Source organism: Emys orbicularis, chromosome 7 (genome assembly GCF_028017835.1).
Source record: "Emys orbicularis isolate rEmyOrb1 chromosome 7, rEmyOrb1.hap1, whole genome shotgun sequence".
NCBI lineage: Eukaryota > Metazoa > Chordata > Testudines > Emydidae > Emys > Emys orbicularis.
The window spans coordinates 75,234,209-75,522,566 of record NC_088689.1 but is presented as its reverse complement, the minus strand read 5'-3'; the positions used below and the strand labels follow the sequence as shown (position 1 = coordinate 75,522,566).

The 288,358-nt window shown below is 48.8% G+C and overlaps 1 protein-coding gene across 1 annotated transcript; it reads right to left on the bottom strand.

Annotated features, from left to right (window-relative positions):
* Positions 1-110,219: 110,219 nt before the first annotated feature.
* CAMK2G (calcium/calmodulin dependent protein kinase II gamma) lies at positions 110,220-275,734 on the bottom strand. The gene is made up of 22 exons (XM_065407709.1): positions 275,613-275,734; positions 273,639-273,733; positions 205,180-205,239; positions 185,935-185,989; positions 184,835-184,900; positions 181,731-181,803; positions 176,859-176,961; positions 174,657-174,740; positions 173,650-173,744; positions 170,734-170,856; positions 169,014-169,097; positions 168,381-168,423; positions 155,358-155,398; positions 130,258-130,326; positions 128,731-128,775; positions 128,021-128,069; positions 125,500-125,613; positions 123,411-123,536; positions 120,697-120,772; positions 120,014-120,108; positions 118,634-118,879; positions 110,220-112,919 (listed from the first exon to the last, which is right to left on the bottom strand). Exons 1-21 carry the CDS (start codon positions 275,675-275,677, stop codon positions 118,647-118,649), a joined length of 1,794 nt encoding a protein of 597 aa, XP_065263781.1. The 5' UTR covers positions 275,678-275,734; the 3' UTR covers positions 110,220-112,919; positions 118,634-118,646.
* Between the last annotated feature and the right edge of the window lie 12,624 nt (positions 275,735-288,358).

Here is a 288,358-nt window from a genome sequence, read left to right as displayed (position 1 = left end):
CTGCTGCGCTGCTGCCTGAACTTTTAACAGCCCGGTCGGTGGTGCCAACCGGAGCCACCAGGGTCCCTTTTTGACCATGTGTTCCGGTCAAAAACCGGACTCCTGGCAACCCTAGCTGAAGCCCAAGCTACAGGACCCTCCTTCCTCGCTGGCTTCCGGAGCCCGAACATAAGCCTGAGTTAACTGCCACAGGCCAGCCGCGGGTGTCTAATTTCACCATAGACATTCCCTTTAGTTCATCCACACACACATATGGAAGTAATCCTGCCCCATACGCACACACTGCCACCTCTCTCTTCCACCTGAAATCAGGCCTGAGGAGGCTGCACCCAAGGTGCAGTAGTTCTTGGGAGGAAAGGAAGCTGCTCCTCAGGCCTGAAGAGAAGTCATTTGCTGAGTGGTTTGGGCATTTTTGGGAGGGGGGAGGGAAAGGGAACCAGCCCAGAGGCCAATTGTTGCTGCTTCTCCAGTTACTGGGGCAGGAGACTGTAGGCACAAAAGGGGTTAGCTGATCAGGCTAACTCCAGCAGCAATTAAACCCAATGCAGTCTCCAGAGGCAATCTCTGAAAGGGTACCACTGTGCAACAGCACCACCCAGGCCACGGACGGCAGGCAGGGCAATTCTACAGACCTGACAACAGAGGTGGAGCCAGGACCCAGCAGCCCCACTACTCCAGTTGTTTCTCTGAACAGCAGAACTACTAAGCAGTGTCATATGGGTCATTGCTTACCAGTGTGACTTTTGCCCTCAAAAATCTCTTATTCCATCTTCAACAGGTGGGTTTCATAGAATCATAGGACTGGAAGGGACCTTGAGAGGTCATCTAGTCCAGTCCCCTGCACTCATGGCAGGACTTTGTATTATCTAGTTTACTCTCTTCATCATGGGAGCACTGGCAGCAGGAAGGAAAAAGGATGAAGAAATCTGTGGAGTTGATAGGGCAACAGACTGGGAGTCATGAGATCTGCCCACTGACTCGCTGTGCAACATGGGCAAGATAGCAAACCTCTGTGCTTGAGTTTCAGTGTCTGAAAAATGGAAAGAACGCTGTTTACTCTTGGCAAGGACTCTGTAGCTCTAGGGTTGAAAGGGCACTGTAACACATAGCGTTATCTAAGGGATTGGTGGGGAAGTGACTTAACACTAGTTATGATCCCAGAACTTATGATCCTTAGAACTTCTCCAACACCACACTCAGTCGTTAGGTTAAAGGCTCTCCAGGTTTCTTCTCAGAGAAAGCTGAAAATTCATCAACTCTCTGAAGAAAAACATTATTTTCTATTCTGAAATTCATAACTTCATCCAGGCCAAAGAGGATATTAAAAAAAAAAAAAATACCAGGACAGAGAATCATATTTATACAAAATCATGCCTACTGATGAGCTCTGTCCATGTAACAGATTTTACCTGGTTGAAATGCCAAAGTCAGGAAGAATACAGAGGGAAAAGATACACTCCCCAACTACACACTTTAGGGCAAAAATTCAGAGCACAAGCCAGTGAAAATAAATACACCGCTACCTCGATATAACGCCACCCGATATAACACGAATTCGGATATAACGCGGTAAAGCAGTGCTCCGGGGGGGCAGGGCTGCACACTCCCGTGGATCAAAGCAAGTTCAATATAACATGGTTTTGGCTCCCGAGGAGAGCGTTATATCGAGGTAGAGGTGTATGTAAACCCTCTAATTGCATGTGAGGCTTTCAAAGCATATGTTAGAATTATGTATGTCCAGGGATAAGAAAAATGGTCAAACAAATATGCTTAGAAAACAAACCAGAAGACCTTCAACATAGTCTATATCCTGAAGAATTCTGAGGACAAGATGCTGGAAATCTCAAAGCAACTTGATTTAATCCTGGCAACAAGGGCACAAATATCTCTAAGCTATGCACAACCAAATTTGTTTGAATGTGGAAATAATCTAGCTGAATATTAGACAGGCTGAGTTGACCCGATTACACAATCACGTGTGGCCTCCATAAAAGAACACACACACCACTGAGTTCTTTCAAAGACGAGCCAGATGCTATGAAAAATCAGTAGCTTACTGGACTTATTTGATATAACACAAATTTCACCAGAGCAGAAAGAACAATTTGTAGTATCTTTGAAGAAATCAACACTGGTGTATCAGATCTTCCACAACCCAGAAATCCTCTGTCACCTCCCAGGCCGGTGGGGCTGGGGCTGTTGGCTCCCAGGGCAGCAAGGATAAATCTAGGTTGGTCTATGTACGTTTCAGATACTGAAAAGGTTCTCCAGGCCAAATGAGGCTCTCTGACACCTAAGCCAACCCACCATCTCCACATGATGTTCTCATTTATGCCTGAGCAGTACCTTTATCCTTTAACAGTGCTGCACAGGTGTCAATGTGGGTGGGCTCTGGCTATCCAAACTTGTATTATCAGCAATACCACAAAGAAGGAAAGACCCATCTTGACTTTCAGATGTCTGGTAGAGTTTGCAGGACTGACAGCAAGAAAACATCTTTTGACTTGTAAACAGAGGAAAATTAATATGGAAGCCATAAATATGGAGGTCTCACTTTCAGTGTATAACTGAAATTTAAGCAATTTTGAACACAAGCTCAGTGCTGAGAGCATGGAACTATTTCAGGATTTCATATCAGCATAAATAAATCAGAGGCAATAGTACTCAGTGTGACACACACACCCCCAGCCACCCACCCCCAGCCTCCAAAACTGCTTTAACTGATTTTCCAGCCAAATGGTCACCTCAGGGTTTTAAATATCTGGAAATGAACCTATCCCTGAAGATGAATAAAGTGATTTTGTTTAAATTTTATACCACTCTGCAGATAATAAGATAGGATTTCAAACAGATTTCACAATTTACCTCTATTCCTTTTTGGAAGAGCTAACAATAAAAATGAGTATTCTCCAATACATTCTAAACTACTTACAAGTTTTACCTGTAATGATCTAAGCTAGCATAAAAAAGAACTAGACAAAAATATGGAAAAAATATGGAAAAACTTCCACTGACAAGAAACAAACAGATCATTTACAAAAATGCAGTGGTAAATTAAACTGGACAGAATAAGCTCTTTGGGGCAGGGACAGTGTCCACCTCCACGTTTGTAAAGTGTTTAGCACAAAAAGGCCCCAACTGGAACCTCCAAGAGGCTCCATAAAGGGCCAGATGGATCTACCCTGAGGCCAATGTCCATTATCTTTCCAGTCTTTTCTTTCTGGGCCCTCTAGGAGCTGAGATTACGATGGTCCCGTCTAGCTTTAGAATCTGTGAAAAAGCTAGCCATACTGCTGTCTGGCCAGCTCCACTGGAGGTTTCTTTTCAAAATGCCTCTTTGCTTTCAGGACACTGCACACTCTGAACCTTTAGTACCACCTCCTGAAGAAGCATTCATGTGACTCTCTGGTCTTGAGCTGACAGAACTAACTTCAACAGTTCCTTACCAGGTGCCTTCATGGGAGGATGACCTCCTTTCAGGCTGGGACTCCTCACCCAGCTTTAGCTCCAACACAGACTTTGAACCCGCACTACTCAGTGAGAAATGCCTGCTCAGGAGAAGGATTCCCAATGCCTAATGTGTTGCCAATGCCTCTTACAGCAGGAGGTTCTGGAGAGGAGTTTTACAGAAGGCCTTGTACAAATGCCCTTTCCCAAGGCATAAATAACATTCACTGTTCAGTCCTTCTGAAGCAGGGAGCACAAAAGTGCAAGAAGAAGATTTTTTAGTCCCATTATTTCAGCAGGATCTGTTATGTTGGGTAATCCCCCTGGCAACCATAATAAACTTAAACAACAAGCCAAAACAACAACAAACAGAGAAAGTTTCCTAAAATATTCATTTCAGTCAAAGCCACACATTAAAACTACTCTTGAGGTTTCTACACAACACAGAAAAAGGGAGAGGTAAGGTCTGCAATGCACTGCCTGGCAGAAAGAAAGGAACTGAGTGACGGTTAGAAGATGTGGGGTATTTATACCTGTGGGCTATGGAATCACACACCAAATGCCCTGAAAGTTGGCTGGGCCTATAAGTCCTACAATGTGGGGACAACGATGTGAAGGGGAAATACAAATTGCATATTATTTCTCACACGAAAAGGACTCAAAAAAAAAAAAAAAAAAAAAAAAAAAAAAAGGAAGGGCAGGCTGATGTGCTAATGCAAATGGGACCTAACAGGCCTCTACCATCAACCCAGGCTGATAGTCTCCAGAAGTTTTAACTCAACCTTTGTTTTTACCGGGCTGCCTCCCTTCATCAGGCATCATGAAGAAGGGAGTAGGTAAAGTGAACTGGGCTATTGATGGGATGACAACTTTGCCAAGCTTTGATCGGAAGGTATAGGAGATCTGAATTTACCTGCATCCAGAGACTTTGTGAACGGGAGTAGGGTGACCAGATGTCCCGATTTTATAGGGACAGTCCCGATATTTGGGGCTTTGTCTTATATAGGTGCCAACTGCCCCCCACCGCATCCCGATTTTTCACCCTTGCTCTCTGGTCACCCTAAACGGGAGAATGGTATCTGTAAACCATTGCTGGCCTGCTTTGCTTCCTGTGGAGCTAAGATATACCTCCTACCTTGGAAATGGCAGTAGTACCTGCCTTGCTCTTCCTGGCGGAGAACTACAGGGGCACTGTGGGATTCCGACCATGGCTGAGGCCTCTAGGTGCTACCATAATAAAAAGAAACAACTACAAACGGGGTCCTGGGCTCTACCACCCACTTCAGCATGAAGGGCTAGTCCTGGTAGGAAAATATTTAAGAATATAACCAGCCAACACAGGAAAGACTATTGTCACTGGCTGGAATGAGGGAATGACAATGAGTGAGAGCTAAAGTTGCCTGTAAAGAAACGGTGACATCATGCCCCTCTACTAGCAGGAATAGACAGGGCTAGAAGAAAGTGATCCCATTTGTCTGGGCTGGCACAAGAAAATTGGAGATGAGTTTATAATTCACTCAACACTAGAACTTCACCCCAAAGCCATAAGCTCCAAGGCCTGGTGCAGAACAGACACTTTATGCTAGCCTTCTTCCTCCCTCAGTATGCTTTCAAACAAATCTCGGGGTGGAGTGGGGGGTTGTGAATCTAATCAAAAGCTTGCACTTTTCCACTGCACTGTGTGTACAAGAGGGATGTATATGGAGATGGGTTAGGGTTAGGGAAAGGAAAGAGAGGAAACTGGAGTTCTCCATTAAATGTTCCCAGTGTCTGATTTCTAATGCTAAAAGCTGCTTGCCATCGGGGGAGGTGGGTGGAAGAGGAAAACGATGAAATAAAGATATATTTCATGTTATTTCCCTCCAACAGGCTCAACATCTGCTTCTACCATGGACGTGTTTGTCAGGGATTCAGTCATTTTTGTATCACAGCTTTCTGTGTATTACATTTTCAGCCTCCTGTTGGGCAGAACCACAAAAGAGCACATCGTTGGGCTACAGTTTGTCAGGTTTGCTGTTGAACCTGCTCACAACTGGAGAAGTGGGCAATTTGTTGCCAACTAGGGTCCCACATCTATTTCCTGTCTCTCCACAGTGCCGACCTTGCCAAAGTTTCAAATCATCTATTAATAACTACAGGTTGAATGTTGTATAGAATGGCACCTTTGCCTCCTTCATCCGCCTACACAGGTGTCCCACATGGATGTCCAGACCATCACCTCTGTGTCCCCTTTCCTCTCTCCCACCACTTCCCTCAGCACCTCTGCTTTTGCTCTTCAACCCCCTCACACACAGGTTACTTGAAAAAAACCTCACTGCTTCACATAAAAGCAGCTGTTTCTCTGTCAAAATACATAATGCTTGAAAATATGATGCCATCTCCCCTATTTTGCTGGTTTAAGCCATTGCTGCCACTGTGGTAATTATCACAGCATCAAATATGTGGCTAGGAGTGCTTTACAAAAATACAAGAGTGCCAGAGGTAGAAACCAAAAAACAAACAAAAAAAAGAAACAAGACAAAACTAGCTGGTTAGCATGGAAATATCAGAATCAGCAGGCTTTCAGTTTACACAAGCTCCAAGGGCAATGCTGCCATAGGCTAGGGCGAAAGATGAAACTGCCAGCACACCATCAAGACCAAAGCCAGAGGCAGCCAGCAGCTGCAACTCTCTGCCAGGCCTAAGTGCTGAAATCATTTGCTCTTTTTCCAGTGGGATTTCAAATGCAGAACTGAAAAGCCAACAGAGAAAAGCAATTCAGTATATCCCAGACCCCCAAATGTAAAACCAGCCCAAGAGAGACAAGACAGAGAAATAACAGCTTTTGTTTCTTTAAGATTTAAAAATACTTAAAATAAGAGAGTCCCTTCCAGGCTATTCTGCTTATGTTTGAGTGTCAAAACATAGTAGCATATTCAATCACCTTCCCCTTCCTATCTACCCCTCCTCCTCTTCCACATCACAAGCAAAGCCAGAGTCAATTATTCTCAGCTTCTCAAGCAAACAAAGATTAAAAATCCTAGGGAAACATCGTAGATCTCGGCTGGACAGCTAACGAGTCATAGCTTTAGCAACGCAATAAGTAGAGCGGTCATTACCACTGCAAGACAGAGAACTCATCCAAGCCCTTTATAAATTGAGTAAGGAGCTGTCCCCTCCTCCCTCCCCTCAAAGCTCTCCCCATACGTCATTTTGACATGCTGACTCAATTACAGCACACAGGAACCCCTAAGGGACAAACACAGCTTTCTGTTCACCTCCTTGAAGGCAGATACTCTCCCCCACTCCCACCCCCCACTTTGTGCTTTCCCAGAAACTCGTTTCACTCCACATTCTACCTCTCTCTCTCTGCCCCTCACAACAACTGGTACACCCCTTCTGCATGTCCTGGGCTTTCTTCACCTGTGGTGGCCTGAAGAATTAGCAAGCACTGCATCTCAAACACCTTAGGTAAGACGCAGACTGTAGAAAAAGGTGTCCTGTGATGCCAGCGAAGTGAGGAGAAGAGGAAACACTCTCCATCAGGCCAGGAAGACACCCTTCACCACAAGCAAAAATAGGGGGGGGGGGCAGTTTAAACAGAAGTTGAAGCCTTAAGTAAGATTTGTACTAGGAGTGAGTGGGGAGACATATAGAGTGTATTTATTCCAAAAGATTCCTCCTTGAAAATTACAGAGCCTAAAACTAAGGTTACATGTTTCCCACTATGGACGACAATGACAAATGATAAAAAACAGGTGCCATTAGATGGAGGGGAGCCACAATGGAAACTGGGGAGATGCCTTGCCTCCAGGTGCTGGACTGGCAGGCATTACTCCACTCTTTCGGGACTTAGCCTGAGGTACTCTGCGTCTCCCCTCCTCCTCCTCCTCCTCATGTTATCCATGCACAGCCAATTACTGGCTTTTTGCATTGAGACCCACCGCCCGTGACTCAGAAAAAAAACACTACAAGAATCCTGTTTTAAAACCGATTTTATGCATGGATGATATTTAAGGCTATGGTTTTGTCACAGAGGTTGCAGAAGTCACGGAAGACCTCCGTGACTTCAGCCCTGGCGCCTAGGAGCTGCAGTCCCACCGCCTCCCACAGCGGCAGGGAGCTGTAAGGTACCCCTGCCGCCTGAGGCAGTGGGCCCCCAAGCTCTCAGCCGCCATGGGCAGGTACCCCGCAGCTCCTTGCCAGCCGCCGTGGCAGAGGGACCCTCACAGCTCACCGGCCGCCGCCGTGGGGCAGGGGGACCCCCCTGCAGCTCCCCGTTGCCACGGCGGTGGCGACAGGGGGACCTCCTGCAGCTCCCCTCTGCTGCTGGTGACAGGGGGACCCTGGAGCTCTGAGTCCCCATGGGTGTTGGGGACCCCAGAGCTCCTAGCCACCCCCAAGCTGCCCAGTCCCTTCCCATTTTATCATGGATATTTTTAGTAAAAGTCAGGGACAGGTCACGGGCTTCCGTGAATTTTTCTTTATTGCCATGGCCTGTCAGTGACTTAAACTAAAAACATCCATGACAAAATCTTAGCCCTAATGATATTCTGTTGACAGTCCAAAATCTGCCAGGATCAGGTCCTTCATTGCATGACAGGGCTGGCCATTTTGGCAGGAGCTCTCTAAGGAGATATTACCACCAGACACTAGAAGCAGATGTGCTTTTGATTTCTGATTTCCAAAATCAGAGATTACATGCTTTGGCATAGATTTACTCTGTGGGCCTGCAGGAGACAGCCTGAATGAATATGGAAGGGATGTGTGAGGAGTGAATGATTGAAAGATTTGGAACTCTGAATTATCACCATGGAGAGGAGGAACAGAAGCAGTCACTAATTACAGAGGCCCAGAAGAAAGTAAGGTGGGGGGGTGGGGTCTATGTATTCCAACGTGACAGTGCCCATTCCCAGATGTACAGAAATGTGGAATGTACAAGAAAGCCCAAAGTGGGCAATTATGGAATAATCTGCTTCTAAGAGCAGTTTCTTTCTCAATGCCTCTGAGTTTGGCTCACGGTCTGCTGCATGAGGGTTTACATCCTCTCCAAACTTTGTAGTATTAGGTTTATTTTTTTATCCTCTCTAATGTAATTGTGGATGTTTCCAGTATCCATATAAAATATCCAGTCCTTTTCTGGATCCTACCAAGATCTCGGCCTTAGTGGTATCTTGTGGCAATAAGTAGGCTAACTGTGCGTAGTGTAAAAGAGGGTTTCCTGTTAGTTTTAAATTTGCTGCCCTTCAGTCTAAGTGTCTGTCCCTTTGTTCTTATAACAAGAGACAATGTAAACAGGAGTTTCTGACTTACCTCCTGCGACGCATAACCAGAAAGAGTGAAGCATCATGCAGGATAAATGATCTAAATTCAACCCTTAAAGATATATTGGTAAAGGTTAACAATGTAGTCAAACAGTCCCTGTCTATGCTGTATTCTGTTAATTCAGAGATCAAAAGAACATCTTAACATTTAAATGAACTGTAAACATAGTGATATCACTGTATTCATCTCTTTTTGAAATGTATAGCAAATCATCTGTGAATGGTGGAAAAAACAGGCAATTGCCTTATGTTAATCTGTGTGAATAATTACCAGCGATGCTTAGGAAATGAGCGTCTATTGTTCACTGAGGGACTCCAAGCTGTCAAAGGCCTGAAACTGTATAAAGAATGGCTTGGGTCCTGATCCTGTCATCTCAGATCTGCTTGAGGTTTCATGCAGGGGAAGCCTAAGCCACAAGGACTGAGATCCCAGTTCTGACTGGATCGCCCTGAAATATAAACATTGGACTATAACCTATGGACTTTTTCTGAAAGAACTCTTTGCATCTACAAAGCTCTCCATCTCTGCTATGAATCTGAATCTCAATGAATTGAACTCACGTCAGTATTTATACTGATCTTTTAACCAATGCTCTCTATCTTTTCCTTCTTAATAAATGTTAGTTTAATTAATAAGAACTGACTGTAGCGTGTATTTGGGTAAGATCTGGAATATTCATTAACCTGGGAGGTAATGCATCCGATCCTTTGAGATTCGTAGAACTTTTTATATGATGAATAAGATTTTCATTAATCCTCATCATATTTGACTTGGGTGTCTAGGTGGAGGCCTGAGGCTGGGTTACTTTAAGGCAGGGGTGGGCAAACTTTTTGGCCGAGGGCCACATCTGGGAATAGAAATTGTATGGCGGGCCATGAATGCTCACAAAATTGGGGCTGGGGTGCAGGAGGGGGTGAGGGCTCTGGTTGGGGGGTGAGGGCTCTGGGGTGGGGCCAGAAATGAGGAGTTCAGGGTGTGGAAGGGGGCTCCGGGCTGGGAGGAGGGAGAGTGAGGGGTCTGGCTGGAGGGTGTGGGCTCTGGGGTGGGGCTGGGGAGTTTGGGGTGTAGGAGGGTGCTCTGGGCTGGGACCGAGGGGTTCAGAGGGCGGGAGGGAGATCAAGGCTGGGGTAGGGGTGTGGGAAGGGGTGCAGGCTCCGGCTGGGGGCGTGGGCTCTGGGGTGTGGCTGGGGATGAGGGGTTTGGAGGGGAGGAGGGGGATCAGGGCTGGGGCAGGGGCCGGGGAGGAGGCTCAGAGGCTTACTTCAAGTGGCCCCCAGAAGCAGTGGTATGTCCTTTCTCCAGCTCCTATGCAGGAGGCATGGCCAGGTGGCTCTGCACACTGCCCCGTCCGCAGGCACTGCCCCTGCAGCTTCCATTGGAGCACCGGAGTGGGGCCATGCTGTGGCTTCCAGGAGCAGAGTGGAGTGGCCCCCAACCCTGCTCCCTGGCTGGAGCGCCGGAGCAGGGCAAGCCCCAGACTGCGGTCCCCAGCGGGAGCTCGCGGGCTGGCTTAAAACAGCTCCTGGGCCAGATCCGGCCCACGGGCCGTAGTTTGCCCACCCCTGCTTTAAGGGAACTGTGTTGTTGACTTCTGAGTAACCAGTGAAGTATAACAGAAGCTGATTTGTGCTGGCTTGGTAAATTTAAGTACTGGAATATCCACCAGTTTTGGAATATCTACCTGCCCCATTCTTTGCAGTTCACCCTAATTGAGTGACCTCAGCTGGCTCCCCTGGGATTCCGGTTATACTTCATTATATCGTTCCTTATTTAATCTCTATCATACATTCTTTCAGCCACCTCTTCTCTCAACAGTTTCCAACTTTTTCAGTCTCTCTTCAGATGAAAATCTCTCCAGAACTCCATTAATTTTTGTCACCTACATATGAACCCCTCTATTTCTGCTGGGTTTTTTTAAACCAGGGGACCAAAATGGAATTCAATACTGCCGGTGAGGGTATAGCCCTGAGTTATATTATGGCATGAACAGTATTCTCCAATACTGCCTTTCAAGAGAGTAAAGAGCAACAAAACCACACTATGGAACTTGTACAAAAAATTCCCACCACTTTGGCATTAGTCACAATGGGAGCCCTACGTCAGACTGCTTTTTGACTCAAGCAGCCATTTATAGCACTGTCAATTAACCCTGCTCTGAGGAAGTCTAATAAACATGATTGTGTAAACAGCTGGAAGAACCAGAGAGCCCTCTACACTAAAGCTCCCACTGGATTAGCTGTGTCAGTGGTAGCTTCAGTGGGGATTTTTTGGCAAAGTGCCCTACTGCAGATGGAACCAAAGAGACATCCATAAAACAAATCACTTAGGTTTTCATCTCACTTTCTGTGATACTGGGTGTGCTGCACTATGACACTTTCTTGGGGTATCCAGGATTGCGAGTCACCAGGTAACCCCCCGATTCAGTGAGTGAGAGAGAGACTCGCTTGTGCTTAACTGTGTGTCAGCTTCCTGATACCACCAGCCTATTTGTCACCGAAACTATCTCCTCAGGACCCTGCCAGCCCTTACTTTGCCTTGCAGTTTAACAATAGATGCACTCCGACCCCCCTAAAGTGTTCACAATACAATATCCAGCCCTTCACTGCTGGACACTCACCAAAATTACCTGGAAAGCTGTCCTTAAAGGAACAATACACACACCAGCTTGTTTGATTCAACTGAGGATCAGCTTCAATAGAACATCACAGCACTGAGGTATATTTATATTGAAAACAATCATAATGCTAAGATTTAAGAGCTAGCAAGGAAGGATAACAATGGAAACAAACAAAAAGTGTACCACGCTTCCTATAGTATAAACTTAACTTTAACAGGCTAATCCCTTGGCTAAAGCAGTTTATCTCACCTAAAGCAATCTCCCAGCATCTCCAATCAATAGGGCTAGAACCCCTCTTTCATGAATGCAGAAAGCACTGTCCTTTTTGCTTTCCTCAGTGAAGGACAAAGAGGTGTCCTCTTGCCTCCTTATGTCCCCAAAGTTCACTGTTTTGTCCCCAGAGTCAGGATGACCCCATGGTTGATTCCCTGGTGTGCTGGCTCCATGTTGCTTTCACAGCCTCATGTTGATGTTATATGCACATAAGCTTCCATTGCGTTGGCTTAGAATGCCTATTTTACAGGTGAACAGAGGCAGATAGGAGAATATACATCCTTTGGTCAAAACCTGCTTGACAACTCTGCTTTGATTCAGACTTTAAAAACACAACTCCTCAAATATCATCCGCATGTACAATCTCACAATTATTATGAGGATCATTATGACATAAGCTTTTATTAGAGACCTCACTTGACCCTCTTTGGATAAATACTATGAAAGCAATGTGTTAGGTGTAGCGAGTTTGTCAGGCCTGTCAGGAGTTACTGTTACAGTGAACCCTTTGCCAGTTGGCACTGAGGCTTTCTTAGGGTCTGTCATGGGGTTCACTCATCACAGTGGCACCTCCTGCTGGCCATCCTGGGGATTAGCTCTGCCAGCCAGTGCGCCCTCTTCTGGTGGTGACTCTCCCATCATCTCCTCCACCTGCAGACCCACCCCAGTCCAAGTACTACAATGTCCTCTTCATGAATCAGCGTCTGGCCGAGTCACCGTCCATATTTTCCCCCTTTTGGGGGTGGGTATCACTTTCTACCAGTCAAGCCACTCCCTCAGTGGTGACTGGGGGGGAACCTTGGCCCTCCCACTGCTCTGGGTCCCGACCCAGGGACCCTGTAGATAGCAGCCTCATGTTGTGACTCTTAACTTCTCCCAATGCTGCTCCATTTCCCTGGGCCACTTCCCCATGGCTCCAGCACCTTCTTCACCCTCACCTCAGATCCTTCAGCTGTCCTGTCCCAGCAGCCAGCCAAGAGCTCCCCGGCGCTCTGCCTGTCCCTGCCAGCAGCTGCTCTGTCCAAGGTGCTACAGTTCCTTCAGCCTGTTAAGAACATAGTCCTCACTCCTTCAGCTCCCAGCAGCCACCAATGTGTTCTGCCCTGCAGCTCTTCTTATATGGGCCTGTGGGGCCCAGACTGGCTGCTCCCTGCAGCTCTTCTCTGATTGGCTGTGCCCCCACGCAGCCTCTCTAGGCTGCTTGGAGGACTCACCTCCACTGCTCCACTCTGGGGCAGGGCATGGTAGTACCAGGAGGCCTCCGCTAACCCCTCCAACTCCTGTGTGGGGTGGACACCTCATCACAGGGTCCCACACATCATCTACAAAACTAGAGGTGAAGCTTGATTTATCAGGATCTGAATTGTATTTCTGAGAGTAAATGGGGAGAGGACATGAGAGAAGCATGTGTGTAGCTACTGGAAGTGGCACTTTCTGTCCCTGAGATTGGCAAACTTTGGCTTCATTACTCTAACCCAATTCTCAATAGGGAACGAAACAGAAACCTCAGGATGGAATACTGTAACTGGTCCACTTTGCAGTGAGAGGGCTGGGATGAATGTGGGCTTGGGGCAATAGAATTTTATAAGCTCCCTATTAGACTCCAGAGAGGATATAAGGGCAGAAGGGATGAGGACCCTGAATCAATGAAAATCTGCAAGCAGAAGGCTCATGGAAGCACCGGGATCTATAAACATTTGTAAGCACTGCTTTCCTGGAGTAGTCAGAAGGATATCTGCAATTATTCACCTACCACAGCATCTGCAAATCCCATCCACTATGCCAGAGGACAATATGTATTTGGCAAGACCTTCTTGGCAGCATCACTTGGACATCAGACATGGAACACTGAAGAAACGGAGCATATCTGGACATTGATGAAATGGAAGAAGGATATTATAGTTGCTAGCACCTTCTCAAACAGCTACCAGCAATTCTGCAAACCGGTACTAAATTCAGAGATTAGGAGATTTCATGATTTGCGTTTCAGATCAAAGAGACAGCAAAGTTAATGCTTCTTTGGGCCTCACCAATAAAAGGGCACTGTGACACAGTGTTCCCTCTAATTTTTCCCATGCATGTGCAGAATGACACATCACCTCCATATTGGTGCATATAACAAAATTCATGTGGTGGGGGTGGGGATGAGGGGTTCGAAGTGTAGGAGGGGGCTCAGGGGTGGGGCAGAAGGTTGGAGTGCAGGCTCTGGCGTGGGGCTGGGGATGAGAGGTTTGGGATGCAGGCTGCCCTGGGGCTACAGTGGGGAGAGAGGACTCCCCCCCCCCCCCAGCTCTCTCTCCTTGCAGCAGTACCCGGGCTGGGAGGGGGGGGAGGGGAAGAGGTGCCTCTCCCTATCGCGGGAGCTCCGGGGCTGGGGCCACGAGATAGGTGCTTCTCTCCCGACTGCAGCAGCTCCGGGCTGGGTTGGGGCTGGGGGAGGGACGCCTCACCCCCCGGTCACAGCAGGTCTGTCTGCAATCCAGGCTGCCGGTGATGGTCCACGGCTTTAGGCTCCCCAAGGGAACCCAAAGCAGCAGACCGTCCGTCACCGGCGGGCACTCAGGGCTGCGGCGGGGAGAGATGCCAGCCCTCCCCCAGCCCTGCCTGCATGGCGCTTAATAGGCTGCTGCGCAGCTGCGCAGCTTAGAGGGAACTTAGACTAGGATATCTAGAAAGAAGCAAAAGGTTGTCTTTAGTCCATCCCTTGATTCCAGTAGGAATGCCCACTGGAAGGGTTAATTTAAGGCCTGGAATTAATGCTTTTTTTTTTTTTTTTTTCTGAACAGTCCTACTCAGGATACTTGGGGTGGAGGGGAATTCAAGCAAATGGACATAATTTGTTGTCAAGATATGAAAAGTACATGACATATGCTTATTCTGGCTTCTTGGGCCTCTGAATAATCTCATGAGTTTAACTATGAGTTTGGTGGAGATGGGAGAAGGAGGAAAGATCTTATAACCAAGCACAGGGTAGAAAACAGCAGCTAATTATTACTTCCCTTGCCTTATAAATTATTATATGATATTCCAAATTGACAGAGACTCCTTGATGTACTTGCCCAAATTCATAGGTACAACTCCCAGAAAGATGCCCTTAAAAGGTAACCAAGCTACCACATGCGTTATAATCCAGATATAATTGTAGGTTAGTTAAGTACTCAGTCATTACCTGCAGGGGACTGAATTTTCTCCAAACACACACACATTTTTAAAACAAGGCATCAATGAGACAAACAGAGTTAAGATGTTTCCAGTGTTGTTGTAGCCATGTTGGTACCAGGATATTAGAGAGACAAGGTGTGTGAGATAATATCTTTTATTGGACCAACTTCTGCTGGCAAAAGAGACAAGCTTTCGAGCTACACCGAGCTCTTCTCGGGTGAACATTTATTTCCTTGGGCAGCTGACAATGTTCTTCAGCTGCACAACAATACTACTGTAAATGAAACCTACCACATCCCACTGATTCCGTACTGCTTAAGGGCCAACAATTGCATTGGTTGTCGCCAAACCCAGCTTGCTGTCAGGGAATTTCATACACTTATAGCCACAATGTTCAAAACCACCATGGGGACCTGGTTCCCCATTCTGCAACACTGCATCCAAGCCGCTTCAAATATCAAACTTGCTTGAACTCAAAAAGGTGGATGGAAGCCTGCTTTGGAGAAAATGAACAATTATACAAGAAAATAACAAAGGCAGTTACCAGCTAAGTAGATATTTGGAACCATAATGGGTCATTGCATAGGTGCCACTTGTGCTCCTTATACTTAGCTTACATAAACTGATTACTAGCTGCCTTGCTGACAAATTAGCACCTGTCAATGTACCCCATGATTCCTGTATGTCCTCAGAAAATCTGTAACATTGTCTATTTGGCACTAAACTTATGAAATACAGGCTCACTGATATTTCTTTGGTTTCTGAATAAACAAGGTTTGATGGAACTTGACAATAATGAAGGAGTATCACAAACCTCCCCTCCTGCTCTAAGTGTAGGGCACTTTTCTTTGACCTTGCCTTCTCTAACAAAAACATAGCTGTGTGTGTATGTAGTGTGTATTTTACACACACACACACACACACACACACACACACACACACACACACACACACACACACACACACACGTAAAATTCCAAAACAAAAACTCTCCACTACACACTGTTCTCCCCCCAGATAGATGATGAGGGAACAAACATGTGACAAACATTAGTCACATTGCTTAATGCACTATTGGAAAGAGCTCAGGTACTATGGTGATGGGTACAGTGAGAATCTGTATAAAACAGAATAGAATGTAATAGAACATATGATTGCCTGATCCTTTGTGCTCCTGAGTAAGGGACTGCATGCATCAACTTGGTTAGCAAGGACAGTACCTCTTGGCACTTTTACACACCCCAAAACATATTCAGGCTTCTTCTTTGTGGGATTTCTCCCCTCCTTCCTCCAGTTAAAGGGAAACTCCTCCTCTCCTAGACAATTCAGGGGAAACTGAATAGCAAATTCCATTAACTTGAACTCTGAGACAGTAACTCAGCTACTATGAGTCACTGACAGCTGGGAACAATCCCACCATCTTTGGAGAGATGCCATACTCAATGCAGTAGCCACCCCCTTCCACACCAGTCCACAAAAGCTAGCAAATCTGAAAGGAATCACAAGGATGCTACTGCTCGCTAGAGAGGGAGGGGCGACCCTACTGAAAGAATCCAAGCAAAAGAAGGGCCTATTTCAGGCAAGCTTCTGAGCAGAAAAGCACTTTATGTTCAATGTCATTGTTTCTGAAATAGTCTGACCTGTGCACTGTGACCTAGGTTTCTGGTTTGAAAAGGGGGCTTAGCAAGCTTTCCTGTAGAGAACTGTTATATAATTACCAAGCCTCACCCAACCACCTCTCTGGTATGTGGAAGTAGTGTACTCTTGTGCATCCATCAGTGTATGTACTCTGGTGCCTTACTGGCAGAATTCACACTCTCAGCAACAGAGACCAATAGGTTCCCTCAACCCACCAACACATACTGGTCAAGAATGAAAGTACTAACAGAGCAACAGCTGTCGGACATTAACTTCTTTCCATCTCTAAAATTATCTCCCTGAATCACAAATGAAACATGGTTTGCAATAAGAAACTTTCCTGCTCCAGGCCCTAATGAAACCCTTCGCTGGCTTCCTCTCCTGCATCCATTTCAAACTCTTCATCCTCCACTTCAGGGCCCTCTCCAATTCACTCTCCCTGAATCTCAGCTCTCATTTACCTTTCACCCACCCTGCCACACTCTCCCTTTTCTCCTTAAAGCGAGGCTCTGAAAAGTGGCTAACTAAAAATAGCACCTACATGACCAGTAGACCTGCTCCATGTGTGTATTCCAAGCCCTATCTGCTTGCTTTAGTGGCACTTTACTCCCGTTAGCTATGCAAACCCAACACAGCTAAGAGAGGTTTCAGAGTAGCAGCAATGTTAGTCTGTATCCGCAAAAAGAACAGGAGTACTTATGGCACCTTAGAGCCTAACGAATTTATTTGAGCATAAGCTTTTGTGGGCTACAGCCTACTTCATCGGATGCTAAGAGAGGGGCACTGAATTCCTTTCTTCTCACACACCAGACATGCTTGCTGAGGTCTAGTCAGTTACACAGATCTCACTGAAGGCACAGTATTTTTTTAAATAATGGTGAGGAAGCATGATGAGGAAAGAAACCAGCTTGACTCTCTGATCTCAGGTTAACTCTGCAAGTTTAGAAAGGATATATTTTCACTTGTCATCCAAGCACATCTGAGATGGAGTTATTAAGAAAGAATAAACATGGAATCACAAGTTCCCCTTTTTTTGCAGTCACTTTCAAGAGTACAACCACAAAAAGGTAAAGGTCCTCAATATCTTCCTCCCATTAGCACCTTTGTTCGCTCTTAGGTCCTGATCTACACAAGGGAATTTAGAAGAGAAGTTCACACAGACTCTACCACCAATTCAACTGCACTGGTTGAAGCCTCATAACATTTAGCTGACAGTGATGAAAATGCCAGAAGCTGCCACAGCCGTGCATGCATTAAAACTCCCAGCAGTTCTACCGCTGGTACAGCTAAACCAATAGTAGCTCTGATGGGACGTTTTCCCCCATTTTTTCCCCCTTATGAACTAGATCCAGGCCTTTATTCAAGCCAACCCCTTACACACAGAACCACTGCCCCTACCTGTGCACCAATCACTCTTTGGTCCTCCAAATCCATTTTTGCAAACCCTTCTTTCATTGTCCCCCTCACAGCTGTTCCCACATCCTCTAGCATGGAAACATTCCAACCACAAATGCCAAAAGTGCTTTAATTTGTTCCCTATTGTTGTAAGAAATCTCTCTTTTGGGACTGTGACATATAGTTGTATCTACTTTACAAGTTACATGTACTACAACATTTGGTTTAATGTTACTTTATGTGGGAACTGCAAGTTTTCTATTTAGGAAGACTTCCTGGATTTGTGGGGGAAGAGGGGATTAAAGAATATTAAAAGATCTGGCTCTACTGGGAATGTTTGTGCATGCACAAAGATAGGAAGTGATTCTTTTTACAGCTAGCTCACACCATGCAAGACTTCAAAAGACATACTTTGAAGTTTAAAAAAAGACCTTTAAAAAGTGACCAAAGATGCAAAAGGAGATTTAAAAATGCTATACAGCTGGATACTGAACTCCATTAAATATTATTGTAAACTGGAACATACGATGGTAACTGTGCATTAGAGCAGTGGTTCTCAAACTAGGGCCGCTGCTTGTTCAGGGAAAGCCCCTGGCAGGCCGGGCCGGTTTGTTTACCTGCCGCGTCCGCAGGTTCGGCCGATCGCGGCTCCCACTGGCCACGGTTCGCCGCTCCAGGTCAATGGGGGCTGCAGGAAGGACGTCCAGCACGTCCCTCGGCCCGCGCCGCTTCCTGCAGCCCCCATTGGCCTAGAGCGGCGGACTACGGCCAGTGGGAGCCGCGATTGGCCGAACCTGCGGACGCGGCCGGTAAACAAACCGGCCCGGCCCGCTAGGGGCTTTCCCTGAACAAGCGGCGGCCCTAGTTTGAGAACCACTGCATTAGAGAGAGGAATGATGCAACAGGTAAAATGTTAAGGCTTTCTGACATCTATATACAAACCTTTAGAAGTAACAGGAACAGGCTACACACAACATCAGATCAAGAGCTAAAAGAGTGGTCAGAGCACTGATTTTGAGAGCCAGACGGACCCACAGACAGACTGAGCTACAATAAGAACAGCTTCTAAATATGCATGGAAAACCTCTACCAACCTGTAACTATTTAACAAAGTTTAACAACCCTACTATGAGATATTCATAAATTGCAACAGGGTCAGAATACATTTAAATACAGGTTTCTCATGTTTTAAAAAATGCATTTTACTAATAGTTTTACAGAAAACTACAATACTCAGAGTACTACAGTTTTTTTATTTAAAACTTTGGTTAAGAGGGAAAAAAAACCAAAGGCAATAATAAAACGTAGTGACAGGTTTAAAGTTCAGTATACTACAACTCGTCAAGAACTAGAGGCGAAAGTTTTAGACTCCCTGGACTACACAGCACTTGCTTCCAATCATAGAAGGTTCTGAGATATTGGACTTTACAATCACAATATTATTATGTAATGAAAAGTTATTTTAGGTAATTGTTTATACATTTCTAAAACAGTTATAATTTCTCTCCCCCTCCAAAACCTAAAGTGTTGCACTCACGGCACTAAGACAGACTGGCTTTTCAGGTGGAGGGATAGTACCAATATATATATATATACATATACTTTTTTTTAACTCAAAAACATTCAAAAAGCAGATTTTCTGTCAAGTATCAGGCACATATAGAACATGTGATGGTATAAAGATTTCATCATCACTATTTTGGGATGATCTGCAATCATTACTCATGGCTTGGCCACTTGTGAGTAATGCAGCCAGCCCAAACACATGCCAATACATTCTTTACACCACATCACATCACATATTCACTTTCATCCGGTTTTCTCTAAAGCACTGATAGTATTCCTCATATATGCATTTCGTCTGTGTGCAGCCAAGGCACAATCCTGTTTCACAATTACAGAATACCGTCGTGCTTTCAAACTTCTCTTTAGGATTAGTCCCTGCACTGGTTTAACCTACTTATTTTCAAAAAGATCTGTTGGAAAAAACACTCTTCCACAGCAGCTCTACCCATCTCTCTGGTACCTCCCAATATTTCCTTGCCTGGAAAGGAGGCTTTACAGAAATCACTGCTCAGGAACTACCAGCGGCACCGTCTGGTAACACAGCAATGGGAGTGACCCTCAGCCCCCATCTCATGCCTGTCCCCCCCGCTCCCTTCACAAAAGCATATTACTTCTTTTCCCCTCAAGTAAAGCCATAAATATGTCTGCTTTGCTCAGACAGCACCCAACTTCACACAGGTAAGCAGGTTTATGTAGAAACACACCACTTTTTGAAGCGCTCACCTCAGCCACACCCTGCAGTGATGGTCTTTGGTCAACAACTGTACAAATACCAGCAAGTTAGTATTGTAATTAATACTCATTTTCAGGCCAAAGCAATTTTTGTTGCCCTAAATCCAGCCTTCCTGCCCTGCATGTGAGAGGAGAAGCATGCTTACTTTTCAGTTTCCCCCTTCTGCAGTGCTGCAAAATGCCAAGCCATCCAAGCTGAACCAAAATTTAACAGCACTTTGATGGTCGACACTTAAGATTTTATGAGCTGGTAGATTAGATTCTCTCCACTGAGAGCTTAGTTACAGTTAAAGGTGACAGGTATGGCAAGCCTAAATTTATCAGTCCCTTGGAATGTAAATCTACATCAAAGAGGATGGAGGTTAAGCTCTTACCTTTTCAGCAGCACCTTTGTTCAGCAGCCAGCACACAGAGCAAAAACCAACAATGCTTGGCTTGCAATCACTCCCTGCAGCTGGAAAGAAAGGAAAATGGGTCTGGATTAGAGATTTGCAGGAGAGGAAGATCAGAGCCTAAATAGGATGCTTCATTTCATAGGAGTTTCAAGATAATCGCAGACAATGTTCAGAGAACACTCACTTTTGAGGGGGGGGAATTCCCAAACAGGACTGAAATAGCCAACAAGGCGCTGCTCATCTGATTGTTCCTGGATGGGAGCCACTAAGTGCAGGTAAAGGCAATAACAACATGTAACCCAGGGCATGCACCATTTCAAAATAAAACCAGGGAAGCGAATGAAAAAACAGAGGGGTGTCTGGCTTGCCATGGTCTTTCCGGATCTGAAAGTCAAAGTCCAGAGGCCTCTTCATATGAAGGTCACAGTCCTGAGAACTCTCAAGTACATTTCACAGAGACACCTTTCTTCCTAATGTAGAGTAAACTGAGGCCCATTGGTTCATATGTCACAGCATTCTCTCTATCACGGAGCTCAGACTGTGGCTGTAGGTCCTTATGTAGACAGTCTCTATGTATAGAAATGCAATGTACTACTATAAACCAACGCTTTATTAATGTGTTTGAAATGTGAGGTACAGATATTCTAGTCTTACATAGGAAAACACCAGAACTGGGACTTTTCCCAAATTCTTTGCATAATCTCCTCAAATTAATACCAGGGCTGCCTGAAAGTCAATGCCAGTCAGCCAGCCAATGATAACTTTTCCTTTCATAAGCCTGTAGCCAGCGATTCATGTAACTGTTCCACACAGAGCTCAGGCTGGACTCTCCATCACAACACTCATTTATTACAAGAGACAGTCAGTCATCTGTCAGTTTGCCCAGGAAAGCTGCAGCTCACTCTGCCTGGCAACATGAACACGTTTCACCACTTCCCTTATCACACAAACCAAACACAGGAGTTCAGGGCCACCCTACCTTCTCTCAGCAGCGCAGATACACTGACCTTTTGGCTGCAATTTTACCACATGCTTTGGGTCATTAAAGAAAAAAAACCCATCTCCCACACCTCCTATTGTTTTAAAAAGTTTTGCTATTATTCAGCTTGTCTAGTCCAGGGGTTCTCACAACAAAATTTTTTGGTGCCCTCGGAGTGCGGTCACCAACTCTTGCTGGTGGCCATGCTGACAATTTTTCCTAAAATACTTCATTAAATTTAAAAAAAACAAATAAATATGCACATATACGTGTCCACATCATCGTAATTTATTTATGTAGGGTTTTTTTCAGACTCAGTAGTAAACATAATTTACAGCTGTCTCTATTCTTTACTGGACCTAAACAGAATAGAAACACAAATAAGGCACTTTGCATGTTCTTGTCTTTTGTTGTTGTTGTTTCTTTTGCTTTTTTGGCTGCGCCTCCCCCCCCCCCCCCCCCACCCCCAAGACTTGCTAGTTGGTAAGTGTTCTGCTGTGAAAAGTGATATTTGTATGTTTGTTGATATCACTTTTCACAGCAGACTTACTCAGCCCCAGCAAGCCCTGGGACAAATTAAGCCCTGGATGGGGAGGTGGGCAGGGAGGCAGCGGGGCCCAGGACGATGGCAGGGGTGGTGAGCCTGGGGCCGGAGCCTGGAACCAGAGCCTGCCACCGCATGGCCAGAGCCAAAAGCCCCATGGCCAAAGCCTGCCTCCCCTAACCCCAGGAAAGAGGGGAATTAACCAGTTGTCTGCACCTCCAGCGTTTGTGTCTCTGGAAGGAGGGAGGGCCCAACCGCTGCTGGCAGCCCTGCGAGAGGGACCACTGCTTTGCATCCCCCGCCATCACAGCCCAGATGGCCGTGGCCGCAAGAAAAGGGGTGGCTGCATTTGAGAAACACTGGTCTAGTAACTTGCAGGTTTCCACAGTCGGACCATGTCAATGCTACCACTTATGTTGGCAAAATTTATGTCACTCAGAGGTGTGGAAAAAAACATACACCTCAAGTGACATATGTTTCGCCGGCATAGGTGGTAGTGTGCACCGTGCTATGTCAGTGGCCGAGCTTCTCCCACTGACATAGCTACCACCGCTCGTTGGGGTGGGTTAAATAGGTCAATGGGAGAGCTCTCTTCCGTCGGCACAGAGCATCTACACGAGAGATCTTACAGCAGCGCAGCTGCATCGGTACAGCTGTCCCGCTGTAAGCACTCTAACGTAGACATAGCCTCAGACAAGTCTAACACACATGGCAGCCAACAGCATGGGACCTCCCTTCACAGCATTTCCACAATACACAGCTCCAAAAAGAGAAACAGTGAATCATAGAATCATAGAATATCAGGGTTGGAAGGGACCTCAGGAGGTCATCTAGTCCAACCCCATACTCAAAGCAGGACCAATTCCCAAATAAATCATCCCAGCCAGGGCTTTGTCAAGCCAGGCCTTAAAAACCTCCAAAGAAGGAGACTCCACCACCTCCCTAGGTAACGCATTCCAGTGCTTCACCACCCTCCTAGTGAAAAAGTTTTTCCTAATATCCAACCTAGACCTCCCCCACTGCAACTTGAGACCATTGCTCCTTGTTCTGTCATCTGCCACCACTGAGAACAGCTGAGCTCCATCCTCTTTGGAACCCCCCCTCAAGAGGTTATTGGATTAAATGGCTTCCTGGCACCAGGCCACTTTCACAAACTTGGGCAAGAGCTTGTGGGTAGCACCAGTGGATTATATTAGGAGATTAAAAAGACAATGCTCAGGGAAGTCAGCCCAGAAGTCTATTCACTTTCCCTCTCCCGCCCCGTATATCTATTTACGGAGTAAATGTGATTTAACAAGCTTTTTATTTTCCAATCAAATCTTTCAAAAGAAAGAGAGTATCTCACAGAGTGGTGTCCAAAAGTAACTGGTCAGCTGATCAGTCAAATATTGTCAAAAAATATCATAAATGGTGAAATATTTTAAAGCGCAGATTGACTAGAACAATAACAGTAACAAAAAAGAATAAGACCTTCTGGTTTCTAATAGACTTAGCTTTAGACAGCTACTTATGCTTAATTACAAAACCAAGGTGTTTAGCTGAGTTACTTTAACTCAGAAAAATGTGTAACACAATAAAATTAAGGTCTCAGAAATGAAAGAATGGCCGCTGCCTACCTCAGGGCAATCTTCCTGGAATACCAGACAATATTTTACTTTAGTCAAATAATAGGCGGTCAGTTGACCAGTCAATTGACATTATTTGCCCAGTCAATTAACTGGTTTGCCAAACCTAATCTCAGGTTAGGATCTATGTTCCCTCTAAGCTGCACGGTTGGGCAGCCGCCCAGGAGAGATGCAAGTGTCATGCAGTTGATTAGCATCCGGCAGTGTGTGTTCAGGTGCCCGTGCCCCTGCCCCCTGCTGCTTTGCAATCACCTTGCTCCTGCTGCTGCTCCCAGGGCCCTCCTGCTGGCTGTGCAGAGCGGGGGTGGGGAGGGTGCTGATGTCAGGGTGCCTCCTCCCCCTGCCCTTGTACCCCATATCCACAGAGCAGGGGAGAGGGGATAGCCTGGCTCAGCACTGGGAGCTGCTGCAGTCTGAATGACTCAAGCCTCCAGGCAGTGAGTGCCTTTCTTAAAGAGAGAGTGCACAATCTCTGAGACTTCCCCAGCAGCCAGCTCACCCAGTCTGTCTGTCTGTTTCTCTCTCACACACACACACATCCTCCACTCCCCGCTGCCCATGTACCTCATCTCTGCAGAGCGGGGGAGGGGAGACAGAGCTCGGGACAGAGCAGGAGAGCGTTCAGTGAATGCCTTAAAGAGACAGCACACGGTATCTCAGAAACTTCCCCAGCAGCTAGCACACACACACAGTCTGTGTCGCACACACACACACTCTGTGTTGCACACACACTGTCTCTTTCACACTCACCTCCCAACACATACTTGTATTATTGTTGTTGTTACTTCTTGGTACTTCCTGCAATGCACATATATTCCTCTGTAGTTTTATTCTTTCAAAGTGTGTTATTTTAGTGTTTTGACTGGTCCATTCATTTCATAATTTTTATTTCTCTTACACTTAAATTTAATTCTTTGAGTAGTGAGTTCTAAAATGCCTAACCTGTCCTGGCTGGAGTAATTATCCCTGTGGTAACTTTTTAAAAATATATATCATATCTAGGTGGCATCCGCACATATCTCGGTACACATAAAATTTATTCCACACATGGATGAAAAAAATTAGAGGGAACATTGGTTAGGATCTGAATATTTTCCCCTTCCCTTCTATTTCCATTATTTCCCTGGACCAGGGCTTTGGAGCAGAGCCCGGAGCTGGAGCGCGGACCAGTAGGTTTTATGCCCGGAGTTGGAGCGGAGCAATTCAAAAATTTGATTGCTCCAAATCCCTGCCCTGGACCCAAACATCATGATGGATAAGCAATAATGTAGATTCACTAGGGAAGGGGTGAGAGGCAGAAAGAAATAGTTAAAAAGGAAGGAGACCAGCATGCCTTGATGTATCTCAGAAGCATAGAAATTAAGAGATGAAAAAGACCTATTAAATAATCTGTTTATCCCCATGCAACAGCTGGGTCTTTGGCTTTAGGATACATCTTGAGTGCTTTGTCCAGTCTAGTTTTAAATTTCTTCATCCAACTCTTCCTTTGGGGAGACTATCCCAAAAAATTAATAATTTTCAGGATCTCATTCCACTGTTCCTGGTTATGCCTCTTAGTACAAAGCTAAATTAATTCATTTCCCTCTTTCAAGAGTACTCCCTTCAAATATTTGTAGATTATCACTTTTCTCCACTACATGCTTTTAGTTATCACTTAGCCAATCTACCCATATTTACAATGGGTTCTTTGCTTGCATCATTCCTTTCCGTCTTTAATCATTTGTCACTCTTCTCTCAACTCCTTCCCATTTGTTTACATGTGTCTAGTAATGAGGTAGTTGGTCCTCCACCCTACTGCAAGCTAAGGCTATGTCCACACTGGGACTTTTGTTCCTAAAACTTTTGTTGCTCAGGGGTGTGAAAAAACACCCCGCTGAACAACAAAAGTTTTAGCGACAAAAAGCACCAGTGTGGACAGTGCTTCGCCGGTGGGAGCCACACTCCCAGCAATGAAGCTACTGCCCCTCATTGAGGGTGGTTTTATTTTGTCACCAGGAGAGCTCTCACCCGGCAATAAAGAGCAGCCACACAGCGTACCTTACAACGGCACAGCTGCATTGGCATAGCCACGCCATTGTAAGATGCACTGTGTAGACCAGTTGTCCCCAGTGCGGTGCCCGCGGGCGCCATGGTGCCCACCAGGGCATTTATGTGAGCCCGCCTAGTGCCCAGCAGGGGAGAGAAGCCGCGGCCCCGCGCCTTCCAGGGACAGAGAACTCCGGGGCTGCAGGCTGCGGGCGCCGGTGTTCTCGGTCCCAGGCAGGCACGGCGCCGCGGCTTAAACCGGAGAGAAGCCGCGGCCCCGCACCTGCCGGGGACAGAGAACTCCGGGGCTGCTTGGGGCGGCAAAAAGCCGGGAGCCGGCACTGGCCAGAGCCCTGCCGCTGGAGAGCCAGAGCATCATCCCCTGGAGCCGAGCCCGGGCTGCAGCGGCGAGAGGGGCTCCCGAAGTGTGTAAGGAGCCGGGGAGGGAGGGAAGCGGAGCCTGGGATGCAGGGAGGGAGAAGGGGTCCTGCTGCAGCTACCGCCACTGCTGCTGCTCTGAGTCTCCCCAGGGCGGTGCGGCATTTCCCTGCCTGAGTGGGCTGTGCAGGGCGCCGCCGGGCTGGGCAGGAGGCGCAGATCCCGGCTCGCGCGCTGATGGGGAGAGTGGCTGGGCAGCCCGAGCTGCCAGGGAGCTGCCCCCTCCTGCCCCCGGACCCAGCCCGCCGCGCACCTCCCCCGCCTCAGCCCCGCGCTGCTTGCCCCGGGCCCCCACAGCTTATTGAAATCATTTACTTAATTATTTCAGCAGTAGTCAAAAAGCAAACAAGACATCAGGAAGGGGAAAGAATAATACTGAAATTACATCAATTAATACTATGCCCTCATCTCAAATTGTGTCCGTTTTGGTCACCCTGTTGAAACAGTATGTAGCAAAAAAAGAAAGAAAAGTGATAAAGAGCAACGAAAATTATTAGAAGAATGGAAACACTTGCATGTGAAGAGAAATTACAGAGATTAGGACTCATTTAGAGAAGAGGAGATTAAAGCTAGATAAAATAATGAACGGTATAGCGAAAGTAAACTGAATGTTCTTATTTATTCTCTCTAACAACAGGACACCCAATGAAATTAAAAGTCAACACATTTAAAGCAGAAGAAAGGAATCAGGGAAAATTATGCATAGCTTATGGAATTCACTGCCATAAAATATTAAGGCAATATTTTAGAACTCAAAACAAGGATTAGATTTTTATCTGAATAATAAGACTATCCTCCACAGTTACAGTAATTAGGATGAACACTTATTAGAATAACAGACTTTATGCTCCAGAATATAAACAAGAAAGTTGGTTGTCTTGGATTAGGAAGATGCTTCCCCCATTGACTTTCAGTGGAATGTGTGCCCTTAAGTCATTTAGGAGCTTTTGAAAGTCCCATCCATATTTACATAATTGTCCATTATGGAGATTGTACCTTTTCCTCCAAAACATCTGATCACTGGCCACTGTCAGAGACAGGATGCTGAGCTGGGCCTGTGGTCCAGTTCTTATTTTCCTATTCCATTTTTTGTGGGGGTTTAAAAACAAAATTCTTTTACCATAACTGCAATTTAGGACTCAAACACAATAGAAAAAGATGCTGAATTTCACAAGAACAAGCAAAGAATGGTGAGGTCAAAGAACTAAAGTGGTGGTTCAAAAGATGGAAATTATTCACAGATGCATTTGCATGTCTATATATGGGTTCTTCAAGCCACTGAGCAATAAATACATCAGGACCAAAAAAGCCAACGGGGATGAACAGGAAGGCGTAGAATGTGACTGATTTTACAGCACATAAGAAAGAGTCGTTACGCCACTTTTGTGACAGCGGCACTGTCAGTGGTGCCAAGAGGCTCCAGTCAAGATCAGAATCTCAATATGCTAGGCATTCTATACAGACATAGTAAGAGACAGTCCCTGTCCCAAATAGCTTGCAATCTAATTACAGAAAACAGACAAGTGTGAAAAAGGAAGTATTATCCCCATTTTACAAAAAAGGAATGAGGCCTCCAGAGAATAAATAACTTGCCCAAGTTCACACAGGAAGTCTGTGGCATTGTCAAAATTTCATCTAATTTTTTGGATTCCCATTCCACTGATTTAACCATAAGATCATCCTTCCACGCAGCTTCTTTAAACCTAGATGACACAGTAGTAAAAATCCCGGTGCCCCTCTTAACAGGATCGGCACCTGCCTCTCGCGAGCACCTACCTTCTCTGGCCGATGATGCCTGCAATCTCTCAGTTCTTCTCAGCAGAGTAGCACTCACCTCTCACAAGCTCCCACTTCCAGCCAATGGATTTCTCGGTGGATCTTCAGCAACTCAGTCCTCTGGCCAAGCTGCCTACATTGTTCCCTTTACGGGGTACACTGTCCAACCTGGTCTATCTCAAAGCCCTCAATAATGTTCTGTAGCCCTCCCCTGGCTCTGGTCCTCAGACTGACCAACAGGGCTCTGCTCCCTGCAGCCACTCTAGCCTTCTCCTGGGATGGATGTGGCAGGCCCCTGAGGCCTCCAAGCACGGGGCCTTTGGGCCTCATCTAACCCATCATACCCCCATGTACACTAAAGCTGATTCCATAAGTAGCATTGGTGATGAGAATCAGGAAACAATTCTCCTAGCTTACACAATGACTAAATACCCTTTTACTGATGCATTACTGAACTCTTTCCTTACTATGCTGGATTCAAGTAGCTCATGTCACTATTTCAAAACTTCTCTATTATTCTCCTATTCTCTAGCAGCTCATCCCCAGTTGTTACTTATGAGAAGTGGACACTAGACAATTTCCCCTCTGCTTGGAATCTTTCTGGATCAGAAAGTTGTCTTCTACATAAATTAGGATAAAAACACCCACTCTAATACACAAGTATTAAGTGGCCAGTGAATGATACAATGAAGTCTCAGGGTTTAGCATCACTACAGAGTTAGCTTGGTCTTTTACTCAGATATTGCCACTAACCTGGCTCCCGTCCACACACAAAAGCCTGACCCAAATGTGGTCATGTTTTACCCTAGGGTTAGTAATCCCTTCCCACAACTCTATCATGTGCCCAAGACAGGTAAATTCTCTCACAATTCACTGGGAAAGAATCAGAGTGGTTCAGCTTACTAAAGTGCGAAGAACCATGGGATATGTCCCCGGAAGTCCTAGCACCACACATGAGTGAGTGTAGCATCAGCGTGACACACTCAAGTATGGCTTTGCAGTGTGGCTGCTCACACCCGAGCCAGGTCAATCCAGATGCTCAACCCCAAGTACACTCTGCAGTGAAGACATATACTCAAAGAGCTTGTTTACACACACAGGTTTAACTAAAATATGTGATTTTAAAATTTTAGTTAAACTGCGCAAACCAGGAGCGGACAATCTTATTTTGGTTTAAGAGTGGCTTATTTCAATTTAGCTTAAAACCTGTTCCTAACTAACTTAATCTAAACTGAAATAAGCATGGTTCGAATGAGAGCATGCATGTGGACTTTTACACTAGATCGGTTTAAAAATCACACCTTTAGTTGAAACGGTGCAACTTTGCGTCTCCCTATGGGACAGACAATTGTCAAAGGAGACACTGATGGAAAATGATATAGACACTTGTCTTCCCAGTGTTCTAAAGGAGGATGGTGAAAGGGAATGGGGCCAGTGCCAGAAACCAAACATATTTCCCAGGAGAAGAGGAAGAAATGTTGAAGGAAATAAGGATTGTGAAAACAGGTGATCCAGAAAGCGCCTGCTCCCCCGAGCCCAGAATTCCCCAAGTGGCACCTTTTCCCCTCGTCCGTGATTTCGGCGGCGCGGCGCTCCATCTTTCGACGGCATTTCGGCGCATGCGCAGGGCCACCAGAATAATTATTTTTCGGCGGCCCTGCGCATGCGCCGCTCCGTCTTTCGGCAGCATTTCGGCGCATGCGCAGGTCCACCGAAATGCCGCTGAAAGACGGAGTGGCACATGCACAGGGCCGCAGAAATAAGAATAATTTCGGCGGCCTTGCACATGTGCCGCTCTGTCTTTCGGCGGCATTTCAGCGCATGCGCAGGGCCGCCGAAATGCCGCTGAAGGACATGCGCCTTTTTTCTCCGCCGCTCCTCGGCAGCAACCCTGGCTACGCCACTGATCCAGAGCCAACCAAATCCATCACAAAACTTTATTGAGATGCTAAAGAACAAGGGACCTTTTGCAGAAATGTTTAACACCAACTAGGGAGTTGTATATTTACTGAAGAAATTAACGTGGCACATTAAAGCTGAAAATATTACTTCAAACAGGAAAAAAGGATAAGAGGAGAGACAGGAAACACTGGACCAGGGACAAAAGAGAATATATTTGGAAGGTTCTGAATACTTTGAGAAGAGTCAGTATGGATTCACATCAAGGAATGGGAAAGAAGTACCAGGGAAAAAGCTGATAGGGAGCATCACGGACACAATATCATGACACAGAGACCCCTTGGCAAAGGGTCCCGTTCTTTGCAAACATCTCTCACCTCAGACCTGACAAACTCACTACACCAAATATGTCTTACACGACTTTTATCCATAAAGAGTAACATGTAAGGTATCCACACAAAGCTTGTAACCTGTCAACATTCATAGTTGTCGTGAGATGTATATAGGGGTAACATTTAAGGAATAATGTATTTATATTGAAAGTATGCTTTAAGGACTTCGGGTAGAAATTAGTTACCAGGAGACAATGTGTTTCAGCGATTGCCCACTTGGGCAGGGTACAGTTGTTACCCTGCCCTGATTAGCTGGTGATGCAATGCAAGGCTCAGTTGTTTAGCTTGCGCAGTACTAACCCTTTGAATGGGAAACCATCTGAGGCAATGACAAACAATCAACACTACTTAAAAGTAAAAAAAGAAATTTCACGACAAAACAGAGGTTTGCCCTGCCTGTGAATAGAAACGTGACATTCTGTAACCCAAAAGCAACACCAAGGCACTCCCATATTTACCATGGTGATATATGTTTTGTGCAAAATATGCCCTGTAAGGTATCATTCTGAAAGTCTTGATCTGTTAAACATTAATGTCTAGTTGGACTGTATGTGCGGTCATTGCATCTGAATTATGATGTCATTATGAATATTGACTATGTACCAGTATTTAAATGTATTTGCTCCTGGAGTGACACCCACAAGGTAGTTTACATCCAGTCTAGCCAACACATTGTGGATGAACCATTCAAGGAATGGCCCATTAAGAAACTCAACAGGCCACAGAAGAAGCTTATCCTCATCTGATGGGCTTTCCTGTGGGCGCTTCAGCCCGTATATGAATAATGGCTGCTATGACGCATCGAAGCATGCAAGGGCATGTGACTAGATCATGTAATACTGGACTCCATCTTGTGCCTGTACTTTTCCACAAACTGTGCTAGGGACTTTGCTTGGAACAATGAAGTTCCCTCCACACGGAAGAAGTTATAAAAGGGGGAAGTGACATCATCACATGGCCTCACTCCCCCGCCCCAATTTAAAACCTGGAAACACCTTAAGAACAAAGGCTGAACGGGGGATGTGGTCCCAGGCTGAAGGGATTTCTAGTCTGTGTATGGAAGATTGGAAGATCAGGGTGAGACACTGCTGGATTCAAATCCTGTCTAGTGTATAGAACTTAGATTGTGATTTTGTTTATTTCTTAGGTAACTAACTTTGATCTGTACACGTATAGATTTAAAGTGATTAAGTAATCTTTCTGTAGTTAATAAATCTGTTTTATATTTTTTACCTAAAACAGTGTAGTGTCGTAAAAAAGGGAAATCTGCTCAGGAACAGGGGCTGGTGCATTGTCCTCTCCATATTGAGGGAGAGGCAGATTGGGAAATAAACTTACACTGGGTGGCATGTGATATTCAACCTGAGAGGTTTTTGACCAAGGAAAGGGAGGAGGTCGCTCTTTCAATAAGTGGGGGAAGGGTGTAGCCCAAGGTCCAGTGTGCTTCAACAGCAGCCCTGGGAACTACAAGTTGTTGATTACAAACCGCGGCATGTTGGGAGAACTTCCTGGTTCCTCTCAGGATGTACCCTCTGCCCCCCCAGCAGGAGGTCTCAGCACTGACTGAGCTGGGAGCACATAGCAGGCAAGCAGAGAGGAGGCTGCTGGACTGTAATTCTGTTCTGTGTTCTTTACAGAATAAAGTCCTGTTCCTGGTGGTTTCTCTGAGTGGGTCTGGTCTGGAAGAATTGGAAGTCCTGGCACAGTCAAAGAACTATGATGTGACTGGAATAACAGAGACTTGGTGAGGTAGCTCCCATGACCGGAGCACTGTCATGGATGGGTATAAACTGTTCAGGAAGGACAGGCAGGGGAGGAAAGGTGGAGGAGTTGCACTGTATGTAAGAGAGCAGTATGATTGCTCAGAGCTCCAGTATGAAACTGGAGAAAAGCCTGTTGAGAATCTTTGGGTTAAGTTTAGAAGCAAGAGCAACAAGGGTGATGTCATGGTGGGCGTGTGATATAGACCACCGGACCAGGAGGATGAGGTAGACGAGGCTTTCTTCGGACAATTAACTGAAGTTTCCAGAACACATGCCCTGGTTCTAATGGAGGACTTCAATCACCCTGACATCTGCTGGGAGAGCAATACAGCAGTGCACAAACAATCCAGGAAGTTTTTGGAGAGAGATGGGGACAACTTCCTGGTGCAACTACTGGAGGAACCAACCAGGGGCCGTTCTCCTCTTGACCTACTGCTTACAAAGGGGGAAGAATTGGTAGGAGAAGTAGAAGTGGGTGGCTAATATGAGAGTGAAAGGAGTCCAAGAGAGCTGGCTGTATTTTAAAGAAGCCTTATTGAGTGTGCAGGAACAAACCATCCCAATGTGCAGAAAGAATAGCAAATATGGCAGGCGACCAGCTTGGCTTAACAGAGAAAACTTCGGTGAGGTTAACCACAAAAAGGAAGCCTACAAGAAATGGAAACTTGGACAGATGACTAAGGAGGAGTATAAAAATATTGCTTGAGCATGCAGGAGTGTAGTCAGGAAGGTCAAAGCACAATTGGAGTTGCAGCTAGCAAGGGATGTGAACGGTAACAAGAAGGCTTTCTACAGGTATGTTAGCAACAAGAAGGTGGTCAGGGAAAGTGTGGGACCCTTACTGAATGGGGGAGGCAACCTAGTGACAGAGGATGTGGAAAAGGCTGAAGTACTCAATGCTTTTTTTGCCTCGGTCTTCACAGACAAGGTCAGCTCCCAGACTGCTGCACTGGGCAACACAGTATGGGAAGGAGGTGAGCAGCCCTCAGAGATGAAAGAACAGGTTAAGGACTATTTAGAAAAGCTGGACATGCACAAGGCCATGGGGCCGGATGCAATGCATCAGAGGGTGCTGAGGGAGTTGGCTGATGTGATTGCAGAGCCATTGGCCATTATCTTTGAAAACTCTTGGTGATTGGGGGAGGTCCCAGACGATTGGGAAAAGGCAAATATAGTACCCATCTTTTAAAAAAGGAAGAAGGAGAATCTGGGGAATTACAGACCGGTCAGCCACACCTCAGTCCCTGGACAAATCATGGAGCAGGTCCTCAAGGAATCCATTTTGAAGCACTTGGAGGAGAGGAAGGTGATCAGGAACAGTCAATATGGATTCACCAAGGGCAAGTCATGCCTGACCAACCTGATTGCCTTTTATGATGAGATAACTGGCTCTGTGGATATGGGGAAAGCGGTGGACGTGATATATATTGACTTTAGCAAAGCTTTTGATACGGTCTCCCACAGTATTCTTGCCAGCAAGTTAAAAAAGTATGGATTGGATGATTGGACTATAAGGTGGATAGAAAGCTGGCTAGATCGTCGGGCTCAACGGGTAGTGATCAACGGCTCAATGTCTAGTTGGCAGCCGGTATCAAGCACAGTACCCCAGGGGTCGATCCTGGGACCGGTTTTGTTCAACATCTTCATTCATGATCTGGATGATGGGATGGATTGCACCGTCAGCAAGTTTGCAGATGATACTAAACTGGGGGGAGAGGTAGATAAGCTGGAGGGCAGGGATAGGGTCCAGAGTGGCCTAGACAAATTGGAGGATTGGGCCAAAAGAAATCTGATGAGGTTCAACAAGGACAAGTGCAGAGTCCTGCACTTCGGACAGAAGAATCCCATGCATCCCCATGCATTGTTATTGCTGCCTGCTCTGTGCTCCATAATATCTGTGAAACAAAGGGAGAAAAGTTTCTGGCAGGGTCGGGGGTTGAGACAGATTGCCTGGAAGCCAGTTTTGAGCAGGCAGACACGAGGGCAATAAAAAGACCACATTGAGGGGCTCTCTGTCTCTGTGAGGCTTTGAAAACCAGTTTCAGCAATGAGCTAGAGTAATGTGACATTTATCTGTGTTGTTCCTTACCAAACTGTCCCCTCCATTGCATTTTCTCCCCTGTAAACTCCACCCCCATCAACCACCATGTGTTGAATGAATAAAGAGCTTTTTCTCCTCAATACATTAAGTTTTATTATGCACACACACACACACACACACACACACACACACACACAGACAGCAAAGAAAAACCTGGGGCAAGAGGGCTGATAACACTGTGGGGGGAGAAACAAGGACAGCTTGCTTTACAATCGCACTGCAATAACAATCAAAGGTGTGGGACTGGGCACCTTCCGGTCCTTGTACCCTCCCCTGATGCTGAGTGCAAGGGATACCGAACTTTCCCCCGCCTCATAGGACATTTGGGGGAGGAGGATGTAGAACTGGGCGATGATGGCAGCAGGTTCAGCATATGCTGCAGAGGGACTCTAGCATCCAGCTGCCTTTCTTGAACCTCAACCAGATGCCTCAAGATGTCTGATTGCTTCTTCATAATCCACAGCATCTCTTCCTGCGTGGCATGCTCGTGCTCCCTGCATGCTCTCCTGTCCATGTCCAGGTTTTCAGACAGTGTAATCCTCCATGCTCTGAGCTCCAATTTGTCACTGTCGGAGGCGCACATTAACTCATTGAACACATCCTCCCAAGTCTTCTTTTTCCACCTTCTAATCTGGGAAAGTCTCTGTCCTGGTCTAGAGGATGCGCCGACAGACAAAGATTCAGCTGCAATGAATGCAAAGCACAAGGGTAGCACTGACAGTTCATATATTGTTTCTGGTGCAAGGTAGATTTTTTTTTTTTAATAAAAAAATCCCACCCCTCAATACACTTCACTGCAAGCCACAACGTAATCACAAGCACTGGCTATTGCAAGAATCGGTTTGCTGCTTCAGCCATGGTGAGTAAGGCCACAAGGCCTGGGCAAGAGGTCTTGTGCTGCTGCTTTTGTGAAGACATCCTTGGGATCACAGGTTGGAACTTGAGAAAAGTCCCCTTTCCCCTAGCAACCTGGATGGTGCTTGAGGACAGGCATCAGTGTAAAGCCCCCCAAGTAGTTTGTTTTCCACAAAAGCGGCACTGGGTTGGGGTGGGAGGGAGACAAACAGGAAGCCGCCCTCCCCTTTTTTTTCCAATGCTGCTTGCAATACATGGTTATCCCTTCCAACCACAACCACGGCACATTTGGGAAAGCATGGTTGTGTGACTCAGATGTCACCAAACGGGGCAGATTACTTATTGAATTGTTTGTGGTTTAAGGGCTAGCATTGAAAACTTCTCCCATTTCCCTTAGGTGATCCTATGTGATATCACTCTCCTCAGGGTAACAGAGGCTGCAAGGGAGCAGGTGCTGCAAGCCTCTGGGAACAGACCCGGTCTTTATGCTGCAATGCTGTGTGCTGCAATGCTGCCAGCAGAGTTAATACTGGAGTGGCGTAGGAAGGTGTCCTACCGTGGTGGATGAAATAAGGCAGCCCTTCCCAGAAACCTTCTGCGAAGGATTACAGAGTACCTCCATGAGAGCTTCCTAGAGATCTCCATGGAAGATTCCCAGGCCATCCCCGTGCACATAAACAGTCTTTTTCGGAGAGCACCTTCTGTGTAGCTGGAGTGGCCACTGATACCCACTACACTTACTTTTTTGTTCAGATTAAACATAAATATAATAGCACGTAACCCCTACAGTTTGATTGGAAATGTGTACTCACCAGAGATGCCTTCCCCGGCACCATGCTCCACCACCAACTGGTCCTGTGAAGGGATGGGCTCCAGGGTTAAAAACAGTTCTTGGCTGTCGGGGAGAATGGATCCTCTGCTTGCCTGCCTCACATTCTCCTCCTCCTCCACATCAACAATGGCCTCCTCGTTGTTGCTCGAGGTCGCTCAGGGCTCCTGGCAGGTATCCACGGAGCGTTTTGGGGTAGTGGTGGGGTCACCACCGAGAATCGCATGCAGCTCCTCATAAAAGCGCCATATCTGTGGGGCAGAACCAGAACGACTGTTCACCTCCCTTTTCTTCTGGTATGCTTGCCGAAGCTCCTTTATTTTCACATGGCACTGCTGTGTGTCCCTGGTGTAGCCCTTCTCCCACATACCCCGTGCAATCTTGGCATAAATGTCAGCATTTCTTCTGCTGGATCGGAGCTCTGCCTGCACAGACTCTTCTCCCCACACAGCAATAAGATCCAAGACCTCCTGTGTACTCCATGCTGGAGTGCCTTTGCAGCCTTGAGTCTCCATGATCAGCTGTGCTGGCGAGCTCTCCACGCTGATCAAACAGGAAATGAAAATTCAAAAGTTCCCGTGGCTTTAACAGGGGAGCGGCTGATTCCTGTGTACCTGGCTGATGTGCAGTGGAGTTGAAAATGCTCTCCAGAGCAGACACAGCAGAGCACTGTGGGACAGCTCCTGCAGGCCAATTCATTAAAATTACGCAACACAGTGTCTACACTATCCCCATATCGACCCGTGGATGTCGAATCAAGCGCTACACCTCTCACGGAGGTGGAGTACAGAAATCAGCGTTACAGGCCACTTAGGTTGGCGGAAGGGACTCAGCAGTGTAGACACATACATTATTAAATCGATCTAATGCGGCTTATGTCGGCCTAACTTTGTAGTGTAGATCAGGCCTAAGTGTTAACCAATGTTCCCTTTAATGTTTCCCATGCATGTTCAGAATGGATTTTGTTATGTGCACCAATATGACGGTGATGTGTGACACATCACCTCTATATTGGTGCACATAACAAAATTCATGTGGTGGGGGTGGGGCCGAAGGGCTCAGCATATGGCAGAGGGCTCCGGCTGGGGGCGCAGGCTCTGGGGTGGAGCCAGGGATGAGGGGCTCAGGGCTGGGGCAGAAATTTAGGGTGCGGGGGGTGAGAGCTCCGGCTGAGGGGAGGTCTCTGGGGTGGGACCGGGGATGAGGGGTTCAGGGTGCGGGAGGGGGCTCAGGTCTGGGACAAGGGGTTGGAGTGTGGGGGGGGGGGTGAGGGCTCTGGCTGGGGCTGCAGGCTCTGGGGTGGAGCCAGGGATGAGGGGCTCAGGGCTGGGGCAGAGATTTAGGGTGCGGGGGGTGAGAGCTCCGGCTGAGGGGAGGTCTCTGGGGTGGGACCGGGGATGAGGGGTTCAGGGTGCGGGAGGGGGCTCAGGTCTGGCACAAGGGGTTGGAGTGCGGGGGGGGGGTGAGGGCTCTGGCTGGGGCTGCAGGCTCTGGGGTGGGGCCAGGGATGAGGGGTTTGGGCTGCCCTGGGGCTACGGCTCTCTCCCCCCGCAGCAGCACCTGGGCTGGCGGGGGGAGAGTGGTGCCTCTCCCTGCTGTGGCAGCTCCAGGGCTGGGTTGGGGCCGGAGGATGGGTGCTTCTCCCCCAGCCGTGGCAGGTCCGAGCCAGGGCTGGGTTGGGGCATGGGGAGAGACACACCTCTCCCTCGGCTGCAGCAGGTCTGGGACTGGGGGAGAGGCATCTCTCCCCCACATAGCCCTAAGTGCCTGTGCAGCGATTAATAGGCTGCTGTGCAGCTGCGCAGCTTAGAGGGAACTTAGGTGCTAACTACTAGTATTATTATTGTTACTATGGGGGCTAGAACTGAAGTGGAGGGACCCAATTTCATTTCCAACAGGGTGGCTGCAGCCAGAGCTGTCTTAAGCATCAGGCCCATCTTTCTTAAAACACAGGTATAGAAAATACCAGCTGCTCCTTCCCTCTCCTCAGAACACCCCTTCCAGCCATATCTGCATCTGCAACAATGCGTGGCTGATGTCTTCTGAATCCCAGCAGCAGCAGAGGTTTCTGCATGGGATGGAAGGATTTCAGCTACAAATTTATTTTCTAAGCTGCCTAAACAAAAAGTCTCCGTTTTTATCTGTATCCAAATCTAAGAAAGGAGGTATGAGAATAAAGATACAGAACAATAAGCTATTGTGCACAACAGCCATATGTTATAAAAGGACTGTCATAAAAATATTGCCAGTGTGAATGGAGAAAATATTTTGAGTAGTCAGTCTCTTTTAGTAGCATTAATTTCACCCCAGTACATTATAAAATAATCCATCAGCCTTAAGTAACAGCTATTATCCCAGCCTCTAAATGCATTCTACTTGGACATTTCCATGAAATGGCTTTTCTTCTCTCTTGGTTTTCACAGTGTCCCCGCAACACCCGGTAGGCAGACTTAATCTAACATGCCTCATGTCACATCACTGGGACTGTGAGATAACACCAGCCAAGGAGCTAGGGAGAAAACATATGTAATTGATAAACATTGGCTGAATCAAAAATAATGTGGGACAGAAGCACATGCTAGAATGTACAAGTCTCTTCCCTGCCCCACCACAGCTCCAACCAGTATACCTCCAGGCTGGCCAACAGTATCCCCTGCTATTCCAGTGTCACAAAGCTCTCCTAAATAGACTCACTCTAATCTGGTCTGCTGTTTCAGCCTTGGGATCCCAACACAGCCCTCACCAATGAACTTCAAACCAAAACAGTATCACACCCTGCTAAAGTCCACTAAATTCCACCTTTGACTGCAACAAGGAAAGGCTCAGGCAGTGGGGACAGGCTGACAACCCCCAAGTGAGGGCAAAGAATTAGGCAAAGAAAAAAATTTAAAAGGAACAATGATAGATAGGCTTAGATCCAAAATCTGATAAATTTTACTTCTCTTTAAATGGAAGATAAATTGAATGAAAATTCAATGTGTGCCAGTTTTGCCATAACCACACATTAAGACTCAATCAATCAAGTTTATTGCAGCATTTAAAAATACCTACAAGACAATCCATGGCTTTCCTCAATACTGCACCATGAGATAGCTAATAGAGTCTAGGTGCTTCAGGGAACCTGGAAGGATGCTGAAAGTGAAGAATGTCCAAGTAATCTTCTTGGAGATCCTTCACATCTCATAAGTAAAGGAAGACAGAAGGATCCTGGAAGTGAACGGCTGGCTAGGTACGTGTTGTAAGGGGAGGGTTTTGTGGAACACTGGCCCACCCTGTGTGAGGTCAGGGGCTGCACAGTTTGGTAGGCCTCCATCTCAGCAGAAATGGAACCCATCTGCTAGGGCAGGGGTCGGCAACGTTCGGCATGCGGCTCGCCAGGGTAAGCACCCTGGCAGGCCGGGCCAGTTTTATTTACCTGCTGACGCGGCAGGTTCGGCCGATTGCGGCCCCCACTGGCCGCGGTTCGCCATCCCAGGCCAATGGGGGCGGCGAGAAGCGGCGCGGGCGAGCGACCCCTGTGCTAGGGGATAGGCTGGCTAGACTGGTCAGGAGTGCATTAAACGAACAACAAAATGCGAGGGTGAAAACAGGAAACAAATGAGCACTTATTTAGCACAAAATCAAGATGCTGAGAGAAAAATTAATCAAGACACCAACAGATGTGAAGAGAAGAAATTTTTTAATTGCCTATACACCAATGCTAGATCCCAGGATAATAAACAAGAGGAACTGGAATTGCTTATTTATGAGCATAAATTCACCCTATCTTATATTACCAAAACCTGAACAGAGGATTTGCATGATATGAATGTTAAAATCAATGGTTACAACCATTTAAGGAAGGATCAAGTGGGCAAAAGGGGAGAGATAGCAGCAGTCTATTTCAAAAACAATATTACTTATTTCCAAGTCACTGGCAATTTGGAAGAAAGTGATCTTGAATGCTTATGGATAAGTGTCCTAACAGGTACAGCACAAAATGGGGTATTAGCTGGTGTGTGCTACAGACCACCAAATCACATTAGAGAACAGGTTTACCCTTAAGCATCCAATGTATGGGGGGAGAAAGCTGCGCTAGCATGTGGGACTTCTGGAGGTCTCATGTTGCCAGTACTAAAACATCCTCAGAATTACTAAAAATTGTATAGCTACAATTTTTAAGTCAAAAGATGTTGAGTCCGATACAGAGGATTTCTATAGTAGACCTCATCCTGAAAGACAGAAATTCCTTTTTTTTTTTTATTTTTTTTTTTTACAAACACAATAGGATTTGCCACACTGGATCAGGCCAGTAACCCACCTCATTCAGTATCCTGTCACTTTCCCAGCCCAGTACCATTTGCTTCAGGAGGAGGTTCACAACACTCTACAATAGGCATTTATGGGATCATTGCCCGCAGAAAAGATTTTTCTCCTAATCCCCAACAGTTAGAAGCTGGCTCGCACCCTTGATGGGGCTAGGCCCTTTCCAAAATTCTTGGGATCTTTGTTGTTGTGGTTTTGTTTGTCTAAGTATTTATAGAACACTGGAGAGTCTTGCATTCTACATAGAGGTATAATCACTTTTTTAAGCCTGCAAATATCTTGGCCTCAATGTTACATTGTGTCAATGAGTTCTACAGACTGTGTGCTGTGTGAAACATATTTCCTTTTATGAGTTTTGAATTTAATACCTTCCAATTTCATTTACGGTCCCCCCTCTGCCAATAACATATCTATTCTTAACTTACATCACCACCTGATGTTAGAAGTCTTCAATATCTCCTTTGCAGAGAAGCTATTTAAGAAGTATCTGTCTGTGACAGTCTGTATCCCTATGTCCACCACTTTTACAAGACTACGATAAATTTTGTGCAAACTATGCCGTGTAACGTATCATTTGAAAACTCACGATTTGCTGATCATTATTGTCCTGGATAAAATGTGTGTGGCAATACTGTAAAAGTTATAAGATTCTACTGTATGATGTTACTAAGACATATTCCAAATCTGGGGAAGCAGCCCAAACCAGTTCATCAGAGACAAAAGGCAAACTGATGCTCAGCCAAGTGTCAACGAAATCAAATGGTTAAGTGGCCATTGGCAGGAAAAAGGGTGTAAGAAATGTACATATTGGCAAAGAAACAACTGGAGGTTCCCGTCCCCACAGACTTTCTGAGTCCTGAACCGAAGTTGGAGATGATTCTCAAAGAGGAGGAAAAGTATAAGAATGGGGAAGACACACCCCAAGTTATTCTTCCCTTTCTCTCTACCCATGGCTGCCACAACCCCTGAGAAACATAGTAACAGCTTTGGACTGAGGGAGGCATCCTGTCTGAAAGAAATTCAGCCAGTAAGACATGCTAAGACATGTGGTGAGAGAGACTTTTGCTTTGAATTCACTTAGCTTGTTAAGTTAGGTGTTAGTTGCTTTTTATCTTATTTCTTTGTAACCAAATTCTGACTTTTATGCCTATTACTTGTAATTACTTAAAATCTATCTTTCTGTAGTTAATAAATTTGTTTTATTATTCTATCTAAACCAGTGTACTTGAATTGAAGTGCTTGGGAAACTCCATTTGAGATAGCAGGATTTGTGGATATCATTTTCTATTAATAAAATGATGGATTTTATGAGAGCTTATGTTCTTCAGGAGAGGACTGGGCCGTACAAGATGCACATTTATGGGGGAAAGTCTGGGACTGGGAATTTGCTGGTGTTGCTCTGCAGTGTAATTCAAGAGTGGCTGGCCATAGCACTCATACAGTACAGCTGGGAGTAATTTATATGTTGGGGGTAATTTACATGCTAGGGGCGGTGTGTGAGCAGATGAGGAATGGTTGCTCTCATAGCAAAGCAGTGTAAAAGGCACTCCAGGCTGGAGAATTGAGGGTACACAGCTGTTCAACCATCCAGATTGTACCCTGGGTAATGTCGCACCATCATTTTAGCAGGTCCAACTAAAATTTTAAGTTACTATATGACCATACGTTGGAATTTGGGACAAAGACCTAAGTGTAGGATATTGTTTCTCTCTATCCTCCATTTTTTTCCCCACTGAGCATCCAGATTAACTCTGAAGAGCAGTTTGTGACCCAATCAGCACAAACATGTTTATATTTGGCAATGAACAGTTCTAGTAAATAAACAACCACCACCACCTGCCAGTTACAGAACCAAGGAGGGAATTCCGAGCTCAAAAGACACCTCCCACCAGCGCACATTATGCAGACAAGATTAAAGACAGAACATTTTACAGAGAAGCCTCAGGCAAATGTCATTTTTCCATTTGATCCTAAAAAATAATTCCTGGCATGGAGGAGCTATCCAGGGCTTCAAAACAGCAGAAGTCAGTGCTGGGCAACAAAGTGTAAAGTTCAACTACAAATCAACATCTCCTTTACTTCCTTGTAAAGACATTCAAAGAGCACTTGTGCACTTTGATTTCTCATTCTACTCCCCACATTTTCCCCTCTCAGAAACTTGAACTTAACATCTTTCCCTAACTGTTCTGTTCTTTTTCATTAGGAAGCCATGTCTCTCCCACCTTCCTCCGCTCAGCATTCCTAATGGACCTGGTGGAACAAGCTGTGCTTACTTACTGTTTTAATACACCAGCATCATCACCAGCATTATCCAGGGATAACTGAGTGGAGAGTACAGACAGTCTTCGGACTTATGACACAATTGGTTCCTGAAAATCGCATCTTAAGTCAAAACTTCATAACTCAATTTTCCCATAGGAACAATGTCGGATCAAGCGTCAAAAGTCAAAACAACGTCAGAAAGTCAAAACAGGATGTCAATTTATAAACACGGTAAGTGCCGTTCATCGTAACTCGAATGTCATAAAGTCGAGGACTTGCCTATATGCTTATAAAATCTGCAGATGAAACCAAGCATGTTGGGGGACAGGATTAGAATTCAAAACAACCTTGACAAATTGGAGAACTGCTCTGAATTCAACAAGGTGAAATTCAGGAAAGACAAATGCAAAATAATCCACTCACTCTCACTCACACCTCTGTGCCTTCTGCCACATAACCCCTGAGGTCTGCAGCCCATCTCTTAACCAGCCCACCACACCTCCACACTTTCCTCCTTGAAATTTCTCTTTAAATTGGCCTTCATTCCAAAGGCCTGCACAAACCCTACTCCCTCCCCTCAGCTAACAAACTTCTTTCCTCAGAAGAAGCTAAAATGAAGTAGTAAGGTTAAAAGAAAAAAATCCAGAGAAATACCATGAAATTGGAAAGCTCCACAGCAGACTTTGCCAGTCAGTCACACTGTTCTTTGTTGCAACCCATCCTTCTCCCTGCCTTTCCCTTTGGGGGCAAGGACCATGTTGTTTCACCTGTCTGAGAAGCTTCTTGGAGCTAAGCAAATATTTTGTATTAATCTGTGCAACTCTGGGAACAAGTTTTGAGCAAGTAACCTCCTGTTACATTGCACACAAGGCAACCCCAGATAATAAATCTGGTCTGTAGATTTAAAAATGTTATTAAAGCGAATGTTAAAAAAATTATATAGTACACAGTTTAAGAAAAGAGTGTCTGTACATCTGGGAATAGTGCTTAGATTATCCACAATACAAAGTTTGTTTTAAAAAGTCGTAAGATACATATAGTGCATAATCAGCAATAACCCAAATTAAAGGTGAATAAATTTAACAATATGGTTTAGATATTAGAATCCGAAAACTCGGGTATATCACTCATGAAAGTTATACAGAGAGTTGGTTGTAGAAAGCAAATATAGGAATGAGTGTAGATTGTCCCTCAGTAATTGAGCATTTAGGGTAGATTGTCCATTTGGAAAATACTTTCCCCACTGCGCTTCTCATTGGCACTCCAGCTCATCCCTCCTGGTATTGCCGATGTCCAGTGATGTGTTCTATGTAGATGTCCCTCAACCATCTGATGACGTCCAACACCATGAGTTGCCGCATCAGCCGAGCGTAGCACTGACCAATTCCGCATTCTCTCAACACTGGTTCATTACTGGGGTCCCATGCGCCCAGGGCTCCGATGATCAGCACATCTGTCTGAATCTGGTAAACCCTAGCTTTCAAGGTGTTGGCCAGAGGGTCTCCACCTTTTGAGCTTGGGCATCACAGAAGGCAGGGGTCCTGTTCTCGAAGGGCACTGTGACCTCCACCATGATGATCTTCTTCCGGTCCTCGCTGGTGATAACGATGTCCGGTCGCAGTTGGCTGTCGGTTCCAGGGATGGTGGAGTTCATGGCAACCTCCCCTACGGTTGGTGGAATGGCGCCGACCAGGTGATCTTGGATGGCGTTGTGTCGCAGCTGCCAGGCTCTGGAATGGGGCTTGCAGCTACACAGGACGTGGGGTAGTGTCCTGTTGGCATAGCCGTACTTCCTACATAGCTTGTCTCGATTCCTGTGGCAGATGGCTCCATTCAGTGAAACGCGGTTGAACCTCCAGTCGGCAAATGGGGTAAAGCTGCCCCTGGGGAGGAAGTGATTGCTGGTGTCCCACTTGCACATCACCTCGAACGCCTTGCCCTGGTCCAGCTTCCGCTTCAGGTTTTCCACATACTGGCAGCAGATGGCATCCTTCAGGGTCCTCTGCAGCATGGTTCTAGCTTTCAGAGTGAGGATTGTGTGGTCCATGTTCTTCACCTGTGGCACCAGGACTCCCAGCTCCTGGCGTTCCTTGCACCACATCCAGCGGCAGCTGATACACTTCTCCAGTTGTCACGTAGTGTTGCGAGCACGAGTCCAGAGCAAAGCAAGGTCTCCCCTCTCTTCCAAATTCGCCTTCCAGCGACCTGCTCAGGTAGGTGGTAACATCTTGGTTGGAGGGGGTCCTGGCGATTCACTTCTTGATGACATCCCGCATAGCACTTTCTGCAATGTTCCTCACCCTGGTGTCCAGGCACGTCAGAAGGCGGAAGGTGTGAGTGATCACTGCAACGTCGTACAGATCACCCATGTGAGGGACGCTGGTGTCACCCTGCCTGTGCGAGATGTACACCAGTTCATTGCTGGCTCTCTGGGGAAGAAACATCCACTTCTTTACTAGCTGCCTGATGGTGTTGTCTGCCTTGTTCAGAGGTACCTTCGCCATGACAGATCCCCTCAGGACAAATGAGATACGGGGGATCAGGAAGGTGTTCAAGGCATTGATCTTCTGCCATGGTGCCAGTAGGGAGGAGTGGACCCTGGCCACATCTCATAGGATCTCCGTGATAGTATCCCTCAGGTGTATGCTGGACGTGGAAACCCATGGGTGTGCTGAGATGTTGGTATCCCACCCTCGAGGAATATCATAGGTTCACCCTGGATCTGTAAAGACGTCACCTGGACTGAGTCCCTTCTACTGCCATCGATATGCAGGGACGCACACTTCCTAACATTGAAGCGGAGTCCCATCCAGTTGGCAGCCTGATCTCCAGCATTTGTTGGAGATACTTGGGGTTGTCTGCAATCAGGACCAGATCGTCTGCATAGGCCAGGATATTCACGCTGTTGCCATACAGGTCGAAACCGCATGGCTTGCTGGAGATGGCTGGTATGAGCGGCTCCATGGCTAAGTTGAAAATTATGGGGCTGAGGGGACAACCTTGCGTCACACCACTACGGATAGGAATTTCAGGGATCTCTCCTTCCATGGAGTGGATGGTGGTGGTGCAGCCTTCATAAAGTTCCCGGATCAGTTGGAGAAAGTTTTCAAGCATCCTGAACTCTCGCAGCATGACAAAAATGTGCTGGTGGAGCATCGATCCAAAAGCATTAGCCAGGTCGAGCCACACTACGGCACATTGCCTCCGTGCCCTCCTGGCTGTGTGGATGGCAGTCTGAAGGACAAAGTTGTGTTCATAGCCGCCTTCGCATGACATACAGCCTTTCTAGATGGAGCTGATGGCTCCTCCGTTCTACACACTGCCTTTTCTGTAAAGCGTCTTTGCAAAACAGTGGTGAATTGTTTAAAAACAAAATATGGGGCTGAGTGATAAAGTGAATTAGCATGTCTTTTCCATCTGAAGTCCTGGATTCAAATTTAGGCTAAGGTAATATATGAAAGTTAGTTTGGTCTCATTCCAGTTCTTAGTGGGCATCTGTCCACATTACACAAAGATAATACAAGTGTCAGTTGCTATTTAGGACTGGGGTAGGAACCAGGTGCACCAGGTCACAAACAAATGCAGGACAATACAGGCAGAGGGTTCTGCAGGTCAAAATTACAGGGAACCCTGTAAATCTATTCAGAGTCCAGACATTTAAATCCCTTTAAAGATGAGCTACAAAAGGAGTCCTTCAGCAAAAGCAGAGATGGTAGGACTTGATATTTATGATGCTTCTAAAGTCAAAATCAAGCAGAAAAAAGCCTTCTCTTTACGAAATGAGGCAAACAAGGATACAATTCCAGCTTCTCTTGCAGCAACAACACCCCACTGAGACAAATGGGGCCATCCATACCTTTTAGAGCTATTGTTTCAGGTTGTTTACAGGCTTAAAACAACACTGCACCTAGACGGTTTCTTCACAACCATTCACATTTAACAGCTAACATCTTGTCCTGTCTACACTAAAGTTTTAAAACATGTTAGTTACATTTTACCCAACACGTTTTAAAAATTCAGATTTTCTCCTCGTTTAAGCAAACTCATGGTGACTAAAGTGATGTCTCATACTTTTTCTTTTTTAAAATCAGGGGGACTCTCTTCAGGGGGTTTTGCAGTTTCTGCAACAGTTTCCTCCCTCCCTCTTTTCCATTTAACTAGTTTTATGGACTGAGACAGGTATGAAAAAAATGCAGTGCCACAGGCAGCTACTGAAAGGGAAAGGGGAAGGGGAGGAAAGGAAAGGAAAGGCTGGTTTGAGAGAGAAAAAATAAAATTGCTGATTTGCACTAGGTAGGTAGCAAAAGGAGAGAAAAAATTATTGTCTTGGGTTAGCCAAGCCATAAATTAAGCTGTCTTGCTACAAATGTCACAGAACATTTTTACTCTTCTAATTTTCTTTAGTTTTAAACCATCTCAATACATGTTTGTGCTCACTGTATTCTAGCAAAGCTCAGCTGTCTGGATCCTTTGGGCCGATACCCTGAGGCCTGGTCTACACTACGAGTTTAGGTTGACTTTAGCCGCGTTAAATCGAATTAAGCCTGGACACGTTCACACGACGAAGCCCTTTCTTTCGACTTAAAGGGCCCTTTAAACCGGTTTCTTTACTCCACCTCCGAGGGGATTAGCGATAAAATCGGCCTTAGGGGGTCGGAATTGGGGTAGTGTGGACGGAATTCAACGTTATTGGCCTCCGGGAGCTATCCCACAGTGCTTCATTGTGACCGCTCTGGACAGCACTCTCAACTCAGATGCACTGGCCAGGTAGACAGGAAAAGCCCCGCGAACGTTTGAATTTCATTTCCTGTTTGCTCAGCGTGGAGAGCACAGGTGACCACGCAGAAGTCATCAGCACAGGTAACCGTGATGGAGTCCCAGGATCGCAAAAGAGCTCCAGCATGGACAGAATGGGAGGTACGGGATCTGCTCGCCATATGGGGAGATGAATCAGTGCTGGCTGAACTCCGAAGCAGTAAACGAAATGGCAAAATATTAGAAAAGGTCTCCAAGGCCATGAAGGACAGAGGCCATAACAGGGACGCACAGCAATGCCGCGTGAAAATGAAGGAGCTAAGGCAAGCCTACCACAAAGCCAGAGAAGCAAACGGAAGGTCCGGGGCAGAGCCGCAAACATGCCGCTTCTACGTGGAGCTGCATGCCATTCTAGGGGGTGCAGCCACCACTACCCCAACCGTGTGCTATGACTCCCTCACTGGAGAAACACACAGGGAAGAGGGTTCGGAAGAGGAGGATGGAGAAAATGTAGATAGCTCACAGCCGCAAGGAAGCGGAGAAACCGGTTTCCCCAACAGCCAGGATATGTTTGTCACCCTGAACCTGGAACCAGTAACCCCCGAACTCACCGAAGACCCTGAGGGCACACAGGGGACCTCTGGTGAGTGTACCTTTGTAAATATTACACATGGTTTAAAAGCAAGCGTGTTTAATGATTAATGATTAATTTGCCCTGGCAATTGCGGCCAGTACAGCTACTGGAAAAGTCTGTTAACGTGTATGGGGATGGAGCGGAAATCCTCCAGGGACATCTCCAGAAAACTCTCCTGGATGTACTCCCAAAGCCTTTGCAAAAGGTTTCTGGGGAGGGCTGCCTTATCCCGTCCGCCATGGTAGGACACTTTACCACGCCAGGCCAGTAGCACGTAGTCTGGAATCATTGCATAACAAAGCATGGCAGCGTATGGTCCCGGTGTTTGCTGGCATGCAGACAACATCCATTCCTTATCGCTCTTTGTTATCCTCAGGAGAGTGATATCATTCACGGTCACCTGGCTGAAATGGGGCAATTTTATTAAGGGGACATTCAGAGGTGCCCCTTCCTGCTCTGCTGAACAGAAATATTCCCCGCTGTTAGCCACGCGGTGGGGGGGAAGGGGTGAAGTGATCATCCCAGAGAATTGGGTGTGTGGGGGAGGGGAGTTAGTTGGGTTTGTGCTGCATGTTAACCCTGAAACCGCAGCCCCTCCTTTTACATTGCAAACCCATTTTAAATGGCCAGCCCAACGGGTGCTTGGTATGGGAAATGAGAGCACTACTGTTTGAAACCATTCCCACATGTTAAGAAGGTTAAAAAAGCCAAAAGACTGTGACTTACCATGGCTGCCTGCAAGCTGAAATCTGTGGCCTGGCACTGCGTGAGTGATCTCTCACACCAAACCGGCAGGCTCTCAATATAAGAGGAAAAATGCCACCTTGTAACGAAAGCACATGTGCTGTGTAATGTGAACAGCAAAATTTATCGTGAAAGAGTGTACCCATTGTTCTCTAAAATGTGTCTTTTTTAACCACCTCTCCCTTCTCCTCCACCAGCTGCAAATGTTTCTCCTTCACAGAGGCTAGTGAAGATTAGAAAGAGAAAACGTAGGACGCGTGATGACATGTTTACAGAGCTACAGATGTCCTCCCACGCTGACAGAGCACAGCAGAATGTGTGGAGGCAGTCAATGACTGATTACAGAAAAGCACAATATGAACGGGAGGAGAGGTGGCGTGCTGAATCGCGGGATGAACAGAGCAAGTTGCGGGCTGAAGATGATAGGTGGTGTCAGCTTGCACACAGAAGGCAAGAGTCGATGCTCCGGCTGCTGGAGCATCAAACTGATATGCTCCAGCGTATGGTTGAGCTGCAGGAAAGGCAGCAGGAGCAGAGACCGCCGCTACAGCCCCTGTGTAACCAACAGCCCTCCTCCCCAAGTTCCATAGCCTCCTCACCCAGACGCCCAAGAACACGGTGGGGGGGCCTCCGGCCACCCAGTCACTCCACCCCAGATGATTGCCCTAGCATCAGAAGGCTGGCCTTCAATAAGAGTTAAAGTTTTAAACTGCAGTGTGTCCTTTTCCTTCCCTCCTCCCCCACCCATCCCAGGCTACCTTTGCAATTATCCCCCTAGTTGTGTGATGAATTAATAAAGAATGCATGAATGTGAAGTAACAATGACTTTATTGCCTCTGCAAGCGGTGCTCGAAGGGGGAAGAGGAGGGTGTGGTGGTTGGCTTACAGGGAAGTAGAGTGAACCGGGGGGGGGGGGGCGCGGAGGGTTCATCAAGGAGGAACAAACAGAAGTTTCACACCGTAGCCTGGCCAGTCACTAAACTCGTTTTCAAAGCTTCTCTGATGCGCACCGCGCCATGCTGTGCTCCTCTAACCGCCCTGGTGTCTGGCTATGCGTAATTAGCGGCCAGGCGATTTGCCTCAACCTCCCACCCCGCCATAAATGTCTCCCCCTTACTCTCACAGATATTGTGGAGCGCACAGCAAGCAGCAATAACAATGGGGATATTCTTTTCGCTAAGGTCTGAGCGAGTCAGTAAGCTGCGCCAGCGCGCTTTTAAACGTCCAATTGCACATTCCACCACCATTCGGCACTTGCTCAGCCTGTAGTTGAACAGGTCCTGACTCCTGTCCAGGCTGCCTGTGCACGGCTTCATGAGCCATGGCATTAAGGGGTAGGCTGGGTCCCCAAGGATCACGATAGGCATTTCAACATCCCCAACAGTTATTTTCTGGTCCGGGAAGAAAGTCCCTTCCTCCAGCTTTCGAAACAGAGCAGAGTGCCTGAAGACGCGAGCATCATGTACCCTTCCCGGCCAGCCCACGTTGATGTTGGTGAAACGTCCCTTGTGATCCACCAGGGCTTGCAGCAGCATTGGAAAGTACCCCTTGCGGTTTATGTACTCGGTGGCTTGGTGCTCCGGTGACAAGATAGGGATATGGGTTCCGTCTATGGCCCCACCACAGTTTGGGAATCCCATTGCAGCAAAGCCATCCACTATGGCCTGCATGTTTCCCAGAGTCACTACCCTTGATATCACCAGGTCTTTCATTGCCCTGGCAACTTGGATCACAGCAGCCCCCACAGTACATTTGCCCACTCCAAATTGATTCCCGACTGACCGGTAGCTGTCTGGCGTTGCAAGCTTCCACAGGGCTATCGCCACTCGCTTCTCAACTGTGAGGGCTGCTCTCATCCTGGTATTCTGGCGCTTCAGGGCAGGGGAAAGCAAGTCACAAAGTTCCACGAAAGTGCCCTTACGCATGCGAAAGTTTCGCAGCCACTGGGAATCGTCCCATACCTGCAGCACGATGCGGTCCCACCAGTCTGTGCTTGTTTCCCGGGCCCAGAATCGGCGTTCCACGGCATGAACCTGTCCCAGTAACATCATGATTTCCACATTGCTGGGGCCTGTGCCTTGTGAGAGGTCTATGTCCATGTCAATTTCCTCATCGCTCTCATCGCCGCGCTGCAATCGCCTCCTCGGCTGGTCCTGGTTTTGCTTTGGCATGTTCTGGCTCTGCATATACTCCAGGACAATGCGCGTGGTGTTCATAGTGCTCATAATTGCCGCGGTGATCTGAGCGGGCTCCATGATCCCAGTGCTAGCTATGGCGTCTGGTCTGAAAAAAGGCGAGAAACTAGTATCTGACGGACCAGGGGAAGGAGGGAGGGAGGGGCGAGTGACGACATGGCGTACAGGTACAGGGAATTAAAATCAACAAAGGTGGCTGTGCATCAGGGAGAAACACAAACAACTGTCACACAGAATGGCCCCCCCCAAAGATTGAACTCAAAAGCCTGGGTTTAGCAGGCCGTTGATTTGACGGAGGGAGGGGGAAGCAAATGAATACAGAACAAATCTATTTTTTACATCTTAAGACGACGGTGCAGCATGACTGATAGACCTCGGCATCTTCTGGGTGCTTGGCAGCAAATACTGGGCGCTTGGCAGTTATGATGACGATGGCCTTCAGGCCTATTGCACGATCTGCTGCTCAGGGAAGACTCTGCTAATGTGCGATGATCCAACAGGGCGCTTGGCAGAAAATGGCATACTACGACTGATAGCCATCATCGTCATTGTGAAGGCAGCAGAATATGACTGGGGGGGATGGGGGACTGGGGGACATACGGAGTTCCAGCCACTGCTGTACGATGACGACGGTTACCAGTCGTAATACACCATCTACTGCCAAAAGGTAAGGGGCTGGTGCAATGCAGCCCTACGGCTGCCAGCCCCACAGCTGCCAGCACCCAGATCGCCGATGAAGGCTACCAGTCATGCTGCACCGTCTACTGCCAAAAGGCAGTTAGCTGCTGCTGCTGTGTAGCAATGCAGTCCCACGTCTGCCGGCACCCAGATGACATATGGTGACGGTGAGCTGAGCTGAGCGAGCTCCATGCTTGCCGTGGTATGTTGTCTGCACAGGTAACCTAGGTAAAAAGGCGCGAATCTATTGTCTGCCGTTGCTCTGACGGAGGGGGAGGGGCCTGACGACATGTACCCAGAACCCCCCGCGACACTGTTTTGCATCATTCGGGCATTGGGATCTCAACCCAGAATTCCAATGGGCGGCGGAGACTGCGGGAACTGTGGGATAGCTACCCATAGTGCAATGTGCCGGAAGTCGACGCTAGCCTCGGTACTGTGGATGCGGTCCGCCGACTTAATGCACTTAGAGTATTTTATGTGGGGACACACACAATCGGCTGTATACAATCGATTTCTATAAAACCGGCTTCTATTAATTCGACCTAATTTCGTAGTGTAGACATACCCTGAGTGTACCCCACTGCTGTTACCACAATTGTGAGGAACAGAAGGCTAGTTGCAGCAACTAATTCAGGGTAGAAATCACTTACTCCCAAAAGAAAAGGAAAAGAGGCAGCACAAAAAAGCCATAGCAAACTGACAAGGGGATTGTACTTTCTTGTTACAAGATTTAGTGCTCGAGGGCCAGAGTTTAAATTGCTCAAACCCAGGGCCATCCTTACCCATACACAAAGTACGCAGCTGCATAGGGCACCAGGGAATTTGGGGCACCACATTTCCTGTTGCCCCGTGCAGCTGCATGCTGCTCCAGCCCCTGCTCCGCCTCTTCCCCATGGCCCCCACTCCCCTGCAGGGGACGGGCCTGCACTCACCGCACTCCCTGGGAGCCTGAGGAGCAGAGTGGAGCGGGCTGGGGCCGGCGGGCGGTTTCCCCCCTTCCCCTCAGCCCTCTCCCCACGAAGGCCTGGGGCCAGCCCCCCCCTCCCCGGAGGCCTGGGGCCCCCCACGGAGGGGGGGGGGCTGTGTAGGGCACCAAAATGGCTAGGGACGGCCCTGCTCACGTCATGCTGCAAAGCCAATGAGGAAAATCAACACATCAAAAATGCCTGCTTAATTCACAGCGTAGGGCTTCCAGTACTCTAACCCACAAATATTAGCAGATATGAAAAGTGTTTAACCTATGTGTGCTCTCTTCGTTACAGAGCTTGAATGGGTATGTATAGAGATGGAAGGATTAAAAAGCAGGTTTAGGAAGATCACCTCATTTTGTTTTTCTGTTTTGATCATCCATGTAACACAGATATTTGTGCAGATACTTCCAATATCAGATACCCCAGCTGTATGTGCAAAGTTGTCTGTACTTTTGTCAGTACTTTTCCTGGGAGCTACGGAATGCAAAATGAAGCAAAATGAAATGATGCTAATTTAAGGAGACATCATCTCCCCAGTAAAGTCATTAGGCAGTATCCTCTAGTGGAATAAGAGCCAGTCTTGGAATCAAGATGCTCCAGAGCTCACGTTTGTTGTGTCATTATAGGTCTGTTACCAACCCTCTCCATGTCTCACTTTTCCCAAATATAAAATGGGGATAACCTCTCCCTCCCCACTTTGAGGGGCTCTGTGTTAAGAGGGTAAAGAGCGTAACTTCAGTAGAAAATGCAGTACCAGTTTCCCCATCGACAATGCAGCTGTATAAGCACCAACATAGACAGGACACAGTGCTCATACCACCTTGTCATGATCATCTGCTCACAGGACAGTGCTGAAAATGCTTGATCCCTGCCTACACTAGTGCTTGCACCCATTGTTGAAAGATCAGCACCAAGTTTTCCAGATAAGGCTATTGTGTGCCAAATACCTTGAACAGGGGAAGTGGTATAATAAGCACTTATCTTTCTTTTCCTTTTGAAAGGTTATATGATGCCAACAGGGGGTGGGGGGAGGAGGCGCCTTACAAGTAAGAAAATGGAACAATTCCACCTCAGATTCTTTTTTGGGGAGGGGAATCAATTGATAAAACCAGAAGCCAGTCAGCACACGCTATTTCTGACTGTTGTGAGAGCAGCATGACATGGCATGGCATTTATGGCAAGATAAGAACAGGCCACAATGTTGGGAGACTAGAGCATGCTGACTGGCTGCCAATCAACAGAATCCATCAGAGATGGAAAGCTTCACAGAACCTCAGAAGTATGGACATCATACAACTTTGTTCAATGAACGTTCCTGAGATAAAACTACTTTTTAGAAAAAAGCAAGTCCCATTGTGCACAACAAAGTCCACATGAAATGAGCTCTTCTTACCACAAATAAATTGCATTGCATTTGAAAATGTAGGTTTTTATTAGAAATGGCTTTTGGATTCTTATTGGCAGCTGACATCTTACTGCGAAGCATCACAGACAGCAGAACGGCTGATATTTGTAACCTGCTTTAGATCCCACAGCATCAGAAGGAAAACCTGACTGTTTGATATTTAAACAAAACAGTCAAGAAGCATTCTTATTCTGATTGTCATCCCAAACACCACAGCAGGATGGCAACTGGTTTGCACACAATCTCTGATATTGGACCCCAGCACTTTTAAGGTCACTTTTCAGAAGATGGCAGCTGCTAGCACAAAGCTCAGAAATGTCAATATTCATAAAAGTTACCTTCCAATTTAAAAATGTTACAGCCATGGGAAATTTCAGACTGCTGTGCTGTAGAATATGGGCAAAGCTCTCCTTTAAGACAAGGTTTTGCAATAAATCAGCAACTTGATACCAATTATTAACTGTACTGTGGTGAGGTCCAAAGGCCCGGGTGAGGTTCTGGGGCACATTGTGCTACGCACTCTCTCAGAGTGCCCCCCCTTAGCAGGAGCTAGAAGATTTCAGACACTGGTTGATTCCTCTCTATAGCAAAATTATTAACAACTTGTTAGGAACCCTCCCCCTAACCTCCACCCCACAAACCAAGCCTAACACATCTGTGAGAGGCCAGGAGGATCTGGCTTTTCCTTGAATTAGTAAAGGATGATGCACTTCCCTGGAGTTAGACACTGCAGAGGTAACCTTATGACAGCCTGGTTTACAGAGGAGGTTGGGGCCTCTGATGATTGCACTTATTGCTGTAATCTTGAACCAAATGCCAGAGGGTAATTGCTATTTCAAACCCTCCAAAGTCTGTGAAAACAGATAACCCATTGTTTAAAGATTTTAACTAAAAAAACAAAGCTGTGAAGCCTCAGGCAGAGAGAATAATGAAACACTGGCTAAGAGAGGAGAGTCCTTTGCATCATTTAGCTGCCTGCAGATTGCTGTGCTCTGCACACACTGCTTCTGTACAAGGAGAAGCAGTAGGCTTTCTGTGCCAGGAAGATGCATAGGCTAGCTCAGCGGACAAGAGAAAGGAGATTCCTTTGCTCCACCTCAAGGCAATCTGCTCCCAGATGTGCTACAAGCCAAGCTTTTCAAAAGTGACTTAGTCAGCATCTTGAAAGCTGCATGATATTTTGCTACCAGTATAACAGCAAGGCAAATATAGCTAGGAGCTGCCCCAATGCAGCAAGTTAAAGAAGGCAGAGCCGTCCCTTCTTCCTGCCCAGGAGAAAGATGCCATGCCTGAGCAACCCCAACAGCCCAACAGCCACTATAAAAATGGCAGAGCTGCTGCTTTCCAAAACCAACTGAAATTAACATAAAAACATCTCTACGAATTTTTAACCTGCCCAGGCAAAGTGACATTTCCTCAGTTGTCTATGAATGGCCCTGGAGATTGGTAATAGGATAAGAAGAGCCTTTCCAATTGAGGTTCCCAATTCCAAATCTGAATCAAATCAGTAGTGACCAAAAGTTATCTGATGGCTGTATGATGGCCCTGTGACGCAAATCAGTGGATGCCAGTCCTATTCATATAGGACCAGAGTCAACATCTACAGTAGTTTGATTCTTAGGCCTTGGCTACACTTGTGAGTTACAGCACTGTAAAGCCGCCCCCAGCGCTGTAACTCACTCCCCATCCACACTGGCAAGGCATTTGCAGCGCTGTATCTCCATGGTTGCAGCGCTGCATGTACTCCACGTCCCCAAGAGGAATAGCGTGTATTGCGCTGCCGCTGCAGCGCTGCGGCGCCAGTGTGGCCACCCAATGCGCTGTGACTGGCCTCCAGAAGTATTCGGCAGTATCCCTCATCAACCTTGAGACCTCAGCCATCCCTCTTATCGCCTGCTCAGAGACTGCAAAGACTCAGGAAGAGACCGCGAAAAAGCAAAGAAGACATGCTGTAAGAAGTTTTGCGGCAATCTATTAAAGAGAATGAGAAAGCACAGAACTGGAGGGAGAGAGAAAGCAGGATCCGCCAGGAAAACGCAGCGCACCGGCGGCAAAGCACGGAGCACTGGCAGCAAAGCACGGATCGGCTCATAAGCCTCCTGGAGCGCCAAGCAGACGCTATCTAGAAGCTCGTAGCCATGCAGAAGGAGCAGTACCGCAAATGCAAACGCCACCCCCCCCCCTTACAGCCCTTGTCCCAAAACTCTTTCCATTGTGCCCCACTGTCACCTCCAACCCACTTTCCCCAACTTCCGTGTTCTTCACGCCACCAGCTGCCTTCAACACCATTATCTTCACCACCCAGCCCTGAAAACCACGACCCTTACCCTCTGCACTCAACCCCCATCACCATGCAGTATAGCTATCCTGAAGTGCAGCACTCACTGCACAGCACACCAGACAGGACATACGCGAATCTGTGATTGTACTGTTCCCCACTCCACCCCCTTGTTTCTTTTCAATAAATAATTTTTTTTTCTTTTCAATACATGGATTTTTTGGCTTTGAAAACATTCTTTATTATTGCATAAAGTAAAAGACTCCTTAGCCCAGGAAATAAACAGGCACTGCAAGTCTGCTTGTCTGCTTAGCAAATACCGATTCCTAAAGATTGGAACTACTGCACTTCACTCCCGTGCAGGGCACCAGATATCACTGCTGGTTTTCAGCCTCAAATTGCTCCCTCAAGGCATCCCTAATCCTTGCAGCCCCGCGCTGGGCCCCTGTAATAGCCCTGCTCTCTGGCTGTGCAAATTCAGCCTCCAGGTGTTGAACCTCGGAGGTCCATGCCTGAGTGAAGCTTCCACCCTTCTCTTCACAAATATTATGGAGGGCACAGCACGCGGACATAACCGCGGGGATGCTGTGTTCGGCCAAGTCCAGCTTCCCATACAGAGATCGCCAGCGGGCCTTTAAACGGCCAAAGGCACACTACACAGTCATTCAGCACCGGCTCAGCCTGTAGTTGAACCGTTCCTTGCTGCTGTCAAGGCTCCCTGTGTAGGGTTTCATGAGCCACGGCATTAACGGGTAAGCGGGATCTCCAAGGATCACAATGGGCATTTCAACTTCCCCTACCGTGATCTTCCGCTCTGGGAAAAAAGTCCCGGCCTGCATCTTCCTGAACAGCCAAGTGTTCCAAAAGTTGCGTGCGTCATGCACCTTTCCAGGCCAGCCTGTGTTAATGTCAATGAAACGCCCACGGTGATCCACAAGCGCCTAGAGAACCATAGAGAAATACCCCTTCCGATTAACGTACTCGGATCCTAGGTGGGGTGGTGCCAGAATAGGAATGTGCGTCCCATCTATCGCCCCTCCACAGTTAGGGAACCCCATTTGTGCAAAGCCATCTACTATGTCCTGCACATTACCCAGAGTCACGGTTCTTCTGAGTAGGATGCGATTAATGGCCCTGCAAACTTGCATCAACACGATTCCAACGGTCAACTTTCCCACTCCAAACTGGTTTGCGACCGACCGGTAGCTGTCTGGAGTTGCCAGCTTCCAGATTGCAATAGCCACCCGCTTCTCCACTGGCAGGGCAGCTCTCAATCTCGTGTCCTTGCGCCGCAGGGTGGGTGAGCTCCTCACACAGTCCCATGAAAGTGGCTTTTCTGATCCGAAAGTTCTGCAGCCACTACTCGTCATCCCAGACTTCCATGACGATGTGATCCCACCACTCGGTGCTTGTTTCCCGAGCCCAAAAGCGGCGTTCCACGGTGCTGAGCATGTCCGTGAATGCCACAAGCAATTTCGTGTCGTACGCGTTATGCGGCTCGAAAGCATCATCGGACTCCTCACTCTCACTGTCACTTTGGATCTTAAGGAATAGTTCGACAGCCAAACGTGACGTGCTGGCGAGATCAGTCAGCATACGCCTCAGCAGTTCGGGCTCCATTTCCCGCAGACAGATCGCGCTGCATAGAAACCGTTGAAAGATGGCGCCAAAGGTGGACGGAAACAAAGGGATTTCTGGGATGCGAAGCGATGCATCATGGGGCGTTGGGACAGGACCGAGAATGCCCCGCACCCACGCCCCCTTCCCACAACCCACGGCGCCAGAATGGGAAGAGGTGCTCTGTGGGATAGCTGCCCATAATGCACCGCTCCCAATGGCGCAGCAAATGCTGTAAATGTGGCCACGACAGTGCGCTGGGCAGCTGCCAGTGTGGACAGACTGCAGCGCTTTCCCTACTCAGCTGTATGAAGTCAGGTTTAACTCACAGCGCTGTACATCTGCAAGTGTAGCCAAGGCCTTATATGGTGTCTATCATTGTAGCACCCAAATTTCTATCAAGAATTTTGGGAGAAACTACATTCACCCTTCCCAGCAGATACGAGAAAGTTGGGTTTTCAATTGTATTTGAGAATAATTTATTGTAAGAAACTTAAATTAGGCTTGAGTGTTGCATTTGGTTTTGAATGCAGCAAGATGTGGGTGCAGCAAGATGTGGGTGCATAACTGGCTGGATAACCGTACTCAGAGAGTTGTTATTAATGGTTCCCAATCCTGCTGGAAAGGCATAACGAGTGGGGTACCGCAGGGGTCTGTTTTGGGACCGGCTCTGTTCAATATCTTCATCAACGACTTAGATATTGGCATAGAAAGTACGCTTATTAAGTTTGCGGATGATACCAAACTGGGAGGGATTGCAACTGCTTTGGAGGACAGGGTCATAATTCAAAATGATCTGGACAAATTGGAGAAATGGTCTGAGTTAAACAGGATGAAATTTAACAAAGACAAATGCAAAGTGCTCCACTTAGGAAGTAAAAATCAGTTTCACATATACAGAATGGGAAGAGAGTGTCTAGGAAGGAGTACGGCAGAAAGGGATCTAGGGGTTATAGTGGACCACAAGCTAAATATGAGTCAACAGTGTGATGCTGTTGCAAAAAAAGCAAACATGATTCTGGGATGTATTAACAGGTGTGTTGTGAGCAAGACACGAGAAGTCATTCTTCCGCTCTACTCTGCTGTGGTTAGGCCTCAGCTGGAGTATTGTGTCCAGTTCTGGGCACCGCATTTCAAAAAAGATGTGGAGAAATTGGAAAGGGTCCAGAGAAGAGCAACAAGAATGATTAAAGGTCTTGAGAACATGACCTATGAAGGAAGGCTGAAAGAATTGGGTTTGTTTAGTTTGGAAAGGAGAAGACTGAGAGGGGACATGATAGCAGTTTTCAGGTATTTAAAAGGGTGTCATAAGGAGGAGGGAGAAAACTTGTTCACCTTAGCCTCTAAGGATAGAACAAGAAGCAATGGGTTTAAACTGCAGCAAGGGAGGTCTGGGTTGGACATTAGGAAAAAGTTCCTAACTGTCAGGGTGGTTAAACACTGGAATAAATTGCCTAGGGAGGTTGTGGAATCTCCATCTCTGGAGATATTTAAGAGTAGGTTAGATAAATGTCTATCAGGGATGGTCTAGACAGTATTTGGTCCTGCCATGCGGGCAGGGGACTGGACTCAATGACCTCTCGAGGTCCCTTCCAGTCCTAGAATCTATGAATCTATGAATCTATAAGATCAGTGGGCATTCTTATTTCATTTGGCTGAGAGTTCCAGGATCTTGGTCGAGCACTTGTGAAAGTTCTGCCATCTGTGCCCACAAGTCTCCCTCCACCCTCTCATCCTCATCCCAGATATATGAAGAGTTTCAAAGTTAAAGGAGAATGCACCTGTCAAGAGAGGTCATGACTGCATAGGGAGAAGACAATCCCAAGAAGGGCTCCAAATGTCACAAGAAAAACACTGTATTGGACTCTGGATTCAATGGGCAAGCCTGTGCAGAGAGCAGAGCACTAGAGTAACATACTCTCAGTGACTTGGTTTGCTCAATACATCAAAATTGGTGTCTTTTGGTCCCTTGCTAACCAGTCTAAATACAGAGACTATGAATTGATAGGGTGATGAAGAGCGAACTACCTTTGATTCCCTGGCGGTGGTCTTCCACCGCTTGAGGCAAAAGATGGTGCTGCCTCCAAGTCTATTAATCTGGACCAATTTTTAAAAACATTAAATACAGCTTATTAGACCTAGTGGTTCATAAGCACATTCCATCCTTCAAGCAAATTTCAGCTTCGAACTTGAACACTGTATCAACCTCCACTACTCTGTCTAGTCTTATACTTTGGGGCAGGGACTATCTTTTTGTTCTGTGTTTGTACAGCACCTAGCACCAGTGCTAGGCTTACAATTGCACCAGTGGCGCCATGGAGCCGGGCCTATGCTCAGAAGGGGCCCCAGCCTGCTCCGCTTGGCTCCCCCCAGCCCACCACTTCCTCCTCTCGGCCTGCAGGGTTGTGCAAGGCACTCTGCATTTGTGGGGGGGAGGGGGGAGGCTTGGGGGGGCTCTGGCCATAGGGAGTGGGGGGGGGGGGTTGCAGAGGTGCTAAATTTCTGATTTCCCCATGGGTGCTTGACCCCAGCTCTGTCCCAAGCCCCACCCCCAGTCCACCCTTTCCCCCGAGGCCCTGCCCCCCACCTCTTCCTGCCTCCGCTCCGCCCCTGCCCTGCCTCTTCCTGCCCCATTCCGCACCCTCCCCAGAGTGCCCCTGCCTCTTCCTGCCCCTGCTCCTCCCCTTCCCCTCAGCACCTCCTGCCCACTGCTGAACAGCTGATCAGCGGTGGGCGGGAGGCGCTGGGGATGAGGGGGAGGATCTGATCGGCAGGGCTGCCTGTGAGTGCTGAGCACGCACTATTTTTTTTTCCTGTGGGTGCTCCAGCCCCAGAGCACCCATGGAGTCGGCACCTATGGGGTGTTGGGCAAGGGGGGGGCCGTGTGGCATCGCATGGGCCCACCCCCGAGGGGAAGGGACACACTGGCAGCACTGGGCTGGGCGGGCCACTGTGCGTCTGGCAACTGCCGGTTTGTAAATAGTGCCCTCGCACTGAGCTGGGTGGAGCAGGGCCACTCCTGCCATGCCCTGCCCTGCCCCATTGCCCCTGGCTGGCCCCTCGCTCTGGGGACTGACCTCCCTGCACCATGCTCCATTGCCCCTATGGGGGCCCACAAATATGTTTGGCACCAGGCCCACAAAATATTAATCCAGCCCTGCCTAGCACATCTGAGTCCTGGTCCATGAGTGTGCTCTATGGTAATAGTCATAATAATAAATATGTTCTTGCCTATCTTCTCCCTCTTACAAAATGAGCTGCAGTAAAATAAAAATGTATACAAAAAGGGGCCTGAGCACTCTAAATAGCTTCAACCTTCCAGGTCCTTCATATAAGACTCCTTAGTCCCACTCCCAAACATCCATCTAGTGTAACAAGAAGGATCAGGAAGTCAGCAATGGGATGGTATGATGATAAAAGGAGATGTGTTAAAGAGAAAAAAAATCTCCCAAGGTAGGTGGGGGAACAAATACTTGAGTGGAAAAACAAAAACAGGAAGCTTTTTGAAGAAAGCTGTAGGTTTATAAATAGCTGTCTGAAAACATGGATCTGATACTCTGGAGTGAAGAGAGGGAGGGGTGAAGAGCACAGGGATTAGGGTGACCAGACACCAAGTGTGAAAAATCGGGATGGGGGTGAGGGGTAATAGGAGCTTATATAAGAAAAAGACCCAAAAATCGGGACTGTCCCTATAAAATCGGGACATCTGGTCACCCTAACAGGGATGTACCAATACTTTTGGCACAGCTCATCAGACTGACTGAGAGCTACTGGAGAAAGGCTTCAAGGCAGGTATGGTGGAGCCCATGACTATAGGGCGCACCCAGATCTTGACACCTTGACCAATCCAACAAAGGTGGAAAGCTCTCTCCTCTCTTGGGTCTTCTGTGATCGAGCGTGTCTCCTCCACTCAAGACCATTCACACTCTAGTGACCTGCTCCCTCACTCATGGGGGGATGGAGGGGGAGGGGAGAGTTTAAACAGAATGAGGAACAGAGAGGAGGCAGAGGTGGTAGCATAACAGCTATTAGGAGCACAGCTCACAGCCTTGTTTCTCTTACCAATTTTTAGCCTGATAGGCCTTTATTTGTGGTTTCTAAGAGCGAGCTGAAGAACAGGCCATAAAATGGGAACTGGTTTCCAGCCTTAACTTTGTACTGGTTGCTGCTTCTCCATTATTAATTGATAATCTGGAAAACAGGTTGAGCCTGTAGCAGCAAAATTTTGAGATGATAAAATTATTTAGGTGAGTCAAGACTAATAAAGTCTGAGAGAAACTTCAAAGGTATATAAGAAACGGGCAGCACAATGACAGATGAAATTCAGAGTTGAGAAACACAAAGTAATGCACTTTGAAAAGATATATTCGAAATATTCATAACCAATACTGGCTTCTAAATTAACTGCAACTACACGAGAGACCTGCATTAGTGTGGAGAGCTCAGTAGATACCTCTGCTCAGTGTGCAGCAGTGGTTAAAAAAACCCACCATACAAACCAACGTTGGAATGTATAAACACAACGATTGAAAATGTCATGCCATTACATAACTCAACAGATTATATTGTGTACTACAACATACTACATTAGTGCAAACGAGGGACCTTCAAGTTCATGCCCGCAGCGTCCACACAGGGCAGTTACAGCACAACACTTTGGCACACACTGCTGTTCATGCCCCCAAAGGTCGAACTGCAGGGCAGTGTAGACATGCCCTTTGTAATAGAAGCAGTATGTTACCCATCAGCCAAAGGGGCCATTCACTCCATCTCCATTCAGCAATACAGAGATGTGATAAAGACATCTTGACAGAAGAACAGGGTAATTATACAACAGCTGTAATAGATGCAAGAGAATTAAAGTAACGAGTCCAAGAAAGGTCACACTTAATAGTAACTGTAATTAGAACAATAATTAAACACAAGCTTGATTTAAAATCTTAAACCCAGCATACAGAAACCAATAAAACTGCTTCAAGAAATCAAATATGATTGTGGGAGGAGGGAATTTGCTTTTAAAAGTAATGGTTGGGGGTGGGAGAGGGGGAGGCAAAATCAATATTTTGCATGAACCATGACAAGTGTTACTGTGGGAAGCTCTGTGCTTATATGGCGTGAGGCCAAGGCTTCATCATTCCAAGTACTGTGGGATGATACTAAGAACAAACTACTTATACTAACGCATCCTAATGGCACATGCTTTCATCATCTCCTGGAGTCAGGGTGGTATTTATTCTGGAAATATTGGTTTAAGATCGGATCTCTCATGAAGGCAGGGGGGAAATTACACAGGAAGAAGTGGGGAAGAGCACAGGCTGAGAGAGACTGCAGACAGTTCTCCTGGGGGGAATTCTGGACCACTGCGCAGATGCAGAATTCATGTCCCGTCCCCCTCGATTTTTTTTCCTCCGCAGAAAATTCTGTCGGAGAGGCACTGCAGTTACACATTTCGCCCACCATGGACTGCTGTGGCACCAAAACAGAAGGCTCACCAGCCATAGCAGCCAGCAGCCAATAGGAAGGAGGAGAGGCTGCATTCCTCACAGCACTCTGCCCGCAGGGCCAGGTAAGGAGGCATGGGATATGGGCGGGCAGACAGAGCAGGGCACATGGGGCTGCTGGGAGGGTCACATAGACTGGGGTTCAGAAGGACTAGTGCGGGGAGGGGGAGGGAGGCAGACTGAGCTGGGGCTGAATGGGAGTGGGGGTGCAGGGTCACATGGGGATGGAGGGCATCTGAGTCTGGGTACAGGGACACAGGATGAGATGCAGGGAGTGGCTGAGTGGGGGTGCAGGGACATACGGGGACGGGGCAGATGTGCCTGACTGAATGGGAAAGGCTAGGAGTCAGCCAGCATCTGCATGGGGGAGGCTCCCCAACTCCCTAACAATCCCTCACCTCCAAGGTGGATTTGATTTAAATCACTAGTCAGGAAGATTCGATTTAATCATGGATTTCTATATAAAAGTGCATTCTGGAATATGCTGTTCAAACAGTTTCACTTTTGTTTCTACTGCCTCTCCCTCCCTTCTCACATTTATCTCCAGACTTCTTCTCCTTGTCCAGATCTTTTCCGCCCCCACCAATTCATTGAACTTTTTGAAACTTTGCACTTTTAGAGAGAGATAAGGGATTGACTTGGTGTACACAAATTTGCAAAGGGACAATAGGGTTGAGGTCTGTTATTTCTCACCTCTATTATTTATTTATTTAAAAACATTTTTGCTATTAACAAGCATGTTATCTCTGGAGAACTGCAAAACTAAGCATCTCTGATGGTATCTTCTAGACTGAGCACTGAGTCCCATTGGGTAGATAGAAAGATTAACCTAAATAATCTATACAGAAGCCCCTGGAACCCCATAAGATTGGGTCCCTAATCCATGAACTATTGGAACTCATTTACAAAACTTTTTTTAAACATTACATGAATATATTGTCTCATACTATAGAATTAGAATTTATAATCCCTATTCCATGATGAAATATTTTTGAGCTATAATGTATCTTAATTAAAACTATCTTTAGATAGGTTTTATTCCTCAAAAAGCATTTTATCAAAAAAATCCAATTTAAATAAAAAAAGTCTGATTTTTTTTTTTTTGAAAAATAATTGATTTGTATCCACCCTGCTCCCCTCCAAAACAAACTGTTCTATACTTCTCCCATTCACACCCAACAAACCTCCAGGTTCACTACCAAGCTACTTCCCTCTCCCTCAGCTCCTCCATTACCCCTGACTCTCCCAACCCTCTCCACTACTTCTGAGGGGTGTGGGAAATACAGTTCTGTATTGTAGTTTAAATGAATTAGTACTGAAAGTTCCGTATTAATAAGGAGTCTATTTGTCAAAAATCATTTCCTGAATCATTTTTTGTTTTCGGTATTGTTACAGACATACTTGCTGAGAGGTATTTTGAAATAAATTACCAAAATAATTGAAACTGGTGTGATTACATTATGTTACTTTGACAAAATATTCAGAATTTTAAAATATTGTGCGTAGACTTTTTAATTTTTTGGTGCAGAATTCCACCAGGAGTAGGATGATAGGAGTCAGAAGACAGCAGCAGGGCCTGTTTCCGAAGAAGGCAAGTATGGCTCAGCCTAAAGAAAAGGGCACACAGCTTGAGTTAAAAGTACCACTCACTGAATCCAAGAAATCCAGTTCAAAACTAAGAAAAATAAGATGAGAAGGACTCAAAGAACTGTGATGGCAGTTAATTTCTCATCTTCATATGAGAGGTCTCTCTGCAAGGAGAAACGCTATCTCTTCCCCTAGACCCCACCTGTCCTACTTTTTGAAGAAATTACAGGACACTATAGGTTCCATTGCTAACAACACATGGATGAAACTCAGCTCTGAATATCTGTCGTAGACTCAGACAATGCTACAAGAAAGATGGCACAATACTTGAAAGGCATTAGCACCTAGATGAATACTAGGTAAATAGAAAACAAATGTTACCTTGACTGGGGCGATGATAGTGGGAAGGGGGCAAAACTTTGAGGAGCTAGCCAAGACAATGAGCTCTCCTCCACCGAAAGCATCCACCCTTCATTAAGATAGTAAGTAAGGAGTCTCAAGTCTTATTGGATTCAGCACTAATCCTGGAGAATCAGGTATCAAGAGCGGTGAAAAAGACCTTCTTGCATCTCCAATTCACCAGAAAACTCTGCTCATCCCTCTCAAGTGATGATCTATACACAATGAGTCGTCATATTCATCACCTCCAAGCTTGGACTATTGTAACTCACTGGGGCTAAAAGCTGAGGGTAACACGAACTCCAGCTTGTGTAGAACAGAACAGTCTGCCCCCTTGGCAGGAAAAATTGCCAAGGACACATCACACGGGCAATCTGTTTGCTTCCAGTGCCAACTGAAAGCCCTTATCTTAAACTTTAAGGCCCTAAATCAGAAGGGGTCCAGCTAATTCACAGACAGGGTATGTCATGACATACCCTGACAGCTGCTTTCCTCTGGGACAATGTCAGAGCAGTGAGAGGGGAGTCTGAGCAGAAGGGTAGAATGGGGGAGGGAGGGTTGGAGCAATGAGGTGGAATGTGGGGGGAAAGGCAGGGAAGAGTGGAGTTGAAAAGGAGCAGGGTGCGGGGGGCTTTAGCTCTGTCCTCATCCCCCTCATATCCATGTCCCTCCATGTCTGTCTCCCCCATCAAAATTCATCCCCACTGACTCCTTGCTAGTTGCTGTGCTATTCCTGCATCCTTTCCCCAACTCCCTCAACCTGCAGGCCCCATTCTGACACCCATCCCTCTGTGGAGAACTGGGCTATGCTGGATAGGCAGAAAGAGAGGATGTGATGTTATGGAAGGGCAGCCAGTGTATTCTGTGGCTAAGATGATTGCTGTCAAGGAGCCAGAGGCAGTGGAGGTGGACAGCTGGACTGTGGTACATGGGGATACTGAGAAATTATTTTTAAGAAACAAAGAAATTAAATGCCCAAAAACTTTGTTACAGGTGACTTGTACCTTACTCTACACTTCCTGGTTTTCAGAGGTTTGAATGTTGATGAACTCTACTTCTAGAAGTGCATGAGGCACCATCCGGCAACTCTGTATTAATGAGAGTTAGAGCATTTAATAATGTACTGTAGGAAACAATCCTGCACTGGGCACCACCAGATGAACAAGTGATAGTCATCACTATCTTCTATGATTTTCCAGGGGAATATGAAAGTTTGCATCTAATTAAGGTTAGTTTTAATGTTTAACTCCAGCATTTATATTTAATGAGAATTAAATTCACCCCACAGGGAAGCAGTTTGCAAGCATTTAGGCTAAGTTAAGACAATTAACATTTCACCCTGAGAGCAGCTAGAAACACTGTCAATACTAAATGTGCTACAATCCCAGCAGGAGCAACATATTTAGTTATATACAGCTACACACTCTGCAGAGACAGATATTCCTAAGGATCTTCCCAGGGTCATTAGTATTGTTGCAGGTTCTGAGTGAAGCTGCTCTGTCTTGTTTATTTTGGGCTATTCATTCCATTCAGCCTACACAAAAGCAGGTTGAGTCCATACAGAAATAGACTGCAACCGCATCTCTTCTTGTTTGGAGAGCTTTTGTGACAGCTTTAAAAACAAATAAGAAAACAAGCCCTATTTCACTGAAAATAAATAAATAAAATACAGATCTTGTGGTGTTTACCCCGGGTAAACCACAAATATTTACAGCCAGGAACAAATCTTCCGGAAAGGTCCAGACTAGCCTTTACAAACATGTGGATTACCTCAAGTTAACTGGCAATCAATTAACTCAAGGTCAAAACTTTAGTGAAGACAAACCCTTGAGTGGTGTGGGAGGAGCTTCCTGATGTAAGGAATCCATACACCTTTCACATCTACAGATGTCAGTTGCATTCCTCAGTAGCTCACATATGGAATGAGCTTGGTCACCACCATTTCCTTTCTGGATATTGGTCCATACTGAAACTATGGCACAGTTCCCAGGCAGAAACTGCCCAGAAGCCAAGTTCTGAAAATACTGCTGTGAAGACAGGATAGCTAGGGGTCAGGAATGAGGTGCACTGGCAGACCTGTGGGGGATGTTCTTACAGGTCAAGGCTGAAGTGGAGTGGTACAAATTTGGCAAAGCCTGCAACTGCACCCACCTGCATTATTATGTCTGACTCTAACCAAAGCAACTGCTTCCCCTATTTTCAGAAACAATACATTAACCTTAAGTTTTAAAAAGACTTCTGGGCTAGATGGCCTTTTAAAAAATATGAACTAACATTACGCTCTATGCTCTGTTCAGAGTCTAACTTCACACAAAAGAGCAACCTAGAGATATTTACATTCAAGCATAGAGCTTAGAAAAACAGGGGGGAAATGGAACTCAAATACCCTGGACTTCAACAAAGCCAACAGGCAAGCTAGGAGGAAAAGAATCAACAACAGGACCATTAACCCAATCATCTCCAGATGCACAAGAATCCTGGAGAGAATAGATGCGTCAAGCCTGAGCAGCACCACAAATTGCTTGTGCTGCTGCAGAGTCATTGCCTCACGCACGCACAAACTCTGCTGCAGCCGCCTGTCAGGCTGGAAATCTGACATACCAGAAAGGTTGCTGACAGCCAGAGGCTGTTCTTCTATCTGTAACATACCCTGCAATAAATTACTTACAACTTGGGGAGGGGGATTCGGAGGAGAGCAAAATAAAGTACACCCTTATGGGTGTTAAATGAGGCCAATTAAAAGAGATTTGCTACAAGTGCTGAGTGATTATGACCTGTGCTATTATCATGGATGGAGATGCATTCTTTAAAAAAAGGAAAATGTGTGAGAGATCACGTGTAAACAACTCTGCCAATTACAATGAAATAGATTATCTTATCTGTGCAGCTCTTCTGCACCTTCCAGCTATACCACAGAGAGATGGAGACAGGCATCAAAACCTGTCAAACACTGCTCTGGAGATGTGCACGGGTTCAGGATGCACACACGCCTTGTTGACACTTCGATAGTTCTTTGCCATTTTCAGCTAGTGCAGACTAGGCCCAGGCATCTTTACCACTGTCTCATCTAACCCAGAGGTGTAAACACTAATGTAGATAAGACACAGGGTCTGATGGTTAGATGACATTGGTAAAATATGCCTTCAGGAGAGTTTATACTGTTGATAGCATCAATGCACCTGCTAGATATTACTGAAAAACATGCAAGTATTCTAGCACATATGTTCACACCTGCACTATCTCCCCAGTCTTCTGTTCTATAGGCTTCTAAATACTATCAATACATTAAAGCAGTGACTCTCAATCTTTTCTATACTGGGAACCCCTTTTTGCAGCCAGAAATGCCTTAGGACTCTTCCCCTCCCCCCCACAACAGCAGTTTTAGGGCTTGTCTACACATGAAAATTAATCCAGAATAAGGTAGGCCGTGAATTTAAAGCAGATTAGTTATTCATGATTAACTCCTTGTGTGGACACTCTTGTTCCAGAAAAAGAGTACCTTATCTGAATTAGTTTAAACCAAATGGATTACAAGTGCCTTATTCCAGAATAAAAGCATCCATAATGGAGTTAATCAGAACTAGTTATTCCGGAATAGTTCCCTTAGCAATATGGGAAGTGCCAGGTGGACATGACCCCCTGACACCTGCCTTGAAGCACATTAACTTTTCACTTACATGACAGGAAAAGAAAATTTAACACAACCTGCAGAGATTTGCTTTTCTCTACTTTTCGGCACTTACACTGAAGTTTATATTCACTTCTCTTTCAAATTTCTAATACTGCTATTTTGAAATCCCACACACAGAAACAAAGCTGTTTTAAAAGACGTATTTGCAGCCTGCAAAAACAAAACAAACCACTGAAATGGAGATTTATCAGTACTGACTGATAGATGGAGGGCAGCCATGATTGGAAATTAAACAAGGATGGAAGGAGCAGAGTAGTGAATGTGAAGGGCTATGTGAAAAGAAGAAAGTGAAGGGGGAGACCAAAGCGTGGATTAAAAAGATTGGGGAATTTGTGAAGGGGTGAAAAGTGAAAAAAGGAAGGTAGCAAACGTACAAGAGAATCAATGAAGAGATAATCCTTAACGTACATAGCACTTTTAGTCACAAAGGATCCCAAGGTGCTTTACCAACTCAACCAGATGTACAAATATTGGAATGACTTCTCGCACCACTGACTACTTCATTTTGTGTTGCATCATGATCGTGAAACAACTGAGTTAGATTACACAGTGCTGAACATGACTGAGGCCAACACAGACCAGACCAAAGTATGTTTGTTGCCATAACATGGGGTTTAATCACCATAGTTTGACACGATGCTGAACGTGACTTGTCCTTAGTTTATGCTGACCGCTCTACTCATGGTCAGCATTATGCCATCTAACTCAATTATTCAGAATCACGTTCAAACACAATAAAAGTGTGTAATGTAGATAAGGCCATGGAGATGCAGCCACTTTTGGGGTGGAACATGATGTAAGCAGCACTCAACAGCTTAGAGAAATAAGTGAATAAGAATCTGGTCTCCAAGTGAAACGCCAGTAAAAAACAGGGCTCTGATGGAGAATGGGATAGGACAGAAAGAGTTCAGAAGAAGTGGGTAGGACAGATATTCTTGTGTTTAAAGCACTAGACTGGAAGTCAGATGTGCTGCTGCTCCAGACTGCCTGACCTTGGGGAAGTCACTTAACCCCTCTGTGCCTGAATCTTCCCATCAGTACAATGAAAACAAAACAAACCTTAATCAAGGAAGGCATTGAGAGCTTTAAAATCCTTAGTTAGAGGGTACACAGGGTTATTCTATTCGGTGGCTGAAGGGAGTCCAGGGGAACTTACAGGCTCCAGAATGCTCTTTGCTTCTGGATTTCCTCTCCGTGGTCTGTTTCTCCAAAGCAGGTGCATTCTAATCTCTTCTGCTGCTTCATAAGAACCAAAGGCGGCACAGTACCTCCAAGTTGCCCCAGCTTCACCAGGGAAGGAAGCCACAACTCAATAACCAACCTGGAGAGGTAGATGGGGTTTGGGCACACAGGAATGCACCCCACTATATTTCCCCCATTATCAGCCACTTGGACAATCCTGTCACCCTGTACAGGTAGCTCAAAGTGCACAGATATACAGTGCTAGGCATCTTAGGGTATGTCTATAGTACAGTCACTGCAGCTGTGCGGCTATAGTGCCATAGTTTAGCCGCAGGCTACGTCGATGGAAGGGCTGTTGTTGATAGGTAATCCTCCCATCTGAAAGTCCAGGTTGATGGAAGACCTAGCTGTATTATCCACAGCAGAGGCTAGGGCTATGTCTACACTGCCAGTGTCACTCAGGGGTGTGAATGAGCCACGCCCCTGGGTGATGTAAATTACACTGACCTAAGCGCTGGTGCGGACAGCGCCATGTTGGCAGAAGAGCTTCTCCTGACATAGTTGCCAGGGCTCAGGGGTGGGTTTATTAAGACAATGGGAGAGCTCTCTCCTGTGGGCTTACAGGGGCTACACTAGACAGCTTAGAGCAGCACAGTTGCATAGGTGCAGCTGCACCGCTGTAAGCTCTCTAATGTAGCCTAGCCTGAGTCGACCCAAGGAGGGGCTCAGGGTGCAAATTTTTTCACAGCCCTGAGCAAGGTAGCTAGACCAGCGCGTCTGAGATGTGGGCCCAGCTGGGTAATGCCTCTGCAGGCAGGGCTGGGGTAGCGGGGGCCGGGGGACGTCTGCCGGCAAAGGGCACTAGCAGGGGTGAAATGGGGATTGCCCAAGGGCAGCCCCAGGTGCCCACCCATAGCACGCTGGGCGCGCTTGGCCCGGGTTTCTGTCCCACCCACCGGGGCGGGGGATGCCGAGATTCCCGGGCACCAGGCGGCAGCCCCAGGCACGGCTGGGCCGAGCCGCCACACCAGGCGCCCAGCGCGGACGGCCCCGCGAGCCGCTGCGAGGGGACCCGTTGGCCGCGGGCCCGGCCGGACACCCCGAGCCCAGCGCGGGTGGGTGAGCCCCGGTCTGCTCACTACCTGCCCCGCCTCACCTCCAGCTGGCGCCGGGGCCCCTCCGGCGGGTGCCCGCGCTGGCTCCTTCCTCCCCCCCTCACGCCGGTCCCGGGCCGCGGGCTCCCGGCCGCTGGGTCCCGCTCCGGCCGCTGGGGGAGCCGCTGCTACCGCGCCGCTCCGTCGCCATCTTCCGCGGGAGGGAGGGAGCGGAGGGGAGGCGGCCGCCGCGGTCCCGCCCCCGCCAGCTGGGCCGCCGCCTCCGAGCCTGCCAGGCCCTGCGGCTGGGGGGGGACAGGCCAGACCAGCCCAGTACCTTCCTATCGCGACAGCCCCTGGGCGGATCGACACCCCGAGATGCCCAGGGAGGGGGGAACCAGGCCAGAGTGATGCCCAGACAAGGGGGGACAGGCTGGATCATCCCCCCCTTCCAGGCAAGGGGCTGCCTCAGGTTACATTAGGGTAACTGCTCCAGGGGGAGTTGGGGCGCTGTACAAACACAGAAGAGACAAGCCCTGCCCCCCAGGGCTCTGGGCTTGTCTGCCACCTACAAGTTACTCCAAAATAGCTGTAGTCGTTTAATAATTCCCCACCCTGAAATTATTCCGGAATAGATGCTGTTTGCAATTTAATTCTCTTCCAAAATGGCTTACCTTAAATCAGAAAAAGGCCCCCTTTTTCTATAATAAGAGTGCCCACAGGCGAGCTGTTCTGGTCAATTTCCCACTGAAGACAAGCCCTTAGGCCTGGTCACAGACAGGTTTTCTTTTTGTTGGGGATGTGATTTTATTGTAAAGAAAGAGTTATACCAGTACAACTTATTGTATGGTCACGGCCATATCACTATAAAAGTGAGTATAGGAGCAGAGTTTTTCCCTTTCCCAGATAGGAATAAGCGTATAAGCACCTTTGTATAATTCCATCCAAGCAGGGTGTGGGTGTGGCCTGTCTAACTATACCCAGATGTTTAAAACAGTACAATGGTAGCAGTTAGACAAGGCTTTATAATCTAGACAGAGGATAGGGATACAACATACAAGCCCATGATTATGATTAATTGGCACACTGTGATTAGTTAGATGTAATGTAGTTTATTCATCCTAGTAGCTTTGCATTGGTGTTTCTAACTTAACATAGCTATTTAATGTCCACTAAATTTTGGATTCTGCTGCATGGGCTCTGGCTAGATGTTAACCCCCTTTCTATCTGCTCCAACTTTTCCCCTCTTTTCACACATTCAGTTCCTAGTTTTCATTAATTCCAATGGAAATAAATGTCATGTTAATCAATTTTAATCACACACACCCCTTTCTTGCAAAAGATAAATAGGTGTAGCACTTTTCCTTTAAAATAAATGGCAAGCTGTTATTGGGGCTACATGAGGCTTGTGATGGCTTCATTAAGTCCCCAGCTCAGGACTCATTTGTATTAGGGAAATGGGCACCATTGATGAAGTTACATTTCTGCAAACCTCTAGAAGACACAGTGCACTGGAGTTACAGCCCGATTCTGAATAGAAACTGCTTGCTGTGGTTTTCTAAGTTACCCTTTGGCATCTGAGACTGACCACAAAAGTAAGTTTTCTAAATCACATGTAATGGCAGCTGAGGTCAGAATTACACATGGGGAGAGTGACAACACCACAGCTGTGAATTAGTGTTTACCGTACAATCATCACTCTCCCATCAACATAGTTCTGGCTTCAAGTCACAGGAACTGAGGATTTGTCTACAGGGGAAGTTATACCACTGTAAGGTAAGGTGTGAATTCTGCTTCTTTTAGCTTCTTTTGACTTCACATCTTTTAGCTTAGGTATGAGGAGCGTTGGTGCAGGGCGAATGAGGAAACCAAAAAAAACCCACAAGGGAGAGGAAGAGCGAGAGAAGCAACCAGCTTAATCATGAAAGTTATTTATTGCCATGTAATAACCATAGGGGAGCCAAACAAACAAAACAGTTATAATATTAAATCTAACTTAAATTTGATTATAAAAGTCAGGTTTACAAAACTATAACTGATCACACAAGTCAGAAGGCTATACCGAAAGAGAGAGAGAGATGGGTTCTCACTACTCCGTGAGGCTTGAATCGATCAGGGGTCCCAGGTGGTAGTAGTAGCTGAGGGTCCAGCCTGCTGGAGACAGGCAGAGCCCCCAGCATGATCAGTCACGAGAAGACGAAGTCCCAATGGAACTGATGCAGATTTTGGATCCAGGCATCAGAACACTTACTTGTGCATAGGTAGGGGTTTTTGTAGAGAAACAACAATGGGAGAACAATAGATTTGTTTATGTGTAAACAAGGGAGTATACCAAAGTTGTTTTGTTCAGGCTAGACCATGGGAGCTGATCATTCCTGGCTTTGGGCTGTGTTCCTTGGAGGGAGCTCACAATGCAATTAGGGAGCTTCACTATTTTGGATACCAATAAAGGATTTATTACTAGAATTGGTCTGATAACTACTGAGCTTAGTGTGTGCAGGTGTGGGTTCATTAACATCCGGAGCAGAGATCCCCTATGATGCAGTGCTTCCCTGCTTTTCTGGTCCCAGAGTTCTGTGCAGTTTTTGCCTTGGAATCTCTGTTCTCTGTTCTGTATGCTAATGAAGATGTCTCCTTGTCCCATCTTTGATGCAAATGAGGCTAAGGGAGTTTCCTTAATCCTGTCATCCTTATCCCAGGGGTTTAGGTGTGTCTCCCACTGCCTTTGCATTGCTTTTTGTAAGTCTTTTTTCTGATGCAGATTTGGTTCAAGCAGAGGCTGGGCAGGGAGGGCCTTTCATGAGTCAGACAGGCTGGGTACTGTGCCCTGGTTCCCCAAGAACACAGAGCTGCTAGGTAACACAGGTGAGGTATCATTGGAAAGGTTATGTTTTACTGAATGTGATTATCTGATTTGTATGCATGTATCATTTCTGTATCTGAAGTTAGGAAAATTTACTATGTAACAATTACAACTGTGTTTTCACCTGGGGAACGCTCACCAGACAGTATGCAATCAGCCAGGAATGACCCATTAGGGAGAACAATAGGACTTTGAAGATACTATTTCCTGAGAAGTATCCTGGGATGCTGCTTTGACACTGCCGGGTCATGTAATCATGTCACCTGGTACTGGATATCATCTTGGACTGCTGGTATTTTTCCACTAAGAGGGAGTAGGAGGTCAAACTGGGAAACAAAGGATTCCCGCCATGTGCAAAACCTATTTAAGGCTGGGGAGTGAGTCAATCTAGGTTCTTTTCCACTGCCTCCCCACCCAAGAAGGAAGACTGCTGAAAACTCCTGAAGAAACAAAGGATAGGGGCTGAGCCCAGACGAGAAAGGTCTAGCCTGTGAAAGGAATACCTGGAGATTTAAGCTGCAAGCAGTGAAGTTTAACTTCAAGAAACTCTGCAACCTGCACAAAACAATGTTTAGGGTGAGAATGTGCTACTATTAACCAGTTAGTTTAGTGTATTAAGCTTAGGTTGCATGTCTTGTTTTATTTACTCAGTAATCTGCTTTGATCTGTTTACTGTCCCTTATCTTCATTTAAAACTTACGTGTTGTAGTTAATAAACTTGTTTTTGTTTATTCTGTAGCCAGTTTGTATAATTCATAACTGGGGGGCAAAAAGCTGTGCATATCTTCCTCCACATTGAGGGAGGGGGCGGATTTCAAGAGTTTACGCTGTATAGATTTCTGTGCTGCGCAAGACAATATAATTTTGGGTTTACACTGCAGAGGGTATGTGCACCTGAGTGCTGGATAATTCCCTAGCTGAAAGCCTTCTCATGCAGCACTGATTTCAGTATCGGCGTCATTCTGCAGCTGGGTGTGTCCCTACCTGTGTGCAGCAGGACAGGGTGAGGGAGCCCAGGCTGGTGGAATGGGCGGGCTCAGTGGAACCTCAGTACATCAGGTGGCACCCTGAAGAGTAGGGGTAACCCATCACAGTGGCACAGCAAGCAGGGTAATGTGCACAACTTATTGAGACACTGGTGGTGATTTTAAGTGAGTTTAAAGTGTGTCAGCTAGAGAACAAAGTAGTTACTGGTTTGTTGTCTGTTTGCTTATTTTGGGCAAGGGAAGTAGGGACAGGAAAAGAAGGAAAATGAGTGAAAGTGAAGCTACCAAAAAATTGGATCGTCACAGATTGCAAGTAGAAGAAACCAAAAAGATGTACAAGAGACAGGTGGAATTAAGATAATTGCAGATAAAAGAATAGGAAGCGGAAGAAGCCAGACAAAAAGCAGCCCACAAGAGGGCCATGGAAGCCCAGAAACAAGCCATGGAACTGAGAGGCAAAGAAATGGAGGAGAGGGGAGAAAGCATGAATGGAAGGATAGTTCAGTGGTTTGAGCATTGGCCTGCTAAACCCAGGGTTGTGAGTTCAATCCTTGAGGGGGCCATTTAGGGATCTGGGGCAAAAATCTGTCTGGGGATTGGTCCTGCTTTGAGCAGGAGGTTGGACTAGATGACCTCCTGAGGTCCCTTCCAACCCTGATATTCTATGAACTGGCCTTAATGGAGTGGAGGAGACAGGACCTTGGTGCCATCATTGCAATGAAGTCCCTGGCAGCCTCAAAGGTGTCCGGGGTGGAAGGTAGTTCTACCTCCTCCATCACTGGACCCTGGGAGTCCAAGTGCACCCGACTCAACACTCCCCCTTGCAGGGCCAAAGTCAACGGTGCAGGCTCCAAAAGTTTTGGGGCTGGGGGGGCTCCTCCCTGTGGCATGTCCCATTGGCTGGCTCCGATAGGGTGGGTCCTGAAGTAGGGGAACCACTCCTCCCTTGTTTCCGGTGCTGCTTCTGCGCCGGTGAATGGAATTGGTGTCAGGCCGGTCCCACCCTCTTCAATGCCAGGGAGCTACCAGAGTCCTTCCACGGTGCTGCCTCCACCACTGCTACCGGAGCACTGCACACCAATGAACTTGGCGCTGGGTCCTGCCGCGCCAATGCGGGTTGCAGTCTAAGTGCCGCCTCCATAAGGAGCTGCTTCGAAGTCCTGCTCCTTCTTGGTTCGAATCCTGCACTTTTCTGACTAATGGGCTTCCCCCAGACACTTGTTTAAAGTGTCATGAGGGTCGCCCGTTGACGTGGGTTGTTGCAGGACTTACAGGGCTTGAACCCCTGGGATTTAGGCATGTAAGTCCCCCAAGGAGAACGCAGTCAGGGTGGAGGGTAAACCCCCCAGTCCAACAGCTGAGTAACTAACTAACTAGAACTACAATAACTAAGAATTAATCAACTATAAAATACAAACAGTCCAAATCAGAAGCTAGGGAAATTGAGGAGAGCTTGCAAAGCAAGATGCCACAGTTCCAACGACCGTCACTGGCAGTAAGAAGGAACTGAGGCGGCGCGGGGTCGGCAGGGTCATATATTGAGCACCATAGAGGGGCGCCACTCCAGGGGGCTCCACAGCCGACCCAACGGGTGCTGCTAGGGGAAAAACTTTCCGACGACTGTGCATGTGGCGCGCACACACCTAATTGGAATTGATTATGAGCAATCACTCGAAGAAGAAGAGGGTCTTTCTAAGAACTGGTGTGTCAGTGAAAATGCTAATGACCCACCTGACAAAGGGGAGGAGGCAGCCATTTCCCAGGCAGGCAAACTCCTCCCAACAGCTAAGCATAGGTCACTGAGTAATGGGAGTGAGAAACACAGAGACACCCCAGGAGGGAGGGTGGATTCTTCCATGGGCTTAGCCCTGGAAATGAAATGCAACTCCACAGGGCGAGGGCCAGTAATATGCAAGGTCTCCTTCAGGGCCGGCTCCAAGTTTTTTGCCACCCCAAGCAAAAAAAATTTCCCGTTCCTCCCTGCCCCAACTCTGCCCCTTCCCGGCCCCATTCCAACCCCTTCCCCAAATCCCTGGCCCCGCCTCCTCCCCCGGGCGTGCCACATTTCCCCTCCTACTCCTCCCTCCCAGGCAAGCCTGGGAGGGAGGGGGGAGAAGTGGAGCGGCGGTGCGCTCAGGGGAGGAGGTGGAGGTGAGCTGGAGGGGGGGAGCGGTTCCTCTACCCCCCAGGGTTACTTCCTGCGGCCCTCCCCATGCCCCCCACCGCTGCAGCTCACCTCCGCTCAGGGCCAGCTCCCCTGAGCGCGCCGCCGCCGCTCCGCTTCTCCCCCCTCCCTCCCAGGCTTGCCACAAAACAGCTGATTCGCACGGCAAGCCTGGGAGGGAGGGGGGAGAAGTGGAGCGGCGGTGCGCTCAGGGGAGGAGGTGGAGGTGAGCTGGAGGGGGGGAGCGGTTCCTCTACCCCCAGGGTTACTTCCTGCAGCCCTCCCCATGCCCCCCACTGCTGCAGCTCACCTCCGCTCAGGGCCAGCTCCCCTGAGCGCGCCGCCGCCGCTCCGCTTCTCCCCCCTCCCTCCCAGGCTTGCCACAAAACAGCTGATTCGCACGGCAAGCCTGGGAGGGAGGGGGGAGAAGTGGAGCGGCGGTGCGCTCAGGGGAGGAGGTGGAGGTGAGCTGGAGGGGGGGAGCGGTTCCTCTACCCCCCAGGGTTACTTCCTGCGGCCCTCCCCATGCCCCCCACCGCCGCAGCTCACCTCCGCTCAGGTCCAGCTCCCCTGAGCGCGCCGCCGCCGCTCCACTTCTCCCCCCTCCCTCCCAGGCTTGCCACAAAACAGCTGATTCGCACGGCAAGCCTAGGAGGGAGGGTGGAGAAGCGGAGCGGCGGCGGCGCGCTCAGGGGAGCAGGCGGAGCGGAGGTGAGCTGCGGTGGTGGGGGGCGGTTCCTCTGCCCCCCCCCGGGTTACTTCCTGCGGCCCTCGCCGCGCTCCCGCCCCCCCCCCCCCCCACTGCTGCAGCTCACCTCCGCTCAGGGCCGGCTCCCGGCTTTTTGCGCCCCAAGCAAAAAAAAAAAAAGGGGGAACCGGAGTGCCGCCCCTTGGAAAGTGCCGCCCCAAGCACATGCTTGGAGCACTGGTGCCTAGAGCCGGCCCTGGTCTCCTTACACCCTTTCCTCCCCAGTGCCCCAAAGATATACATGAACTACTAAGAACCTTTACTAAAGGGAAGAGAAAACCTGTATCTGAACACATACCAGGGTACAGGAAGGGGTTGGAAAATGCAATAAATGCTGAACAAACTGGACTGTCTAAACAGAAGGCATGGTATGATAATCCTACTTGGAAGCGCTTACCTGTCATGAATTTGATGGTCAATTTTATGTCTCTTCATACACAATCTATGGGTTGAGACAAAGAATTTGGTACTGATGGTAAATCCTTTAAAAATGTGTAATATGCATGATTTTTGGAACAAACTTTTGTACAGGCCAGGAGTGAGAAGAAGGAAGTCCTATAAAGAATACTGCTTCTCAGCTAGTACCTGTAAACAGGCTCAGAGCTTGGCACAGCAGAGAAAGCATAACCAATCTAGACTGCTGTGTGGCGGGCGAAACTGAGGCACACCACCTCACGGCATGCGTGGCCAAGACCCCTAAACTCTAGAACAGTGGTGGGCAAACTGTGGTGGGCCACATCCAGCCCGTAAAACCTTTTAATCCGGCCTTTGAGCTCCTGCCAGGGAGCGGGATAGGCTTGCCCCACTCTGTGCATGTCGTGGCTCCGTGCAACTCCTGGAAGCAGCGGCATGTCCCCTCTCTGGCTCCTACACATAGGGGCAGCCAGGGGGCTCTGCACGCTACCCCCGCCCCAAACGCTGGCTCTGCAGCTCCCATTGGCTGGGAACCGCAGCCAATGGGAGCTGCAGGGGTGGCACCTGCGGACGGGGCAGCGTGCCGAGCCGTCTGGCTGGCGCCACGCATCCATGTAGGAGCCAGAGGAGGGACATGCTGCGGCTTCCGGGAGCTGCTTGACGTAAGCGCCGCCTGGAGCGTGCACCCCTGACCTCCTCCTGCACCCCAACTCCCTGCCCCAGCCGTGATCCCCCTCCCATCCTCCGAACACCTCAGTCCTAGCCCAGAGCACCCTCCTGCACCCCAACCCCCTCATCTCCAGCCCCACCCCAGAGCCCGTACCACCAGCCGAAGCCCTCGCCACCACCCCGCACCCCACCCCACTGCCCCAGCCCGGAGCCCCCTCCTGCACTCTGAACCCCCCAGCCCAGAGCCCCCGCCCGTACCCTGAACCCCTCATTTCTGGCCCCACCCTGGAACCTGCATTAGTCAGGGACTAACCTTCTGGCAGTAATCTAAGGGGGTGAGGTGTGGCCCCTATGCCCCATTTTCTTCATAGAGCTATGCTTATGATATGACTATGGCATAACTAAAATATGTTTTATGCAAGATGGATCATGTGAGGTATCATTGGAAAGGTTATGATTTACTGAATATGATTATCCAATTTGTATGCATGTATCATTTCTGTATCTGAAGTTAGGAATATTGACTATGTAACAATTACAACTGTTTCAGAGTAGCAGCCGTGTTAGTCTGTATCCGCAAAAATAACAGGAGTACTTGTGGCACCTTAGAGACTAAAAATTACAACTGTATTTTCACCTGGGGAACGCCCACCTGATAGTATGCAATCAGCCAGGAATGGCCCATTAGGGAGAACAATAGGATTTTGAAGATACTACTTCCTAAGAAGTTTCCTGGGATACTGCTTTGACACTGCCGGGTCATGTTAGTGTGTCACATGTCATCTGGTACTGGACACCATCTTGGACTGCTGGTATTTTTCCACTAGGAGGGGGTGGGGGGGTCAAACTGGGAAACAGAGGATTCCCACCAAATGCAAATCCTATTTAAGGCTGGGGAGTGAGTCAATCTAGGTTCTTCTCCACTGCCCCCTGCCCAAGAAGGAAGACTGCTGAATACACGAAGAAACAAAGGAACTAAGCGGGGGGCGGGGGCTGAGCCCAGGCAAGAAAGGTGTAGCCTGTAAAAGGAATACCTGGAGATTTAAGCTGCAAGCAGTGAAGTTTAACTTCAAGAAACTCTGCAACCTGCACAAAACAACGTTTAGGGTGAGAATGTGCTACTGTTAACCAGTTAATTTAATGTATTAAGCTTAGGTTGTGTGTTTTGTTTTATTTGCTCAGTAATCTGCTTTGATCATAGAATCATAGAATATTAGGGTTGGAAGAGACCTCAGAAGGTCATCTAGTTCAATCCCCTGCTCAAAGCAGGACCAACCCCAACTAAATCATCCCAGCCAGGGCTTTGTCAAGCCAGGCCTTAAAAACCTCTAAGGATGGAGATTCCACCATCTCCCTAGGCAGGGGCGGCTCCAGGCACCAACACACCAAGCGCGTGCCTGGGGTGGCAAGCCACGGGGGGCAGCCTGCCGGTCACTGTGAGGGTGGCAGGCAGGTGGCTTTCGGCGGCGTGCCTGTGGGAGGGCCGCAGGACCGGCGGACCTCCCGCAGGCATGCCACCGAATCCGCGTGACCAGCGGACCGTCCGCAGGCGCGCTGCCAAAAGCCGCCTGCCTGCCGTGCTTGGGGCGGCAAAATACATAGAGCCCGCCCCCATCCCTAGGTAACCCATTCCAGTGCTTCACCACCCTCCTAGTGAAATAATGTTTCCTAATATCGAACCTAGATCTCTCCCACTGCAACTTGAGACCACTGCTTCTTGTTCTGTTATCTACCACCACTGAGAACAGCCTAGCTCCATCTTCTTTGGAACCCTCCTTCAGGTAGTTGAACGCTCCTATCAAATCCCCCCTCATTCTTCTCTTCTGAAGACCAAGTAACCCAGTTCCCTCAGCCTCTCCTCGTAAGTCATGTGCCTCCAGCCCCCAATCATTTTCTTTCCCCTCCGCTGGACAATCTCCAATTTGTCCATATCCCTTCTGCAGTGGGGGGACCAAAACTGGACACATTACTCCAGGTGTGGCCTCACCAGTGCCGAATAGAGGGGAATAATCACTTCCCTCAATCTGCTGACAATGCTCTTACTACTACAGCCAAACGTGCCGTTGGCCTTCTTGGCAACAAGGGTACACTGCTGACTCATATCCAGCTTCTCATCCACTGTAATCCCCAGGTCCTTTTCTGCAGAACTGCTGCTCAGCCAGTCAGTCCCCAGCCTGTGGTGGTACATGGGAGTCTTCCGTCCTAAGTGCAGGACTCTGCACTTGTCCTTGTTGAACCTCATCAGATTTCTTTTGGCCCAATCCTCCAATTTGTCTAGGTCTCTCTGGACCCTATCCCTGCCCTCCAGCATATCTACCTCTCCCCCCAGCTTAGTGTCATCTGTGAATTTGCTGAGGATTCAATTCATCCCATCATCCAGATCATTAATAAAGCTGTTGAACAAAACTGGCCCCAGGACCAACCCCTGGGGGACTCCGCTTGACACCGGCTGCCAACTAGAGATCGAGCCATTGATCACTACCTGTTGATCCAGACAGTCTAGCCAGCTTTCTATCAACCTTATAGTCCATTCATCCAATCCATAGTTCTTTAACTTGCTGGCAAGAATACTCTAGGGGACTGTATCAAAAGCTTTGCTAAAGTCAAGATATATCACATCCACCGCTTTCCCCATATACACAGAGCTAGTTATCTCATCATAGAAGGCAAGCACATTGGTCAGGCATGACTTGCCCTTGGTGAATCCATGTTGACTGTTCCTGATCACCTTCTGTAACGATGCTGGTTCTGGCGGAACCCAACTGAGAGTGCCAATTCAGGACAAATTGCTCAAAACAGGGCAGTTACAGCCCAAGGCTGGGGTTTTTCCACCTCTAAGGCAAACCAAACCAGCCAGACAAAGAAGACTTTGGTCTTACCCCACTGGCTAACCACAAGTCACACAAGCAATTCCCTTAGACACTCCAGTTTCCCAGTATCACCACCAGTGCCACTCGTTATGGGGACAAATGGTTATGAAAACCAAACCCCAATAAAAGAAAAAAGGGTCTCTCGATCCCAAAGGACCAAGCCCCAGACCCAGGTCAATATACAAATTAGATTTTACCCACAAATCAGGCTGTTGCCAATCCTTTAGAATCTAAAATCTAAAGGTTTATTCATAAAAGGAAAAAATCTAGATGAGAGCTAGAATTGGTTAAATGGAATCATTACATATAGTAATGGCAAAGTTCTTGGTTCAGGATTGTAGCAGTGATAGAAACTGCAGGTTTAAATCAAGTCTCTGGAGTACAGCCCCAGCTGGGATGGGTCATTCAGTCCTTTGTGTAGAGCTTCCTTGTAGCAAAGTCCCTCCAGAGATAAGAAGCAGGATTGAAGACAAGATGGAGATGAGGCATCAGCCTTTTATAGTCTTTTCCAGGTGTAAGAACACCTCTTTGTTCTTACTGTGGAAAATTACAGCAAAATGGAGTCTGGAGTCACATAGGCAAGTTCCTGCATACTTTGCTGAGTTACAAGGCGTATCTGCCTTCTCTCAATGGGTCAATTGTATTGCTGATGGTCCTTAATGGGCCATCAAGCAGGCTGGGCAGAGCTAACACCAACTTGTCTGGGATGTCTCCCAGAAGCATAGCATAAGTTTGAAATACAGACAGTATAGAGCCAATATTCATAACTTCAACTACAAAATTGATACACACATATAGACAGCATAATCATAACCAGCAAACCATAACCTTGTCTTAGACACCTCATTTGACCCCCTTTATACAAGATTTGGTGCCACTACAGGACCATGGTTGCAACAATGATCTATATGGTCCCAGATTATATCAATAACGCCACACCTTCCTCTCCTCCAAGTGCTTCAAAATGGATTCCTTGAGGACCTACTCCATGATTTTGCCGGGGACTGAAGTGAGGCTGACCAGTCTGTAGTTCCCCGGGTTCTTTTTCTTCCCTTTTTTAAATATGGGCACTATATTTGCCTTTTTCCAATCATCTGGGACCTCCCGTGATCACCACGAATTTTCAAAGATAATGGCCAATGGCTCTGCAATCACATCAGCCAACTCCCTCAGCACCCTTGGATGCATTAGATCTGGACCCATGGACTTGTGCATGTCGAGCTTTTCTAAATAGTCCTTAACCTGTTCTTTCACCACTGAGGGCTGCGCAATTCCCCCCCATACTCTGGTGCCCAGTGCAGCAGTCTGGGAGCTGACCTTGTCTGTGAAGACCGAGGCAAAAAAAGCGTTTTCCGTCAAAGTACGTCAGCATTTTCCATATCATCTGTCACTAGGTTGCCTCCCCCATTCAGTAAGGGTCCCACACTTTCCCTGACCTTCTTCTTGTTGCTAACATACCTGTAGAAACCCTTCTTGTTACCCTTCACATCCCTTGCTAGCTGCAACTCCAATTGTGCCTGGCCTTCCTGATTACACCCCTGCATGCTCGAGCAATATTTTTATACTTCTTCCTAGTCATCTGTCCAAATTTCAACTGCTTGAACGCTTTCTTTTTGAGTTTAAGCTCACCAAAGAGTTCACTGTTAAGCCAAGCTGGTCGCCTGCCATATTTGGTATTCTTTCTGCACATCAAGATGGTTTGTTCCTGCGCCCTCAATAAGGCTTCTTTAAAATACAGCCAGCTGTCCTGGAGTCCTTTCCCCCTCATATTAGCCTCCCAAGGGATCCTACCCATCAGTTCCCTAAGGGAGTCTAAGTCTGCTTTTCTGAAGTCCAGGGTCTGTATTTTGTACTCTCCTTTCTTCCTTTTGTCAGGATCTTGAACTCAACCATCTCATGGTCACTACTATTTGTTTGATATTCCTTATAATCATTTAAATTTTATCTTTTGTAGTTAATAAACTTTTTTGTTTATTCTATAACCAGTTTGTGTAATTCCTAACCGGGGGACAAAAAGCTGTGCATATCTTCCTCCACATTGAGGGAGGGGGCGGATTTCATGAGTTTACGCTGTATAGATTTCTGTGCTGCGCAAGACAATATAATTTTGGGTTTACACTGCAGAGGGTGTGTGCACCTGAGTGCTGGGTAATTCCCTAGCTGAAAGCCTTCCCGTGCAGCACTGATTTCAGTATCGGTGTCATTCTGCAGCTGGGTGTGTCCCTACCTGTGTGCGTGCAGCAGGACAGGGTGAGGGAGCCCAGGCTGGTGATGGGCGGGCTCAGTGGAACCCCAGTACCTCAAGTGGCACTCTGGAGAGGGGGGTATCCTATCACACTGGGGTTGGAAAACAAGCACTGAGTGGTGGGATTGCATCATGATGCATGTATGGGATGATGAGCAGTGGCTGCAGAACTTTTAGATGCTCAAATCCACTATCCTGTGTACAGCGCTCGCCCCTACAATGTGGCGCCAGGACATCAAACTGAGAGCTGCCCTTACTGTGGAAAAGTGAGTGGTAATCGGTGTGTGGAAGCTGGTAACTCCACACTGCTACTGGTCAGTCATGAATCAGTTTGGAGTTGGAAAGGCCTTCATGGAGGTTTTGATGATGCAAGTGTGCAGGGCCATTAATCACCTCCTGTGACTCTTGGTAATGTGCAGGAAATAATTGACAGCTGTCAGGCAATGGGATTCCCTAACTGGAGCAGGCTGATAGATGGAATGTATATCCCAATTTTGGCCCCAGACCATCTTTCAATGGAGTATATCAATTGAAAGGGTACTTCTCCAGGGTTTTGTAGGCGCTGGTGGCTCATCATGGGCATTTCACTGACATCAATGCAAGGTGGTCTGGGAAGGTGCATGACGCACGCATCTCTTGGAACACTGGACTGTATAGAAAGCCACATGCTGGGACTTTCCAGCCCAGAAAATTCCATTGTGGAATGTGGGAATGCCCATAGTGATCCTTGGATACCCTGCCTACCCCTTGCTCCCGTGGCTCAAGAAGCCTTACACTGGGAATCTAGACAGCAGCAAGGATCGCATCAAAAACAGGCACTGAATGACCATAGAATGTGCCTTTGGCTGATTAAAAGGTCGCTGGTGCTCTCTTTTTGGCCAATTGGACCTCAGTGAGGAAAATATTCTGATGGTCATTGCAGCCTACTGTACTCTGCATAATTGCAAAGCAAAGGGGGAAAAGGTTTGAGCAGCCAGATACAAGGGCAATTAGAGGGGCACAGTGGGAGGCTATTCGAATTAGGGAAACTTTGCAGGAGCATTTTGACAATGATTCTCAGTAATGTGTCTTTATGTGATGCATTTGGCCAGGCCAGGCCAGGCCATGCCTATTTGCCATCTTGAATTACTCCTGTAGTGCTTGCTACCTGAGCATTAATTGCACTAAGCACATATTCCTACCTAAAGCCACTGTGTTTGAATGTTAGCACTGACCAACGTGTGTATGACACAAATAAAGACTCATTTTATTTCAAAGACCCAAGTTTAATAACAGGACAAAACACAATTTTTTGTCAAACGGGATATGGCAATGAGGAACAGTCTCATGCTTAAGGCTCTTACAGCTGCATGTAACTCTAACTTTCGTTGTGAAACCAGTCCCTAAGCGTGGAGTGCACAGCGTACCAGGAACAGGTGAGGAATGTGGTGGGGGAGTTTGGGGAGGGTATGGAATGGAATTCTGTATTGGATGCAGGGGGAGTTGTGCACAGAGAAGCTCAGACTGCAGCATAATGAGGAACTTCAGCATACGTGTCTGGCCCTCTGTGATGCAGTGAACTCACCCCGCACTGGACGGGGAAGGGTTAACTCCTCACTGTGGGCAGAGAAAGCCACACCCCCACATCCCTATAGGCATGCTCCAGGTATAGCACCAGTATAAGAGGGAGGAGCCAAGTTCAGTCTGGGCTGACTGCTGGAGAGGAAAGATGCTCCTTGGTGGCTCTGGCTCAGGAACCACTGGAGGCCTGGACTGCTGAAGCCAGAGGCGCTGAGACCCAAGCAGACGCCCAGGTACCTGTGGATGCCCCAGGGAGATCTGAGCTACAGCAAGTTGTATCAGCTGAGGAACCTGGAAACCTGAAGACGTGCAGACTGCCACCAGGAGTAACATAGTAGGAAGTAGCCCGGGGGTGACTAGCCATCGTCCTGATGATGGTCACCGTGTTGCAGATGGATCCCCACTGACCCAGTGGTGGACACACTAATCACTGACAGGTCCCTGGGCTGAGACATGGTGGAGCAGAGAGGGCCTGGGTCCCCCGACCTGGCCACCACCTGTCCTGTCCTTTCCCCTTCCCCCCTCCCCCATGGGTGGCAGCCTACATGCCCCAACTGGCTGCTAGGCCATACATGCTTGCCCCGGAGGGCAACTCTATTGACTCTGGCTGCTAGGCCTTGCTGCCCTGCAGAGAAGGGTTACCCCCCAATGTAGGTCACGTGACCCTACCGCCCTGTGTTTCAGATGCCCTGTATAGATGCCGGCCATTGGGCTTAGAGCCATGCGGATCAGGGCAACTCTATGGACTTCAGCCCTTAGGTCTCATGGCCTAGAAACAGAGGGCAGCTCGAAGGATGGGGTGAACTCACCATGCACTGGACGGGGTCTCCCCACCCTGTCACACCCTCCAAGAGCTCTGTCATCTGCTCCTGCCCCCTTTCCAGGCTATCCAGCCTGAGTCCTTCATTAAGTGTCTCCCTTCACGCTCTTGTTTTGCTATGTGCTGCATCTGGTGGACTGCAGCACTTCTCTAAACACCTCCTCCTTACTCCTTCTGTTTTGCTTCCTTATCTAATGGAGGCGCTCTGCTGGTGTGTTGGTCCTCAAGGGCACATCTGCAGAAGCCAAGGAAACAAAGAACAGAGACAATATTGTGAATGTGCTCACAGCTGTGAATCACAAAAGTTACACACACCTCTTTCTCACTGTCCCTTTGCTAGAACACAGCTGGCTGCAAGTACCAAATATGACAGCTTTGCCGGGGTGGCGTGGCAAGGGGGAATGGGTAAGAAGGGACAAAGGGCAGTTTGCAAAGGGGGTTACAACAAGTGGCTAGGGAGACTATTCTGAATATTGGTACCCTTTTCCACAGGCTGGGCTAATCGAATCCAATATCTCACTCTTAAGGGTAACCCAGGATGCAAGGGTGCATATCCTCTATGTGTGGGGCTTCAGACCGACTCCATATGTTGCTTGCCTGTGTGCCACTCTCAGGGGTGAAAGTAACTTACAGGACTTACCGGTACTGCCGGAGTCCTGAGGGGGGCGTGGCCTCATCCAGAAAAGGCATAGCCTCAATCGGAAAAGGTGGGGCCTCTCAGGATTTAAAGGCCCTTGGGCACTGGCTGTGGCTGGGAGCCCCAGGGCCTTTAAATCAACCCAGGGCTCCCAGCTGCAGAGGTGGCTGGGAGCCCCCCGGGGCTCATGGGCAAATTAAAGGGCCGGGGGCTCTGGCCGCTGCGGAGCTCCAGGTACTTTAAATCCCCACCGCAGCTCCAGCTGGGATTTAAAGGGCTCGGGGCTCCCGAGCCTTGCCGGGCTGGGGCCGGGTTTTAAAGGGCCTGGAGCTCCCGCAGCTGTGGGGAGCCCCGAGCCCTTTAAATCCCAGCCCCACCCCAGCCGCCGAAGCTGCGGGCAGGATTTAAAGGGCTCTGGGTTCTCCACAGCAGCGGGGAGCTCCAAGCCCTTTAAATCCCAGCCCCAGCCCGGCCACCGAAGCTGCGGGTGGGATTTAAAGGGCTCAGAGCTCGCCGCTGCGGGGAGCCCAGAGCCCTTTTAATCCCAGCCGCGGAAGCCGATGCGGTCTGGCACGGCGTACTGGCTCTTGCCGGTACGCCGTACTGGACCGGACCGGCTTACTTTCACCTCTGGCCACTCTGCTCCCTGCAGAAATAACTGTCGGGTGGCATGACAAAGTTTCCTACAGCAGGGAGAGAAACAAGGCAGCTCTGCCAAGGAACCTTCGGCAGAGAATTGCAGATACCTACAGGAAAGTTTCCTAGAGATTTCTATGGAGGATTCCCAGGACATCCTGATGTACATTAACAAACTATTCCACCAGGTCCCCACTGCGTAGATGCACAGATTCTATTAATTTGTCCCTTATCCCTTCTCTACCATATAAAAAAAGTACATGAGAGCTCAATCTCCTCTCACCGTGCAGCATCAAAGCAAAATGAGCACTCACCAGAGCTAGCCAATCCTGCATCCTGCACACCAGAGCTGGAGTGCTGGGACTGGCTAGACCCCTCCAGAGTTGAAAAGAGGTCCTGACTCGCCAAGCCACTGAACAACCGTCATGTGCTCCACATCATCCTCCAGCTCCACTTTCTCATCCATCATTTTGTCATCGGGGTTGAGTCCGCTGGCTGCTGCCTCCAGTCCCCCCCGAAGCAGTGATCTGTATGCTCTGTATAACCTGTATGTTGAAAAGGTCTGTTACACCTTCCCCCCTCCTTTTGTCTCCTCTCCCTCTTTGAATACCTGTGAAGTGGTTTTCCCCCTCCCCCTTCCTCCTGGAATGCTTGTGGGATGAATGGGCTGCTTGAACAGCTGGAAGATCAGAAGAGCTCCCAGGTAGACAAGATGTCTGGAACTCTAATTTGGCTGTGATCACACACCCAATGTATGGACACTGCCCGAGGTGGAGTGTGACCAGACGCGGCCAAGTCATCTCTAGTCACAGGCCATGAGGAGCAGGTCCTTAAAAGGGGAAGGGGCCATGTGCTCGGGAGTGCACTCACAAGATTGTACCTCCCGTGAAGGCTCTTCGCCTGGACCGCCTGGCCAGTGGTTTGTCGCATTGCATTCCATCGTGCCTCGGGAAGACTTACCTTAATCGCACCATCCATCGCTGCACTGTGGGACACTTACCTTGAAGGATCCTGACATCTCCAGTGCCGTGCCTGTGCTGGGAGCATGAGTATGCGAGTGTGAGTGTGACTCCCCTCCCCCTTTTGAGCTTAGCTATCAGTATAATAAACGTGCTGCTTTCTGCCAAACTCTGGTGGGTCATTAGTCCTCCCTAAGCTTACTAGCTGGCCCAATTTTGGGTAACATGCTCCACATCATCCTCCAGCTCCACTTTCTCATCCACCATTTCATCATTGGGATTGAGTCCACTGGCTGCTGCCTCCAGTCCCCCCTGGAGTATCCACGGGGCTCTTGGTGGTGCACTGTCTACACTGACGCTGCATCACTAACTATGTTGCAAAAAGCTCTATGCCACTCATTGAGGTGGTTTTATTATATCAGCATAGCATGGGAGTTACATCAGCAGGAGGAGCATGGTAGTGTGTAGACTTCCACTGTTTTGTCGATGAAAGCTGACTTTTGTTGACAAAATTGTGTAGTGTAGACAAGGCTTAAGGAGTCCCCAATTCCAGTGAGTATTGTACTGCCTGAGAGAGACAGGACTTGTCATAGAGTTAGGCCATAACTTAGGTCGACTTAAAACTGTAGTGTAGACATGGCCTTAAACTGCTGTAGTGATACAGGTACAGATATATTGGTTTAAATTCACATTAGATTGTACCAAAAACTGAGGTGTAGACAAGGCAAGAGGGTCAGTATCACAATCTCCCTTTTAACAACAAAGAGACTGAAGCACAGAGGCAGTAGCGTAGCTGGGGGGGGAAGCAGGGGGAGCGGCCGCTCCTCCACTGAGCACAAGTGGCACCTTTTAAATTTTTTGGCGCCTTTTTAATTTTTACTCTGAACGGGGGGGGAGGGGGACATAAAAAAAGGTGCCACCCGCTGCTCCCGCTTGTACTCACCGGGCAGCGCTCCAGGTCTTTGGCGGCACTTCAGTGGCGGGTCCTTCATTCACTCCAGGTTTTCAGCGGCGGGTCCTTCAGTGCCGCCAAAGACCCGGAGTGAGTGAAGGACCCGCTGCCAAAGACCCGGAGCGCCGCCCAGTGAGTACAAGCGCCGCAGCGGGTGGCACCTTTTTTTTATGTCCACCCCCCCTGTTCGCTCCACCTGGCTATGCCACTGCACAGAGGTTAAGGGCTTGGCTACACTTGCGAGTTAGAACATATTAAAGCAGCCCCGGGCGCCCTAACTCATGACGCGTCCACACTGGCAAGGCACATAGAGCGGCCGGACTCCATGGCTGGAGCACTCCTGGCAATCCACCTCCACGAGAAGCATAACGCTTGCTGCACCTCGGCTGGAGCGCCGCGGCACCAGTGTGGACACCCTGGTCTATTAATGTGCTCTGATCAGCCTCCAGAAGTGTCCCACAATGCCTGTTCTAGCCACTCTGGTTATCACTTTGAACTCTTCTGCCCTGGCCTCAGGTGACCAACCCTCAGACCTGCCCTTTAAACTCTCTGGGAATTTTGAAAATCCCCTTCCTGTTTGCTTAGCAAGGCGTGGAGTGATCTCAGCTAATCTTTCCAGGTGACCATGCCTCCAGGCACCAGGCGATCCCCAGTATGGAGAAATGGCGAGGTGCTGGACCTCATCAGTGTTTGGGGGGAGAAAGCTGTCCAGTCCCAGCTGCGCTCCAGCCATAGGAATTACGATACCTTCGGGCAGATATCAAGGGACATGATGGAAAGGGGCCATGACTGGGAAGCACTGCAGTTCAGGGTTAAAGTGAAGGAACTGCGGAATGCCTACCGCAAAGCCCGTGAAGCAAACAGCCGCTCCGGTGCTGCCCCTACGACCTGCTGTTTCTACAAAGACCTGGACGCAATACTTGGGGGCAACCCCACCTCCACTCCGAAGACCACCCTGGACACTTCAGAGCCCATTTCAACAAGGCAGGAGGAGGAGGAGGAAAGCGGGAGTGCTGAGGAGGAGGGAGACAGCCCAGCATCCCTAGATGCATGCAGCCAGGAGCTGTTTTCAAGCCAGGAGGAAGGTAGCCAGTCGCAGCAGACAGTGCTTAGGTAAGAACAAACACCAGAGGAGGTGCCCGGTAAGTGGCTTTTATTTTGGGAAGGAAGTTGTTCGGTGTGGGCTCTTGGGGCGAGGAGGGTTAGGGCTGCATGCATGCCTAGATGCGGAATAGGGCGTTGATGTGCTCTCTCACATCGCGGTAATCGGCCTCAGTGATGTCTTCAAAGGTCTCATGCAGAAGCTGGGCAATCTGCTTGCGCAGGTTCCTTGGCAGAGTTACTGTGCTCTTTGTCCCAGTAAAGCTAACATGTCCACGCCACTGTGCCGTGACAGGCGGGGGGACCATTGCTGCACACATGCAAGCTCCATATGGGCCTGGATGGAAGCAGCATTTTAGTAGAAGACCCTCCCTTGCTTCCCAGGTCACCCTCAGCAGCGAGATATCTTCCAGGATGAACTCATCCTGTGGAAAATATGGGAACAATGTTCAGTATAGGGGCCCCCTGCAGCTGTTGGCTCTCCCCAAGGCACAGAACCCCAGAGGACAGTATGACTGTGAAACAATCAGTCCCCCTTGCCCCGGTGCTTACTCACCATTTTGGGGCTCCTGTGGGTTGTGCGCGCTCGCTTTGGAACAGGCAATTTCTGCTACTGTGTACACTGTGCTTGTCTTTAATCTGTCTAGTGTGAACAATGCTGCCTCTGTTAAGTGTTGCATTTTGGCTTTACAGATGCAACCTTGAGATCCCAGCCGTCCTTGTTATCAACGGCTGAAAGACTCCAAAGAATCAGGAAGCGGCTGCAAAGAAGCAAAGAGGACATGCTGCATGAAGTAATGCAACAGTCCCTTAATGAAAATCAAAAAGTGCAGGAGTGGCGGGAGAGTGAAAGGAGGGTCCGCCAGCAGAATGCGGATCGCTGGCACCAAAGTACGGAGTGGCTGCTAAGCATCATGGAGCGCCAAGCGGACTCGATACAGATGCTCGTAGCAATGCAGGCGGAGCACTTCCACGCCTGCCTCCCCCCACAGCCCTTGTCCCAAAACTCTTTCCCTTGTGCCCCCATGTCACCCCCAACCCACTTTCCACAACATCCGGGTTCTTATCACCACCAGCTGCCTCCAACACTTACAGCTTCACCACGCAGCCCTGCAAACTACGACCCTTACCCACTGCATTCAACCCCCATCACCATGCAGTTTAGCCAGTCTGAAGTGCAGCACTCAGTGCATGGCACTCCAGACAGGAAGGCTGAGTATGATAATAGGACATACGCAAATCTGTGATTGTCCGTTCCCCTCCCCACCTCACCCCCTTCCCTCGTCCCAAACAGCACAGATGTCATGCCCTTTCTGTTTCCCAAGCAGTTGTGTTTCTTTTCAATAAATGAATTTTTTGGCTTTGAAAACATTCTTTATTATTGCATTAAGTAAAAGATACTGTAGCCCAGGAAAGCAACAGGCACTGCAAGTCAGTGCATCATACATAGCAAACACAGATTCCTACTAACATTGGAACCACTGCACTTCACTCCCATGCAGGGCAGCAAACATTACTGGTGGCTTTCAGCCTCAAATTGCTCCCTCAAGGCATCCCTAATCCTTGCAGCCCCACGCTGGGCCCCTCTGATAGCCCTGCTCTCTGGCTGTGCAAATTCAGCCTCCAGGTGTTGAACCTCCAAGGATCACAATGGGCATTTCAACTTCCCCTATGGTGATCTTCTGGTCTGGGAAGAAAGTCCTGGCTTGCAGCTTCCTGTGTTCCGAAAGATGTGTGCGTCATGCACCTTTCCGGACCAGCCTGCATTAATGTCAATGAAATGCCCATGGTGATCCACAAGCGCCTGGAGAACCATAGAGAAATACCCCTTCCAATTTATGTACTCGGAGGCTAGGTGGGCTGGTACCAGAATTGGAATATGCGTCCCATCTATCGCCCCTCTGCAGTTAGGGAAACCCATTTGTGCAAAGCCAGCCACAATGTCATGCACGTTACCCAGAGTCACAGTTCTTCTCAGCAGGGTGCGATTAATGGCCCTGCAAACTTGCATCATCACGATTCCAATGGTCGACTTTCCCACTCCGAACTGGTTAGAGACCGATTGGTAGCTGTCTGGAGTTGCCAACTTCCAGATTGCCTGCTTCTCTACCAGCAGGGCAGCTCTCAATCTCATGTCCTTGCGTCGCAGGGTCGGGGGCGAGCTCAGCATACAGTCCCATGAAAGTGGCTTTCCTTATCCGAGAGTTCTGCAGCCACTGCTCGTCATCCCAGACTTGCATGACGATGTGATCCAACCACTCAGTGCTTGTTTCCCAAGCCCAAAAGCGGTGTTCCACTGTGGTGAGCATGTCTGTGAATGCCACAAGCAATCTCATGTTGTATGTGTTATATGAGTCGATATTATCATCAGACTCCTCACTGTCAGTCTGTAGCTTAAGGAGTAACTCGACTGAAATTCATGACGTGCTGGTGAGACCCATCAGCATATTCCTCAGCAGTTCGGGATCCATTCCCGCAGATTGAAAGGGAAGACAGAGCGTGCAGTACAAAAAATGTTGAAAGATGGCGCCAAATGTGGACGGAAGCACAGGGATTGCTGGGGCATTGGGACAGGACCCAGAATACCCCACAACCCCCTTCCCCTTCCCACGAGCCACAGCACCAGAATGGGAAGAGGTGCTCTGTGGGATAGCTGCCCATAATGCACCACTCCCAATGCCGCTGCAAATGTGGCCACGCCAGTGCACTTGCAGCTGAGTGTGAACACACTGCAGTGCTTTCTCTGCTGCGGTCTCCAAGGGCTGGTTTAACTCACAGCGCTCTACATCTGCAAGTGTAGCCATGCCCTGAGTGATGTGTGTAAGATCACACTCTAAGTCAGTGGCATAACTGAAGAGAGAAGCTATGAGCCTGATTCCCTCTGGACAAGAAGGTTTCTATAGTTATGTCATCAGAACCTTCTCCTGACTAGTCCCACTGCCAGTCTACACTGACAGAATGGCCACAGCTGAAGTCATCTTCCTCCCTCCTGCTCTCACCCCATCACATTCCCCCTCGGAATGTTATCTTCCTGGGGCTTATCACATCATACGTGTTCTCCTCATCAGCACTTACAAGGTTTTGTCCTGACCTCAGCTATCATTTTCCTCCACTGCTTCTCTTGCTCCCCAAGATCTTCCAAGTGCTCTTGCTTTAGTGCTCCCTTCATCTCTTCCTACTCTTAGCTATGTGCCTTCTATCACACAGCTGTGTGCGCCTGCAGTACTCTCCCTGTGTTCATTGGGCAAGTGTCCTCCCTCCTTAACCAAATCCCTCTTTACAACCCACCTTTTCAAAGAAATCTCTCTCCTCTTCTCATCATGAATTATCCCACACACACTCCCTGTCCTGGACAGTTGAGTTGAGTTTTGTGTTTATCTTTATTTATTTAGATTGTGAGCTCTGTGGGTCAGGGAGCCTGTCACTTTCTTAAAGGGATGAGTAAATTTATGGTGCCATATAAATGTTTAAATAATAAAATGATACATCTTTGAACACTCTCTCTCAAGAGCTAAGAAAACCCTTTTCTAACTGGTGTAGAAGATTTTTGCTGATATCCATTACATATAAATACATGGCAAATTAGAGAAAATTTGTAGTACACTAGTCAAACGACACATTGATCTGTTTAAGATCATTAGGTTTTAGAATTAACACTCCATTGGGATAAATGGGAGGGGGGCAGTTCACAACTCCTCTCAGAACTATTATTTCAGTCTACCTATCTCCAGATTCAGGCCTTGTTTACACATGAAAGAGTTTTTGTGTAACCTAACGTGAATTTATACTGAAGTCCAGTAGAATCCTCTGTGTTAATGCTCTTATTCTGACGGAAAAGTGGCTTTTTCTGTTTCGCTTAGGTCACTCAGGATGGGTTTTAAGCTAAGCCAGAAAAAGTCACTCTAATTGGAATAAGAGTGCACAGATGAGGTGTAATACAGGTTTAACTATAGTAATATAATCAGTAAAACTTTCCCATGTAGACAAGACCTCACACAACACTGTCTTAATTTCACACTGGCAAGATTTCCTTTGCTACCAGGAAGGCTAAAAGTGATTCTTCCAGAATTACAGAAACTAATGGGCCCAACTGAAGACATGGCATATCATAGTACTGGCTGAACCTGAGCGCTGTACATGTATAATGTGGGATAATTTGGAGAAAAGGTTTCCTGGAGATGAATTTAGGACTGCCATTTCACTCATGAGTGATGATGCAGGTCCTCCCAAATGAGCATCAATAAAACTTCTCTACCCATGCACACCATTGCATTTAGTTTATGCCACATAACAGAGAACTTTCAGAGTTAAAACTTTATTATTTCAGTTCTTTGCATCTCTCCACCAATAAGCCAGGTTGTCTTAATTACCATGAACATACAGGCTTTCAAGTGTGTGTTAATATATGTTTTCTAAAAACTGTTTGTGTGTATAAGGAAATTCCTTACCTATTCTCCCTGATGATATACATCATTGCAGGTTCCAGCTCTTGGGTCTGTGCTTCCAGTTTGTGATCATGCAGGAACGCCTATCATTGAAAAGCTACTGAGGCTACAATCAGCAGGTGTCTCACAGCCTTCAGTCAAGTGATTTGGGCTGTCCCCCCACAAATTCTATGGTATGTTCCTTCCAAAAACAAGTATGACAAAAGGAGTACGGCGAGAACTAGCGGTCACCAAATAAAATCAATAGGCAGCAGGCTTAAAACAAACAAAAGGAGGTATTTTTTCACACAATGCACAGTCAATCTGTGGAACTCCTTGCCAGAGGATGTTGTGAAGGCCAAGACTATAACAGGGATCAGAAAAGAACTAGATAAATTAATGGAGGCTAGGTCCATCAATGGCTACTGACAGGGATGGTGTCCCTAGCCTGTTTGCCAGAAGCTGGGAATGGGCGACAGGGGATGGATCACTTGATGATTACCTGTTCTGTTCATTCCCTCTGGGGCACCTGGCATTGGCCAGATTCGGAAGAGAGGATACTGAGCTAGATGGACCTTTGGTCTGACCCAGGATGGCCATTCTTATGAGTACACACCACAGGTACAAAACCTTCCAAATTCTCAGGGGAGAAGGGTTGATATGAAAGAACTGGAATCTACTGGGGTAAGGAACGATTCCTCACTCCCCTCTAGTAATTTTCAACAGTAAATCTCAAAGTGCTTTACAAAGTAGGTCAGTATCATCCTCACTGTAGAGATGGGGAAACTGAGGCACAGAGCAGGGACATGACCTGCCCAAGTCACCCAGCAGGCCAGTGGCATAAACCAGAATAGAACCCAGGTTTCTGAATTCCAGCCCAGCACTCTATCCACTAGGCCATGCTGTGTTCTATCTTTAGAGAATTATAGTTAAGTAACAACTATGGACATATCTTATTAGGAAAAAAAAATACTTATCAGCGTAGACTCCAACTCTTGGAGCTAAAATACTTGAGAGATGTCTATATGAGAGTAACCCAGCAACCAGCATTACACAGATGAAAAAGAGCAAAAATGTATCTTGGACAGTAAAGAGGGTTCCCCCTACTGGTCTACTAATGAAAAGCGCTATATAAGAGCTAGATATATTACCTCTTTTTGCATACCCCTAACTGAGCACATATTTTTGAATATCTTCACAAAAAAGTGAGTTCACAGGCATACAGAATTACCTAGGTGCATATATTGTGCCTGTCATTGTGGTGTTTGGGCATCAACAGAATTATGTATACAAATTCAGTCAGAAGAATCGGTGTTCTCCACTTTCCTTTTAATTAGTCAGGATGTACAAAGAAAGGAATTTATTTATCATTATTAACTCCAGTGTGTGCTGCCAAGTCATTCTGATGTTATTGTGGGAAAGCAAGTGCAGAGATACATCTTCACTAGTGGTGAGATCTGGGCTCACTAATTTCCAGAGGGATCATACTCCATAGCTGGGGTCCTTCTGCAGAAATAGCTTGGTCTTTTCTCAGTGTATGTCCCAAAGCATCACTGTGGTCTTTGTTAGCTGTAGTATTCCTGGAGATGCAGCAGCTTGACAGCTGGGTTGTGGAAAGGGCTGATCTCCAAAGTGCTCAGTGCCCTAGTCCACTGAAGACTTTACAGATTAGGTTCAGGATTCTGAAGTTCTTCACAGGTAGTGAGTATAAATGTGTGGAGCACCAGAGTGGTGTGTGTGCTCTTAGCACAGCAGTCTGTTCTCATCAGAAAGCAGGCCTCAACCTCAACTAGTTGGGTTTCCTTTCTGGCTTTTGCTTCCTTCCTGAGGCACAGGCCATTACATTAGGTAAACCTAAAGGTGAAGAATATGTAGAACATCATGACAGTATTCAACAGGAAAAGGCACAGCTCTTAAATGAATGAAAAAGGCATTTACTTCTATTGCTATTTAGCTGCTTAGAAGCACTGAGGAGTGCAGTAGAACCTCAAGACTATACATCACCTCAATGGCAGAAGCGTAAATACCTTCAATGTTCATGGATTCAGTCAACTCTAGCAAGCTGCACATGAACTTGACAATAAAGGACTGTACATAAACTCTATTTTTCACCTGTTCATGGCAGGCCAAAAGAGTGGCTGAATGAATATTAAAAGATTATGTATGTGTTAACTCAGACAAAAGAGGTAGCCAAATTAGTTGTATTTGGGGGCCCTTAAAGGATCCAGTTGGGCCTTTTCACACCAGACTTCAAACCATTTCTATATAAAACTGTAAACTCCTCTGGTTGTCTGCTTCCAAGAAGCCAAGAGGACTTGAAATGCTGGTTCAAGAACACTATACCTCTGGAGTTGCACCTTATCAGGGGCCATCTGGAATATACAGTGTGCACACAAATGCTAAGGGATAATCTAAGGCCAGGCTCTCTGACTGATGGAGCTGGTGACCACTACCCCTAAGTAGATGGAGAACTGTTTCTGGCTGAGCCAGTATAGTGAAGAGCCATCCTGTCTCCTCAGCTTGGTCAAAAATGGAGGTTGCTTACTGTACCTGGAGGTTCTTCAAGATGTGCAGTCCCTATCTGCATTCCACACGGGATGGGGGTACGAATGCTTGCTATATGCCTGAGTCTGGAAATTCTTCAAAGTAGTGTCCGGTAACCTGCACATGCGCAGTAGCTTTCCTCGTGCTCCTGACCAAGGCTATAAGAGGCAGTGCAGGTCATCGGCTCTCCAGTTCCTCCTATTCCCACAAACCAACAGGATCCAAAGCAGAGGAGGAGGAGGGTGCGTAGGTGAATACAGATAGGGACCACACATCTCAAAGAACTTCTAGTTACAGTAAGTAACCTCCAGTTCCTTCTTTGAGTGCAGGTCCCCATGTTATTCCACACATGGGTGACTGGCAAGCAGTGTTCAGAGTGGAGGAAAGCGTGAGGAAGCTGGTAGCAGAGATGCACCTAGGTGTACCTGCAGTGAACTACGGGCCAGACCAGAAATCTTTAAGGAGATGAGATAGTCTAGGGTAACCAGAATGCCCACAGAATCAAGCGAATGTTGGTGGTGACGCGGAAAAGCATTGCCATTTAGCCAGGTAGCAGACTCTAGTAGAATCTTTTCAACTTTGGTTAGCGATTTCCTGAATGGGGCGGAGCATGAGTGTTCTATTTCCAACACCCATCCAAACACCAGGCTATGAGGTGGAGTGAGCCTGGGTTGGGGTGCTTGATTTTCCCCATCCTGGGTTAGGAGATCCTGAAATGGGCAGATCCTGATAGATGGGCATGTGGACGTAGGAGTTCCATGACTCAGAATTGTCTGGAGCAGTAGGGTGCAAGGAGGATGATAGTGGCTCTGTTGTGCCAGATCTTCTGTACAACTTGTGGTAGCAGGGAGACGGGAAGAAAGGTGCATCTGAAGTCGTCAGTCCAGGAGAGTGTCGCTCTTGGAATCAGCCTAGGGCTCCCCTGGAGCTTCCTGTTTTACTCCTGGAGGAATTCTGCGCCACTGCAAGTGCACAGAATTCATGTCCCCTGCAGATTTCTTTGCTTCCCTGCAGAAAAATGACTTTCTGACGGAGAACCAAAGGGAAGCTGCAAGAGCAGTCATGCACCACTCCCTAGCTGCGCAGGTACATTGTTTCAGGCACCCGGAGCAGCTGGCGGATAGATAAATCCCCGCAGGGCTGGGGACACCCCAACCAGTGGCTCCTACTACCCTGTGCCAGGATCAGCTGCTAGTTCCATTTGAGCTGGAGGCAGGAGAGGACGGGACTTCCTCTTCCCCTGTGTCAGACCCATCCCCAGAACTTCCCCCAGCTGCAGGGGGAGGGATCTCTGTACAGGGAGCTGCTCCCCCATCCACCCAACCTCCATGCATCCAGACTTCCCATTCCCAGACACCCCTGCCAAGCCTCACCCAGTACATCCAGAACTTCACTAGCCCTCCATACCCGAACCCCAACCCCTACCTTCAGACCCACACCCCTGCCCCCAGACCACCCCCCACTGAGCTGTCTGCACTCAAACCCCTACCCTGATGCCCCACTCCCTGTACTACCTTGATCCCCCACATCCAGACCCCCACACCACTGACCCCCAACTAGCTGCACCCAGACCCTCACCCCACCAAGCCCCACTCCCCCAGCACCCCCCCCACTGAGCCCCAACCACCTTCACCTGGCAGCCCCTGCAGAGTCCCATTGCCCCTGCACCTGGAAACCCCCCTCCCATGAGCCTCTGTGCATCCAGATCCTCCCATACCTAGACCCCTACTGAGCTGCCTGCATCCAGATTGCCCCACACAGAATCCTCTCACCCCACACCTAGATCCCCCCCACACCTGAATCTTGCCTAGTTGAGCCTGCCTGCCCCACACCTGGTGCACCTGGCGCAGAGGGGCAAGGTCCCAGGGTGCTTCTGGGGCAGGACCAGGCCTAGTGCTGTGTCAGGGTTGGGTGCAGTCTCACTGCTGAGTCTGTGTTCCCAGGGTGGGGAAGCTGTAGGGTGATCTCCCACCTTTGTGAAGCCAGTGGCCTGTGCTCCCCACTGCCATGCTGGAGCCTCAGCATTTATTTATTGACAAATAAAACGTGCAGAATTTTAAAATAGTGTGTGCAGAATTTTCAATTTTTTGGTGCAGAATTTTTAATCTTTTGGCACAGAATGCCCTTAGGAGTATTGTTTCTCTGGGATGCAAAGAGGCCCCATAGTGGAGTACCCCATTGTGGATTTCATCATGGATTTCCCATTCGTGGTCTGCAGAAAAACTTCTGCTTAACCAGGCTGCCAGGGAGTTGTGAACACTCAGGAGGTAGGTGGCCTGTATCATAATGTGGTTTCTGATACACCAATCCAAAGGCTGACTGCTACCAGGCAGAGGGGATGAGATCTCGCTGTTTACGTAGACCATGGTGATGATATTATCTGATGTTATCTGTATATGGAGTGAGCAATGGAGGAAGGCCTTGCACGCAAGGCAGAGTGCGCTCTGTTCCAGTAAGCCTGCCCTCTGTTGGAGTCCAGGTACCCTGAACAGTGTGGTGATCCAGGTGAGCACCCCACTCTGCAAGGGAGATGTCTGTCAGGTTGGTGGGTGTGACAGGATCCCTGGGGTGCAGCCTGGGACTGTGGGAGCACTGTGTCCCCTTAACTCTGCAGCCTGGGCTGCCTCTCACAATGCTTTACTAGTGACAAGTAGCAATCCCCTCCAGGCACTGTTGTTCTCTCAGCACAACCGCATGTGGAGCCCCACACCCAGCTAGATTGCATGAATGCTCCCAGAGCCGCTCATGAATTACACAGAGAAAGGCACCAGCCAAATCCCTCCAGCTCCCAGCCTGGTACCTGAGGAATATACCATCTTGCACTGCTCAGATCCTTTCTTGAGCAATGCAAGTTTATTAATTGGTTCACTACTTCATCAATGGAAAGTGGATATACACCAGCCTTTGTAAACCTGAACAGATTTACCAAGCACTTCAGGCAGACTCACTGGTAAAGATAAACAGTAAAACAAGTTTATTGACTACAAAAGATAGATTATAAGTGATAGGCAAAAAGTCAGAGCGGTTTCCAAAATGAAATAAAATATAAGCACACAGTCTAAACTCTCAACTCTATTAGACTGGGCAACATCTAGATTAAGCAGTTTTTCCCACCACACTGGATAGTGCAGTTCATAGTACACAGCTTTCACCCTTGAAACTTGGGTCAGTCTCCTCTGTTGGAGTCTTCAGTCTTCTGAGTGTCCTTGTTTACAGCATAGGTGGGGGAAGCAGAAAAGGCCAAGCATGAACACAGTCACACCCCTTATAACTTATGGTCATGTTCTGTTCTGGAGGGTCATGAGTCGGGGTCTTCATCCCACCCCTTTTGAGGGGTAAGGAGTGAGGTTGTGCTCCAGTCAGGGGCAGGCATTTCTCTGGTCTTTAGTGTTTTACCTCCCCCCTTGCCCCTCCCAACTGGTTGCCTGACCTTGCTTTGAGATAAGGAGTTGAGGCAGTTGTGAAGTGTGTACTTATATATTACAGGGTATGGCGGGAGTGTAACACTTTTAGCTCCATCCCTTATCTGTCCCATTGTATTAAAAGCCCCATCTGGTTGTGGGAAATGCAACACACAGCATCTTTGTCCTTTGTTCTTCACACATATTAGTAAGGATGTAAGAGTATTAAAAGTCAAACCCAAAATTCTATCTCAGGCTAACAAACAGGTTTATATGCTAACAGTCTAAAGACCTGTCTCCAGTGTTTCCTCCTGGGGGCTGGAGAGTAAGTCCCCAGGGATTGCAGAGTGGATCTTGAGTCTTTTAGAGAATGCAGGGATTCATCCATCTTTTCATTTAAAAGGTTGGTGTAGCAATGTGCGACTCACCCCTGCGGCGCCTCCTGCTGGTCCGGTATGGGAATTAGCTCTCCAGCCTTGGAGCGCCCTCTGTAGGCCAATGTCCCGCTGTCGCTGGCCCTGTGTCCCTCCCGGACCCCGGTGCCCCTCTCCCTTGGGTGCTGCTCCCTGGCAGTACCCCCACTCTCCGGGCTCCCCTCCCAGGGGAATCCCCACACTCTATCCCACCTTGCCTCAGTGTTCACTGCCAGTCCTCATCTAGCCCCCGCACTCTGGGGCAGACTGCACTCCATATCACTCATCATCGGCAAGGGGGGTTTGAACCTGCTGCCTCCACCTACCCCCGGGCTGCACCTCTGCAACCCCAAAACCTTTTCAGGCCTTGGGCTAGGCCTGCAGCCAGGGCCGGCTCCAGGCACCAGCCCACCAAGCTTGTGCTTGGGGCGGCACCTGGAGGGGGGCGGCGTGGCGCTCTGGCCGCCGGAGAGAGCAGGGCCACGGCCGGGCTCGCCGCCCTCCCCCCGGCGCTCTGGCCGCCCTCCCCCCCGGCACCCTCCCCCTGGCCGCCAGGGGGAGAGCGGCGAGCCCCGGCGGCCGGGGGGAGAGCGGAGCCCCCGCCGGGGCTCGCCGCCCTCCTCCCAGGGCTCCAGCCGCCGGGGGGAGAGCGGAGTCCCCGCCGGGGCTCGCTGCCCTCCTCCCAGGGCTCCGGCCGCCCTCCCCCCGGCCGCCGGGGGGAGAGCGGAGCCCCCGCCGGGGCTCGCCGCCCTCCCCCCGGGGCTCCGGCCCCCTCCCCCCCCCATGGGGGGGGGGGGGCGGGCGGCCGGAGGCTTTTTTGCCTGGGGCAGCAAAAAAGCCAGAGCCGGCCCTGCCTGCAGCCTGGGGGTTTTCCAGGCGGGAGCTCCCCGGCTCCCTTGCCCTATTCCCCAGCACTGCTCTACTCCGGTACCCTACTCAAGTCCCAGGCAGCCAGGCCCTTCTCTCTCTGCACCTAGAGAGAGACTGTCTGTGCTCCCAGCCCACAGCCTCTTTATACGGCCAGCTGCGGCCTGATTGGGGCGTGGCCCAGCTGTGGCTACTTCCCCAATCAGCCCAGGTTTTCCCCTACCACAGCCCTCTCCCAGGGCTGTTTTAAGCCCTTCAGGGCAGGAGCGGGTGGCCACCCGGCTACACCCACCCCTGGGGATGGGGGGGGGACGACTCCTGGCTTAGGCTCCCCCATACTGCTCCTCCAGGACTGCCCCTCTAGGGCCGCCCATCTTCTCTCAGCAGCTTCCCAGCCTCAGGCCATCTCCCGAGCGTGCACCTCCACCTTCCAGCAAGCCAACTCTGCAGCCTCCAGGCGCGCCCGCAGGTCGGGGTCCCCCAGGCCCTCTTCTTTCTGGGTCTGGGTTCTCACTACTACCTGCTGTACCCCCGCCTGGGCCCCGGCCTCCTGCCGGGCCCACTCAGTCTGGGTTTCTTCTTGGGTGACGGGGTCAGTGACGGTCTGGGTCCCAACCTCCTGCCAGGTCCCCTCCATCTTGGTCACTGCCTCCACTTTGTCTTGTTTTGCCCCTTCCATGATCTTTGGCCCTTCCAGGCCCACCGGCACCTCCGCCAACCGTCCCTCAGTTCCCCTAAGGGGGCAGTGCCTCCTATCGTGGCCCGGTGTCCGGCAGCTCCAGCAGGCTTCCCGCCTTCTGGCTGCCTGGGATCTCTCATGGTCTAGCTGGGGTCTCGTCCTCTTGCCGGGTCTGACCTGAACCTTCTGTGCTGGGCCTGGGCACGTCCACCGCATGTGGCCTCGTTGCCCACAGGCCCAGCATATCGACAGCCGCCTGGGTTCCCTCACCCGGCGGACTGTCCGAGGGACTTGCCTCTGTCCCTTCTCTGGGTGCAGCACCCTTCCCCCATCCCAGTAGGGACAGTCCCACTTTAAATGTTCCCTCTGCCCGCAGGTGTAGCAAGCCCGACACTCTGCCCCAGGCCTCCTGGACCTGGCGCTCGACTTCCCACACCAGTCTTGGTGGTCTTCTGGGAACTCCCTCCACAGGAGTCTCCCCAGGGCCCGCTGCTCCCTCGCCACCTGTTCATGGAGGGCCAATTGCACCTCCCAGAGTGCCTGTTGGGTCTCCCGGATCTTCTGTAGATCTGTCCCCTTCAGCTGGGGCGCTGCCCCCGGGCCCCAACCCGGGATGGCACCGGGAGCCTCAGCATAAAAGCCTCCAGTGTAACCGGGATCCATTATCCTGTTTCCCTCTGTCTCTGGGCAATAGTCCTGCCGTCCTTGCCCTGCCCCTTGTATCGGGGGCGGACCACCTATGCCTGCATTCTCCACCACCGTGTAGCGATGTGCAACTCACCCCTGTGGGGCCTCTTGCTGGTCCGGTATGGGAATTAACTCTCCAGCCTTGGAGCGCCCTCTGCAGGCCAATGTCTGTGTGGCCACCCCACTACAGTTGGACTCATCGAATGGGAAGTCTTGGATAGTGTTTTGGAACTCTCTAGGAAAACATGACAACTGGAGTCCCTTCGCATGACCAGTCCTGTGACCATTCTGGATACTATATCTGCAGCATCTACTGCACCTGGATAGCCAACTTTGATACTAACCTCCCGTCATCAAGAAAGCACTGGAACTGGGCTTAGTCTTCCATGGGAAATTTGTCTCTAAAGTCTGCAAGCCTGGCATAGGTATTGAAATCGTATTTTGCTAATAAAGCTTGATAATTAGCTACACAAAATTGGAGACCTGTGGAGGAGGAGACTTTCCTACCTGCTGGGATGGATTTCTGGTAGAGTGAGCAAGCTCTTTCCAATGCCACTGGTTCCACCACCGATTTAGGGGCAGGATCAGAAAACAAAAAAGCAGTTTCTTTGGCAGGAACAAAACATCTTTCGGCTCTTTTTTTGGTGTAGGGGCACAAGATGCTGGTGTGCACCAAACCACTCTGACTGGTTCTAATACAACCTTGTTAATTGGAAGAGCCGCCCTGGTCAATCCCTGTGGTTGCAAAACATCCAAAAGCCAGTGTTGAGTGTTGTGGACCTCTTTTAATGGGATCTCTAGATTGTTAGTAACCATTTGTTAGTAACCAGTAACACCCCCTGATACTGACGGTGGTCATCTGGTGCAGAAGGCAATGAAGGGGTGACGGTGTCATCTGGAGATAAGGTGTTGTCTGAGGTGTCATCCACTCTGAGGAGTCGTCCGCTCCTCCCCCTCTTGTCAGACACCGGTTCCGGCTCTTCCTTGTCATACACCAATGGAACTGGCTGACGAGAGGGGCGGGAGAAGTACAACACCTGAGAGGGATTCAGGTACCTGCCATCGGGGCCCAAAAGGCTCAAATAAGGCTAGAAGGAAGGATCCTTTGGTGGCCCCCCAAGGGATCGGTACCAGCTGTCTTGCGGTGTGTGGGGTTTCATATCCAGAGGGACAGTAAGTGTAGCCTCTCAACTGTCTGTCAGGGCTCCTGTGCCTTCGTGGATACCTAATTGGAATGGACGTGAACAATCAGTTGAAGAAGAACTTCAGTTTCTTCATGAACCTGTTGAGATGTCACAGGTCTAGGATGGGCCTGAGGCCTCCTTTGGCTTTTGGTATTAGCAAATACCGGGAATAGAAGCCCTTGCCCCATAGCTCCTGAGTAACCTCTTCCACTGCCCCCAGCGATAGGAGCGAGTGCACCTCCTGTATGAGGAGTTGCTCGTGAGAAGGGTCCCTGACGAGGGATGGGGAAGGGGAGTAGAAGAGCAGGAGGGCAGAGAACTGGAGGGAGTATCCCCTTTCTACTGTGCGGAGTACCCAGCGATCCGATGCAATACGGGCCCACACAGGCAAGGAAGGGGGCAGTTGGCACGAGAAGGTAAGGCGGGATGGATCCGGTGTCCAGACTGGTGTGTTGCTCCTGGGTGCATCTTCAAAAGTTTTGTTTCTGTCCAGAAGACTGCTTCATAGAATAGAATCATAGATTATCAGGGTTGGAAGGGACCTCAGGAGGTCATCTAGTCCAACCCGCTGCTCAAGACAGGACCAATGCCCAGAATAGTTTTTTTTACCCCAGTTCCCTAAATGGCCTCCTCAAGGATTTAGCTGGCCAATGCTTAAACCACTGAGCTATCCCTCCCCCCCAAGAGCCCTGGCTTGACAAAGGGCGAGGCCTCCTTCTATTGTTTCTATTCCGCCTGCGGGAGAAGTCTTGCCTGGTAAAAACGAGGCAGAGGCTGCAACGTAAAGTGTTTCCTTTGATTAGTCGGAGTATGGCGGTCAAGGGACTTGAGGGTGGCCCTTGAGTCCTTCAGGCTGTGGTGCTGGGAATCTGTTTTCTCAGAAAACAGGGCCAAACCCTCAAAGGGGAGGTCTTGTATTGTCTGCTGGACCTCGTAAGGGAGCCCAGAGACCTGCAGCCAGGAGCTCCTCATGGCTATACCTGAGGCCATAGTGCGGGATACCAAGTCAGCCACATCAAGGGCTGCCTGCAGTGAAGCATGGGCAACCAGCTTCCCTTCCTCCACGAGGGAGGAAAACTCTGCCCTGGAGTCCTCTGGTAACAGCTCCATGAACTTGGCCATCGCTTTGCAGGTATTGTAGTTCTACCTGCTGAGGAGGCCTGGTCGTTAGATATACGGAGCTGGAGCACCCCAGTCACATAAATTTTCCTCCCAAAGAGGTCCAATTTTTTTGCTTCCCGATTTTTTGGGTATGGGCCCTGGAAGCCTTGGCGCTCCCTCTTATTCACCGTGGCCACCACTAGGGACTCTGGTGGGGTTGGGTATAGAGGTCCTCGTAGCCTCTAGAGCACGGGTGGGCAAACTTTTTGGCCTGAGGGCCACTTCTGGGTGGGGAAATTGTATGCAGGGCCATGAATGTAGGGCTGGGGCAGGGGGTTTGGGTGCAGGAAGGGCGTGGGGTGCGGCAGGGATCAGGACAGGGGGTTGGGGTGCAGGAGGGGCTGCAGAGTGCAGGGGGGCTCAAGGCAGGGGGTTGGGGTGCGGGGTGCAGGAAAGGTTTGGGGTGCGGGCTCCAGCCCAGCGCCGCTTACCTTGAGTGGCTCCGGAGCGGCAGCAGCGTGCAGCGGGGCTAAGGCAGGCTCGCTGCCTGCCCTGGGCCCGTGCCGCTTCTGAAAGTGGCCAGCGTGTCTGGCAGTGGCTCCTGGGGGTGGGGTGGGACAGGCGGCTCCGCTGCACGCTGCCCTCGCCTGCGGGTACCACCCCCGAAGCGCCTATTGGTCACAGTTCCCCATTCCCGGACAATGGGAGCTGCGGGGGGCGGTGCCTGCAGGTGAGGGCAACGCACCGAGCCCTCTGCCTCCCCAGGGGCTGCAGGAACATGGTGCCAGCCACTTCCGGGAGTGACATGGGGCCAGCAATCCCGCGGGCCACATTGAAAGCCCTGATGGGCTGGATCCGGCTCACGAGCTGTAGTTGCCATAGCCTTCCCTGCTCTAGAGGGAACAAAGTACTTCCTCTCACTTCTGGGGTCTGCCAGAAAGTTTTAGTGGTGTCACTAATTGTTTTAATAAGTGGCAGAGCAATGCGGGAGAGGCCCGAAGGGGCAAGGATGTTGACCATAGGATCTCATGCTTCCACCACCTCCTCAGCCTGGATTACCAGGTTCGGTGCTACTCTCCTAAGAAGTTTTTGGAGCATTCTGCTGTCCACCAGGGAAGGGGGCGTCGATGTTCCCACCGCCTCATCAGGGGAAGATGAGGACAAGGCCCTAGCTACCAGCGGGTCCTGTTCCCTGCCCTTGGCACCGAGGGGATCTTGGGGCACTTGGTGTTCTGGTGCAGCCCCGGTGCTGGAGCCGGCGCAATTGATGCTGACGACGCCAGTACAGTCGATGTGGATGCTGGTATTAACGTCGGTGATGTTGGGTATGTCGGTGCCAGTTCTGGATGGGTCGGTGCTGTTGCGGTCAGACCGTGGTTGCGCTGGGATGACGGAGGAGCAACAGTAGCCAACGCCATGGAAGCCAATCTCGAGTAGGACCATTGACTCTGGCAGAAAGCCCAGGGGGTCCAAAAAGGCCACTGAGCAGGGGGCTGCCACTGACTCAGCCATGGTGCCGGCTGAAGGTGATGTCTCCGCCTGTCCAGTCTGGAGCTCCTGCTCCTCCTGGATCTGGAGCAGGAAGACCGCTTCAGACTCTGAGGACTCCGTGTAGGACCAGGAAGGAGCGGTTTGACTCAGTGCCGGAGAGCGGCATTTAAGGCTAGGGGACTGGTGTGGGTCCCCCATGTGCGCACTCATCGATGGCACCAGAGACCGGGGTCGAGGGGGTGGCGACTGATGAGGTATCATTGTCGGTTTGCCCCGGACAGCACTGGGAGTCTCATGGGAGTTGCTGCGACTCATGGAGGTGTCCTGTCCCATCTTGGAGGGAAGGGTGGCACTATGAGGGCGATAAGGTCTCTCGCCGCCTCAAATGCCTCCGGTGTGCTCCTACTAATGCAGCCCAATATGCTGTTAGTCTTCTTGGCAACAAGGGCACACTGCTGACTCATATTCAGCTTCTCATCCACCGTAATCCCCAGGTCCTTTTCTCCAGAACTGCCGCTTAGCCAGTTGGTCCCCAGCCTGTAGCAGTGCATGGGATTCTTCTAAGTGCAGGACTCTGCACTTGTCCTTGTTGAACCTCATCAGATTTCTTTTGGCCCAATCCTCCAATTTGGGCTTGTCAACACTACTGCGCGGAGTCGATCTAAGATACACAACTTCAGCTACGTGAATAGCTTAGATCTACTTACCGCGGTATCTTCACTCTGGTAAGTCGACAGATGACGCTCTCCTGTCGACTCCGCTTTCGCTTCTCGTTCTGGTGGAGTACTGGAGTCGACGGGAGAGCGCTCAGCGGCTGATTTATCGCGTCTATATTAGACGCGATAAATCGACCTCCGCTGGATTGATCACTGCCCGCCGATCTGGCGGGTAGTGTAGACAAGTCCTCAGTCTAGGTCACTCTGAACCCTATCCCTACCCTTAGTTATTGCCAACCTTGGCCTGCAGGCGGGGCCATTCTCAGATCCTGTCATGGACTGAGCCAGTGGGAAGAAAACACTTTTGTGAAAGGTTTTAATAGCTGCTCTGAGGTAACTAATCAGAAGTCTGGGATTTTACTGATGTCCTGGCAGAGATGGATTAGTGGAAAGATTGCAGGTAGTGAAGAGGCCAAAGGTGCAAATTAAATGCAATTAATTCACATGCATACAGTATAAATATGTATTGAGACACACGTGCACAGACTCTGACAAAGACCCCATCTATGCTAGGGAAATACTGTGTCTATGAGGCTTTCTGTAATAGTGTGGAAATGGTTTCTCCTGGTTACACTAGCAGCTAAAACAGATTTCAAGACCAGTCATGGAGAAACCATTACTACCACTGTGGACAAGGGGTCATTTTCAGTGTATACTGGGCCACACTGAAGTATATTTTTCTTCCAAAAACATCTCCGTTGTGGTTTAGGGCTTACCTGGCAAGCGATCCGGTCTCTCAACACCAGAAATGATAGCAGGGCCTCTCTTCATCCCTGCAATTCAGGGGGGCACTGGCATCAATGGAGGAGTCCTTGGAAGGCCATATTTTAATTCCCAGTAGATAGCACAGATTGCTCTTTACCCACCCCATGGTGCAGGGGCAATTCTCCTCACTCTCGGGAGGAGACGTGATAGTCCCATTGAGAAGTGGCCCTTGACACTTATCTGATAGGTGATAATAGTTACCTTCCAAGGGGATTCACACAATGAAACGCTCACAGTGGGAGGGAAAAATTGTCTACATGAGCATGTTCCACACACGCTCTCACTGTTACACTACTGCCAGCACAGCTCCACCATGGGTGGTAGCAGGAAGCACACTAATGTAGCCAAGCACTGGTGTTTTTACCCTTGTGTTTACTAGCCTGGCTCTGAGCAGGTCTTGACAAAAAAGGTGTTAAAAAGTTGGTGCCCTGTGTATGCTAACATGGCCACTATTGCTACCACTAGTGGTGCAGCACAGGCCGTGCAACACGGGCAGCTGCGGTGGGGGTGGGACTGAGAAAAATGTTGGTGGGGACAAGGCCTAGGTGATGTGAAAAGTCTACTGAAATATTAATTTGTATTATGGGACTGGTCACTATTGGGGCCCCGTCACAACAGGTACTGTACTGACAGATGGGGTATACCTAGACTATAGTTTTAACTCATTGGCCAACATGTTTATAGTGTGAGCCTTCCCCTGACTTTTGCTCCAGGACACAAAATGGATGGGTGTCCTGGAACGAACACTGCTGGAGTTTCCAGACCAGCACGTGCAAACATGTTAGCAAATAAACATGACTTAGCTATCAAGTAACTTGAGTTAAAATGTCAAGTTCTGACAAACCCATAGCAAGAGAAATGTTCTTCCCCAAAGAGCTTGTAATCTAAGCAGAGAAGACAGACAAACGGTGGGAAAGGAAACAAAGGCTTGGATGTCCCCAAACAGCAAGTCAGTGGAAGGGTCAGATAGAGAACTCAGGTCTGCTGATGGATGCCCAGTCCAGGATCACTGGACCACACTACTGGGACTTACTCCCGAAGGTTCCACTGCCCATGTCTTTTCTGAAGGTCAGCAACCACCTCTTTGTTATGCATGTAGACCCACATGTACATTAGGCGAAGCATCGCATGTGATCACAAATGCCACCTATAGATCTGCTGCTCCAAAAACATAGCTCTGAGAAAAGATTGTGTCTCAAAAGCCTCAAAGCCACATTGTCCCATGGTACACAGAAGAAAGAAATGCCATTCAACTTTATGCCCTGTTTAAATGTTATTTTATTAAATATTTTCAGTTCAAGGTTTCATTGTAACAAAGCTATGAAGGTTCTACCAACATTCAGACCAAACAAACACTAGCTAACTTTGTTTTAATTATTTCTATATCATGCAAAAATTCTGCATCAAACGCCTTCCATTTCCTGTTTAAAATGTGATATTTATAATATATATTATATAGATGCTTATATTAGCCCCGTAAGAGAACATTAAGAATGCTAAAGGTGTACAGCTATGTCTGATAATGGCCATACCAAGCTAAGGTTCTCATTAACTTAAAAGAATAAACAGAGAGCTTGTCTCCAAGACTGTGCAAAACCAAAACAACCCAACCATTTAAGTTTTCTCTGAAAGATGCAATTACTAAATACAGAGGGTCTTTTTAAATCATTAATAATCAATAGGTAAAGAGACAAGGAAAGATCAGACCTGAAGAAGGCATGCATAACTTTTTGTATTTCTCTTTTTAAAACTGCATAATTGTAAGGTCCTGTTTGCTCTCTGCGTGGCTTTTTTTTTTTTTTAAATCTGAATAAAATATCAAAGCTTTTCCTCTCCGCCTGACTCACTAGCTTAGTGCCCTCCTAAAAATGTTCTGAAATTATAAGAGACAGTGTTCACCCCCTCCTGTCTCAATCCCCACCCACACATGCAGTTGGGATGGTGGAGGAAGGAAGAAAACTATTTGTCCAGACAAACCCTGGGAAGTATGAATGGTCTTTTCCTGCATCATGGATTAGCTGCTCTAATCATGGTGTGGGATTGACTTAAGTGTCTTCCTTTAAAGGGGAGTAGAGGGATTTCCAGAGCAAGGCAGTAACTCCACTCAATGCTATAGCTTACGGGTCCTTCCCATCATTCCACTGAAAAACGATCAAGATAGAATTTAGCCCTCCTTTTCCCTTAGAATCCATTACAACGTTGCCTTCCTTTTAATATACTCTCTAATCTGTCCCTCAGGAGTGTAGGGATAACAAACTGTAAAGCCCCAGGACCAAATTTAGTGATTTGTAGTTGGAGGGACTTCAGCTAAAAGCTCATCCAAATATCCCACAATAATGACCAAGTCCCTGCCCTCCTCTTGCTCAGGACACAGAAATCAGGGGGCCTCTCAGTGCTGAGAGAGCCTACTAAAAAGGCCTTTTGCTTCTCTGGGCCAGGATTAATTCATGACAAGTCAACAAAATAATTCAACATTCCCCTTCTAGAAAATAAAGGAAATGGACAGCATCCCCCAGCAAAGGAAGGAAGATGAATTTGCCCAAAGGACAAGCATCAGAAGGTCTGTAGTAACTACCTTTCCCCTCTGTATCATGAGGCCTGAAGCCCTCTGTCTAGTTTGCTGAGATTCTGAGCAGATTGTTTTATGAATTACATCATCACCATGAAAAAACAGAAAAGCTAGCCAAAAGAACACCAGGACACATGACACTTACAAAACAGATGGGGGGGGAGAGGAGGGGAGAAGCACCTGCCCTGGGTTGCTGGCTCCCTCTGCTATTTTACCAGAGAACAACAACAACAACAAAAAACAAAAAAACCCAAAAAACAAAAACAAACAAACAAACAAATCAAACTGGAAGCCAGTGAGCCCCTTAATTCTATAGGTGCATATATTTCAGTATCAAACACAAGCTAATGATGCATCATATAGAGGTGGATGCGTGAGTCTTCATAAAAGAACATAACACTAGTTTTCTCATCTGCTTCCTAAGGAACATGTGTTCTGCAGCACTGCGGATCCCAGCTACGCTACAAGAAAAAGAAAAGCAATAAAAGAAATCCCATACACGTACCCTCTTCCTCTAAAAACCTTTGCTCTTAACGCTTCTTTTGTCAGCTGGCTGCAAACCTTCGTGTTTGGCCAGGGAGTGGCCACTTCTAAAACCAGGATCTCTCAAGAGCAAGCTCCTATTTATATTTTTATTTAAACCATTTTTTATAGTCCCCTTTTCCAGCCTTGGTTTTACTCGACATCCCATTTCGTTTTTAGGAAGTCTGTGGGCTCCGGCGACTGAGCAGCCAGCTTTCTGCAGCATCCGCACCACGCTGAAGACTTAAGAAGAAACTCGGGCTGAAGTCAGTCCGCTGGGCAGTGGGAAGTGGAGAAGTGTCATTCCTCCACCTTTCCCTCCCATTCTTCATTCAGGCCCCTCCAGTGTCTCCTCGCCACCTCTCACGGATTAAAGTCACAGCACAGCCTGAATGCAATGTTAGCTTCCACCTTGCCTTTGTGGAGCAGAGTTCAGCAATCCGCTGCTCAAACTGCCGCCTCCTCCTCGCGCTCTCTCGCCTTCCCTTTTGCTTTCCCCCTCACTCGGTTTCTGAAAGATGCTCCAGTTGATGCCATTTCGTCAGCCCTGGGGGAGGGGGTGTTGGACAGTCTGTCATTTATTTATCATTATTCCGGTTTATTTTATTTTTTAATACAAACAACATGTCTCTCTTAGATTTAAAAAACACCTTCGTACAGCAGAAACAGACACGATGGATCCATGGAAAACAACAGAAAGGCGGCAGCGCCCGGAGCATCAGATGCATGCAGGGTTTCGTGCATTTGGCTGCTGCCGGTTTGTAATTTGTAATTTTTTTAAACGTCAAAACGGACATGACCGTCGCTGTCACTCAGGCACTCCAGAGCTGCTTGCTAAGAAGATATTGCCCTCCAGCTGAGTATCTCCAAAAGCTGCTGCAAACAGGAGGTGGCAATGTCCACCCAGAAAGGAGAGAAAAGAATGGGGTGGGAGAAGGAAGGGAAATAAAGCCAAAAGTTAGCTGCACAATTTATATAGAAACTCTCCCACAGCATACCAGGCAGGGAGCAAACGCTACAAGTGATCCAAGAGAAAGGAACACCTCACCACACACAGTGCGCACCAGAGCTGGGCTGTGAAGGTGCACCCCTGCCACACACCAGGACGGGACCCTTCCTTCCCACCCACCCCCTGTACTCCAGGCTGGGAGGACGAATCTCCACTGGTACATTGAGAAGGGACACCGCTATTGCAGTTACTGCTTTGCTATGGGGTCGTTATAGCAGAGGGAAACTCTCCTCACACGGTGCTTTAGAGGAGGGGAAGATGAATCCCAGCACTCCAGCGACAGGGGACAGCGTGGAAGGAATTGTCTGACTGGACCAGACCAAACCTGGGGTCCAAAGCCCAGTCCCAGACGCTTCAGAGGAGGGTGTGAGACACCTCAAAGTGTGTGGTTATGGAATGACCTGCCCGTAGGGACAGTTGCTTCCTCACCCTGAGTTACAGGTCAGCTCCTGCCCTGGTGGAGGTGGGTTTATAATCCTGCATACTGTTTTGTTTTCTTTTTAATCTTGTCCCATGTAACTCTGGATGTTCCCCCCATCTGTATAAACCACCCGTCTCTTTCTGGGTCCTGCTAAGCTGCTGGCGTGTGGGGAAATAGAGGGGGGGGGACCTTCTTTTTGATAGCCAGAGCTTTGAATCTGTGGGCCCCAAAATAATACCCTCCAACAAAGATCTGTTATGCTAACTACCCTTACACAAAGCAGGGCCCAGGGCAGGGCCTGAACTAGACTAAAAAACACAGTTTTCTGCCAAACTCGGTCAAGTGTCATGTCCAGAGGAGGAGGGAGGGGCAAGGAGGGAAAAGAATAAAAAGCCCCAGCAGCAGCACTAATGAAATATGTTCATGACTAATGAAATATAATAACCGCTTGTGTGAAGCAATAGGTAACTTTAGCTAAATGCAAACTGACTCATGCAGCTTCTCCTCTGCGTGATCTGTGACCCACTCCGTGATTCCAGCTATCTGCAAAAATAGCCAATCATAGATCCTCTTTAGGCGTCCCATGGAAACCCCCCCCCCTAATCTTTAACCAAAAGACCCCGGAAAATAACGTGTCTTGAGAAATGTACCCAAACTGGTCCCAAGTACCACCCCTGGGGAAAAGCACTTCTCGGAAAATTAATAAGGAAGGTACGGGGGGGAGGGGGGACTGACCCCGACCCTACTTTCTTAACTTGCGGTTTGGGGGAGGGACTAACCCCAACCCTAATTTCTTAACTCATGACTATTGTTTGTACTTTGCTTGCGGTTTGATGAAATAAAGCAGCCTGCGAGCTGCTGCTCGGGGTGTCAGTCTTCGGACTGCACCCCAGTGCACTGGTATGTATGTCAATAAACTGGCCTCAGGCTTGAGTCTTTGAACTAAAATGACTGCGTGGGGGTCTTTGACCACAACAGGCGTCAATGATGTCTTGTACAATGAATTCCAAAGTCTAACTGTGTGTTGTGCTAAAAAAGGATTTCCATTCAGCAGTTCTAAATTTGCTGCTTTTTATTCTTGTATCATGGAAAGGTAACTAGGACTATCTGATTTACCTCCTCTCTACTACTCCCCACCTTGGATACTTTATCACGTCCTCTCTGACTCCTCTCCGCTCTATGGTAACAGTCCAGTTCTTCTCTGCCTCTCTTCACATGGAGGTTCTCATATGTCTAAATTATGCTCATCACTGGACTCTCTGTAATTCTGCTATATCCGGTCTAAAGTGGAGTGACCAGAACTGAACTCAGTATTCCAGGAGAGAGTGAACCACTGATGTATATTATGGTATTATAGTATTTTTAGTATTATCCTCCATCCCATTCCTTCTCCATCTTAATACCTCAGTGTGTTTTGACCATTGCTCCATATGGAGCATGTTTGCGGACAGCTGTCTACATTTCCGCAGCCTTTATCCTGGGGGGTTACAATTAATGTAAAGCCCAGCAATGGGCACAAGCAGTTTATACTGGTTCATAATTTGTTTCAGCCAGCATGACCTGTTACCAAAGGGAGGGTCCCAGGGCTATCCTTTCCAGGAGCACCTTTTCCAAATATAGCTATACCATTTGCTACCCTCCAGTCCAGCAGCTGATTTTAGTGAGAAATAACCCAGCCTCCACATTTACGCCTGAGGGAATTCTCCAAATATGGAGGCTCCAGCATGGCAGTGGGGAGCACAGGCTACTGGCTGCACGGAGGAGGGCGGTCACTCTGCAGTCCTCCCCCACACTTCTCCTCCGGGACACAGACCTCTGGGGCAGGCCCAGCCCTTGTGCTGTGTCAGGGTTGGGTGCAGCCTCACAACCGAGTCTGTGTTTGGGGAATGGGGGAGGGCTGCAGGGTGATCTTCCACCTCTGTGTAGCCAGTGGCCTGAGCTCCCACTGCCACGGTGGAGCCTCCACATTTATTGACAAATAAAATTTGCAGAACTTTAAAATATTTGGCACAGAATTTTTAATATTCTGGTGCAGAATTCCCTCAGGAGTAGCAGGTGAAGCATTTCACCAGGGTTAGCAGCATTGCGCCAGGAACACCAGGTGTAGGCAGGCAGGCTGGCTCAGTCCAGCAGGATCCAAGTGTGGAGGGATACAGGTGTGGGGTGAGGGGTCTCTGTGTAGGACAGTCTGGGTGCAGGTAGCTCAGTGTGTGTGGGGGTCCGGGTGAGGGGGAGCATCTGGATGCACAGGGGCTCGTGGGGGTGCTCTGGATCTGGGTCTGGATGGCTCAGTGGGGGGTCCGGGTGCTTGGTGGGGTGGGGGTCTGGGTGCAGCTGGGTGGGAGTCCAGGTGTGGAGGGTCAATGGGGTAGTCCAGGTGCATAGAGGGTGGGGCTCGTCATGGTGGGGGTTTGAGTGCAGAAGTCTCAGTGGGGGGGGGTGTCTCTGGATGCAGGGGGTGAGACTTGGTGGGGTCAGGGTACGGGGAGGGGGTCTAGATTCATGGGGGTTGGGTGGACAGGGGGTGGGTCTGACCTGCCCCAGCCCAAGTGTCCCCAGCCCCACCTCCCCTCCCCTTGCAATGATTTACCTCTCCACCAACTGCTCCAGGCACCCGAAACGACATGCCTGCACTGCTGGGGAGGGGGCGTGTGATCACTCTTGCAGCTTCCCTTTGCTTCTCCGTCAGAAAGTCATTTTTCCGCAGGGAAGCAAATAAATCTGCACGGGACAGGAATTCTGTGTGCGCGTAGTGGCGCATAATTCCCCCAGGAGTACTCATTCTTAAGCTCCGTCAGAATTCTTGGGTGCAACCCTCTGGGTCTGGTGACCTGTTGCTCCTTAATTTATCCAGTTTGTTCCAGCACCTTCTCTTTTGACACCTCAGTCTCTGACAGCTCCTCATCTGTGTTACCAGAAAAGAGTAGGTGCAGGACAAGGCTCATGCCCTGTGGTGAAAACGGATACAAAGAAATCATTCTGCTTCTCTGCAATATCCTTATCCTCCTCATTTTCTCCCTGGTAATCCAGTGGATCCACCAATGCTCCTACAGGCTTCCCACCTCTCATATACTGAAATTGTTATTGCTTTTGTATATTTGCCTACTTATTCTTCAAATTTAATCGTAGCCCTCCCAGTTCCCATCAGACATACTGCTTGGCATAATTTATGGTCCCTTACATTGTCTTCATTACTGCTGAACTGTTCTAGAACACACTGGAGGAGAAGCTATTCATGATTTAGGCCTGGTCTACAATAGGAAATTAGTTTGGTGTAATTGTGTTGCTCAGGGGTGTGAAAAATCCACACCTCTGAGTGATGCAGTTAAACCAACCGAACCCCCAGTGTAGACAGTGCTAAGTCGACAGGAGAATTCTCCCATCAACCTAGCTACCGCTCTCAGGGAGGTGGGGTACCTACACCAAGAGGAGAGTCCCTCCCGTCGGCATAGGTAGCTGAAGCAGTGCAGCTGCGCCACTGTAGCATTTTAAGTGTACACAGGTCCTTAGTCCTAAGCAATACACCGGACGACATTCAAGACATCACTGTAGTTGAGCCACTTAGTAACAGTGACGACAGTATAATGAAGTTCAACATCCTCTGGGAAGAAGTCATAGAGAACCTCACCCGGTGATACTCAATTTAGAAAAAGGCATTTTAAAAAAAGGGAGGAATCTAGGCAAAAAGGTTCTAACGTTAGGAAACTTAAATTCTTGGACTCAGCATGACAGCTACATAGGCACACATAAGAAAGGATGCATAAGGCATGCACACATCTCAACACAAGAGAAAGCAAGAAGATAAGTAAACCAGCAAGGCTAAATAATAAGCTTGAAGAGGTTATCTGAGCCAAACTGGTATTCTTCAGAACCAGCTGTTCCAAGAAGCAATTGTTTGACAGTGTCAACAAATTGATTAGTCAAACTTAGCTCCATTGTGATGTTTGGCCATTTTGTATGTGGCCAGTTCAAGTTGCCCAATACTACCATTTCATTAGCTTTATTTGTCTTTGATCTCTCTCTCGGTACATTCAAAATCCTTTTGCTGATTAGAAAGCCAGTATTAACACTCTAATATATTTGTATTCTTATGGCTTGGGATTTGTACCCCAATATATTGTAGTCTATGGTCCTCTCTACTTTGACACTGCCTCATTAAAACCCTAGGGAATTGTTAAGCTCTGGAGCAACTTCCCCAGCTACCTCTCCAACCTCATCTGTCCTTCCCTGTATTGTTTATAGCCAGGTATTAGAGTATCCCACTGACTTAGCATTGCCTCATGCTCCTGGAGCACCTGTCACGTCAAGCTCTCTTGCACTGCCAGGCAGTCTCATTCACATGTTTGCTTTTATGCTCTTCACTGCTATGCAGACGTTTATAGTTTGCATGTGGGGCTGAATACCTATTTGTATTCAACATCTCAGTCTAACACCCTGTTACTTTCCTGCAATTTTACCTCTGGGATCTCAACCTGCCCACCCCTGTTCCGCTGTAATTTCTGTCTGCTCTTTCCCTGGTTCCTTGCCTTTGTGTGACTGACACTGTTAGAAAAGATCCGTGTTTGACCTACTTGCTCTTCGGGCAACTCTCCCCATGTTCCTACCTTAAATAATCTCCCAAGACCTCATTACATTTTTCTGCCTAGCAATGGGACCCGCCTGCACCCCAGAACCAGAGAGGTGGAGCCCAGCACACTAAAGCCACGAACCCAACCCCGCCCCAGCCCCAGAGCCAGGCATATGCCTTCCCTCCGCAGTCCAAGGCCAGAGTGCATAACCTGACCCAAGTGCCCCAGGTTAGTGCCTGGCGGCCCTGGGAAGGCTGGCCCAGCACTAGTGTATCCCTTGGAGGCGGCTGTAGCACTCTGAAATCCTTGGTAAGGGGCTATACCTGCAGAGTGAGACTCCCATCTGCCAACAGAGCAAGCTCATCACCTCCTTATGGCGCACGCTCAGGGAAAGTGACACCTGGGGTGGAGAGAGGGCTGAGGGAAATGTTTCACTATCTTAGCTCCACTCTGCCTGCAGCCAGTTAGTAAACGAGCATCCCTCAGAGTCTGGTTAATGGCCTCTCAACACTCTGGGCTTCCGATACTTCATTGCCACGTACAGCTGCCACGGCCCCGTGGTAAGTCATCTGCCCTCCCCGCTGAAACGTACCTGTGTTCGATCCTCACTGGAGCGGAGCGGCAGGGGCCCCAGAGCAGTGATAGTGGACGTTCAGCCACTTGCCATCGCGACGGTGCCAGACGCGGGTCTCTTCAGACTGCGTGGTGCGGGGCCGGCCCTGGCCATCGATGTACTGAGTCAGGCGGATGTAGGCAATGCAGGCTGCGTCTTCGCCGATGACATGGACGTGGGGGTTCAGGATGGTGGTGTGGATTGGCTTGCTGTTCTTGGACAGTACTGGGGTGACACGCAAAACCATCAGCTTCAAGGCCTCGCACACTGCTACATCTACTGTGCCCCTTTCCTTCTCCTCCCACCTGCATCCTAGGTCGCAGCATCTCCTGCTCCCAACACTCCCCAGGCACAACCCAGCCACCTCTCTTCCTCCCCGAATTCAACCCCCTCACCCCTAAAGTTTCCTGACCCTTCAGCTCCCATTTGCTCTGCACAGAACACGTTCCACACTCCAGGCATCAGTGTTGCCAGCACCTCAATTACAGGGCCATTCTCATTCTCAGATGTTACCTGCAGCACAGCTGTGAGCGAGGGCCCTTCAAGTCTAGCCAGGACCTCCCTGGGCACCAGCAGGCCTCAGTGAGTGACAGGCACTCCAGGGCTGCCATGCAGACAACGAGAAAGAAGCGACCAGGCCCCCTTCACCTCACAAGCCAAGGATCAGTGTGTGCTAAGGGGGCCCTTTCCCCAAGATCAGCCACATGCAGCAGCTCAGGATAGCAGCTCACTTCCCTCGCCCCACACTGTGGTGACTCCTGGGGATGGAGGTGGGACAGGAAACCACAGGGGTGTTATTTAAGAGAAGGACAAACCCACATAAGGGCATTTGCTGGGTTTGCCTTCCCAGCCACACGGACAAGGTGTCCCCCCCCTCTGACCCAGTTACCAAAGGGTTCACCAGGGTTTGGGATCTGAACCAGGCGTGTGGGACCTCAACTTGGAGAAATTCTGAGAGAAGTACACTGCAAAGAGCTACATCCTGGCGTGTGTGACAGGGAGTACCCCTCCCACACCTATGATTGGGCAGGGTTCTCCAGCTGAGCTGGGTTAGCGTCTCTTTCCCCTTTTACACTGACTGGAAACCCAGTGTCTTGGTCCCTTTGAACCACCGGTTCCCACTCAGACAATGTACTTTGTGCCAGACTAGCCCCACTCCCAGGGCGAAGAGAAACGAGGGAAACAGAAACCTCAGCGAGGGAGGAGAGAAAGTGCTGAATCTTAATAACCCTTCACAGTTCACCCACATTAAACCCTGGTGTCCATGGACAGTCTAAGAGAACTGCAGCCATTTCCCAAGATAAGGCAGAGAGGTGTGGAGGACGGGGCAGCTGGCATTGCTGGAATCTACCCACTCACAGTTCTCAAAGTAAAACTTGTGGAAGTCCATCCCCTCGACTAGGTTCCCCAGTGCTTCGGGTTCAAACGAGGTCAGGCCCGGGTCACAGATCTTCCTGCAAAGAAAAAGGAATATTCTTGCCCTAGGGATTTTACCCCTTTATCAACCTCTCAGAGCCGTCGCCCTTTCTCGGACTAGCCCCAAAGTCCAGGGGCTATTTTGTGCCATATTGCTAGCTCCTTGTGCTTATTCAGACACGCCACTCGCCTGGGACTGAGACCCATGTTGACTACCTAGAGCTGGTGTGTTTCCTTCTGTTCTGTGGTCCAGTCAAGCATCCAAGCATGTATCACACACAGTTTGTCCCTTAATCCTATCTCCTTCCATCCCCTACCGATCATCCCCATCTCCCTCCGCTCCTGCATCACAGGGCTTCCAGATGTGCTCCTCTGACGGTAACCCTTTCTGCTGCCTGGAATCTGCCTTATTCCTGGTACCAAGTGTTCATTTAAAGAGCCCCCTTGGCTCTAACCACCCAGCTGCAGTTGTCAGAGAGTGAAGTATAACCCTCTCCGCCCTGTTGCCTGGACGGCTCCCCACTGCGCTGGACAGCCTGTGTGACTCGCTCGTGGACAGGGGCCATGCTGCCTCTCGCCCACAGGCTGGCATGTAGAAACTGAATGCCCAGTGACACTGTACTTACGTGTATGCCTCAAAGTCTCCATTGTTGATGGCTTCAATCAGCTGCTCTGTTATCTTAATGATCTCTTGTTTGCGCACTGTGGGCGAGAAGTAAAGGCAATTTAACTATGCATCTGCCTTGACTGGGAGGAAGTGAGACAATCAAGCACCTCCTACTGGACAATTTGCAGCACGCCATTGACCCTGATCTCACAGGAGGTGCGCTCCTTGCACTCCAGAGATGCGTGGTAATGGCAGCCATCTACGTGGTCGGTGGTATGAAAGGGAAATGGTGACCCCAGGATGCAGGGAGAAGGGGAATAAAGACATCGTCTCATACTCATTTTCTTCTCCAAACCAGGCCTGTCCCAGGAGCCTCATCATCCCCTGACAGCCCGGGCTGCTTCCAGGGACTACAAGGAAGGGCCCCTGGTCACTGAACAGGCCAACACAAAGGAAAACGTAAAACCTGGTACCAGCTGTCGGAAGGGAAGCCCCCCGCCCACGACATCCTCGTATAGGAGCGGCCACAACAAGATCAAGCCGGCCAAAAAAAATCCCTCAGCAATTTACCTATGACCATCACCAACACTCCCCAGATGGTGAGTGCTGCAAACACGCCATCGGGACACACGCAGGGACAGATTCCACAAGCTAGTGAGGCAGCTAAAGCAGAACAGATTGCTGGCTCTACGGGGCTGGGCATCATCCCCCCGCAGTAGCCCATGCTTTGCACACAGCTCCCTGTAACTGGCTTCAGGGCACTCAGCACTTAACTAGCACTGCCACTTCACCTAGTTTTGCTCAGCTGACATTCACGTGGCTGGATCTACTGCCTGTTGCTGTCCCAGTCCTCTCTGGCCAGCACGCCTATTTTCTCTGGTCATCTTGCCATCCTTACCACTGATATCAAAGCACCTAGCACTGCAGCAAATCCTGCACAATTAATGGACTTTATTACAACTCTCAGTAGCAGTCCCTAAGGGCTCACTAGAACTAATCTTTCCCTTGGAGTTCACATACCTGAGTGTACACTGATCCCAGCGCTACAGTCGTATACACTGTACACACGCATGCATCTACGCATATACCCAAGGCCTTCTACACCTGCCTCCCCCACAAACGCTCTGTAAGTGAAGGTATTGTATGAACTGCTGGCACTATCTAGGATGTGCCAACGAGGTGATATCTGTAAAGCTACAAAATAAATAACCTAAGTATTGCTATTGTCACCAGCTATCTGAAGCCACCCATCCCCCCCCCCCACACTTCTAACACCAACTGGCCGGGTTAGGGTGCAAAAGGGTAATCTCAGCTGGTGTGAGAGGTGACCACACCCACTTCTGAAATCCACCAAGGAAGTTCTGCTATGCAGCTCTCCACAGATGCATTTCAGCCAGTAGCATGAGCTCGTCACACTAACTGAACAGGTCCTGGCAGTGGGGCTGGTGTACTGTAGCGTAGTGTGTTATTTGTGCACCGATGAGCATGGGAAATGGATCAAGGGGGTGCACTGGGTTACACTGGCTATGAAATGATGCTTCATGAGCAAGTCATTTGGCGTCTCTTCCCTATGAGGACAAATGGCAAATGGGGTCTCCCACCCCGTGCAGAGAGTACAGATACATTCAGCACGTCGAGAAGGAACCCCAGGGGCCGGGGGAAGAACAGAGAAAGATTTTGTTTGTGATGAGTGAAGAAGCCTAAAGCCACAAGAGCCTTGGGCTAGCTCATCTCAGAGGGTCTCCAGCTCAACATGCACAGCAGCATTCACTCCACACAAAGCCAGTACACAACACTGTGCCTTGCCCCGGTGTTTACTGTACGCTCTGAGCTACCACGGCGACAGAGGTGGTGTGTACCCTTACCTCCGAGGGTAGGCACCCCCTGGCTTTCACACAGCAAGGCACTCCTGCCTCCCAGTCAAGATGGAAGTCAGCATGGCCTCCCCTGCTTTCTCTTCTAGGAAGGGTAATTGAGGACCAAACAACCGTCTCCTGAAACCCTCCCCGCCATGTATTGTCTCACACACCTTAGATGATACTGTCTGGGTGCTGCCAGTGGGAGGCTCACATGGCTGTATCTCCCCTAGCGTTGCCAGGTAGTATCTCCACAAGAGAGGAACACAACACAGTAACTAAGGCCCTGCCCACACTACAACTTTTAACCAAGTTTGTAGCCACTTCAAGGCACGGTTGGCTTGTGTACACACACACACACACACAGAGCATGGTTCACACGCGGCTAGTGACCATGTGTTCCACCACATGGCTGTCCTCCTGCAACCGGTTCCCCACACTGGTCTGCGGTGTACCTGAGACCCAATAATCATGCCTATGTAAGTGGTTTGGGCCAACCCTCTTTCCAGAGCATGTAGCCCCACGTGCTGCTTGTGCCGCTCTGCGTGCATGTCCTTCAGGCACTGCATCCCCTGCTGAGGAAGTATGGGACATCTGCCTGGAGTCTCCCAGAATGCACTCACACAAGTGCAGTTGGCAGCACGGCTGCAATGGGAGAAACAATTGTGTGTGGACGTGAACTGAGCCATGTTACTCAATGTGACTGTGCCTCTAGCCGGCTACAAGGGTCACCCCTGTAGCTGTAGCATGGAAGGGCAACTGGCCCCCTCGAGCAGGGACCAGGAGTACAGGGGGCATAAGGGTGAAGAAGAGGAGGGTAACTAGACTCTAGAATTAGTTGCACTACTCCACTACTGCTAGCCAACCGCTAACTTACACGCTGCACTGTTAAGTACAAATGGAACTACGGGAGTTAGCAAAGGCTCCGACTGAGCACGCTCTAACTCCAGTGTCTGCCCTGGGCTGTCCCAGGCAAGAAGCTTCTCCTCACAAGACTGCGTGGCTGCAAAACAAACGTAAGCATTAAAATAATATTAAAAAACCCAACAACAACAACAGAATGCAAAATAAAACCAACAAAGAAGCACACCACACAGCCCCAGCCCCCATCTCCACACAGACCCCACCCCCCATCTTCCAGGCTGGTTCCTGTCACGCCGTGTGGGCTGCACAATGCTCAGAAGGGCATTGGCAGGGAAAACCCTTCAGAGCACAATGGAAATCTCACTGATACCAAAGGGCTTGGCATGCCCTGAAGCAGCCCACCCTCTCAGGTCAGTGACTGAGCAGCACAGGGGAGAATGGGGGGAACGAGCAGGAGATCCAAATCACCACAAATCTAAGGCAGGAGGAGCGGGAGGGGAGAATACTTCCTTGCTCAGCGGAGAGGGGGCTAGGCACTTCGCACTGCACCATGGCCAGGGCGGCTGGACAAGGGAGGAAGCCATGCTGGAGGGGGCATAGCAGTTTGGAGTTAACAGATCAGCTGGCTACGGAGGACCCTCTCCCCCAGTCACTGCACCTATCAAAGCCACACATTCTTGAAGATGCTTCCAAATGGGAGGCGCAACCACTTCATAGAATCATAGATGATCAGGGTTGGAAGGGACCTCAGGAGGTCATCTAGTCCAACCCCCTGCTCAAAGCAGGACCAATTCCCAACTAAATCATCCCAGCCAGGGCTTTGTCAAGCCGGGCCTTAAAAACCTCCAAAGAAGGAGACTCCACCACCTCCCTAGGTAACGCATTCCAGTGCTTCACCACCCTCCTAGTGAAAAAGTTTTTCCTAATATCCAACCTAGACCTGCCCCACTGCAACTTGAGACCATTGCTCCTTGTTCTGTCATCTGCCACCACTGAGAACAGCCGAGCTCCATCCTCTATGGAACCCCCCCTCAGGTAGTTGAAAGCAGCTATCAAATCCCCCCTCATTCTTCTCTTCTGGAGACTAAACAATCCCAGTTCCCTCAGCCTCTCCTCATAAGTCATGTGCTCCAGACCCCTAATCATTTTTGTTGCCAATGAGCTAACGGGGAGGTCTGAGTGGGGGCAGCAAAGGAGGGACAAGAGGAGAGGGCAGCTGTTCCCTCCCACCCATTACAGACAGCTTGATAGGAGGGCTCCCAATACCCCCAGGCATCACTACACTTGTGGCCTTTTCCACTACGGTCCCCTCTAGGTAGGCTGTGAGGCCACTAGGAGAATGGACCCAGACAGATTGTTCCAGGACATGCCTACAGGGAGGGGCATAGATAGCTGAGCCACCTGCTCTTACAGTGTCTCTGCTGCCAGGACGCTACAGAGCCGACAGATTCGGGGAAGACACGGGAGAACACGCGATAACTGACGGGATTTTTCAGCTCCAAACCCACTGAGGCACTGAGCGAGACACACAACGGAGACACACACGCAGAGGGAAAGCCCCTCCAGAGTCAAGGCTACACAAAGAGCTCCAGACATGGCAGAAGGCACAGGGAAGAGGTCTTCCAGCTGCCACAACCCTACTCCCGGAGAACCCTGAGAGGCGACTCACCCTACTACTGGTACTCAGCACTACCATGGCACCTTCCATCTGAGGAGCTCAAAGCTTGTCACAAACAGGAAACAATTCAGCCTCACACCACCCCGAGTGTCAGGCCAGTCTCATTCCCATTTTACAGCTGGGTAAACTGAGGCACGAGAGGCAACGTGACTTGTGCAATGTCACCCAGCGAGTGTCACTACAGAGAATGCCATGCCTTATCCACAGGGAAACAGGGGATTGGAATTATCCAGGATGAGGGTCCACTTTACAGAGGGCTCTGGAGAAATTCAGCATGTGGGGGAGGGGAGATGGATTTATTTATATGCTGAAGTACTGAAAATGAAAATCCACCCTCTGGAAGGGAACTGGGGAAAGGAAGGTCATGGGGAGGGTGGAGGAAGGGTGGGGAGGATGCTGTGGAGCGCTGCACCCCTGGACTTACTGGCTGAGAAACAGAGAGAAAGCTGGGACTGCATGGACTCAGTCTGTGTTTTGCTCTCACTGTGCCTCCGTCCTTCAAGCACTGAGCTGCCATCCCCGGTGGAGAGAGGGGGAGCTAGCATGGCAGGGAATTAAAAACACAAAAAACAAACAAAACACGCAGTTCAGTAAATAAAAAAAGAGAAAGGAAGGAGAACATTAAAGAAACCACATTGCTGGGCAAAGAAACCTGCAAAGAGCACCCTCCAGCACAAAGGCAAGCAGCCTGCACTACAGCATGGTCCCTCAGTAGAACGGCATGCTCCTTTCAGCCCTGCTACACTCCAACCAAAGGCTCACTGAGGCACCACTGACCACGTGCTTAGAAGCTGTCTACTGCTCCACTGGCATCAGCCTGTCCTCATACACCTGCCTAGTCTGTCTCATTCAAACTCAGCAGCAGCAAAGTAGCTCCTCGTTCCCCAGGGGCCTGGCTGTGTAGGGAGCTGAGGACTCCAGGCTTCGCATAGCAATGGAGGGAGGATGAATTTCTTGGCTCGAGTGACAAATACATCGTAAACAGGGAAAGATACCCGCAGTATGTCTGTGTGTGATAGAGAAAAGGGGGCCCTGCTTCTGAGCCTCTCATTGGATTTCAACTTCTGATGAGCTAACTGCTTCAGGGGAGGAGTTAAATAAGGAAGCATTTGGTGAGTGCTTGCACTCTTAGAAGTAAAGGGATAACAGTACTAGCCAGAGCTAGGCACAGTGCAGACAGTAACTGTGCAAGCTTCTTCCCTGCCACCACCCCTTCACCACAGCATCCTCTGCTCTTCCAAGTCCTAAGAAGATAACGCCAATTCTGACAAATTGCCAATGCTATTGGGCTTCAATAAAAAGTGACTTCAGAATGTGGACAGTCATCTATTCGAGATTAAAGAGTCCAAATTGGTTTCTGACCCATGTCTCCAGGGATCAGAGGCTACATATTCCACTAGCCATTACTAATCTTCTGAGTCATCCAGTCCCCAACCCTCAAGTTGGCTTCATTCTATCCTCACTTTGGAAAGAAGTGAGGGCTACAGTATTAGCATGTGATGAGGTCAGGTCTCCCCTTGAAATTGGACCTGTATTAGAGAATTTGTCCAGCCAGCAGTGTGTGTCTCTGGTCCCCATGACTCCTCAGAACAGCTGCCAGCAGCTCACTGTGCAGCAAGTCAGGAATCACCCCAGCTGACTCGTGGTATCAGTGAGAACAGCCCCCTGAGCCTGGCAGGGCTAGAACTAGTGCTGTCCTGGGTGTTTGATAGAATAGACTTTGGTTGTAAGGGGGGAGAGAGTACCTGTGCCTCACTGCTTTCTACTGCCTCTCCCCTGCCCAAGAGAGAGACTTCAGAATTTGCTCCCAGGGAAAGCACTGTCTCCTCCACCACATTCCTCTTCAGTGGGGCTGGAATTTCCTTGACCTGCTTACACCTTCCAGTGTACTGGGCAGCTGCTGAAACACTGCACTCCAGGCCAGGCAGGTCTGACTCATGTAAGCCCGTCACAAGAAGGAGAAAGGATTGTACAATGTGGTCATGGAGAGGTATACAATTTCACCTCCCTCTTTATTAACATCTCTCTCCACTAAAATGCCCCAACGCTGTGGCAGCCAGGGAATTCCATTTCCATCTGCAAAGGGAAAACAGAACAGAGAGAGCAGAGTCCCTTTGCCCTGGACCAGAAACAGTACATCCATCCAAAAGACATGGGTGTGGAAACAGAGAGCTCCTTGGAGAGGGGTGAAACAGGGAGATCTCAATCCCCTGCAAGCTGTGTCGAGAAACAGAAAGGAACAGCTAGATTCCAGATCTGGAGAGGGGAAGAAAGAGAGATTCCAGTCCTGTAAATGATTGGGTATGGAGAGATTCCAATGCCCGTGAGGACAGAATTCCCACCATGAGACTAACAAGACACACAACTCGGGGCATGGAGGGCTCACACACCCTAAAAGCCAGGCTGGCCACTTCCTCAAAGCAGACTGAATGGTGCTGTGATAAATGAAGTGTGTGTGTGTGTGTGTGTCGTGGGTGAAGCTCCCTTTGATGGACACCCAGCCAGCCAGCTAGCTGTAAAATCCCTCTTGGTAGCTGTTCTCTGCTTGCTTTACCTGTAAAGGGTTAACAAGCCCACCGGTAAAAGAAAAGGAGTGCGCACCTGACCAAAAGAGCCAATTCCCATTCCCATTGGCTCTTTTGGTCAGGTGCGCACTCCTTTTCTTTTACCAGTGGGCTTGCTAACCCTTTACAGGAAAAGCAAGCAGAGAACAGCTACCAAGAGGGATTTTACAGCTAACTGGCTTGGCTGGCTGGGTGTCCATCAAAGGGTGCATACCCATGACCCCACTGCAATACGCATGGCAGACAAAGCCATGGCAAACTCAAGAACCAAATCAGATGTACAGCTCTGAGGATGTTAGACCACGATGACTGAACTCTGCACCACTAGTGGCAGGTTGGACCTCCAGAGTCTCCTTCCCACAGCCCCACAATATCACCTACCTTTCAGATCCTCATCTTCAGTGGTGGTGTTACAGCTCTCTGTGGAACCCTGCATGGCACAAGAGAATGTTACTAGATGGCAAAGTCAGTAGATTGAAGACACTTCCGTTTGTCTGTGGAAGAGGATGGGGGAAGCGCAAAACAAAGGAAGGGACAGGAACGGGATGATAGAAGGAGTACTACTAAGAGGACTGGGATGAAACGGCCAAGTATTAGTCAATACCTAGCAGCAAGATCAATTAGGCTTTGGAGTAGCCTCTCGTAAGAAGTGGCACAAGCCCTCAAAGCTGGGGCCATTCAAGAAGGCAGCACCAAGCCCTGGGAGTATATACCATAGGGGACAACTCTCCTATGAGGTGAGAGAAGAGGGAATATGGGTCACCTACAACTTTACCTTAGGGCGCACTGAAAGGAACTGGTCTCCAACTCCAGGGCCCACCAGAGGCACACAGGACTCTCCCATCTTGCCCACCATGAGTATGCACCTGGTGAGGATCTTGCCCACTGGTTCAGGAAAGGGACAGTGAAATCTGACTTGGGATCTATTATCCCTCCCTGCCCAACTGTTCTAGAGGCCCACAGTCACCTAACACAACCCTCCTAGTGCCAGAGCGACTGTTCACAATCATCCTGTGATGCATCAACAAAGGGGCAGGAACTAGGGTCACGGACGTTTCTCTAAGGAAAAATAATAGCGACATGCCCCTTACCTTTATGCCATCTGTGGCATTGTGGACAACAGTCGTTTGAGGCTCCTAGGAAAGGAGGGGGGGAAAAATTAAACTCATTCTCAAACCTTTCCCCCTTGTTTTCACTCTCCAACAAGCACAGAACAAATGACCAACATGGAAACAAACCACAAACAAACAAACTCCAAGCTGCCGACGTGTGTCCAAATACACACTCCCTGCTCCAAGGGCTTCTTGAAAAGAGATGCTCAACTAACAGCTACATTCACAAAGAGACAAAGCCCCCAAACACCCACCAGGTCCCAATTCGCCTTTTAAGAACGGTGTTGGCACAAACACCTTAAACCTGTGACCAGCTAGCAGCTGGGAGTATAAATCTCCACCCTCTAGAAGGCAACTGACTAAGCAATGAGCCCTCAGCAGGTTCTCTCTCAGAGAACAGATTTTTTGGGGAGGGAGGCGAGGGGGATGGTGGTGGGTGGGGCAAGGGCCTTTGTCTCCCAGCTTTCCATTGAGTTTGCCAGATTTTTTTACTCTGAAAAGGGACATTGATAATTTCCATAAGAAAAAAGGAGATAAAATAAGCCAGTGTGTCCCAGAGAGGAACTGCTCAGGGAACTGGGCTGCAAAGGAAAATGCATAATTTGCTAAAACAAACATCTCCCAAATGAGACATTTGTAACACAAAAAGGCATCAGAAAGGTGCCTTCAGCACCAAAAGAGTAGCAGGTAACGCCAATCCGGGGGAAGCTTAAAATTATGAAATGTCCCAGGAAAAAAACTCTCTGGAATGTTACAGAAAGCAGCTGCCAGGCCTCCAGGAGCACAAGCTAGTTTCTGCACTCATCCCTTTGCTCTGGAGACAACACGTGGGATCCTGCCCCATTTCACCCACTGTCATCACTCCTCCGGGTAGATCGGCAAGGGCACCAGGGCTGCGATGGTACAACAATGCACACTCACCCATCCATCTCCACTACCTACTTGACTGCTGCCTGATCTTCCAAAGGTATCCAGGTAGAACGCACTTGGGCTGGGGTGCTAAACATACCAGGTACAGCGTGCCCTACAACCCCATTGCATGCTGCAGAACATGAATGGGTGATGACAGCACAGAAGGTGATTAACCTCACAGCCAATAGGGCGAGTGGGCCACAAAGGGGGTTCCTTCAAGATGTATCTGCCCACTCCACCCGCTCACGGTGGCCTGAAGTCCATGCTTCCTTTTCCTGGGTGTTAGAGAGTGGCTCCATCACTCCATCGTTATCTTCTTCAAAACCAGCCTCCCCCAAGTCAGAGATGAGAATTACACAGGGATGGTGCAAGGGGTAGTCCAGGCCAGCTGCAGCCCCCACATCCAACCACCACTCCACTCGGCTTCCGCAGCCCCCTACGGCTGTGACTAGACCCCACAGCAGCAGAGGAACAGACAGAACTAAGCCAAAACACAAGCTCAGACAGAGCAGAACAAGCAGCACTCAGGGAGGTAAGAGTCAAAAGTAACCCAAACAGGAAAGACAAGGAAGTAGTAGTAGTCAGGGAAGATACCATGGACGTCTGCACTGGGGGAGTTTCTTTTGCTGGGCTTACTAGACTGGTTTTGTTGTTGCTCTGTGGCTGAGACAGAAAAACAGATTGTTTTAGTTCCTCTGCTGGGTAGCAAAGTCAGCAAATCTTTACAGTATTGTCCTTGTAATTCCCCGCCATCTCCTCAGCCCCCCATCCCACACACTCATCTTGCAGCAAGAGATGAGGACAAGGGAACCCATCCCTGGTCGCTAGAGACCATCCTTCCCCCAGAGGTGACCAGGTGCAAGCAGATGTACCAATACCCAAATATGCATGGATGGTTAGAGCGATGGGAAAGGAGAGCAAAAGAGGCAGCAGCCCAAAGGGGAAAGGGAGGTAGAGAGGTGCAAACAAGAACCTCTGGGGCAGGAGGGCAGGGAGCTGAGGACCCAGGGCTGTGTACAGACAGACTACAAGTGTGATAGGTACAGGAAATGAGGGGGGAAATCTCAGATATGGCTGGTCTGGGGTTGTGCCTTTGGGAACTCAGGCATGGGACTATGCTGGCAGGGCCCCAGAGGTGGTGGTCAGGTGGGACAAGGGTCAATGGGGATGTGTGGAGCGACTTTAGGGCCAGAGCATGAAGGAGGCTTCCAGGGGTGAGCAAGTCCTGCAGGCTGCCTTGCTGGTTTGTGTCTTTCCCCAGTGAGTCTCTCGTAGACAGGGCAGGTGAGTAACGCCTCTGTCCTCCTCATTCACACAGCTCAACGGTGAGGCAGAGCTGCCAACTCCCCTCCTGCTTGCAGCACAAAGACCTTCTGTTTGGTGAGAGTGGCCCTGCTGAATCAGGAACACGCAGAGCCCATGTCTCATTGGAGGCCAGGCCAGCATGCACTGAGGCGGCTTCCCATGGTGCATTGCCTCGCCTGGGAATCCAACCATGACCCTGCGTGAGTCTCCCAAGGGTCCGCGCTGCAATGCTGGGGAAACAGGCCTGTCCCCCACACAGGAGACGGGGCTCTCGTGACTGAGACAGTTTCACCCCCTTTCCCCTAAGTCTTCCCTTCTACCCGAGGCCAGCAACAAGGTAAAATCAGCAGCACCGCAGGCTCACTGCAATCCCTCGGCTACAAATCAGACTCGTAGGGACTCAGACTTCAGAGCTGGCTGGCCTCTTTGCACCTCCTCCCTTCCCCCCCTTTCAAAAGCAGCACAGAGAGAGGGTGACTCAGAGGACCCCAGTACATCCACCCCCTCACCATCCAGGAACCAAAACAGAGGCTGGACAATGAAGAATTCAAATGCTAAATCATAGAAGGCCTGGCGAGAGTTTAACCACACCCACTGCAAGCAGATAACATGGGGCTGAGGTTCCTGTGCGGCAGCCCATCACTCTCCTCTCCTCTGGCTTTCCTTCAACAGCCACACGCCCTGCTGGAGCTCCATTCAGGTCCCATGGGGACAGAGCATGGGGGGCCTGCCCAGCCCCCAAAGCTAGGAAAGGAGCAGCATTTTCATGCCACACACCAGACACTCCCTGCATCTTGGTCTGGCCCCACATTACTCTGCTCTCCGGCCTTCCATGTACATACACAGCTTGGGCAGGGGTGTTTCTAGCCTGGTGGTGCCAGACATGGGGAGGAGCTGCCGTGTAGCTCAATACCTGACTCAGCTCTGGAACGGCTTCACCCACAGGGTTCAATGAAAAGAACCTCCGAGGGAGTCATTACAACCCCGAACCTCGCTGCAGAACAGCTGATAATCATCCTGGTCTCAGGGCCAGCTGCCTCACTCAACTCAGCCCCACAAGAGTTTTCGAAACGCATGCAGCAGACCCATTCTCCACCCGGCTGCTCACCCCGACCCCACTGCTGTCCCAACAGAACTGAAGGAAGAGGTAGTTCTGCACGGCGTATCAAGGTCCCTGACGTTCACCAGCTGACCAGATCCACAGCATCGTACTTAATTCCCGAATGGAGCCATTACGAAATCAAGGACACAGAAAACGTGACTGGTGTGCTCCACATCTCCGTACCTTGTAGGGAGTTGCCTGATCTAGTGACTTCTGCTCATTGGGCCTCTGTGGCCATTTAGCCAATTGCTCTTCACTTTCACAGGCAGGCACCCAACATGTGGACTCCGTAAGCATACAAGTGAGCCACGTGCATGCACACCCCTGCCCCCTCATTGAAACCACTGGGCACCAAGTATCCTTACAGATTCATGCAGTACAGAGGAAGATCTTGACTTTTAAAAGAAGGCAGTCCACCTAGGAAAGCATCAGGCCATTGAGAAGAGCTACCGGATATGACCAGTTTTGGAAGAACCACTGAAAGTGCTCTCTGAGCTAGACAACGAGGGACAGACAGACAGACAGACAAACACAGAGGGTGCAAGAGAGAAAACAGACCAGTGACCATAGCACTAAGGACACACATGTGCCAGCCAGCTAGAAGAAAGGAAAGCAAACACCGGTCACCTGGGCTCGCCCTGTATTCACTGGTTGTTTTTCCAAGCTTCACTGCCCCAGTGATCCCTGAGACATTGTTTGGTTCTTATTTCCCAGCTGCCTTGATGCAACGAGCAGAGGGTAAGGGTAGGCACTGACGCTGAGCAACAGAGAAGAGGACAGATGGACACCAAGAACTCCTACCCCTACGTTTAATACTTCGGGGATTGAGAAGAGGGGCTGCAGCCCCAGGAGTCAAATTTTGCCCTGGGGTATTCCAAGTGGTACTTTGGGATTTACCACCTGTAAAGTTTTAATGTGACAGAGGGAGGGCAGAATTCCTAGGGAGTAACAGAGAAGCCGACTCCTCTGCTCTGGCATCACTCAACATTGCTCCCTTTCCTGCCTTAGGGAGCTCCTGTTCTGTCTGAAAGGAGGCAAGAGCTGCAACGCAGCAGACGATGATACAGTAGATTCCTGCAGGTTAGTTACCACCCACATCTCTGAGACAGACATGGGCAGTAGCTACTGGGCTGCAGATCATTCCCTGAAATATGGCACTGGCTGGTTTTCTTTTTGCTCGCTTGAGATATCAGCGCATCACCATTTATCCAACATGTTCTAGAGACAGCAAACACATTTGGATGCATGAAGGGGGAAATGGATACAGTGGGGAGAGTGTCACTGGGTACTTGATTCATGCTGGGAGACATAACTGAGATCTGGATAACAGGGAGTTCTGGATTACAGGGCTGACAAACCTTTTCAGTATAGAATTTTAAAGAAAATAAATTAAGGGCAGCTTTGAGCCACCAGGTGGTGCTGTGCCCGCACCTTTTATTGTGTGCGCCGTGGAGCTCCATGAGAGGCCTCTGCCATATCAGGGATGACTCCTATTCGTTCCACACTGCAGGGCCACCACCACTTGCTCCTCTTTTGGCACTTCTATAGCAGAACGACAAGCCCATGTTCAGACAACATGCTTTGCCGAGACCCCCCGGGGAGCTGATGACTTCTCCAACTGTTTCTCCTTCGATCAGCCACCAATGGCAGAATATATTAAACTGCATTTTAAGTAGCTAGTTTTCTGTACACAATAGAAGCTGGTGACTGGCCAGCTCCTGATCAATCACGTGGCCCTTTCTGTGAGGACGTGGACCTTTAAAGTGCAAGATGACTTTCCCCCCACAACCCCCGGACAGACATGCTATGTAGGGTGATGAGCACAAGCTGAGCGTGCATGGCATGAGAATGGTGGACGCACGGATCACAGGCGGCTTACGGGAGGTGCTCACCATCAAATGCACACTGGAGCTCGACTTCCTTTTCTGGACACACCATTGAGAGAGGGGAAAAAGAAGGAAGAGAGGCGATGAGAAGAAAAGCACAGAAACTATTCACACGTTAGTGCCACCAACACTCCCCTGGGGCAGGAAGGAGAAGCAGAAGAAATGCAGACTCACGAAAAGGGTGCAAAGTATAGGCAGTGTTAACAAAGAACACCCCACCACACACGGGAGGGGAGGGACCAGGGAAAAGACACCCAACATGTGCAGAGTTGGGGACGAGGAAGGAGGCACCCACATGCATAGAGCTGGAGGAGGGGAATGTTCACATGCAGAGAGGTGCCTGCAGATGCACCCAGACTGGGGACGAGGGAGAAGCACCGCTTCCCACAGAGAAGGGGCAGGCAGAGACCCCCCCCCATGCATGCAGATGAGAGGGAGGGGAGCCACGCACTCAGAGGGCAGGAAAAGGAATGCACGTGGGAGGGCTCGGGGCACCTCTGGGTGCAGAGAACAGGGAAGGGTTCCCCAGGCACACAGAAAGTGGGAGGGGAAGGGGAGTTGATACACCCCCCCAGGCAGAGATGGGGGAGGGGCCCCCACACTCAGGGTCTGTCTGCACTACAAACAAGGTGTGTCCTTAACTTGGGTCAGCTAACCCGTGTTAAAATAGCACTGAAGACATGGCAACTCTGCTTTTACCATGGGTGAGCAGCTTGAACTCGGGCTATGGGGGAGCCTGGGGGCGAACCCTTCCTGTACTGTCCCTGGAGCTAGCCTCCAGGGGTCAGCTAACCCATTCAATACCCACTCCTTCTGCAGGGTGACATCCCTCCCTCCCCCAGGCTGGTGTTCAGAAAACCTCTCACACACAGAAGTGGAGTAAGGGGCACAAAGGTCCTCAAAGACGTCTCTCCCATCCCTCCTCCTGGCACACTGCCTCCTGTCTGAGCAAGGGGGGCACCACCCTCACCCCTCGTAACACCTTCTCTCCAACAGCCCAGTCCCCCCTCCCAACACACTGCAGACGCTACCCGCCCCAGGCCACTCCCTTCTCCATCCTCCCCTCCCCATACCCAGGACAGAGCCCCACTTCTCTGACTTCAGACCAGCATGACTTTTATGGTGTTGCACTGCTGCCCCCAACCCTCATCACTGCGTAAGCCGAGCTACCTCATACATGCTTCCCAACTGCCTGTCTCCTCTGATACCATCCAGTCCCCTGTCTCTCCTGGCTTCTGCTCTTTCACTATGGGGTGCTGCTCCTCTCCATGTTACGGGCCACCTCTGAGCATGTCCCGTAATGCACAGTACCACAGTGCACCCAATTCAAAAGAGAGGAAACGGTGGCAGGGTTCAGTCGTGCAGACTAGGAGCCCTGCACCACAACACCTCCCACCTCCCCTGCTGTCTCCACATTCTAGCTTGTGGGCCCTTCCATGGATCACTAGACCCCTGCTTTGTTAGCTTACGGGTCCCCATCTGGCCTGGGCATGAATCCAACCTTAATCCATTGCTCTGCCAGTGCTCTCACACATGTACGGAGGAAGTCATACGGACACAGTCATTCAGAGAAATAGATGCTCCCCCAACACACACACACACACAGAGCCAGATTCATTTTCAGACACTCAGCATGGTTTGGGACCAGGTAGGCAGAATATGAACAACTGCAAACCAGAAAGCTATTTCCTGCCTCATTCTGAGCCTGTATTTGAGAGTTTGGGGCTCTTGAGTAGTTGCAGACCTGCTCACATGTGGCCCACCATGCGCCCATCTTCACAGAGGCAGCAGGGACTGGCCCTCATCCGGCCTATGTTCCAGGGCTTCTTCTCCCAGGGCATGTTAGCATTCCACAAGCTTTTCTAAAACTTGCAGGGCTACCCAAAGGGCTGCAATTAATGATCTCGATGAAGATATAACCCCCAGGGAAGAACATTCAAAGGACTATTTTTGAATACCCACACACCACATTATGGGCTTCAGAACAGGGATGGTCCTTCGGCTAAATCAGCCAGCCAAATCCAGTCTCATTTTAGGCCAAGTCAGAGCAAAGCGATGGGCTGGGTTGGAAAGCCAGCAGCAATGACCTAAGCATCATCATAGAACATGGTAGTGAACTCTGGGGCGACCAGAACCAAGAACACCTGCAACCAGCAGGGACACCTCTTCTTTTTTCCCCAGGGAGCTCTGTGTGTATTCTGTCATAGCTCCACTGGAGCCAAAGGAGCCATGACCATTTACACCAGCCAAGGAACCACTCCTCAAACTTTAGGCTTCACCCTCTTCTACAAATCTATGGAAGTGTATGGCAGACAGAACTCAGTCTGAGCTGCACCCACATGCTACAGAGAAACTTCTCCACAGGGGAAAAAAAAAATCAATCTAATCCTGAGTTTTGATACATTTCCAATAAGAAGAAAAAAAAGGGGGGGTGGGGAGGAGAGACAGAAGAGACGAGACATACAGATCTTTCAGGACAGTTTATATTTGATTCCCACCTATACAGCATCATCAAGAGCACTGGCACAACAGACTTAAATAACCAGCTCATGAAAATGGTTAGCAAAGAAACAGTTGTCTGTCAGATCACAGTATCAATGCAGGGTACAACCAAGTAATACAAAAAATATAAAAACAACCACCCTCCACCTCTCTCCCCAGGAATTACACGGGGAAGAGGAAATCTCAAGCTCTCTGCAGATTTGAATGTTAACCCACTAATCAAAGTACAGCTTAAATTCAAACACCATTAACCAAACAGGAAGGACTCTGGAAGTTTTGGACTTCCATATAACAGGGAAAAAATACCAGATAAACAATAAGAAGTGGATGAACAGATATTTAACACACACAAAAAAAGTAAGGAAACTAATTGGAATCTAAGATTGTTCCACAAGACAGACCTAGGCATATCTTATGATTAGATACTACATGATTAATCAGTGCTCAAAAACAAGTATCCATGTCAAAATATACTTGAGATCGTGATGGCACTTGATAATACTGTCTGGCATCCATGGAGAGAAATGCCGCCCATCACAGCTACACCAAATTTCCCTAGTGCAATAAAGCATTTCAAGCAGGGCCAGAATGATATCCAAATCCAAAGTCACTCATTCTTCATTTAGATGCACTTCCAGAGGGCCCCTTGCAGTAGTATGAGCACACACAAACAATAATGGTAGATAGTGCTCTCCATAGAAGTTAACTTATCAATCCTATTGCTCTTAAAACAGTCAAATAACCCCTCCAGAAATGATAAAATACTTGCAGTCTCCAATAGAGGAAAGCTTGCAGCCCATATCAAATTCTATGTTTAAATATCCCGACCCTCTAATCTAAAGGTATCGATTAGAACAACCTTCCAATGGTATAATTAGCGAAGTTACTAGAGGAGGAGCACCTGTATATTAACAGATGATAAAAAGCAGGGAGAGATTCCTTGTTCGACAGCTAAAGGTGCTTTCTTCTGTTTAACGACAGGGGGGAAAAAAAAAAAAGTGTGTTTCCAGATGCTGGAAATATGCTTCTGAGCCAGTGATGATTGTATTTACCGTTTTCCCTGACCATGTGACTATTCTTATGAGGCAACACTACGTCCTAAGAGACTGCCATAAAGTATCCCCAAATCTCTTTTCCTAACCCCTGAGGCCACAGTCAGGATCAGGGCCCCTTTGTGCTAGGTGCTGTGCACCAGATAGTCCTTGTCCCAAAGACCTTAACATCTAAGACGACAAATAGCCAGCAGCAGGAGGACCAGGATACAACCTACAGCAAACTGGCCATGGGGATGGTAGACGCTAAGCTTGTTAGGTAACTCCTTTCTACAAAACAGAGGGATTTATCAGCCACACACAGCAGTGCCTTTACCAAGTCCTGGGCTGGTCAATTCCTTATCCATCTCCCAGGAGACGTGAGTATTGAGAACGATCTGAAGGAGGGGGCTCTGGCCTTACTGCCCTGTGGAAAGCCAGGCTGTTCCATGAACAAGGGAATATGCGAAGAAGCAGACAGTGGCCAGCCAAGTCTAGATCACTGGTGGACTAGAGGATGCCAGGGGCAGGCAATGGGATAAGGGACAAGACTGAATAAGTAGGGAGGGGAAGAAACGTGAAGGGCCTTGAAGAGCCGAACAAGAAGCTCAACCTTTACATGGTGAAAACGAGAAACCATGGGGGGATTCAGAGGGAGAGGTGATGTGGTCAGACTTGGAGAGAGGAGGATCTTAGCAGCTGCCTTTTGACTTGATGTATTAGGCATGGTATTTGCTAGTACATAGCTATAGAGGGAAACTCTCTTAGCAGAGAGACAGTTTATACCATTAAAAGATTGCTTTTGCCAGGACAGCTTTTATACAGGTTCCCTGAACAAAATAAGCTATACCAGCAAAAGCACTTTTTACACTAGGGCTTTGGCTAGTATAAAAATGTCATAAAAAAAAAATCACGCCTAACAGACATCACTATCCATCAGAAGTCTGACATGTTGGTCTAGCTTTAGGTGGGCTGAGAGTTTTCAATGGGAGGATGAAAGATAAAGAGGCCCAGTCTGTCACTGCCTTATCCCTCGTATCAACACTTGCAGCGGGAGCACAATACAGGTTATGACTGGAGCAGAAAATTGGTCTTGTGGAAGGACACAGGACTTAGGAGACCTAGGTTCTATTCCAAGCAGAGACCAAGGAGAGGGACTTATGGCAATGGTTTACCCAGTGTGTCTGATGAGTTGGGGATGAGGCGGTGGGTTGGCCTTTGGGGATAGGAGAGAGAGATGAACAGAAACATTTTGTATTGTGATGGGAAGGAGAAGTTGGGGAGGAAAAACAAGCAGCCACCCATAAAAGGAGAGCAGAATATCTACATTGGGATCTGAGTGGAATTTTGCCCTAGGTAATCACAAACAAATCCGCAGAAAACAACACTTCCTTATGAATCACCACCCCCCGCCCCCACGGCACAACAGTGGTAATCTTAGAAATGGCAGGTAGAAATCATCCCAAGCCCCACAGAAAACACAAAGCAGACTAGACGATTTTGCTGCAGGAAATATACAGTGACTCCAATCAAGTTAGCAAGAGTAGTTCCTGCTCTGGAGAAGCAAACTGGGTTCTGGGGGCTTAGCACAATTATTTTATACGGCTTCTTGCACTGCAATCATCTGCAGGGAATTTTCTCTCAATGTGAGACTGGAAAGAGCATTCTTGGGTATTAACAACATGCATACTACAAAACCCACCACTGCACAAAGTGTCGTTATTCTGGGGTTTAAAGGAGGGGAATATCACGACACTGATATTGGGCACAGAGCAGCTCACTGAGCAAATCACTTCAGCTCTCTATGCCTGTTTCCTCCCTCACCCTCCATCTGCCTGTGTCTTTCGACTGGAAGCTATGTAGCCGAGATTCTCTTGCTATGCCTATGTAATGTGCCGGGCAAAGAGGAGCCTTATTTCAGCTAAGGCCTCTAGGCACTACTGTAATACAAATAAATAAGAAAATGGAGCAACAGTTTCTCCCATTGATGGCTGGAAGCATGTATTCCTGGACGTTGATAAACTATTTACTGTGACAGATCTAAAGTGTTCTCCAAGATTCTTGTATAAAGCATTTGGGTATCCCAAGGTGAGAGGTTAAGCTGGACTTTGATTCTTTTTATTTTGTTTCCCTCAACAATCCCTAAATAGCATGGCTTCAACCTCATGCTTTTTTTCCTGGGCTTTCCACAGGATCTTTAGGTCTTAATTTTCAAAAAATGTAAACTGCGGGGCAGGGCAGAGCGGGAGGGATAGCTCAGTGGTTTGAGCATTGGCCTGCTAAACTCAGGGTTGTGAGTTCAATCCTTGATGGGGCCACTTAGGGATCTGGGGCAAAATCAGTACTTGGTCCTGCTAGTGAAGGCAGGGGGCTAGACTCGATGACCTTTCAAGGTCCCTTCCAGTTCTAGGAGATAGGATATCTCCATTAATTTAGGAGGAATGATAGCTCAGTGGTTTGAGCATTGGCCTGCTAAACCCAGGGTTGAGAGCTCAATCCTTGAGGGGGCCATTTAGGGAACTGGGGTAAAAATCTGTTTTGGGATTGGTCCTGCTTTGAGCAGGGGGTTGGACTAGATGATCTCCTGAGGTCCCTTCCAACTCTGATATTCTATGACCCTTGTAGATTTCAAGGCAGAGTATATCATAAGAATTCCTTAGGTGGTTCATTGCTTTTTTTTTTTTTTTTTTTTTTTTAAATATACACATGGTGTGCCTCCCATGTCAATTGCTGTATTGATCCTTAAACATTAGCAAAAAATTAAAGCAAAAGACATTGAAAAGACTGAACCGGGGTGTGCGGAGGGGGAGGGGGAAGAGGAGAGGTTGGATCTGCAGCATAAGCCCCACCATACCAAATGCTGAAACTTTTAATACTTTTTAGCCCAGTTCTCCCTTAAGCTACGTACACACAGCTGCCATTGACAACAGTGGAAGATGCGCATGTGAGAGATATGAATCATGGTGTGGGGAGTTTGGGATGGGTGCAGTATGCATGAGTGGCAGAGCCATGAATAAAATTATGTAGTTCATTCTGAGCACCGCTGAAACCTTCAGTGCCCCCACCATCCCATATATGCTGTATGTGACAGAGAAACTGTTTTCAGACTGGTTGAGAGCGTTCATTAAATGTTAGTGGGACCATTTTTTGGTATCTCCCACCCAGAAAGCAAGGTGCTTGTTACCATGAAACCAAATGCAAAGAGCTCAGAGGCAAAAAAATATAAATAATACATTTTAAACTGCTAAAATACCTAAAATAGCATTTCTACGCATAAAAATGTCATGAGCATGTAATCAGGTCTCCCAGGGCCCTCTAGGGCTAGGAATGAGTGCTGGACCACGACAAATCAACGGGACTGCCCTTGCTAAATGGGAAATGCTACTGTTTGTAACCATGGGCAGTGACATGATCAACTTTAAAACTGTGATGTATTTATGTAGACAAAGACAATCACTGATGCAGGAGAGAATCAGGACTATCCTTGGTCTGAGCCCAGTGTTTTTTTTGGGATGGGGATTCTGTATGAGGAGGGAGAGAAGGGGAGTAGAAAGATGCATTAGTGTGGCAGGTAGATTTAAAAACAGCAGCTGTTTGGGATGTTCTAACAAGCCCTGGGGAAATGCAATGCAATGGTTGGCAGAGGGCAGGTGAGAGTTGAAGGGACATGATCCATTTATATTACATGGCACGGTGATTTATCACACTGATATTACCCTGTAACCAGGTGGTCACTCCCTTCAATGGCCTGAGAACAGCCATCCCTGTTCTGGAGAGGTGGCCAGCTAGGAATCAGCTAACCCAGCTGGGCAGCAGCCAGTGACTGGGTCTGAGTCCCAGCTGGAGAATATAAATGGGGGCCCAGCTCCATGAGGGAGCCTGGGGCAGGAGAGGCCTGAAAGTACACTCTGTGGCCTTCTGCAAATCCCCTTCGGCTGGAGGAGGACTTTAGCTACCAGAGGGCTTTACAATCGAAGGCCTTGTCTACACTACAGAGTTTTGTCGATAAAAGTTATGCAGCTTTAAAGCGCTTTAATTAAACCACTGTTGCATGTCCACAGTAGCTCCTTGTATCGGCAGAGTGCATCCACATTAGCAGCTCTTGCATCGACACAGAGCAGTGCACTGTGGGTAGTTATCCCATTGTGCAACTGGCTGCAGGGTGCTTTGGGAAGGGTTTGCTGTGCCTCATGGGGCAGGTACAGTGTCACTTGATGCAAGTTTCTCAATCCCATCCTACTAGATTCCATGGGCATCCTACTAGATTGCCAGCTACTTTTCAACAGAAGTGTGGGGAAGGAAGCAGGGAGTGTGTGTGACAGGGAGACAGTGTGTGTGTGCGCGTGGGGAGAGGGGGGGAGTGTATAGGTAAGAGAGAGTGTGTGTTGGGGGAGAGTGTCTCGACATGCTGTCTATTTAAGTTCAGACAGCCGCCTGAGCAACCAATCCTGAGATGGGGGAGAGGGGGACACCCACATCAGCCCCCCGGTTCTGCACAGCAGTCTCCCTCCCCTCCCCTTCCCCCCTCCAGCAGCAGCAGCCCACTCTGCCTACCTGCCGCTGTGTGCCCAGGAGAGAAGGATTCCACATTAATGGTTCTCTGCTTCCCTCAGAGCTCTCCCACAGCCTCATCATTTCACATAAAGTTTGATCAGTGCAAGTTCCGCTTGCTGTGCAACCTCTATTGCCATTCAAACCCTGAATTCAGCCCCCAATCACAACCACAGCACACAAAAAGAGGCAAAGAGTGCATCGATATAGCTGAAATGTAAACAGTTCTTTCCCCTTGTCCTCAGTTTTGCTAAAGCAGCAAAACATGGGGCACGTTGCATCTTATGGCCACTGGCACTCCTATACTTGAAGCTGTGGGTAGGAGCTCTGTAACCCACCTGAAACTTTACAACCTTTATTTCAGTGTGGCGAGCACCATTTGCCATATGTTTCTATTGCCCTTGTGGAATCCCGAAGGAGCCTGGTGATGGCCAATGTCACAGCTCTAAATTCTGCTGGCTGACCAATGCCCCAGGGATAAAGTGCCTGCCTTGACAGGAGTTCAAATCCTGTTCAAGTTGTTTAATAATGGAGGTTGGACTGAAACATCACATTGCTTCACTCAGCCAGATCTTGCTTTTGCTCAGTGACCTAAAACAGAGTACATTAGTTCTGTGCTAATAGCCTCACTGTACATTTCACAAAGATGCATGTGGAGGTTTGTTGATAATCCGGAGGAGTCTGGTCACTGCAAACTGAAAGCCAGGGGAGAAACAGAGATTTTCTCTCTCACTTAATAAAAGAGAGAGAAAATTATACGTCCCCAAGGAATCCAGTGGCAAAGGCTTCCCAATGGGGGGAAATGTGAGGGCAACAACATTCTGAGGAAGTGTCAGAAGCAGCCTAAAAGTGGGACATTCAGGTACCAGACTAGGAATGCCAACTTCGCCAAGTAACCATGTGAAACAAAGTACTCTGCCTGTTCACACCTGTTCTAAACCTGCATTTGATGTGCCAGACTCAGCAATGCTCATCTGAAACTTGTCTCTTTTAGGAGAAGGGGACATGGGAGGGACACCCCAAAGCTGACAGGATATTTAGATAGTAAAGAGGACAGAGCTGAAGTTGAGCTATCACAATAGGGGACTGAACGATAAACAGTCAGTTACCAGGATCCAGGAACAGACCCTCTACGCATTCCCGTCTCCAGCTCAGATCAGAAATGGGCAAAGATGGCCAATCCAGTGGCTAAAAGTACAAACCACACTAAGGAAGCTGCAGTAGGAGACAGTTTAAAGGACCACATCTGTTAGGTCACTGCCACCCGCTCCCTGGTATGGAGAGGCAGGCAGAACAACAATGGAACCCATCTTTAGGCTGGTGGATCTGATAAAGCCAAAGTTCGGGTCGCAACCCAGTAATGGGTAGCAGCATGTCATGCTGGATCGCTCTGGTCAGCACCGCTGACCGGGATGTTAAAAGTCCCATCAGCGATGCTGCCCAGCTAAGGCAGGCTAATGGCTACCTTCTCCAACACCGCGCTACGCCCCGGAAGCGGCCAGAAGCAGGTCCGGCTTCTAGGCGGGGGGCCACAGGGCTCCGCATGCTGCCCCCCCCCCCCCCGGGGTGTGTGTGTGTGTGCCTGTGTGTGAGTTGTGTGCCTCCACCTAGGAGCTGGACCTGGTGCTGGGCTGCTTCCGGGGCGCAGCGCGGTCAACAGTGCCAGGACAGGTGGGAAGCCTGTCTCTGCACCCCAGCTGTGCTGCTGACCGGGAGCCGCCGGAGGTAAGTCTGCACCCCAATGCCATGCCCCAATCCCCTGCCCCAGCCCTGAGCCCCCCCAAACCTAGAACCCCTTCCTGCAGCCCAAACCTCTCATCCCTGGCCCCACCCCAGAGCCTGCACCCCCAGCCTAGACCCCTGACCCTCTCCCACATAGCAACCCCCTGCCCCAGCCCAGAGCCCCCTCCCGTACCCTGAACCACTCATTCCTTGCCCCACCCCGCAGCCCTCACCCCTGCACCTCAACCCTCTGCCCCAGCCCTGAGCCCCTCCAACACTCCAAACCCCTCATCCCCAGCTCCACTGGGTCGCGGGCAATCAACCACCAGCTGCTGGTCAATCAATATAGCGGCACTGAGGTGATCCAATACAAAGCCTCCACTAAGACCAAGATGAGGATGGCATGCGAAGGGAAGATAGGTTAAATCTTTCACGTCAGAAGCCTCTGAAACGGTGCAACTGCGTGGCAATCAGATGTGCCAACCCAGCTCTGAGGGCAGGACACAGATGGATGGCAATGTAGCCTCACTCAGCCAGCCTGTTAGCTGAAGGGAAGAACCACTGCAGTAATGGACACTGCTGGAAGACAGAGAGAGAAGCCACAAAACCCCCAGTATGGAGAAGAATGTTCACACCCAGATAACGTGGGAGAGGGAGAGGTCTGCCCCTAGCCAGAGTGCCTCCAACCACAGCATCAAGGAAGAAGTGATCTGGGTTGGTCAATGGAAAGGCTTCCATGATATTTAGCATTAGACCCACACAAGTAAAATACATTACCAAGCAAAAATATTTGTTTCTCTCTCTCTTTAGCAAGTTTTAGAACTCATGGAAGTAAGGAACTGAAAGCACCAGCTTGAGCCAGACAACCTTTGGGAAAGGGCTGTGAAGGCTCCAACAGCTCTCTGAATGCCCCTCAATCTTGCTTTAGAGCACCCACTGTCATCTCAGTCCTGCCCCTCCTGTGCACTGCTCTGCTGTTCCCCTCAGTTCTGACCCCTCCCCCCTACTGGACTGCTAAGCTTCCTTCACAGCTAGGAGAATGCACCTTAGCTTTGTTTCTGTTGCAGAGAAAGGAGCGTGCTGGTGTTTGGGAGGAGGAGGAGGGAGTTCACATGTGGCCATTTGATTACAGTCCCCAGATATGACACAGTGGCAGAAAGGAGGCTACCCATTTTCTGTGCATACAGAGCAGTCTGTTTAAGAGAACAGAAATGCCCCTCCTGCACATTCCAGGCGCTTCATTCTCTGCCTTCCCAACAAGCTCATTTGAACTTTAGGGGTTATAATTATTCTGTAGGGCTGATGAACCCTCCATAGTTGTCAAAGGTGAATCCAGTTTTATTCTTTTCAGGGAGAAAGGTACCCAACACCTCAGGGGAACTGCTCAGCATGTACACTCCATGGAGGAGTAAAATCTCTTCCAAATATATGTCTCCTCCCTACCACAATGCCTCCAAGTAAAAGGCTGCATGTCAAAGACTGCACAGGTCCCACTTCTGCAAGGGTTTGCCCTAGAGTAATAATATTCACCCACCCTCCCCAGAGAGCCAGGGTGATAGTAAAAGGTCTCTGAGGACAGCACGATTTCACGAGCCTGAAAGATTCCAATAAGACGCGCAGTTGCGTGATCTGCCTCTTTTTCAGCTTTTCCTTTGAGCTGCTGGGAGATGCTGAAGCAGAGCCTGCTGTTCCTAAGTCCACAGCTTTACAGGACCAGCCCTGCCTCCTCCCTGTTTTGCCATGATGTTTTACACAGCAACCAGTGAGAGACTCCTCAGGCTAGTAACCAGCCTCCTTGCATCACTGAACAAGAAGAGCTGGTGCAGAGACATGTGTCTGGTAACAGAAGCAAGAGCATGTGTTCAGACAGGGAGACTCCCCCGTGGAGATGTTTCATCAGCATGCGCTCTAGAGTAGTGGTCTCCAAACTTTTTTGATCGCGCACTCCTATCAGTAAAAAATTTTACCGCAGGGCCGGCTCTACCATTTTTGCCACCCCAAGCAAAAAAAAAAAAAAAAAAAAAAAAGCCGCCTGAACTGCCGAAGTGGTGCTGCTCCGGCGGTGCTCCTCCTGCCACGCACCCTGAAGGATCCTCTTGCGCACCCCACTTTGGAGACCACTGCTCTAGAGAAAAGACTTACACATTTCATGGTCTTTTTGGCTGGGGGGGAAAGAAGCCTAGTCTTTCACTCAAATCTCATCAGGGAGGACACCCCCAGCCACAGCAATGTTGCATTACACCAGAGCACCTACTACAGCAACACCAAAAATAAACGTATCTCCACTCCTCACCAGCCTGCTCTGGGTAATTGCGCCTTGGCCATGGAGCCTTCCAGAGGCCAAGCCTCACCACTACCTCAGTAAGGCTCAGTCAGTAGAAGAGAACAGGATAATTATTGCCTCAGCATGCATGGCATAAAACCCCCAGCAGGAGGAGAATAAAAAACAGTCACAGGGTAAAACAAGGAGGGAAACTGTTCCAGTTACAGAGCAGCATCAGAACATAACAGCAGCCATACTGGATCAGACCAATGGTCCATCTAGCCCAGTGTCCTGTCTGCCGACAGCAGCTGGTGCCTGGTGCCCCAGAGGGAATGAACAGAACAGGCAATTATTGAGTGATCCATCCTGTCATCCAAATCCCAGCTTCTGGTAATCAGAGGCTGAGGACACCCAGAGTATGGGGTTTTATCCCTGCCCATCCTGGCTAGCAGCCATTTATGGGCCTATCCTCCAGGAACTTCATCTAGTTCTTTTTTGAACCGCATTTTAGTTTTGGCCTTCACAACATCCCCTGACAATGAGTTCCACAAGTTGTCTGTGCGTTGTGTGAAGTAGTACTTCCTTTTGTTTTAAACCTGCTGTCTATTTATTTCATTAGGTTCTTGTGTTATGTGAAGGAGTAAATACTACTTCCTTATTTACGCTCTCCATATCAGTCAAGATTTTATAGACCTTTGTCATACCTCCCCTTAGTCGTCTCTTCTCCAAGCTGAAAAGTTCCAGTCTTATTAATCTCACCTCATTTGGAAGCTGTTCCATATCCTTAATAATTTTTGATGCCCTTCTCTGCACCTTTTCCAATTCTAATATATCTTTTTTGAGATGGGGTGACCAGAACTGCATGCAGTATTCAAGGTGTGGGCGTACCATGGATTTATATAAAACTGTTACCTACCTTCCGTAACTGTTGTTCTTTGAAATGTGTTACTCGTGTCGATTCCATTCTAGGTGTGTGCGCGCCCACACACGTGCGGCTGGAGATTTTTGCCTTAGCGGTATCCATAGGGTCGGCAATGGCGCTCTTTTGAGTGCCGCGCTCATGCATTGGTGTATCAGGCGCCGCCGGCCCTATGCCCCCCCAGTTCCTTCTTGCCGGCAACTCCGACAGAGGGGCAGGAGGACGGATAATGGAATGGACATGAGCAACACATCTCGAAGAACGACAGTTACACAAGGTAGGTAACCATTTTTCCTTATTCAAGTACTTGCTCATGTCGATTCCATTCTAGGTGACTCACAAGCAGTATCCCTGTGGCAGGCTCAGAGTTCACGGTCATGCGGCTTGCAACACTGCTCCGCCAAAGCCAGCATCGTCTTGGGCTTGCTGGGTGAGCGCACAATGAAACGTAAACATGTGGATAGACAACCAGGTAGCAGTCCTGCAGATATCCTGAATTGGCACCTGGGCCAGGAAGGCTGCCGACGAAGCCTGAGCCCTAGTCGAGTGGGCAGTCATGGTCGCTGGTGGAGGTACCTTTGCCAGGTCATAGCAGTAACAGATGTAAGCCATGATCCAGGACAAAATCCTCTGCGCAGACCCTGGGTGACCTCTCATCCTGTCTACCACTTCAACGAACAATTGTGTTGACTTACGAAATGGCTTAGCGCTATGTAGAAGGCAAGCGCCCTCCTGATGTACAGGGCATGCAATTTGCGCTCCTCTTCTGATTTATGAGGCTTCAGAAAGAAGACAGGTAAGTATATGTCTTGGCCGGTGTGAAACCAGCTTGGGCAGGAACACTGGATGCAGCTACAGCTGGACCTTGTCCTTGTAGAACACTGTATAGGGTGGCTCTGAAGTAAGCGCCCTGATCTCAGAGACCCTATGGGCAGACATTATTGCGACCAGGAAAGAAACTTTCCGGGAGAGGAGGAGAAGGGAGCAGGAAGCTAGAGGCTCGAAGGGAGGCCCCATGAGCCATGACAGCACGAGATTCAGGTCCCAGGGAGGGACGGGATCCCTGACATGTGGGTAGAGATGCTTCAGACCTTTCAAAAACAGGACCGTCATGTCGTGAGCGAAGACCGACCTGCCCTGGAGCAGAGGGTGGAAGGCCGAAATAGCGGCCAAGTGGACTTTGATTGAAGAAAGGGACAACCCTTGGAGCTTGAGGTGCAGAAGATAGTCCAGGGTCGCCTGCAGTGAGGCCGACTCAGCCCAGATACCCCAGTCCGAGGCCCAGTATGTGAACCTCTTCCACTTGGCCAAGTAGGTTGCTCTAGTGGAAGGCTTTCTGCTACCCAACAAGACCTGTTGGACCCGGGCCGAGCATTCCGTTCTTCTGCATTTAGCCATGCAGAAGCCACGCTGTCAAGTGCAGCGCTGCCCGGTTCAGATGCAGAAGACTGCTATGGTTCTGGGACAGCAGGTTCGGCCAGAGAGGCAGCTGCAGCGGGGCGAGCACTGAAGGTCCATCAGCATGCTGAACCAGTGCTGCAAAGGCTACACAGGAGCTATCAGGATAATCTTTGCCCTGTCCTGTTTATTCTTCACGAGGACTCTGTGGATTAGCGGCACCGGCGGGAAAGCGGTGTCACGGAGTGTGGGGGAGTCAGGGCCCTGCACCCATCTCTTCCTGAGATTCACCGTGACTCTCAGCCAGCCAGTAAAGCAGAAGGTTTATTTAGACGACAGGAATACAGTCCAAGACAGGTCTTGCAGGCACAGACAACAGGACCCCCCTCAGTTAGGTCCATCTTGGGGTCCCAGGGTGCCCCAGCCCCCTTGCGAGGTCAGAGCCCCGTCTGCCTCCCAGCCAGCTCCTGAAACTCTGCCTTCAGCGACCCCTCCCACAGCCTTTGTTCAGTTTCCCGGGCAAAGGTGTCACCTGGCCTCTAACCCCTTCCTGGGTTCTCATGTTACATGCTCAGGTATTCTCCGTTGGTCAGTCTCCCATCCCCCAATGCAGACCATCCTAGCCACACTCCCCTGTCAGCATTCACAGACCACAGTAAGAACAGTCCCAGTTCGTCACAAGCGGACATTAGAATCCCCAACCATGGGAGCAGAAAGGCATCTGACAGGGAGCCCCTGTGCAATCCCCAGAATGAGCAGAACATGTGGCATTTCCTGTTCTGATGGGACGCAAACAGGTCCACCTGAGGAGTCCCCCATCTCTGGAAGATAATACCGACCGCCTCCGGGTGGAGCAAGTACTCGTGACGAGAAGGTCCTGCTGAGGCGATCTGCTACCACATTCTTGGCCCCTGGCAGATGCGTGGCCACCAGATGGATGGCATGCTGCAAACAGAAGCCCCAAAGGTGGAAAGCTTCTTGGCAAAGGGTCGACAACCTGGCTCCACCCTGCCTGTTGATGTAATACATCACTGCAGCATTGTCAGAACCTGCACTACCTTGCCTTTCATGTAGGGCAGGAAAGCCTGGCAGGCCAGGCGAACCACTTTGAGCTCCCTGATCGTCCCGCGACCAGCCGTCTTGCGTGCTGAACTCCCAGTGGGCTCCCCAGCCCAGGTCCAAGGCATTGGAAACCAGGGTCAGCAATGGGGATGGGGCTGCGAAGGGAACTCCCTCCAACACCGATTCGGGGCTCAACCACCAATCCGGGGACTATTGGATATGAACTGGCACCCTGATCACCTGATTTAGATTGTGTCTGTTGGGGATGTAAACTGATGCCAACCATGCTTGCAGTGGCTCGAGCTGGAGCTGGGAATGCTGGACCACGTACGTACATGCAGCCTAACAACTGCAGGCAGGTGTAAGCAGTGGTGAGTGGGTAGTTTTTACACATGGGATATCAGGTCCGACATGGCCTGGAAACGTGCCTCTGGAAGGAAGGCTCTGGCTCACGTGGAGTCGAGAACCGCCCCAATGAACTCTATTCGTTGCTCCGGCCTTAAGGTCGATTTCTTTTAGTTTATCGTCAACAGGCCCAGATCGCGGCAGGTGGAACGAACCAGTTCAAGGCTCCTTTGCACCTGTCCCTGAGATCTGCCTTTGATGAGCCAATCGTCGAGATACGGCCTGAACCCCTCGACGCCTGAGGTAAGCGGCCACTGGTGCCAAACCTTTTGTAAACACCCTCGGGGCAGACAAGAGACCAAAGGGCAGCACTGTGAAATGGAAATGGCGCCCACCCACCACAAAACGGAGGAATCATCTGCGACCTTGGAAGATGGATATATGGAAATAAAGTGTCCTTCAGACTGAGGGCGGCGTACCAGTCTCCCAGATCCAGAGAGGGGATGATGGAGGCCAGGGAGATCATGCGGAACTTCAACTTTTTGAGAGACTTGTTGAGGCGCTGCAGGTCCAGAATGGGTCTTAGACCCCTTTTCACTTTCAGGATTAGGAAATAATGGGAGTAGAACCCTTTTCCCCTCCTGTCGCAGGGGACTTCCTCCACTGCCCCCAGCTGCATGAGGTTCTCGACCTCTTGAATGAGGAGATGCTCATGAGAAGGGTCTGGGCAGAGGGACAGGGAAGGGGGGGCAGCCGAGAATTACAGGGTGTAGCCTTGAGATACAATCTCTAGCACCCAACAGTCCAAGGTGACCCACAACCAGGCCGAACGGTAGGGATGAAGACTGGGGTGTCACCTTTGAGTGCACCCTCAAAACAAACGCTTCTGGCCCTCGTGAAGCTTCGATGGGCCGGGTTGTGCAAGTGAGTGGGAGGAAGGAGGGCGGCGATGACTAAAACTCGTGTCTCTATTCCTTCTCCTTGCAGGCCCCTGTCGAGGCTGCCAAGGCCTTGGCGGCAGAGGTGGCCGGAACGGTTTCCTCGCCGACTGCAGCGTATGCAGACCCAGCGAGTGAAGGGTGGCCTGAGTGTCCTTCAGTCCGTGCAGCCTCATGTCAGTCTGCTCTGCAAAGAGTCCAGTCCCATCAAAGGGAAGTTCCTGCATCGAGGTCTGCATTTCCTGGGACAGGCCAGTGGTCTGAAGCCAGGAGCTGCGCAGCATGACCACAGCCGATGTGACCACCCTAGCTGTCGAATCGGCCGTATCCCATGTCATCTGGAGGGAGCACCTTGCAGCTGTCGTACCCTCCTCCACCAGGGCCCCAAATTCCTGGGCCGAGTCCTGGGGCAGCGAGTCCTTGAACTTACAGAGGAGTCCCATAAGTTGAACTGGTACCTCCCCAAGAGAGCCTGGTGGTTAGCCACCCAGAACTGAAGGCTGGCCGTTGAATAAATCTTTCTCCCAAAAAGGTCCAGCCTCTTGGCCTCTTTATTCTTGGGGGCTGAACTGGTTTGCCCCCATCTGTCCTTCTCATTGGCTGCCAAGATGACCAGCAAGGCCAGAGGAGGGTGGGTATACAAATATTAGAATCCCTTGGCCGGGACAAAATACCTTTTTTTCTGCCCTCTTGGAAGTGGGAGGGATGGAAGGAGGAGTTTGCTAAAGGGCTTTTGCTATTTTTAGGATCCCATCCTGTACTGGTAACACAACATGGGTGGGAGTAGAGGTCAAGAGCACATTGAACAGGGTGTTCGCCTTTTCAGCCATCTCCTCCACTTCCAAGCCCGAGTTCATAGCCACCCTATGAAACAGGGCCTGATGTTCTTTAAAATCGTCCGACGGGCTGTCATGGGAGGGGCCCGCCACAGCCTTATCCGGGGTCAACGACGACAACTGGGTCACCGGGGGACGGGAAGAGGGTTTTGAGGTGGGTGCTTGCTCCTCTCCCCTAGCCTCTTGAGCACCGAGCTCAGTGCCGCTGGTTGCTGCTCTGAGGCAGTGGCCAAGGAATGGACTGACTGAGGCATCAGCATCACAGGCATGCCCCACGTGCCCCAGTAGGGGCATTGCGCCAGCCACTGGCCTCGCTGCCCTGACAGCATCATGGAGGTCGACGCAGCCTCAGGTGCCCAATCACGCCGATGCTGTCATGGTGAAGGGCTGAATTCCCTTTCTGAACCAGAGGAATCAGATTCCGGTGACCAAGGAGGGGACGTCGAAGCTTGTGTCTCACGGCTAACCGTGGCCGCAGGAGACCGGTGCCTCGAGTAGGTGGATCGGGGACAGGGGGATTGTTACTGCAACGCAGACCGCTCCCATGGTCTAGGAGACTGGGATCTGCGCCGAGGAGACAGCCGGTGGGAGGATGATTGGTGCCGGCGATACAGTGACCGTGCCTTCCTCTAGATGACCCGCATTAAGAAGTTGGAGATGGTGAGTGCGGTGCCAGTGATCTAGGACGTCCTGCAGAAGACAGAGACCTGGAGCATGCAGACGGAGAGCGCTGTCTCGTCTCTGGAGACCGGCGTCATTCGCCTGTACTCTGGGTGGTCTTTACGGCTGGCTTGCCCTCACCGGGAGCCTTTGCTTGCGACCTGCGACACATGCGGTGCTGGTAGAGGCCTTTGCTCTTTGGGCGCCGGGAGAGCCTGGGAAGGCGTTGGCCCTGCCACCAGTCTGGGTTCCCTACCGCTCCCTGGAGTCGATGGCAGATCCCTTGGGGGAGTACGGGGCCCCATTGGCATGGGGCATCCCCATGTGGCTCCATTGTGGGCTGCTGGCCCAAACTGGGTCCTTTGCCCTTCTTGCCTAGTGTTGGTCTGTCGCCCTTCTTTGACCTCCTCTTAGGCACTGGGGCCGCGGGTGTGCTGTGTACTGAGGTGCTCAGGGCAGAGTCTAGCCAGGAAGGCTCAGACGCCGAGCAGACAGCAGCCTCCATGAGAAAGATGTCTCACTCTTTCTGAATTCTGGGACGAAAGTTCTTACAGATGCGACACTTCTCCTTCACATGTGATTCCCCCAAGCATTTGAGGCAGCTGCTATGGGGGTCACTAATAGGCATAGGCCTGCTGCAGTCAGAGCAGGGCTTAAAACCCGGAGACATGCCTACTTAACAGCTACTTACTAACTACCTACTGTAAACAAACTATTTACAAGGCCAAAGGCTCAAGCACTTGTGAGGCAAAGGAGAGGCGCTCCGACTAACCTCCACGGGCGGTAAGAAGAAACTGGGAGGGCGTAGGGCCAGCGGCGCCTAATATACCAACGTATGAGCACAGCACTCAAGAGGGAGCCACAGCTGACCCTACGGATACCGCTACGGCAAAAATCTCAGACGGCTGCACAAGTGGCCGCGCGCACACCTAGAATGGAATCGACATGAGCAACACATCTTGAAGAAGAAAGTGATTATTTTCTATGTTATTATCTATCCCTTTTCTAATGATTCCCAACATTCTGTTCCCTTTTTTGACAACCACTGCACACTGAGTGGATGTTTTCAGAGAACTTATCCACAACTATCTTTGAGTGGCAACAGCTAATTTAGACCCCATCATTTTATATGTATGGTTGGGATTATGTTTTCCAATGTGCATTACTTTGCATTTATCAACACTGAATTTCATCTGCCATTTTGTTGCCCAGTCACCGAGTTTTGTGAGATCCCTTTGTAACTCTTCGCAGTCTGCTTTGGACTTAACTATTTTCAGTAGTTTTGTATAGTCTGCAAACTTTGTCACCACAATGTTTACCCCTTTTTCCAGATCATTTATGAATATGTTGAATAGGACTGGTCCCAATACAGATCCCTGGGGGACACTGCTATTTACTTCTCTCCATTCTGAAAACTGACCATTTATTCCTACCCTTTGTTTCCTGTCATTTAACCAGCAGAGAAAGTCTGGGGCTTCAACTGAAAGCACAAGCCTGGATGAATAAAGTGCTCCCTTCCTGGGAGAGGAGAAGAGTTGCACTTAGTGACAGGTATGGAAATCCTCATTCCCTGGACTTTTCTACTCATCCTTGCTCTAAACAGCTGGTTACCAGGTGTAAGTCACCATCTGGAGTCATGGCCTATGCCCTGGTGAATGGACCCTTTCTGAATTCCAGAACCAGAGGCTGCACACTGTAGCCCATAGAGCTAGCATTTATTTTATTCAGCAGTAATGCAAGGAACTTACAGGCCTGTCTCTTGTGTGCCAAAACAGACACACATAAATATAGGCTTGAGGCCTATACACTTTGGCACACATGAATGGCCTGACGGTCACCCCTGAGTTTGGGGGAACTGGGAACAGAGTGTATAAGAGGGGGGGGATTGTCCATAACACCACCAGCTAGCCACAGGAACATGAGCTAACACTGGCTTTTGGATCTGTTAGGACGGGAACATCTGCAGATGTGTGACCACAAGAGTGCCATGGCAACAAACTGATGTATATGATAACAAGTTGAGATCATTAACATCCTAACCTATAGGAGAAGGGCCCCCCAACATTAGTAATGTGAGGAATACAAATAAGGAAGAGGGGAGAAACCCCGACTGAATATGCATTAGACAAAGTGGTGTCAGTGTAACATGTTATACAAATTGTATCCCAGCCTGGGGGCAGGAGGAGAGCAAGATGTAGCCCTTGGGAGGTGCCAGGATGATGGCCACTGGTGGTGATGATGAGGAAGATGATGGATAACATTTCAGGTTGTTCTACAAGGGATGGTGTGAGTAAATCGATGTTCTGATGCACGTTTTGTATTATCTCTAGCTACCTTGCCGAGTTAAAGTGTTTGTGACCTTGCTAAATATATTAATAAACTATTTCAAATACAGACAGGTTCCTAAAGTGGGAATGTTGCAGCTGTGCACTTCGGGGTTCCCAACTGAACAGTAATTCTAACAATACTGGGCCTGATCTCGGGACAAGAACCCGTCAAACCTCAGAGCGATCACTGGAAATTCTTAAGTAACCAACATAATGAATATCCGATTCATAGATCAGGCTACAAGACACATAAGGAGAGTGAACTAAGGAAACAGTGATTTCCTTCAACAGGGAGCACAGAGTCCCTGGCCTGTGAGGGTGGAGAAAGCAGAACTGCTTTGCCTTTTCGCCACTCAGATGTAACCGACACAGTGAAATGGTTACATTCTGACCCAACAGATCCCCGATGGGTGGAACTCCCCCTCCCCACAACCCCCAGCCCTGTCAATGGAACAAAGGGGTGAGATGGGGAGATTTCCATGGGTGCTGCTGGCCTTCATCATCCTCTGACAATAGCTCTGCAAAAAAGCAAAATCTTCCCATGCTCAGGAGCTGAACCGCACAGGCCAGGGCTTGGGTCAGACAGGATCAGATCTTTGGTCCCTCCAGCCCGGTGTCCTGCCTCAGGCAACAGCTATTACCCAAAGCTTCGGGGGAAGGAAATCCTATAACACACCTTGCTAGTTGTATGTTGTGCAGGTAAGAGGTGTGGGGATCTGACCCAGCAGCTCCCTAACAACCCATTCTTCAGAGGACAGCTCCAGTCCTGGGGCAGCCCCAGGGAGACAGCTGCCTGCTAGTAAATGGACTGAAAAAGGAGCGGGGAGGTAGAAAAGCTTGGACCTACCTTCACTCCATCCGACTTCTTGTTCAATAGGCTTTTGGTAGCTGCAGAGAAAAACAGGACAAGCTGGTGAGGGTTTGGTTTTAAATCTCTCTTCCCTTCCCGATTGCAGGAGAATTAAGGGGACACCCCCTGCTAATTTCTCTTGGTAATGATGAAAGCAGCAGAGGTCAAACTGTTGTGTCGCTACCCATCACAATCACATTGAGAGAGGGGAAGGTAGCCTGCCCTTTTTATTCAACAGTCAGTGTTAAGCCAGCAACGCTCCCACCCTCCATCACCTTACTGAGATCCAGTGTCTAACAACAGTGCAGAGCTCCCGAGGTGATTTTACTTCAAGTCCTCTACTCTCTCACAGCCTCCCCTTCCTCCAAAAATGACAGCCATTACAGAGAAAAAGCTGAAGACATCTGCCAGATTCTAATATCCGGACAGAGATTTGCCCTCAAGTACAGCCATTTACATAAGGGAGACTTTATTTATGAAGGTGGGGGAGGTGTTGATAATGCAGAGAAATCCTAATCACTACGAAGATGCAAAATTAGCCAGAGAACGTCTGGGATAACAGCAAGGAATAAAACGGGAGCGAGGACTTTGGTGGGGGAGGAGAGGAGAAGGCAGCGCTGCCAGCGGGTAAAGAGAGTGTGAAAAAAGAAGAGAAGGGAAGGCTGAATTTCTTCATTGACCGTGATGGAAGCTCTGCCATGCTTGGTCTGAACAACTAGAGCTAGAACTGAGAAACCAACACAGACAGACAGACACACATATACAGGTAGGAGTGTTTGGCAGTGCACAAGAGAGAGTGTCACCCCCCTCCCCCACAGTGTGCACATCTGGCCACGTGCACCTATGCGTGATCAGGGTAGGTGGGGCTTGCATATGCAACAGGAAAGTGACACATTAACAATGGTTGTCAGCAATGGGCCTCCCTGCCTCCAGTCTCAGTGGATACAGAACAGTTTGGTTAACTCATGTGGACGGTGCCCAGCTGTTTCCACTCCCTTGGCAAGAAGCACATGAGGCACCTGCTGTGACAAGGAGTTGACATGCCTTTCCTAAGCAGATATTTTAAAATGTCTGGCCTCATCAGCACAAACAGGCACCAGATTGGGATGCCAACCCCAGTGAGGACATGGACAAAGAGAGAGAAAGATAGAGGAAGAGTAAGTGACAGAATGGGCAACACCAAACCTGCCTTGCTTAGAACCTCTGATGAAACACTTCATTGTCCTACCACTCCCAGAAGACATGCTGGTAAACCAGCACTCAGAGTGTTGTGCTTTTCTCAGGATTTGTCTACAATTAGACAAAAAGGCATTGCAACAAACCAGCAGCTGCAAGGCCTTGAGACTGAAATACCTGTGTAACTCCTCAACTCCACTCCCATACACCTCAGCTATCCCACGTGGCTGACAGACATCAGTTATACTGTTTAGACAACACTTGGGACAAAACTTTTAGCTCAGCTCAGGCTGAAATGGTGCAGACAACAGCTGCTTCTCTCCAATACCAAGAAAAAAAACAAACACCATAAACTTGGCAGCTGCCATGTCTGAGCTGGTCCTAACTCTACTCCATAATGCAAGCATCTCATGTCTGGAATTTGCCTTAAAGCTCCAGCTCCCAAAAACAGCACAGAACAGGCCTGCACTACTGCTCCATTTCCTGGGGGCCCAGGAACAAGCTGCGAGTCTGCTGATTCTTCACTCTCCACCCTTCCAGACACTCCCATTTCCCTCTGCAGACAGGTAAAACATTATGAAGTTACCCAAGGGACCACGGCTTCCGCAGACAGCTTCCCCACCTGCCTACACTAGCTGGGCCTCTAGCCGAGACAGTCTTCCCACCTGCCCCAGGCATTGTGGATGCCAGCCTAGCCTCTAGCAGAGAACACCTCCCACCCAGCCCAGCACCCTGCAATACCAGCCATGGCCCTGGCAGATACAGCTTCCCCTCCCACCCCTCTGCTGGTACCCACTATGATCTCAGCATTTCAGTTACATACAACTCTCTCACAATCCAGTTACTGGTCCAGCAGTGCAGAAAGAAATTCAGTTGGTTGCTCATTTAGCTCATGCATCATCATGATTTGTAAGGATACTCCGAGGATACAGGAGATGCACTCTCTCACAGTGACAAAGAGGCGGCAGACATCCCAAGCAAAGGAGAGACTACGTAATTTACCCACTGGTTAATCTGTACACGTTATCCGACAGAAATCACAGAGGATGTGGGTGGGATTTCTACAGCTAGCGACAGACAGACAGGACTTACTTTAATGAGAGGAGCAGACAAGCAGTTTGACAAAGGTCTTGTGCACCCATACTTCGCTGGTTTCCAAGCATGGGACACTGACCGTCCCTCCCCACCTCCTCTATGTAAGGAGATTCAAAAACCCCTTCCCTCCACAGTGCTGTTAAGAGCCCCTACTTCAAGTCCTATAATTTAACGTGTACTTCTATTCCTGGTTTAACATCTCTCCATTAATCTCTGATGAGAAGCACAGAGCACAACCTCTGTCCCCCACCCCCTCTGCCGGTCAGGCATGTCTTGTATTAGCCTCTGAAGAAAATGAAAGTCAGCCCCTTAGGCTCACAGTCTTGGCATTAAGAGTCACAAACCCCTCATGCTGAACTCATCAGCGATGAACACTGGACACTCTAGATGTGCTGAGGGACAGCGTTTCACATGGGACCAAAATACCAACTCCAAACAATGCCATGGAATGCTTCTCCGAGCCCCATTCCTCTCACTCTTCTCTCTCAACAACAGTCCTTTGGTCTGTGTGCTCTGCAGTCGCCTCACCTCCGGGTGGCAGGCCTCAGGTCACGCCACACGTCAGTGATTGCCAGTCCCAATTTGGCCACCCAGAATTTCATGGCTTCTACCCCTACACTTAGCTCACTAGCCAGCCCTGGCTCCCTCAGCCCTGCAGCAGTGCAGGGCTGAGACACTGTTATGGTTTCAAGGCATTTTTTGGGGGTGGCGGGAAGGAAGAGCACTGAATTCAGCTTTGTGAAATCTGACTTCCCAACAGTAGCCTGACAGAGAGCCTTTCCTTCTTGCTTTAAGCCAATACTGTACTGGGAACAGAGACCCTAGGGCTCTCTACTGTCCTAATTCACCCCATTTTATAGAAGAAATGGAAGCAGAGGGGAACCCAGTCCCATGTCATCCTAGGACATAGTAGCTGGTTATTTCATAGCAACCTGCCATTGTAGGTTAACAATCAACCCGATCCATCTTAGTACAACAGGGTTCTGAAGAGTGCAGGCAAACAAAGCCCTTTAGTTTGGGCTTCCCAAGGTTTTAAATTCAGATTCTTGAGCTAAATCTGCCCAGCCCCATCTTCTGAAATAGCAGGCACTAGCCACACACACATCAATTCCCCCTCCCAACTCTCATGTGCTGGTCTCGCTGCAGGGCCCTATACATGTCTGGCCTGCAGATCTGGTTAGTAATTCAGTAAGATCAATGTGGTGATGGTTCCAGATTAGATGAAATTTGTTCTGCATGCCAATTTCTCAGCCAGCAAGCATGGATGACGTCTCACTGGGTGCGCAGGCACTGGCATGCTGTTTTTTATTGGCAGTGAGTGGGTGTGGGCTAGGTTCAGGCACTCAGGAGATAACAGGACTCATGCCACGTACCTTGCTCAGCCAGGCCGGTAGCACTCATAGCGGCTGAAGCAGGGGCGGAGCTCTGCCTGCCAACTGATTGGTCAGAATCATTCAGTGGGAGGAGCCATAATAAAGCAATAAAGGCCAATCAGCAACAAGAGAGAGCAAGATGCAAGTAAATTAGTGTTAAAGGTGGGGAGAAAAGAATGTAAAGTTCTGAATTAAAATTTATTTATGTCCTTCAAACATAAAGACAAAACCAAACTGGACTACAGAGACCAGTCTGGGGGGATTCCAAGGACCTGGGAATGACATTTGGAAAGCCATGGATTTAGTCATAACAAAGTTCTGAGAACCAATTTGCAAGCTATGGATTTCAATGTCAGCGAAGCCAGAAGGAACAAACAGTGGGGTTCTGGTCTGATTTGTTTATTTTAAAGTCAATGGGCCTGTAGTGAAGTGTTTTGGGAGAGGCTTTGGAGAAGGCTGCAGACATCTAAATCTTGTCATGAAGTCATGTATTAACATACAACAAAACCCAACAGGAGTAAGAATAGATAAACATATGAAATAGAGGGAGAAAGGAACCTCTCAAGCTGGAGGACATCCATGACAAATCTTTCTGTGGTAGAAGAACTAATTTCCACAAGAATAGCTAACACAACCAACCCTCTGGCAGCCTGGAATTCTCATCCCCAAATGTGTAGAGTTTGGGAGTGAAAAGCTCTGGCCTCACCCAGAGTCAGGGGAGCTTAAAGGTGAAGTCAGACTCTTCAGACACAGCATATCCAGCGACACAGATCCGGGACTGTAAAAGAAGGTGGTGGTGAAGATAGGGCTACACGCTGGTATTTAAACATGGCACCACAACTTGTCTAAATGAAGGAGCTTCAAAGATTTTTTTTCAATATAGAGATTGCCTCAGATCTCAAATTGCGTATCACTTGGAGCTGGGACAAATTCCTCTGATGTCAAGGGACAGTGACAAAGGAAAGACAGGCTGGGAACAAATACACTTTCATGGAGGAGTGAGACATTTGTTTCCCTCCATCCTGCCACCAGGAATATTCAGAAATTTGTCCATAAGCTCATAGGGAACAGGACCATCTCAAAGAGAGGAGACACAGTGAATGCTGGCTGTAGAAATACTTTTTTCACCTCTCAGTTTTAGCACTGATTTTCTAAAGGAGCCAGGAAGGAATCTTGGTAAGAAACTTCTAGACCCAGAAATTCTACAACAGGGAATCTCTTCTCTTTCAAAAACAAGATGTCAAATGGACAGTTAATTTAGCAGCTTTTTATAAAACAAAACCCCCACAAAAACTCACCCAAAGACTGTCAGAGATGAAGCAATTCCAAATTTGACAGACTAGCACTAAAACAGGAACCAAAAGTACTATGGGGATTTGAGCACCTCTTTATCAATCCCTTCTGACCTTGCCTTGTAGTGCACTTCTGTAACACATGTCAAGGCATATAAACACCACTGACTCCACTGCAAAGCTCCAAGAGGTTGTGCACCCTCCAAGAATATTTATATACTAAGATCCATTTGTGATTGAGAAGACAATTGTCCTGGTTCATGCCTGGGGCTCCCTACATGCTTCCAATAATACAAATAAATAATAATAATTTCTCCCTCTGGTGAACACTGGTATTTTTTCTTCCTGTATTTCAAACAGAGTAGAAGAGCTCTAGAAATTCTCTGGTTCAGTTCTTTATCTGTGTGCTAGGATCATCAATGTTAGCAGCTGCAGGGAACACAGATGTGGAAACCATATGTGTTAGTTAACTGCTGCTGCAATACTGACAGGGAGGAGACATCTGTTATTTGTCCATCCTATAAAAGTTTGATTTTAAAATAAACTCCTTTGTGATGGAGTGGGGCAAAGAGGTCTTTAAAATAGAGATATTTAGAATCCAGAGGCCATTTCTCACTAGATCTTAATATACACAAATATCTGAGGCCTAAATTACTTGACAGCATCCTCCTTAAGAGGAAAATTAGTGAGGGAGAAGTGGTGGGGAGTGTTGTCTATTGTACACCTGTAACTCTTGAAGGAATAGGGGCCTCCGTGACTACAGCTGGTGGAATGCATTTCAGGAAGTGTGACCACCTTCTGTGATCTCATAGGATGACAGCAACCTTCAAGAGATGCCCACTAACACCAATCTCACCTCAACCGCCAATGCTCAGCATAAACCAGGGGGTGTGCCACCCAAGTCTATCGCAGAGCCTCTCAACACTGCTCCTGGATTCACAGGGAGAATATCCCTTCTGCCACTGGATCAGTAACCCAAGGCCTCCATGCGTCGGACACAGGAACACAAAGACTGGGGCATCCCATGACTGAACTGAAATAACTTGTGTAACCATCTGCCATGATGGCGACTGAGGCACAATTACTCTAGTAATTGCCATGTAAAGTTGCAGTTATTTCAAAGAATAAGTATTCTCCACTCCACTCCAATCATTCTATCTGAAAGTTTCTGACCTTTCCTCTGGAAACATCCACTGACTTGCTATTGAAACATGGCTCAGGAGTAACAGCTCCCAGCGATTTACATAGAATCATCGAATATCAGGGTTGGAAGAGACCTCAGGAGCTCAAAGCAGGACCAATCCCCAGACAGATTTTTGCCCCAGATTCCCTAAATGGCCCCCTCAAGGATTGAACTCACAACCCTGGGTTTAGCAGGCCAATGCTCAAAGCACTGAGCTATCCCTCCCCCTCTTAGCATTTCATCTTCCCAAGGTGCCAACAGGTCGCTGGATGGGGGTGAGTTATCTGTGTGGGACTCTTCCCCCTTATGAAGAGGTATTTTCTAACTCCAGCCTTGCTGTAACAGTCACATATTCAGGCATTAGACCAGAACATCGGAGTGCTTAGGAAAGCGGCAAGCATGTCAGGAAAAGTCAGCTAGACAGAAAGAGCTGCACTCAACAACTCCCTCCTCCCCGTGAGGGCAGGGATGGAGGGGGGCATTTATTCCTCAGCACTACTACATTCATTCTGTAGAAGAAACTAATGAAGGTGAGAAACAACATGAAAAGCAGCCAGTCACTTCGAATGGACAGGATAAACAAGCAGAGAGTCAGGGAGAGAAAAGGGGAGGGGGAAAAGGAGGAAAAGCAGCTTATAAAAAGGAGCAAACCTCTCTGTTAATATAGAAGTTAACCCTTTTATTTGGATTTCTCCCCCACCTGCACAGGCTACTGCAGTTAGCAGGGGGGAAATGTGCACCTGCATTTTGCCCATATGCTTCATATCGTCAACTTTCCAAACAACTAGTCCCAGGCACGCACAGATTTGCAATGCAATGTGATCAAATGGCACTTTCAGAGGAATTTATCTGCTTCAGCTCCACAGGAAAGTCTCATGGGCAGGATCTGAGACTGCCTTTCCATCTCCCAGATGTACCTTGCTTCCCCACACTTTGGGGCAAAGGAGGGGAGGCAGAATTCATTGAGGCTCAAGCTTCGAGTACTCAACCCAGGGGCATCCTCTTTAGCTTCTATCATCATCAACCAGGGAAAGTCTGGTTCTCTTTCATGTGGCTGTTACTGGAGAAGGTGTATGGAGCAGACAGATAGCCCTGTGGTTTTTCCATTAGCCTCTGCCGACCCCACACAGAATCAAACATCCTTAAGTCAGGAAATCAGACACGGAAGACAGAAATTTAGTTTTTAAGGGCCAGGTTTGTAAAGGCATTTAGGTGCTGGTATGTTCAGTATTGCAATGCCTAACTGATTTAGTAGCCTAAGTGTTATTTTCAAAAGCGAGCCAGGCACGTAGGAGCCTAAATTCCATTGACTAAGTGCCTAAATCCCCTTTGAAAATGATATTTGGGCTCCTAAATCGGTTAGGCATTGCAATGCTGAGCACAGTAACACCAAAACACCTTTAAAAATCTGGACCCAAGTCTGTTTCAGAAGATGTTTTCAAACATCTCACTACTGCTGCAGAAATCCACCTCCTAAAACACCTACCCCTGTGCATTTATGTGGCACGCAACATGAGAGTTGAGACTTATAAGGTTCAGATGGTCTGACTGCCCCTTGGGCTGGAGTTCTTGCCAGACACATTGAGTGTTCCAGCATGTTCCTCATTCAGTAGATTGAGGATACTGCAAGAATACCCTTTTGTAGCATTTCAGCACCCCCCACTTCCTGCTGTAAGCAGGCTGGGAAGAGGCAGGAATGCAAAGATGCCAAACAAAAAAAGTGTTAACGGACTTTTTGTGAACCTCAGAGAAGTTTGGGGGTTGGTGTGACAGGAGGACAAAGGCTGGTGGTGGTCCTCATTTTCACATAATTTCATTTGCCCTGCCGAAGCATAATTTCACTCTTACACCAGAAAAAAATGCACAGTTGAGAAAATAATTAAATCAACAGGATCCAGAGATGGGAGTAAAAAGGAAGTTTACTCACCAGCAAGTGGAGTTTTCAGAGTATGTTACCATAGCAGATCCACATTCTAGAAGTCCTGCGCCATTCCTGAACCTTTCTAAAGCATTTTAATAGTGATGGACACACAATTCATAGCACTGTCTAATTTTTCATTAAATTTGACCTCATTTCCTGTTTGGGAAGTATCCGCAAATAGATCACATAGCTCTCAAAATCTGTTTGTTCAAAATTTCTAGGCCAATTTCCCACTTCATAATCCACCTTCAAAATTCACTTGAGCTGGTGAGTTACTTCAGACATGTGGTCTCATTTCAGTTCCATGAATGGACGCTTACATAACACAGCGCAGTATGAATTTCAAATATTAATCACGTACACAATTCAAACTTTGCTTTTGCTAAATAACGGAGTTTAAAATGCAGCCTCCAAGTATTCCTATTAGAAAAGCTCAGCCACTCAAACTTTCATGGAAGGCAAACACAATATGCTTGGGGAGTATTTAATCATATTTGGATTTGGAATTTGAATATTTATTTATTACCATTTGCTCAGGTCTACCGCTTAACATTTATAGGCGCACACACTGTCTGCAATCCAGTCTCCCTGTCACAGTTATAAAGGACTCTATCCTTAGAGCTGTCCTCTGCTCACCTCACCCTCACCTAAACTAGCTATAAAAATTTCAGATGAGAGGATGAAGGCGGGTCAACATGACTGTAGAGGCAACACGTGGAGAACTCCAGTTATTGCCAGGTTAGCTTTCTTTCTCCCTCACAAAGCTGCCTCTGCTCCTCCTCCACACAGATGAGCAAACAATAGCAATTCCCAACAACAGGGCTGAGAAGTGAGTGGTTAAAGATGGAGGATCAAGCACAAGGTTGAAGCACCACTTAAATCCACTTATGGTCTATTTTGAGAGCTTACGTGGTGCACAAGACTGGCGATGGCCCACTGCATGGCAGTGAATTTCACCCTGAATGACAACTGCTCTACAAATGAGCATCCAGTTTAGATCCAGAGCTGGCAAGTGATGTGAATTGAACTACAAGTGGCAGCCTTACAAATCTTGGTGATAGATACATTATGGAGACAAGCTGTGTAGATGGCCACTCATCTGACAAAATGTGTTCCAAGTTCTCCAGTCTAGAGCTCATTTGGTTGTAGTCGGCTTGGCTACTGAGTTTCATCCATCTGGATGATTTCTGGACATATCTCACTTCCCTCAAAGGCTATAAACAAATAGGATGACTCTCAAAAGTAGTAACTCAGTTTTTGACATCTAATATATGCAGTCCAGCCACTACCCCAAACCCCCATTAGTGTGTTATGAGGCTGTAGGGGACGAGACCGGAAGAGAGAGATCGTTTGCTTCAGATGAACGTCTGAAGCCAATTTGGGCAGAAGTTTCAGGTGAGCAACACAGCACTGCTTCGTAAAGAAGGTCCAGTGTCAGAGTTTGGATTTCACTCACTCCCTTGGCAGAGGAGATAGCTACCAGGGAGCTAACAGTACCTCCCAAGTGGTTCAAGGGACGCAGTCATAGGCCTAGGACCTTGAACTGACTGATAACAGTGTATGGCTGAATGAGGACAAGGTCCTTTGAACAGAATAGTGAAATGCTGAGATCAAGTTAACTACCTTAACTGTGGAAAGGGATCAGACCAAGATATCTCTAGTAACTGATTGAGGATTAGAGGAGCCAAGCAGTGTGAGGGGTAACATATTATTACTACTACACACCTAAGAAAAGAAATGTATCCATTTACAAACACATGCTTTTCTGGGGGCAGGAACATGGGACTGCGACAAGCCTGCTGCTTCACCCTTCTGAATACACCACCCTACCAGACGTTAAGGGCTCAAGACCCAGGCCTCCAAGCATCATGACTGAACTGGAGGAGAGTTTGACCTTTGGGAGTAGTAGGACTAGCCAAGGCTCGAGACATCACAGGCAGGTCAGAGCTTGACACCTAGCCCTGTCCCATTTCAATCCCTCCAATGGGAAAGGGGAACAGGGTGACTCCAGTTGGAACTCTTTTCCTAGCAAATCCAGGACCCCTGCCTGGTCTCACATGTGAGAGGCACCTGAAGCATTGTTTTGAGAAGTGTACCATCAGGTGACCCTGCCTTCTCTAGACCAAAGACTGGAGATTCGGAAGAAAAACAAGACCTTGTTGTGTGAAACAGTCAGGTCTCCTGGCTGGCAAGGAGGAGGCTGAACATTGCCAGCCAGATCTCCCTGGCTGGATCTATCAATCCTTTGTTTATAGGAAGGGTGCCTTCTCCTTCATCTCCAGCAGGCCAGCGAGTTTGTGCACCTTCTCCAGGACTGCAGCAATTGGAAAGTCCAAGGGCTAAGCTCAGCATCATCTCCTGTAATGCCTTATTGTTGTCATCACAGCGAGGAGACCAACTTAAACTAAATTTCATCTATTCTTCCTCCTCCTCCAATGCAGAGAGGTCACCTCTCAAATGAGCCTGCCACTGCCAAGAGATGGTCTCATGCCCCAAGAGCCATAAGGCCCAATTAGTCACACAAACCAAGACTTGGGATCCCCACTTTCACTGAAATGTTAGAGGTCTGACCTCTGACCAGGCAAATATAGTAGGGAAGTAGGAGCAAAAGCTAACCAGATACCGGACTGGGTTGTAGATTAGTAAGGCTGCACATGAAGGGGAGACCTCTGTATCAGACGTATTAAAGTGGCCCAGGCTGGCTCTGAAAGCTCTTTAGAGGAATCTCACATTACAGCAGCCCTTGAAAGTCTGATCTTGTGGAGTCTCCCCCATCAATGAGTATGGGAGGATTGGAACTAGGAGACCAGCTCTGTAGCACTTCTTTCAGGCCTCTTTCTCAGAGTATCTCCAAGTGTCTGAATCGAACAATACGGGGGCTCAGAATAGGCCACCAGACCCAAATATTTCCTCCTCTTTTCATTCAGTGATGAAACCAAAACCTCTGGCTCCAACAACTGGCTCCTGAGATACAGACGAGTGAGCAGACCAAGCCTCCTCCAGCATGCTTCTAGGTCTGGGAATAAAGGATGCACAGCCAAGCACCACTGACTTCTCCCAGGTATTTCAAGTAACCAACATGTTGGTCTACAAGGGACATTTTCTGACCCAAAGGGAAGTGCTCCAAACCCAAACCCTTCCCCAGTTGCACCATAAGTAGACCACAGAATTAGTCTTACTAAAAATTAACTCAGTACTATTATTTATTGTAAACACTAAGCTAAGAATTAACAACTACGTTAACATTTAAACTAAACAAAGTTGTGTCCCTGAGCGAAGGAAACCAGACCCACAACCGCTTGTACCAGCGGGAAGAGGGGAAACTGAGGACAGTTATAGGGGAAAGGGTTTTCACAACCTTAGCTGATGCAATGGCTGCATGAGAGCACACAGGCCCTCCTAACAATTAACCTGCTTTAGAATCACTCTAGGCCCACAAGGTACAGCTTTCAGCTCCTGCAGAGACATTTCCCGGGGCTATGTGTACACCGCAGCTGGGAGGTGCGATTCCCAGCACAAGTAGACAGATTCACGCTAGCACACTAAAAATAGCAGTGTGGATATTACCGCATGGGCGGGGACGCAGGCTGACCCGAACGCCGACCCAGGGGATCAAGAGGCCTTGGATTTTGGACAGCTAGTCTGAGCCACTGCCCATGCTGCAACATCCACACTGATTTTTAGTGCGTGTCTGTCTCCACGCGCTGGGAATCACACCTCCCAGCTGCAGTGTAGATGGACCCTTTGCACAATTACCAAGGACTGTGCGTAAAACTGCTGCTATAGCCAGCCTGATCTTTCTCCATGTCCTGACATGCCTGCACAGGCTGAATTTATAGCGGGGCCAATAATCAATTTTCAAGCTCCTGTGGGCTGCCCCGCTACAGTTCTGGGGTTTGATGCACAGGTCTTCTATTTGAATACCACCACCAGAATGACATGAATCCCAGCTGGAAGGGAGATGCCACCTAGATTTCACGAGTGAGTGTGCATATGCCCTTTGTTGTTGGCGTAATTAGGAGTTTCCTGCATTATACCATAGATAGTATGTACCTGGTGCCCACCATTAAAGCATTTAGCAAAGGGAAGAGGGATGGAGGAGATTCCATTATGGCTGCTTTTCATTAACCATCCCTAAATTACGCTCCAAATGGAGAATTGGTGTATGGACTAATACAGCCAGGCTCAGTAAAATTTCAATTGAATTACTGCCCAGACACTACCTTTTAAAGAGGAAAACATGGCTCAGGGTGAGCGAGTGGTCTAAGCTGTGACAGGCACATGGGCTCAGAAAGGCCACCCACTTGAAGAGGTGTATCAGTTGGGGATAAACACTAATGATAGCAGAACCCAGCAGCTTGGCAGTTTTAACAAACTAAATGTACCTTTCAAAACACTCGTTTGACTGAAACGTTTGGATCTGTGTTTTCAGTAAGTGCACAGAATGTTCAGCAGGCAGCCAAGCTAATGGTCACCGAGCCTCACAGGACCACAGCCACTTCAGAGACAGAGATGGAAACACCTAATAGCTTGCATGTTTGAGACTTTCTGGTTGAGCCAGGGATACCCAGCACCCTAATGGCTATTCTCCCCTGAAAATATCATTCTTGTCCAGTGGTGGAGCCAGGTCCCTGGCTCAGGTCTGAGGGAACCATTGTTGCAGTTATAGTCCCTGATAATTAGGGTTTCCAAAGGGAAAACTGATTGATGCCGACTAGAACATCCCAAATATGAGCCTGCAATAAAACATGAGGGGATTTTGGTAGCAGACTGGATTCCCCTCTTGTTCCAGATGCAGGCTCCTCCCCCAACTAGTCTAATGTTTCTCCCTGTTGGTCACTGGCCAGGGCAAAGCTAATGGATTTTGGAATGCTAAACAGAACAAGGCCCCTCTCTTCTCTGACTCACCCCTTAAGGGTTAAAATGCATCCAGATCTATGTAGAAATAAGGGGGACGGGATGAGGGTAGGGAGAACTTACCAGAAAAGTTCCGTGAGACCAGCATTGTTGTGAGGATTGCACCCTGCGGGGGAGAAGGAGAGAGCAGGGATAAATAGCGATAAATCTCAGACAGGGGATGCAGAAACCCCAGTGGTTCGGGATTAGACAGGCTACCGAGATCCTCTCCATCTCCCAGCAGCTGCTATTGAACGGTTACGTTACTTTGGGGCTGGGAGCCAGGAGACTGATCAGCATGGTAGGTAACAGGTCTTAAGCATGGAGAGCTCATTTGGTTATTTCAGCTCTCTTTAAGTGGGGGCCAGGTGGGCATTGGGCATGGAGAGAACAGACCCTAAGGGAAACGAATTTCTGTACCTACAGAAATCTCCCAACCCGCAAAGAAACTTCTAGAGCACTTTATATTAGAGGATCTCAAAAAGCACGTGACAAACATTAATGAGCTAATCTTCAAGCACACCTTTGGCAAGGCAGGTATTTGCTCCACAGCACAGAGGGAGAAACTGAGGCACAGAGAGGGGAAGTGATGTGGGGCACACTTCAAGTCAGAGACAGAGCTTGGAAGAGATCCCAGCTCTCCCAGCCTTGTGCTTCAGCCACAAGACCACCACCCTTCCCCATTCCCCCTCCCAAAAAAGGCAAACACCTACTCACCTTCAGCTTTCTTCTGGCGTTGAACTTCCTCAAGCACTCCACAGTCTCTTGTCTGTGCATCATGGAGGCCACGGTGGATCGTTGCTGGAAGACCGGAACAAGGAAAGATTGTTAAATAATTGTAAACAAATCAGCAAGTTGAGTTCTCCCTCCAGCTCTCTGCTCACACGCTACAGCCAATATGCACACCAACATGACTGAGCAGCTCAGCTCTGGGTGCCCTGCTCCTAACGGACCCTGCAGAGACCTGGCAGCAGAAACCAACTGCAAGTTGACATTAACCATCCCCCTGTGGTGAGAGGTTCTAAACAAGGTGGGTTGTTATCACAGACCCATGTCTGAGAAAATGAGTCATTAAAGAGCAACGTTCTCCATCATTCAGACACTAAAGAACAAAAACAGATCTGAGGCAAAAGTGCATAACCAGCAATTACGCTGGGTGGGAAGAGGGGAGGGGAAGAGGCGGATCTTGTTACTAAATCTCAAAAGGAAAATTCAAGCCGGTGAGTGAAGACCATTGTCTGGCTATCCTGATGCCTCTCGGACAAGGCTGCTCTTCGAACCTGCGAGTACAAAGACAGCCCCCAGCACCCTTGCATCAGATGCGGAATATGATGTTCAGCATACAGCTGGGGAGTCATATGGCTCAGTCAGATAGTTCTACCGCATCAGCTGACAGCCTGAGTACAGCGTCCAGCCAGCGGGGCGCACTTGTCACCAGCACTCGGCTGGGGTCACATCAGCTGCAAGAGAAGCACTTCCCAGAAGTGTCGTTAGAGAGTCAGGGAACATTCGGAAACTGGAGGCTGATGCTAGACTGGCTCTTGCTCTAACACAGACCTACTAGTCTGCATTCGCTTTACAAGGACAGTGGGCGATGGACTATCATGCTGACCCGTAAGCATTACAGCCCTGCCGTGAGCAGCTCTCTCTTGGTTCAAACAAATTCATTAAGACCTGGGAGAACAGCATGCACTGTGCTCAGATTCTACAAAGTTACGCAGGGAACCTCTACTGTGACCTCAAACCTAGCCACCCCTGCTCTCAAAGCTGGCTACAATCTGCACTGGCTGTTGCGGGGGGTGGGAAGGCTGGGCCGTCCCCTTTGAAAGAGTTTCTTGCTGTCAATTATACTTCAGGATCCTCTTACTAGCTCTGCAGAAAATGTGAGAACCACCATGCTCCTGGTCTGGAAAGGAGAAAGCTCTCAAGGGAGAGAGCTCGTCAAAGCTGCTTCATGGCCACTAGCATTACACTTATGGCTAGTGGCAATATGGAATGTTTGTAGGTGTTACGAAAGCACTTCCACATTTTCCTGTGAAAAACAAAGAGGCACTATGACAAACTGGGGCTGGGATGCAGAGTTCAGGATACCCAGGTGCCACGCTATTCAAGCTGACGTCTCCCTAGATACGGCACATGACAATGATCTGCATTGGCAATCAATGGTTATTGGATAAAACAGCCTTGAAATTAAAAGCCATTTGTTCTGCATCTCTTCACTATAGCAGTGGTTACATAATGCTATAAAATAGGTGGGCTTTTCCCATGCCAGCACCTACAAGCTCACAGTTCAAAGCATACAAACATGCTTGATTAGACAGCCCCTGATTTCTGCCCCTAGCTCTGCCCTCCTGCTCTAGTAGCCTGTCCTCCTAGCACATGGCTTCAGCATGCACAATGGCATGACCTCCTAACAGGTGAGGAAGGAGACACTTACACAGACCCATGGGTGTTTGAGTGCTTGATCGGCTGTGATGCGTTTAGCCGGGTTTATCGTCAGCATCTGATTGATCAAGTTCTTTGCTTCAGGAGTCACTGTGTCCCACTCAGGTGATGGGAACTAGGAGGGAGAGAGGAGAAGAGATGAGATGCTGAACACAATCCTCCTTTCCCGCTGGAGGAAATCCATTCCAACACACCAAACCCTGATCAGGCTTTAACCCCTTCGGCACCACCACAGCTAGTTTGCACCTGGGGGGGACAAACTTTTGGGTGACACCCACAGTGTGAAAATACTATGGGACTTGACAAATACATGCACCATTTTGATGGCTGTACAATGGATGTCCACGGGGCAGCCAAACAGTTCAAGGAACCTTTCAGGATTCAGTCAGGCCTTGGGCTTTTACTCAAATCTGTAAGTCAATTCAAAGATCTGTAGCTTCCTTCCCTTCTTGAGCATTTGGTGCAGACATGTGAAAACAGATGCACAGTCTCCTTTAACCCACCCTCCCCCTCCTCCCACTCCCTGTCCCCACACACCAGAAAGCTGTAATCATGTTTGTAATATCAGAAATTGTTGCCTGGGGAATGGGAGACACGTCAGAGGCTGGCAACATGTGGGTATGGAGATGAAGGGCAGAGATCTGAAGTCCTTGAACTACTAACACTCCATGTGCAGTTCAGCACATCAGTATGGATGAGGACAGTGCCCCCAGGTCTTCTGGGGTGTTACAGATGAAAGCACTGTGAAACTACAGGCACGTCTGCACAGCAGCTGGGAGGTGTAACCCCCACATCAGGTACTCTGCTCACGCTAGCACCTAAAAATAGCAGCATGGCCACGGTGGTATGGGTAGCAGTTCAGGCCAGCTGGCTGTGTACGTATTCAAGGGTCAGGCAGGACTGCACTCAGGTGCTTAGCTCGAGCCGCCACCTGGGTAGCCACAGCTACAGTGCTAATTTAAAAGTGCTAGCTTGAGCGGAGCCAGCGCGTGCATGTCCGCCTGAGCTGGGATCCAAGACATACCCTAAGTGGACCATGGCTCGGCCACCTGAGCGGAACATACAGCCTCTGAACACAGACGACCCAGAGGGCAGTTAAAGGGTCATGGTCGCTTTAAGTAACCTGTGTTTAAAAACAAGATGTCCTTCCCTGTGCTGTGAACATTTCCTCCAAGTATTAGAGCTGAAAAAAGCTTAAAGAGCTCCTTGACTTTTCCCATTCACAGTTAGCTTATGCTTTGTGCTCCACTCAACACGGACCACAAAAATGCACTAGTCAGGGTCACACTTGCTGTGTGTCAGTTTCACATCCCAGGTCTCAGGCACAGCGCTGCAATGTCTGCGTTGCAAACATTGCGGGGGAATGCTTAAAAACCCTCAGAAAACCCTGAGCTTTCATCGGGAGGTTATTTCCAAACAAAAAAAGATTCCCGGTCACATTCACAAAACCCAGGTACCGAGTCTAAACGTATCCCATGGGCTTCCTCTGAAACACAAACAACCTGTTTTCTGGAGATTGAAATTCACAATGGCCACTTCCCATTCAGTGAAGAGGTAAAATGGAGTAGTCCAACACACACACCCCTCCCCGGGCAGGGTGGGCTACAGGAGATATTCTCTATTCCCATTAAAGTGGAAGTTGCTCCCTGCCATATATGACACAGAAGGGGGCTGCAGGAACTAGTTCATGACAGATAGACACTTTTGAAAATCTGACGGGGGTTGAAAGTCAATGGGAGTCGGGGGGGTTGGGCTCCTAACTCCCAGTCACCTGCCAGAGGAGTTAGGTGTCTAACTTCTTAGGCGCTTTGAAAATCCCACTCTGCATTCCTGCTGCAACACATTTTAAACATAGCATTTAGTACAAGAACCAGGCACACAGAAGAGAAGGAGCCTACGAACAAAACGAGCAGTAAGACAGAGCAGTGTCCTCAGGCCTGGCGGCAGGGGAGGTTACTTGATTCCAGCAGAAACATCCTACCCCCACCGTTCCATCTCCGGCTGCTCTGAGCTAAGTACGGGCACTGTGACTGCCCACAGAGCGAACCCCGCAGCTTCCCTGCAATGCGTATGCCAGCCACTCTTGGATCAATAGCTCCAGGTTTATTTCCCACTCCAACAGGCTCCCCTCACTCATGAAGATTTATTCCAACTGTCCAAACTGCTGCAGTCAGAGAACAGTCATTAATGCTTAACCTCTCTGGCTCTAACCTCCCCACCAAACCGTTACTCGGTCTGGTCAGACATCATGCTGCACCCTATGACCACCTGTCTGGCCACAGTCCCAAGAGCAGCGCCATGCTGATGCCTTCACCCTCACAACAGCCTCTGATCCCTCATGCCAGTCCCAGTTTCCCCAGTCACACACCTCAGAGCCACCCCCTCCAGCAGAACACACACTGCTGGGCAGATCAGGACAGTTTTTCCACAACTGCAGGCAAATTCCACTGTGAGGTGCAGGAGGCTATGGCCACAGGTCAAGCTGTCTCTAGAGAGCGTTTCCCCACATTGTTCTATAAGGCATTGGTGGGATGAGATCCTTCCAGTTCATGCTCCTTGCGTTCCCCTTGGAGAGTCAGTATCTGTATCTCCTCCAGCACTTCACTGCATTAAGCCCACGAGTGTAGAGCAGCCGAGTTTGGTACTTCTTTCCTGACCCAATTATCTCACTGTACCCACAACAATGCCCCCGCCCCCGCGGACCCCAATGGTAGCCCCACACAGTATCATGCTAAGCATGCAGCAAAAAGAAAGCCCAACGAACACAAGGCAGACACTCCAAGCACCACCTGGCACAGCAGCTGTGTGGCTGCCACCAGTCACCAAGTGAAACCATGCCAGATTTTGGCTGACTAGATGGCACAGGCTTTCTACACCATGCAGGTACTCAGCGAGGATATGTCCTTACGTCATAGGCTCCAGCTTTGATCTGCTGATAGAGCTTGTGCTGATCTTCATCCCAAAAGGGAGGGTAACCCACTAGCAGTATGTACAGAATCACTCCTGGGGGGGAGAGAGAGACACACACACAGGTATGCTGGGGTTAGGTTAATTGGCTCCGATTACTCCCATCCTCCATCTGTACACCCACTTCAGAGCTGAGGAGAGCCCCCTTCCTGCCCTCTCAACATTCCTTTTCCAGCAGTGTCTGCGCTGGGTCTTTAGTACCTTGGAGATCTGAACGTGATGGTGAACAAGGAGCAGGAGCAGCCCCAGGAGCCTCCATCTCCCCTCAGCTGCTGGACTTGGTCCTGGCACACCAAGCTCAGCTCTGATCCCCAGCTCATAGGACAAAGCAGGCGCATGCTGCCCTTCTACCTCCCCATACATCACGGCTAGTGAGCCACAGCTTCCAGCTGCTTCCAGAAACCAAGCCCAGTGAGGACACTGGACAGCAAGGTTCTACAGGTGCTTTCAAGACTCTTCCATGCTGGCCTCACGCGCTTTTTGCAGGGCAGGAAAGCCTAACACCCAGGCCTGCAGGAATAGGTCTGCACCACACATCAGTTCGACATCCCCCATGTCCTAGGGCTTTAAACTGATCAGTCTTCAGTTATATGTACACTTATGCTTCCTTTTTAGAAAGGCGCACCCATGGAGCGAACATTATAGAGCTAAATAACGGAGCGCTGGCTCGGTGAGGCAAGGATGGGTTCTGACTATTTAGCCCCAGCAGAAGGCTCTGATGGCTTGTCTGAGCACAGGACTAGGAATTAGGAGCAACTGAATTGCAATCCATGCTCCGACATCAGCTCCATCTGCAACCTTGGGCACGTCACTTAACCCCCGTGCCTTCTTTTCCCTGTCTGTGAAAGGGGGATGAGGACCTTTCTAACAGGGGACTGCAAAGAATGGCTGCTGTTTGTAAACAATGCAGTGTCAGGGCAAAGTGTTATCACTGTTATGAGATCTTACCGCATGCCCATATGTCCACTGGTTTTCCATAAGGATCTTTTCTCAACACCTCAGGGGAGAGGTAGCCTGGAGTACCAGCAAACCCTGTGAGGAGAGGAACGACATGGGGTATACACAGTACCCAGCTAGAAAGATCTGCTGGCTCCTACCACAAGTTCTGAAAACTGTAACATTTAATTTTCACAAGCCCATGCTTCCCCTCTTGCCTAGACTTCCCTGAGTTACCTCTGTGGAGGCCAATGGACACAGGAAAGGGAAGGCAAAGGGATGGGTTAACAGTCCACCGGCTCAAAATGCTAAAAGCAAGCAAAGAGCGAGCAGTGAATGGGATCATGTCACTCTGTAGAGCACAAGCCCTTGTGCCACATCTTAGCCCATGGCTACCTGTGTGGTTTGGAGTTAGAAAACAAACCCTGGCACATGGCTTAGCCAAAGGATGTGAACAGACCCACAGCTGTTGCCATCTCTCAGGAATTTCCAAGACACTGATCACTGTGAATCTCAATGCCAATGTTCAGCCAGAAAAGATCTGGTTCCTAACTCTGTTATACCTAGAGAGAGACACCCAAACACACCTGAGGAGTCCAGATCAAGGCCTGGACTTTGCAGCTGTCCCCATTTATACAAAAAGGGGGAACAAAATCTGCAGATCCCAACACTCCTGAGCAGCGGGAAAAGTTTGTAGCAGGGTCTGGACTTTGCAGCTGGGGCAACCTCTCAGGGCCGGCTTTAGGAAGTGCGGGGCCCAATTCGAACATTTTCGGCGGGGCCCTGGCAGGGATGACTAACCAAAAAAAAACATGTAAAAAAAAGCCTCTCATTTCTTCCATGTATTATTTACTTTCCATAACTATATAAATAATAAAATTATATATTATGTACATTGCGTCATATATGCTGTTTATCGGTTATTAATGAGCTCCGTTTCACACGTGTGGGTCCCCGCCACTCCCTTGGGGTGGTGTGCACATGTGTGGGTCCCAGCTGCTCCTTGCCCCCCTCATTGAAGTAGATGTGCAGGGTTACTGCCCTGGGAACTGCAGGGCACCAGTGGACATGGGGCTGGCTGGAGGCAGGGAAGGGGCTGACTGGAGGTAGGGTCTGGCTGCAGGCAGGGCAAGGGGTGCGGGGCTGACTGGAGACGGGGTGTGTGGGGTGGGCTGGCTGGCTTCAGGCAGGGCCGCAGGGGGGTGCGGCATGGGTTGGCAGGGCTGGAGACAGAGGAGTGCGGGACTGGCTGGCTTCAGGCAGGGGGGTGCGGCAGGGGTTGGCTGGAGACTGTGCAGGGGGTGCGGGGCTGGCTGCAGGCAGGGCAGGGGGTGCAGGGAGGGGGGAGTGTGGGGCTGGCTGGCTTCGGGCAGGGCTGCAGGGGGGTGCGGCAGGGATTGGCTGGAGACAGAGCAGAGGGTGCGGCAGGGGCTGGCTGTGGGCAGGGCGGGGGGGCGGGGCTGGTTCGGGCAGGGCAGGGGGTGCAGCAGGGGCTGGCTGGAGACAGGGGCTGGCTGCGGGCAGGGCAGGGGGTGCGGGGCTGGTGCGGGCAGGGGGTGCAGCAGAGGCAGCTGGAGCCCCGGCCCTTTAAATAGCCCCCTGAGCCCCCCACTACCCCAGGGCTCTGGGGGCTATTTAAAGGGCCCGGGGCTCCCCTGCTTCTACCGTCCCGGCCCTTTAAACAGCCGAGGGAGCCCTGGGGAAGACTTTTTAAATAGCTCCCAGAGCCCCGCAGCCCTACCCCAGGGCTCCAGCAGTGGGGCTCTGGTGGCAATTTAAAAGGCCTGGGGCTCCAGCCCCTGCTGGGAGCCCCAGGCCCTTTAAATTGTCCCCTGGGGAAGCGGGGCCACGCTGGTACACTGTACCGGGGCTTGGGCGCGGGGCCCAATTCAGGGGAATTGGTTGAATTGGCCTAAAGCCGGCCCTGCAGCCTCTGTGACTAACTCCTACTGTACATTTGGGAAGGAAAACAAGAGAGGAGATTCATCCTTAAGGCTCATATATGGTCATATTTTCTCTCTTGCTCCCATTTTACCCAGTCCAAAGGCCCCAGAAGCAGAGGTGCCGGGCAAGGAAGGTGTGGCACTGAACTCATCTAATAGTTAGTTGGAAGAGGTCAAGCCCAAATAAACTAGACCCTTCCTAAGCCCTGGCATGTACAAAGGAGGCTGGAAGGGGCAGCTAGAAAAGGAAAAGCTCAGATCTTCTTCTTACCAAACCAGGCCTGCTGCTCCCCCTGCACTTCTATAGCCAGTCCAAAGTCGGCCAGTTTGACAGCGGCACTCTTACACTTACTCGCCAGTAGCAAGTTCTCAGGCTGGGGAAAGGAGAGAGAAGAGAAAGGAGGGAGGGGTGGGAGAAAGAGAAATCCACATTAATCTCCTTTCCTCAGTGTTTCAATCTGTTTAAATTCAGGCAAGGGCCCTGTGTGAAAGCAGCCATTCAGCCTAAGGCCCAGCTATCGCCAATGGCCTCGATGATGGAAGGGCTCATCTCATCTCCCTTTGCTCTCACGTGCAATGCAAGCGCCTCTCCCAGCCCAACCCACACACCCAGCGCTGACACCAGGTGGCGCTGACAGCACAGTCCCTCCAGGACATGATTCCAACACATCCATGCAGAGAGAAAATGATGCAGCAGATACAACAATCTGCAGTGATGTGGCTCCCCACGAACATCACACAGTCCCCAAGGCAGTGGACAAGCAAATATGATAATAAGGACTGCCAAAGAGAGATCTAATGTGGGAAGGCACAGTCTAGTCAGGCAGTAGATTTATGGAGAGTGCCTCTCAGCATAGCTCACTGCAGTGCTGCTGATGCTGCTAATGAAAGCTCCATTTGTTCGAGTGGAACCCCCGTCTACAGGAGTTTATTAAATGCTCCCACATCACCCTCTCCACAGATGAGCGACAAGACCTTCCCTGTGCCAGGGATGGGATGCTGCTGCTCTCCCACCTCCCGAAAACACCTTATACCAGAGATGGGACCCCACACCCCCACCTCTGAAGTATTAGGAAAAAGGATGTCACCCAAATAGAACCTCAGGCGTTCGAGGAACTCAGTTGTGTTCTGGAGGCTTCAGCTGGAGAAAGCAGCGAAGGGGTTAAAGTGGCTGAAAAACATTCCTCCAGACTGAGGCATTGCCTGCAAGGGCAGCTCACAAAGGGGACCCTGCCTCTAACACACATGCCCTGAAGACACTGGCTGCAGCAGCTCAGCAGGAAATGGAGTTCGCACTGCACTTACAGATAGGGACAGGGGTGTGCTGGAAAGGGCAGGAGTGGGAGGAGCCCAGAACCTCACCCATGTTGGTCAGGATATAACAAACTACACAGACTGAAGTCTTCAGCAGGCAGGCACCAATGAGACGGGGGGAAAAGGTGGCCTCCAGCAGGACAGAAGGCTGGAAATCCAGGAACTGGATTATCACATTCCTTGGAGGTCATTTGCACAGCAGGGCATCTGTCTCCCATGGTGACTTATAACTGCAGTCCTGCTGGGTGAGGGAGGGGGTGTGGCTCAGTCACCTGCACAGTGGGGATGGGGTAGGTGAGGCATGCACACAAAGCCTATCCCTGCCTGCACTGCGCAGGTGGTGGTTTAGGTGCATGGGGAGGGAGGGGGGGGGGGAAGAGAGAAATCTGAGGGTGGGATAAGGAGGCAGAGAGGGAGGTCGGATATGCTTAGCCCTCCACTCTGCCTGTGCTGCAAGGAGATGGTGGGGAGTTAGAAATACATGTCCCCTCACCCCTGCCTGAGAGTCAGGCCCCACTTCACACTGGAGCCAGCACATTTCCCTGGGCCGGCGGGGACAGTGCCACTGCAGCTATCGCAGAGACAAGCCCAGTGGGAAATCTAGGATCTCCCTCCCACCCACAACTCACACTGCATATGTCTCAACTAGGGACGGTGGTCGCGCTTAGGCTGGGCTCAGCAATTCATGCTAGCTAAATCCCTCCGAAACTCCACCTGTTCCCTGCAGTAATCTACATAGAGAGAAACCCCTTCAGTGGGACTCCAGCTGTGTGCACATGCATATCCACCTGCATGTTCTGTAGGCTAGAATCCCGCTGGCAGAAGTCAAGCTCAAGCTGTTACCATTCCCTAACCCTAGAAACGGGTTGAGTGTAGGTGGGGCTTAGCTCACGTGAGTGAGCTGAGCCAGACCTAAGCATGACCATTTTTCCTAGGCAAGACATACCTGCTGTGATAGCACCTCCTGAAACCATCCTGCTTCTCCTCTCATTAGTTAATTCATGCCAATGCAATACCCAGGGTTCTACTTTAAAAAGGGCCATGATCAACTTCACTTATCTCCCCCCTGATCTTCACTACAGCCCTGCAGAATCTGAAACCTATTCCCAAATTTCTCCACCTCCACATGCACAAGTGCAGTCCTCTGGAACTAGGGTGACCAGATAGCAACTGTGAAAAAACGGGACAGGGGGTGGGGAGTAATAGGCGCCTATAAAAGAAAAAGTCCCAAAAAACGGGAGTGTCCCTTTAAAAATGGGACATTTGGTCACCCTATCTGGAACACTCTGTAGTTGCAGGGACGCTCACAAGCCATGGGCCAGGTGTGCTGATTTGCTATTGCAGGGTTGCTCCTTAGGACTGGTTTGTAACAGAGGAGGGCAAAAAGCAGAATATCAAATAGAAACACGCCTGAGCTCTGCAGCTCTAGACTACCTGTGGTCTGTTACGGTGGGCAGCTGATGAGGGCTGAGCCCCTAGGGGCCATGTGTTAAGCAAAGAGCATGGACTAATTTATTTTTTAAAAGCAGAATGACAGAGATTGAGGAGCAGCTTCAGGGAACTGGGCTGGGCATGAGGAGGAACACACTAACCATCTTGGGAGCCCACCTGCTGGCCAATTCTACCAGAACTCCCTGGCTTTGGGGAGCCTGTCAGACCTTTCACATCCATCCCGTTGGAGGCCTTTGGAGAAGCGAGCAGGAAAGCACTGTGCTCATACTGCAACATACTGACTGGAGTGCAGGCCTACAGTGGAAAACGACTCTGCTATCCTGTGGCACAAAGAACCACCCGGGCTTCCATAGACTCCCTGGCCTTGAGCATTAGCATGCCCAGTGGTCACCTTTTCCACCCTTGAGGGTGCAGGCTTCACTGACACCGTATAGCTTCCAGACGTGTTTATATTGTGCCCTCTGGAAGGTATTTTTTTATATCATGCTTCTGCTGAGGCTGCTGTCTTCAGACTCCCAGGCTCATGTAACCTTCTCACCATAAAGCAGAGCAGTGCCAGAAGGGGGCGCCACCTTCTAGTAATCTAGGGTACGTCTAGTGTAGTGTAGTGTAGACGCAATAAATCGATCCCCGATCGCTCTCCCGTTGACTGCTGAACTCCAGCAGTGCGAGAGGCAGAAGCAAAGTCGACGGGGGAGCCGTGGCCATTGATCCAGCGCCGCGAGGATGCGAAGTAAGTAATTTTAATTCGATCTAAGATACGTCGACTTCAGCTATGCTATTCTCGTAGCTGAAGTTGCGTATCTTAGATTGATCCCCCCCCAGTGTAGACCAGGCCTAGCAGAGCAGCTTCTGGCCGTCACATTCCCATGCAAGACAGAGTATGCTGCTGGACAGACAGGCCTCCTGGTGCCATACTTTCACTTTTTGGAGTCAGATCAACTCCCAGTACAGCAGCAGGTACTCCACGGGAAGGGAGTCGAAAGCTCTCCTGTGAGGGGGCTCTGGAGGCATAAGTGTGCTGTGGCATTGCAGAAGCCTGATTCAGCCAGTGCTTACTGGGATCAGCTATTTGATTAAACTTGTACGTAAGGCTACATTTTAGCCATGGGTATTTTTAGTAAAAGTCATGGACAGGTCATGTGCAGTAAACAAAAATTCACTGCCCGTGAACTGACCATGACTTTACTAGATACCCCTAACTAAAGCTTGGGCTGGGGCACCGTAGGTGCTCGGGAAGGGCGGGCCGGGGGCGCCTTGGGTGCTGGCCCGGGACTCCCGCTGGTGCTGCAGTGGAAGCGTGGGGAGGCACGTGGCCAGGGACCCCCATTGGTGCAGGGGGGAGGGGGGGAGGCGGCGATGCGCAGCCCGAGATCCTGCTGGTGCTGCATGGGGGGAGGGATGGGGGAAGGGTTAACGAGGCTGGCAGGCTCCCTATCTGGCTCCAACCGGCATGTCCCTGTAGCTCCTAGGGGGAGGAGTGGCCAGGGGGGCGCCGCATGCTGCTCCTACCACAAGCGCTGGCTCTGCAGCTCCCACTGGCCAGGAACCATAGCCAATGGGAGCTGCGGGTGCGGCGCCTGTGGGTACGGGCAGCACACGGAGCTCCCCTGGCTGCTCCAACTAGGAGCCGCAGGGACATGCTGGGGGGAAGCCAGGGAGCCCCCCCAGGTAAGCGTCGCCATGCACCCCAACCCCCTGCCACAACCCTGAGCCCCCTCCCATACACCCAAATTGCTGCTACTGGCCCAGGGGTTGCCCAGCTCAGGGCAACCCCTGAGCCAGCACCAGCCGCTGCGGAAGTCGTGGAGGTCATGGAAAGTCACGGAATCCGTGAATTCCGTAACCGACATGCAGCCTTACTCATAAGGCTCTACTGATCAGCTACAAGAAAGACCGGCACAAGAGACTCATGTTGCATGACCCTGGCCTAGCCCTATGGCATGTCTTTGGCAATCCAAGTGTGGAATCAATATATCCATGCGCTATGCAAACCGACTCATCCTGGCAGACTAAACACCAGGCCCCAGGTCCTCATCAGGCTCTCTAGTGGCAGACCAGAAAGCGTCCTTCACTCTAACCAATTCCAGTATGAGACCCTCTGAATGCTGCGCCCTCCCCAAAGACTGATCCTGGCTCCTCCCCACACCTGAAGCTGCCTCCCAGAGAGGCTGCCGCTGAGCTATGGCTCTATGGGAGCTCACCCGCCCTCTGGGGAAACCCCAAGGAGAACACTGGTGGCTTCAGGAACCTCCATGCCCCAGCACAAGCAAGAATTCCGATTAGCCAGCAACACAAGATGCAGACATCAGCCACCGAAGCTCCTGCCAATGACACCGACTGCCGTCCCCCTCCTGAGTAGTGGAGGCAGTATTACCTTCAAATCCCTGTGCACGATATCATGCTGGTGAATGTGATTCACGCTCTCCAGTATCTGGTGAATACAGTGGCTTCAAGACGAGCAGAGGGAGAAAAGGAGAGAGACACACAGGGTTACACACACACACTCAGCCTCTAACCTCCACTTCCCCACCCTTCCCAACCGTTGCAGGGGGAGTTCAGGGACTCTGGGTCAGGCCCAGCAGTTACCTGCCCTCAAACAGCTCCTCCAACCCCATCATGCCCACCAGCTGCTGCCAAACTACCACAGCTGGAATTTTGTTGCTTAGCAACAGGGTTTCAAAGACAGTTCAACAGTGGGCTTAGATAGCAGGACCTCACTGCACCCTCCTACCATCCCACTGACCCCTTTCCCTGCCCACCTCCTTCCCCTCTCCCTGGCGTTAGGCACCGTGTTTGTTTTATCAGCTGAGGACATGCGCCCGCACTTGTGTAAGCAGTAGCTCAGGGTTGGGCTAACAAGGCCAAGCCACAGAAACATGCAGCTAGGCCCGGCCCAAGCTTTCATGAAACAGCAGCCTACTCCATCAAGCTCAGGAAGAAGAATCTGGGCGCCTGCCAATTGACACGGCTTTCAGAGCAGCATTTCAAGCACTTTACATACACAATGTGCACGCACTCCCCCCCCACACGCACCCGCTAGCCGGGCGCCTTTTAAGTACAGATCCCACTTAGGGAGTTAGAAGCTGAAAAACAGACTTGCTCTCTGCTGAGTGCACCGTGCCGCACTCCCCCAGCCCGCAGAAAACCAGTGCCATTCTCGGCACTGACGCCACAGGGAGAGGAGCAAGATGTTATTTACACTTGGCTTGTCAGGGACAATGTTACACCCACAGAGCGCGTGCACCAGACACACACACACACACACACACAGCTGAGATTGCTGGAGGAGGCTAGTCAGCCGGATAGCGGTTCCCGAGCTCTCGGGCTGGAGCAGATGCAGCAGCATTTACGTAGGTGTCATACTGAGAGAGGAAGCCTCTTTGATGTGGAAAGGAGCACAGATTTAAACAGCTCCTGAGGCCAGGCAGTCAGAGCCCATTTGTGGGAAGTGGGGGTGGTCGGCCTCCCTTGACAGTTCACTCTGGAGAAGCCAGAGCGGCCGCCCCGTTGGGAATAAGCAGATGTTTTTTCCAAGTCTCAGGGGCCCGGGGTTTCTTTATGGATCTTACAGATTGGAAATGGGTGAAGTTGCTGCACTGTATATCGTTAACCCACCAGCCCCTCCCACTGGAATTGGCAGCACAAGCCACCAGGTCAGATTCTGTGAATATCTCCCCGCTCCCAAAACAAAAAAAAATGTATAATTAGAACAGAGCCAAGCCTGAGCGAGAGACTTTCTGGCCAAAAATGGCAAAAGTGCGAGGTGTCCCAGGCGAGCCAAGCGAGACGGATTGGCACGAACCTCGCTCTCCCAGCCTGCTCTGGAATTCAGCTCAGCTTGGCGTGCGGCTAGAAAGGGAGGGCTTTGTACTTGCTCAGCAAATGCTGGGCTCCGTGGGCATGGTTCGATCAGCCCAGCTTGAGTTGGAGGGATCGAGCACCCTCAGAGAGGACAAGAGGGCATTGTGTAGGCACAGATAAGAAGCAGCCCCCCATTCTCTCCTCTTCCCTTAACCTAACCAGGGTCCCCCTCCTCTGCCACTAGTGGTGTTCCTCACTACTGCTCCTCATTCCCATCCCCCTCCAGGGCACGGGGTGGTTGTGTGTAGGTGGGGACAATCCAATCACCTCCCACCCCCGCTGGACCGAATGGGATGAGCCAGGGAACATCACTTGGTCTGGGACAAACACGCCTGCAACAGCCCCAGAGCTGTTAAACGCATCCCAAGGGCTCCTGGCTCCTAACATCACCCGCTCCCTCAGAGAGCACCTGCCCCCCGGACTTCCTTCACCTTCAGCACACAGTGGCCTGTCGCAGCACATCCTGCAGGGGAGAGTGATGTGTAATGCTGCACTTCCAGAGCCAGGCAGCAGGGGGAGGCTCTAACTGAGCCACAGTAGGGGCAAACGAGCACCCAAACATTGCCCTGGAAATGCCTGCAAGGGCCACACTCTGTTCTTTTATGTATGCCACAGAGCAGCTCCAGGAGTGCATCTCACACCCGAAGTGCCACACCGTCACTCCAACCTAGGCACCCCAATGGTGCTCGCTCCATCGCTGCCGCACACCGGCTATTTCCGTCTCCTCCCAGGCTCTCCTCAGCTCCCCCTCCAGCCAAAGGCAGGCAGGGATAGCTCGCAGGGGCAGGGCGGGGTTCCATGAAACTTCACCATAGGCCTCTGCTCCCCCCTTCCCGTCTCCCCCAGACCAGAGCTGGAGATCCCATTTCAAATGCCCCCATCTCTGGAAGCAGACTAGGTATCCAGAGCCCACACCTGGACTGATGTGAAATGGGATACTGTCAACCAACAATTAAGGGATGGCCAGAGACGTCAGGAGCGAGCCCAGTCCAGACTCGTTTAGGGAAGCCCAACTCTTCAGGGGTGAAGGTGGGGGACACACAGAGGGGGGACAGGACTTAAGTCTGTTTAAAGTTGAGAACCAAAAGCTTTCCTTCCCATACTGTGCCTTGTGCTTCTAAGCACCTATCAGCAGAGGCTGTGAATGCTTTACACACACTGGGACAAGAAGCACCTCCATTTTACATATGGAGAAATTGAGGCACAGGTCAGTTGCACAGAACTGCCTAAGGCGAGCACGAGTTCCTGGTAGAGCTAAGAAGTCAGTAGTCCAGGTTTCCAGTTCTCTAATGTGACTGAAAACAATTCTTCCTCTTGTGCTTTACCCTTCCAAACACACATTGCTGCTCCCCCTTCAGCAGCCAGGTCAGACAGACGCCAGCAGCAGGCCCTCCAGACACAAGCAATGTATGCAAAGGGGGTGGGCCAAACGCCACACTGAGTCAGCTACACTGAATCTGTCACCGCTACAGCTGAAAGGCTGCATTAGTGATGGGATGCGGAGGAGGGGTTTCCCACATGGGGAGCATTTATTTTACAACACGGCCATGTGCAGACACGCCGTACTCTCTGACATGATCGGCACGTAACAGGGAGAGTCTGAGCACAGATTCTTACCTAGCATCAGCTTCACTGTAGTACTCTCTGGCGACAATATCTTCAAAGAGCTCTCCACCAGTGACCCTGGAGGAGACAGACCAAGGGAGGTTAGGAGAATCCCACGCGCAGCGAGGAGGCACAAGGGGTACACACTTGCTCCTGGGGTACCAGGCTGCCCTCTGCCAGCCTGCCTGAATCTTTGCCTGGGATTATCCCAAGGAAGGGCGAGCCAGGGCCAGAAACCTCAGAGCACCAGCTCCCCACTCACATCAGAAAGGGCATCGAGAGCAGCAAGGGATCATTACCCAAACAGCAGGGCATCCTTGCACTCACATCCACAGTGCTCTGGGTTCCACTTCCATAGCAAATAAGCACAGTGGGCACCAGCATCTTGAGCCATGTAACTGTAGCCAGTACAGATGCCATAAACACACCGGGCGCCCTCCCCCCCCCCCCCCCCACCTATTGTATCTGTGGCATGGAAAGGAAACCTGTCCCCCTTGGAACAATCTCATCATTCCCTAAAATTAGATAGCAGACACAGGTCAGAAACTGCCATACTACATACCTCTCACCCCTACATTTGCTGCCAGGCAGTTCCTACATCCATCCCCACACACAGGACCCCTCTGTCCTACTTTCTGACCTCTCTCATACAAGCACCCCATCTATTCCCCTCTTCACACCCACATCTTGTACCCCTGTCCACCTCCCTCACATGCAGAGTTCACGCTGCAGAAGAAGCTGGGAAGGCTCAACACTACACACAGAGTCATGCAAGCTAGCACTGTACACCAGCCAATATTTCCAACGGTTTAAGGTCCAATGAGTCTTTGGCTCTAGGACACACTGATCTTCAGCTCCTTAACCCAGCATGAAACCACCTGTGATTTTGTTGCACAGTGACCATTATCCCTGGAGAGAAGACCAAAACCCTATTTTAGGAGGAGGTTCTTTGTCAGCTGATTATAGCCTTGTTGTCAAGAGCTGGGGTACAGGTCCTGGTGGGGAAAGGAGGGGGGGAATAGAGGTTCAAGGATCTTTTATTCTGCTCTTAAATCAGCACCCCACAGCTTTGTCTCAGCCACGAAGCACCAGAGCCAAAGGGAGGCACTTACAGATCAAAGACGAGGTAGTGGAAACCTTCTTCTGAAATACTGTCATGGAGCCGCACTGCAAAAACACAAGCAAGAAACAAGGGACACTTAACATTTTCAAGATCTGATCCACCCCCCTTGGAAATCCACGACCACATTTCCCCAGTCCCATCTGGCAACCCATTGCTCCCTTCAGCCCCTTCACCTTCACTCCGGAATCTAGAACTCTCCCTCCCACCATACCTTATCCCAAATAATTTATGTGCATCCTTCACCTGCTCCCCCTCTAGCACCAGATCCAAGATACTGGTGCTATTGAGGAGAGAATAAAGCAAAGGGTTCAGGGGACACACCATGGTCCTCAAGATAAGGGGTCTCTGTTTTCAAACCTTATGTTTCAGGAATCCAGTTCAGCCGGTTGCTCTTCCTGAAAAATCTGTTCAGACTGTCTGCTAAAGCAAGTCTGCTTTTAAAAGTATCTGTCCTACCAACTAGCCTCAAGAGTGCTTTGCGGAGTCAAAAAGAGTTAACAAAAAAATTACTGTGGGGGAGAGCAATTTCCAGGGGGAGATTTCCACCTGCAATTGGACATGAGAAGGCAAGTTGACGAGAACAGGACAGCTGGCTCCAGATGGCAAGAGCAGCAGAGGAGAAGGCTCTCAATCCACAAGCAGTGAGATCAATGGGAGCAAGTCAAGGGCGGGATCTTACAAACAGTAAAGCTCGGCCAGGATTATGGCATGAGAAGGAAAGCTCCGCTCATGACGCTGTGAGACAAAGGTGGGGCCCCAGAGATGCTGCATGTGTGGGAGGGCAGGCACCAGCAGTCTCCATGCACTGGGGTAAGGAGCGGTCACCGACAGGGTACTGCAGTAGTCCAAGCAAGGAAAGAGGTGGAGGGGTGAAAATTCCAGCAGAGCTGGAGTAGAGCCAGTGGCACACAAGGGCAGTGCTGCAGAAGTGGCAACAAACAGGTGTTCAGGCCCAGGAGAGCAGGAAGGAGAAGGAAATTCAGGATCAACGATGATGCTAAGGATGTAGTAAAGAGATCTGGGAAGTGAGTCACAAACACATATAAAGGAGCTAGGTTTGTGGTTCACAGTGCTCTTCCTGGCCAAGGGCAGCACTTCTGCCTTTGATACATTTGGATGAAGGAAGTGGAGCGTCATTTGGTCAAGACAGAAAGAACACAGACAGGGATATCTCAAAGATACACACAGTGCGGTGTCCATGCCTATGGTTAAAGGGAAGGCAAAGATGGCAGGTGACAAAGGCAGACAGGAGGATAGAAGGGAGGGCCAAGAATGGAGCTTTGCAAGCACCAGGCAGCACGGGCTGTGGAAGAGCCACCTTCAAAGACAGCCGAAGAGCAGTGTGATCAGTAAGAGTAGAGTCATGACAGGAGGGAACCAGAGATGCCTGCACAGCTAGGAAGATGGAGTGGTCCCCAGCATTAAAGGTTGCACAGAGGAAAAGAAGAATGAGCCTTCCCCACGAATCAAGGTTAGCTACACAAAGAAGAGCCATTTCCCTGCTACGGCCCCTGGGGATCTCAGGTGGAAATCAGCCTGGAGTCTGGTCATTAGAAGATGACTTAGGAGAGGAGAACCCCTTTTCTAAGCAGTTTGCTGAGGAGACGTGCTCTGGGAGACGCTGGCAGCTGGAGCCTCAGGGCCAAGGAAGGGCTGGAAAGAAGAGACTGGACGCTGGCAGGCTGACCGGGGGTGACTGACAATGGCAGTAACGTAACAAGCAACGGTTGGGAGACAGAAGAGGGAAGGGTCCGGAAAGAGCAGGAAAGGAAAAGGGGGGGCAGGAGGAAGACCATGAGGAGAAGTGGGGAATATACTGAAACTCTCCACCCCTTCAATCCCAGCCCAGTACCACTCCCCCGGCCCACGAGTGCCACTGGTGGGTATTGAGTCTGCTTCTTCCCAGCAATGCAACAGCAGAAGCACTCTTTCAAGGTCCATCTTCACTGGAAAAAAAAAAAAGTGTGTTCTTAACTCAGGTTAGCTAACTCCAGTTAGGACAGCAGTGAAGACAAAGAAACTCTACTTTTAGCTCAGGTTTGCAGTTCAAGTGAACACCTGCAGAAGACCCGGGGGTGAACGTGAGCTGCTAACCGGAGTTAAAAGCAAGGCCTTTGCTGCTGCTTTAGCTGGAGTTAGCTAATGCAGTGAGCTAATCCGAATGAAGAGAACCAGCCAGCCAGACACAGCCTGTCTCACTCTGTCCTGGGCATTGCCCACCAGACTGACTCGTACTTTGCAGTCTTGCCATCAGAGCCAGGCTCCTGTTTTGATATTGCCATTAACCTCCACCCTGCCTGATTACTGCTTTGACGTAGAGATTAAATGATTTACTCTCAACGCAACTCCAATTACCAGAGCCTATCAGTTAACGACATTATCTCCCCTTCCCGCCACCATTCAGCACGTAACCGGCAAATGTCTTCCCTGCCCTCCAGGTAGAGCGGGGGGGGGGGGGGGGGGGGGGAGTTGGTTACTTAGCTGGTTAAAAGGGTCTCTGAATCCCCTCTGCTTAGTTCACCATGACTTTCCATGCATCTTGCAATCTCCAGATGACCAACTCCCCCTCCTTCCAGCCAGCTATAGCCCTCTCCTCCACATCCATGGCCTGCTAGAGAGCAGATGTTGCATACCAGCAGATGGGGTCCTGGCTCTGACCAGCTCCAAACATGTCCAAGAGGGACCAAAGCAGAGCAGTTTCTCAGCTTCAGACTTCCCTGGGCAAGGGGCAGATGCACAGAAGTTGCAGGGAGAGTGGAGGTTTTTCTTGTTCCTAACAAGGTCCACGTGTCCTGTAAAGGCTGCTAGCCCCACCACCCTTGCCTAGTGCTCTCCTCCCCCACACACTGGGGAGGCCTGACATACCATCTTGGGACAACTGCGCAGAAACCCCAGGACCTTTCCCTAACTCCTGACATGGGGTGTGACAGCACTGCAGAGCAGATGGAGGGAGAAATGCATGTATAGCTGCTGGGGGCAGGCGGAGCCAAGAAAAAATTCCAGACATGATATCATAGACAAGAGAGATGGAAAAGATGGATTAGTGCATCCAGGCTATCCCCCTGCAATGCAGGATTGTTCCCTACACAGCATTCAATGGTGCTTTAATTATTCAAGCAATGAAGCTTCCATCGCTCCCTTTGAGACTACCGCAAACCTGCAGCTCCTGGTCTCCTACATCGAGCGCAGCAAGCTATCCAAGTGCATGCTCTGCAAACGGAGCTTTGAGTTGCATTAACAAGGAACCAGGGCACCCAGGAAATACTGGAGTCCTGCAGACTAGTCATGTGAATGCCTAGCACTTCCCTGAGGAGTCCATTCTCGCTCCTCACATCACACTAACAGAGAGGGAAAATTACTTTTATTGGCAGATACAGTAGCCACAAAGAGATAATTCAAACCATGTTCCCGTCCCAACAGGGCTGTTTTAGCCAAAGGCTCTTTTCAAAACAAGGGAGGGGAGGCGGATGGGGGAAGCATATGATTGCCTGCATCTTGCAGCTGTAGAGAACCACCACCCTGCCAAGGCTGCGTGCTCACAGGCCGTCCCATGATTGCACCTCAGGGTATGTTTACACTGGAGCTCAGGCAGACATACCTGTGTAGCTTGGATCAAGCCAGCATGCTAAAAACAAACGCAGACGTGGCAGTGTCAGCAGTGAGGCAGGGCAGCCACCCGCCCAAGTACATACCTAGGGTTTCAGATGGGATAGTACTCAGGGCGGCTGGTCCATCCTGCTGCTTGCGCCATCACAGCTATACTTCGATTTTCCACATGCTCACTCAATCAGAGCTAGCGCGTGCCTGTCTACTCGAGCTGGAAATCACACCTCCAGCTCCAGGCTAGACATGCCCCCAGCGAGGAGGTCAGAGGTACAGCTGCAGAGACACCTGAGTGGCAGTGACAAGAGGAGGTGAAGCAAGTGAATGAGCCTACCACTGAACCAACGGGGGTGGGGTGGAAAAGAAAACAGGAACGAGCCACTGAGGCATTAACCTGGCTACATAACATGGTAAAGGACCTCACTCACTGGTTACAGAATACCGTTAGAAGTCTTAGCTACAATATAAATTGTACCAGCATTGTAACCAGGTCCCTGGACTTGACTGAGTTTGTAGAGCACACAAGTCCAAGGGTACCCTCAGCAATCAAAATACCATAGGTTAGTGATGCACATACAACCCACAACCAAATTGTCAGGATAACTTAAATGCCTGGTTACATTGCTGTCTGCAGCCATATCACCTGGTGCTGTGATCAGTCAGATCCAGCAACCTAGGCAGGGCCTGGACAGGTCACTACATGGAGGAGAGCCCTCCAAGGGACATCTAGATGCTCAGATAATTACAACCTGCTACCTGAAACCACCTCTGCAATTTCAACTGTATACACTATTCTTCACTTCTGGTCCTGTCTATAGTGTAACCTTGTGCTATGCTGTTAAACTGCTGCCAGGCACTGCTATAGTTAAGGCTGGGACTAGCTTACCGGTTTTTCAACATGCTCTAAAATCTACATGCTTACTCTGTCTTCAATTGCTCTGTCTCGTGGCAATTTGGGTCATTTCAGCAAATGGTTTCTGCAATACAACCTTCCCTAAAAAAAAAAAAGGCCAGGACAACCTGATGTTTCTCCCATTTTTAACACATTCCTGGAGTTCAAACTATAGCTTTGTTCCACCCAAACTGATATCATCTGCTCAGAATTGAGCTCAGATAGCATCTGGTGCCCATTGCCCCTTCAGAGAAGCAATATTTTTAAAAAGTTATTCAGGGAAAAGATGGATCTTGGAGAGAGAAGGTGAATGACCAGTATGCAACATTATTAGGGTAATGTGATCATGCCACAGGCTCCTCACCCCTTTCCTGAACACTGGGAGCAAGTACGATCAAAGAAAAGCAAGTAGCTGCCATCTCAAATGTTTGCACAATCAGAGGGGTGGTCGAGCATACAGACACACAACTACTGTTGGGAGCCCTATTTTAAGGACTGGTGTAAGGTCGACACTGACTAAGGCCCGGTCTACACTGGTGTGTGTGTGTGTGTGTGTGTGTGTGTGTGTGTGTGTGTGTGTGTGTGTGTGTGTGTGTGTGTGTGTGTGTGTCTAAGTTATGCAACTTCACCTACGTGAATAACAGCTGAAGTCGACATACTTAGATCAATTTACCGTGGTGTCTTCACCACGGTGAGTCGACTGCTGTCGCTCTCGCGGCGGTGGAGTACAGGAGTCGACGGGAGAGCGCTCGGGGATCAATTTATTGCGATAAATCGACCCCCGCTGGATTAATCGCTGCCCGCTGATCCGGCGGGTAGTGTAGACATACCCTCTGACAGGGTCAGGACACCGCTCACTCAAGACCACAATTTACATCAATCACAAAACACCAAAACCAAATTTCTCCTTTCTACAATAATTCATCCGATCAGCACAAACCAAAGATTCTCACGCCTAATCATTTCACACCTCCCCAGCCTGTAGTTTCTGTGAAACTGGAAGCTGACAATTCTAGCTATGCAGCCCTTTTAAACACAAACCATCTCAGTGCTGGGACGCAGCACGCAGGTACAGTAGGTGTATCTGCCAGACTGTGTCCTCACTAAAGGCACCAGCTGCGTTTAGGGTGGGCTGAGCAGGCACCAGCTGGCTATGCCTGGCCTACACTCAATCACTTCACTCAGCCTGCACAAGCCACCGCCAGATGTGACCCTGTCCCTAAGGATTCCCTCTGGAACCTACACTTGCCCCTGCCTTATAGTTCACCGTCATGCACACGACCCAACAGCTACAAAGCCCCACAGCAATACGCCGTTGGGCTCCTGTTAGCACAACCCACATGACTCAGCACTGCGATGAAGGGTCCTGATGCACTTCTCAGAGCACAGCATGAGCTCTCCCAGCCTGCTGCAACCAATCCGGGCCATAGCCAACCCTAACACAGCAAAGGGCGACTGGAGCGCATGCAGATGAGAGAGAACACAATTCCGTAGGACGCCACACGCTACCGGAAATGAAACACATCCGTAGCAATTCCTCATGTCTGCTTATTATAGGACTACACAGGCTATCCCCTAGGGACTGTTGAAAGCTCCAGGGGGCAGAGTTAAGGTTGTAGGGCAAGGTAGGGCTACACTGTAGCTCTCTATTTCCTGGCTTTTAAGTGCATTCAATGGTTACGAGGCACCGCCAGTCATCCTTAATTGCGTTAACCAAGACTGGGTAGTGATTACAACCATTCAGGCTGCTGAACCATAGATGCCTTTACCACAGTACCCACAGCAGAGCCAAGATACTGTAATGGAGATTCCTGTCCCATGTCATGGTAATTGCAGCACAGCAACTCGTTCAAGCAGTCATAGCGGTACGATCTCAAAAGTGCTCTGGGATCTTTTGGAATGAAAAGTGCTGTATAAATATCAGCTGCTCATTCGAATTGGCAGCAGCCTCACCTCTGGGCAGATTCCAGCCAAGCATTAGGCAGCATTTGCCTCCCTCAAGGAGTAAGCAATGTCTTGGATTTCTCCCTCCCCCATGACTAGCGGGGGAGATGTACTGGAGTGGTGACTTTACTGAGCTCAGTGGCAAAAGACAGACACTGCAGGCAAGCAGCCAGCAAACCGGGAGAAGAGGTGAAATAAAATGAGTTGTGAAAACCTGCCCCACTCCCTCACCCAAAGCAACGCTCTCACATTAGCCAGAGGATGCTGAAGCTACAAATACACATGGCTTGACAGACGGCAAACTGAGCACTATCATCTGCAACTACACAACTAACAAGTGAACTGACACAGATGGCTACCACCCACGCCTCATCTCCCCACCTGCTTACCATCCTAACAGCCTGAGAAACTGTCCCACCACCTCAATAACTGTTGGTATATCGACACTCCCAGCACAACTCCCAACATGCAACACACCTGTCCATGGTGAACCTGGGGCTGCTGAGGCAGCTTAGCTCCCACTCCAGCTGTTTCCCTAATTATATTAAACACGCAGAATTCAGCTGCAGCTGCTCAGGCTGCTTCCAAAAAGACTTTCCTTTTAATTAAAAATTTGCTATTAAAAATCATTAAAGTGTGTAATACAAATAATCCTCTGGAAGTCATCTGTTCCAGCAGCTAATGACCGGCTTCGTTAGAGCGGTAACTAACAGGAGCAGGATGGTTAGCTCCTGCTGCTGCTAAGCAGTCCCCTAGGATGATGGCATCTCCCCTCCGCCCCTCCTGGCTCTGACAGAGAGGTTACAGGATGCTGTATACGTGACAGTTGGTTGCACACTCCCCAAGCCCCAAACATTTCACACTGACTGAATTTTTAAAGCCCCAGAGAACAGCAATGCATTCCCATCTCAACCCACAGTTCCCCTCAGACAGGACCAAGCCTCTGCAGATGCAGCCAAAGGATCTCCACTGAAAGAGCAAAATGAGATGAGCTAGGCTAGTATGAAAAACTACAAGGAAGATTCCACCATGTACTTCTTGTAATTCTTATGGCCAGAGAAATGTGTAACAACTCCAGCCCTGGAAAGTGAGGGCAAGAGAATGCTATCCCTGCCACGAAGGGACTCTGGCAAGAGAACGTTCTACAAAGAATAGAATCCGGTTTTCTAGGACACCCCGCTGCACCGCAATTTCCTCCCTGTTAAGTATCTGTTCCCTTTCACAGACACATTTAAAAGTAACAAGAGAAACGTACTTCATTGAATAGAAGTTATATTCATGACATTTCAGTTTTAGTTAGCCTTTATTTCCTCTTTTAGTCTTTATTTCGCAACTTCTGTCTTGACAGACTAGAGCCCAACATCTCCCACCTAAACCCTGCTTAATCCCAGGGAACCAGCCAAATGAGTCTACATTAGCTGGGACAGTAGCAAACGTTCTGGTTAAACTGCACTCATTCTTTTCCATGAGAATTAGCAACAGTTCCCAATTATCCATGTACCAGCTAAGCACAGTACCTTGCAATTTTCAGAGAACATGCGAGAGCGTGAGTGTATGTATTTAGAAAAGCTGGACACACACAAGTCCATGGGGACGGATGCAATGCATCCGAGGGTGCTGAGGGAGTTGGCTGATGTGATTGCAGAGTCACTCGTGGTGATCGGGTGAGGTACTGGACAATTGGAAAAAGGCTAATGTAGAGCCCATTTTTAAAAAAGGGAAGAAGAAGAATCCGGGGAACTACAGCCTCACTTCAGTCCCCGGAAAAATCATGGAGCAGGTCCTCAAGGAATCCATTTTGAAGCTCTTGAAGGAGAGGAAGGTGATCAGGAACAGTCAACATGGATTCACCAAGGACAAGTCATGCCTGACCAACCTGATTGCCTTCTATGATGTGATAACTGGCTCTGTGGATATGGGGAAAGCGGTGGATGTGATATACCTTGACTTTAGCAAAGCTTTTGATATGGTCTCCCACAGTATTCTTGCCAGCAAGTTAAAATAGTATGGATTGGATGAATGGACTATAAGGTGGATAGAAAGCTGGCTAGATCATCAGGCTCAACGGGTAGTGATCAACAGCTCCATGTCTAATTGGCAGCCGGTATCAAGCAGAGTGCCCCAGGGGTCTGTCCTGGGCCCAGTTTTGTTCAACATCTTCATTAATGATCTGGATGATGGGATGGATTGCAGCCTCTGCAAGTTCATGGATGACACTAAGCTGGGGGGAGAGGTAGATATGCTGGAGGGTAGGGATAGGGTCCAAAGTGACCTAGACAAATTGGAGGATTGGGCCAAAAAAAAAAAAAAAAAAAAATCTGATGAGGTTCAACAAGGACAAGTGCAGAGTCCTGCACTCAGGACGGAAGAATCCCATTAACTGCTACAGGTTGGGGACCGAATGGCTAAGCGGCAGTTCTGCAGAAAAGGACCTGGGGATTACAATGGACGAGAAGCTGGATATGAGTCAACAGCATGCCCTTGTTGCCAAGAAGGCTAACGGCATACTGGGCTGCATTAGTAGGAGCATTGCCAGCAGATCGAGGGAAGTGATTATTCCCCTCTATTCGACACTGGTGAGGCCACATCTGGAATATTGCATCCAGTTTTGGGCCCCCCACTACAGAAAGGATGTGGACAAATTGGAGAGAGTCCAGCAGAGGGCAACGAAAATGATTAGGGGGCTGGGGCACATGACTTATGAGGAGAGGCTGAGGGAACTGGGCTTGTTTAGTCTGCAGAAGAGAAGAGAGGGGGGATTTGATAGCAGCCTTCAACTACCTGAAGGGGGATTCCAAAGAGGATGGAGCTCGGCTGTTCTCAGTGATGGCAGATGACAGAACAAGGAGCAATGATCTCAAGTTGCAGTGTGGGAGGTCTAGGTTGGATATTAGGAAAAACTATTTCACTAGGAGGATGGTGAATCACTGGAATGGGTTACCTAGGGAGGTGGTGGAATCTACATCCTTAGAAGTTTTTAAAGCCCGGCTTAACAAAGCCCTGGCTGGGATGATTTAGTTGGTGTTGGTCCTGCTTTGACCAGGGGGTTGAACTAGATGACCTCCTGAGGTCTCTTCCAACCCTAATCTTCTATGATTCTATGAACTAGCACAAAGCTGGAGTTGTGCAGCAGACACATCAACCAGCAGGGACTAAGAGAGTCACTGTGCAGCCCCCAAGATGAGGTGGTAATGGGGAAATATAGTTCCCAAGATGAAAGAACAAGACTGGCGGGGAAAGGGATGAAGGGAAGAGGAGAAAAATCAGAGAAAGAAAGAAAGTGAGAAGGAGAGAATCCAAGTCAGGAACACGAAGGGATGGATTGGCCAATTCTCAGCACCCCCCCCCACCCCCACTGCAGTGCACACAGATAAGCATCAGCATCCCTGTGCAACTGGAGAAAGGGAAACCTGCAGCTCAGCTGGCACAAACTTAAGGGAGGGAAAAGCTGAAGTGGTGTTTGGCATTTTCGGGGGGAGGGGTGGGGGGAGGAGGAGGGAAAAATGAAGAAGGGGAGACATCGCTGTTGTCACCCTACAAGCACTCCCAGGAACCATAGCAACCCACTCAACAGCCTGAGCCCGTTCCAAGGCAGAGCCATTCAAACTGGGAGCTGGGAAAGCAGTGAACTGCGTCTCCTGCTACAAGGACTTAACACAGGCCGTCCCTCCTCCCCCCCACCAACAGGTTCACACGGGAACAAGGAACACGTCCAGCACCCCCACCTCCCCCAGGCAGAAGCAGTCACATGGCAGAGACGCATTTAAACACAGAGGGCCAAATTCTTCCATGGTGTCGCACCAAAGAAGTCAACTGAGCTCTGCTAGGGGTGAATTTGGCTGAGCTGCTGGAAAGTACCCACAGCCAGCATTTTAACTATTCTCTGCACACATATCATCTTCTCTAACCCAATTTCTAAGGCAGCCTAGACCTCTGCAGTCCACAACATCTGAACTTGCTGCTTATGGCAAACACTGTCCAGAGTTTCTTCTTGCTAAAACGGGGGCAGTTGGAGTTATTTTGTAAAAAAAGGTGGTGGGAAAACATTCCAGAGCACATAATCAATGAGGATCTGGTTAACAAGGAATGTGCTTCTCAAGATAAGAAGGCCTGAAGTTCCGAGTCAAACCATTAGGCCTTCAAGTCTGGTCTCCTGCCTCCAGAGGTGGTCAGTGCCTAACCTTTCATAAGCAGGTGAAACTACCCTACAACATTCCCAGCTAACTGTGCAATGATGTATACACAAGAAAAATTTACTTCCTGGTCCCTTCAGCAATCCTCGCATTTGATCACCATAATCTCAGCACGCAGAAACTACAAGTATTATTTACACAGCCACCAACATATGATTCCCTGGGGAATGGACTTCTAAAGTGGTACACCAGGTGATAAAGGAATATCAAACTGAACAAGATCAGAGAAAATTAAGTTTATCCACAACTGATTTCTCTAGATCTTTCCCCAAATCTTAAAAATAGAAGTGCCCAAGACGGAGAAGAACATAGGGAGACAGCAACAAGATGCAAAAGTTACACTTGGAAAAATAATCAGGAGCACAGATATTTGAAGGGAGGGAGAAACCTAGACAGCACTAGTTCTGAAAGGAACCTAGGACAGCAATTTGAAGGAGTTTGGAAGAGCAGAGTAAAGTAAGCCTGGGACAGTACTGAAGTGTATAAAGGTAAAGAGCCCATGTCATGCAACAGGGAGCCCATTTGGCGGGGCCACACCAGAATTATTATTTGTATTACCACCAGCTCCTTAGGCAATCAGTTCTGGAGGCCACAATTAGCAAAGAGAGCACGACAGAACAGAAGAAGGCAGAAAACAACAAAAGTGATCAGGGCTCACTTAGTAGCAAAGATTTTAAAAGCTACATTTGTGTAGTTTGACTAAGCACTGTCAAAGGAGGGGAGGACATGATAGAAGTCTATAAATAGTCAAGGGGTGGATACATCAGATTCTAGGAGCCCTTGATTTCTGGGGTAGCGCTTTCAAAAAATTTCCCACCATTGTAGCTTTAAGGAGTCCTAGTGCAGGCAAGGCCACATTTAGCATCAGGCAGTTGAAACCTGCCCTGAGCAACACAAAGATTCTGGTGATCACCTGTAGCCTTGTCTGCACTCAGGACCCCAACACTACATCTCATACACTAGGGCAGGGGTAGGCAACCTATGGCATGCGTGCCAAAGGTGGCACGCGAGCTGATTTTCAGTGGCACTCACACTGCCCGGGTCCTGGCCACCGGCCCGGGGGGCTCTGCATTTTAATTTAATTTTAATTAAAGCTTCTTAAACATTTTAAAAACTTTATTTACTTTACATACAATAGTTTAGTTATATATTATAGACTTATAGAAAAAGACCTTCTAAAAATGTTAAAATGTATTACTGGCACGCGAAACCTTAAATTAGAGTGAATAAATGAAGACTCGGCACACCACTTCTGAAAGGTTGCCGACCCCTGCACTAGGACATTCTGACCTCAGAGAGCTGCACTGCGGTTAGCAAGGGTAGAAAATGGCTGAAATCCCTTCTCCCCAGAACAGAGTATAGACAGTGTCTGAATTAGCGGGGTTTGTTAGGCTATGTCTACACTACAGACCGTACTGCAGCTGCACCACTGTAAGGTCTCCTGGGTAGCCGCTCTATGCCGATGGGAGAGAGCTCTCCCGTCAGCAAAATTAAAGCACTCCAATGAGCGGCGGCAGCTATGTTGGCAGGAGAGGGTCTCCTGCCGACACAGCGCTGTTCACACCGGCGCTTTTGTCGGTGAAACTTAAGTTGGTTGGGGGGGGGGGGGGTTTCCCACACCTCTGACCGACAAAAGTTTTGCCGATAAAAGTGCTAGTGTAGTTGTAGCCTTAGAATGAACACACCTGGACTAACGTCACATCTGGTTTGACAGCTGAGCTACATGTTAAAACAAGCAGGGTTTTTGTTTGTTTGTTTGTTTTTAAAAAGGTACATTTTATTTAGGCAGTCTCACAATATTCAGTGATGAGAAGGGAGGAGAGCCTAAATATCCCTCCTGAAGAGACTGGCTAGAACTCCAGAGAGGGAGGCTTGGTTCTGCAACTCACAGCAGGAGATAGTATCTGGTTGTCCCTCCCATTATGTTAAAAAACTTGTCTCTGGTTTTCAAAGAAGTGAAAGGGCTTTGCGAGCCTTTGATGCAGACACAGCTCTGCAAAGCTTTCGAGATCTGTCTGAATGGCAGCTCAGACAGCGAAAGAAGAAATCCAACATCCCCTACGGAGGCAAGGCTCTCACTGATCTCCGTGGGAGTTTTCACTGGACCAGGCCCTCTCCTGTGTATTTCCTTGCCCTCATTATGAGTCAGTCAGATTTGCTTTCCCTTTGAAACAAAGGATGAAGGTGGATTGGTCACCAATTAAGCCCCATCCCATTTGACTGCACTTAACTGCCACTCCTGGCCAGCACAGAGCAATGGGTTATGCGGGTGAAGTGGGAATCTGAGTTTGCAAAGGAACTCCACAATACTACAGACAAAGCATTTAGCCCCTCTGATGCATAAAGCAGTGTGGATAGACTTCAAAGAGTCTCCCTGCCCCAGCAAGGCCACACCCATCGGAAACTGAAGGGCTGGGGAAGGAAATCCCAGAGGACATCACTCCTTTCTCACTGAAAACAGCTAGGTATGAAATGGATGGTAACAAAAAGCCAGACACATTTGGATGGCAGCCAGTTGACAGTGCTCGATACACTGCATTAGAGCAATTTGCCTTTGGAAAGCAAGACTTTCTAGAAGTTGCTTCAACATCAGTCTCTTCCCTCTAGAGGCTGACAATGTCTCTGGACTGCAGAATAACTGGACCGAAAACTCAGCCCCTCAAAGCAGTATACTGCTGAGGTTACCTCGGCCGCAGTGTGTAGCCCCGGACACAGCAAGAAAACTGCCAGTTACATAGCAGTAGTCCATAATGAGTGCTGAGATTTGGTGGTGGCGTTTTCAGAGAAATGATGGGTGGCCACAGCACAAAGAGTAAGAGCAAGAGAAATATAGTAGAAATAGACACACCATCTGCACGCCCTACAATTGTTTTATACCCAAAATAACCTTTATTTTAGCCATTTTTGGAAAACAATTGACATATGCTGTGGTCATCGTTTTGCACTCTGGAGTTACCACACCAGAGCTGGTCTTTTCAGACCCAACAGATCACTTGCAAAGCCAACAACGATGTGTTGCATGCTCCAAATAACCAGGAGAAGAGGGACAGCAAACATACATCCAACTTTAAAACCTTCACTCTGTAATAGCCTGCTTCAGCTCACGGCAGTATCACAGTACTTGTCAGAAGGGTGTTTCCAAACAAAAAGACTATGACTTAACCCACTTCCTTATATGCAGGCTTCAATCTGCAGAACTGTTTGGTGGTGGTGCAATGTCACCAGCATAGTGCATATTGGGGCAGTGCAACAAACAGAAACCTTTAGGCCCAGGCAGGTCCAAATGTCATGGATTTAAAGCTGGTAGTGTACTGAACGTACCCTGTCCCTAGTTATTTGGAGTCTTCAAATTAATTCTATAACTGCTAGGTGCCTTTAAAAATTAAAAAAAAAAAAAAAGTTCTTTCTAGGACAAGAAATCCTCTGCCGAAAGACTGTTGGCCACTGGCCATAAGCGTCTTCCCACATGCGTGGCGAAGCTCACTATACCAGGTAATTGATTACAAGACTGGGACACACCCAATACCAGCTGAAGTCCCTCACACATGGATCCAACTGCAGAGAGAAACTAACTAGGTTTTTGTGATCCTGGTCAGTTTCCATATGAAGCCAGTTTCACTTGTAGAGTGTTTCTGTCCTTGAGTGCAGCCTTATAATCTGCTGAAAGCCTGACAAGAGAAGAGATTAGGGTGACCAGATGTCCCGATTTTATAGGGACAGTCCCGATTTTTGGGTCTTTTTCTTATATAGGCTCTTATTACCCCCCAACCCTTGTCCCAATTTTTCACATTTGCTGTCTGGTCACCCTAGAAGAGATGTAGTTTAATTTAAAGAAGGAGAGAGGAAAAGAAGAAAAATTCACACCAGGAGAAAGATATTGAGACAACCTTGATGGCCATTTCTCCTACATGATTCTCAGTGCAAAAATACTGTGGGTCACCAAAAGTTTGGACATTAGTGACTACCAAAATGAGTCACTGCAGCTTATTACATTACTATGCAAGAGAGCCACAGACCAGCTTATTCACAGAGGCTAATCACTTAAAAAAAGTGGGATGGGAAGACAGGATCAAGGATCACGTTTTAAAGCCTCCCGGTGAAAGTCCTCCTGAACTCCCCAAGATATTTCCTCAGGCTGGTGGCATTCTAGAGACATGCACGGCTGGGCTCAGGCACATACGGTCCCATGCATGCTGTAAGTATTAACTGTGACGGGTTGGATCACAGAAACCCCCTTGGGAGCTGCCACCCAATGTGCAAAGACTACCCCTGCTTCTGTTTTCCCTGCCAGCTCAGGATTCCAGCACCCTGTCTTGCTGAGCCAGACACTCCAGTCTGCTCTAACAAAGACTCAGGGTCTGAATCACTTGTCCCAAAGCTGCAAGTTTACCCGAAAACCAGCTCACAGGAGTGTGCTTGTCTTTAGCACTCAGATGCCCAACTCCCAATGGGGTCTAAACCCAGATAAATCCGTTTTACCCTGCATAAAGCTTATGCAAGGCAAACTCATAAATTGTTCGCCCTCTATAACACTGATAGAGAGATATGCACAGCTGTTTGCTCCCCCAGGTATTAATACATACTCTGAGTAAATTACTAAATAAAAAGTGATTTTATTAAATACAGACAGTAGGATTTAAGTGGTTCAAAGTAGTAACAGACAGAACAAAGTAAGTCACAAGCAAAATAAAATAAAATGCGCAAATCTATGCCTAATCAAACTAAATACAGATAATCTCACCCTCAGAGATGCTTCAGTAAGTTTTTCTCAGACTGGACACCTTCCAGGCCTGGGCACAATTCTTTCCCCTGGTACAGCTTTTGTTCCAGCTTAGGTGTTATCTAGGGGATTCTCCATGATGGCTCCTCTCCCTCTCTGTTCTCTTCCACCCCTTTATATATCTTTTGCATAAGGCGGGAACCCTTTGTCTCTCTGGGTTTCCCCCTCCCCTCACTGGAAAAGCACCAGGTTAAAGATGGATTCCAGTTCAGGTGACATGATCACATGTCACTGCAAGACTTCATTACTCACTTGCCAGCACACACATATACAGGGAGACTCACAGGTAAACAGCCATCTGCAGACAATGGGAGTCATCAAGATTCCAAACCATCATTAATGGCCCACACTTTACATAATTACAATAGGCCCTCAGAGTTACATTTTATATTTCTAGTTTTAGATACAAGAGTGGTACATTTCTACAAATAGGATGATCACACTCAGTAGATTATGAGCTTTGTAATGATACCTTACAAGAGACCTTTTGCACAAAGCATATCCCATTTGCATTATAGTCACTTATTATCAATTTTTTTATAAAACTATCCCAGTTACATTATATTCACTTATTATCATGTTTTTATAAAACCATGTAGACTGCACAACGTCACAGCATGCTGTAAGTATTAACTGTGTGAGTGGGTGCCCTGACTCGGCTGCTTTTGTACTAAGATGGCCCTGCTGAGTTTGGTACCACTAACCTGGCTCTTTGTTGCTGAGCTTCTGCTCCATTCGTTTCCTGATGGGTTTGCCCTGACAGTATGGAAGCTCAGGGTTTACCTGTGATGCAGCTCTAAACAAAGCTTGTTCAAACTTGTCACTAGTGACATGTATCACATTTTGGATGCCTCCGTTTTCTGTCTATTTGAGGCACCCTCTCTCTCTCTCACCTATTGCCCATGCCATACTGCCAGAGCCACAGTCAGCAGAGTTGGAGCAGCCTCTGTCTGAAACCTGCTGGCAGTGCATTTTGGATGAGGGACCCTGAATAATGGAATTCACTCACCACCTCCCTCAGTCTGAAACAGCCTATACCTGTGGGCCTTCAGAACACGCTGCAAGGGCCACCTCCTTTCCTTGGCCTTTAGGGAGGGAGTGGGGACATGTGCCGTGAAGGAAAGAAGCTGCACCTAGTGATGGGGGCCTTCCCCCTCCTCCTGCCTTTTGGGAAACCTGCTGCCTTTTATTTCTGTATTCTCAGAAAATGCCATGGGCACCCAGAGCTTTGGACAAGCACTTTTTAAGTGATCGTATAAATCTAAATTAAGACATAAATCTCCATGTCCCAGCAAGGGCCATTCTGTCGTCTCTGTTAGCAGTCTCAGCGAAGAGGCCACGGACTGGCTGGGTCATGCAGACTGAACTACGGCCAGAGCTGCTCCATCCAGGTCAGGATGGAAGCGCCCTGGTGCAGCAGCCTGGGGGAGACTTGTGCAGCTGCTTCCCAGGCAGACCCTGTTCTGAGGCTATTGGGGTTAGTCGTTGGCGCTGTCAAACCTGGCACCATGGCTCCAATTCACTTTTTATAAATATTTGGGGGGAATGGGGGGGGGTACGACACCACCACCGTGGATACTTGTGTGTAAGAAAACCCATGTTGTCCCCTAGGGCAGCTGTGACAAAGGTAAGCCTTCCCTATGGCTCACGGCCAGTGATGAGCTGCCAAAATCTTAACAACCAGTTCCCTACCAGGTCTTCGGCAGCGGGTCCTTCACTTGCTCTGGGTCTTCGGCAGCAGGTCCTTCAGTGCCGCCGAAGACCCAGAGCGAGTGAAGGACCCGCCGCCGAAGTGCCACCGAAGACTCGGAGCGCCGCCCAGTGAGTACAGGCTCCACGTGTTTTATTACATGGTTTTTTTTAGTAATCCCTGCCGGGGCCCCGTCGAAACTTTTCGAATTGGGCCCCGCACTTCCTAAAGCTGGCCCTGCACATCGGGGTTGCAAAATTGTATCGGGGGCTGGGTAGGGAAGGCTGTGCCTCCCAAAACAGCCTGTGTCCCCCCCATCCGACCCCCACCCATGTCCTGCCCCCGACTGCCCCCCCTCAGAATCCACAAGGGCCGCAAGCAACCCATCAATCCCCCCCCCCCGCTCCTTGTCCCCTAACCACCCCCTCCCGAGACCCCCTCACCCTTACTGCCCCACAGGATCCTTCCCCACCCCCTCCCCAACTTGCCCCGCTCCCTGTCCCGACTCCCCCAACCCCATCCACCACCACCCCGACAGACCCCTGGAACTCATGCCTACCCGAACCCCCCCCCGTTCCCCGTCCCCTGACCGCCCCCCCCAGAACCTCTGCCCCCTCCCTGTCTCCCGACTCCCTGCCCCTTATCCACACACCCCCCCCCGGCCCCCTTACCATGCCGCTTACGCCCGCCTCCCCCCTCTCTTGGAGCCTCAGCGCGCCGCGTCCAGGAGCGGCCCTGGACAGCGCTGCAGGGGCATGGCTCCAGCGGGACCTGAGCTCTCGCCGCTCGGAGCCCTGCCCCCTTACCATGCGGCTCTGAGCGGGAGGAGCTCAGGCCCCGCTGGAGCCACGCCGCTTTAGCTCTGTCCAGGGCTGCTCCTGGACGCGGCGCGCTGAGGCACCGGGGGATGGGGGAAGGCAGAAGCGGGGGGCAGCCTCCGACATTCTAGTGGGGGCCCCTGCGGGGCCCGGGGCAAATTGCCCCACTTGCCCCCCCTCTGGGCGGCCCTGCCGCGGACCGGAGTTGTTTGCCCACCTGCCCGGCCCTTTAACAGCCGGTTCTACACGGGCTTTAAATTTAACAACTGGTTCTTGCGAACCGGTGGGAACTGGCTCCAGCTCACCACTGCTCACGGCACTATGGCTCTACAGGAGTGATATTAGAGCCTGCCACCTGCTCGAAGGTGTTACTCCGCATTCTGCCCCAGAGACGCACAACCACCTCAGATTAGTTCCGAGGTAGGCTCCAACATCTCTTTAGATCACAATAAAATACATTAATAAAAGCAATGAGTAGGGTTCAAAGTTTTTGCTCAAGGCAGTTTCTAGCAAACAATGGCAAATTTCACTGGAGCGGGACTGACGGGCAAACTTCCATGGAGCTTTAGAAGGCAAAACAATCCCGCTCCTGTTTCTGCAGTTTAGTAAATAACGTGGTTTTTTGTTAGAAGTTGAGTTATTTTTTCCCCCTCCTTGTAATTCAAGTCAAAGCTGTCCCCGCGACTCCATCACTTATTTTTAGCCCGTCACTAAAGCCTTCAAAGCGGGCAATTCTCTCTCCGTCTCCTCATTTCGCTGGGAGAAAGAAAATAAACCTGCATGCAGGATAACCATGGAAACCAACCGTGTGAGAGCCACACTCAGCAGAAGACAAAACACTTTCAGGAACGGAAACAAAGCATCAGCTCTTTTGTTTCTAGAGCTAGTGACCGCTGTGGTGAGAGAGCTGACAGCTTAGCCCACTGTACTTCAGACTTGGGGATCTCACTGAATGCAGCCTTTTCAGGGGTGTACAGAGGAAGCGCCAAGAGGCGGAAGTGGGGTGAATACAGCCACCCGCTCCAGGTGCAGAATGCCAAACAAAAAGGCTACAGAGCCGAATCTGGGACAGTTCTGTGCACAGCATGTAGCACCATGTGTGCGCACCTAAGCCAGGAGGTTCAGGGTTCTATCTTCAGCATCACAGCAGGGACTGGGATGGCTCTGCATGCAGGGACTGCAGAAGGAAGGAATAACTCATGAGGCTTCACTGGCAAATAAGGCCAGAATTGAGCAGGTTAGCAGTGAGCATTCACCATCCATTCCCAGGAATAGTCTAGCAAGCACTAGCCACACCCTCACAGGGGTACTTACCAATATTTGGATGTTTTAAAAGTCGGCAGATTCGGGCCTCACGTTCCAGTTTCTGGTGATCTGGAAAGAGAGAGCGAGAAAGAGGGTGTAAGCTGGCAAACTGCAAACTAGACTCTTGCTTAGATCCGATGGGATAGAGAGACAGTGAATTGACGGGTCAGTGGAAGGCTGAGTGAGACTAGAAATGGCTGGAATGCAGCAGTCTCCCAGGAACTCACCACTGTCACGGGGCGAGGCTGCATGGGGCAAAGCATCTGCACATAGCGAAGGTTGTGGACGACATTCCCCCCACCCCCTGCCACGGTCATTGCTGGGTAGTTTTCCCAACTTGTCTTTAAAGCAAGTAGTGCAGGGGTGGAACGCTTTGGGCTCTTGTCTCTGCCACAGATGTGAAATACCAATTTGAGTTCAATGGCTTCTGAGACTGGCCCTCTTTTCAAGGAGGAGCGTGTGAGTAGATACCTGGGAACTCTCATGTGAAATGAGTTTTGCCAGGTCTCAGTGCAAAAGGAACGATCACCTCAGCCACCTTCCAGAAGAGACAATAAGATAAATTGAGTCACAGGAATGCACAGCAATCACGTGGACCGGAGGAGCAGAGGGGGGAGCACTGCCAGTTGCGTTCAGTGCCCGTGCATGGGCTCTGTGGTGGAATGCTGATCAAGCACTCGAGAAGTGCTTGCTAAGTGCTAAGCACATTTATTGCAACAGACAGGCAATGTCAGTCCAAGCAGGGCTGTCATCTGGATTAAAAGAGAAAATATCAAGGCGAGGGGAAAAGGCTTCTCCGCCCCTAAAATTTAACACATGTGGAAGCAGGGAAGGGAGCTGCAGGTGCTCTGCCCATGTTAGCCAGGGAACAGAGGGTTTTTCCAGTCACTGAGGAGCCAAGAGGAAGGAGATGTGTCATTAAATTGACTGAGCCTTGGCTCTCCCCAGCCTCATCTTCCCCTTGCCCACCTCTGCCCGGAGGGAGCAACACTCACCTGAGGGTGTGAGGGGAGAGCAAAGGCTTCACAGAGAGGGCACGAAAGAGCCAGATTTGGAAAGGAACTTTAACAGCTGCTAAACCCCAGCTCTCCCAGGGGAGCAGACCCCCAGAAACAGAGAAGTCAGCATTGTCCCTCTTCCCCGCCCACCAACACAAGGGGAAGGTGGAGGAAACTGGCACTGACCCCCTCACACTCCTACACTTCTTCCTTTCTGCATCTCCATCAGGCTGAGTTGAAAATGTGTGTCCTCCCTGGCCCTCTCTCTGGCAAGCAAACCTTCCCCCTGGGAATAACACTGCAGCATGAGCGGCAGCGGCCTGGCTGGCTGGACTACATGGTGTGGTCAGTGGCAGGAATGAAACATGCTCTAATTGACAGGTTTCTCACCAGGCTTCACCACCCTGCCTCTTGCCTCTGAAAGCCTCAGGTAACAACACAGCTGCAACTGCGGGGAGGGGGGGAAATCTTTTTCTTACCCTTCCCTCCTTCCTAGTCCTAGCAGTTATTATGTTTTCACTGTTCTGTTCCAGAATCACCCCAAAATAAGGAGCAGAAAGCAGGAATGCCTGGAGGAGCCCTGTACTGATAAAAGAGTGGCTTGGATTCTGCCTGTAGCAGTATCCCTCACAGCAAAAGTTGTGCAAAGCAGCCGCAAGGTAACCTGCTGCTTCCAGATTGCACTGAAAACTCTGCCCTTGGAAGGCTGGGGTTAGCTATGTAAAACTGTGATGGGTGGGTGGAGTGTAGACACACTTGTACCCCCACTTCAATGGGTGGGACCTCAGGAGAAGACACGAGATAAAAATGTTGATGCAAGGCCCTCCGAAAAGAGACTCCCAAGTTCTGTGTAACTCTACCCAGAATGCCTTGCACCAGTGCACAGTATCACAGCCTGACTGCATCTGAAAAAGGAACTGAATGCAGAATATTTCCAGAGGGCAACAGGGCCCAAATGGCCAGAGACTGTACTAGCCTAAAACCATGGCCACAAGCAGCAAAGGGATCTGAGACAGATTGCTGCCTCCCCCGGGGATGAGATGGAGAGGCTGTGACACACCAAAGGCAGAGCAATCCAGAGCTGCAGACTCTCTCCAGAGAAGGCCACACTCCATTGTGCCTGCTGGGTGCCTGATGCCATTCAAACCATAAGTGAGTAGAGCACCAGGCACCCTTTCCTATCAGCCTCATCTCAGTGGCCAGAGATTAAGATAAACTCTTCCCCCTCCCACCCAGGGCCTCCCAACTCCACATGGCAGCACCTACAGATCAGGGGGCCCTGCTGCCCACACAGATCATGCTGCCCTCGTGAACAAGCGACGCCTGTAGAGAACCTGTTGCGAAGTGTAAGGACACAGGGAAGCCAAAGGCCAAACAGCTGAGCAAAGGAGAAGGGAGAGAGGTAGGAGCGCACCACGTGCTACTCAGCTGCTGGGCCCTGACAGCCAGCTTACAGCATCACAGCCTCAACAGATATGACATAACCACTGAAACACCAGAGGGGACATAAATCAAGCGCAATTACTCCCCTGAAACCTTACACTGTCACTGCAGGGGGCAGGAGCAGGGGACCAGGCTGGTGACTGTGACCCCACCCGCACCAGAGCTTGTGACATGGGGCCATGGCCTGACACCCCTATCTCCCAGCACACACAAGGGCTGGCCCCAGACCAGGGAAGGAGGAGAGCACTCCAGTCACAAGGTACAGCAAACTATTTCTGGTCCGAGGAAAGCGTTCCACAATGCTCTGTCTCCAGGGTAACCAAACAGGCCAACTCCAGCACAGCTCCGAGAGGGAAGGCACCTCCTGACCATGTGCAGCTGCTCCAGCCCCCAACAGCAAGAGCCTTGTTCAGCCTGCGGGACAGCAAGCAAACACAGAAAGGTTGACTCACATGGGCTCTGGAGGATCACGGATCTGATTCCAGGTGGCAGCTGAGAGCCCTTCAACTTCAGACTCGAGAAGGGCCCCACCAGACAAGAGGGTCCTTTTAAACCCCTCTTCCTTGCCCCACACAGTACACTCAATCTCTGACCAGAGATCAGAGGTGAAGAGGCCTGCTTGGTCCCATCTAGTCTAACACCATACCCTGTAATACAGCGTGGCTTCGTATTGCATCTTTTCCTAATGCTCCTAATTTTTATTGGCCTGTTTATTGTGGTCACAAATAAAGCAAGATTACATAAAACCAAGAAAGTAAGAAAAAAGGTAGTCACAGGGATCAGCGTCATGCACAAGGTACTAAACAAATAGTGCATTCATGGAATCCTAAGAAGCCAAGGAGAGAAGTTTGTAAGATTTGCTGATTGCTAAACTAGCTCGTAGTTTCAGCAGGAGTGACGAAAGGCAGCCATGTGTTCAAATATCTGTCTTACCAACAGTTCAGAAGGCCAGTCATTTTTCCCATGGATCAAACTTCACAGATTTTCACACACCATCTGTCAAGCGAGGAAATATTCCTTCCCCCATACCCCCCAAATCTCCAGCAATTGTAACTCTGCAGCTAACAACAAATGAAGCAACACATCCTGACCTGGGTTGGAGAAATTCATATTCTACAGCCAGTAGGGACCATTGCAATCATCTGGTTTGACCTCCATAACTTCTGATCGGAGCTACCGCACATCTTTTAGAAAAGATCCAGTCACAATGTAAAGACTTCAAATGATGGAGAATCCACCACAGCCCTAGCTTAGTTGTTCCAAATATTAATTACCCTCACTGTTAAAAATTTCCCCTTAATATCTAGTCCGAATCTGTCTAGCTTTCCAACCAATGGATCTCATTATGTCTTTTTTTGCTAAATTAAAGAGCTATCTACTCCCAAATGATTTCTAATACCTCACAAAGCTAAGGTAGAGTATCCTCTACAATATCTTTCTAAGTCAGCTGCAATGTTTTCCAGCCATAAACCAAAATCTTTTGATTTTTGGACTATTCCACAATCTATGAAGCAGACAGCACAACTTTATACAATCACTGATGGAAAAGCCCATTCTAGATAGACTGCTTGTGATGAAGTAGAAATTATACAAAATTTGGTGTTGAGTAATATTATGTTTAAACACAAAAACTTTCTTGCATGTACCTGAAAACTGAAGGGCAAAACTTATTTATACTTAATGTGCACATTAGGACAGTGAATACTGAGATCCCTTTGCCAGGCTGCTTTTAAGCAAGTACAGTTATTGGAATTTTGTTCAACAATTAGGAAGCTGTAGATAATACTACCTCTCTTAGCATTACTATTCTGAAAGAGCAACTCCAAGCTAACAAAAAAGCCTTATGACTACTGTTACTCTGCAAAACATTGCTTAATAACCAGATAGTTAAATAACTGGTTGTTTTAAAAAATTGTTTTAAAAAGACAACATATGTAAATGTTAAAATTATTAATGCAAATACAAAATCTGTATTTGCCCTTCAGTTTTCAGGTGCTATCTAGAATGGGCTTTTCCATGAGTGATTGTGGAAAGTCGTATCCTCTGCTTCATAGACTTTACACATACACATAGTCTCACTCAACTGAATGGGACTACTCGCAAGTGTCAAGTTAAAACAGACACTTGTTGCAAGACCAGGGTGTAAGGAATGTGGTTGTACACTACAACATATGGACCATCTGCTAGAAACGGCTAACCAGGCTGGGGAAACACAAACACACACACACACACACACACACACACACACACACACACACACTCTCTGTGTATGGAAGACAAAAGGAGAGAGTGAGTTGAGAAAATTCAAGATCTTAGCAATATGTTCCAAATATATTACATTCAGTTAAAAACCAAAGGGAATGGGTTAAACAAAGTTATATTAGATTTGGGAACTGATAGAACAATGTACAGCTGATGTTTTTTTGCTATCAATTTTTAATAATCTCCAACCAGTGGTGTTGGGAACATGAACGGCTTTGAACTAAGCTGCTAAATAAATAAAATACAAGGAAATACTAATCTTCTCATATTTGATGGCGTATCAAATTCCTAATTTGTGATTTTTAATAAAGTTCGAAGAGCATCTCTGCAAACTTTGTGGGGAAATTAAGGACCACAATGGGGAGGTCTCATTAGTGAGATCCTGATGCAGACCATCCAGGAGAAACATCCAGTAATTTCAAGTAAATCATTTGAAATTTCCAGGAATGGAGTAAAATTAAGCTAAATAAATCTTTTCATTTAGTAGACATTAACTTCTAGAGGTAAGATCTAGACCTTCGCCTACTTGAAGGAAATAACTCAGAGAAAAGAGGCCTCTGGATTTGTGATATCAAGCCTAGAAAAGCTGGATTTTTAAAGACTTGTTTCTCTCTGTGTAGAAGCACATGGACATCAGCTGTGTATAGGAGCCTAATACCCTGGAAGAGTCATGTTTTGATAGGAATAATCATTCAGTGGCAAAAAGAAACAATGTGCAGTTAAGGTTGCATGGTGGCATGTCACACGCTTGCAGAACATGGGAGCTGAGCAAAACTCAAACTTCTGTAAAGCAGGAAAAGCAGAGTTGAGGTTGTGCATGTAACCTGACCCCCACCCTCTTTCAGAAATGCCCCATTAACAGACAGCTCGCTCCCCCACACCTTAACATCAGCAGAGTCCCACTTGAGCACATGGCCCCAGCCACATCCGTGACACATAGGGTGACCAGACAGCAAATGTGAAAAATCGGGACGGGGGTGGGGGGTAATAGGAGCCTATATAAGAAAGAGACCCAAAAATCGGGACTGTCCCTATAAAATCAGGACATCTGGTCACCCTAGTGACACATTCATTACACTCCCCACTCCAACCAGCCCGCTCTCCTGTGCCCAGCCCTCACGTCCCAAGCAGGGAAGGTCTCCATGAAGTCTTCACTCCCAGATACACAAACGTTTCTATTGCCATTAGTTCCCCCTTCCTATAATGCAACTAACCTCCAGTGCCTGGAGTGAAGGACAGCTACATAATGCAGTGGCATAGCCTTGGGGCGCAGGGGGTTGGCAGCCACTGGCAGAGTTGCGCAGCACACAGGGACTGGCGTTTACTGGCAGAGCTGGGGGGAGGGGTCATGCCTCCCTCATCTGATCTTCCAACCTCTCCCCTCCCCTACCATCCACCCCCATTTCCCCCCTCCTCAAACCCCCCTCATCTCACTGCAGCCCCACAGCCCTCTCACCCTATTCTCCCAGTGCCCCATTCCTCTGCCCTCTAATGCACCTCATCTCCCAGGAAGCACTAAGTCTAATCCTCCCACCCAAAGACTTTGATTACATTCCCTCAAAATACAATTGGCACCCACAACTCACAAATTGTAGCGTCTTCCAGCCACGCCATCCAAAACTCCTTTTGGCCAAGGTAGGGGCTTGTGACTGACTTATCCATATATATGTTACTTGAAGAGTGAGTTCACAGCCCCTGAAACAGGGCTTTTGGGGGGCAAGGGGGAGTTTGGGGTGGGCCTGTAACTCAGGAACCATTTGGTCATATGACCCCAAATTTGGATCACTAATGCTACCCCAGCAACCCCATGAGGCACACCGAATTTCAAAGTAGCTAGACTAACCACTCAGATTTTAGAGCACTTATAAGAGTCAAGCTTTAAAGCATATAAAATAGTAGGAATGGAAACCCTCTAGCTGCTTTTCTGTACTGGTGCATGTGCAGTGTAAAAGTGTACATTTTTCTAAATACTGTTCTGAACTTGGATCCCCCAAAGACTTAGTGAGTGCCATGCAATCCCGGGCGTAAAACTCAACAGATTGAGACCATTTTCACTCATAGCTCTTCAACAGTTTGATCTCTGACTTCGCAAAAAGTCCCAACTAGGGTCTTATTTTAAAATGGTTATTCTTTTGAGGGCTTATTCTCTGGAACCCCTGGCTCAAATGACTCCAAATTTGGGTCACTACCTACCCTTCACCCTCTTGAAGCACACCAAATTTAAAAGAAATCCAACTAAGCCTACGAAGCATGTCAATATTCGAAAAATTAGAAAGGTCAACCTTTAAACAGGTGTCATGATGCAACCTTAACTACAGTGACACTCCTGTACCACTATAATGTGCATTTCCCCAGTCCCAGTCATTTGAAATGTTCAGAAGACTGAGAACTTCTATCTAGCTTCACAGTCCCCTTCTATTACATACAAGTAATATGTAAATATTCCAGATGAGGAAACTGAGGTACAACAGGTTTGTCCAAGGTCATAGCTAGGAACAGAGACCAGGAGTCCCACCTCCCTGCTCTAGCCACTAGCTCAAAATGCTTCCCATGAGAATTACAATTAGGAAGCTTTTTCTTGCAGGGACGTCAGAGCCTGGAGGAAAATGCTTTCAGACAGACACATTGTGCACAGGACATCTGCAAGCCACAGCAGTCTAGAGCTGTCAACGGGGAATGTTTACATAACACAAACAAAAAGATATGATGAAAAAGGTCATTGTGCCTAATCAGCCTGTGGGGGTGAGGGGAGGGGGGAGAGACGGACGAGAAGGAAGGGGAAAACCATCCATGTTGTGTTTCCTTCTGACTCCAAAAGGCAGACCTGAATGATTTGGAAGCCTGCCATAAACCTAAAAAGGAGCTGAGTCCCAACTGAGCTGGGGCGGAGGTTTGAGAACTTGAGAGGAGGGCGTAGGGAACATTGGAAGAGATTATTAGTTGTCAGGTGCATTACGGCAGCATGACATTCCTGCTATGCACATGCTGCACAATATCAACTCCCCCTCCCAACAGCCTCATCTGTAGCTGAGGATGCTCTGACCGCCTCTCACTCCCAGGAGACGCAAAGAGGGTCTTCATTACAGCTTTAGGCAGCTGTAACCGCAAACACCACTTTCCAGTCAAAGTCTTTCCAACAGCCCCCAAGGGGATATACTCTGACCCAGGAGATTTCAAGAGTATGTGCACATTTCTCATCCCATCCCCACCCACCTGTCCAAGAGCTTTCTCGATTGAAAGTCCTAGGAAAAGCACAAACAAAACCCACACCAGCTTACGAGGATTCCCACCCTTGACAAACACAAGCAGAGGGCGACGTTTAAAGCTAAGCCATTAAATGACTCTTTCCGACCATGAGAATAAAAATTAAGAGGACAGAAAGAATAGGAGAGATTTTGTAGAGCAATCATAAAAAAATACAACATACACCTGCAAGAAGATGGCAAACAGGAACCAAGGCAGGAGATTCTGGGGACAAACAGGAAGCCTACTGCTGTCAGAACACACATGCAGTATCATAATAAAGAAAAAACATTGTGCACTGATTGAGGGATTTTGTGTTTCTCAGACTAGGAGCCAAACCATAAAGATCCATTCTCTCATGATGTATGAACTTTCTACCAGGCAGGTAACCCAAACCTTTCAAAATCAAAGCAACAACATCTAAGAGCCAGGGTCTTTTTCTAGTGTTCAGCTCAGGACTATCTTGAAACTTATTTCCCACCTCTTGGTAGTTGCAAGTTTGTCAGCAAGTTGGTTCCTTTCATGTTAGGGAGAGGGGGAGGAGATGAGAGTTAAAAGTCCCAAAGAATCCAGAGTGAATCTGGGGTCCAGTAACCTCAAGAAATGGAACCAGGATTTATACCCATCAGAAGTGTGTGGGGGAAGATATGTCTGTTCCCACACCTTCTCCAGAAAGTAGCAAACACCATTCTAAAACAACTTCATAGCAGAGAGAGTGAGTGACCACTGAAAAAACACCTTGTAGCGACTGCCTCTAGATGCAAGTAAATCCAGTAAACAAATGGCACCTCTGCTCTTTTCTCTTCAAATTAGGAACCTCAGGCTCAAGAGAAGTTTGTTTTCCAGTAGATAGTTCCCATTGTGTCAGGAACCCGCACTTATAAAGATGGCCATGGAAGGTGAGCTCTATGTGGAAGTTCCAGGAAGGCCAACACTCAAAAACTGGGGTGACTAAAAGTTAAGCATGCAAGAGTATAGTAGGCACCTACCACAGCCTCCTTTTCAGGCACTACGATAATACCCATAATTACAAGAAGAGCTATAGGTGCTGGAAATGTTATCAGCTTTAACAGAGGTGCAGGTGCTCACACCCTCAGGGGCGGCAGTAGAGGGGAAGGCACACCAGAACAGCATCTTAGCCAAAAACTAAATGAAAAATAGTCCAAGTTAGTTTAGATGTATTTTGTGAAGCTTCCGCATGCGAAGCGTCATCCACTGCTCTAACTCCATCCCTTCTCTCAAAGTCCAAATACTCCCGAGGGAAGCTAGAAAGGGGCAGGATCAGACTGACACTTACTCTGTCACACACTAAGGCCATGTTTACACTTACAAGCGTACAGCAGCACAGTTGTACCGATACAGCTGTGCAGCCGTAAGATTGCTTGTGTAGCTGTGTTATGCCAATGGGAGAGAGCTCTCCCGTCACCATAACAAAACCAGCTCAACGAGCGGCGGTAGCTATGTCGGCGGGAGAGCATCTCCCACCATCATAGTGCTGTGCACACAAGCACTTATATCGGCAAAGTGTATGTTGCTCAGGGGTATGAAAAAAACACCCCCTGAACGACACAAGTTTTGCCAACATAAATGCTAGTGTAGACATGGCACAAGTGTTATAATTAAAAAACACATGCTGTGTACCTACCTATGGAAGCAGCCAAAGTCAGCCAAAAGATTAAACAATCAAGAAAATCTTCCAGCTCTGTTCTGTACCAGTGTCTCACTCTTCCTAATACCAACTAGAGTACATAGTTGAGCTAACCAGTAATGCCACCTGCGTATTGCCAGTTCTCCTGCACGAGACATATACATGTAATTGTGGTTGTTGTTGGAGAACAGTATCTTCATTCTAGATTACCCTTCTGAGAAAAAGAATGGGAGTAGTCCAGAAGAGGACGCAAATTCCAGGCAATAATTTCATTTCAACTGCTGTCATTGTGCCAATCCAGGAGACAGTCAATTTGTGCCAGCTGCTAAGATAACTTCTGAGTTGCTTTAAAACGGGAATCAAATTAGCATCAAATAGATTTTGCAGCAAGGGACTAATCTGCACCTCCAAGTCTTCTATGCTTTTCTTCATCCATTTAAGTTTAAACTCCCACTCTCAGGAACCCTTAACGAACTAGCTCCATCACACTGGACTTGAAACCAGAGATTTCCCCAAGTTCCCTGATTTCTTACATAATGTTGGTGATCAAAAGTATGCTCTTAGTTATTATTAATAAATCAGTAGTAGCAAATTATGCTAGCTGCAGATGCCACTTCTACTGACCAAACTGAGCTTCTTGGTCTCTCATGCAGTACTCTGATGGCACTGAGCAGCAAGTTTAAATGGACTCTGGACACCATAGGATTTCCCTCCACCTCTTATCAGACCACTCCCGGTGGCGTATCAATACTGCACACTGTGTGGTTTTTTGAAGGGAAGGGGCTGCTGGCCTGGTCAAGAGCAAGGAGTGGTCATACCCCCCCCCACCCAAAGAGGTATTTGAAAGACAGGCAGGTGAGATTTCATTTCACTGTACCCTCTGCTGCTGGCTACAACATGCATCAACAAAACCAGTATGGCACTAAAGAAGTTGCTTTTGCCACTCACAAACAGCAGTTTCATGACGAAATGCTGCAAAACCGTCCTCTCTGACAAAGCCTTTCTGCCATAACACGTATGACAATAACGGTCTTCTATCTACCCCCTCCCCTCCCAAAACCAGACAAAGCATACCCCTCCCACACACTGTTTTATACCTTAAGAAGGGAAAAGGGCCAAAAAGACTCCGTGAAGTCCATTAGGGACTGCACTTTTGCTTATCAATTATGCATGGAAAGTGCTCAGACACTACAGGGCTGGGCAGCAGTATAAAGCCTGAGGAAAGACAAAGCCACAGCACAGAAGAGCTAGCAGGCAGTTTCCATAGTTGGGTGCGAGAGCTGTACGAACAGGAATACCACATCGCACCATGCAGACAGAGGAGCAATAGCTACTTGGCCCCCTTTACAAGATGGCCGCCGGGAGCAAAGATAATCCACTGGCTCAGGCACTAGCCTGGGACAAGTCGTTTATTCTTTTTGTGCCACGGCTCCCACATGGAAGGTGGCAATCACAGCACTTCCCAAACCCACAGAGGGGTATCAAGGACAGATGCATTAAAAATTGTGAGGCATTTTAGGAATGAAGGGGAGGAGGATATGAAGCACCTAAAGATAGACTGATCAAGCAATTGATCCAAAAAGGTGTTCCCTGAGCCTTGCTATTGACATGGCTACAATGCCACAAGCCGCATCCTTACCCATGTGTATATTTTTGTTTCCTCTCTCAGCAAACTTGCTAGGTGATGCACTGGAGGTTTCTCCCCCGCGGGTGGGGTAGGGAGGTGGACTGGAAACAGGAAAGAGAATTCTGCACATGGCATCCTGCTCCTCCATTTCCAGAAGGAACCTTAACACTGAACATCCTCTGCAGCTGGGAGTAGGGGGAAAGCAATGTGATTGTGTTGGAGGAGGAGGAGGAAACTAATGTCTGGGGCTCTCAGACAGACGCTGAATGCTACACTAGCAACTTGCCAGGAGCCTCCGGGGCGAAGGAGGTCAAATTCCTCAATCAGTGCAGAATCGCAGCACCAAGACCGACAGCACAGTCAGGGTTAATTGTATGACTAAATTAATATTAAAAACGACACTGGAAGGAGGCTCCAAGGAGATAGATAGATTTGCTACATGTCACCCCCAGTCATCGCTGATCTTTCCCTACAGGTGCCGTAGGCCAGAGAGGCATAGATGGGAGCTCAGGAGATAGTGGGGTGACACTCCTCACAAGTACCCAAGGTGGGGAGGCACCTTGCTACCACCTGCTCTTAGCATGAGGGAGCCTCGTCTGTGCCTGCCCGGGGTCAGCTCCCTGACACCACTAGCAGCTACCGTCCACACAAGCACTCCCCTCCAGGCCTCACTCTCTCTTCAGGCTAGCGTCAGGCACACCCCGATCTCTCCAAGTGTCCCCTGCGCTGTCCAGCCCCTGCTCCACTGGACGCTCACAGAATTACCAGCCCCGCTGTTCCCCAATGAACAGTACATCGCTGCCTATTAACTCCCCTTCAAACACAGCTTTGCTCAACACACGGCACTCAGACTTGTTTATAGAGAAAGCAAGTACAAGTTTATTTAACAGAGACCAGAGAGTCATGATAGCAAACAGAACGATTGGAAACAAAGGGTCACATATAAAACAAAATCATAACAGGCTTTCTGTGGCCTAAGCTCAGCGGACAAGTTATCCCCCTGTCTAAAGAAGTCTCTTGCCCAAAGCTCTTCCCAGCATTTTCAGCCAAGCCTGGCTGAGAGCCCTTTCTCAAGAAGCAAACCCACTGCTTACGTCCTGGTGAAGGATCCCATGGAGTCTTCTTCACCCCCAGACAGGACAGACCAGATGTTTGATCATCATCTGAAAACGGAGCGTTTCCCCACACTGTTTACCTCTTCCTGTCAATTTTCTTCTGAAGTCCCATTGGCCGCAGGGGCGCTCGGGGCAGGGGCAGCGCACGGAGGCACAGGCCCACCCCGCCCCTGGGCCGCAGGAAGGGGCCGGCAGCCACTGGAGCGAGCAGGTAGACGCCGCTCAGCTCCGCTGCACTGCCAGGGCCCCTGAGGGGGGAGTGCCCAGGGGTGGCAGGTGGGGCCCAAGGGAGAGACCCGGCCCCAAAACTGCTGGAGCCCCGCGGGCCACATTGGGGAGGCTCATGGGCCGCAAGTTTAAGATCCTTGCTCTACAGCATAACAGTTCCACTGATAACGCCCGGCTTAGTAAAAATTCCACTCCTCAACATATCCTGGGGGCACATTGGTGCTGTGCCCATCACCTCCCAGGAGAATGCCAGATTCTCCATGTGGCAGACACCTGGATCCCATATGCAAGACCCCCTGACCCATTGCTGTGGCATAGGACATGCTCCCCTCTTGAAGGTAGAAGGGAAGAGCTGGTCTGTAGCAACACATGCAGGCTGGATGATGAGATGCTGGGGCCACAGTGAGGAGACATGGGTAGGAGAAAGCACCCCCAGTGGACACCCCGGCATAGGGTCCCCACAGATCAATAGGTGCATGAAACACCTTCCCAGGCTGACAGGTGGGAGAAACGCTGCAGCACACAGAAACAGCCCATGCGAGTGACGCCGAGGCACCAGAGCAGCCACCACCAACAGGGCAGGGCAGCCAAGAGGAGCTGCAGCCCACACGTTTCAAGAGGTAAATGCCTGGCATACTGTTTGCTCACAGCTCCCGCAAGGCACTTCCGGGAGCACTAAAGCCGCTCTTCCAATGCTGGGGGGAACAGGACAGGGAAGGAGAGAGATCCCCAGAGACTGGCTCATGTGTCTTCATTGCTCAATGCGTTTCCACATTCAGCGGAGGGAGATCATGGCACAAGCTAGTGAGCACCTGACTGTGCGTCAGAAGGTGAGCACGTGCCCAGTGCTCAAAGGGAAGAGGAGGGTCACCTGTGGCTGTGACTCTGGATGAGGAGCACAGAGGATCAATCCCAGAGCCCACGTGAGGAGGTTACGTCTTATCCTAAGTCTGGGGTAAAGATCTCACGTCAGAGTCCAAGCATGCCTAGCACTCAGGGGAAGGGAAAAGCCTCTGGAGGCCAAAACACACATGGGAGGGCATTGAATGACCTCAGGGGGCTGGCCCCCATAGGGCAGAGGGCACAGGGAATATGTCACCATTACCTGGTGGGGACCAGAGGGCGCTAACAAAACTGGGGGTGGATCATCTGTAAAAGCCGCAAAGGGGCTCAGTCTCCACCAGCCTCACAGGAGAAAGCCAGCGCCCCTTGTGGGACAGGGGATATTCCTCTGCATTTTCTCCACCCAGCAACACCAGCCCTGCAACCTGCCCATCTCTTCCGAGTGTGTGGCCTTCATGCACACTCACGGCCCTATTCCGTGCCTTGCTCTTCCCCGCGAGCTAATTACTGTAGTTGCCATAACAACATAACAAGTCCCTCTGACTGCCTGTCTGACTTGGATTCCTATTTCGATAGCAGAAGCAACTGCTGCTCGCACAGCTCGGAGCTGCTCAGCTAGGCTGCGAATGCTCTGCTTCCAGAAACGCCCAAGAAATGCCAGGCAAGCAATCTCCCCATTCGGGTGGGGCAGTCATGGGACTCTGAACACTTCCCCTTCAGGCTGGCATGCTAATTACGGCCCAGGTTGGCAGCACCCAAGATCTGTGTCCATCTCTGCTGTTTGGTGGCCTAAAGAAAGAGCCCCAAAAACTAACCACCAAAGCCGCCACCATGGCTCACAGTGGCTGGCCACCCCCTTGACAGTCCGGGCAGGGAATTAACGAACTTCTGCCCTCCAGAAGGAGCCCCTTGGGTGCAGGGGCCAGGCTAGGCAGCGCGGGGCGCTAGCACTGCCGCGGCACATACCGTGCCTCCTCTGGGGCCAGGCAAGGGCCATCCATCGTCCACAAGCGTACAGACACAAAAGACACGCATTCACCCTCCCCCAACATGGCCAGACAAAGGGCCAATTAGCACAAAAGCACACGAAGGACAGGGAAGTCCGTGTCACCGTGCCGGTGCTGCTCAGAGACGGTGCAACTTCCCCCTTTGGCTGGCAGGCTGAGGGGCTTCCACCATGTCTCTCGGGTTGGAGGGAAGGGTTACTTAGCATCAGCTGGGCACATCTGGTCAATAAGTCAGGAGCTGAAGGGGCTTTGCAGTCCAGAGGGTTATGTGATCGGGGGATGACAGACAAAAGGCGTACACTTTTCTGAGTAGGAGATCCCAACCTCTACTGCTAAAAAAAACCTCTCCCCCATTCCCCCCCAAAAGCACTGGATGGGTCAAGCAGGCCTCTCAGTGCACTGCAGAGCAGAGCCAGTACTCCCTTCAGCCAGACCTCGCATCCTGCAGTGCCATTCACTGGTCGAGCCCCCATCCTGCTACTGCACTCTGCAGCGTCACCCCTCCCCACCACATCCTGCAGCACAGAACCCTCCCCCATCAGCCCTACCATGTGATGCTCCCCCCATCCATGTTCTGCACTCCTGCAGCACACTGCCTTCCCCTGCGGTGCTGGGCTACTCCTGCATGCTGCAATCCAGCAGTACAGGCCCCCTCCCCAGCCCAGAGACCCCCTTGCGCATTCAGCAGTGTCAGTGCTGAAACCTCCTCCCTGGCCCACTCTGTAATGCCACCCCTTTTCACACTGCATTTTATAAGCAAGACCACTGTGTTCAGCTGCTAGGTTGGGTACAGAGCCAAGAAACCGTTCCAGTGAGTAGGGGGAGGGGAGCTGAGGTTCTTTTATTGTTTGTTTTGTGTGACCAGCTTACCAGCCACTTCAAGAACAAGAGCGGGACTTCCCCCTCCTGTCCCAGCTAACCTCTTTTCCCAGGCTCCTCCTGACAGCCTTCACATCCCTCCTCTGACCCAGGCCAGACAGGACAAAATCTTCATCCCCTTTCTTTCTCCGCACTGCCCCTTCCAAGCTCCCGGGCAGGGAGCAGAGTTATTCAACAAAACGGAGAAGAAGATACTAGAGATACCTGGCCCTGGGGAGACGAGGACTAAAGAGAAACACCATGACACAGAGGCAGGGAAGAGGGGAGGGAGTGATGCTGGGCTCCCATTGTGTTTGAACATAGTCCTTCCCTCTGCTTAGCGGGAGACTCTGCTCACAAGCGGCTGGCAATAAGAGCGAGCACCTGAGACAGCAGCATGCACAGCCCCCCACAATGCTGCAGCGTAGATGAGCCCCTATCCCAGGACAGCGGACTCTCTAGGTTTAGCAATGGGCTCCCACCCCTTCCTCCGCCTAGTAAAATGGAAGCTGGTTTGGAATGAATATCGCAGAAGGTTTGATCTGGCCTCCCACCTCTCCAGACCAAGAGGAAGACAGGGGGTAGGTTATGGAAATGTGGGGCATGCGGTTTGGACTAAAGATTCCAACTTCCCACACAACACCACTACTCCTGAGCCCAACTGGGTGTCTTGGCCAAAGGCCTAAAGTGTTCCCGAAGCAGGGGACAGAACAGTTGTGGAACAGCCATGTATGCATTTCAACAAACAGCAATCCCAGCCTGTCCCTGAAGATAGAGTGGGAGGAGAAATGATGATTTGGGAAGTAAATCATGCAAAACAAGCCATGCATGCCAACTTCCAGGGCAATGCAGAGGGGTTCTCCACCAGCCAAGGAAGAGCTACCTACAGCCTGACAAAGTGGTGATTTAGGGAAATTCTGGCAACCTTTTACAAATAGCTGAAGGGTGCAAACCCCTTGGATGTAGAAGAATGGTTTTGGGGTGCACAAGGAAGCATAATTAGGAGTAATAATAAATTGCACTTGTAAAGCACCTTCCATAAGAGGATCTCAAAGCAAGTTACAAACATTAATTCACTCTGACACTCTCCCGTAAGTGAATTAGCCTCTAAGGGAGGAAGAACTAAGAAAATGAGGTGTTTAGGCAGGTTCTCAGGAAAGCCACACCTCCCAACCATGAGATCCATTAGTCTGTGGAACAGTTTCCCAAAGCAAAAGGGGACAGCAGCAGCCACAAAGCCTGGAACACAAGGACCAGGTCAGACAGGACACTGGGGAATGTGCTATAGGGAACAATCCTACTCTGGGACCTAACAGGTCTGTATCCTAGTGCTCACCATTCAGGAAGTGTGTAAAAAACCTGTACTAAACCGTGGCTGGGTGGGGTGATCTCCCCGGGAAGTCTGTGTCCTTATAGCAAAGGGGAAGCTGCTGGCAGGTCATTCATCACAAGGCACTCAAGACTCGCCCTCCCTTGGTCAAAACTTGGTAACTAGCTTTTGCAGCAACACTCTTAACAGGCTTTTGGGGGGAAGTTAAGGGTTTCCCCATAGGGAGGAGGGAAAGGGGTTCCCTTTCTGCTTTGATTTACTGGCTAGCTAAATTAATTTGTGACCCGTTTACGATTAGTTGACGCTGCTGGCTGGCTGGCTAAGCATCTCACCTGTCTAGGAGTATTTAAGGCTGCCGGGTGGTAATTACTGTGTTATTGTAAGTCTAATGACCTGTTAGGGTGCGTAGAGCTTTTGGCATGGGTGTTTTTTATTGTTTAGCTCCAATAAATAGTGCATTTAAGCATTAAATTCCACAGGACTAGATCGGGAAGGAGATAATCATTTGCCAGATATTGAGACCAATGGTTGGAATTCTGTGCATAAAAGAACAACGTACGCACAGTGCTGAAGGGTGATTTTAGTGAGGACCCAATACTTCCATACATGCACGGATGGATGGACAGATAGATGGAAGTGAGCAAGTGAGCGAGACACACAGCACTAGGCTGGACTCCAAGTAAGTGAGCAGACCTTTCATTTGTTGTCTACCCCAAATACCGTATAGACAGGGGAAGAGAAAAGAGGTGGCGTCTCTGGAGAAGAAAGGAAGTGAGCCAGAACAGCTACCAAGCAAAACACTAACACTTATTCACTGGCACTGAGCAACCTTCTTTCATCTAGGTTGTTTGTGAGCTTTAGTTCCAGAGAAGTGTTCAAGTGACAGGCCCAGAGATTAAAGTCTTATTTATTTACAGGAAAAGCAGAACATGGACAGCGACAGTGCAAGCTTTCCCCACTATGCCCCACTAGCATGCCTCAGTTCGGCCCTAGAACAAGTACTTCCAGGATCATTGGTCACAACCTTCAATGCCTATCCACCTGGGCTGCATTCCAATTAGCAACACAGGGGGGAAGACCGTATCCCATGACCAACCCCGAGCCATCCCGTCCCTTCCATACCCCAACACGTACCGATCTCATCCAGGCCACATTACCAGAGCCGTTCCCAGAATACCTAACACCCAAAGAAACAGAAAGCACCAGATAAGTGTCTTTGTCCTTTGTTTTTGCAGTCTCAAAATCTGGATGCCTGGCCTGGTAGCCAGCTGGCTTCCCGCTAGCATTCTTGGTGGCTAGATGAAAAGGCGGTCTCCCTCCAAGACAAATACTGGCAAATGATAGCCACTCCAACCTGCTTCCCCTTCTCTCCATTAAAGACCTGTTGGTCCCATTTTGCTGTGGGCCACAGAAGTCCAGGAAGTGCGGAGTGGGGAGTATAGATAGGTCCCTGCTCTGTACCCCATGCAAGTATGTGTTGCCCTGCAGCACAAGCAGACCAACAGGGACTAGGAATCAGGAGACAAAAGGGCAGAGGCAGTGGAGCCTGTGTTTTCATGTTCCAAGGACAGCAATCCTGCGGCAGCGAACATACCTCCAAGCACATTCAGAATCTTAAGACTCAGCAAGAGGGCGGCCCAGAATTTGTCCCCCAGAGATCCTGGAAATATTAACATAATGTGTGTGTTTCTAAGATAAAAACACCTGCAGGCACTTGAAGGCGAGAGGGGAAGGAGACCTGAGAGTGTCCCTGAAGGGGAGCCAGAGCAGAGGAGAAAGAAGAGGAAAAGACGGGAAAGAGAAGGAATGTGGAAGGAAGAGCAGTGCAAAGAAACACTGGGTTGTGAAGAAGGGAGTAAAGAAAATCCTTGGTTTGAGGAAGATGGGAACGAGGGGTAAGGACAGAATACAGCTGTGACCGGCCGCCCCCGGTGAAGGTAAAGAAATTCCAGCTTGCTGGCAGGCTGAGGTAACCTGTCACGTCCATCGTTCAATCAATAGGAACTCTCCACTGCTAGCAGCAACCAAACAAAGCTGCCAGTTCCCAAATGGCTGATGGCCGAGCCACAGTTGTGACAGAGACGCAGCATCCTAGGGTGACTCACTCATTCTCTGAATCCCTGCTGGCCCAGATAAGTGCTGCTGCTGCCATTCAGTGGTGGGTGCCTCCAAACAACTCTCAAGCCTACAGCATTCCTGCTGCTCTTCTCCCAGCCAGCTCGATGCTCACATCACACATGGCAGCCTTTGCACCAACAAGTGAGGCACAACAGCCAACAGGCTTTCTAGAGGCAACCATGGGCTTTTACCCAAGTCCCTGCTGCAGCTTCTGAAAGTTCTTCTCAGGGGCTGGGATTTCACGGCAGGACATGCCAGGGGCACAGGTGATGCAGGGAAGCAGTTAAAGAGGGGAGGGTGACAGGTGAAAAAGGCAGGAGAGGAAATCCTGAAAGATTTGTCCTTGACACCGAAGAAGTGGGTTGTAGCCCACGAAAGCTTATGCTCTAATAAATTTGTTAGTCTCTAAGGTGCCACAAGTACTCCTGTTATTTTTGCGGATACAGACTAACACGGCTGCTACTCTGAAAACTGATTAGAAGGGCATTCTTTCTCCTTCAGAGTGACACTAGCTTATTCACAGCCCCCGCTCTCCACTTCCCCCATGTCGTCAAGGCAGCGGTGTGATCTTTCAAATCCCTTATTTCAGGGCAGAAGTTCAGGAAGGAGGTGACAGTGAGGCCATCAAATCCCCCAAAAGCAGAAGAGGCATAAAATTTAACCTCCAACTCTAAACCACACACACAATCTGTCTGTGCTGCAAACACAGCTGTATCAGGGACCCAGTTTATAGCCAAGGCCCTGCTTATCCTGCAGAAAGTGGGGAAAAAATCCCTGGATCCTGCAGCACCTTGGTGCCACAAACTGCCAATCCTTCTGTAGCTTCATTTAAACGAAGACTGGAAGGTTTTAATGAATTAACCCCCCAAATACCACACTCCATTTAGGAGCCTTTGTACTATGTGTTGTGGTGTTCAATTCAATTTTACACTGTCCCCACACTTCAGCTCTGAGGTAAACAGGATGAAGTTTAATAAAGACAAATGAAAAGTGCTCCACTTAGGAAGGAACAATCTGTTTCACACATACAGAATGGGAAGAGACTGTCTAGGAAGGAGTACGGCAGAAAGGGATCTAGGGGTTATAGTGGACCACAAGGTAAATATGAGTCAACAGTGTGATGCTGTTGCAAAAAAAGCAAACATGATTCTGGAATGCATTAACAGAAGTGTTGTGAGCAAGACACGAGAAGTCATTCTTCCGCTCTACTCTGCGCTGGTTAGGCCTCAACTGGAATATTGTGTCCAGTTCTGGGCACCGCATTTCAAGAAAGATGTGGAGAAACTGGAGAGGGTACAGAGAAGAGCAACAAGAATGATTAAAGGTCTAGAGAACATGACCTATGAAGGAAGGCTGAAAGAATTGGGTTTGTTTAGTTTGGAAAAGAGAAGACTGAGGGGGGACATGATAGCAGTTTTCAGGTATCTAAAAGGGTGTCATAAGGAGGAGGGAGAAAACTTGTTCATCTTAGCCTCTAAGGATAGAACAAGAAGCAATGGGCTTAAACTGCAGCAAGGGAGGTTTAGGTCGGACATTAGGGAAAAGTTCCTAACTGTCAGGGTGGTTAAACACTAGAATAAATTGCCTAGGGAGGTTGTGGAATCTCCAACTCTGGAGATATTTAAGAGTAGGTTAGATAAATGTCTATCCGGGATGGTCTAGACAGTATTTGGTCCTGCCATGAGGGCAGGGGACTGGACTCGATGACCTCTTGAGGTCCCTTCCAGCCCTAGAATCTATGAATCTATGTGCCATAGATTAAAAAAAAACAAAAAACCCAACTACAAGTGCATTATAGAAGCAGGTGGGGGGAAGCTGAAGGGTCTGGAGATAGGTTGGGGGTTTGGCCCCTAGGGAGGTAAGAAAGGAACCTGGGATCCTGGAATAAGCACATTAGCTGCTAAAATCAGCAGAAGAAGTTAGCCAGGCCGCTGTTTAGATTGTCAGCTTCATGCTTCAGAGTCCTTCCCTAATTGAGATAAATGGGGCAGTTCGCACCTCTAAGCCATGGCTGACATCTCAGAACACCAGTTTCCATACAAGGAAGAGCCAGTATCAAGGGAGCTTCCCCTTTCGCACCCTGGTCTCCACTACCACCAAGTTTAAAAAGCAAAGGTCCAGGTGCCCTCGAACAGGGAGGGACAGCCCTGCTGAGCATGTCTGAAGGGATATGGAAATAAAGGAAGTTTCACAGGTCTCTGTCAGATGACAGGTTTGGGTGTTTGGATAACGAGGAAGGGGTGCAGCAGATGGTCACTGAAAGGGGAAGGGTGAGGAAGAAGAGAAGAGCGGCTAGTCCCATAGAAAGAGGGGAGGAGTTGATGGAGACAGCACCAAATCTGGGCCCCGGGATAGTACAGGGTGGCATAAGAGAGACTATAAGGTAAAATAGGAACGGACAGGGGTTGCGACTAGAGGGAACAGGGGATAGATTAGTAGATCGCACTGTCACCAGGCAAAGGCAGGTTTATGTGATTGGGGACTCCTTACTGAGGAGGTTAGACAGGCCCGTGACCAGGGCGGACCCAGAGAACAGAAGGGTGTGCTGTCTGCCGGGCGCTAAGATACGGGATGTGGACCTCCGGTTGAAAAGGATCCTAAAAGGAGCAGGTAAGAACCCCTTGATCATCCTTCACGTAGGAACGAATGACACGGCTAGGTTCTCGCTAGAGAGAATCAAGGGAGATTATGCCAGGCTGGGGAAGACGCTTAAGGAAATCGAGGCTCAGATCATTTTCAGTGGGATTCTGCCTGTTCCTAGAGAAGGGCAGCAAAGGGCTGACAGGATTGTGATGATAAATAGTTGGCTAAGGGAGTGGTGCTATAAGGAGGGCTTTGGGATGTATGGCCACTGGGAGGCTTTCGGGGACAGGCAACTGTTCTCACGGGATGGACTTCACCTAAGTAGGGAAGGAAATAGACTTCTGGGAGGGAGGCTGGCTCATCTCATCAAGAGAGCTTTAAACTAGGAATTCAGGGGAGATGGTTGGGAGATGTCCAGTTAATCTCCACGCCAAATTACAACATTGAGAAGGAGGGTGACGAGACAAGAACGGACATAGCCGGGGGGAAGAGATTGGACATAAGGAAGACGGGGGGGATGGATGCTAGACTAATAGGTCATACTGGCTGTACGGTGTCCGTACCAAATCGGATAACAAATGGGAGGGAGGCTAAACGGCATAAATTAAGATGTTTATACACCAATGCGAGAAGCCTAGGTAACAAAATGGAGGAATTGGAGCTCCTGGTCCGAGAAATGAGACCGGATATCGTAGGAATAACCGAAACGTGGTGGAACGGTAGTCATGACTGGAGTACAGGTATGGAAGGGTATGTGCTGTTTAGGAACGACCGGAACAAAGGTAAAGGTGGGGGAGTAGCATTGTATGTCAATAATGAGGTAAACTCTAAAGAAATAATAAGTGATGGAATGGATAAGACTGAGTCTGTCTGGGCAATACTCACATTGGGTAAAAAAAACTACTAGAGCCTCCCCTGGGATAGTGCTTGGGGTGTGCTATAGACCGCCGGGATCTAGCCTGGATATGGACAGGGAACTCTTTAATGTTTTTAGGGAAGTAAATACTAATAGGAACTGTGTAATCATGGGAGACTAATTTCCCGGATATAGATTGGGGAACAAATGCTAGTAACAATAATAGGGCTCAGATTTTCCTAGACGTGCTAGCTGATGAATTCCTTCATCAAGTAGTTGCTGAACCGACGAGGGGGGATGCCATTTTAGATTTGGTTTTGGTGAGTAGTGAGAACGTCGTTGAGGAAATGGTTGTAGGGGACAACCTTGGCTCGAGTGATCATGAGCTAATTCGGTTTAAACTAAATGGAAGGATTAACAAAATTAAATCGGAGACTAAGGTTTACGATTTCAAAAGGGCTAACTTTAATAAATTAAGGCGACTAGTTAGGGAAGTAGATTGGACTAACATTTATGGATCTAAAGGCGGAAGGCGCCTGGGATTATTTCAAGTTGAAGTTGCAGGAGCTGTCGGAGGCCTGTATCCCGAGAAAGGGAAAACGGATCGTAGGCAGGAGATTTAGACCGAGCTGGATGAACGAGCGTCTCAGAGGGGTGATTAAGAAAAAGCAGAAAGCGTACAAAGAGTGGAAGAGGGGAGGGATCAGCAAAGAAACCTACCTTATTGAGGTCAGAGCATGTAGAGATGGAGTGAGAAAGGCCAAAAGCCGTGTAGAGTTGGACCCTGCGAGGGGAATTAAAACCAATAGTAAGAGGTTTTATAGCCATATAAATAGGAAGAAAACAAAGAAAGAAGAAGTGGGACCGCTGAAGACTGTAGATGGAGTGGAGATTAAGGATAATCTAGGCATGGCACAATGTTTAAAAGAATATTTTGCATCGGTCTTTAATGAGGCTAATGAAGGGTTTAGGAATAGAGACAGCGTGACAGAGGGGAATAAAGGAGGGGGGGTTGACATTACAGTACCCGAGGTAGAAGCCAAACTCGAACAGCTTAACGGGACTAAATCGGGCGGACTGGATGATCTTCATCCGAGAATATTAAAGGAACTGGCGAGAGAAATTGCAAGCCCGTTAGCGATAATTTTTAATGAATCTGTAAACTCGGGGGTGGTACCGTTGGACTGGAAAATAGCTAATGTGGTTCCTATTTTCAAGAAGGGGAAAAAAAGTGACCCGGGTAACTACAGGCCTGTTAGTTTAACATCTGTAATAGGCAAGGTCTTGGAAAAAAATTTGAAGGAGAAAGTGGTTAAGGACCTTGAGGTCAATGGCAATTGGGACAAATTACAACATGGTTTTACGAAAGGCAGATCATGCCAAACCAACCTGATCTCCTTCTTTGAGAAAGTAACAGATTTTTTAGATAAAGGAAATGCGGTGGATCTAATATACCTCGATTTCAGTAAAGCGTTTGATACTGTACCGCATGAGGAATTATTGGTTAAATTGGAAAAGATGGGGATCGATATGAAAATCCAGGGGTGGATAAAGAACTGGTTAAAGGGGAGACTGCAGCGGGTCGTACTGAAAGGTGAACTGTCAGGTTGGAGGGAGGTGACCAGTGGAGTTCTTCAAGGTTCGGTTTTGGGTCCGATTTTATTTAATCTATTTATTACTGACCTCGGAACCGAATGTAGAAGTGGGCTGATAAAGTTTGCGGATGACACAAAGTTGGGAGGTATTGCCAATTCGGAGAAGGATCGGGATATCCTGCAGGGAGACTTGGATGACCTGGTAAACTGGAGTAATAGTAATAGGATGAAATTTAATAGTGAGAAGTGTAAGGTGATGCATTTAGGGATGACTAACAAGAATTTTAGTTATAAGCTGGGGACGCATCGGTTGGAAGTGACGGAGGAGGAGAAGGACCTCGGAGTCCTGGTTGATCGCAGGATGACTATGAGTCGGCAATGCGACGTGGCCGTGAAAAAAGCTAATGCGGTCTTGGGATGCATTAGGCGAGGTATTTCTAGTAGGGATAAGGAGGTGCTGCTTCTGTTATACAAGGCGCTGGTGAGACCTCATTTGGAGTACTGTGTGCAGTTCTGGTCTCCCATGTTTAAGAAGGATGAACTCAAACTGGAACGGGTACAGAGAAGGGCTACTAGGATGATCTGAGGAATGGAAAACCTGTCGTATGAAAGGAGACTCGAGGAGCTCGGTTTGTTTACCCTAACCAAAAGGAGGCTGAGGGGGGATAGGATTGCTCTCTTTAAATATATCAGAGGGATAAATACCAGGGAGGGAGAGGAATTATTTCAGCTTAGTACTAATGTGGACACGAGAACAAATGGATATAAACTGGCCGTCGGGAAGTTTAGGCTTGAAATTAGACGACGGTTTCTAACCGTCAGAGGGGTGAAGTTCTGGAATAACCTTCAGAGGGAAACGGTGGGGGCGAAAGACCTCTCTGGCTTTAAGATTAAGCATGATAAGTTTATGGAGGGGATGGTTTGATGGGATAATGTGATTTTAGTCAATAAGTCAATAACGTGCCATCGCTGGTAATTAGTATCAATGGTCAATGTGGGTCTGGCTGGAGAATCTTGCCCGCATGCTCGGGGTTCTGCTGATCGCCATATTTGGGGTCGGGAAGGAATTTTCCTCCAGGGTAGATTGGCAGAGGCCCTGGAGGTTTTTCGCCTTCCTCCGCAGCATGGGGCAGGGGTCGCTTGCTGGAGGATTCTCTGCGACTTAAAGTCTTTAAATCATGATTTGGGGACTTCAACAGCTGAGTCATGGGAGAGAATTATTCGAGGAGTGGGTGGGTCAGATTTTGTGGCCTGCATCATGCGGGAGGTCAGACTAGATGATCATAATGGTCCCTTCTGACCTTAAAGTCTATGAGTCTATGAGACTTGGCTCCTCCAATCCCAGCCCAGTTTAATCTCTGCTTAACTTGCCTGCAACATGTGGCTCAGGAGCACAGAACCCACATCCCATGCCCCAGCAGTTATACATCTGTGGCTAGAGGCAGATTCATATCAACTAGTTGAGGTCCTGTCTGTGTAATCGATCACCATTTGTCGCATCTGCAAGTGGCGTCTTTATAGCCAAGCTCCCCACGAGCTGGGGCACAGGAATCCTCAGTAAACCATCCCTGAGCACTAGTATTCAAAAATACCAAGGCTCTAGAAGGAGAAAAGCCATCTGAAATAGATTGCTGTGCCTGCACGCAACGGGCTCTGCTGCTGAGCACAAGGGGCAGCTCAAAGGGAACCGATGCTGGGTTTAATGGTACATTGCTTTTGTTCTAGTAGTCTGGTTTAAATGTCTGCTCACAAAACAACACATGAGACTGAGCTGTTCTCTGCTTCTACCCACACACCTACACACTTGCAGGAGAATCAAATCTCACTTAACTTTCCTACTAAACATAAAAAACAAAACCAAAGCTTTTCCCCTCAGTTAACTGATGCATCACAGAGTGCTCAGCCACTCTGAAGAGGTGTTATGAGGAGCACTCCAGGCACTACAAGTGGTACTTTGGCTTTTGACCACAAGGTGGAGACATAATTTAGCTCAAACATTACAGGCTGTAATCCAGCCCTCTAACGCAGAGGTTCCTGAGCTGTGGACCAAGAAGTACAGCTGACGATCTGTGAAAGTTGGCTGGCTCTTGTTCCCAGCTGTTTGTAAGGGGTCCCAGGTCTTTACTGCAAAGATAATCTTGGAGGCCTATAAAGCAGCTGTATGCAAGGAGGGGCAGCCATCCTACTATAGCTGTCTCAGCTATGAGCCAGTGCTACACAGGAGGAGGAAAGCAAAGCCACAACCATTAGGAACTGGAGTCACTGCATGGACAGGAGACATTGGCAACCAGTAGAAGCGAAGTGTCCTGGGAAAAAAGCAACAGGGTAACACATCCAAGGAAGCAGGGACTTATCTGCAAGGGAGCAGCAAGAAGCTGAGAGCTGAAGCAGATGGCGAGATTCATTTTTTTCCAAAAAAAAAAAAAAGAACAATATTTCTGGCATCAAATAAAATAAAGTTAAAAAACAAACACTTCTTTCCCATCGTTATCACTGCACGCAAGCTACTGCCGTAGCAGACACAGGGGAAGCAAGGAGACTGGGGTGAAGGTGGGTCTGTACAATCGGAATGGGGTGGGAGGTGGAGCTGTCGGACAGGCTTTGAATATGGCACATGAATACATTCACTAACACCTGATCGAACTGATGCTTGCTCCTTCCAGGCGGATCCCTAGTGCTCTGACAGCAAACCGGGGTGAGAGGAGTGGGATTAACTTGCAGCCAGGGGCTCTCTGGTCCTTCCAGGAGGTGGCAATATGCTTACAGGGCAACAGGGGGTGACAATCCCCCGAACAGCTAGGCTGTGTTCCTTCGGGGTAGCTTGCCAGCACTGGCGGTAAGCTCATCAGAAAGATGACAGCAGGGCACTTTAAAATCAGCAAACCATTCTCCCCCCTTACTCCCCAATCAGCCCATCATTGATTCACTTGCAAATCACCCACAAAGAATAAGAAGAGCCCTGGGAACCAGTCTGCAACCTATTTCCCTTCCCTAATACTATCAACTCACAGGCGGGGGAGCCAGGACGGAGCAAGAGCGCCCAGGGACTGACTACAGCCCGTTTCCCTATCGACACCACCACCATGCAGACAAAGCCACCAGGAAGCAGTGATTTGATCATGGTCCAAACACGTCGTACTACAGCCACGTTGTTAGGTTTCTACTTAATGGTCAATGCACTTAGCAGGAAAGTTGAAATAAGATTTTATCCTCCTGAGAGTACATACATCTGTGGCAAGGATACAGAAATCGATATAGGATATCAGAACGTGAGCCAGATCACCACGTCGGCAAGCAGGCACTAAATGAAAGTCCGCTTATGCGGGCACAGTTTACAATTCAAACTCAGTATAAAGTCCACCCAAGCAGCCCCTCGCGAAGCTCCTGACCACACTGCTGGTGAGGCAGAGGGGAAGACTTCCCATCAATACACACGCTCACACTAACATTTTTTATTTTATTCAGTAACAAAAAACAAACACATTAGTCACCGATAGGGTAAGTTATAAATACAAGAAGTACGGTAGTCAGCACACAGCTAATTTAATTCCAGAGGGACCAGAGGCCTCTGTTTTCCTGGCTTCCAAGGGAGAGGAGACCTCTGTACTCAAAAGCGCAATCTCTACCCATGGTACGCTCATTCCTGAGCGTGCTTAGTATCAAAGTAACATCCATACTTCTTTTGCCAGGGACTGCTTCCTGCTCTCAGACACTGACTCAGAAGCTGCAGGTTGAAAACGATCCCCCTACATCACCATCGTCCTACACTGGCTCTGGCAGCTCAGACTATTAAACATCAAAACATACAGCAAGTTCCTTACTGAGGAAAGCAGGGAAACTACTGCGGCTGCAGCCTCTCTAGCAGCTGCTGGAGCTCACATGAAAATCTATCCACAGAGGAAGGCAAGGATGGGGGGCAGGCAGCTCTGAAGCACTCCAAGCCAGGCTGCTCCTAAGACTGTTCCTAATATACTACAGCAAGCTGCAGCAATAGACCCAACCACTGCAGTGACCCTACTGTAAGCCAGAATGCTTGGGACGAGGCTTGTACTGTCACACTTTCTAAAATGGGTGCGCCTACAGATTCCCCCGCCCTCAAAAGACGACTCTCTGGCAGGAGGCAGGAATTCTAGCTCCCTGCTGCACATAATGTTCTTTCCTTTTGCTGCAAATCTCCTTGTGTCACACGGGACGGGCAAGCAGGCCACGCTGGGTAATGCATAGAAGGTGCAGAGGTGACAGAGGGGCTTTGTTTCTATCTGCACTTGCAGAACGGTACATGCACATGCCAGTTGGGGGGGGAGGGTGGAAGGGGCGGGGTGTGTGGCAGGGGGAGGTTTCAAGCCACCAGAGGCAAGCGAGAGTTGTCACAGGATACATATTTGGCCCCCTGGAATCGTGAGCCTCATTATGCACCGTTCAAGAGCTTCGGGACTGCAAAGGTTCCTTACATTCAAATCAACTTCTCTCGAGAACTCCAGAGGGCTCTTGAAATCTCGTGGGGAAAAAAACCCACTTAGCATTCATTTCCAATAATGAATTAAAAGGTATTCCTCCCTCATGCAAACCAAACCTGATAACAACGTTTATTTCTCTGTCTCCCCGACTCATGGCAGAGCAACTGGCTTCAGGCAAAACAGCAAAGGGATTATGCATATGCTGCCCTGAACTTCTTAACCCTTGTTCCTGCTTCCATTTGTCACCAGCGACACAATGCCCCACAATCATGTCACCTCTATGGCAGAGGCCAGTCTCCCTCACTCGAAGGCAGAGATAGCAGTTCCTTCTCTTGTTGCACCTGTCAAGTGGGCAGAGACTGCTCTGAGCTCCTGCTGCCCTGCCTGAACAATACGGAGCTCTATGGCTTTAAGCCCTCATCTCTGTTGGATGGAAGCAGGAGGACAGACACAGGGGACCTGGGAACTGTGGCAGACAAAGACAGCAGGAATGTTATGGAAAATGAAGGGCTCAGCTGGTGCCTGCAGTGAGGTCACAATCCTGGGCGGGGGATGCTGCAGTCTGTGGCTCTGGAAGCAAAGGAGATGTCACAAACTGAGCACCGCAGGACCCAGCAAAAGGGGAAGCTAGACTGGGGCAAGAGAGCCATGGAAGGGGGCTGCCCAAACAATTTGCGTAGAAGCTGTTCTCTGCTCCTGCATGCAAGTCCCTCTCTAAGCCAGGGAGAGGCTACACAAGTCCAGCAAAACACATCAGCCAGGTTCTTGCACCAATCTCTTAACCACACTGCAGACTTAGGGGAGGTCACATCGTGCCCCATGGCCTGCTTCAGGGAGTCCAAGAGGGTCCAGAGAAGCTTGAAGCAGGGAGGGTATCATACTGGGATGCAGTGGATGGGGGAGCCAGGGGCAGGGAGCCATCTGCCAAGGATGCCCTACGTCTGATGGCGTTTTCCAGTTCAGTGTTTAAGCCACGGATGCCAGTGATGGGGAGATGGTTAGCTGTCAATCACAGCTCCTGAGGGGTTGGCTCCACCTTCCTCTTCCCTGCACCGGTGTGTGCTAGGAATTGGCATGTCCACCACTTTTCACTACAGCCTCAGTTTGTTAACCTGGTTCCAAGAAGCAGCAGAAGAAATCCCCACCCGCGCCTGGAATTCCTCTCCTGCCGCACCTCAGTGCATGCCCCAAGCACTGCTCCTGGTGTGAGAAAGCTAGGTACACAGCCCCTAAGCACCTGACCTAAGGAGTTGTGTGGCATGTGAGCGCACACGTACAAACTATGGAGAGTGTCTCTCTGGGCCTTCAGCAAAGTGGAGCCTCCCCATACCCACTTCAAGCCAAAAAACAATGCGGCTGCTGGGATTTCGGAGGGCCACCATGTCTAATGGCTCTGAGCCATTTCTACTCTGTAGAAAGGTGGTTTGGCACACACCTGCCACAGCTGCGCTCAAATTCCTTTGGTTTAGGCAAGGAGGGGAAGTTATGGCACACTGCCACGCATTCAGGGTCTTCGGTATCTCGCAACCCCACCCTTCCCCGTCACATCAATTTCAACGCAACTCCAGACACTGCTCAGCCAAAAGACCAGGGATCATACTCTCCTGTTCGGGTTGCGTCTTGCTCGGCACCATAGGACACTCCCCACCGTTGCACAGTGAGGAGGACCGTGTGGGTGTCAAGTAAGCAGCAGAAGGCCCAATTTCAGAAATTGGGCTCCACGGCAGAGCAGAAAGAGGGGCAAGGCTGGTTCTAGGTCACCTGGCCAACTGTGTGGTGGCCCATGCCAAACCCGTGAGTCAGCTCAGTCAAGTCTGACCTATGGCTATGAGAAGATTGAGGGATTTGCTAATTGAACGCAGTGGTTCTGTAAGGAAGCGGAGAGTGAAATACGACAATTTCTTTCAACGGGAAAGATGCAAAAAACCTTAACCAGAATGAGGCAGACCCCCATGTTCTAATCCCATCCCCACCATCCACGCGGTCTGTGACTCTGGGCAAAGCACACAGCTCTATGCCTCAGTGTCCCCACCCACACAATGGGGAGAATACCACCTCTCAACAAACAGGTGTTAGCAGTTTGGGAGTCTGAAGACAGGAAGAATTACCCAAGTGCTAAACATTATCACCTCCAAGGACACACCACTGCTCCCTTCACTCCTTCCTTCTGAGCTGACAGCAGTGCTGTCCCTATAGCACCTTTGGACAACTGCTTTCCTACCTGCATCAACATAGAGAAGTCAAGGAACGCCCTCTGTTGTGCTTGACCAGCAAAGTTTCCAGCATTAGCAAGGATGCTTTGCCCATGATGGCTCAAGCAGTCAGCTGGAGGTTTCCTGGTAGATTTGGTGGGTGGACAACTTCCCAGGGGCCAGGCTTCAGTGAACGAGACCCTCTGCAAGAGAGCACCGAAGACAGCTATTCTTCACGAAGCAAAGACCGTCACTTTAAACTGCAGAAGTAAACTGAACACTAGAAAAAGAGGGGAGGGCCGAACAAGCTGCAAAATAACCTCCTTTGGAGATGGCGCTCTCTCTCTCGGGCAGGAATCACAGACACCTGATGTCTGACATCATTCCCGCTGGGCACTATCAGTCCTGAACGGGAGGCTTGCAACCTCGCTTCAAGCCTCGCAGGGACCCAGCTCTCAGTTCCATCCCCTGTAGCACCTCCACGGAGTCCAGCTCTTGATCCGACACAAGGATTCGATACAACACGAGGCTCAACTTCAAAGTCAAACCCTGTTCCCACCAAGCAGCTGCGAAGGGGAAGTCACCCTAGAAATCTACCCCTTTAACACCGAACGTCCCCTTGTGAAACCAGCTCATGCTAAATCCTCTGTGGGCAAGAGAGCACAGCGCACTCACCTGCAGCCAACTCAAGCGTCAGTGCCTGAGCAAGCGCAGTGCAGTGCAGTACGGTGCTTATAGCAGCACATTTATCGAGTACCCATCACTATGGTATCTGGTCATGAAAACTAATTGCATTCTACGCAAAAGCCTTACTCCCTTTCCCCCTCCACCTCTGGGATCTCAAAGCACCATGCACGGGCACACAAATGGGACACAGCTGCAGAAACATTGCACTGTTGAATAGGGCTGATTCTACAGGGAGGTGCCATTAGAATCCAGAAATATGCAACAGGACCTTATACAGCTTCCTTCCCGCACGACTGGTTCCATCCTCAACATGCTCACAACACTGCCCAGTATCTCCTCAGCTTGTGGCTCATACCACAAGGTGAGCATTGTGGCCAGGGGCTCCCTGGAGAACAGGGTCCTACGCTGCCACATAGGTCTAAGGGCACCACTGCTGGTTAGAACTATATCCTGTCTTTCAGATCTTCCCTCATCCCCCTCCAATAAAACAAAACCCAACTCCAAACACACACAGCCTTTATAACTCATCTGCCCCCACAACCAGAGGAAAGCCAGGTGGAATGCACTTCCTCTCCAAAATCCATGTGCAAAGGCTCCATGAAATCACACCTGTGCAAAGGCTCCATGAAATCACACCTGGGCATGCAATCAGAAAGATGTGGAGGAGGAAAGAGACAGCCAGAATCCCAGGGCCTGGAAAATGATCCTCCGCTCGTGCTCAATGGCCATTTAGGGGGCGGATGCTCTAATCAGTCTTGCCCCCCATCCTCCCAGGAAAGCAGCTGGTGAAGTGGGAGGGGAATAAAACACATGCCTTTTAACAGAAAGTCCTATAGAATTTCACAGAGACTGATTTCCCTGCTGTAGACTTCTACAGGATGCTTTAAACCCAATAGAAAGGTGTAAGCGTCCTTCATTACATTCCATAAGTTTCTGTTCCAGCCCTGTTAAGTTATATGGGATTTCTCCAAGGGAGGAGGGAAAAGGGAGATAAAGCAAGGGGAGAGCTCAGGCTGCTCCCTGCCAAATGGGGGGGGGGGGGGGGGGCGGAGAAACAGACTGGGGAAGGATGGCTTATCTTTCTGCTGCTAGCGTGGAGGTCAGAATAAGGGGGCAAATTTCCCCCCTTGAACACTACAAATCACACACTTGAGGGCTCCAGCAACTTTGCTGAGAAGAGACTTGAATGACATTGTGCCAGGGGCTCAGGCCAGCCCCAGGGCCCAGGAGAGCTGCATGTCAAGATGCATAGAGAAGCAGTGGCAGCAGATGAGGGGGAAGGCCTAGAGAGATTAACGTGTTTATCTCTTTGGTTAAGTCTCTTACTGGCTAATGGCCACAGACCGATGGCAGCATCAGGACTAAAAATAAGAGCTCAGGCATTACCAGTGACTTCCTGTGCAGGCGATGACACTGGGAGGGGTCAGAGAGAAACCTGCTCCCAGCTCCTGAGGCTCAGCTGTAGGCCGGTAGGAAAACCTTTCCTCTGAGGCGGCAAGAGGAGGGAAACATACCAGACAACTCTCACTGCTCCAACAGCCCAGAGCCTGTGCAATCTCCTGCTCCACCATTGCCACTCCCTTAGGGAAATAGACCCTTCGCACCGGATCCAAATTTTGCAGCAGGGGCCCAACAGCAGACGTGAAGCTCACACAAATAGGACCTACCAGATCACGTCCACACCCTGCCCGTGCAGGGTACAAATTCCCCAGTAGAGATATGGATGCTGATTCCACATTTGATCTTCATCTATTAAGCTAAAGAAGAACAAGGCCCCAACCATGCTCAGCTCAGTCTCCACTTTCTAGAGGTGGAGAGTCTGTGTAAGAGACATTCTCCTTTTGACATACCTGTACCATGGTGAATCCAGCCCAGAAGGCCTGACCCATGGCGGTCACAGGAGGATCCCCGGTAATTACAAGACACTTTACTATTATTCACTATAGTGATTTCCCAAACAGCAGGAACTTGAGAGGTATCTGGGGAACGGTTCCTCACAGTTCATGCTACTGTTCCCCAAACCTCAAATCCCATGTACCAGAGGGAAAGTGTGGCCCTTAATGTAACAGCTGAGCACCAGCTATCTATCAACCAGCGTTGAGGCTACAGGGCTCCATCAATGGAAATAGAAGCAGCAGAGCCATGGAGTTTGTATGCACAATAAAACACAGTTGATTTCCTAACTGAACAGAATATGTCCCAGGCAGGGGCCGCCAAACCACACTGGACTGGGTCTGGGAATGTTTTGGATAATTATTCTTCAGATGTGTTTGGGGAAATTTTGACCATTTGGCTCTCTGTACTGTATGGTCTAAAACCGCAATGAGCAAATGGCAAAGCTAGGATTAAAACTCAGGAACCCCTAGTTCCTGTGCCCAAATTCAGTCCTCTATACCAGGGATGTGGCATGAGAGCTGGAGTAATGTGAGGGAGATGTGGCATGGATTCACTGCTTTAGACATGGGCTACTTAGCCCGCCACAAGATAAGTGATTCCAATACAAAAGTTACCCAGGTATATGCATAGCCGCTGATAGTCCAAGTGTATCAGAGACAGTACATATGAACAGTCAGACGGGGTTCACACACCCCTTAGGTTGTCTGCTGCCACGACAGGTACAGCCAAGAATACAGTATCCTCACTCCTGAGCCTACACAACGATTCCCCTTTTACATGTCCTACATTGCTAGTCTCTCATCTTATGTATAACTCATACTGATTTTCTAACTATTTCTAGCTGGTTAGGAGAATTATCAGGCCAGGATCTTAAGGAATTTATCACATCAGAATTTGGAAATGAAAAGGACTTGTTAGAGCTCCCAGTCCTTCACCCTACAAGGGCAGGTGGAGTCCCGTACCAATTAGAATGATACTCGACTGGACTCCATGACTAACAAAGATGGAAGCTTTGGGGGGGGAGGGGGAACAATAATTGAAGGAGTGACTGATTTAGAAAATACAATATTGAGTACTGGTGGTAGAGACGAATTAATCAACCCAGCGCACAGCTCTCGTGAGTACGAGTGGGAAATGCAAATGCAGGAAAGCTGGCATTAGTCATGCAGGATTTACTGAAGGAGCAATGAAAGTGGAAACAGGTCCCACAGAAGTCTCTCCCTCCAGCTGGTCTGTTAAAAAGGGATATTTCGCAGTGGGTCTTAGAGCAAGAAATGATCACTGAGGGTTCCACAGGTAAGGACCAGGAGCCAGCATAGAGAACAGAGCCTTGCAGTGACATGCACCATCAGTCTTAAGTAGCAAGCAAGCTGCAGCACGACAGGCTAGCGATAGCTTGTGTGGCCTTCCTGGCCAGTACCAGGTAGGGAATGCTGCAGGAGTTTAGCTGGAGAGGATAAGTGCATGGATCACTGTTGCTAGGGCTGCATTTGAGGGGGGGATGCAGTCTCCTAGCCCGTCACAGATGCAAGGTAGTATTTTGAATCAGTTTGGATGTCCAGGAGTAGCTATAAAGAACCCTGAGGCTGCACACCACCTTAGAAGTCAGGGAATGGGGACGGATGCCCTTTGCAGATAAGCAAGGCTGGAGTTCCTATGAGTTTTTCTAGTCTTCTCTACTTCCTAGCACCATGATGTCTATTTGCCATGTCTGAGCCAGCTCCTGACCAGGAGGCTGTATTTATTTTAGGCCTGCTGGCTATCCTCATGATGCAAATGCACTATATTTGTGCCTTTGCACTGGATAAGACTTGCCTGAACACCACTCCACTCTAGTGATGCAACATGCTCCCAGGATGATTAAGGCAGGCTAAGATGGTGGGTACAGTTTGATGGTGGGCACGAATAAACAGCCCAGCCTAGACAAGCAATTTTAATTTTGTAACTTAAATTTATTGTAGCAGATTAACCCAACTATTTGCCTTCACTCCTCCAATTTCTGAAAAAGAGGAAGTAATGGGGCCTTATTGAGTCCTTTGGTTTTATGCTACAGCATCCCATCTCTCAGAGCAGTAGCCGTGTTAGTCTGTATCAGCAAAAAGAATGAGGAGTACTTGTGGCACCTTAGAGACTAACAAATTTAAGGTGCCACAAGTACTCCTCATCCCATTTCTGATTCCAATATGCCGATTGCCTTTTCGCCAAACCTTGTCACTTCCAGCCCGTAACTGTTACGCAGCATTGCTCCGTGCTCCTTCCCAAAGGCAGCTCCTATCACTGGTGCTACATGCATGGTCTATTTAGTTTGTGAAGTGCTTTGGGATCCTACAGGAAGAAAGGTGCTAGTAAAGGTAAGATGTTAGAGAAATTCCCAACTCTAGCAATTCGCTCCCACCACGCAATGAGTGTCATTCTGCTAGACTACAGCTCTGTGGGCACACTGTGTCGCCCCTGCATAGCTACCGCAACTGAGATTGGAGTTGCCCTGCAGTAGCGGGTATCACTATTAGCAAGGCTAATACACTATAGGGGTATGGCTACAGTGCAATCCTGGGGCACAAGGGCAGACAGACCCAAGCTAACTTTAACTAGCTCAGGGACTGGAGCAGTGAGACCATGGCAGTGTGCGTTATACAAAGCCTGTTCGGAATGCCAGCTAATTACTCGCCTGTGCTACCAGAGCTTCGCTGTTCAGTATCCAAGCTAGCTAGAGTAAAGCTAACTCGGGTATCTCTGGACATGAGTGCAATGTAGTCATACCCTAAGAAGTCACATGGAGAACAGCAGCATCTTTTCAGTAATCTGGACAAATTCATTTCATTTCCCTTAACTGCTGGCCTTTGAGAAGTATTTACAAAAGGGGCGGGGGGGGGGGGGGGAAAGAGGAGGAAAGGTAATAGTCTGGTTTGTTATGACACCTAGTATTCTGAAAAATCCCTGGACTTTCTTCCACCTGGAGAGGGAAGAGTGTGTAAGTGCTTCTTACTCAATATGTAAACATCCAGCCCGTCCTATGACATCTTCCAGCTGAGGATCTCACCAGTGCTCTATGAATTACTTTAAATTAATCTCAATACCCCAGTGACAAAGAGGCCAGTTTACAGCAGGGGAAAGTGAGGCCCAGAAGCATCCATTTACTTGGGAAGCCCAATCTGGTGCTCCTGGGCCCAGATTTCTGTAAGTGTTGAGCGCCCAAACAGCTCCAATGGACTAACTGGAGGTAAAGGGGCTCAACACTTCTAGAAAAAGAATCAGGGGCAAGTAGAGCACCCAAAATTAATGAAACAGTGAGATGCCCAAGGCCACAAAGAAAACCTGTGGCAGAGCCAGAAACAGGCCCACCTCCCCCCACAATTTCCAACAATCTAGTTCCCTGTTTTAAGCCTCAGAGCTTGGGGCATCTGTCTGCTGCAGACACTATGGTGGCAGCTAAGCAAAATGGCTCCAATTTACCACTCTGCAGTTTTCCCTCCCTCCCCACCACATCCCAATAAAAGACTAGACTCAAAACAGGGAATTCTTTGCTGTTTCAACACATTTACCCTTTTCATTTGAATATTAACATGGGAGCCTGCACTGACCTCAACCCCTATATTTAAGTCCTCCGACTCTTTCCAGTATAAAGGATTTGTGAAACTACGTGCTGTAACACAGAAACCTCCATTGCATGAAGCAAAGCTTTGAACTTCACCAGGGGAAGATCCCTGGGGTCAGGAAAGTGCCTTTTGCTGCTGTGGTACAATCCCATTCAGTTTTGACTGAATTAGAAACTCCTGAAACATTACTATTTCTTTTCTGTAGGTTGTGGTGTTACTGCTCCACCTTGAAAGACTGTTCAGGGTTTTTGCCTTGCTAGGTTTGGGCCCCTGCTGCTGGAACAGGTGTACCAGGCCAGGCACGCAGAGGACAAATTGGGCCAAACTCATCCAGGACACAGCATATCTCACTTTTTTGGGTAAGGGGGAAGATGGGCCACCGGACTACAGCACAGAGCAAGAGGGTTCTCTGCCCAAATGCCCCAGGGATGCGGGATGAGAAGCGCCGGAGGAGAGAGAAAATAATGGCAAGTGGGAACCAAGAAAGCATGAATTCTAGATTCACTTCTAATGACTGATGTTGATTTTTTACTCTTTATAGCTCCTAAATCAGGCCTCAGACGCCCCGGTGAGAGGTTACATAAACTGGGATTAGAATCCAGCTCTCTACAGCAGACCCAAATCCCATCAATTTAGCCCCACTGCCTCTCAAAGAGCCTACCATAGCTTTGTCCTTTCCTATGCTATCTGTTACATAGAGCTACTTGTGCACAGGGTAACCCATTCTCTCAGTGTGTTACGCATCCTCCTTTAGTGGCTGGTTCGCTAAAGGGAGTGAAGGCCTGCTGCTGCCAGCCAAGCTAGTTATTCCTGTAGCTCAAGTGATAGATGTCTGGCTGAAAAGGCAGAGTTCAAACTCTACTGACACTTAATGAACAGTTGGAGGGGGAAAAAAAGGCTTCCCTGGGACCATGTATTTGCACACGGAGTTTGTTTTTAACCCTTTTTCTGCAATTTTAAATATATACCAAAAACAATGTTAAGTACGTTTAGATTGGTTAAACACTTGAAATCTAGGATATGCGAAGTTTAATGCTGCCTGTGCACTCTTAATTCTATCCCTTGAGTGTATGCATTATGACAGTCTCATTCCACGGTCACACACTGGATGCCTGGGGCCTGACTGTCAGAAGTGCTGGGCACTCATAACTGCAACTAAAGCTGTGAATACTCCGTGCATCTGGTCATAAGACGGTGTAGTCTAGAGAGAGGAGCACAGGGTTGGGTATTCAGAATTGCCTATGCTAGTGACAGAATTTGGGATTTCCTATCTTCTGGCATTTCCTGATTTTAAAGCGTTTGACTTTGCAAAAGGTTTTTGTTTTGTGTTTAATGTAAATATTAAAATGCTTAAGTCAAATCCCAGGAAGATTCTGCAGCATGTTTCTAGTTTCAGCATAAACAAATTTTCCAACAAGACAAATTGAGGAAGCAGAATAAAAACATCCTCTTGATTTGGAAGATTCTCATGGGCCCAACTCACAAAAACCTGGTTCTGTGCACTCAGAATAGTGCACCACTTACTGGTAAGTAAGACCCACCAAACCGTGTACACAAAAGCAGTGGAGGAAGTATTAGCCATGCTTACTGTGCCACTCAACTAACAGGCCACAGAATATTTTGCTCCAAGGGCTAGTTTCTTCTCATCTGCACACTAGTGTCCTGGACAACATCACTACAGGGGTTCATTTCCTCTTTGACTGACAGCCACTTCCTTCTCCACACAACAGGCTACTTCCGGCTCTACACTCTTGCTGTCCTTCAGCTCCACGGGGGATACATACTGTAATTCACCAGAGAGCTTTGTTCTGGTTTCGGTATAGCTGAAACCACCAGCCAATCTGGCTGCACACTTCAGGCGTCCATCAGTTTCTAATTTCCGCACATAAAGGAGAGACTTCAAACCACAGACGTGTTTTCTGCTCAGGCAGCTGTGCCTCTCTCAGATGGCTCCACAGTCCCTAGAGTAGGATTGTGGTGTCCTGTGTGCAAATACTTCCCCCTCCTTCCATAAAAGGCAATTGTACACGCACACAACACTGAGAAGTTACACGTTCCAAAGCCCCTGGGCCCCATATGGAAGACGCAATGGGTCCAAGAAGAGGAGAGTCTTGTTTCAAACACTATCCATATATACAGAAATTTTCCTCGAGCATGGTCTAGAACACAGCACTGCTGTTTATTATTGGTAAATCACCATTCAATGCTAGTCAATGTACTTACAACATTTCAGTTCTTTATTTCACATTTTGGCCAAGTGTGTCAGCGTTAGAAGGGGCAATAGAGAGGTTTTTATTTTCAGCTTTAGCTTTTTAAATGTGAGCCAGGTGGTGAGGAATCACAATCCATTGTGAGGAATCTAAAGTTACACTAGTCCAAGACTTGGCTTTATTTAGTCCCTGAACCAGTGCCAAAACTGATAGATCAAGATCTGAGAAGCAGGTCAGAACTTCAGAAACAGAAGAACTGGAAAGAAACATTTGATAAATATACATTTCTGCAGTGCATTCCACCTGAAGATCTCAGAGCGCTTTACAAACATGACAGTACTCCTGCCCAAGGCCATCCAGGGACTCAATCACAGAGTCAGGCATGTAACAGAACTTCTAGACCCAGCCTTTAATCTTCTCAGGAAAGCCTGGCGCAATGACACACAGTATGAGCACCTATGCATATCAAGTCCAAGATATCAGACCTTAAAACTGTGTCAGGCTGATAGCTGTCATATTTCCTCTCCCACAATTTTCCATTTAAGAATTGCTGTCCCAGGAACAGGACAAGGCAATGCTCCATGCAGCCTGAAACTTGCAGAACTGTTTTTCACACGCTATGAAGTATTTGCTCTTTAATTAGTGATTCATTAACTGCTCAAATCATGTTGGAGCTGAAGGGGCAGAAAAAGTAAAATGGCAATCAGAGTGACATTTTAATGTTCCAATACCTTGGAACGTCACAGTGCTGGAAACACTTTGGCAGAGCCAATCAGTCTTTTCCAATCCCCCTGGACCTAGATCAACGAGCAAGACATAGAAAGTCTGCTCTGCCTACCATACAGGTTGGGCCCTGGAAACTTAAAATCCTTCCTTTCATTTCCAGGCTAGCAGAAACACTGCACTGCAGGAGACAGCAGAGAGGTCCAGGGAATGGTGGAAGCACCAGGCAACAACCAGGCTGTTTCCCGAGTAACCCTGCTGAGCTCTGGAGAGATGAATGCCAGGATGAGAGGACTTTGGCTGTGGTGTGGAGGGGAAGGGGAGAGTGCAACGCAGGGGGGATTTTATAAAGCAAAACCTCAGGGGGAAAAGCCCCCCCACCACGCCATTATAAAGGCTGCAGCAAGTTAGGCAGCCAGCAGGGCTGGGATAACACTGCAGCAGGCTCTGGAATTGCCTCAGGAACTGGTTTCAAAGCCTCATTAGCCCACAGGCACAGTTTGTCAGGATTCATGTGTCCCAGGTTTCTTCCATCCCCATGCAGGGGTCTGACACTGTCTGTCTTCATTAGGAGCAAACAGCTGCCTGCCCCTCACACCAAATGGGGAGAGAGGCCGGAGCTGCCATAAAGCTTCCCACTGCTCTACCTACTGCAAAAATAACAGGAGTACTGCAGTATCTTGCCACAGGCAGTGGCTAATAGCTTGTGCTTCAATGGAAAGTGAAGCGCACATAACACAACTAGCCCAACAGATGTGGTTGTGCTTGGGGCAGGAGGAAGGGACATTCCTTCCAAACCCTCACAGCTTATGCCCCCAAATGGGAAAACCAATACACCTTTTACCTCTGAACACTCACTCTCCACCCTAGAGCCTCCCACTTTTACCTCTGAACACTCACTCTCCACCCTAGAGCCTCCCAGCATCCCCCAGGCTCCCTCTTAAACGTGGGGATTGTTCCCTTGGCCACACTCTTTACCACACTTGTTAGAACAGCTCCAACATACACAGGACCCTACACCCGGCTAGGTGGGGCAAATAGAGATTGACCCCAGCTTCTAAGGAGCTTATGATCTAGAGGTACAGTGGGTGGCATACAGCACACTATCAGACAGAGGAGCAGAAGAAAGAACAAGCTCCATCCATCCTCCTCAAAAGCTTCGTTATTACAGGAGAAGCTATTTCAGGCCTGCAGTGTGACACAAAAGGCTGCACTGTCTAGAAAGGGCTACGGAAGTTTGGAGAAGGTATCTGGGCACAGTGCAAAGAGAAGAAGGGTGAGAAATGGAAAGGAGTGCTCCTACCTTTCCAGACTCTCCCTGTGGCGTATCGTAGCCCTCACATGGTACTATTATCTGCATGACTAGACTAATCTGTGCAGCCGTCTCTGCGATACCTCAGTATCTATTTTTAAGAAGTATAGTACAGCACAGGTTGCCAATCCTCCTCTCCTCAGGCAGAACTATTCATCCATTGAGGAGTAACACACATCCCTCCCAATGAACGTGGCACACCATGTGGGGGTGGCAACACATTAAAGCGCGAGTGTAGTCAGATGAGTAATTATGTAAAAACAGCACCTTCTTACCACTGCTCTGCGTTGCTGAGTCAGATCTGTTCACACTACTGACGAAAGCTTTTACTACGGGGAGTCCTGCAGAACCAACACCGCTACAGGAAAGGGAGCTTGAGCATATTTTGCTTCACACAGCAAGACTGTCAGCCGGGTTCCAATGGCAAAACTTTTCACTGCCGGTGAAGTGGGAGCCCAGGAGAGCAGAGCTGGATTTGCAGATCACAAACAGCATTTGCAGCAGAGCAATTCGTATACAAGTCAGAAGGTGGCTTTTTCCCTGACAAGTAAGATCAGTAGGGGTCAGACAATAAATACGGAGCCCTACAATGTCATTCTTAGGGAGTCACTTTTCTGACTAGATCTACAGTTTAAGGACTCCCATTTTTCATTACTGTTAATTAACAAGAGGTGCTTAAGCACATGACCATTACTGAATGCAGTTTACACTGCACAAACGCAATGCCCTCACCGAAGCAAGGGCAGGAGAAAGGTGAGAACTGATTTTATGGGAGGACAGAGGCTGATAATTGAAGAACAAGTGTTATTTGCATTTTGTGCGTGTCCACAGCACAGTTATTCAATGTAACTGAAAGGCTTTTAAAAAGGGACAGTTTAAGATCTCCAATCAGCAATTAAATAATACCTGTGTGGGCTTAAATATTACACGTATCAAAACTATTTCAGAATCACCACTTTCTTCTTTATCTGCCTTCTAAGACACATGTTCAAAAACTTCCAAGGGACTCACTTCTGATAGCTGAACACAGACCTTTGAATTCAAGGGTTGGCAGGCAAATAGGAGGAGGAGCCCATTTTCAAACAGACAGAGCCTGTATAACAAACTCTCAGCTGAAGGTCTGAGATGAACGCTGCAGTGGTAAGCTGTGCAAGCACTTCAGTCCTGCAGAGCGTCTGGGCCCTGGGAATCTGGCAGGCTCTCTATAGTCACAGGAGTCACCCCAGCTGATGCTTAAAGTCAGCACTTAAGAATCCAGGAGCTGGGCTGGCTCCCCAAATTATCCGGAGGTTTCAGGTGTCCCACAGAGACTGCAGGGTAACGGGGGCTGTGCTGTACTTTTTTAAATAGTTGAATTTGTCATTTAAGCTTGCATATTGAACTAGCTAGTGATTCAGGGTCTTACTTTATTTGTAAAAAAGCTGTGCAGTGCACTTTTAATGCTTCAGACTGAAACTAATTAAAACTAACTGGATTCCTACTCCTATGGCTGAAAACAGGGTAGGTTGTTGATTTCAGCGCAGCTCACATTAACGAGAACATTGCTCATATTCACAGTGTAATAATTACTTTGATCCATTTATCATGTCCAGCTACTGTACAAACTTTTATCCTTGGAATATTGCTTTTCACTTCTTCCTTCACCAGGAGAGAGTACCTTCCCATGCTGGGAAGAGACTTATATGACAATAAGAACCACAGTTTCTTGACATGTAGTCATACCTGGAAGTGACTATAAAAATGGCACAGTGGGTTCCTATGTATGTCCCAAGTCAAACCTGCTCAGTTTCTAGCTAAAGCGAGTTTTCCTAACTGCCAGCCCTGCAAAATCCCCCTGGGAACGAGCAGACAAACAAGCTGGGTTCTTTTTGGCTCATACATAACCACCAAAAACAGATTCTGAGTTTGGAACTTGGCTAATAATTGATGACTGGCATTCCACTACACATGCCTGCTCACGCTGTCCTATAAGTCTTGCTGTGCAGTAAACCACCACCAAAGCTAAAACAAAACAAAAACCTTGTTACTAAAGTCAATAGACGACTCTGAAAACACAGAGCAGACTGGTAAGTAATTAAGGGATCGTTACTTTGCAGTTACTTTAATTACCATAACAAAATTAATCCTTTTATAATGTGGCAATCTGAAGTTTCGAGCTTCTAGTGCATGAGAGAGTGCTCTTGGGATTACAAAAAAGGAGTCTCCAGGTGGAAAGATATTCCTTTCAGCCTGAAGCCCAAAAAGCAATGGTCAGTAAGTGTACTGTAACCCCACATGTGTGCATTAGCCCAATAGGGTCACGTGCACTTTACAGACTGCTGGAGATGAAATAAATAAAGCTCAAAGCCAAGTGAAGACAAATGCAACTTCTCATCCACAGGTGAAAGCTTTGGAAGTAAACATGAGCTCAGTGCCCAACCCAAGGGTCCACTCGGTCTACGATTCTGCCACTGACAGAGGCTAGAGCCTGATGTTTCAAGCAAAGGCAAAACCAGACAAGCCACAGTGTGTAACATACCATGGCATAGGGTAAAAAGGGGATTTCTTCCTGGCCCCGATGCTATGACCCAAAGGGAGAGGATTGAGAGCCCTTTCTACTTGCATCACTGCACATGCTAACTTTAGTTATACAGAAGCGTCTCATCCTTCTTCCTGATCCAAGGAATCTGCCTCAACAAGAGACTGACAGCAAGTTCTACAAGTTGGCTGTATAGAAGAGTTAATTTTTATGGGTTTCCCCAAAGGTGTTGCTCTTTATGGGACAGGCCAAAAAGAAACACTGGCTTTCACAGCAGGCTTAATTTCTGTCACATCTTCTCTTACTGTTCTCCCTTCCATTCAATTCCCCCTCCCTCTTATGGAAGTGCCCTCAACACCTCTACATTACTTTTTCTATTGCCTTTCCACTGCCCTCTATGGGGAGTTTTAGAACAGATAATCCCAACTGAATGCAGCATCCAAGGCACATGTAACAAAGTGCACAATGGCTTTAGAATATTTTCGTCATTGTTTTCTATCCCCATCCAAGTACCATTTAGCATCTTATTCTTGGGTTTTTGACAGCGCACGCACAATGAGCAGATTCACTGAGCTCCAACAAGGCCTAGATCTTTTCCTTGAGAAATCAGAACTAATTCATAACCCACTGGTAGTTAAATTGTTGATTGTTACCTCATATCTTCTTGTCCTTTTGCTAGGTCCCTCTGCAGTTCCTCAAAATTTCCAGCCATCCTAAATAACTGTGGAACCAACAAATTTCACCTACCTTTGCTACTCATCCTATCTTCCAGATCATTAACATGTTGAACAAAGCTCCCAAATACTGATCCCTGGGGCCCTTCACTACTAATCTCTTTCCATCCAAGTACTGGCCATTTCCTCCCACTTTTCATTTCCCACCAGACTAGTTTTTAATTTACAACAGAACATCTCACATGTGGTTACTAGATTCTCATAACAGCTACTTGGAAAGAATTTTGTTAGAAATCCACAAAGTACAGCCACAATTCTGTTAACGATCACAAAGTTGGAAAGGAATGACTTACCTTTAAAGCCATGCTAGTTTGTTAGTATCATAAAATCAAGGTGCTTTCTAGTAGTATATAGCTACTTTCCAGGATCTCAAATGCGTTTTCCATAAGGTCAATCTTTTCAACCACCCCGGGAGACAATACTTCCCTTTCTCCATTTTACAGACAGGCAACAGAGGCACACAGAGACCAAGGCATGATCTACCCTCCATTTAGGTTGACACAACTACAGTGCACAGTTAGGTCGATAGAAGCTCAGAGAGGTGAAATTCCTACAGCAACAGAAAAACCCCTTCAGTCACTGTAGGTTGCGTCTACACTACAGGGTTACTCTGGCATAGCTACAGTTCCATAACTAGACCACTGTAGTCCCTGTAGTGTAGACGTGGCCTAAGCGATCTGCCCAAAGACACATAGCAAGGAAGAATTAAAACCAGTTTCCCCAACTATGCCGTCCGAAGTTTCTGTGATTGACTCAGCTACTTTTCCTGGTTCTGAGATAAAGCTATGCTTATAACGCCTCTGAGCTTTTTTTAGTATAAGGATGGGGAATATGGCTGTCACACTCAAGTACAGTAGCTTGAATTAGTGACAAATAAGCTTATAGCTAGCAGTTCAGTTCCTTCAGATCTCACAGATGAATGTTTCCCTATCTGGGTGATTTACTACATTTCAGTTCCTTCAGCTAGCTGTCTCACCATTTTTAAAAAATGATTTGCATCAGACAAGGCCTTCCCTTTCGTAAAGTAGCCCCTGGGTAGGTATTTCCTTCTCAGCCTCTATAGTGATGACTGATGCGTCTATGCAGTCTCTTTTACCCTCTTCAGTAACCCTTCATATCCCACGGGTCCAGCATATCCACATGCTTTTTACTCCTCACACGTACAAGAACAGATTGTTTCTCTCAATATCTTCGAGTTGTCTCTCGTCATCTGGGAGAGAGGAGTGTGGAAGAGAGTCTAAAGCTACATGTGTGAGGTGTAAGCCATCCCAGTAATAGGGTAACAAAAGGAATTCCAAATGTTTATGTGATGAGAAGTAACGCAGCAAGGGAATAGGAAGAGGATGGAGCGATATTCCCCTGCTCTGGCCACTAGATTACACTCCCCCCCCCCCCCCCCCCCCCGCTTACACACTCACATATGTTCTTAACCAGATGCCATTTTCCTTACAATCTTCATTTTTCGCATCAGTTTCATATTGAGAAACTGGTCCTGGATTCTCTAACGTTCATGAGTTGCTGTGAGAGCTCAGGCATGTCAATGAGAACTGCTACATGTCTCAGTTTTCCCATCTATAAAATAAGGCTGCTAACACTAGCCTACCCAACAGCAGTACTGGGAGGATAAAATGTTCGTTAAGCAGTTCTGAGCTCTTTGGATGAAAGGCACAAGCATTAAGTAGTCAGTGAGAGTGAGCTATTGACAGAACAGACACTGTTAAGAAGTGATATGGACTCATGTCTCGGTGTTCTAAAGGGGAGGGGCTGGTGCCAGAAGCAGATATCTCCTGGGGGGTTGTGGGGGCTGACGGCCCGCGGAAATGCTGAAGGAAATCATGATTGTGAGAGAACAGATGATCCAGAAACTAAATACTGATATCTGGAACAAGGCAGTTGCCTCCCGAACATCCCCTAATGGGCAAAGGTTGCTCTGCAATGCCCTGCCTCTGTTTTGCCCCCATCATCAGGATCCTGTAAGAAATGATTACCCTTTCTGGGTGGGGTCCCACTTATTTAATTTTGCACAGAGTCTCCAGTGGTCCTCTAAGCCAGTGGTTCTCAACCAGGGGTACATGTACCCCTTGGGGCACTCGGATCTTCCAGGGGTACTCAACTCATCTAGATGAGTGTTTATCAACCTGGGGGTTGCAGCCCCCAGGCAGGTCATGGGATGGGTTTAGGGGGGTGCCAGTGCAGGGCCGACATTAGGGGCCATGACCTGCAAGCAGGGCAATTGCTAAGTTACATGCTTCAGCCCTGGGCAGTGGGGGTTTGGCTTCAGACAAGGCTCATATGTGAAAGACAGCCTCAAGCATCACACTGAAATGTAAGTACACTACTTATATTCCAGTCAATTTATTTTATAATTATATGGTAAATGAGAAAGTCAGCAATTTGTCAGTACTAGTGTGCTGTGTCACTGGCATGCGTCTGACGAAGTGGGTATTCACCCACGAAAGCTTATGCTCCAATACATCTGTTAGTCTTAAAGGTGCCACAAGACTCTCTGTTGTTTTTTACAGATCCAAACTAACACGGCTACCCCTCTGATACTGTGTCACTTTTGTATTTTTATGTCCGATTTTGTAAGCAAGTAGTTTTTAAGTGAGGTGAAACTTGGGGTACACAAGACAAATCAGCCTCCTGAAAGGGGGACAGCAGTCTGGAAAGGTTGAAAACCACTTCTATACGCCGCAGATCTTGGGCTTGGGTTGATCTCCTCCCTGGTCCCTTTGATTCACCCTTCACCAGTTCCACTTAGGCTTGCAACAAAGTCTGTCATGAACAGAACTCAATGGTCTCTCCCCTGAGAGTACAAAACAATCAAAGCCTTTACACTGGTTTTAAACTAGGTCCAACCCTTTCTTCCTGAGAGACCTATCTTCCCTCCTCTGATTCAATCACCATCCCCAAGGCTTTACTGGATTGGAGCTCAGCCTTTTGGCTCTGGCTAGCTGGTAACAGGGTTTTCCTTCCCTGCAGGAGCCTGTCTCACTCTCTGCACTTTCCTGTGCTTTCCCATGAAGGACACCTGTCCTTCATTACATGGCATAGGCACCAACTCCGTGGCTGCTCCGGGGCTGGAGCACCCACGGAGAAAAATTAGTGGGTGCTGAGCACCCACCGGCAGCTCCCCGTGGTCCCGCCCCGCCCCCCTGTTCCAGCTCACCTCCGCCTCCACTGCAAGCGCGCTGCCGTGTCCTGCTTCTCCCCCCTCCCCCCCAGTACTTGCACCGCGAAACACCTGTTTCACAGGGCAGGGAGGGAGGGGGGGAGGAGGAGGAACGCGGCGTGCTGGGGGAAGAGGCGGGGCTGGGGCGGGGATTTGGGGAAGGGATCCAATAGGGGCAGGGAGGGGGCGGAGTTGGGGCGGGGACTTTGGGGAAGGGGTTGGACTGGGGGAGGGGCTGGGGCGGGGAAAGGGTGGAGTCAGGGCAGGGGGGCGAGCCTGCACCGGCACCGGAGAAAGTTGGTGCCTATGTTACATGGCCTTTATTTCCCCCACATGGGGATGTGAGTGAACCTTGTCACAGGTGAACTGTGACCCATCTCCGTTTAAGGAGCCAGCCACCCTGTGACAGCATCTCTCCAGAGCCAGCCTGAATCCATGACAAAACCTTGGGTAGATACTCCAGGCTCCATCGAAGTATCTTTAACAATGCGTAAGTGTTAACCTGGCTGTCTCACAGAGGAGGGGCTACGAGAGTTCTTTTAATGTCAAAAGACACTGGCATTTTTAAATCTCAGAAAAAAGAACAGGAGTACTTGTGGCACCTTAGAGACTAACAAATTTATTTGAGAGTTACTGTTTATCTGGAGGAGATGCAGCTCTGGACAAGGGGTGGGAGTGGGATTCAGATTCAAAGGAAACAAAAGCAGAGAATCCTTGCACGTTCTAAACACACCCAAGATGCAGCAGAACATGCTTTGCTGGGTGGGATGAGCAGAGATGTGGTCAACATAACAGAGCCAGTGCTCACCGCATCCCCTATAAAAACTCCTACAAGGAGACAGAGCCACCAGAAAAGCTACCTCTCTTCAATATTTCAAGGGGTGGGAACAAAAAAGAAACTGGAAGGGTAAATTAGACATGTAACCTCCTTGGGACCAATGCACAGATGAAGCACTTCTATAGCCAACTGTTAAGCATCCACTCTCTGAAAGGGAAGGAAAACCCTGCCAGAGCATGATTTGGAGGAGGAGGAGAAACTCACAGAGAGAAGTCTCAGGGGATCAGAGCAATTAAAGAAAGTCTCAAAAGTTGACAATCTGGCCTAATTTCCCTGAGCAAAAATGGGATGGTTTTAAATTAAGCAGACACCCCTGTAAGTACAGATCAAATTCCCTAGGAATTCAAGTGAGTGAGAGAAGGCTCAAGCCTCAAATCACCTGTAATTTAGATGTCACTCATATCAACCCCCTCAAAATGCATGTTATATTGAAGGGCAAAGGACACCATAAGGCAGCGATTAGAAAGATGGCCAGTCCAGCCAATGATCAAGAACAAGTGAAGGAAAAGAAAAATGGCCGCCTCTCGCTTCCAAGGATTACAGAGTAGTAGCCTCATCCCAACAGACAAGCATGGACACAGAAAGCAACACAGTCCTTGCCAACAGCACTTACATGAACTGGAAACATTTATGCCTCATCTAGACATGGGGAAAACACAGAGGAAAAAAAGGTTAACTAACAAGTTTTCATTAAGGAGCACTTAAAACTAGTTATAGAGTGCCTATACTAGGTGTTAAGTATCAGAGGGGTAGCCGTGTTAGTCTGAATCTGTAAAAAGCAACAGAGGGTCCTGTGGCACCTTTAACACAGTCTTAAAAGACTGTTAGTCTTAAAGGTGCCACAGGACCCTCTGTTGCTTTATACTAGGTGTTGATGCCTTTAAGACAACGTCATCTGATCATGGTCAACCTTGCACAAAAGCCCAGGTTGACTACAACGTCCCAAGGGATTCTTACAGATGTTAAACCCTATGCCACATGCCAACATTTTTCAAAAGCACCTTCTTTCGTAGTCTAGACTCAACCTTAAATTTCACTTTATTGCCACTAAATTCACCTGGCAGAGGAAGCCAATTGCCAATCTGGGACAATCCTGAATACCACGTACACCACTCTGAAGCACTGACTTTCCAACGCATAGAAACTGGACGCCCTCCACCGACCCTGAAGAATGATAGGAAGAAATGCCAGAAGAACCATGGCAAGCCTTTCATTTCCCTCTACAAGTTCAGATGCAACACAGCACACTGTAATGCATTTCCCTAGAAATGCAGGATGCTACTGGAAGTCTGTGCACAGGGGCACGCATCATGGGGTCCTAGTGGTTGTCTCCCTATTCATGGGAGGGGGGAGGCAGCGGTGGAGTAGTCCCCGCCATTCACCATTACAACAGAGAAGCAGGGATGTTCGCAATGGGCTTGAAGTCCTTTCATCCTGTGCCTCAGTGACATTTTTATCACCATAGCCAGACGTGGGCAGAATATCCCAGGAAGCAGACCCTAAAAATAGCTTCTTGCAGCCAGTTAGCCAGCCAGCAAAGGGGGAGGGGCACGGTTCATACATGGTCAGAGCAATTCAGTCAGGACAAGAACAGAAAGAGGATGAAAGCCCATGATGAAGGCAAAGGGAGGAGTAAGAGTTTGCCTAATGGGGGAAAAGGAGGGAGATCGGGTGCCCTTTTACAAAACACACCCTCCTGCATTGCCAGTGCTAGCGCTTAATCAATAGAGAAGGAGTGCAGGAGGGAGGTGCAAAAGCAGAGGAAGAAAACTCAGAACAAAACTTCCCAGCAGCACTTCTAACCATAGCACAGGGGGTGGAAAGGGCACAGGCAAGAGTGTGCTGCACGGGTAGAGAAAAATCAACGACTTTTTTTAAGAAACAAAAAACGGATTATTTTTATTTAAATGCAATCCACATTTATTATTAAAAATAAAACGGTTTAAAATCCAATTTGAAATCTATAACCTGCGTTCAGGCCTAAACGTATTAAAGTTATTTAAATTCAATAAAAAAAATAATATTAAGTAGTACATGTTTGCTGCCAAGTTTTAAAGAAAGTCAAATACTGAACTGGTGGAAGTCACCAGACAAGCACCTGGAGCCAGAGTTTACTGAAGTTCTGAACCAGCTTTTGATATCAGCAGCCTCTTCTGTAGGTGCCGAGAGAATACTTTCTTCGTGTCAGTTTATTCAGCTAGTTCAGTTCAATGACTAGTTCATTCAAAGTTAAATAACCAATTGGGAGTTGAAAAACAGGAAAGCTTGTTTTTCTCTTCCAATCTATGAATAAAAACTAGGTGTGAGAATAAGATCTATTAGTTATAAATTCCTGAAGGACATTGTGACCAGGAACAAATCAGTTCAATTCGTTATCTACAGATAATGCTTCCTTTGTTTGATAAATCAGTTACGTTTCAATGCAAAACATGTTTTGATAAACATTTTCTTTTCTTATATATCCAACACTTTTAAGGTAGTTTTATTTAATAAAAAATTAAAATACTGTGCACTGTTAATTTAATTTGAAATTCCATCCAAAGAGTGACACAAATCACAAGTAAAAAAATTAATCTAGTAAATAAGAAATGCAGACACCATTTTCTAAAATAATAATGTAAAAATTAAGAAACTGAATAAATGCAAGTTAAGCTATATAACTACTTAAATAAATGTGTATAGATATAGTGCATCCTCTTGGTCAGCAAAAAGCAGCATCAAGTTTAGCAGAAAGGCTATATTTTGTTGTAAATAACATGCTTTAATGTTGACCACGTAACCTTAGGAAAATAACTGAAAATTATAAATGCAAAATTTGATTAAAATCTATAATTTAAAACCAGATTTCCTCCTTGCTGATTTCAATCTAATTAAAATCGGTGATGCACGTCAAGTGGACAGAGACAAAGGATGCACATGCTTGTTCCCCAACTCTCCCCTCCCCAGGCCACAGTTCCAGGCGGGGTCCAGTCTAAAGGTAGCAACAGCCCCAACCCCTCTGTGACAGATACAGCAATATCCTTAGGAGACCTTACTGAATTAAGTCTATTTGAGGTACATTGTATTTAATGCAAAATTTATGTATTGCTGTGGGCTGGGATTGCATGTAACCTATGTGGGAGGAGAGGTGATGTAAGGCCTGGATGATCACAGGACTATATTGAACAAAGTGCCAGACTAGAATGGACTTTGGGGACATGTGTGTGAAGTGAATTTCCAGGGAAATATCTAGGGGAGGTGCATGTATATTCCCCACCTCCAGTTACGCAAAAACGCAGCCTTTTGAAGCTACGCCCTGAGGAAGGGCCTTTGTCTGCTGGTTACCTGTTATGTGAGGCCAAGATCTAAGGCCGAAACTGCATAAGGAAAGACTGAGCTATTCACAGTGGTTCTGGTTCTGAAACTAGATAGTGATGAACTGGTAACCTGGGGAAAAACCCCAACTGTGGGTTTTGAAGGACTGACACCTACCAGGGCCTGAGGCTGGAGTTGGGGTGACCTCTGGTAAGCTTGTTAGCACACGCATTGGTTCTTTTACTATGGTTTCTCTGTGATGCTTTCACCTTAAGAGTAAGCGCTTGCCTAGAAAGAGCTGGGTGGTAACTGTGGCAGTACACTGTTCACAGCCTTTGGAGAAAAAAGCAAAGTGCAGACATTGGCCTGTTTAGGCAGTCTGGCTTACTACGTCATCGGGTAGACAGGGAGCTGTGCAGCCTGGAAATACCCTGATCGGGGGAGAGAGAGAGACATGCCTGTCTCCGCCCTGGAGAGAACAGCTGGAGAGCCAGAAGCCTGAGGGTGGGTCCCCTTGGTGGACACGGAGGGGGAATACAGGTGCAGTTGCTCTGAACTGACACACCCTTGACTCCAGAAACCATGGAGCACTTTCCTCCTTGAACATGCAAGGCAGCCAGCCTCCAGTTGGAAGACCAGGGAGTTCACTCCAAATGTGATACCAGCCCACGCTGATCCGCTGGGCAAAGTCTTTCAATGACTCAGTTACTTGTGTGTGCCAAATGGGGAAAGGAATTAAGCAGGAAACTGAATACTGAGTGCGCCTCCTGGGTACATGCCCCAGACCAGTGCCCTGTCTGTTGGGCTGAGGTCCCAAGAGCTCCCTGCAGCCACTGCATCCTGCCCACTGGATGTGCAGCCCCCACAGCTACCATGCTACAGCTGTGCCCTACCCACCCCATTCCCCAGGAGCCCTCAGCAGCACCCTGCTCGCTGGACACACAATTCCCACCCCAGAGCTCCTGCATAGCAGCAGCCCTCAATCCTGCCTGCCAGGTCCCTAGCACAGTCCCCACTTCAGCAGCACCCCACTCTCCGGCCAGACTGTGCAGCGCGTGATGGAGCAGATGGAGAGATTAGAGAATCGCAGCCCAATCTGGATTTCCAAGTTTGGGATCAGAGTTCCACACTGAAGCTCCCAGACCCTTTGTTGTAACAGGACATCCTGTGTGAGAAGGGGGTGGGGGCGGGCAGGCAATAAAGACAGCAAGACATATCAGTTCAAAGCAAACACCTGGTTAGACTGGGGGGGGGGGGGAAGAACGTGGCAGGATTTTCTAGTTCCATGGCTGTTGCCCATTGTGCTTTTCATGCAGCCCCTGAGCAGCTGGTGCACATAGAAACACCAAAGGAGGCTTCTATTATCTGCATCGTTGTGTCCCTCCTTCCCTCCCTACTCTCACACAAAGCCTCTCCGAAGCAGTTTCCCTCTGCCACGACAAGGACCCAACCACAACTGCAGGCACTGGACTCGCTTGTGCTCGCTCCCTCTTGATTTACAGAACTTCCCTGCTAACAGCTGCATTGCAGATGAACCCTCTTAAAGTGGACACACTGCAACTGAGACAGCAGGGCACAGAGCTATTCAGAAACAGATGCAGATATGTGGGCTGCCTCTCTTGAATAAGCACAGTGACCTGTTTGTTCCAGGACTTCAACCTCTGCCTCAAGCCCACTACCACTTCACGCAGAGAGTCCTGAAGCACTTAACTAGATACAGATGCCTCCAACCAAGTGAGCTCATTTCAGGCCCCAGGAGCGCTCTCCCATCGAATGAACTCGAGCTAGGCTTGGCTGAGGGAATTACGTATCAACCACTAGCTTGAAAGAGGAGGTGGTAAAAGCTACTGGCTTAGCAGGGACGCACGATCACCTAGAGGGACCCACACTCTCAGAAAACTCACGCTCCACATTTGTTCAGTCCAGAACATGCCCCTCTGCCAAGGGAGCCCCTACCCCACTCTGGAGAGAGTCACGCTTTCCTATACATACATTTAGGGCCTGAACCTCCTCCCACATGGCTTTGCACTGGTTTAATGCCACTGAACTCTGTGCAGTCACCCCTGTTTTTCTTAAGCAAGAGGGGGAACCAAGCCCACAGCATCCAGTGTCTCCTGAGTTTCCGCCACACTGCTTCATTTCATCCCTGAGCTGGAAGAAACCCATCTGGGCCAGATCAAAGGCCACAAGGAGCTCTTCACTAGTACCCAAATCCATTTATTTAGGTGCCAGCAGAGAGACAAGTCAGCAGAGAGCTCCAAGTCACTGCAAAGCAGCAACCAGGAAGTCAGAGATGCAGGAGGAAGGCAAACTCCCATGTTCTAATCATTCAATTCTGCTCTCACCTTAGTCCCTCTCCAAGCCACGGCCCTCCCTCTCTCCAGAGAAGTTAAAGGTGTGGATGACACTTGAATTTAGTGCCAACACAGGGCGAGAGTATTTCTGTACAGACAAGTGAACTTCCAAAGCAGAGGTATTCAGCCACATGCTCAAAGGCGACAAAGGAAGTTATGAAACAAGTCATCTGCAAGCCTAGAAACCTCTCCACGTTTATCTGGTGCTGTAGATAAGCAGCCTATTGCATGGTAAAGGCACCAGCCCAAGTTAAGCGTACCAGACAGATACAAAGTGCTAAGGAGGCAACATGTGTCCAGAAAGCTGGGTCACCTGCTCTGCAGCAGCTCAAGATGTGACCAGTGACCAGAGTCACCTATACCTTTCAGCAGTATTTGACAATGGGTGTCAAACATGGCTGCCACGCTCCTCCACCCGACATGATGAATACTGTTGTTCTGGGCGGATGGAGAAGAGGGTCGGCTGAGTTATCCCAGACTAACAACGCACAGCGGACCCTACACACAGGGTGAGCCATGTGTTAGAACTAGCATGCGACTCAGCTGACACTGCCCACAGTAGCTGAAAACCTAGTTCAAACATATGTTGGGGGCAAGGAAGGCCAGTGCTCTCCAGCACTGAAAATTGTGCTAGAATTTTCAGTGCTGTAGCAGAAATGCTAAAACATGTTTGGCAAGCACTGGAGACCTATACAAGAGAAGGTTTAACAAACTGCTTTCCCCAGGAGAGCTTCCAGGGGATCCATGCTATTTGCGCCATGCATCTAACAGGCATATCCCAGAAAAGCTGGCTCGGAACAACCATCCCTTCTGAAGTATGAAGTGTGACTGCAGATCAGGTGCATGACATCAAGTCCCAGGCAGCAAGCGAGCCAGAAGGTTGAACACACACATCATCTCTGTGACGGGGGAGAACTTTACACCCATACCACATTCTGCCACACAGATAAGGAGATCCCTCAATTAGAAGCTCAGCCGCCCATTGCAAACCCCTCTGGAATGTAAGGCGCATTAAAAACAGAACTGCAGTGACAGGAAATAATCCAGGCTCCTCTGCATGAGACCAGTCGGGGGAAACTCCTCTCCTTGGGCTAGAGTGTGCTCAGTCCCACCTGGGAGGGGAGGCGGAACAAGTGCTTTCTCAGATTATCTTTAAGAACATCTCTCTTCACTCTCCACTCCATCCAGCACCTCTGACTCTACCCAGGGAACAGCTGCTCCCCTTTTTCTCAGAGAGTCTCTGGGATTGGGAGAACCCTGCCCTCCATAACAGCCACCATCTCTAAGTAATAACTCCTCCCCCTCCACCAGCATCACCTGTCAAGAACCCCCATACTGCCAACCACAGCTAGAAGAGGGTTGGAGTAAGAGGGGCAAACACCACCTCCTGCTCTGCTGGTCCAGGGCAGCCTCCACAGACAGTACGTTGCTAAGGACTGCAAGCATCAGCTTCCCTGCATCTTGCAGAAAGAGAAATGGAGGTGAAGGGGGGGGGGGAGCATGTTCCCCTGACCCCTTCCCCCATGTCCCTAGCTCTCACCAGAAGGTCTTTGAACTTTATGATTCTTGTCCTCAAGTCAGGGCACCCTAAAGAGGCTGAAAACCCCCCTCATGAGTGGGGAGACCTGTGCCACAGTTTCTATAGAAACTGTTCATGCTCGCATTTAAAAAGTGAAGTAAGTTTCTAGCTTGTATTGTGAAGAAAGCCTTTTGGGGACAAACCAGGCTTAAGCTGATGCAGCGTCACCTTCCCCAGTCTGCAGGCAGATAGCTCAAGCTAATGCCTCAGCTGCTGCTCAGAGCTTTGCCAAGCTGGTTAGCTTTGTGCCTGCTATTCTGAACACTGTGGGCACCAGCAAAACTCAAGAATCACACCAATTTCCTAGCATGAGTACAAGGTAGGCAACTGGAGCTATTCTGGTGGGGAGGAGAAAGGACCCCCCCCCCCAAACACACACACACACCCCAAAGCAAAGAGGCTGAGAGGAGAAGAGTAGCAGAGACCTCTCTCCCCCCCTTCTCACTGCAAACTTGCCCCACCCAAAAGGCTCTGGGAAAGGAGACTCTTCTGCAGCTACAGAGCAAAGAGAACTTGAAGTCTGTCAGACCCCTACTCTCCAGGGCCAGATCTGGCAAATGGAGCTCACACGTGGAGTCCAGAGACAGCACCTGGCTGAAGCGCGGGGCAGCTGGGCTTCTCAAAGCAATGCTCTTTCTTGGCTTTGCTGGCAGATCCCCTTCCCTTCACTGAGTAGCTTGAATCCTATGGTTGGCAGGCATCTGGCAAATCTGTCAATCCCTGTCCCCACCTCCATCATGGCAATACCCCCAAAAGCTAATCCAACAGCTCCACAACTACAGGTTCAATGCCATCCCTAAACCTCTTCTGGCACTTATTGTCTGAATCCCTATGCCCACACTCAACCAATGCTCACCACTGAGCCAGTCTGTCCAGCCACCATTATGAACTTTTGTTCAGGCAACTAGGTCCTCATTCCAACCCCCCACCCAACGGACCTGAACTCCCATTTGTACACTACAAAGATAAGTCAACCTAACATAGGCCAACTTACAGCCACCACATTAATTACTGCACAGACACTGCATCACCTCATTGATGCGGTTTTATTGTTGGCATAGCAGGGGAGTTGCACTGGCGGGAGGACCATTTCAGTGTGTGCACCTCCACTGTTTTGTCGACAAAAGCTGACTTTTGTCGACAAAACTGCAATGCAGACAAGGCCTTAGGCCCCAAGCATTGAACCATGCTAGCAATAACAACATTTTAACTGTGGGTGTTGCTCCCAGGGCTTATCAGTGCAGAAAGCGTTGTGTATTTGAAGAGCTGTGTTGCAACTCTGCTTGAAAGCACGTGGGGTGGTGAAGAGGGGCTAGCCTACAGCACAGTTTGTTTAACAGGATTCTCAGAAAGAGACCAGTAGCCCTGCTGATCAGGGAAATGGACCACAACAACCGGATTGGTGCATGGTCCTTGATAGTATGATTCCTGCCCCAGTGCAGACAAGGCCTTAAAGCACAGTGCTTGCCTGGAACAGGACTTACCCCCAGAGCAGGAACCTGGTACTGAGACATCAAAACAACAGGCTCATTACTTAGGACATTGGTAGCTCCAGCTCTCAAGAGCTTAAAACACAAATGCTGAGGCTCCAGTATCGCACCTGGGCACGTGAACACACACGTTCCTCAAAAGGTCAGCGTATTTACTCAACTCCCGTCTCAGAGAGAGAGAATTCTCCTCCTGACTCTACCCTGCCAGTATGAGCTAGAACACAGTTTCAAGCATACACAGCGAGCCACAGGCATCTCTTAACTTCCTGCCCCCTGGTAACAAAACAGGCTAGATCTGGCAGACTATATCCAACATTAATCAGCTCTCCAGACAGCTCTAAATTATGCTTGCAGTTCTCTGGAGCCAGCCATGTTAACCAACCACCAGCTTCCCCCTACTTCAGAATTACACACAACAGCAGCTCTGCAACATAATCAGATGGGGGGGGCATCAATTTTAAAAAGGCATATGTTAGAATAAATTGTTAAGATCAATTACTTTACTATTAAATTATCTGCCACTGATGGACACACTGAACACTCACCAAACAAGGACCTTGGTGTCCAAGTAGGAGCTAGGACTGAATCCTGAGGTAGCAGGTGCAAAAAGTCACCAGAGCACAAAACCTCAGGATTAGGGACCAGCAATTCCCTCAGGAGCGACTCAAAGCTCATGCCCTACTAGTCTTTTAATAGTCAAGATGCTTATCGCTGAAGATTTTCCACTCTACCAACTTCTTTTCCTAGGAAATACTCTACTGCAATATTCAACGAGCATATAAGCAATGATACTAGAGAGTTTGGGGAGCCATTACTGCAGTATGCGGCGGTATTTCAACATATATTTAATTTAAGAAGGGATGGAAGAGAATCTGAGGTCAACCTGTCTCACAGAACCCCCTGGCCTGAAGCATTAAAAGTGTTGTGGTAATGGCTGGCAGGAACAAGAGTTGTATGACTTGCAGAGTTACACTTCCTCTCTTCTTCCATAGGCAGAAACTCCAGTGAGCAAGTGTGTTCGCCCATCACAAACCTGTTCATTCTGGCTGCTTCTCTTCCCTCCTACCTTCCACAGCCAGCTGCTTTGCAAGTAGGCAGAATGAGGCAAGGAGCAGCGAATTGCTTCCTACAACATCCCACATTACCTTCCCATGCTAGTACCGTCCCTGCGCCCAAGTACCTCTCTGGCCAGCAGTTCCCCAGCCACAGGCTGCTCTGAAAACCAGCTGTTTTAGCTCACTCCTGTGTCCTCCCTTCCTTGTACAGCTTACAAATAGTCATTAAGATGTTTGGTAAGTTAACTCTCCCTCAGATTTCAAGAGGTGAGGTGTGCACACTGACAACGTTTACACAAGGAAAAACCCACAATGTGCGACAACCATGAGATGCTGAGAAAGGGGGAAGATGCCGAAGCAGACGGTGGGCAGGTGAAGGGGCTGGAGGGGGGAAATGGACAAAATTAACCTAGGTTTTATATTTGTATGTTCCCCTTTTTATAGGGCGTCTTTGACAAGTTATTGCATATGCAATAATACCCACAGCCAGTGCTTTAATCTCGCAATTTGCAGGGGTTGGGGAAATAAAATCCTGTGGGGGGAGGGGAGGAGGCTGGCACAATCCTTCCTTGAGAACGTCTGCGATAATAACCTGCCATTTGGTAGAAGAGGAAAAAAATTCCCTCTTCAGAAGTGTCTTTATGATCCAGGGATAAGCGTTCTCTCTGGCAGGGATGGTTTTAGCTATATCCAGAGAGGGAGATTAAATCCATCTGCAGCAGGGAAATTTCCACACTCCCCCAAATTCAACACAAGCGCTACGTGCAACTTGATTTTGCACAGCATCTTTCACACAAGCAGCACAGCTAATGCTCCCTGTCCCAAGAATCCACAGTGTGCTCCAAAAGCCCCACCCATACCTGCTCAGCCTGAGGAACACCAGGACATGTGTCAGACCGGGCTCGCCAACAGGGTTAGTGCTGCAGAGCCCAGGACCTCTGGGACACCGGCAGGAATTAGTCTCATCACATCTGGGCCATGCACAAACCCAGTCTTAAAAAAGGAAAGGAAAAAAACCCAGTCCCCCTTCCCAAACCTCTGCTGGGGCCACAATTCCACACCAGGAACTCCTGCTCAATCTGTGTGCCTGCCACTCTTCCCTTCCCCCTCCCCATTGTTAATGCTGGTAATTTAACACCCCGTGGGATCAGAGAGGACAGACAGACAGTGAGCTGAAATCCTGCCTGCCCTGCTCCAGCTCCTTTATAAAATATACAGCGTAAACCGAGAGGCAACCTGGGGTAACCCTGGCCATTGCACTGAAACCCACGGCAGGCAACAGGCAGCTAGCTTCCGGACATCGCAAACCACAGCACAAGCAGCACCCCCCACTGCTGGCCCTCCTGCCACACTCAGAGCAATTAATGCTGTTGGTGAAAGTGAAATGCGGCCATCAGTCCCTTCCCCCATCTCTTCTCCAAGGTCAGTGTCTACACACACACACACACACACACACACTTCTCCAGGTAAGTTTTCTGCAGTGATAATCATGATTCAAAACAGCGTTCTTATAAGTGACTCTGCAAGATGAAGAGGTGAGCGCAGACCGGGAGGGAGAGGTACAGAGAAAGGCAGCTAGCACGAGGTGCAAGGCTGCAGTTTATGACATCAGCGGATTAATACCCCCCGTCCCTCCCGGCTTCTTATTTTCCTCCTCCACGCATGTGTATTAAAATTCAGAACGGAGGAGTCCAGCCAGTGACAATTGATACATTTAATGGAGAAGATGGGCCCTTGAAATATTTTTCAGACCCCCCCCTTCTCTTTTAACCCCACCCCACCATCCCACTCCTTACATTTGAACATTATCCACACCAGACAATAAGTAAGCGGCCCAGAAACCTCTACAGTGTCACTTCCCATGTCTGTCACACACACACAAAATCCCAAGTTCTCACTGCAATCGATTTCTCACACACTCCCTATGCCTGCAGTTCAGACAGCTAACAGAGGAGGAGGAAGGGGCTGGGATGGGAGAAGTTAGCAGCAAGGCCCACCCTGACAGAAGAGCTGTTTTACTCCCTGCCCAGACCACCAGATTCCATCTAACACACCCTGATGTCCCAAGTGCAGCCTGACAGGCAGGGTCTAATGCAGTGTCTCTGCAAGGAAACACACACAGGCACTTGTACACACCCCAGAATCTGTGCTTCAAGCTCCTGTGAGTGGTGTTGTGGGCTCTCCTCGCCTTAATGAGGAGCCTACTCACTGGGCTGCAGTGCACCACTGCTGCCTGCACCCAATTCAGCTAGACGTGCTGTAGCTACAGAGGAGCCTGGGCTTCTCTCACGATTGCCAGACTGAGGTTTAAAGTAGTCCACGCTCGACTGCAGGTCAGCGCACACACACTCACTTGGTACCTGAGCCTTTGGAGGCCAGGAAACTGCTACTGTGAAACCCCACCCACAGCCCTCATGGAACTGAGCCCCTTCTGCGACTGAGCTACAGGGGGCAGGGCTCAATCCATGGGTGATGAGGTTCTCGGAGCCCAGGGCGGGCTGGGAGAGCAATCTCCCAGCCCTCCTACCACCAGACCCCCAAAAGGGACAACTGTCAGACTGCCTCCTTGGCACACCCAGGAGCAACAAATGAGGCAGACTACAAGCCTGGGTGCAGCAGAGAATCTCCTCCCCGAGACATGGTGAGCATCATCTCCTGTTAACAATGGCAGGAGGGCAGGAGAGAGAGAGCAGGCGTGACTGCCAGGACTCTCCGGGGAGCCTTATCAGGAGTTGCAGAACTTCTGCTGCTTTGAACCCCACACGGGCCACATCCTGGCAATAAGCCACAAGCTAAGCTTCAGCTCCAGCACCCTATTAGGTGCCACCTCACATCTCAAAAAGGACATTTACCCTATTACAGGTGCTGATTCAGAAACAAAGATCAAGCCTAAAAGAAATGTCTTTCTTCATGCAGACGGCAGCAGGCTGCCCTTTTCGTTATGTCCTTGGGGATGTCACCTTCCAAAGATTCAGCAGCAAATACAACAGGGGCAAAGGCCAACCGCAGAAAATCCTCTCCTGCCTCCCATTACTGTGCGGGAACTGCCCCAGATACCTCCCTGCCAATCAAGAGTACAGATGGGACCGGGGGGATGAAAGAACCACAGCAGAGTCCTGCCCACCCCTTTCCAAAGCAGGACTGTTTCGTACCATTTATTCTGGAGGAATTTGTGCAGCATACTCTGAAAAGACGCTATTGATGGGGCTTCCATCGTTCCCCTCAGGAGACTGATTCCCTACAGAATAATCTCTAGTCTCCACCTCCCTCCAACAGTCAGACTAAATTTTCCTTGGTTCTTTCCTCTGAAGCAATTACTGCTAGTCAGACCCATAGGCTCACCTTAAGCAATTCACTCACTCCTACTTCACGGGTATCTTCCAAGCCATTCTACACATCTAAAGTCAAAATAAGGCCTAACAACTATCCCGGCAGCCTCAACAAGACACCTCCCCATGAGTCAAGACATGGCTGTTTATCATTACCCTTTAGTCCTTCCAGCCAGTTCTCAGGACACGTGACAGACTGTATCCAAGCCAACCTGAATTTCAGGTGGCTGAAGCACTGTATCATAGAATATCAGGGTTGGAAGGGACCTCAAGAGGTCATCTAGTCCAACCCCCTGCTCAAAGCAGAACCAATTCCCAACTAAATCATCCCAGCCAGGGCTTTGTCAAGCCGGGCCTTAAAAACCTCCAAGGAAGGAGACTCCACCACCTCCCTAGGTAACGCATTCCAGTGCTTCACCACCCTCCTAGTGAAATAGTGTTTCCTAATATCCAACCTAGACCTCCCCCACTGCAACTTGAGACCATTGCTCCTTGTTCTGTCATCTGCCACCATTGAGAACAGCCGAGTTCCATCCTCTTTGGAACCCCCCTTCAGGTAGTTGAAGGCTGCTATCAAATCCCCCCTCATTCTTCTCTTCTGGAGACTAAACAATCCCAGTTCCCTCAGCCTCTCCTCATAAGTCATGCGCTCCATACCCCTAATCATTTTTGTTGCCCTCCGCTGGACTCTTTCCAATTTTTCCACATCCTTCTTGTGGTGTGGGGCCCAAAACTGGACACAGTACTCCAGATGAGGCCTCACCAATGTCGAATAAAGGGGAACGATCACGTCCCTCGATCTGCTGGCAATGCCCCTACTTATACAGCCCAAAATGCTGTTAGCCTTCTTGGCAACAAGAGTACACTGTTGACTCATATCCAGCTTCTCGTCCACTGTGACCCCTAGGTCCTTTTCTGCAGAACTGCTACCTAGCCATTCGGTCCCTAGTCTGTAGCTGTGCATGGGATTCTTCCGTCCTAAGTGCAGGACTCTGCACTTGTCCTTGTTGAACCTCATCAGGTTTCTTTTGGCCCAATCCTCTAATTTGTCTAGGTCCCTCTGTATCCGATCCCTACCCTCTAGTGTATCTACCACGCCTCCTAGTTTAGTGTCATCGGCAAACTTGCTGAGAGTGCAGTCCACACCATCCTCCAGATCATTAATAAAGATATTAAACAAAACCGGCCCCAGGACCGACCCTTGGGGCACTCCGCTTGAAACTGGCTGCCAACTAGACATGGAGCCATTGATCACTACCCGTTGAGCCTGATGATCTAGCCAGCTTTCTATCCACCTTACAGTCCATTCATCCAGCCCATACTTCTTTAACTTGGCAGCAAGAATACTGTGGGAGACCGTATCAAAAGCTTTGCTAAAGTCAAGGAATAACACATCCACTGCTTTCCCCTCATCCACAGAGCCAGTTATCTCCTCATAGAAGGCAATTAGGTTAGTCAGGCACGACTTCCCCTCCCAGCATTGGCTACTGTCTAGTACTTAGAACCAGTGGTTCTCAAACTTTTGTACTGGTGATCCCTTTCACACAGCAAGCCTATGAGTGTGACCCCCCCCCTTATAAAGTAAAAACACATTTTTTTATATTTAACACTATTATAAATGCTGGAGGCAAAGCAGGTTTTGGAGATGGAGGTGACAGCTCGCAATCCCCCACATCAGTGTTTCCCAAACTTGGGACGCCGCTTGTGTAGGGAAAGCCCCTGGTGGGCCGGGCCGGTTTGTTTACCTGCCACGTCCGCAGGTTCGGCCAATCGCGGCTCCCACTGGCCGCGGTTTGCTGCTCCAGGCCAATGGGAGCTGCTGGAAGCGGCGGCCAGTACGTCCCTCGGCCCGCGCCGCTTCCAGCAGCTCCCATTGGCCTGGAGCAGCGAACTGTGGCCAGTGGGAGCCGCGATCGGCCGGACCTGCGGATGCGGCATGTACACAAACGGGCCCAGCCCGCCAGGGGCTTTCCCTACACAAGTGTTGTCCCAAGTTTGGGAAACACTGCCCCACATAATAACCTCACAACCCCCTGAGGAGTCATGACTCCGTTTGAGAACCCCTGACTTTGACTGCAAGCCATGCGAGGGAGGGACTGTCATTCTGCTATGCGTCTAAACGGTGCTTAGCACAGTGGGCCCTGCCTCCTAGACTCCATTGTAACACAAATACCAAGTAGCTTAATGAAGTCCAACTATGACGTCTAATGTGTCCACTGACTGCATTTAGATCAGATTTGTCTGACAATGTTTATTCTTTATAATGCCAGGAAGTTGGTTTAGAGTTGTGTTGAGGTCCTTACAGACCTGTCCCTTTATATTTGTCTCATTAATTTATAAAGGGATGAGTTTATTTGACCGCGATTGCCAGGACTTCCCTTTTTTAAAAAAAATCAGGACAGTATTTGCTTTCTACGCCTTTAGGGTGGGAAACACTGTATGAGTGCCACGTAGGGTTATTTCTAACCCTCCGGTTCCCCTTCAGTTCGTGACTTTCAAGAGAAAGAAACAACAGTTTGCAGTTCGTTAAGCTCATTAACAGAGGCTTTACATTTAATATGAGAGAAATCAGTGAATACTAATTTTCCGTAAGCATTCCCTTTCCTGCTTTTCAGCTACACATCACGATATTCATCACTTCTGAGTCAGTCACACCCCACTGCTTTTCTTTTCTTAAGGAAGACTACTTTGGAAGTACCTCTTCCCACAAAGCCAGAGTGGAAGCAGGTCAGAGCTCCTTGCCCTTAGTAAGCCCTGGGATGGAGCTTGGCTGTTCTCAGTGGTGGCCGATGACAGAACAAGGAGCAATGGTCTCAAGTTTCAGTGGGGAAGGTCTAGGTTGGATATTAGGAAACACTATTTCACTAGGAGGGTGGTGAATCACTGGAATGGGTTACCTAGGGAGGTGGTGGAATCTCCATCCTTAGAGGTTTTTAAGGCCCGACTTGACAAAGCCCTGGCTGGGATGATTTAGTTGGTGTTGGTCCTGCTTTGAGCAGGGGGTTGGACTAGATGACCTCCTGAGGTCTCTTCCAACCCTAATCTTCTATGATTGTACTCAGGGGAAGCATGCTAGCAGGTCAACCCCTGTGAAGGGAGCATGAGTTATATTCCTAGCCAGTGGTGTGGTACATCTGGTTGAAGCAGTAGTAACTACCCTGGGAAAACAGGTTCAAATCCTCTAGAAGCAGGTTTTAAATGTTCAATTTAGCAATGCTACTCAGGGTCAGGGTGTGTCGTTCCCCTGCATGTGAGAGCTCTGAAATGCAGAAGCCAAGCCCAGGGGGACCCTCCTCCAGTGCAAGAGGCAGGTCAGGAGGTTTGGGCTGACCTGTGTGGAAGGCAGGAGCTAAGCAAATGCCTAGATTCCAAGACCAGAAGGGACCATTCCCAGAGCAGATCTTTTAGAAAAACATCCAAGCTGGATTTAAAAATTGTCAGTGATGGAGAATCCACCACGCCCCTTGGTAAATTGTGCCAATGGTTAATTACCCTCATTGTAAAAAATGTGTACATTATTTCCAGACTGAATTTGTGTAGCTTCAATTTCCAGCCACTGGATCATGTTATCATAGAATATCAGGGTTGAAAGGGACCTCAGGAGGTCATCTAGTCCAACCCCCTGCTCAAAGCAGGACCAATCCCCAGACAGATTTTTGCCCCAGATCCCTAAGTGGCCCCCTCAAGGATTGAACTCACAACCGTGGGTTTAGCAGGCCAATGTTCAAACCACTGAGCTATCGCTGCTAGATGGAAAAGCCCACTGTCAAATATTTGTTCCCCATGTAGGTACTTATAGATTGTTATCAAATCACCTTTTAACTTTCTCTTTGTTAAACTAAATAGCTTGAGCTCCTTGGGTCTGTCACTATCACTATAAGGCAAGTTCCAATCCTTTAATCATGCTTGCGGCTCTTTTCTGAATACTCTCCAATTTATCAATGCCCTGGAATTGTGGGCACCAGAACTTGACACTGTATTCCAGCAGCGATCTCCCCAGTGCCAAATACAGAGATACAATAACCTCTCTGCTCCTGCTCAAGCTTCCCATTTCTGCATCGCAGGATCACATTAGCACTCAGTGGTTCTCAAACTTTTTGTATTGGTGACCCTTTTCATATAGCAAGCTTCTGTATGCAACCCCCCCTTATCAATTAAAAACAAAGGGGGGGGGGGGGTAATTTAATTTAACAGGGACTCAGGCTGTTGGCCCCACTCCTGGCAGGGCTGACACCTTGCAACCCACTTTGAGAACCCCCTTTTTTGGGCACAGCATCACACTGGGATTATCCACCATGACCCCCAAATCTTTTTCAGAGTCACTGCTTCCCTGGGTAGAGTGCCCCATTCTATAAGCATGGTCTGCATTCTTTGGTCCTAGATTTATACATTTGCTTTTAACCATATTAAAACGAACATTGTTTGCTTGCACCCGGCTGTCCAAGCAATCCAGATCGCTCTGTATCGGTGACCCATCCTCTTCATTATTTACCACTCTTCTAATCTTTGTGTTGTCTGCAAACTTCATCAGTGATGTTAGGTTTTCTTCCGCATGACTGATAAAAAATGTTAAATAGCATATGGCCAAGAACAGATCCCTGCAAGACCCCACTTGAAAAACACACCCACTCAATGAGGATTCCCCATTTACAATTACATTTAGAAACCTATCAGTTATCCAGTTTTTAATCTATTTAACGTGTACCATGTTAATTTCATATCATTAGAGTATTTTTAATTAAAGTGTTGTGGGGACCAAGTCAAACACCTTACAGAAGTCTGAGGAGGGTGTTGGGAGTGGGGCAATGGGGGGATACCACAATATGTGCAGAAGCCAGATGGGCGTGTGCTCCCAGTGAGGCAAGAGCTAACATGGGAATGAGGAGCAGCAGGCAAGGTAAACCCAGGCTATTGGAGAATTCATCTCACGGTCCTGCTGCCATAACAGACCACTTTTTAAAAAAAACTGCTCATCAGCTCTGCCGTTTTACAGTTGTTGATTTCATCTCCCTTATCATTGGCTAACAGCCCTAACATCTCTCTAATATTTCTACTTTGAAGAGCCTTTACAGTGTTTATCCATCTAGGTTCTTACATGGCCCCCAGCCCCACCGTATCTGAGCCCCTATTCCCACCAACCGTTTTGACTATCATTAATTCTTTGTTGCCTTGTCTTTCCCCACTTAATTTCCAACACAAGTTCCTTGTGGCCATCAGATATTTCAATGGGACCTCAAGAAGCCTGATCAGCCACTACTTCTTCCTCCCAATATTTCTCTCTTTCAGTCAGTTTCATAATTCCCCCCACATTTGCTCTCTCCAAATCAGATACCTTTGGACAGCTGTGTTCTATGAACCTATTCATCAATACCTTGAATTAACAGAGCTCACAATCACTAGCACAGAAGTGTCCTACTCCACTTATGCTTTCAATCAAGAACTCCCTACTGGTATGAAGTAGATCAAGAAGGATTTCTCCTCTAGCTGGATTCCCTACTTCCTGGCTCAAATATTTGTCCTTTAATTAATCTGAGAAGTGATGATGTTCCACACTTTTTGTATTTGTAACTCAACAGCTGTCTGAGTACTTGAAATCCTACATGACCACATTATCTAGAGATTTTGGACTCCACGGTAACTGGTTTAGGAATTTTTTGTTCTCATTTTCCTCTAGCCCTACATAGCCATTTCTTGAAACCTTACCAGATTATTTCGCTACCACTCCGTTAATGGGGAAATTGATTCTTGCTGGTTTTGTTAATTTAGAGTATTACCCCATCCCTCATACAAAGAGGATTGTACCCGATAATGCTGACGGGATGGTTCTCTGCATTATCAGGTTTCAGTTGTGTCCACTACATCATATTCTCCTTTCAATAAGCAAATGCTCCCAATTACCCATTTCCTAGTCAGTTTAAAGCCTGTGTAACTAGCCCTGCCAGTTTTGAACCCACAGAACTGGGACCCCTTGTGCTTCAGTGGAGATTTCACAGAGCATTGGCACCCGTCCTGTACATCGACAGCCTTCCCTTCTAAACCATCCACAGATCCATCGGCTGGTCTCCAGTATCACTCTTGACTTTACTCACACTAGTTACTAGAAAGACAAAACATCACCTATGTTGACCTCGGTCTGCAGCACTCTTCCCAGGGTTCTAAAGTCATTCTTGATCCACTGATTCTCCCTTTGCGCCTGTCATTAGCTTTCACATGAACTACACTAGGTGAACATTCACTGCTACGCTGTAGGCTATGCTTTGCTCTTGTCATCACGTTTCACGCCCTGGCACTAGAAAGATAGTATACCGTCCTTTTCTCTTTTTTAGGAGTCAGACAGCCTGAGCTATGTTCATCGCTACCAAAGTGCTCATCAAAATCATCTGCCACCAACTTCTGCCTCTCGGGTGTCACCCTTTCAGTTGCTGGTCAATATACTACCTGGTTCTCAGCCTCTGGCTGATCATCTAGCTCATCAGGATCATAGTATTTGTCACTTCTGTCAAAAGTGAATGGCCTAAGTGCAATAAGTCTTCTCTTAGCCTCCTCTTCCACATTCATTCCCTCAGATCTCAGCCAGTTACATCTCTCTTTATAGTTCCTCCTGCTGCAATCCAATTCAGTTTTTTTTCCCCATTGATTTCAGCTCCTGCCCATGTCCCTCCACAGTGGAAGCCACCTCACACTTCATGCATATAGAGCCTGCCTTGTGAAATAAACTAGGGCAAATCACAAGAAAAGTTCAGCAAATAAATTCGGGATGACAGATTCTCTGTTCCTTCCTGTCCCACTATTCTGAGCTCAGCTGACGCGTACAGGTTTTGAAGAGAGACTTTGGGAGTTAGGTGGCAGCAGAGAACAACAGAAATTTAATTTACTTCTTTCAGAAGCTATAGAGACCTCTTCCAACCAGTTCAAATATGAGCATATTAGACATAGGATTAGCTACAAGAGGAATACACCATCTATGACGACATCCTGAAACTAGAAAGATCCTTTATCCAGCAAGACTATACCCAAAAGCACAGAAGACCTCTAGCAATGCTGGCACATTGAGGACATAGTAGGTCCTCAAAAAGAGAAAAGATGACATGAAGTGCTCCCAGAAGTTGGGATCCTTGCAACACTCCTTCAGGCTACCATTTGCATCACTACTTATTACTTCATACTACAAGACAACCACCTACAAAGCCCATAAACTTGCTGCAACTAAAATTCCAATCATGTTTCTCCTGTTCATAGAGAAAGGCGATGGGATGAAGGACATATCTGGATACTAACCTCGGGCTGACAGCTTTTTGGTGTTGATGATTTTTGCAGCATATTCCTGGGATGAATTTTTCTTCACACATCGGCGCACCACAGAAAAGGCTCCCCTAGAAGAAAGAGAGAGGGGGGGGGCTGTGAAATTGAAAATAATAATGCAACAGGAACGATTTCTACTCCCAACTTAGACATGTCAAGTCAGCAAATAATGCCAGAGGAAAAGTGTATACCCAAGTGCTTGGCTGAGGCCTCCTAGGGGCCTTACGCAGGAAAGCACAAACAGTACACCATGGAGGGGAGGGGACAAGAGTGCAGAGACATAACATACAGGGGCTGAAGAATGAAAGAGTAGCCTAGAAGGTTGGAAACACTTCCGTAATGGTCTAGTGGCTGGAGAAGACAACTAGGAATTAGTTTTCCTAGGTTCTTGTCCCAGCTGGGCCACTGAATCACCGCAGCACTTTGGACGAGACACTAACTCTGCTACACTCATTTCTTTATCTGTGAACTAGGGATAAATACCTCTTCCCAGGGGGGCTGGCAGGCTAATTGTTGTTTGTAAGTTAACATTTTATAAATATGAATTATTATTGCTGCAACGGGCTGTAGGGAGAAGTGCACTGAGTGGCAGAACAGAAAGGGGAAGGATTCTTAGAAGAAAAGGGAGATGGCGTAAGAAAAAAGGGTGTAAGGAAAGACAGCCCAGGCCCTAAGAGGTTGTGGGGAAGAGGGAAAACCTGGAAAGTGGTCCCAACAGAAAAAATGGTGGGTAGAGAGAGACAAGAGAACGGGCTTGATGGAAGAAAAACTCCGGAAGGTCAGAAGGGTGAATAAGGGGAAGTTGAAAGGGAAGTATCCAAGCCGTTGAGTGGGGAACTAGGTCCCACCAGTCCCCAGAGAAGTCTGTACACTGGAACTAGAAACAAACCAGAACACTACAGCAGCCCCACAGAAAACTTAACCTATCAGAGAGGATCTGGCCCTAGGCAGCTGGGCCCCTCCCTACACTCCAGACCAGTCCTGACCCTTCCTCAGATTCTGCTCCCACCCCCAACCTCTCCACATAAACCAACGAGAAACACTGCAAGCACCATTCATTGGGCCAGGGCTGGGTGTTGAGACACAGGCTGCAGCAGCAGCCTAGGAATCCGTGTGGGGATGGGGCAAAGAGATGCAGCAGTGCCCAGAGATTGGTGCAGGGAAGGAGGGGGAAAGATGCAGCAGTACTCAGGGATGCATCAACACCCAATGATCCCATCCTGTATACTGCTGCATCACCTCCATGTCCCCACAAGATCCCACTGCAGGTTTAGGTGTGTGTTTGGGGGCAGGGGAGTTGGGTGCAGCAGTGCCTGATCCCAAAACTGTGGAGGAGAGATCCCCTATACAGCCGCAGAACCTAGTCCTTCTGCAGGGCTGAGGGAGTATCTCAGGAGGAAGCCAGAGCTATAGCAGGGACAACTGGAGTCAGTGTCCCGGGTTATGGCTATCACCAGGATGGTTTGGGGGAACAGAGTGCAGCAGCCCCAAGCAGTCCAAGTGCAGAGCTGGGGAGTAAGTCCTGGGGTGCACAGCCTCACATGGTGCAGGGATGGGGGGGACCCTGGCCTACAGCTACACCTGGGGTTGGGATGGGATGGGAGTAACTCCGGGGGGCAGCAGCCCCCACTCCCCGTGCAGAACGGGGACGAAGGGGACGCGGGAGGTCCTAGGGTGCAGCAGACCCTCCCGGTCCCACTGTAGGGGCGGCGGGGGCAGGATCCCCGGGTGTAGCAGACGCCAGCTGCCGGTCCCAGGACCAGGGCAGCGGGAGGACCCGGGAGCTCAGGAGCACCCAGTCCGGCACAGGAAGGTGGAACGGGACAGCCGGGGTGCCGCAGTGGCTCCGGGGCAGGGCTAGGGAAGAGGCAGGCGGGCGGGGGCTCCCGGGCGGGCGGGAAGGGACGCAGGCGGAGGTCCCCGGGGTGTAGGGCCGGGCGGGCTCCGTACTTGCCGAGCTCCTCGTAGAGCTGGTAGTCGTCGGTGAAGCGGGTGCACGGGGCGGTGGTGGCCATGCTGGGCTGGGCTCAGCGCCACTCGGGCATGGGATTGGGCGAGGCGCGGGCTGCTGCCGGCCGGCCGGCGCGGGCGGATCGCGCTGTCCTCGGGGCAGCCTCCTCCGGCGGCTGCTTGGCTCCCCGCGCCGCCCTGCACAGTCACCGCTCGCCAGGGAGGAGAAGGAGGCTGAGCCCCGCCAGCACCGCGAGATCTTACTGGGAGACACCCCCCGCCTCCGCCCGGCCCCGGGGTGGGGCCGTGCCCTGGCGCTCGGGGCAAGCGGGGCGGTGCTGGGCCCCGGGGGCGCACGCGAGCCGCCGAGCCTCGTGTAGGCTGCAGCTGGAGAGGCGCCCCCCCCTTGCCTGTCTGCGCGGGGGAAGAGGCTACAGCCTGACCCCCCCCCCCCACAGCACGGAGCAGGAGGAGACGCAGCGGAGTAACCGGGGCGCGGGACCCCCTCGCGTGCGCCCCCGACTCACAGCCAGATCACCCCCAGCTCAGCAAGAGTCCTATGAGCGTGGATGGGGCGGCTACTGGGGGGCGGGAGGACATAAGGGAGGGAGCGGTAGTGAGGAGGAAATCAGCCCGAGAGCTCCCCGCAGGCTGGCCGGGGCCGGGTCTGACCCCTTGTTGCTCCTAGGCACAGGGGCGGGTAGAAGTGCAGCCGGATAAACTTCCTGCATGCATCGAAAAGGGGAGGGCTGCAGCCTGAGATCCCTGCGCGGGGAACGTGCAATAGGGCGGGCTGAGAGCCCTGCGCGGATAAATAAGGCTACAGGAGATTAACCCTTGCGTGCACCAAGAGAAGGGGAACTAGTGGAGCCTGACCCCACCATACGCAGATGGGGAGGAGGAAAACTGCAGTCTCTCCCTTCCCCTCTCCATGAGCCAATGGTGTGGGGAGAGGAAGGGGGAGTTAAGAGGGAGAAAACTACTGCTGCCTAACTCCTGCATGCACATAGAGGGTGGTACCTGCAGTCTGACAGATCTCCTGTGAAGTGGGGATAACCCCTGCATGCCCTGTGAGGTGGAGAATATGCACCTAAAAAGGGGAACTGCCCCTTGACATTGCTAGCTGCAGGCACCAAGGAGAAGGAACTACACTCTGATAAGAGAAACGGGGAGTGCTGATGTGAACTGGAAAATACATCCTGAGCAGCTAGCCCAGTATTCATAGACACACGCTGGAAAGGGGAAAAACATTCGCCAGAGGGTGCTTTGTCTTTTGGTTACATGCAGAAATCACTGAGGAAAATAACCAGCTGGTGAAATGGCAGAATAGTAACTCATGCAGTGCCTTAAAACTGATGGAGCCTTACCCTGCACGTTCACTCACTCACTCTCACTGGTAGGTGGGGCTTGGTCCCACTAAGGTACCCACCAAAGGACCAGCCTTGCACTCTCCAGGAAAGTAAACCAGACTCCATTCTGTCTCTGCAGTTTGTGCCATTCAGGAGATGCTTTCCATAGCAACTTTATAGGCAAGTTTATTTTCACCTCTCCTGTTTAAGGATTCTCTCTCTGAGTGATTGCCAATAAAATATTCTTTGATTTATGACAAACCAAGTCTAGTTTGGAAATTGTGTTTTGGGGCAGTGGCAGGCCTAGCTGAAGAGGGCAGATGTTCTTTGGCCTCTCCAAAGAGCCAGGAAAAGGAGCATGTTACAGACACAGGGAGACCAACTCACCCTAGCAGTATCGAGCATTAGTATTAAACTGATTTGAAGATTGAAAGCACTATAGAAATGCTAGGTATTATTATTGTATGTGAAAGGACCAGCAAAGAAGCCCTCTTCTATCATTCAGCAAAGTAACAGGAACGGATAGCAGCAGTGAACAGTTGTCTGTCCGTCTGTCTGTATAGGGCTTATACAGCCTGGCTGAGCCTTCAAAGCGTAGGCCACATAAATGATAGAAATAGAGCAAGGGCAAATATGGAAAACAGGCAGCGGAAATAGGACAATACAACAATAACTTTACCAAAAAAAACAACACAATGGAAAGGTGAGTAGGAAACCACAGCATGCCACACCTCCTATTGTGCCCACACTGACTGTGCTGGAAACCTGCTGACAAAACAGAATCATTTAAAGACCCACAAATTATCTTACCAGTCAGTGCCCCTCATTGAGATTGCCTAGTAGCAGGCCCTTTAGTGCTGAATGGAAGCTGCTGTTATGGCCCCATTCATCCACCTCTGGTAGACCCTGTATATGATGGAAACCACTTCAAGCCAGGGGGTGCAGCAGCACCCCTAGTCCCAGCACCTATGGATCCAGCAGATGCACACCTAGTAAGAGGTTTCTGTGGCCCAAATTCCATCAGATACACTCAGTGCAGAAGAGGTGGGCCAGCAAGAAGCACTTGATTCCCATAGTGCAATTATGCTGAACCCAGAACTTGACGTAAGTTGGAGCAGCTCAGGGGCTGCTTTAACTTATGTCAGCTAGCTCTGGTCTCTTGTATTAATTTAGATGGGACGTAATGCCAGTTGTGAATTGGTGTAGTACAGGCACACTCGATCCTGTCCCCGCATCAGGGCATTTGGAGGCAGTTAGCAGAGGAGACGATTATGCCACTTTGTAGCTCCTGTATATCAAGTAAATTTTAGGGTGGACACTTAGGGCTCAGTCATACCACTTTGTATTGCATGAATGATCAGGAGGAGAGAATTTGGGCTTGTGTGTTGGTCCTGGGGTCCTGCAGGAAGAAGAAAGAGGATTTAGGAAAAAGGGGTACAAACCACCACAAATGGATACAGCAGCGGGAAGAACATACCCCAAACCATGTATTAAGCTAGCAAATCTGAGCGTGGGAGCCCAACAATGTACAAAAGAAATCCAACCAATGCAGGTGGGATCTGGGGAGAGAGGGGCAACACCATGGTTAGCAGCATGCAGGGATGGAGGGGCCCAACATCAAGGTAAAGCTGCTTGCTTTTTTCCTTACTGTGAAGGAAAGGTAGAGAGATGGGAAAGAGACAGAGATGTGGAAAGACTCCTAATTCTTAGCACCTTATGAACTTAAAGTGGGCCAGGTTGTGCTGGGTCACAGATGCAGCCAAAATAAATAAACAGAGGTGAATCTGACCTGGGTTCAGAGATAGAGCAAGCAGGGAAGAGAGGGCAAGTGAGATGGGAACCTGGGGAAGGAGGATACAGACAGAAAAGGGAGAGAGGAAAGGATAGCCAAAGGAGGAAAAAGAACAAGAGGTATAGAGCAAAAAAAAGGGGGGGGGCCAGGGGGCGGAGAGATGGAAAGAAATATAAAGAATGAAAAAGTTTTTTAAAAAGCCAGAAAGCTCTCCATTCAGGTTAGAAAATGGTGTTGTTCTAAAGAATGTCATTATTTCTATTGCCGTAGCATGTGAGGACCACAGAGAGATATTAGCATCCCTTTGTATTAGGCACTGTACCAACAAACACAGAGACAGTCCTTGCCCCCAGAGAACTGCCAATCTAGATTTTGTTGAAAATCCATTGTCGGCTCATGACCTAGCACTATATTAAGACTCCATTTTAAACCCTGTCTCTGACCCTACCTATCGAAAGGAGGAGTTTGGAACTGGAAGGAAAGGATGAGAGTAGCAATGAGAGTGCGAAGAGAATGCTAACCTGCATCTTTCACCTCCTGGTCAGCTAAGTGCCTGCCAGGCTTGCTAAGACCAACACTGGGACACATGCACCAGCAACTAGGCTGAGCTTCACTTCCCAGGCAATATCCAAAGATGAAAAACCCTATACATAGCAACCGTTCCATAAAGAAAGGGACAACCATTGACAGCAAAGGACATACTAGAAACCAGAAAACCTTCTGTAATGAGCAAGGGCAGTTTGGAGGGGACAGAAGAGATACCAGACTCCAGGGATCACAAGCAACTGATCTTGTCTTTAAACAAGGGAGGGGAAATGTCTTTTTCTTTTAATTATAAGATAGTCACCGGGCCTGATCCAAGGCCCGCAGTGAAGTCAATGGGAACTTTTCCATAGATTTCAATGGGCTTTGGATCAAGCTCATCCAGTTAATAGGGACTCAGTGACTGAGCGCTGTGCTGATCCCACAAAACTAGGTGAGGAACAATAGCGAGGGGAGGGGTACAAAGGAGGATGTTTGCTATCCAGAAATGCTACAAGAAAAAGGGGAGTGGAGACAACAAAAGGAGACAGCAAATGTGGAATGGAAAGCTGAACATGTGTTCTACGCTGCCCGGGCTATGGGAGCAGATACCAGATTCCTGATTTTGAAGCTTGCATTAAGAGAGAAGTGCTGTATAAATTGAGTGACAGACTTAATTAAACCAAGTACTGAGTGGGAGACTAAATTATGGGTATAGAATTTTCAGAAGGAATCTAGGCAAAATGAAGCAGGAGGAGGGGAAGCAATATGGATAAGAGAGCATTGTGTCAACAGAAAGAAATATGAGTGTTCTGGCTGACACAGCAGAGTCTACTTGCATCGAGGTAAAGGATAACACTGCAATAAAGGGGAAGCTTGGATGGTGCCTGGACAGAATTATGTTGTAGAGACTAGAAAATATTTGTAGAGATAAAGGAGGCTTTTGAAAAGGGCTGTTCAGTGGTCATGGGGGATTTCAGCTACCAGATACTGGGCCATAACCTGTTCTCAGTTACCCCCATATAAAATCTGGAGACAATCCATTGCCTGTAGTGTAGTACTCCAGATTTACACTTGCTGGGAGGGCAGAATTTGGCCCACCAACTAGGAAAACAATAGTGGAAACTCTAAGGAGGACATGTTCATGGAGATAGTACAGGTTTGCTTCCTTATACTATACCGTCAGCCAAGTCAGGGATTAATCTGGGTTTAATAACTGGCACTGAGTTAGATACGATCAAACAAAAATATGTAAATCATCTAGGTCCTTATGTAAAGCCCACTGGAACCAATGGGAGCCTTTCCATTGATTTTAATGGGTTTTGGATCAGGCCCCAGGTACCCCCAGACCCTAATGTTAGGTTTGGAATGTTGATGAGTATCTGTGGGAAGAGCAGGAACATAAAAGCACTGGACCTTAGGAAAGCAGAGTGCAGGGCTACAAAACAAGCGAAAGGAAATTGGCTGGAATTCAACTCACAGTGGAAAATGGGAAAGTACAATATTTAGCTGTCAGGGAAGCTGCACACAGCAATCATTCTAGTAATATTAAACAAGCGAAAAGGGCAATAGGTACTAACGTGCCAAGCAGGGTGGTGCCAAGCTGCGTAAGAGATGAACAGCTGACATTAACAATGATAAAGAAACTGGGAAGGCTGAAGATGGAGCGAGAGAAACAAATGGGGGAAAATTAGGGGGAGCCAAGAAAAAAAAAAAGAGATAAGCAACAAATTAAAAAAAAATATAAAAACCAGTGAAAGTATTTAAAATACACGTGTTTTAGTGTATCAGTCACTGGAGAGGGACTCGAAGTTTTATTCATGCTCTGCTACAGACTCCTGGTTTGACTATGTCAAACTTTTCTGTGCCTCTGTTTCTCCTCCTTCCTTTTGTCTGTCTATTTAGGAAGCAAATTCTTTGGGGCAGGGCCTGGTGTACAACACTGAACACGGTGGGGCCCTGCTCTTGGTAGGCTCTCTCGGCACCATTATAATAAATCCAGACAGAGGAGATACAAAATACTGAGCCATCTTACAAATGAGTGCTAAGAGCTTCTATTGAGGCATGAAAAGTAGTGAGTTTGCTTCTGTCTTTGCAGGGGAAGAGTGTGGAGGGCTGTCTTAATCAGGCACAGTTCCCCAGGAATGACAGCTGAGCCACAAAACTGATTCTAAATATATAGAGAGCAGATTTTGAGAATTGACTAGTCATTTCAGATGCCAAACTTGACTTTCAGAAAATGCTGAGAACCCACCAGAAAAATCAGGTTCCTTTAAGGTGTCTCAGGCTGGATACCCAAAAAGTGAGGCAGCCAAAATCACTACTCACTTCTGACAATCTTGACCTGGGTAAATATAAGTGACTCACAGGTGCGGGTAACACACATCCCCAAGCACAAAAGGAAGTGACCAAGGAAACAGAGGAACCTTTAAACAGATGAGTTTAAAAATTTTACATGAAAAACTTACTAGATTCTGGAGAGCTGGAAAGAGGCAATCATAGGAATAACCATATTAGAACATACCAATCAACAGTCCATCTAATTCAGTATCTTGTCTCCATTAGAGACTTATTCCAGATGATAAACGTGAAGGGGGAAAAAAATCAAACAAACAAGAGACCCAGAGAACACACCTACATATTTGTGCAATATTGTATCATGGAGGGGTATTTCCTCCTGTCCCCTCCCCAGCTTTTAATCAGAATATGCCCTGAAGCATGAGGATTGGTAGCACTTGTAATTTTAATCCTATCTTGTATCAGTGCAGATGCCATTCTGTTTCATGTCAATGCCTAATCCTTTTTTGATTCTTACTAAAGATATTTAAGTCAATAATATCCTATAGCATGGAGTGCCGCACATTAATTATATGGTTCATACAAAATACGATCTGATAACACTATAAATGTGTTCTGTTTTAATGTCTCTGAGTGCTCATTAGTTCTCATGTTATGGGAGAAGGAAAACAGGCATGTCTGATCAGCATCCCCTGTTTTATATGCCTCTACCATGGTGTTGCAAAGCACTGGAAGGGGCTCAAAGAAATGGGGAGGGGACTAACAGCTACTCTCAGCAGTGTTTCCACCTCTGGTTGCTGTGAGTCTCCGTTTAGTTGCTGGGTTGCCCACTGGCTCCTGGGTGCTGGCTCTCCCCCGGCCCTGCTGACTGCAGGACTCTTTTTACAAGGACTGGAATACAGGGCTCTTAGTAGAAGAGAAGTTTGTTTTTTTTCTCACCTCTAAGGGCTTGAGACTTTGGATTTCTTAAGTGAAGCTTGGATTCTGGCATATGAGATGGCCGTCTTCACAATGAGTTTTGGCTCCCTGTGCTGCAACAAGCCTGCTGAATTCACCCTCTGCGCAGTGCTCCTATGTGGGACTTCAGGCAGCACATATCCAGGGACCTGAGGCCAGGGGCACCATTTTGGGGGGCAGCCCCCCCCAAGTTTCATACCTGAGGTCTACTCACAGTGCACATCCTAGCCCCAGATGGAGCTTTTACCTGCAACACAGCTTGAGTGTGATATGTGATGAGTTTGGAAGCTGGGAGCAGCACAGCCTTTGGGGCAGGGAGTTCGTTTAAAGGCTTGTCATTAATGTAACCCTTCTGCCCATCTAAGTTGGCAGCAACAAGGGCCGGGTTCTGTATCTAGGGGTTCCGTTTCAATAACGCAATGCAAAACCGGCTCGAGCCCCCACCCAGTGACCTGGGACAATTACATACCACCCCCCTGGGTACCTCTAAGAGGCAATACTTCCCCTCTCGCAAGCACGGAGTCTGAGTGTAGCAGAAAATGTTTAATAACATGAGGTAAACGACATCAGCATAAAATTGGAAAAAACACCACAAACAGGATTCATAACACAAACCATGAGCAAAACCCACCCCAGCAAATTGGGCTGTGTCCTTTCCCTTTGGCTCTTGAATCCAGCAACCCAAAAATCACCCAGAGTCCCCAAAGTCCAACACCCCCAAAGTCTCTTGGGTCCAGCAACCACCCAAAGTCCCAAAAGTCCAACAACCCCCCAAAGTCTCTGTCCCTGGTCAGTGCAGCCCCAGAGTAAAAGGGGGGGCACGCAGGGTGTTAAGGGGCACCTTACGTGATCCGAGGCTGGCCAGCCGTCTGTTTCCCCGCGGGGGTTCCGCCGCAGCCTTCACCACAAGCCAGTCCACTTTCCTGCCATCCCACAAACTGCTCCGCTCTACAAGCTGCTCCGCTCACCGACCTGTGAGCCATTCCAGCCGTCCCCGCAAACAGCTCCGCTCGCCGTTCCTTGGGCCACGCCAACCGGCCCCGCAAGGCTCCACGCCGCTCCTCCAGTCGTCCCCACAAATTGCTCCGCCAGCTGCTGAGCAATATAGCTTCAGGCTCCCCCACTAGTTAACACAGTACTCAGTGATCTCAGCTCTTAATAACTTTAGCTCTTTTGTGATTTCAGCTCTTAGCAATTTCAGCTCATATAGTAGGGGAGCCCCAGTGCTGGTGCACCATTGGCCCAAAGTGAATTCAGCTCGGCAGCCTGTAACTAGACTCCTAATGGAATCAAAGTTAGCTCTGACATTCAACAGTGGAGAGAGGCAATAGTGCAATTGGTGTTTCAAACCCTCCAAGAGGGCCCATACCATCAGCTACAAATACCTGTCCCCATCCTCTCTCAATTCACTGGGTTTTGTAACCCATGCCCCTTGTCAAGCAAGTGCTACTTAGGTAATGGTGAAGGACTCACTCAGTCCTTCTGTCATACAACAGTTCCACTGGCCTTGATTCACAGAATCAGGGTAACAAAACTTTATTCTTCCTGCCCCAATAACAGAGAAACTGGGGATCCCACACCAGCCAAAGTAACCACTTTCAGTTGCTGTTGTTTCATGCCAGGCGAGTGGGTGTGCCTATGCAAACAAGATCAGCCCCTGGAGTTCTTTTCCACACTCGCCATAATTCACCACCAGATGTCAGGGTAGAGCTCATCCTGACTCTGCTTACATTAAAGTAAATTAAGGTTTGTTAGATGATCCTGAAAGCATTGTCAGGAACTCCAGTTAAAAGATAGGAAACAAAGGGTAGGAATAAATGGTGAGAATAGAGAGGGGTAAATAGTGGTGTCCCCCAGGGGTCTGTTCTGGGACAAGTTCTATTCCACATATTGATAAATGATTTGGAAAAAGGGGTAAACAGTGAGGTGGCAAAATTACTTACGATAGTTAAGTCCACAGCAGACTGTGAAGAGTTACAAAGGGATCTCACAAAACTGGGTGACTGGGCAACACAATGACAGATGAAATTCAGTGTTGATAAATGCAAAGTAATGCACATTGGAAAACATAATCCCAACTATACATACAAAATGATGGGATCTAAATAAGCTATTACCCATCAAGAAAGATCTTGGAGTCATTGTGGCTAGTTCTCTGAAAACATCTGCTCAATCTGCAGTGGCAATCAAAAAAGCAAACAAAATGTTGGGAATCATTAGGAAAGGGATGGATAAGAAGACAGAAAATATCATATTGCCTCTATATAAATCCCTGGTACTCCCACATATTGAATACTGCATGCAGATGTGGTCATCCCATCTCAAAAAATATATATTGGATTTGGTAAAGGTTCAGAAAAGGGCAACAGAAATGCTTAGGGGTATGGAAGAGCTTCCATATGAGGAGAGATTAAAAAGACTGGGACTTTTCAGCTTGGAAAAGAGATGACTAAGGGGGATATGATAGAGGTGTATAAAATCATGACTGTTGTGGAAAAAATGAAAGGAAATGTTATTTACTCCTTCACATAATACAAGAACTAGGGGTCACTGAATGAAATTAATAGGCATCAGATTTAAAACAAACAAAAGAAAGTATTTCTTCACAGTCAACCTGTGGAACTCTTTGCCAGGGGAAGTTGTGAAGGCCAAAACTATAACAGGGTTCCAATAAGAACTAGATAACTTCATGGAGGATAGGTCCATCAGTGGTCATTAGCCAGGATGGGCAGAGATGGTGTACCTAGCATATGTTTGCCAGAAGCTGGGAGTGACCGACCGGGGATCGATCCCTTGATGATCGCCTGTTCTGTTCATTCCCTCTGAAGCACCTGGCATTGGCCACTTTTGAAAGACAGGATACTGGAGTAAATGGACCATTGGTTTCACGCAGTATGGCCATTCTGATGTTCTTTAATAGAACCCCGCTGTAACCCACAGAGCCCCACTCCCCTCCCAGAGCTGAGATTGAATCCGGGAGTCCTGACAGAGTTAGTAAAAAAGTAAGAATATACATTACAATTTTAAATCCAACCAGTGTCCCTTAAGTGACTTGCCACAAGATGTCAAAACATGTTAGTATTAGAGCTGAGTGGGTCTAATATTTATTTAATTTTCTTTCTTTTAGATAGGAATTAGATACAGGGCTCCTGTCAGCTAATTGCTAAGTTATCTGCCAGAAAACTAGAGTTTACAAGTGCCTAAGTAGCCTTGGAATCATGGTTAAAGTTTCCCCCCCCCCCAATCTGAAGTGGCGCCCCTGCCAGAGGCATAGTCATGGGCATTTGGAGCAGATGGAAAGTCTGTTCTTGATTCCTAACACAAGCATGGCTGGCACTGGCAAAGCTGTGAGAGTCTCCCTGACAATCTCATTACATGTTTCTTGTCTTGGGAGCAATCTAGCCCTTCCATGGTATGAGTCAGCCATATCTGGCTCCCACACTGGTACACGACAGAGCTACAGAAAAAGGAGCAATGGTCTCAAGTTGCAGTGGGGGAGGTCTAGGTTGGATATTAGGAAACACTATTTCACTAGGAGGGTGGTGAAGCACTGGAATGGGTTACCTAGGGAGGTGGTAGAATCTCCATCCTTAGAGGTTTTTAAGGCCTGGCTTGACAAAGCCCTGGCTGGGATGATTTAGTTGGTGTTGGTCCTGCTTTGAGCAGGGGATTGGACTAGATGACCTCCTGAGGTCTCTTCTATCCCTAATATTCTATGATACAGGAGAGGCTACATTAACTGTCAGCAGGAGTAGCCTTTGTGGCACCCTTTCTCAAGCTTTCAGCCTTGCTAAGGAAGGGACCACTACTCTCTCCCTGCATCCTAAGCTGCAAACGCCACTGGCTACTCCCCTAACTGATTGATCCCATAGTACATTGATGCTTTTATTATACGGTAACTTTAAACAGCAGCTATATGAAACACCAAGGAGGCATAGTACAGCTGGACTACAGCAGTGCTTATCCCAAGTGGAAGTTCCTTGCTCTAGGGTGGGGATTCAAGTATTGCACTTAGAAAGATATCAAGCTTCCAGTCCTCCTTCCTCTGTCCTCTCATCCACAAACACGGTCAGTGTCAATTGTTGATCAAGTCAGCAGCAGGAAACATTGCCCACCATTCACATGAATCTAAAATGAAGACAATCTCACACTTGCAAACACCAATCATGATTCATCCGATAACACTGCAGTTTGTGGGGGTGGGTGTTAAAATTACCCTCAACTGGACATAGTCTCAGATTGGTGCTGTCTCATCCCGTGGCTGGGCAAGTGTGAGGCAGATACTCCTACTATGTAGGTCAAGTGGAAAGGGTCCGTGTTTCTGGAGTGGAAGGCCCTAAAATCTGGACCTGGACCTGACCCTGAAGTCTCTTGCCATTGGATGGCAGCTAGATGAGGGTACAGTGGTGATGAAATACTGGCATGAAACGTTCTGAACACTCATCTTAAAACGGCCATCATGATGGAACGTTCAGTGGCTATTTTGAGATTCGTGTTGTTTGTTGTACCAAGATTAAGCCAATGCATTGGCTGTTATGTCAATGATTAACAGTGTGTGCTCACTCTATCATCTGAAAAACAGATATTGATAAAAAGGGTTCCACTTAGTGCCAGATGTGGTGAGTTTTGTAATGTGGACATCTAACCATGGAGAAATAGTCTAATTTCACTTAGGCCACTGAACAACCAACATATGGTTTGGGTCACTATGGTCTGGATTCAACCCCATATTTAAAGATATATTGCTCCATAGATCTCTCAACTCAACCCATCTCTGACCCCTTCCTCATATTGTTGTTCACTTATGGTACAAGCTGGTGCCAAGATCAATGCTTTCTGGGAGGTGCTCAGTGACCTCAGCTCCTGCTGGCTTAGGCAGCTGTTGAAGGCATTCTGGCTCAGACCTTCAAGATATGCGGACGCCTATTTCAATGGAAATTAGGCACCTACATATCATTTGAGGATCTGAGCTTCTGCGCCTTGCAGGATAGGGCCCTGGAGCCTCAATCCTGCAGTGAGTTCTGGGCAGGCAGACTCCTGAGTTTGTGCCGAGCCCCAGCGTAGTCAGTGGAGATCCCTGGGGGTTCAGGATCTGCCCACCTAGAGCTCACTGCAGGAGCAGGGCCTTAGCTTACTATCTCCTCAGGGCAGAGACTCCATCTTAATCTGTTTTATAAAATGCTATGAACAGCTTTGCAGGTATAAAACAGACATGAATAAATATTAACTGCATTAATTTCCAATTCCTCATACCCACTATGGGATTTTAAACCACAATTGAGTTATTTAAGATTTTTTAAAAAAAATAATACATGAAAAAAGTCATAGGTTTTTACTGTCTTCCAACTCTAAACTAGCTTAATGGAATTTCATCAAGCTTGAGAAGTTTCAGAGAAAAAAGGATTATTTTTGCCAAAAGTTATTAACTGAAACATGGGTTTTGAACAGAAACCCCTTCCTAAACCTTAACTGGAGTGTTCAGAGGAGGCCAATATAACGCACTAAATGGAATAATCCTTCAACAGCTATAAATATGGAGTCTTTTTCCTCTGGGACAGTGATTCAAACGTGACCCACTTCAGCAGTGGCTGAAAGGCCATGACAACCTACTGTTCATTGTGCGGTGAAATGCATTTCATAGTATCAGTCCACTCCCATATCAAACACCACTGCCACAGCTAATGGGCCTCTGCTGGCAGCTTCAACAGAGAGCAAAGGACTGGGCAAAAGTGGTCCCTCCAGATCAGGGCCATGATACAACAGACAGTGGAGCACACATGGAAAATTGGCACTACCACTGCCCATGCACAATCTGCAGATGAATAAAT

Excerpts from the sequence above, each read along its gene's own strand:
- CAMK2G (XM_065407709.1), bottom strand. The coding sequence starts at position 275,677 with ATGGCCACCACCGCCCCGTGCACCCGCTTCACCGACGACTACCAGCTC. Across the intron at positions 273,734-275,612 it reads CTCTACGAGGAGCTCGGCAA|GGGAGCCTTTTCTGTGGTGC; the intron begins GTACGGAGCCCG and ends TCTTTCTTCTAG. Across the intron at positions 130,327-155,357 it reads AGAAGTCGGATGGAGTGAAG|CCACAGAGCAACAACAAAAC; the intron begins GTAGGTCCAAGC and ends TTTCTGTCTCAG.